Here is a 276,081-nt window from a genome sequence, read left to right as displayed (position 1 = left end):
GAAGTCATAAACACAGAAAAGAAAACAATGTAGATCAGATTTGGAACATGAATCACCACAATATTTTTTTTTCCTCTGTGGCCTCTCAGGGCTCCTGAAGTTACTTCTAATAAGCACAGTAAATTATTACATTGTCTTTCAAACATAAACAGATAAAATAAGCATGTGTTCTGCAGGCTTATAAGAATATAGAGGGCGACCTCTGGTGGCTAATATGCACCACTGCTTATTTCTCTGCCCACTGCAATTACACTGCAAGACTTAATTAAATATACGTATATAGAAGAATATGTCCAACTTCCAGTCGTATGACTACTCAGATGTCTTTGCTGCAAATACCAAAAGCTTCATGCAAACTTTGTGTTTATTTAAACATCTATTTGCCTTCATTTTGTGTCTTACAGTACTAACAACAATGAATGCATCTCAGTAAGCACTGAAATTCTCACATTAATGGATCTGCTTTTATCATATAAAATTATAAGACTCAGCTAACATACCACATATGTAAATAATCTAATGTATGTGCATGACATGTTGTATTCCTGTTTCATCAGAAGGGCTTTTTGGGACCATCCTCACGTGAGCCATTCACTCGTCAGAGTAAATCAACATAACCAGTCACATGTATACATTGTCAAGGCTTCATTGTACATACTGTATATTCAACGTGCAGATATTATTATTATTATTATTATTATTATTATTATTATTATTATTATTATTATTATTATTACCAAATTGCACAGAAACAAATGCTGACAGATAGAAGAGTTTTAGTCACAGTCCACAATTCTATATTAAACGCCTCAGAAAGCATGTGTTTATATGTATTTTCCTCTCTTTTTAGAATGATGCACTGCAGTTATTTAGGACCACCATAAAAAGTTTGCTTCTACTGACACCTACATTCATTTCTGAAGGACCAGGTTTGAGATACATAACTTCTACTTGATGAAACACAGAGAGCACAGTACCTTCTTTCGATACAAAAAAATAAAAAATAAATATATATATCAGCTTCTTCTATTTGCTTAATTTTTATTGCAGAAAATTTCTACAAAAACTGAATTATTCTTTGGACGTCCAAAGCACAATTTTTTACGATTATCATTTCCTATTGCGTTTCACTTGCCTAAATTCTGTATGCAATACAAAGTCTAGCATTGACGAGACACTAGCTGAGACTATCAAGATATCTCCTCAGTTATGATGGGGTATAATTGCACTACTATCATTTATATATGTCTGCTTTATGATGCAATAAATGCACTAAACGTTATGCTGTACCCACCTCCAATACTGAACAAGTTGTCTGGTCTAATAATGATGATGTCAACATTTCATGTGGTTTCTGACGAGTCGATGAGATAATATGATATCCAACAGTGTCTGATGAAGATGATGTGTACAGGGTGCATCTTTTGTTGATTGCACATTTGAAAGAGGGGGTGAATAAACACAACATTTAAGTAACAGTCCTGTGTGTGTGTGGTGTCTTTTTCTCCTCAGTGATTCACAACACCACCAGCAGAGGGCACATCTTGCATGTCTGTACCATCAGGTTGCATGAAGCTGTGGGGTAATCAGTCCAAGATGGTTTTCTTCTCTGCATTTATAACAAGTTTTTTTCATCTAGTGCTTTCCAACACACGCCAACATTCACCCAGTCACACTCACATTCATACACTTATGGCTGAGGCTGCCATTCAGAAGTTTACTGTCTTGCTCAAGGACATTTGGACACTGTCTCTGGAGGAGCCAGGGAATATCTGGTCAACTTTTGTTCTATGACAAATCTCGGCGCTACAGTCTGCAAAGACATTTTAGACCCTAGATTCTCAAACAAAATGAAATAAATGATTTAAAATATAATATTTTCAAAAAGTTGCTAAATTACAAATGAAAATATGTTAAATTCAAGATGTAAGATATAAGTTTTGTCTTTCTTTAATTTCTGCGAAACGAATGCAGTCTTAATCATGCAAGTAGCACACACATACGTCATGCATAATTACCAGTAGTTACAAGGTAATCTGCAATGGATGGCAAGATAGTAAGTGGAGGTAAAATGCACTGAAAATGAATGCTTCAAAAACACTGCAATCATGGCTCCAAACAGGAACTAATACGATGTGCTTCGAGCTGCTGTATTGAAAATGAAATGAACAACAGTGAACTGAGTTCTAGTAAACATGGCACTAAAGAAATGCCAGTGAAGTTTCTACAACACCTGCTATCTTAAAAACAACACAAAACAGTTTGGTGGTCCTTGGAGAGCTCAGTGTTTTCTGAGGTGGTACACGGTACAAAGAGTTTGACAAACTCTGTTTCAGAGAACAGTGTGCTTCCATCGTTGTGGAAGCAGTTTCAGCTTTCAACATGACAGTGCCTTTGTGGCCCAGAAAAAGAGTTTTCCCAGTTGGATATGGAAGATCTGTCTAGGAATTAGCACCTTTGGGATGAACTAAAGTATGAGTAAGACCCAACATCAGTGTCCGACCTCACTCATGCTCTTGTGGCTGAATGGGAGCAGTCAGGTTCCAAAATCTTGTAGAAATCCTCCCCTGAAGAGTGAAAGTTTGATCTGAAAAAACTTGTACTTCTGGTCAATATTCACTTTGATGAATAAAAGAACAACTGAAAGAGCTTCAGATGTCCTTACATGAACATCAAAGTTTATTACAACACAGATCTGATGTCAGAGAAGATCTTGGTACAGCGTAAATACATGGACACGGTTCATACCAAAAAACTTAACATTCGTTCAGCTGTATATCCCATGTCATATATCACACAGGAGGAAAACAATGTGGACACCCGCAATGTAATTTCTCATTTAATATTACACAAGGTCTCCATCTTGTCTTAACCTCTGGACAAAGCCCCCAGTTATAAAGTGTGCCAATTGAGAAGGACCTCACAGGTTAACTAACATGCCAACGCATAAATTAATCATGCCTCTATGTTCAGCAAATTCTAACAAAAAGCTGTTAAATTTGGAGCGTCTACATACTTTTAGTCCCAGCAGGGTGCCCTTCCGGTCAAGAAAAATGTGATAAAGTGCCCTCTTGGGTGACCTTCCAGTGAATGTCAGCACTGTTAGCAGCAGCAACTGCTCTGCTTACAGGTTAATGTCCGTGTTTGTGCTTAATGTGATCACATCTTGCTCCAGTTGAGTGATTATATACCAGTGTATTCTGTCACACTCTACAGTCAACATTATTTCCATTTTCTGGATTAAAACACTGCCAAACCACGCAATTTTTACGAGCTAACGTGTCCAACTTTGCTGATATAAACATCCGGGGTTGCCTTGGCCATCGGGGCATACGTGCTTACGGTGCACAACGAGGTGGCCTGCCGTCTGATGGGGCTGCAACCTGGACTAAGGCTACATAACATCTTAGAGGGAACAATTAACTAGCATTGTGCATGAATGCAATATTGATAAATAGTTTAAACAACTAGTATTTCCGGTGCCGACTACTGAGGGTGGCTACTCTAGAGTGCCCTTCCAGTGGACCACACATGATAAAGTGCTCTCTACAGTGTCCTCCCTGCAGAGAGAACTTAAAATAAATTGCTTTATAACTTTCAACGTGCTGGTGCCCACCATTTTTTCGCCCTGCTGCTCAGACAGCCTGAGTCCACCACTGTTACAGCAGTCTCACAGTCAACACATCCCTTCACTTAAATCTTATTAGATAAGAGAGGTTATAGAAGAGATAGGAGAAGTCATAACAACAACATCACAAGAGCTGGAGACATGACATATTCAAAGCCTATTTAATCAGACCAGGCCTGATTTTTATTTTTGATAAGCTACAGTACATCAGTCTATTCAAATCATTCATAACCATATGCCACTCATTCACATTCAGCTGGTGCTCTATATTCCAACAGCGAGCCATTACCACCTTTATCTGGACGTGATCATCATTTACCATCTGTCCAGTGCTTGTAATGGCACATTTTATCAATTGGTAGCCTACTATCACTTTCATTTGGTTGATCTAACATTTCTCACTCACAGAAAGAGGTGTAAATTGCTGCTTCATGTGTACGTCTAGAATATCACATGTGAAAGTCATGCTAGAAATCCTGTGTTACAAGACCATCTGCTGATGAGTCTGTGGCAGGAAAATAAGGAAGCCTCCCAGTTCAGGTTTCTAACCATCTGAGAATCTTGAGAGAAAGGTGATGACTCAGCTTTTGTCTGTTTTCCTGAGGCCGTGTGTGCAGACGGCTGCTGCCACTATCTCATTGTGTTGATGATAATTAGCAACACTGTCACCAAATATATGGAGGTGTGATGCTTTAAGGTGTCAGTGCTTCATCCTGCCAGTAGTCAGCCAGCTCTCCTCTCCAGCCTCGTCCTTCTCATCCTCTAATATCAGCCATATTGGAAGGTGTCACTTTGTGCCTGATGATTATTCACAGCCACCTGTCTCTCTCCGTCCCATCAGAGCAGCTCTGTGGTGGCTTACGCAGGCATTCATGTATCCACTGCAGTTATTTTCTAAGGGTTAGAGAGAGTTCAGAGCCCGAAACTTTTCTTCTGAACTGTTTCTGCACCACTGTTTTGAAGTTTTTTTTCACTACCAGTCACTGATGTAGCAAAAGATCTGGACCATTTACTGTACATATGAAGCCTTAGTGGGCTCCACCCTCTTTAATACAACCAATGTCTCGCCTTTACAAGCAATCAGAGGTGAAGTCTTTATAATGCATTAATGCATTAAGAAATGCTGCACAATCTCAACATGTTTCAGCCGTCTTTTATCCATATACTTCAGTTACTGTGTGAAGCTTTTACTATGATGTTTTTAGAAAATAATAGAACTTAACTTTTTTCTGTCAGTTTTTCAAGGTCTTTCACTACACCCTGCTGGGCACAAGATAAAGGTGGAAAGCCAATTCTGTCCCCTGCACTGAGAAAGGATTAATGCATTACTGAATTATAAAAGACAGATGAATGCTGGATTAAAGTGAATTATTTTCCAACAAGCGCTCGCCCAGTTTGACACAACACAGAAGTAGCTTATTACAACTTAAAAAAACTGAAGGGTATTTGAAGCAATTTACATGCATTAATCCTTCTGAATTTCCCAAAGTGTGAATGGACTGTAACCTAAAAATGAGGCCAGAAAATCCAAAAGATGTCTGGTTTATGTGCACTCACCTCTCTACAGCTTCCCAACACTGTAGGTGACCACATGTCCCCATTTTCCAGGGACAGTACCTGTTTTCGGTGGCCTTGCTACAGCGGCTTCATATCGTTCTTCCTGTTCTAAAAACTTGCTCATACTAGTTTGTAAAAAGAACAGCTGCGAAGAACTGAGCCAGAAGCGAGCAAGTGAATCCACAATGACTTTTACAAAGTTCCTTAGTTAGTATCCAGTATTAGCACCGTAGTTTATTACAGTACGGCAGTTACAAAAATGCATGAAACCTGAACTACCCCCCTTTTTTAAATTTCATGAATAACAACATTGGATATTTTAATGATATATCAACTGCTGGACTGGACATAACTGTGGGATTAAACCTGAGGGAAATTTAAAGAGCGCTAGTTTTGTCTTTTAATATATGAAAAAGGATAACATTGTATTACACCAAATCTCCTCTTTTTGCACCAGTGATTATGAGAAGTATTATTTTACAACATGTCCTCGAAAGATTGGTGTAAATTCGCGTGAAATGCCATGAACAAAGAGAGAAAGCGCACTTGGCTTAATGTTGTTGTTGATGTAAATAAGACGCTAACAGGCAGGAACACATAACACTTTCTCATGCAGAATCAGCCCCCACAATCAGAGCTGTGTATGATGACAACAAGACATATTGGGCTGTAAAACACAGACACATCCCAACATGTGGGGGGGATGAAAGATACGAGCTGTTTGTGAACAGAGGCAAATTGCTTTGACCCACTGGGGCAAAACCTGCAGGGCTTCTGATTGGCAACAGTAAGTAAATTAACCAGTATGCTGCCAGACACAAAGGAAGTCGGCCCGCTAATTGACTTTTATCTTTTAATTCCCCTTTTTCTAACAATGAGATGCTGTTTCCATATAGTAATAACCACCAGGGTGTGAAAGTCAGTGTGTGTGTGTGCCTCCAGGGGAGAGACCTCTGTCTTGACCCTGTGGACAGCCGATAGCTGGTCACCTATCAGGGGGCCTCGCAGCAGCTCACCGCATGTCGACATGGTGGTATTATACTGAGCACCACACTGACACGAGCCAGACTGATGATTTACTCAACAAACATCCACTGAAATGTCTTGTCTGTCTGTTTCTGGAGGCTGTAACCAGTGTGACATGTTTGATTTTGGAAGAAAAATACCTATAACCAGTGGTGTAAGATAACTGAAGTGCATTTTCCCAAGCACTGCACATAAGTACAAATTTAAGATACTTTGCTTGAGTATTTTCTTTTTATGTCAGTTTCTACTTCAGAGGAAAATACTGCACTTCTTACTTTACTTAAGTACATTAAATTATAGCATGCATGAGTGTCTTTGCAGTGAGACTAATCATCAGTATACTTTGAGTGTGTTAATGATTAGTTAACTTGAAGTCTGCTGTTTTTTTAAAGCACAGTTTTAAGTGTATTAAGTATACTTTAATGTGATTAAGTGAAATAATGTATGTTTTAATAAAGCATATTAATAGTGTATTAGAAAGGACTTGAAAATAATTATTCTTTTCACTTTAAGTCAAGCAAGAATAGGTACAACTATACTTGTAAGAACTCTTGTAATGGTAAATATATTTCTAATAAACTAAAGTCTTTTTACCTGGGTTGTTACTTTACAAAGTATGAGTTATGCACAAAAAGAGCTAATAAAATATGATGTCTTGCAACAAATTAAATTACCCAACAGTAAGTAGTGAAATGATTAGTTGGTAAATGTAATAATAATAAGCATCATAAGATTTCCACATTGTGAGTGAGTCAGTGAGGTTCAGACTTGTGATGATATTGACTTAACTCTGTAGTGCAAAGTAAAAGTTAACTAATTAGTCCACTGTGGATGGGTCTGACAGTCCCATTGTCCTAAGCCAGTGGAATGCTATTGATCTATCCAGCCAGTCAAGTCAATCTAATCAATCAATTTGCAGCAAGCCAAGTGACAGGAGCCACAGGTGACAAAACACACAGTCTGATTCTGTCAGTCAGTCATGAGTCCTGATATCTCATGTTAAAACTGTTTTATATTAAATCATCGAAACAGAACAGAAACAAGTTGTTCATAATAATGGATTTGTTTAGTTTGCAGGGAAACATAATAAGAATAAATTATTTGTTTTAACTTAAAAAGGATAGTGTCTGTGCTACCTTAAAATTTTAAGTTGATTGAATTTGAATGATAAGTTGAGGAGTTTTGTAATAATTCAAAACAAATAAACGTGTATTGTCAAACCTGAGATTAATTCAAGTTATCATTTTAAGTCAAAAGACTATCAATCAACTATTTATTTAATTCCCAATTATTTAGATAATTGATTTATCATTTTAAGTCATTTTCTCAACAAAGAAAGATCCAATTTTTATGACTTCAAATGTGAATATTTTCTGGCTTCTTTATTCTTCTATGACAGTAAAGTGAATATCTTTGGGTTGTGGACAAAACTAGACATTTGAGGACGTCATCTTGGCCAACAGTGATCAGCATTTTTCACAATCTTCTGACATTGTATGGACCACAAGAAAATCAACTTTGCTTGCAGCCCTAATGTTTACATAAGGTTGTGAGAAAAGATTATTTGTCTGCACTGAATTCCTGTATGATTATTTAACAGTGTAAATGAGTATATAACTGAAACTCTGTAAACAATGTCATCTTGCACAGCATTGAGAACAAAATCTCCAAAGAAATCCCTGCTTATACCGCAGCTGTTCTCTCATCCTTGTCAAAATAACTTGTTTTTGCTCTCTGAGAACATCACTACAGAGTGCAGTGGAGGGATGTTAGAAAGCCTGTGGAATGGCGAGCTCCTATTGGCTGCTGCTCGCCTGTATAAAGAGCCGCAGTGGCAAATTCAATCAGATCAACTGCGAGCATCCTCCGAGAGCCAGACAGACATCGGGACGCGCCGGATCACACGGGGACGATTTCTGGGCTCCTCTGCTGCCTGTTTCTGACATTTTTCGGAAAATAATAAGATAAAAAGAGAAAAGAGCGGACCATCGTTAACACCATGAAGGAAAGGAGAAACACACAGCCGCTGGTGGTGAGATGTAAACTGGTTCTTGTGGGAGACGTTCAATGCGGAAAAACGGCGATGTTGCAAGTACTGGCGAAGGATTGTTACCCAGAGGTATGCTCAAATGTCTGAGGAAAATTAACTGCAAATGCATGTACATAAATATATCATGGGATAAAAATAAGAGCGTTAAGTTCTCTTAATGTGAAAAAGAAAACGAGGCAGAAAAAAATGCGGTGCGTCTGTTGTAGTCACAGTTTTCATGCGCATTTTCATAAAATTTCACCCTCTAGGTTTATTTTGTGCGCATTCACCGTAATACTTTTAAATGCATTAGCTTTAGAATGACATTATTAATAGGAATATATCACCAACACATTCATGATCGCCTCATGTTTTATTGGCCTGTAATATTCCCCACAGCTGCAGTGATTGTGATTGATTGATTGATTGATTGATAGGAAATTCCTTCAAACCGAGGACAGATTCTGTTTACTGGGCTTATTATTTGACTGAGGCCCCCCTGAGTGCGTGTTTTCCTGTTGTCACTAATTAGCTGGATAAATTCCATTACCTGTAGCTGACTGACTGACACCTCCCCACTAATGGCACCGTGTTGCTAATTGCTCCCCATGCAGACCTACGTGCCCACGGTGTTTGAGAACTACACAGCGTGTCTGGAGCTGGAGGAGCAGCGAGTGGAGCTCAGTCTGTGGGACACTTCAGGTAACTGATCAGCACCTCGTCTCTTGTCTCTGTCTGTCTGTCTGTCTGGTCTGTATCGTGGCCTGCCATTGTGCCTGCAGCACGGGAAGGAGACTGGGATATTAGGCAACGCGCTGTGAATGTAATGAGCGTCTGTCTCAGCTCAAATCAGAACCGAGCCTTTGAGTTTCGCCTTAAATATTCATCTTTTAGGAACTGTCATGACCCTGTCCGTGTTGGAGTAAAGGAGATAACATGGAGGTGGTGTTTAATTACTTAAAGGCTTACAGGCAGGCTTCATGCTCTTTGTTTTGTTGATGCAAGGACACAATGTACACTTGTTGATCTGCAGTTTCAGTCATCTTTTAAAATCTCCAAATTAAAGCTGATTACATTTACTCTTATTTCACACTTTTGCATGTAGGGGGATCAAATCAGTTTTTATCAGTTTAGCAGGATCCCTGGCTGATATAGTGGCTGCAGCACTTATTTATATTATCATTTCATCTGTCAATCCTTTTCTCGATTCATCGATTAGTTGTTTATTCCATAAAATGTCAGAAAATTGTGAAACAAGTCGACCAGTGTTTCTTAAAGCCTGCTGTTTTATCCACAACCCAAAGATCTTCACTGTTGTAGAGGACTGAAGAAACCAGGGAATATTCACATTTGAGAAGCTGCAATACATGAATTTGGGCATCTTTCTTAAAAAATAACTCAAAATGATTAATCAGTGATCAAAATAGTTGCAGCTTTAATGTCCAGTGAAAACTTTTTGACACAACATAATTCAGATTACTCTTTTTTTTTTTTTAGCTTTATAGGCAGCATTTTACAATTTACAATTAAGTTTATTGTTAAACTGTAAAGAAAAAACAAGTATTCAATAAGCACAGTTGAGGATCATTGCAAAAAAGTGTTTATGTATATATTATATATATTCTTTATTGCGATGGGTATTGTTAAGATTTTTCTGATACTGAGATCACTATACTGATACTGCTAAAGACATGATATGAAAAGATGTAAAAATATTCAACAGTAATTTTATTGTTACTTTTTTTGCATAAATAAGTTAAATTGCTTCCTGAGTTATTACATTTTCATTAAATTTAATAAAGTGAGTTCACACATTTGAACATTTTGCCCTGTCACATGTTTATGCCACCTTACTTAAATGATAACAGAAATATTTTGGTACTGACCAGTCATGAAACAGTACCAGTTTAGTAACAGTTCTCGATCCCTCCTGCATATTATATTCAGTATAAAGAATATTAGCTGATATGTCAATATCAAATCCAGTCAATCTCAAGCCTGATCAATTATTATTTTTATAGCTCAATATCAGAAATATGATCAGAACCCTGGGTTGTAATCTGTTGTCTACAATATGCCATGAGAGATATATGTGCATTTGAAAAACATTGAATTGTGGCGAGCTAATCTGGCAGCTTTGTTTTGAATTTTACATGTTTTTTTTAGATACATATGACCAAATGACTGAACAGTTGTCAAGATGTGACAGCTCTAAAGTTTGAATAACTTGGTTCAGTGTTTGAGGTTACATAAAAGACTGACAGATCTACAAGTAGGTTTCTAAGCCTAACATGTTTCTCTGGAAACAGAGAGACGGTGATTATTCCGCTTCACTTGTTGTCACTGCTGACTTTGTGCCTCATATGTTCATTTACACTAAGCGTGAAAAAGAGGGTCAATGTGTCAGAGCGGATCTCCGCGGGGATCTGCTGTTTAGAGTGTTGACCTGGATACTGTGAACACACGGGGCTTCAGCACCTGTTTGATTCCCTTCATGCTCGCTGCACAATGGTCCCTCTCGCCAACCCACAGTCCTCTGCATCATCCACGCTCGTGCTGGATGTATCTGCATCCTCACTAGGTCACCGTGCCTGAGCTGAAGTTGGCGCGTGTGTGTTTTATGCATGTCTGCATACAACAAATCCTTTATGTAACAGACCCACTTGTATGAGATGATGCGGTATTTACTCTATTCTCGCATCCCCTCCACCACAACCCCTCCCATTATCCAAAAGCAGCAACAGGGGAAAAAAGTGAGTGTAATTCCCTCCCCAGACCAAATCCTGCTTTTTAATCCCAGACTGTGGACCTTTGGTCTGGCCAGCAGGAGTGGGCCTGGTGCCGGGGGATGACGGGCACACAGAGAGACATCCTGTTGAGCTTTCTGGAGCAGACAGACAGGAGGCAGCTCAGAAACTCTGGTGACCTGCATTCGCCTCCATATGCTGCTCCGGGTCACCCACTCCAGCAGCATGATGCAGGGGATTAAGACTGTGAATAGGACCACTGGGCCACCCCGTCTTCTGACTGACCCACTGAGTCTGAGATGCTTTCTCTCTTTCTTTCTTTCTCTCTTTCCATCTTTCATTGTTTCAACTCTTTTCTTCCCTCTGTTGATCCCTTTCTTTATCCTTGCACAATCCAAAATTTCACCAATTACTTTCTGGCTAATTTGCGTGATAAGAAACAATGAAGCTCCCCGCCACGTGCAGTGTAAAATAAACAATACATATGCCTTTGTAGATAAACAAATTAAATTGGCCACAAAAGGCTTCACAGATTGATGATTGTGTGAATATTTTTATTTTATGACCGGCTTTAAGTTTGATTTAGAGACTCAAGCAATAATATGTAACATTTTTGCATTAAAATGTCTAAAAATCGATTGCTAGAGATATATTTTGTTGAGTTGTTTATTTAGAGCAGCAACAAAAAGTTCATTAATTGATTAGTCGATCTAAAGAAAATAAGTCACCAAGTGTTTTGAAAACAGATTAATTGTTTCTGTCATTTTTCAAACAACATCTAAAATGTGAGGATGTGTTCTTTGTCAGTTATGATAGTAACGTCCTGGACTGTTTAAGTCTTTGAGTTTTGGACTGTTAGTAGGACAACAATAGAAATTAGAAGATGCCACTTTGAGCGCTGGGAAATTGTGATGAGCATTTTTGGCTTTTTTTGTTTGTTTGTCTGTCGTTTCATAGACAAAATAATTATTCTACTTATCACGAAAATGAGATGCAACAGTCAACCCTGTTTCTCCAGAGTCACTTACATTATCCCAAAGGTTTCCAACAATGGTAAAACTTGGAGAAATCTTATGAGTTTCTAACAACTCTAATAACGTCCAGGAAAACATGGGATGCATCAGATAGGTCAGAAGTGAGGAAGGAAGTTGTGAATGTGACTAAATGACCTGATCAGTGAACATTATTTCTGCCTGAGTCATGACAGATATATACAGTTTTTCCACCAAAATTAGCTTGTGTATGTAGGTGGTTTAAACTCAGCTAAACTGCTAAAATAGGCAATTAACATTTTCCCCTTTGCCAGTAGCCCTTTTTTTCTAATTTGAGCTGGAAAACCGAGACTCAGCTCACAGCTGTGCAAAAGAGCAGAGGGAAAGAAGTTTTTAAAACTTTTGTAGCTTCTGACTGAATCTCTCTGGTTTGAAGTTTAGTTTCTCTTCTGTCTGGCTGTTGTACTTTCAGGTATCTGCTTTATTTATTTATTTATTTATTTATTTATTTTTTCACTGCACTATTCACTGCAGAGTCATTTGACCCGGGAGTGAATGTTGATTGTACCCTTTCCCCCTGAAGACAAAAGCTAGATGTTAATGGGTGTTAGTGGGTTTTTGTTCAGTGTAAAAGGGGCTATATTGTACTTTTAAGTGGATTTTAACTCTTTTGTTCCACTGAGAGGAGGACTTACATCACCCCCCCGCCTTTCTGTCATGTGTTATAGATGACTCTCATGTATCTCACGTCAGGCTCTGGGTGATGGATGACAGCCACAGGGACTATTTGTTGGTCACACCGCACAGTTTCTCCTTCTTACTGTAATTTGCTCTAATTGCGTGGAGTTGTGCCGCTGCAGCCCCACCATACTGAGAGGGTCTCCTCATTATCCCGACTCCCCTTCATTGATTGAACTGACCTCATCACTGGCTCCACATGGCAGGCAGCTCCTTCTCCCGGACCCGCCATGGATTTACACACCAAAATCAATCCACCGGTTTTAATCAGCCTGGTCCGATCGGACATGCAGGGGGGCAGAGTGGAAACAAAGAAGGGAAGGCGAACACCGTCCAGTAGCTGTAACTCGTGTATAGAGAATAATGAATCTCGTTATGGTGTTAGTCAGTAATTTATTTCAGGTTGAATGGTCCTGCTGATAAAGCCTTTGAGTTTTAGACTATACTGTATATATCATCATTTCTTGTATGATTAATGAATGAGATTGATTTGTAATGAACCCAATATCCATTTAAGCTGATGAAACAATCTGTATAATTGTAAAAGGGAGGCATTGTTAATAGACAATAATCATTTTCATCCATTTCAAATGGGCACTCAGCTATTAGTCATCGGGCTCAGTCCGCTTTAAAGGTCCAGTGTGTAAGAATTACAGTGATCTATTGGCACAATAAGGCAGAATTGGAATATAATATTCATAGGTATGTTTTCATTAGTGTATAATCACCTGAAAATAAGAATTGTGTGCTTTTGTTACCTTAGAATGAGATGTTAGTATCTACAGGAGGCGCGAGTCCTCTTCTATGGAGGCCACCACGTTTCACCTCATGTTTTTGCAGTAGCCCAGAACCATCCAGAACAAACCCGACACAGGCTCTTGATATGGCTTTCAGTGTTTTTCACGAGCTCTGTGGCCACTGTAGGTTCTCCTACACGCTTGAAACGGGAGGGTGTGATGAGGTGTTTGCAATCTGTAGACTCACCATGAAACTTTACACAGTGGCTCTTTAGGCTGCAAATAATGATCATTTTGAAAACTGATTGATGAATCCATTATTTTATGATTAATTGATTAATTGTTTGATCTATAAAACATAAAATAGGGGAAAGTTTTTTCAATTTCATTATTTTTTCCAACCAAAAGTCCAGAATTCAATATTTTATATTCAATTTACAATGAAATTAAACAGAGAAAAGCAGGGAAATACTCATGTTTGGGAAGCTGGAAGCATCAAATGTTTGGCATTTTTCCATTATAAATTACTTAACTGATCGCTAAGGTGGTGGTCGATTAATTTCCTGTTGATTTTGACCAGATTTAATCAAAATAAAGGAGAAGGCTGTCACTGTAAAATTATTTTAAAGTTGAGATGAATGACTTTGTAACCCTCTGAGATCACATCCCCAGTCCTGTTGTGCACCTATTAATAATATATGCCAAATAATATAATAATATGCCATATTAAAATATAAAAAGTCCATTTCTTTTTTATTCTTCATCAAAAAATGTTTTCCTCATGTAAAAAAATGTTCTTGAGTAGACTTGAACCAGACAATATTATATTAATATTATATTAAGACAACAACCCATTAATTAAAAAAGCGACACAGAGATAAGATCCATCAGTTTGGTATGTTGTCCATGTTTAAGACATGTAAACTTTTCAAAGTTCAAATCAAGTCCCTCCTGACATTATCATCACTTGAAAATATGTAAGAATATGGAAGCTAGATGCTCTTGAAATGCTGTTTCATCTCAAAGTACTAGTCTAGGCAGATGAATTTCATCCAACGTGCTCGGCAAACTAATTTGGTATTAATCTTTTAACTGTTCTAACTATTGTATATTTTTACCTCTGACGCTCTGACTTTAACTTTGTGAAAGCAGAATGCACTTAAATTCAGTGCACATCAAGGCTTTGGTTTAAATTTTTTAAACAATCTGTTGTTTGACTCAACTTCAGAATGCGTGAGAGTAATCAGCTCTGACGGTGTCAAGTTACAAAGTAAAGCTTGTTAACAGCTCAGACGTGGTGATGCTCAGGAACAAAGACCCATCGCTCTGTCTCCCTGCAGGGGGGCTTCAGTGCTGATTCTGACTGGCTCTGGCATGTGAACCCAGGGAACAACTGTCTGACGCAATGTAGTGTGTTTTTTGGCCTGGCTGGCTGTGAAGTCCGTAGTTATCAGCTGCAGCTGCAGCAGCAGCACCTCCCAGCCGGCTGAGTGTAGGTGGAGGGGCAGAGCTGCTCTCATCCCCAAATCTGTGAGTCATCCCATCACTGGATCATTAATCTGTCTGACCCCTGCATTCTCACTGTAGGAGAGAGTGTGCTAATGATGAAGACGGGCTCTGTCGCACAGTTGATTTAGCACACATGCACAAAAATACGCTCACAGAAACCCTCCCCTCCCCCACCTGTACACTCGCTCCAACACAAGGCCCGTCGTCGTCTCGGCCCGCGAAGCCTACTTTTGCTCTGGCCCAATTTCCACCTCGACACTTTAGCTCTGGGCACCGCACCATCAAGACGGATGGAGTTGAGCTCAGCCGCAGGAATTTGGTTATGCTCTTTTCTTTTCCTTCCATTCCCCAGTTAGCCGTGTTTCATGCCTCAGAAACTCTCCATCTGTCGTAGAGGCACGCCGTTGAGAAAAAGGAAGAAAAGGAACATTTGGAGCATGCTTAGGCGCTGCATGCGTATTGATCCGTCTCTCCGAGCCATTCTCCGGGTTGTTGCAGTGGAGAGAAGGAGGGAAGAGACAGAGACTGGTACTCTGTGATATCAGACTGCAGGGTGTGAAGGATTAATGGCATAGGAGGGCTCTTTGTGATCTGCCTCAGTAGGCGACACTCCTGCTTTCCCTCCTCTCTTCCTCCTGGCTTTTTCTTGCCACAATAGAAGAAGCTATTTTCTTCCAGGATTAGAAACTGGGTCCTGGAGTGTCAGGAGAGTGCTGCCAAGGCTGCTCCTGTATCCAAACAGCATGCTGCAGAGCTTCAAATACTAATATTTACACATTCATCATCGTCATTTTTTATTTATTCCCTTTGAAGATAGATAGGATAAATACGCCTACTGAATTGAGCACCGTTTGTCCAAAGATAAAATCGATTTCTGTGGAGGAAAAAAAAACATCCTAGATGTCCCCTCCATCTTCTTTCCCCCTTGGCAGGGTAACTAATTTGTCAGCTTTAATTGCAAAGACTCTCAGACCCCCTGTGCAGCTTTCCATTGATTGGTGCATCTCGATCAGTGGCCATTTAATGCAGAATCACACCCAGTTTCCCGGCTATGTGATAACCCCTCGTGGGAGATTTAGAAGATTTATAGAGCGGCCTGCCTCTGACCCTCCTGTGAGGCACCTCCAGGGTTACTTCTCCATACAGTTACTAATTACCTGTTTAAACATGCAGTTATTAACCTAATCCAAGCACCACAATATTGTTTGGTAATGATTTCATTTCTTCATTGACAGAAACGATTCCTCATTCCATTAACGCATCCCTTCTCCTGAACATGTACATACATCTACACCATCCTCTCAAACTGTCAGGAATTGAAATGCTTGGTAGGATGTCTGCACATGGAAGCGGTGAGGTGGATGGATGGTTCAAACAAACACAGGACTATTGTGTGACTTTTGTCATGTGACTTGTTGTGAGTCACTTACAGTAACCGCAAACATGGTTATATCCTAAACCTAAACAAACATCACTGTTTCACCTCATATACAGCCGCTGAAGGGTTCCTTCTGCTTCAGTATCAAGAACTGAGGGGCAGTGAAAAATCGCCAGTATGTGACGAGTTGGGATGACAACGTTATTTTGTGATGTTCTCACCCTTTTCTGACTTAAAGACAAAATAATGGTGAAATTTCCTCAAGTGTTGTACTGTGTGCACACTGCAAACAGTATATTGTTCTTTTTTTGAAATATATTTTAAAGTTGTAAGCCTGCTAATAGGGCTGCAACTAACAATTATTTTCATTTTTGATTCATTTATTGGTTATTTTCTCTATTCATTAGTTGTTTGGTCCTTAAAATGTCAGAAAATTGTGAAAAATATTGATCAGAAAAAAATCACAAAAAACTCAAAGTGATGTCCTCAGATGTCTTGTTTCTGAAAATAATCAGTTTACTGTCTAAAGGAACCAGAAAATATTAACATTTATGAACTTGGAATGGAGAAAATACTAAAACTTGATAGTCAAAATAGTTAGTAATATAATAATTGTTTTATAATCAATTAGTTGCTGCAGGTCTACCTGCTAATAATCTCAATTTTTACTAAATTTATCTGTAATCTGTCTTTTTTTTATTATCTGTAATAGAATACAGTTAACATTTTTGTATCAAATCACGTAATCCCATTAAATGTAATCTATTACTCCCCAAACCTGGATACCTTAGAGTCACACACACACACACACACACACACACACACACACACACACACATACACACACACACACACACACACACATACACACATTCACAGACTCATCATCCCAATGGTGCTAATTGTTTTGATCTTAATGTGTCAATTTTCACAGTCAGCAAACTCAAACTTGTCTCACAGATGAGCGTGGCTCTGCTGCTCCAGCCTCTAGGTGTAAACTGTGTCAGAGCATTAATGTAATTTGCATTCTTTAGGTGGCAGCATCTGTCCTCTTTGTAAAAACACAGCCATAGTGAATCATTTACTTTAATCAGGATGTTTCAGTTAATTCGCCTTTTAACAGTGGAACAAAGTCATTTTTCTATCCAAAGGCAGAGAAACAGAGTTGTAATTCAACAAGCGTGTCCCTTTGTTCCTTTGCAGAGATGTTTGCTTTCCTCAGGACATGTAGCCCTGAGGAATTTCATTGCAGCTTGTCATTATTCCACTCACAGCAGCCCAGCAGCTGGCAAATTCAGTTTTACCCTTTGATAATGTGGAAAATCATTAAGTATTCATGAAACTGATCTATATGCACACACCCATGTTCAGTGTGTGCTTTTTCATATGTTTCCTTCTGATGCATTGTTTTCTATGCCGTAAATCAATTAGGACGGTTGTGTAATATCTAAATGAGTGATTACACAGGCTGCTTTTGTTATCTGTAGCTATAAGAGGAGCACTGAATCCCTTTTGGGATTCTCACAGAGCCTAAAGTAAACATGTTAATCCCATTGAGCTGCTCCTCTTCTGTTTCATCTGATTTCAGATTTAGGTTCACCTCTGGCTGCTGCCAAATTTAAATATGTGTCATTAGGTGTGGCGTGAATGTGTGTGAGTGTTTTTGTGTAATCATGGGTGTGTGTCTCTGTTGCAAAGCAGAGGAATGTCCCCAACAGTGGGTGGGTGGGCAGTTTGCGGTGTAAAATGATTGATTGGCAGTTAAGGCGAGCCTTTATGGAGAGGTGGGAGGAATGCCTGATGTAGATGGTGGATTCCAAGGCTGTTGCTGTGGTAACAGAGGGACTGGAGGTATTGCGCGCCGAGCAGAGGATTTTTGGGGGGGTGGGTGGTTTACTTAAGGATTCTGAGCATGAGTGGGAGCGTCTGCCTGCCCCGAGCCCCACCGTTCCACTTGCGTAATCTACTGCAAGAGAAGATCAATGAGGATTCGGTGCTCGATTGTCATCTTCTCTCCCTCTGAAATGGCAGCGGAGGATATAGCAGCAGGGAAAAGAGCAGTTTCAGGGACAGCAAAGTGAGGCTCACCAGGAGAAGTGATGCTGATTGCACCTAATCCCCACAGCTATATGCCCCGGCTCTGCCTCTGCTGCCACTCTGCTGCTCCATCGCACTTTTTCTTCTTAACAGCTGCCTGTTGTCAGTCTCCACTTAAAATGAATTTATCATTGGCCAAACTCATGAACACATTTTATAAACTAAATTTAGCCAAGATCCCTGTTCAATATTAAAATGAAAACGAAAAAATGTGGGTTGTTATGTAGCTGAAAGGTATGTGCAGTCCTAAACATATCAAAAGCCCCTTTGATAAATAAAAAAGAAAAAACTCACGCAGGAATTTTGGGAGCTACAAAGAATGGAAAGTACAAAGTCTTTTTCACACATATGCTGTTTTTACATCAAAATAGGTGCGTATATTTTTAGGTATGGCAGGGAACATTTAATTTTGTCAACATCTGAAAGTGCCATTATAGACCCTTCAATCATGAACGCTGCAATGAAGCTTAGTTAATATTACACTCTTGTATATGAAAATATATAATTGTGTTCTGTACTCTCAGCAGTGAGTGACAGATAACATGTTGTCTTAGTGTGTCCATAATGTATTGGTCTCTTTCTGTCCTCCCTGAGTCTGCACTGTCAGATGAATGCAGCCCTTCATATGCTTGTCCCTGCTTTCATTTACAACACAGCCACACAGGCATTTCCTCTGAAATGTTACCAGGTCCTTAGGTGAGAAATTGGAGGAACACATTTTCCTGAATATTGATCCCTGCTCCCATTCACACACAACCCTTGCAGGGAAATGTTCATTGAACATTTGAGGGATAGACTGCTTGTGTGAAAGGGGTTCAAAGTGTGTTACCATGTCACCATAAAGATGTGGAAAACTTTGAGCCCTTTTATCAATATTTCAAAATGGTGGCTGTGAAAGATTTCTTTGAAACTTTTGTTTCTCAAATCAGCAATATCCAGCTCTGCACTCGCTCTGCTCGGCGTTCCTGTGGTCTGAAGTCATTGATGGCACATGGAACTACTTGAAATCAGAGATGCCTCAAAGTTTGTCTTGTCTTTTATTCACATTAATAAGTCTCTTTTTTCTGCCCTCTTAGGTTCTCCATACTACGATAATGTGAGGCCTCTCTGCTACAGCGACTCAGATGCAGTTTTGCTGTGTTTTGATATCAGCCGCCCGGACACTGTGGACAGCAGTCTGAAGAAGGTAACTGCTCCACTGTTTCACTTTACAGCCATAAGTATCTTTTGTACACCAGTGTCACACATTTAATATCAATAATTCTCTCAAATATAGCTATGAAAGTGTTCTGTAGCACTGTGCAGTCTACTCATACTTACAGGTTTTTTAACTGTACTGATCATACTTTCGTATCCACAGTGGAAAACTGAGATCCTGGACTTCTGTCCGAGCACACGTATCCTGCTCATTGGCTGTAAGACTGACCTGCGCACAGATGTCTGCACACTGATGGAGCTGTCCAATCAGAAACAGACCCCCATTACTTATGAGCAGGTGAGACAAGAGAAGTAAGACATACAGTATAAGTCATTTTTAAACCATTTAATACTGCCGTCATTACACAGGATTTGCTTTTTTACACAGAACCAAACAATACCTGACTGAGTGATTTTAGATAGCATGTCAGGATTAAGCAAAAGAGGTATGATGTGTGTTAAACAACAGCGTTGACATCCTGTGTGACAACGTCTCATCCTGCTGGCTCACCCTTTTTACACAGATGTAGATTTAGCTCTATTACTACGTCCCCTGCCAGCTGAAAGGTGGAACATCAGTACCCCGTATTTGTTTTATACAGATGGTATACATCTGGTATACATCATGTGAAAGCTGAGAACCTAAAGATTAATTTAAGAAGCAGCTGAGCTCATTAGTATATATTAGTACATCCCCATGTACTATCAATTATCATAAGTTGTTGCAGCAATACTGGGGTTGATAACCGTTTATTACACAGATTTGCTGCACAATTTAACCAGTTTTGACCAGTCAATTATTGAAAAAAATGGTTAACAATCCCTCCAAATTATTACATTCAAACACCAAGACCTTAAGAAACACATGGAAATTACTTTATGTTAGGGCTGCACACTATAGAGAAAATAAATGCTGATTAAGCAGACCTTCTTTTGATATATCACTTAATATTTCTTTAGGTTTTGAACATTACAGTTAGCATATCAGTAAACTTCCACTTATTATTTATATTATTTATAATTATTCTGGAAATCTGACTCATTAGTTGCTTGAAAAAAATGTTGATAATGAGTTTGCATTATGATTACAATGGCAGTTGATAATCTATAAATATCTTTTTTACGATAACAAAATAGTGGAGAATAAAATGAGCCACCTATTGTCACAGTCAGTGATGCCACGCTCCCTCATTTATTTTCAGAGTCAATTTATGAGCTTGCAGGAGCATCTCCTCCTGAACTCCTCACAACACAGTGACCCTGGTGCAAACAGAAAACAATAAAAATTTATTAAAGGACGTTGTGAACACCACTCTTCATCACTCCAACTCTCCATTCATTGCAGGGTTCTGCTATGGCCAAACAGCTGGGTGCAGAGGCTTACCTGGAGTGCTCAGCATTCACCTCGGAGAAAAGCATCCACAGTGTGTTCCGCACCGCCGCAATGGCGTGCATCAACAAGCTGCAGCCTCTCCCCAAGACCAGCCCCACCCGCCGCCTCTCCAAAAGACTTCTCCACCTGCCCAGCAAGTCGGATTTGCTCTCCTCCACCTTCAAGAAGGAGAAGGCCAAGAGCTGCTCGGTCATGTGAGTGGAGACCTCTTGGGTTACAGTCATCACATGCGACCCCAAGCCCCTGCCTCTTTGGTCTCGGGGAAGGGGGGGTGGGCACGATGGTTTTATCAGGGGGCTTCCTGCTGAATCCTTCCCTCACCCCCCCGGAAACCAAAACACCCCTCAGAAGAGGTGGACACCTCGCTGTCCACTTGCTCCTGAACCTTTTAGCGCACATCCATCTTTTCTCCACTACTGTTTATCTTGCTTTCTTCAAACAAACAATATCAGTCAAGGTCTGATCATCCAGCTCTCATTTTTTTTCACCTGTAAACAGTATGCAACTACAACGGTGTTATTACATCTGTCTGATTTTACTATCTCTAGGCACATGTTGATTTTGTCCAAATTGGAAATGTGCAACGTGTGACGTTTAATCTTGTGATGTAAATGCCTCTCAGACGATTCAATGGATATTTTTCTAAGTACAAAAATATATCTAGCATGAAACTGTCAGGAATTAGCTGAATCCTGTACATCCCTCTTACATAGTAAGGTGTCTGAGGTGTGAAATAGCTTGTCGCTGATGTTCCCATTTAGGCCTGTGGAAGCACAGAGACGTAGAGGGAGTGTAGTGGGACAGACCGCAGTGAGAGCTATTACATATAGAGAGCTGTTTCTCGTCGTCTCAGTGGTGATGAGAGCAGGGATGAGAGCTGTGAGTGCACGCTGCTGTGTGCAGACGGCGGTCTAGACTATCTCGACCTGCATGGATTGTTGATGCATGGTTGTGTAGCTCTGGACGGCACTGCTCCACCAGCTTTCAGTGGACTGAGTGGAGGAGGCTGAAGAGGCTCTGTGTGGACAAAACGAACACAAAATAAAGGGAAGTTTAGACGGGCTTCCGGTGTCTCTGCGGTCACAGTCTATTTTAAAATACTATTTTGGTGATGCGACAGACACCTTTTAATAGATGAGAGCAGATGCTTTTGTTGTGACCAGGAGCAAAAACACAAACAGTTCAATGCTGAGCTGTCGAGCTGTTATTTATGAAGCCGCGGCTGATTATTGATGCCAGTCAAGGTGTTGTTGCGAGGCATATCTAAAAGTGTCGGATAACGCCTACCTGAGTCAGGCTGCCTGCTAATGGGAGAATCTGGTTTGTAGTTTTCAAATATTCTTCAGAAAAGATTTGTAGCATTCTATTGTTGAGGGTTTTTAATTCTCAAATGGTATGCAGTTTTGAAAAATGCCTTTCATATCATGTTCCCAGAGGTCATTGAGAGTTTTTGACTACTGTAACATGCCTGTGGATTTCTCTCATCAATGTAGCACTCCCAATCTTCCAAGATGACTCAAGTCTTTGTTAATCTATCGACCTCCAATAAGCAGCACTTACTGAAGGTTACAATGACTACGGACCCTTTTCCTGAGCTTAAATCTTTGGCTTCATGGTTATGTGTGTGTGCAGCATTGATCTCTGTGCTTCTAACCATAAAGCAATAATGATTTAAGTGCTTGTGATGCAAGGTAACCTGTGTGGCAATAAAGATGCAGCTTTGTGATTAATTGTCATGCTATAGTGCTCCATGGACATCCATGTTATGGACTGAAACCATCTCTGCTGTACAAAGAGGCTGCTGATCTGTGTTTGCCCCTCCTCCTCCGTGTAAGTAGCTACTGGAATCTAAAACAACCAATGAAATTGATCAGAGTATGTGAATAAATGGGATCAACGCTCTTTGAGTTGGAGATGCTAGACTTTGCTGTCAATTTTACGTAATCATAATAAAAATAATGAGGTGGTTTGATCTAAATAAGCTGCTTGAGTGAGTTGACAGTGCAGCACATGCTTGTAAAATTAGAAATCTGCTTCAAAAGTCTAACAATCATCTTGTAAAAAGGGCTAGTGTGTGGGGAAAAAAAAAAGGAAATAATGTGAGACTAAGGAGACAAGTAATCAAAATGCACAGGCTGGCCCTGTCCAAAGAAAGCTATTTTTCCATTATTTGTTTTTATGGTTAATGTGTATTTTGTTTTTTTTTTTTGTTTTTTCTTTTTTGGTATTTAAAAGCATGATGATGTGAGTCCCAGTGTTGTTTGGGAAATATCTCTCTGAGATGGTTGTAGCGTCTTTATGGAGCTGTGGACTGCCCCCCCCCCCCCCCGACCCCCCCCTCACCCCCCTGATAGTCAGAGGAACTTAAAGTGGTGATTTGCACAAAGGCTTCCAGTTCATGGTCACACACCAAATTCCTCAGCATTGCCTAGCAACAGTTGAGCGTAGGAAACAGAGACTGGCTCTTGGGTTGGTTGTGTGGACAGAGAGGGTTGGCTCACGAGCAGACATCCCCTCATCCATTATTACAGCGTCAGTTATGCATTTATCCAGGCTTGTTCCAAAAAAAAAAAAAGACACATTTCTTGATATTTTTCTTTGGGTTAGGGAGCTGATGCCAGGCCTTCTGCAGACGGGTTAGACGGGCGGCTCGTGGACCATGTCAGTTAATATGCAGCCTTTGTGTTGTAGTCAGTGTGTGGTGCAATGGTGCAGTCAAACTCCTAAGCATGTCCTATTGAAGTTGTATGATTGTACATACCGTCTCTTGTTTTATAATCATCGTAAGACATCTTCCAGGATGTCACATGGAAATATTGTTGTTGATGTGACTATTTATTTGGTAGCTATTTTTTTTTTTTTTTTTTGCCTTTTTTTGATTGACATGTACATTTGTTTAAAATCTATTTTGGAAATGGAACTTTATTTCATTTTTTGGGGGTTGTTTTTTGTTTTTTGCTGTGTTAAATAAAGCTTGCCCTGTCTGGCACCCTTGAACTGTTGTTCTTCTGTCATTTATAACATAAATTATTAACAATGCTTTACTGAAAAATCTCAAATCTCGCCCTCCCCTTGCCAGCATGTAACAGAATCTATGGTGGCTGTGAAAGTCATGCAAAATGTTGCTATAGAAAGAGGGAAAATTTTCTTATTTATCAGGTGATAATACGCTAATAAAAACATACTTTTAAATATTATATTCCATTTCTGCTATATTCTGCCAATAAATCCCCACACATCATTACAATACACTGATTTTGATTAAGTACTTTCATCACACAGTCAAAGGTCTTGATCAGAAAGTTTTACACATAAAAAACAGTAAAATTGTGAAAATGAGGCCAATCTTGTTTAAACCCTCCTGTCATTTTTCTGATCACATACTTCTGAAAGTGTAATAATGAAAGTGAACAGATGTCTCCTGTAGTGTATCACTTCAATCATCTCCGTAGGAAGTGAGGTGCTTATCTGTTCCACTCTATCAGTGCTAATAATTCCTTTAACAGGCTCCGTGTCACTGCATGCATGCAGAGCATGTCTCATTAAGGAAAGAACTAATTTAAATCACGACGGATGGGGGATTACTGTCATTTTCCATTACTTCAACCCTGAACCGAAGATCATAGACACTGATGATCAGGGAGTTATTATCACAGACTGAGAAGAAGAAAAACGTGTCACTCAGATGTGTAATTGACGAATGAGTAGCAGCATGATAAGCATAATAAGGATGATAGACAGGAAAGTTTTGATATCTGACACTTAAAAATTCTGCTTAAGGAACAATAAAACTAATTATGTGTTAATCATGTATGATATTATTGTGAAGGTAATGAAAAGCACATTTAAAGTAATGAACCTTTTCATAGATAGATAGATAGATAGATAGATAGATAGATAGATAGATAGATAGATAGATAGATAGATAGATAGATAGATAGATAGGTAGATCTTTTTGATAATGTTCCTATCAGATATGTCTCAACCATAACATGTCAACTCTGTAGCCCTTCTAAATTAAAGGTAAATAAGAATTATTGTGTATTTTGATTAGCATGAAGAGAACTAAACAAAATAAAATGGCTACTCATCATGACTCAGCTGTGAAATGAAACAATTTAACATTTTGTCAACTCCATAAGGCATTTATACTGACAGAGGTAACTCTCCATTCTTTTAATAATGGATTAATGTGTTTGAAATTAGTCTTTTTTTTTTTTTTTTCAGTTTAATGCCAAAAAATAGTCTGGAAATGCTCCTGTATGTAACATATTCTGTCAGTTGGCTTTCAACTTTGTCAACAACAAAAAAAATGTCATGGTAAACTTAATGTGTATTCTTTCTCAGCCACAACAATTATAAATAAAAAGTTGAATCACTAGAAAGTTGGCCTATTACAAGGATTAATAGCCAACAGTTTGACATTTTCAAATATATTTTCCCATCATAAATGAACAGTAAAAATAAAAAAAACCTTAAAATAGAGAGAATGAGAGATAGATAGCAGCACTTGGCACACATTCATCCTTACAGGTTGTTGGAAGTCTTCACAGCTTCTCCGTCTCCTCTGAAGATGCACAAGGCTGCTGCTCATCTGTCTTCAAACACGCCACATCTGGTGACCGCCAGCTGCAGAGGTGTCTCAGACTGGCCTGGTGCCACAGGATATGGCAAAGGTGCCAACAGGCCAAACGGCCCATGTGCCCCCACACTGCCTCTTCTTCCAGTGCACCAGATTCTAAGTAGTGCTAATAAGCTCTAATGATGCTGCGCAGTGACTGATGTCTGCAAGGTAGAATCGGTTGAAGAATATTGAACCATATCATAACAAAGCATTGGGGAACCAGTAATGTCTCTCTGGTCTTTTGGTTGCACTCGAAGTGGCCATGTTTAAAGGTGACCATGTTAGCACGCACAGGGGGCAATTTAATGCACAATATTCCTGTAACTTAAAGCTTTTAAGTTGATGTGGTGACCTTGACAGAAAACAGTTAGATTAGATTTGGAGTCGTGTTTATGTCCACCTGATGAATTGAGGTCCAATATTATCCTCCTATTAGTTGCGTTTTGCTCTCCACCTGTGACTGTGTGCTTTGTAGTGCTGAGCAGGTGGTGTACAGTGGGGTTTTGTGGGCTGTAAAACCAAAATAATGAGCCGATAGATGCAGAAACACTCAGTAGAGCAAATTGGGTGATAATAGAGTGCTGCAGGAATGAGTACTAAAGCCCTGAAATGAATTAGCATATTAGCACTTCCTGTTCCCTTGTCTCAAACCCTTTCAGTTTTTTGAATGTGTTTTTGGTTAAGTGCATGAAATAAGGCATAAGCATAAGAAATGTTCATGTTTTGTTCTACGACATAAAATACTTCAGTAAATACCACACCTGTGAATTTTGAAGCTTTTGTATGTCTTTAAAAAGGTAGATGCTAACAAATGGCTAAATGAGAGTACAGAGGTGTTGCAGACATTAAATGTGAACATTAGTCACTTAAGGGTGGTGGCCTGAGGTCATATGGCTCTTGTGTAGTTCGTTTAAAGCCTGACATTAGCCTTTTACCTCTGATGATTGAATTTACACTTCAAAAATCATAGAAGTTGACTTAATTTGTGAAGATTATCTTGCTGGACAAAATGTATGATAATTAATATTATGATATGATAATGTATGATATTTTGTTCACCTGAGAACACAGTTAAAAACAGGGACATTTCCAGGGCCAGCTCCACCAGACAACAAATGCTGAATCCTGGGGTTTCCCGCACTAGGAGGGAAGAAGAAAATGGTCTCGAACCATCTGACATGTTACAGCAGCATGGCTCTGCTGGTCTGCAAACTTTTTTGATCAGTTACACCAACACGTCCATGCTGGTCTGCCTTCAACACTCAGTTACACCAGCACTACCAACATGATTGCTCACCTCTCAACCAGCTAAATAAAACTGGCCTACCAGCTGATCACCAGTCAATCCAGCTTGATAAAGCTGGCCTACCAAGTAAATCCAGCAAGGCCAGTTTATGACCATCTTAAGTTTGAAGCCAGTTCTAGCAGGATTTTTCTATAGGGCTTTTTATTTTATGGTGATATGCAGTATGTAGTCCTGGATCAGCAAATGAGCCATTACTGCAACTAAATCCACCAATGATTTCTTTTCAGATGTTTCTGGGAGAAGTTGTGCATCAGCAGGACACCATATAATGTGGTAAGGTGGCAAGGCATTTTTTTTTATTATTATTATGTCTTTGGGCTTTTCTTGCCTTTATTAGATAGGATAGCTGACGAGTAGACAGGAAAAGGGGGTGAAGAGAGAGGGGATGACACGAACCAGCGAACAGTCGAACCAGCGGCCGCTGCAGAGGACTGACAGCCTCCTACCAACTGAGCTAAACAGCCGCCCCGGCAAGGCATTTTTTACTCAGGATAAAGTAGGTGGATTGTTATAGGTAAAACAAAAGTTAAACAATATGTTTTTCACCTATTCTCATCCAAATGCATGAAACCATTGAGAAAACTGGGATGAGGATATTGAACATGAGCCATCCCCAGTTCAGAACTCATACATCAAACCAGCCCAAAAAAACACTCGCTGCTGAAAGCAAAATGAATCATGGGATGTCAGTGGGCTGGATGCTGGAGCACCTGAGGTAGAGGCTGACATTGTACACATGTGGGCACACACACTGGGTGTGAGGACATGTAAATGGGCCACATACGCTGCTAGTCGTAGTAAATTAGGCCAACATCTGGACAGGCACAGAGAGTTCAATTGCCCACTCAGCTGTGGCTTGTACCTCGAGGGCTCGGTTAAGGAGAAGTGGCATCATGGCACAGTCCAGTGAGCTTTCAGGATCAACCCTGCCATTTTGTTCAGACTTTGCCATACACAGCCACCTTAGAAAAGTTCTTTGTCTCCAGCACAAACAGAGGGTCACTTTGACCAAGGATTACTGGACAAAAGCTGGACGGAGGCCATTTTAGCCACACAAAGCCAATTTAACGAGCTGTGAAACACAGTGGATTAATTCTGATTCACGCACATGTTAAACTAATCAGAATATCAATCCACATCTCAAAAATGAAATTCATGAGAGTGCCAACATCATTATCTCCCCGGTGACATTTAAATCAATTAATTAAAATGATGATGAAAGATGCTCCAACCGGAATTTTCTCTTTCATTGTACATACGTACGATTACATTCGACACTCTTATAAATAAAGATGCTAACTAGAACCATAATGGGTTCTTTGGCTTGTCCACATAGGAGAACCTTTTTGTTTCCTGGTAGAACCTTCTCTAAAGGTTCCCCTTTGAATCCTTTCAGAGAGTTCTATCTAGAAGCCAACATAAGGGTGATACCTAGAAGCATCTGTGAGAGGTTTCACCCAGAATCCCTTCTCCACCAACATGGAACCAGCTCCATTCTGGTTCAAGCACCTAGTTCTGGTTCTTGAAATGGTTCCATTGAATATTCTTGTAATCTTGGTGCTAGCTAGTGAAGCAATCCACATTTCCACCAGTTCTGTTGTGTGGAACTGTTGTAATTAAGGAGTCATCAACAGAGGTTGGTGCAGAATAAGAATAAAACACACCAACTTTGGTTCCCAAGGGAAACTTGTGATTCTTTGTTTCCAGCTGGGGACCAACTTTTCCAGTTCGGAACCAATTATTTTTTTATTTTTTTTATTTTTTTCCAAATTCTTTTTGGAACCATTTTTTCTAAGGGTGTTGCTCAAAGGTTTGTTAATAGATGAAATACAAAAAATGAGCTGACAAGTATAGGACAGTAAATCAGTGTTCAGGCTGGACTGGACTGTTTTTCTGGACAGTGGTGTGCACTGCGTGATCTGAGGGGAGTTATGCAGCTCTGAGTGGACAGCCCTCAGTGCTGTTGTGTAATATTAACATTATGTTCTGGGTCCTCAGATAACTCTCTGTAAGGACACAACAACACAACAGCACATTCCAGAAGTAAGCTGTCACTTTATGTTTCCTCTGTGGGTGCAGGCAGATTAAAATCTATCGTATTGTCATCTGGGGGGAAAGAACTGTGCTTCTGAACGCTACAGAGAAAATGGTGTGTACCCATCCCCATGCATCTGTGCAGACGTGCTAATCTTTGATTACTGATGAGGTGTGATGATGTGTCGAGTCCTGCAGTGTGTGCTCTTTCTCTCTCCCTCTCACAGACACCAGATTCTCTGCCTCTGCCGCAGTGCAGGGCAGGGCCAGAATATCCAAACCCATCAATTCCCAATTCAGCCAGTTTGCTCTCGAAAAGAGGGGTAGTATAACAGGATTTAACAGGACATGATCGCAACATTCCTTTCATTCCTTTTATACTCATAGTCTCTATACAAGCTCCTGCAAAGGCTGGCAGTAAAATCTATTTCTTTATGTTCCTTTCAGATGAACAATCTCAGAGGAAATATTGGACTGAGATTTAAGAGATGAGTATTGATGGATTCATGAAAAAATCAAAATATTTTATTTACTGCAGGCTTATTCAATTCCTTTTAAGAGGGGCCAATTTTTAAAAAGTAATTTGAGCCAAGGGGCCAGATGTTTACATTTCCTGTATTTGACCTGAATTTAAATGTGTAAAATAATACACATTTTAATTTATTTTTCTCCACTTTATTAGTTTTCATAATAAGAAAAGAAACATGTACAAAAGTACAGGGAAAAACAAGGCACCTTTGTAATGCTGCATTTAACATCTTTTTTTTTTTTTTTTTTTCATTCAAATAAATATCTGTTTTTACTAACAGACACAATCAATTGATGGGCTAATTACCATCTCTCACTTCAAAAATTATTTTTTTCATCATTTATAAATGATCAAAGTGCTGCCAATTGAATAGACCTGCTTTACTGTGTATGATTAATTCACTTGTTGATAACTTTAATTAAATCCTCACCCTGCAAACACACGTCATTTTACACACACAGCACCAGTAACTGACCACCTAAGCAAATCTTCAGACTCGGTGCGGACCAAACACTATGCTGCAGCTCCTCCACCACCCCCACCTCGCTGTGTGTGACCCCTGACCCCAAACTCCCGCCTGTGGCTAAACCTACTGGTCCCCTGGAGCTTTCTTTTGACCTTGTGTTTCCCTGGCAGCACCACCAATGAGTTCAGTCAAATGTGAGCAATTGTTTAATGTTCCCTGTGGCCACAGTGGGAACGCACAACTTGTTTCTCTGAAACTCACTGTTGTTGCTGTGTTGTTTTTGTTTTATTTATAAAGAAATCTAGAAATCGCTGTGTTGTTTTTTAGGACGCATCCTTAATCATTAACCAGGATGGGACAGAAACATGTCCGTAGCACAAGTCATGTAAATTGAGCAGATGCAGGCTGGATGAGTAATCATCGGTTTATTCTAATCCTTACACTCTGTTTGTGTGTGCAAGCATTCCCTTGCCTCTGGTTTATGTTTACTTGCTCCTGTTTGCCAGAAGAGCAAATTTCCTCAATCTTGATGAAAAGCTATTATAAGCTAAATATATTTTAAAATGTCAAAGGTATTTGTTGGTAGAAAATAAAAACATGTACAGTTTAGTCTTACTCATATACAGGTGATGATGTTTGCATGAATTAGCATAAGATGTCCTGTAGCAAGTATTAATGCTTAAAGTGTTTAGTTTTAACTCTGGTGCAATATAACAAATAGCAATGTTTAGCCTATATATGTTTAATTGATCCTTCCTAAGCCCCACCCCTTTTTGCTCTGTACTCTGTCCTGCCCTATTCCGCCTCTGATTGGCTCCCTGATATTTTTACCCTAAACTCAACACAATCACACTCCTGATGATGCCTAAGTACATCCTACCCAACCCAAATGTCCCAAACCAACAAAGGCTATGAACAGCGAGGTAACTAGCAAGAGTCAAAGTAGGCGAGTCATGACTTCACCATCTTGTGAAAAAAAAATGCTTCCTGTACTTACAAATGCTATGTGCTAGGCTTGTTGTTGGGGACCTGTAAAATATGCTAACATGTTTTTGGTGGCCCACTTCCAGTTGGAACTGTCCCCCAAAATGTGCATTAAATATAGGCCACAAAATGAAATAATATTTTATGTGGCAAGAAATACTGGGCAGTGAAATCTACTGGTTGACGTCACAGTTGCATTGTGCTTGGTTTGGATGAGAACCACTGTAGTTTGGCCCTTTTCTTTATTGACTTTTCCAAAGTGTACCTCAGCATGTAAACTATGATTTTCTGACACGGTTTACAAAATTACTTAGTTAGTGCCCAATTTTATCAGTCGGTCTGCAGCATAGTTTAATACAGTAGGCTAAAACAGTTACCATCAAAATACATGCAACTGAAATTGTACCCCTTTTTTTATCTCATAGATAATAACACTGAATATTTTAATGAAATAATAGCTAACAATATGTCAGTACTCTGGTTCCCTTACTGTAAAAATGACATGTACATCTTAGGTTAACTACTGTTAGTGAAATGCTAGCTAATGATTAATGTAGATTAGTTAGGTAGTTAGATAGCTGGCTAGAGTTTTGACTACATCAGCTAACTTAAGATGTGACTGGATGTTGCTTTTACAGGTCCCCCAGCAACTTCTTCTAACCTTTTTCAAAAATTGGTTTTCTTTTCAATGTAGTCAAGTCTAGTGCATATCTTATCTTAGTACAGAAAGCAGGAAAGGAGAAAGTTGACTGAGGATCCAAAAGGGGCAAGACTTGGGAAGTCAATGTTATACATAGTTCATAACAAATAAATAATATTAAAAATATTCTTGCAAATTTATGAGTGTATTATTGTTTTAGTTTGTGTTAGTGACTCTATTGTGCTTGTTTTATACAGAGGGTGTTCTCAGCAGTGAGTGCACTAATCCAAACCTTACATCCAAAACATAAACACAGACAGACAAACACACACTCACACACACAATATGCACATGCTCACTCCCCTTCTTTGTGATCACTGGGCAACCACACACACAAAGGCTGAGGCGTGCTCTGCTGTGCACAATGTGACAGTGTCTGAGCACAAGGCTGTACCCTTAACACACACAAACACACGGAAACACACACACACAGAAACACACACAGCGGATTTGGCTATGGGCCACATCCTGCGTGTGTCTGCACAAGCCAAAATAACAAGGAGACATCCATTGCAGCGTCCCCTCAGCTGCACCAGTGGAGAAATAAGCAGGGCCTGATGCTTTGTCCTTTATGCTGATTAAAATGTTAGATTAGGTCAGCTGCAGCAGACTGAGTGCACAGCAGTGATAATTACTCCATAATTACACCTAAATACACATCGTGGCTGTGCTGTGTTTCACCCCCATCATTTTACTTTTTACTCAGCGGTCATGCGCAAAAAGAAATGTTTTAATTGCACAAATCAGACTCTGAGTTGATGGATGAACCTGCACAGAGGGAAAACATCAGCAAGAATTAGAGGGACCAGTGCATTCCTTCAAACAGAGCCTCCATCAGTCTCAGCGTGCATGTATGTGTGTGCATGTATGTGTGTGCATGTGTGCATGTGTTATCCCTGAGGTCCCTGCAGCTATGAGAGGAGTATTAGCAGTGGGGGGAAGGATGGGAGACAGACAAAAGGGAGGCCGAGGCTACTGCAGACAGCACTCTGCTCATTTTTTTTCTCCGCCACTCTTCTTTAGGGAACCATGGCTACAGGCAGGAGCATGTGCCTTTAGTGGGTTGAGAGGTGTGTGTTCGGCTTAGTCCGGGATGCACACGGGACCAGAGGGCCCTCCCACTGTGCAATAACTCTCCTGCTCTTTCCTGGCGGGGGGGGGGGTTGGGCATAAAGAAATAAGAAGATGGGGAGTGAGAGCAAAGGCCGAGGGGGCGGGTGTGTGTGGACACGGGACGATACCTTCAATAGCTCATCTCTATTTTACTTGAAAATGAAGTGGACTTTGAAGAGAGAAATGCTTTATGTCGCATGCCCTGCTGCAACAGATAAGGACGCTGGAGTGTTAAAGGAGGGAGGATCTGAGAGCAACACTGAGCCGAGCAATGACATTGATCCTTAGTGACAAGGGAGCTGTAAAAGCACTGGGAATACACACACTAGAGGGATGTTCTTGTATGTACAAACTCAAAGGAGGAACTGAAGCATAGAGCCAATGCAGATTACATAAGCACTGCATTGGGAAGAGGTCTTTGCTGGCAGGCAGCATCCAAAGAAAACTGAAAAGAGTTGCAGCAAAGATGCAAAGACCAAACAGAAGAGCTATGAGGAAACCTAAGAGAGGCTCATATGGTCACTCTTGCTGTGTCTCAGTTTGCGTGGCTCTGTACTCGAGTGCATTGCTGAGTGCACTGGATGTTGTGTTGTTGTGATTATGGTGTGTTAAATAACCTCTTTTCTTTTAAATAACTGTCCTCAATGAACAATTTCAAACATTTAAAATCTGATGGTAGGATGGCATAAACACTCTGCTAGATTAAAAATAACCACCAAAAAAGACTATGTGAGCATGTTTCTCTAAGTTTTAATCCTGCTCATTACTTTTTTTTATTGTGTGTCAATTATTGTATGTAGTTGGCCTTATGTATTTTTGTGTGTTTTGTCCTGATTTTATTATACCTACAGCCCTTTGAAGGCATGCTCTATATCAGGTTATAATAAACTTTGATTCAACATGATTTCATGGCTCAAACCCAAAAAGGTGGGGATTCCTCTCCTCTGTTGTCAGTACCTTCAACTCAAACTGAATGCCCATCTTTTCTTCTCCATTACAGCCAACCAGTTAGGCAGTGGCGAGTGAAGTGAGACAGCTGTTGATATTAGATTCTAATCAAGGATACAGGAAGTCTTGTGCACTTTCTAAACACAGGCACGAGCATGGCAGGACGGATATGGATTGAGGAATAGAGTTTACAGTCCCAGGATTTCTTGAAGGTCCAGTGTGCAAGATTTAGAAGAATCTATTGGCAAAATATGGCAGAAATTGAATAGAATATTCATAAGTATGTTTTTGTGTATAATCACCTGAAAATAAGAAGTGTTACCTAAGAATGAGCCGTTTATATCTGAAGAGGGTGCAGCCGTCTTCCACAGAGTCCGCCATGTTGCACCATCAGCAGCCTTCTTCCTTTTCCGCAGCCACTGTATTTTCTCCTACACACTAGGAAAAGAAGCAGGGGGAGGATTTTATTTCAAAATTTTTGTTTATAATGTTAGATTTTGTGGCTATTACTGTGGAAACACAATTTATTTTTTCTATATGGGCCTCCAAAATCAACAAAATATAGCATAGGACACAGCCATGAGCGAATTTCTTCAGCACTAGAGGATATGATTTTATTCTTCAAAACTTTTAGTGTGTTGTTATGACAACAACAGGTAGCACATCTGTAAACATGTTTCCTGACGTTTTTAATAGATGAAAGGAACCGGTAGATGTACAATGCATGGATTTCTGAAGGAGACAGTTGAGCTGCACAGCTACCCTTTGAAAGAAAGTGTATCCACCCTGCTTTACCATCTGACTGCAGTGCATCTTCTTCTTGTCTTACAGAGGTGTCAGGAGCCTGGTGCAGATTTACAGTATGAGCCTCAGTCACTGACTCACAGCAGCACATGCAGTACAGAAACTGAAGCAACACCGTGACACATATCAGACAGTCGATGAGCTCAGTAAAAACATGAGTCCTGCATGCCAAAGTCTGTGAGGAAGTGGCTTCAAGCACACTGTCAGCCTGAACATATATCTGCCACTTCCACTGTGTTCAAGGAGAAGAACACAGTTAGTGGATGTTCTTCTCTAGGCTAGAGTTTAGAAGGTCGTGACATTTTTAACTGTCACACAACCTCTGCAAACATTCACTTTGCCTCTCATTTATTTATCCTAAAATTATGCTAATGATAAATTCAAGAATGTGTTACACAACAATAAAACTTTGCTTTGACGTCCAAGAGATTCACAGGTCAGAGTTCACATCTGTCAGAACAGCAGACTGCAAAGTGCAGCATTTGTTTAACAATGAAGTGAACAACTCCCATGATCCCATGCTACTTCATGACATCAAACTCAGTCTTTTGTTATTTTTATTTAAGAAATCCCTTGCAGCAGCTCCATCAGCACCAGAAGCACCAAGATACTTTAACAGTTTCTTCCCTAAGGCCATCACTCTCCTCAACAACCCACCCTAGTTTCCTCTCCAGCCCCAAAGTGCCCACCACTCACCGTCACCTCCACCCCCTCCAGACACACATGCATAAACACATGCACCTTCTCCCCTTCAGTGGACCCAACTGCTCTGCCAGGACTGTGTAACACGTGTAACCATTCCCACCTACAGATACAGCATCCAGACAAGAGAGTACAATGGAGTTTTTTTGTGATCTTTTGTGATATTTGTGTACATGTACAGTATGTCCCTATCCAAAGACTACCACAAATAAACTCATTTTGAGTCCAGGAAGCACCCAAACATTTGGGAACCAAAAGTTCTCTTATGGCTTATCTGCCATCTCCTGTCTGCTTTTGTCCATACATAAACATTTGAGTGAGATTAAAATTTCTCAGTACATCTCTCAGCTCATTAAATCTAGTTCTGGATCTATGGAGGTAGAGATGGAAGAATGAGCTGTATAGTGGGAGGTATTGTTTGTAAAGATGGGAGTTGGGAATAGGAAAATATTTTAAAGATGGATGCAGTGTATATCAGTGATCTTGGTTGATGCTCCTGTCTGGCAGCAGAGAATATATCTACTTCTTTGCATCAATCTATCATACAAGCACTGATAGGCTTCCTAAATGAAGTCAGGTTCTCTGGTTGTACTTTATCACATTTAAAAAGGTGTAAAATTAAGTACTTTAAGGTAAAAGAAGTTTTTAATCAATGCATGGGCTGGATACTGGAATGCATAGTCTGTTACTATGCAACACATCAGCTCCAAACATATTCCTGTGGAGGATTTTCATCCGCCCTCTGTCTGCGTCCTCTCTCCCAAAGCTGTTTCTTCTTTTTCCTCTATTTCGTCTTCCTTTTCTCTTTGACTCACATATTCCAAGGTTTTTGATTCACAGCTGCTTGGGGGGTGTCTTTGATAAGTAAATGTGCATTTTTTCCCCCAGTTGCTATCCTTCCTGCCTTGATACAGTAGACTATAAAAGGCTTAGAGGCACCTTTATGACAGGAATCAGTATGCCACACTGGCAGTATTTAAATGCTAACTCTCTCCTTCTTCTCCACCTCTCTCTCTAATTACTAAGATGGCTTTTGATGTTCAAAAGAGCTCTTGTGTGGAGACAAAATATTCATACATCTACACTGTGTTTAACTAATGTGTTACATCATATTATATTATACTCACATCTCACAACTGTTTTGTGAAATTTGGTTTAAAAACAACATTTCCAGTCTTGCAAATCATGGAATTAAGTAGCCAGTCTGACAGCGGTTATCTGAGATGTACAGTATGTATGCCAGGGCTGAATTTTGAATGTATATTATTTTCCAAAGATAAACTCTAAGGCTGGGTTGCACCAACAAGGATTCATTAAATTTGATTATTATTTCGGTATTTATTTATTTATTTATTTTGGAAATCTCCTATTATTACACCATATTGCTCCACTAATTTGGCCAATAGGCTAACTAGCTAACTTATTTTTTGTGACTAGCTAAGAAACAAATTTCTGTTTTGTTAACTTTTTAGCCAGCTAGTTAACAGTGTAATGCTTAGTTAACATTTTTGGCTAGGTTACCTAGCAAACAGTGTACTGCTTTGTTAGAATTGTACCTAGCTAGTGAACAATATGCATTTGTTAACTTTTTTAGCTAGCTAGCAGACAGTGTAAAGTTTTATTAACATTTCAGCCAGTTACCAGACAATATAATGTTTTGTAAAGGAAGACAGAACAGCTGAAAGATAACAGTTTCTCATCTCTTTTATACCTAGGAGGTTTTAACAGCATCTCAGTCTCCATGTTGAACTCTTTAATTTCTGTTTATAATGATAAAGTTGGATTTCTTAATCTTATTCTCTGCTGGTGCAACCCAGTCTAAGCTTCTCTCATCTCTGTATCTTTTTGGTTTGTGAGAGATAGCCTGTGCCACATTCACTTCTATTCACTTCTTCTTTAATTTTCTAATTTTGCCTACTGTAGGCCTATTAGGATGTTAGTGTAACTCGACCAGTTTTTATTGTAAAAAGGGATATCAGTTGGGCTATGAATATGAAAATATATCTTATGACTGATTTATATGAGGACCTATTGTAGCAGGAGTGGTTACTCATACAACATCCTCAACTCCTGCTATAATTATCTTACATGATTAAGCTTTCTGTTTACTCTTATGATTCAACATCTAAACTGCTGACTGAGCTGTTTGGTGCCGTGAGGTGCAGCTGTTCCATTTGCTAATTATAAAGAACTCCTGCTTATCCTTCAGAAACTCTGACGTCTCTACATCAACAAACCACAGGTGAAGCAAGGTGCCTACTTCATAACAGCAAGGATTTTATTCCTTCTTCTTCACATACTTTAACCCTGAGACATTTGAAAAACCCAGAGTTTCCACACTGGCATTACTTGCGTTATAGTTCTGCAGGTTTAGCCTGATCTTCTCTGGATTTGTATCAGGCCCCTGCGTGGATGCTCAACCTAGATTATAGTAGGCTACAAGAAATAGTTACATCACATGTGGGTAAATAATAAAATCTTTGTGTGGCCCACAATATCTGTCAGCAAGTGCACTCAGCTGCAGCAGAGAATGCTTTTTCAGCCTACACCTTGGCACAGCTATATAAAATCTACAATTGTGCAAGCACACGATTTTTCATGAGCTGGTCCATATTTATATTTACACTGTAAATTCAATGTGAAGCCTTAAAAGCTTGTGCATAGGATCGTGTCAAAGCCAAGTTGTTTATATAATAATGATGCTTTCTCACTGACATTTGCAGTTAGGAAGTTCTTTGGAAAACGACTGGTTAACACTAATGAAAGAAGTCCTTCTTCTGTACTGTACAAGTGCAAATAGATGAGGTTGAAATCCAAATACAGCAGATCCATTAGATGTATTTCATGCTTAATTTTGACTCATTTTGGATTTATATAGGAAACCATACTTCACTTAAGCTTGTAGTAATATGAGATCTACTCCATATGCATGAAGTGATAAAAGGGTTCAGTGTTATTCAAGCAGTACAATAAGTGGTGCTCTCAAAGTGTCAGTGGGGCTCACATACAGTAGAGGTAACAACTGGATATAACTACACCACGTTAAACGTACCAGGCTGCATTAAATGTCAATGAAATCCCTAATATCACTTAAAGGTCCATTGTGTAAGATTTAAATAGAATATTATTATTATCAAACTTTTATTTTACCTTGAAAGGCCACTGAGTAGGTATCCTCATTTAAAATGGTGTTGAGATGTAAAACAATGAACACTTACAAAACACCTGACAGTAAAAACATCAACATATTATAGCAAAGAGCTAAATATGGGATAATAAACTTGCAATGGAGAGATAATTAAAGAAATACAGTGAAGTAAAAAAAAATGTCCCAGGGTGGCAAAGTCATCTCCTCTCCAAGTCATGACTTCACCATCCTAGGGAAAAAAAAGGTTTTAAGACATTGTTGGACAGCCCAAATGGTGTTGGAATTGTTTGGAGTGAAATACAGGCACAATTTAGATGTTTTAGATCAGCATTTTAACCATAGTTACCGTGGCTACTGCCTACATTATACATCATATATGGAAGACTACCTGCTACCAGAACCATGTAGAGTGAGGGTGGCAGTAATGTTAACAAGGCATGTTTGGTGATGTGTCTGTATTGTCCACACCAGAGGGCAACTATTTCAGTCAGAGTGGAGGAGAGACGGGACAAATAGGCCACCACAAAGTGTCACCTGCTCACATTCTTTGAACCTGGCTCTGTCAAACTTCAGCTCTTGAACCAAATGATGGTAGTCGCTGAGTTGTTTCCTTGTCCCCAAAATCTCATGACCTCACAAAGACCTGCAGGTCTGCCTTCTCTCCCTATGAGAAAGTAGGCTACTCTACCTTGTGCTGACATTTTTACAGTCAGTATTTGTTGACAACACAATCTATCTGGGAAATTATGTACTTGCAAAACATAGATTAACAGTTACCATTCTGTATCAAAGCAACAAAAGTGTCTCATACTACGACAAAGGCCTGATGCATCTCATAAAGCCACAAACAGGTACCTTCTGCATCTGTATGAGTCATAAATGGGTGTGACAAAACATCAGCATTTGACAATTTGGGAATGAGAGCGGGCTGGGCCACTGTATGTTCTCCTACATGCTGGGAAGGGGAAGGTGAGACAAGGTGTTTGCAATCTGCAAGCCCACTAAATTAATGCGTGTATAGACTTGGCATCCCCAGTGTCTTCACTAAGAGACGCCAGCCTCAGCTGGCTTTTTGGAATAAAAAGGAGACAGTTTTTCCACTAATGTGCAAAAAGCTGCAGACAGCTGTTGCAGTTGCTCAGAAGAAAGACAGACCTTGGTTGAGATTCTCATTTGTAAAATGATAGAAAGGTCATGCTAGTTGCCATGACAGCCACAGCTAATTGCTCTTACGTGAGGCAGTCTGAGAGTGGATGGCCAAGGCTGAGGATGCAGACAGAAAGGACAACAAAGGAGTTTGGCATTCTTCAATGCACCCAGAAAATCTTTCCTGCTAGACTGTATTTGCAGGGTTTTTGTTCAGCTGCACAGCCAGTCATTGCAGGTTGATATACTGTGTGTGATACGAACAAAACACGTATACAAGCATGATAAGCAACACTGTTCCTGATTTAAGTTTGGAGAGGTAATTACTGGACACTGTTTTAATCTTCTCTCACAGATGATGGAGCAGCTATTCTCATATCGAGGAGAAGCTCGCCTGTCGCTAATGAAGAACAGCTTGAGCAGTGCCTTCAATCTGTGACGCTGACAAGCCAGCCAAAGACCCCAATAGTTGCCAGCTCTGCTGTTGTGTCCTGTCGGGGAAGTAAGTCAGTAAATCTGTCAGCATTACTAAGAAAAGCAGAGGGTCTGTTCTGCTAAATCAGGCAGACAAAAAGCCATGTAGCCCCGGCTATGAATCAGAGAACAGAATGTGAGAAACTGCTGTGACGCACACACACACAGACACACACACACACACACACACACACACACACACACACACACACACACACACACACACACACACACACACACACACACACATATATATGCTCAAGTATTCACTAGTGCATATCCTTACATACTGTATGCACAGATGCAGTCAAGGGCACACAGACAAAAGCCACAGAAGCACAAGCACCCACACACCCACCTTCACTTTACTGTTCTTAAGCAAACAGCCCGAGGCAGAGTGAATGATCATGTCAGCGGTGTGGGCTGACATTCTGTCACACAAAGAGTGTGTATGGAGACAGATGCCTCCTCAGCCTCCTCCTGTCCATTTACCTAACATACCAGCACAGCCTGAATGTAGAGGTTTTTAATTCAGGGAAGCCGGAGAGTCTTTATGTCTCTCAACCTTGGTGTTAAAAGAGGAAACTGGGCGAGGATGTGAAAAAAAAACATACCTACAAAGGTATCAAAGGTATGAGAAAGTAGGCTACGTCTGGTGATCCTCATTACGGTGAAGGGAGACGAACAGTAGCATGCCCTGCACCCAGACAACCAGGTATATCTGTGACTGGCTGCCTGTACACTCTTAGAAATAAAGGTCCTGACTAGAACCATGTAGGGTTTTTTTGCCTTGTCCCCCATAGGAGAACCCCTTTTGGTTCCTGGTAGAGTGTTTTATAAAGGTTCCCTTTCAGAAGGTTCTACGTAGAACCCAACATAAAAGGTTATACCACGGATTATGCATGAAAGGTTTCACCCACAACCCAGAGGGGGAAACCCTTGTATATTCCATGGGTTTCATACAGAACCCACATAGGGTGTTCTACCAGGAGCCTTTTTATGCTCCAAGGGTTTCATCCAGAAACCATCCAAGTTGTTCTACTGAGCACCTCTTTATATTCCAAGAGTTTCATTTAGAGCCTACTCTAGTTCACATTTAGAACCCATGGGAACCCTTTTATATTTCATAGACTTCATCCAGAACTCACACATGGTTTTCCTACAGAGGACCCTTTCATATTCAAAGGGTTTCATCTAGAACCTACCTAGGTTGTTCTACTGAAAAACATTTTATATTCCACAGGTTTCCTCCAGAAGCCATCTAGGGTGTTCTTCTGACAACCTTTTTTACATTCCAAGGGTTTCATCTAGAACCCACTCGGGATGTTGTTCCGAGATCTCCTTTATATTCCACAGGTTTTACCCAGAACCCTCCCAGGGTTTTCTGCTGAGATCCCAGTTGTATTCTAAGGGTTTCCTCTAGAATCCACCTATTTTTTGCCCCTATTCCCGGGGTGTTCTACTAAGCAAGAACCCTTTATATTGCAAGGATTTCATGCAGCACCAACCCTGAAGAGATTAAAAAATATATTGCGAGAGGGTTTCACCTCTAACCCTCTTGTCTTCTGAGGGTTCTACAAAGGACCATCTTGTCGCCCATCATTTTAACAATCTATGTTACATCGTTTAAATTAAGAAAGTATCTTTTAACAACCATGCTTTCAACATTCATTGAAAGTGAAACCCATAGTCTTACAAAAAAAGCCCTCTCCTCAAAAAAAAGTGGTTCCTCAGAAGCAAATGATTTTGGATAGAACATCAGCCCTTCTGGAAGAACCCTAATGGAACCTTTGTTTCTAAGAGTGATAGCATCAGAGCATGAGAGGATGAGGAGGCAGGCAGGCAGGCAGGCGAGGTGCCAGGGTTCTCCCCACAGCCAGAGACACTCTAATTAAGGAGCACAGTGGGGAGAGGGGGCGAGAACAACAGCTCTGCATTGTCACATAATGATTTTCTTATCATCTCTAGTACAGGAAACACTGCACATCTCTCATTTGATGGGTACGTGTGCACGTCTGTGTGTTTCTTGTGTTTCCCCTCCTGAGCGGCCGTCTAGTCACACCCAGAAAGTCTTGGTGCTATTTTCAGTGTCTGACAGGAGAATATTCAAGGCATCCTGCCACAGCAGTGTAGAGTAGAGCGACGTTTGATGGAAATTAATGAAAGCAGCTACGGATGTATCCGTCTTAATCCATGCACTGAGAGCTTATTTTCACCCTGTCATCAATCCATTTTATAGGAGAGGCTTGTCACTGGACGTTTACACTGATGCATGTTTAATCCACCCACAATATTGCTCTGCATAATCACTGATACATATTTATGTATTGGGCTGCATTTCTGTAAGTCTTTGCCCCTACTCCCAGATGTCCAGATGGACAATGACAGGGAAGGGAAATACCCGCAGAGAGGGACAAAGAGTCATTCAATTTTAATATATACCATGGACACAAGGTCTTACATAATAAGTGAGAGTGCAAACAAGATACTGAGAGTCCATGCCATTTTATTTCAGTTTAATCAATAATTTGCATTTAATCAATAATAGCTGAAGACCAAATACATCACAATTATTGAAACTGGTTACATAATAGTGTTTTTTGAAACTGGGGTCCAGGGGTCCTTAAAAAGGGGTCCTTAAAAGGACCAAAAGGGAGGCAAAAGGAGGAACCAAATCTTAGTTTTCTTGCTCATGAAGCTGTGCAGCAGTGTCTACATGTACCAAGATGCATTGTGAGCAAGGTTGTGCCCATGTTGCCGTGTTATCAGCATTCCAGCCTGTAGCTATTATTTTGTTGGGCAAAACATTGTGTTGGGTGACAAAAACACTCATCTAGCATGCCCCGTGGTTACAGAGGTCTGTAGTTCTTCCTGCATCCAGTGTCATCACTATGACATCACTCGATGCAGGAAGATGTACAGTTTTGCAGCAGGAGAACTGAACTCTCGCTGTCAATATAACATGCACTGCTGAATTTATTACATGTACCATCAACACTAACTTAACATTCACATGAAAAGTGACAAGTTTCCTTTACATCACAATGAACAAAACTGGCAACCTGAGAGAAGTAACTTATGTAGATATACAGTATAACATATTAAGCATATATAACATATTTTCAAATGAAATCTGGGATAATTATAGTTACGTTTAATTTGTAATCTGATTATGGAATCCTGATCTATTAGTACCCAACCCTGCTGAACATATAGAGTCAGTTTGGAGGCTGTCTTCTAACGGACACTCTTCAGCCTTTCACATGTAATATCTCATGTTCAAATGTAGGTTAAATTCACTGAACTGAAAGTGAATTTTGATGTAGTAGACATGTTTGTTGTATTTCCAGAGCACCTCTTTCTCTGTACGTTAGGTAGGTTCAGTGCGTCATTTTCTTTCACAATCTGCTCCTCTACTTTAAAAGACAATTTTCAAGTCTGTCAATGTAAGCCACTATTCTGTTAATAAATGGTCTAAAATATAGAGATGAATCACTACAAAATATGCATGTATGTAATAAAATGTTCATGAAATTATATCAGGTCATGCTGTATGTGCTTTGCATTTACACAATAGAGCAGAACGGGGACGAATTGGCAGAGAAAAGTCTATAATTTAAAATCACATAACAGAAAACAGTTAAAGGGACAAGAGAGGAAGTGGATGGACTGGATTGATGAACTATGGGAGAAATGCGAGAAGGGGGAGTTGGTGGCGGAGGGTGGTACATTTGACCAGATGGGTCCTGGTCTGCTTTGTGAGAACAGCAGATGCCCTGAGATCCTAGGCCACAGAAATGCCCCCAGCCACTGAACACCAGAGCACTAAAGAGGTCGAGCCCAGTAACTCCACCTTATCGCACATGCACCACTTCTGATAGACAGATATAGATTAAACCTTCCTCTGACAAGAAGATCAGCTGGATATCACTCATATTTAATTGTTACCTGGTGCTGGTCAGAGAGTGAAAAGCATAAACAGAGTGGTGTATGTGTACTGTTGTGCTGCATGAAAAGAGACAATGCAATGCTTGCAATATTTTCAAGTTTTTATTTGTGCTATTGATAGCAGACACTTGTTATACATTCAACATTCAATTCAGCAACAGAAGAGCCTTGAATTCCTTTGTCTTTATCAGTCTTTAAATTGAATCTGCAGCTGTCTGTGCATGTAATTACCTCAGATCATCTCGAACAGCACATGCAGCGCCATAAGAACTCCAGACATGGCAAGTTCAGCATGGTCAAACACGAGGTGATGACTGTTCTCTGTTCTGCACATATACAGTGTGAGCTACTGCTGCTAAAACTGCCCCGAGCACCATAGAAACACATGACTCATCATCTATAGCAGATGCTCTGTTCCTCTCACTGACTTTGGGTGATGACGTTTGGGAGGTGCTGTGGGACTGTGGGTTTGTGATGGTGATACAGCTGCATACCAAACAGACGCCATCACACAATCTTCTTTGAGGAGAGCAGCACCATCTAGTGGACAAAGGCGGGACTGAAAAAATATCAATGGTATTGAGCTTGATAGATACATAAGTGGACTGGTGAAGTCTGATCACTCCCGACACTGCTTTTGTTTGACACTCTTCTGGTTTGATACTTTGTCTAATACAGCACATTAACTGCTCCAAAACCCAGAACATTTTTCCTTTATCTATAGTGCTATTTATTTACCTGCGTAGTTTTAGTGTGAGTTGCTGAGTTTTGAAGATACTAGCTGTAGAGATGTCTGTCCTCTCTCCTATATAATGGAACTAGATGACACTCCACTTGTGGTGCCCAAAGTAAAAAAAAAAAAACATTTAAAAAGCTCAACAGCAGTATCTCTTTCCAGAAATCATGATCAGGTTTCTCAAGATAATCCACAGACTTTGGTATGAGTAGTTCCATGTAGGAACTATTCTATTTTTTCTATTCTTTCTATGAAACTACAACTGTCAACTGTATCATGCTAGCAAGCTCATTGGTCCTAAGGTTACACCTCAGCATAGGAGGATGCCATTAATGTTTACATCCCGCTCTGTAACAAGCACAATCCACTCGTCCATGAGTTGGTGCACGCTTCCCTCAGAACGGTGATACAGTAGAGGGGTGTAGCTCAGTAGACAGATTACAGTTCCTGTTTTAAAATGATCACGACAAGGTCTGTGGATTATCTTAATAACCAGGTCATTGATTCATTTATTTGTTTGTTTATTTTATACTGTCTAGTACTATTATATTTGAGAGAAGTCAGACACCTCTAAGGTCAATACCTCCAAAACTCAGCAACTCACACCAAAACAATCAAGATGGATAAATCGCAAGAGAGGCCAGAGGAAAAATATGTGTATTTGACTTTGGGATGAACTGTACCTTTAAATGTGCTGTAGGATAAGACTGTTGATATTTTATATTTTAGTTATTGTCAACATATCCCACGAAAGGAACCAAAAACAATAATGCTTAAATTCATCTGTCAATAATTTGCCTGTGGCAGACAAATCTTTAAAAGTGTGCCATAAATATGTATTTTTATTATATAAAACAGCTAAATGGTTATCTTAAAATAGCTGGGCATTGTAGGTTTTAGCATACATTACTCAAACAAGAGTAAATATATATAGTGTAATAAGTGAATATAAAGCAGCAGCAGATCAGTGTACATGGGATCAACTTAAAGCACACTAGTGTCCATTTTCATTGTAATGAATGAACATGTTACTCATTTATGTGTTTTAATTAGTTTTTGGTTAACAATGATGGTTTATGACTCCTGACAAAGCATGTTCAGTCTTTTGTTATTAGTGTCCCCACACTACGTAACTCTCTGCCTACTGAACTCAGACAGTCCTTAGCTTCTTTTAAATCTCCTCTCAAAACTTTTCTTTTTGTGAAAGCTTTTGGAAATGCTTGATACATGTTTTTATTTATTCTGTTTTTATTCTCATTAATTCTTACTTCCTTTATTGATTTTATTATTATTTAGATAAATTCATTGCTGTTTCTGGTCTTTTTTTCATGGTATTTGTTGACAATATGAGAAATATAGAATATCACCAGACTTAAAGTGTAATTTTCCCTTTTTACAGCCCCCATTTTCCCCATGTTTTTGTGTCTAAGTGACGATGAGACAGCAATTTCTGAAATTGGTCCAGTATTAAGTGAGATCACTGGCCAGCAGCCTCGGAAATGGGCTGCAATGTGATCCTCGCGGGTAACTGTGCCTATCAAAATATGATCACTAGAAGTGCTTGACTTGCCACTGATAACATTATGGAAAGGATCCTTACAGAAATAAACCTTTTTGTTAAAGAGCCTTCTTGCTCAACCGGAAACAGCAATTTCACTGTTCTCGCCAAAGCCACCAGACCTCAGTTACAAAAACAGTAATTTTATCAAACACACTTCATTTGAACTCAACAGAAACAAACTAAAACACACCAAAACAGTCTTGGATTGTCTTTCCACTGTTCCAACAGTCATCAGCTGTGGTTTGGTCGAAATATTCCCTTAATTCATCAACACAAACACATCTGAAACTAGGGTCCAAGTTGAAAATATCAAAGTTACCTTTCAATACATTACCATATGACAAAGCCACATACATTATAGGAAATATATATTCCTTCCCTAAGGAAACCTACCTATCCATGTCACAGATAATAAGTAACCACATTATTGTAAAAGTGCAGGTTGTCCTACATGGACCTCACTGGTAGTGTGTGGTGTGTGAAACTTAATTACTGTACTGAACAATGTCAAATTAGTCACCCAATGTCAGCTACAGAAAACCAGACATGCTTTATAACAGTCTGAGATTGAAATACACAGCAGTAATGATCTGTTGGTGGACTCATTTCAGTTACATTCAATAAATTTGATACAGCTAAACCCAACATCATCCAGCATTGAGATATTTCAATGTTATCAAAATGTCATGTTCGGTAGTATAACGCTTTTCACTAACCTACTGGAACAGACTGTGTTAAAAGTTATTTTTTCTGCATAGTCAGTTGAAAAAATCTTTGGGGAAAGCCACTAATGTGCACCATGCCTCAATACAATAATGCCATGTAACATGACATGTAAAAAAAACAAAACAAAAACACATCTTAAAGTATCAGTTACGAAGATCCCTGCTTGAGGACTGCAAAAAGCGCAGACTTGAAATCAGAAACTTTGAAACAATACACAGTATTAGATCTATTTGAAGGAGGTGCTCTGATTGTCTCCACCCATCAGTTGTCCTCTGTCACTCCTTTGAGACGAAGCTCCTCTTCAACCCTGAACAAATAGTCTGGATCTGGATATCCAAAACTGGAGATAAGCAAGGAAGAAAACAGAGTAAATATATCTCTAGAACATGGACAAAACACTTTATCTTACTGAATCTGTATTTTCTATTTATCCAATGAAATTTTGAAAAGCTTTGCAACACCAACGTTTATGGAATTTCTTCATCCTACAGAGGACAGCCAAATGTGATGAACTGAAACCAAGCATGCTAAAATCCATATTTGTCATTCACAGTTGATTTCTGAATCTCATTCCCAAATCGTCAAATATTTCTGCAGCATTACTCAATGTTCATGTTCTCTTCATGATGAATTTTAAATTTATTTATTTCTAATTTATATTGAGATAATTTCATAAATCATTCGTCATTATATCTTACAGCTTTTTCAGCATGACTTTCTTTTTTTGTATATTTCTAATCTCAGAATTTAAAGACAGACCAGAACAAAACAAAGAAAAAAAAAACAAAATCAAGCAAACTATAAAAAAAGAATCAAAAACAGACAAAAAGAAGAAAACAAAACAACTAGAAAGACATTTAATTTAATAATTTTTCATCTTGCACTGTCACTGGTCATTTTTCGATCTGTCCTGTACTTACAAACACTTGCAAAACTGATCACATCCTCATCATCCTCAGCTGTATTTTGTGTCATGTTAGCATGATGACATGAGCGTTCATCTCAAATCACCTGTGTGCTTTATATATTCAAACTAAAGGCTCAGGAATGTCTGTTTTTACGTTTGAAAAAAGATCAGTCTGTTTTAAACGACGTAACTGTCACTGCCCACATACTTCCATGCATCCTTTAAGTTGGCATGAACATTAAGTAACAAATCCACTAGAGGGCAACGCTCAGAGTGAAAAGTTACCCAAAGAGGAACATGGAAATGCTTTTCACTAACTAATTGACAACAAATGTAATTTACAATACTTTAAGATTTTTTAAACTTCTTTGTTGTCTCCCTTGAAACATTTGCAACACTCCCCCACAACAGTGTTGCCAGATGCAAGATACAGCAATACCGTACTATGACTTTAAAAATAATACATGTTTAAACAAATGATTGTACATACAGAGACAACCTGGAAAGGGGCCAGGGTACTACACTGGATCGTAAAACTATGCCATGTGTCATGTGAACAAGACAGCAACTTTGTATCACTTAAAATAACATAAAAGCAGTTGCATCCCATCACACAATCACCATCTGTTCTTACCCATCAAAATAAAAGCCCCAGAATGTGTCATTGCTTGATCAGATGTGATGTAAGAGAGACGTCACACACATTTTTACCATGTGCATTATAAACCTGCATTACGGCCAACAAGACACATTTCTGCACACTTACAATACCAAAAGGTGATTACTGCATATCAAAAAAGTACTTACCATTGTGGACCACCTCTTATGTTGGTCTTGTGGTGAATGTCGTTCCAGGTGATGACATTGTTGAGGCCTGTGGTAACGGATCGTCCAACGGTGAAGATGAGTCTCCTGTCGAAGGCCTTCCTCAGCAGCCTCAGGACTTTTTCACCCTCCTTACAGTCTGGCAGGAAGGCAGTACGACAGGTGCCGCTGTACCTCACCCCAGGGTTCGGGTGCTCAGGCTGTAGTATGGTAAACAACAACATACAAAAACAATAATAAGCAACTGTGTCCCATTTGCATCAAGGCTTCAATCCAGATGAAAATCCTCCATTAAGGCAATGTGGCAATACATTTTTCATGACTGAGACGTTGATGCATTTTGTAAAATACCTGTATTGCAGATTAGGGATTGAGCTTATTCTCACATCTCCTTACATGGAACTAAACAGACAGAATTTGGGGTTGTTTCTACAGTCAAAATTGTAAAGAAACATTGTCTACTGCCCCTGGGAGGCACTCCTTGGCATTGGTACTACATCTGAAATACTCCTAAAGCCCAGAAAACATTACCTCATACAACAGACAGTAACTTTTCATAAACTTTAAGATGCTTTCAGTGTTGCACAACATCCAAAAATACAATCACTCTCTCTCACTGTCCCTCTCCTACACACACCTTCCCTATATATCCTGACCTGTAGAAAATTCTGGGTTGTTAGTAAGTCTTTGATTTATAGTAGTGAATCTAAGATTGAAAATCAAAGCTTAATCCTTTCAAAATTTGCTTTCTTTCTAGAGATGGGCGTTGACAACCAGTACTAAACCAGTACTGGTTACTGACTGGTCACTACCAAATTATAAATTCCTGGACAATCAATCTGCTGCTGGTTTATATAACACTACATGAACAGCTAACAGGGCAAAACATTCAAAAGCGTGGGCTCACAAATTTGATTAAAATGCAGATAAATGCGATGACTCGGGAAACAATTTATCTTGGTGAGCAGTATCAATAAGAGTATCACTATCAATAAGCAGTATCTGCACAATTTCAGTATCAATAAAATCCTAATGATACCAATCCCCAGGGGTGTTTCTAGAGGGGGGCCTGGGGGGCCACACTTAAAATCTGATTTGTTATCCTACGTGCCACCCAGTTATCCTCAAGTATAATTGGCTGTCTGCCCAGTTAGAGGCGGGACTTTAGTTTGAACCAACTGTTTGAAGTATTTTTAAATATGTCCATCATTTACTTTTGTGTATGTAGTCAACTTTTATTTTATTTTTACAAGTTTATTTTAATTTATTGATCATACTGAGCATGATTTTTTTATATATTCAGAAAATGTGTGAATGAATCATAAATCATGAAAAAATCATTTTCATGGAGTTAAGGAGCCTCACTGCCTGAGAAAAGAAGTTAATTGAAGGAGCTTCTAAAGGAAAGACTAAAGTATGATAATTTCATTTATTTATTTGTTTGTTAGATTGTTTGTATGTTGTCACTAAGTTGTGTTGTGACTAGCAGGACTTATAAATAAAAATTAGGAATGTAAGAATCTGTATAATTTCAGTAATTAGAGTAGATATGATAAATTTTAATCACTGCATGCAGACACATGTATTTCATGCCACCCCAGCATAAATCAGTGCCCCACTTGGGCCACCCTGATCAAAACAGTCTGTACACACCCCTGCCCACCCTTATTTCTTTCAGTCACAGATACACTGTTCTTGTCACATTTCTTGCCACAGTTATGATGTTTGCTGGTTTATTTCACATAGCTTGAAAATTAATTGGGAACTATTTAGATAATCAATAATGTCTGTCATTTTTTATATTGTCTCCCCAAAGCTTCTCCAGTGTGAAGATTTACTGCTTGTCTGTTATATTTAATTATAAAGTGAATATCTTTTGAGTTTTGAAACACTAATCAAACAAAACAACACATTTGAAGATGTCACCGTGGGCTCATTGGAAACTGTGAGGGAAACTGTTTCACATAATCAGCAGATTAAATGATAATCAGTTGAGAGTTATCAGACTTTAGTCCCCTTGACTTATCATATCACAGAAAAGTGTCAAGTCTATTAACACATTAACTAAAGGAGCAGTGTGCAGGGTTTCATGGCATCTAGTGGTGAGCTTGCAGATCGCACACAACACATTGCCTCACTCTCCCCCTCTTCCAGGCATGTAATATTAATAAAATTTAAGCAATTTTTCAATCAAAAACACCAAACTTTGTCCATTTCAAGCTTCTCTAATGTCTTCTCTAATGTCATGGTATTGTGGCCCCAGCTGAGATTTATCAGACTGTCTTTGGTTTTGAGTTATCTAAAGATGTCACAGAGAAGTCCCTAGTCATTGATCTATTTATCAGTTTACAGTTATGAACTGCCTACCAACACATTAATTAAAACAAAAATCCAATTAAATAACTTAAAGAACATTGCTCTCACCTCTGGCCTGATATCAAGCTGAACTGGGAACTCTTTACACTTAATTTTCACTTGTGAAGTGTCTTGCACTGTTATGCCTAGAAGGGACCCCCAAACCGACAAAAAATCTCGCGAGAGTGACCGTTTTAAAGCCGCGATGTTTCACTGATCCTAAAACCAAGCGTTTTTATCCATAGACCCATCAATGTCTTAACCATGGTGCTGTCATGTTATAAAAAATAATAAATGTGTAGTGCACCATAAAAAGACAACACGCACAAATCTCGCGAGAGTTTTGCAAATCAAGGGTTCCCCTCTAAAACCGACCATTCTACACCCCAACTCTGTTTCTATGATAATGGCAGGACGCGCTTCAGTCAGATGTGACTTCCTCATATTTATATCCCAAACGTACTCGTTTTACAGTTAATGCTGGTTTTTAAAAACAGACCGGAAATCCATTCAGGTGTGTTTGTTGAGGAAGTTAACTGGCGGCCATTTTATCATAACTAATCCAGATGCTTTAATGAGTCCATGGAAAGCAAACAGAAACAGCGGTCTCTGGTGGACACATATGATATAGGAAGCAGCTTGAAGGCGTATTCACAGTACAAGTCTGTTGATATGTCGTCTACTCACAGACTGTAAGCAGCCTCACCCCTTGTATTCCTGCTTGAAAGCTGTACTCTATGACGATAGATCCGCAGTGCTCGAAGCCGGGGAGGCGCTGCCGGCTGCGGGTCACTGTCATCTTACCCTCCGGCTGGGTCCCTCTGTACTGTCCGTGGAAGGTGTTGCATATCGGACAAGCCGGCTTCAACTTGAAAACCGAGTCGATACACTCAGAGCAAAACGAGTGGGAACAACTTAACGTTTTCTTCTCCAGCATTTTGTCCAAGCAAATGACGCAGTCTTCTTCACTTTTACAGGCTACGGAAGAGAGACTGTTTGGTGTGTTTTCCATTATTTTCCGGTATATGACGACAGCGCGTTGTGTTTTTTGTGTATGGATGAAAATGTGCCTTAAAATATGTGACGTCGCAATGAGGAAAACGCCGCTTCGTCTTCACTGGATGATTCATCCTCATGTGCGAGGAAGTAGTGTAAACACTGACACCTGATTGGTTTGGATTTGTTATTGATGGTTCTTACGAGAAATGAAACTTTGATATCCGCAAACACATTAAACCCATCGTCACCGGATTTTCATGTGATTTAAAAAAAAATATATTAAGGAGGGTTGGGCCAGATTACTTTGACATGTAGTCAATTACTGAATACAAATTACATCAGAATTTTGTAATTAGTAACGTAATCCATTGAATTACAAATTATGTCACCTAATCTGAATACATACTTCAAAATCAAACACTGAAAATTGAACGTTATACAAAAACTGATGCAGTCACAAAAAAAATGAGTCCCACAAAATTCCTTTTTTCTTTTTAAACATCTTAAATCATATATCAGTTAAAATAAAATGCATTTTTGTATAGGATTCTTTGTGGAGCACTTGTCCCCATATGTCAATGTGCTCTTTTATGAGTTAATAGATAGTTATCATGAAAAAGTTCTATAATTTAAAAATTGCCATATGTTTAAGATGTAATCAAAATGTAATCAAGTAATCAATGACAACTACAACAACTACAATCTACTTACACATTTTTCAGATGTAATCGGGGCTGATTATAGTCACTTATTTTTTGTAATCTGATTACCAAAAATGTATTTCAAAAATTATTTTGTAAACTCATTGAAATGAAGTGGGAAATGGTTAATAATTTAATATTTTAATTAAAAACCATTTAATTTCCAGGCACCCAAATAATGACAAATACAATTCACAGCTTACTATGACCAATTTTTCAATCTGAGTTGGGCTCAAAACTCAAAAATCTATAGCTGTATGTATTGTATGTAATGTATTACTTTTACTACAGTTTGTGATTATTAGATAATAACCTCTTGTTGCAGCTGTGAGCAAGAGAAAAATACAGATGTTTGGTGGCGTCTTCACCATGTGCTGCTTTTGCAAAACTACTCTACTTGGGTAGGTTTTGTTATCAACAGTTACTTACAACATGAGGGTCTTACCAATAAATTCACACTATATATTAATACTTTGTGGTTACGTATTCTTTAAGAGTGTGGTATCATATTAGGAAATCCTTTAATCTGCCAGAAACGTCTGTCTGTACTCCTGTTTGCCATAATCATACCTTTCCCGCCTCACTGGTAAAACTTTTGTGGTCTGAAAAATTAAAGGCATTGCCACTATAGAGGACCTTTATATTAACAATATTTTTGTCACTTTTGTACAGTTAGAGAAAAAGTGTACACTCCCAGCTACACATTTCTTCCATCACCTCCAGCTCAGAGATTACTTGTGCAGACATGTCACACTCGATGAGTTCCAGTACCCACTGAATTGTGTACTCTTATGAATATGAATCAGGCCCCTGACTCAGAGACCTGTCTCTCAATTTGTTTGTTTCACAGCATATAATCCAGTCTCCAGTCAGTGGAAGTCTGGGGAAAAGTCACTGGTGTAATGACTGGTGATGATGGCTGGGAAATTTTTTAACTGCTGTTTTAACTGAGATATTACACAAGACCCTTACACTGCTACACATCACCTTATACCTCTATACTTCTTTCAACCTTGGCATGGTTATTGCAAAAATTAATATTTTAAGACTTTGGAAAGGTGATGATGTGCCTTTTTTTAAGACCTGGCTTGCAGAAATGACTATTTGTTTTACATATGAAAAGGGTCTGCCACAATGTTTTGTCTCAATAAATAAAGTGCAATCAATAATTTATTTTATTTATTTTTTTTCATTTAAGATACTGCTTACACTGATATGACTGTGAGCATTGTCTGGGATAACATTGTTTCTGCCCTATTCTTATATTATTTTTATATTTTATTTATTTTCCTCTTTTTTGTAAATATTCTTTATTATTGCTATTATTCTTTTTAGTTGTCTAGTCATTTTTATGCATTTATTACTTTACTTTTGATATTAAGTTTTTGTAAGGTGTGTCTTGTCTTATAATTATGTTGCTGTTTTGTCTTATAATTGTGTTAAGAGGAAATTAACATATTGTTTAAAAAAAAAAGAAAAGGAAAAGCTGTTGTACTGAATAGCATTATATTGTACCTGATAAAGTGGGCACTGAGTTTTCATGGTAGGAGGTATTTTAAAGCTCTGCTCACTCTACAGTCATGATGTTGTCCACTAGATGGCACAAGGTCCATTAGCAGAAGTCAGTATCTTGGCGTTGCAAGGATTTCTGATATTACAGGGGAAGAGCTGAGTTCAAATCTTGATTAGAGGCGACAATCCCAACTCATTCCAAACGGACACTTTCCAAATGTACACAGGTTTGATATTCAGTTGCTTGATGATGCACCTGGTTTATTTAGGACCTACAGTGAATATCCAACACAAACCAAAACATAACTTTTTATTCAAGTATTAAAATTTAAAGCACATTATTCTGAATATCAACAAAGTACGAATCAACACAATTAGAAAAGCAAAACTCCAACTTTTCCTTAACAATCAATTTGTAATATGTGTAACCTCTCTGACCATCCATCCTCCTGGATCCTCCTCACTCGTGTAATGCATAGAAATGTTTGCACAGTAGCTTTAGTAAACTACAATCCTGTGTCCCAAAAAATATTTCAGTTGGTCCCTTAACTAAAATACAAAGGGGGATGGAAACATAATAGAAACGTATTTAATGTATGGATCTGACCAGTCAAATTAATGACAAATTTACCACTAGCCAAGCAGGTTACTGCACTCAGCAAAGCACTTTCACACATAGAGCTTTATCAATTCTGAGGGGGGTTTTCAGCATTTGGACTACAAGAATGTTTATGAAGGAGAAGCTAATTTAATATACATTACTCTACATATTTAATGAACTGTGTAGTATTTTTACTTAAAGCCAAATAGTATAGCTACAAACATAATACCGTTATCTATGAAATAACACTGAAATATGCCCAAACTGCTCATTCATTAGTAACATCATGCTTGAATTTTATCAAAAGTGAATATAAGAAAGGCACAACAAAATGAGATCAATACCCCACCTACCCCTAAATCAAATCAATTGTTCCCACATTTTCTTTTTTTTCCCCCACTGTGTATCGTTGATTATCTATTTAGATAAACAGATTTACAACAGTTAACTCATTTTAAATGAGAATGTCAGCAGGCAAATCTCCCAGTCTGACAGGGACGGAGGCATAGATATTTAAAGAGCTTTTGTGCCTTTCATTTGGTTTAAGTGGTCTGTATGCCCTTTTTATTTGACATCGTCATAAATCTGGTAATTAGAGGAGCACATTACTAATAAAGTGAGGTAATGGGCTCAACACCTGGGAGACATCTTGAAATAACAGGAGTGACCGATGGCAAAAAGTCCTAATGCGTGTAATAAAAGGTGCTGCGATGACATGGAGTTTAACATTCTTTCTATATCATTACAAATGGGGGGAAAAATAAAGATCACACGCAAATGAAGAGTTCCAAGCAATTGACATCAACTTGTAGCCACCAAGCTAAGTGCTAATGGCTGCACGAACCTGTTTTCCCCGAACGCTCTTCCACAGAGGAAGCAAGGACCGTGACTTCACTGAAAAACAGAAAAACTCCCGTACCAAAGTGCCTGTGAGTGCTTTAGATTGCAATAACTCCAGAAAATGAATTCTGCCATAGAACCCAAGTACTATCCTTAACAACAGGTAATTAATTAGTAACAATCAAATTAGAGACTTACTCAACAAACATTTCTGGGGAAATAAAACAAAGAATGTGTGCTTGTAAGAAAATAAAATAATCCCCAGAGTAGAAATAAACATTAATATTAACATAAACTGTCTTCATAACATTAAACTTAGATTTCCTAAATAATATATAAGTATTATGAATTCCAATACACCATGATGTTCCTAAATAAGAGCATCAGATATCGGTCCTAACGCCAACAGCGACAGGTAGAGGACTGTGTAATACAAGAATGCACTGCACTCAGAGTATTTTCTTCCACGTGTAGCACTGGGTTATTAAGATGAACTCTGGAGGAAAAATGAACAAACAGAGGAACAACTAGTGGAGTGATATGGGCTCTGCTGCAGCATTAGACATCTGTCTGCTGAGGGCCTTGTCTTCAGCCGTCTTTTAAGGGACGGACAGTCTCAGAACACAACCTTGAGCTGAGTCAGGTCCACCGCAAGGACACCCGGAAAGTCCTACAATATCTTGGAAGAGTCTGCCGTTTTCATGCCGTCAGTCGGCTGTGATGCCTTTCTCTCTGAGCTCCTCTGTCACTCGCACCAGGTAAGTGGGGTCTGGGTAGCCAAAACTGTCAGGAGAAATAAAAAAGCCATCACTGCATCTGTACGAGCTCAGACAGCAATAGTGCCATCTAGCCAAGGACATCAACTGATAGCATTTTGTTGTCAAGAACTTGAATTACATCCGTCAGTCTTTATGGGCCCTTTTCTCAGCCACCACAGCTCTTATGGCACCCGAAGACTGAGATTTCAACGATCGTATAACACCTCTTCCTAATATACAGAAGGTGAGTGAACTCGAATGGATGGAGGACAAAAAATTGTCAAGATACAATACGAGCAATTTCAAAGCAGCTTATGATCTTGGTTATTTATTCATAACTAAGATAACCAAAGTAATTTTCTTAAAACAGCATTGTTTCTAAGTATATAGTTGGGAGGACAGTTTACATAATTATAACTCCCAACATCTCCCTGTTTTTTTTCTTTTTTAAGGATATTCCCATAAAAGTCTACTGTGGATCATATAAGATGTGCCACCTCTCAACCTTGTTAATTAGTCTCTTGTCCTCCCCAGTGACTGCTTTGATGATGTAAAACAGAAACTACAAGGACATCAGCATAGACTTTGACCAGATAAAATAGGCTGGAGGCGACGCAAGTAGGCAAAACTTTGCTAAAATAGAGGTGCGTAGACTGTACAGTGATCACATGTACTGAATCATAGGCGATGATGCAAGTCAATTTACAAGAAAACGTAATCAGTGTGCGTCATCCATCTGCGTTGCTATAGTGGTAAACAGTGAAGCTAAGCAAGATGGAGGAAAATGTGCACGGGAAGAAAAGAAAGGAAGAGGATGAGGAAGAGTATGTGGACCTGATCATGACGAGAGAAAATTTGGGATGCCAAATTTGCAAAGAGAGTTAAGTATTTGTAGCATGGTAAGCATGGCAGGAATTTCATTGAGGTCATAAAGGTCATGGCCATTGTGCCCCCTGAGTTTGCCTTATGCCCCTCAAAAACTCATCAGCCCTTAGGCAACAGTGGCTTCGATGCCCCGCCCTCACCAGCTGATTTCACAGTTTTCTTGTCTGTCTCATACATTTTTTTGACACCTGTGTGATTTGTTGAGATGTCCCAGGCTATCTTTGGCCACAAGAAGGTGAGAACGGTCATCTTTGAAACTCTCAGTGCAACACTGGACCACTGTTTTGGAGCCAAAGATATCACTTCTTTTCTTTCATGTTGGTCGTCATTTGTCTGGGCCAGCCCGACTCCGCCCAGTGTGTATCCAGCTTTAGGGAAGTTGTTGAGACTATTACCAAACCAAATCTTAGCTACGAGTCTATACATACCAGCGGGGCCCGCCCCATATTGAGGTCTTGTGGTGAATGTCATTCCAGGTGATGACGTTTTGCATGCCCGTAGTCATGGAGGTACCGATGGTGAAGATAAGGCGCTGTTCAAAGGCCCGGCGCAGCAGGCCCAGCACACGGTTCCCCTCGGGGCTGTCAGGGAGGTAGGCCACACGGTCTGTTCCTGGGTACCGAACGCCTGGGTTGGGGTGTTCTGGCTGTTGGCATCAAAAGTTTAAACAGAATGAGTATGAAGGGGCATTAATGGCTTTAAAGTAACTGTATGTCTGTTGGGATCTGAGACACGTCATTACTACAATGACTGCATTGCCACAGGCCTGTCTTGAGTATTTTCAACTGCATTTTCTGTGAGCAGTGTTTTGGAAGCAGTTCCTTCAGTCAAGTTACTTTTTCCTCACGGAGACAATAAAAGCAACCTTAAATCTTTAACCTTGAGATACAGGATAGATAAGGGCAACTTCTGACATCATCAGGCGTTCACACATGCAAGTTATCTATTACTCAGTCGGTCAGCTTACAGTACTTGTCATGGGAAGCGCTAAAGCCAATAAAAAATGGTCCAATCATATTTTCTTGGGGAGGAGCTTCGTTAAGTCTGGGAAAAAATGCTGATGTTGTCACGGTTCATCTCAGTCTGGACTAAATATATCACAGAAATCCTGCATTACAAACTGAGGACATAAAGATGTTGGTATTTAGGAGACTAAAGAAAATATAATATTGGTTCCATCATAGGAATTGTAGGATGGCGTATTCTTGACCCAAAAAGTGGATAAAAAGCTAGAAATGATAAAACATTAAAGGTAACCTACTTGAGACCTCTAATGTGGAACTGTTTTTCTGTGAGTGGGTCCCTGTTTTGTTTTGTGTCTTTTGGCACAAACAAAGGCAGGGAAGAAGAAGAAGACTACAAGCTAGTAAACTGGAGCTGTGACCAAATAGGCAAAAAAAATTATGTCAGATGTCTTATAGTCAAAAAAACATGACATCCTATGTCTTTTCTAAACACTTTTTCTCTCTCAATGGAAAACATCATGAGGTCAAGGAAAGATGTGAACGAGAACTCATAAGGACTTGAGTGGACGTGGGTATGCCATGGTGAAACTATAATGTTCTGAAGATGGACTACTAAAAGCCATCCCATGAATCACCATGTTCAGTCCCCTGTGCAAAGAGAAACTTCTATAGAAAATCATTTCTCCCTGTTGCTGTAAAATAGCAGTAACCCTAAGGACAACCACTTTTTGAAGCCAGCCTACCACATTTTTCTTTCTTAACCCCGATTCACTCCTCATCATTGAGTGCTCCTTTGAATGTAGCTTATTATATGTTTTTTTTATTGTATGTCCCATCTGAAGGTGTGTACTGTATTTTGATGTCCCTTTTTCAATAGCAGATTTCTGCACATGCAAACAAAGGCAAATTTCTGTTTGTTGCATGAAAAAGGTAGACTATAGAGTATTTCTATTGTATTCTCTACTGTGCTCTCTGCATTCTTCCCGTGTTGCTTCACGCAGGCTATATACATTTTAATGCCCCTTTCCTGAGCACTGAGAGAATTCAACCAGCTCTTATCATGAATAACCTTCCTACGCAAAAAGACTATTATAACGCAACCATGGATGTAAACTATTCCGGATTTAAACAAACTTGGAAAAAACAGCTTTGCGAAATGTTTTATGAGAAAGGAAGTGCGCTCAACACCACAGTGTATTTTGGTGGATGTAAACATTACTTACTTACATGAAAACACCACAGGGCTCCTTCAAGTCCTTGGAGTGCCCCTTTAATAACAGTCCCTCTGAAGCAAGACTGGGATAGAAAATTACTCCCTTAAAGGCCCACTTCTTGATTTTTACCATGTAAATTTGTGATAAATTCACAAAATAATGAGCAGTCATAGTAACAGTAAGTCATAATTTTCAGACTTCCTCTTCCTCAGACTGCTGAGGAACAATCTGAGGAAGAGCCGGTAGCTCGAAACGTCACACCAATAAATTTTTCAAATGGGAGCTCTTTTAGTGTGCAGATCTTTTCTTTTTATGTTTTGATATTTTGTGATCCAGCACCCAACTCATTGGGCTTCGGGGATGTGTGTGTATTTTTCATATTGCTTTCTATTAAAAAATTTAAAAAAAACTTACAGACAGCAGAAAACTATTTTTTATTTGTTATTGTCTACTATTCTCTCCTGCATTAAAAGACCTGTCAATTAATTTGAGAAAGACAGCTAGTTCAGATCCTGTCTTTTTAGTTTTGGCAGTGGGGTTACTCATGGATATATAACTTTAATTTGATGCATTTCCTTATAACTCTGGCAAGTGAAGATTATTTTAGTGTCAACCAACTAGACATTACTCTGTATATACTGTATACTTACATTTCTTGTTTCGCATGATATACGTCATGACTTCTGGTCCTTTTATCAGCAGGGATGAGAAAGAACGATTAAGACCTGTTGCTTGTGTGACCACATCCCGGTACGAAAACATAGAGACATTGTAGCTTCAGCAGCTAATGTTAGCTTTTGGAGGTCATGACATCACTCATGTACCTTCTAGGTGTGTAGTCTTTCTAACTTAATTTCATCACAGTCTGATATGTCAACAGTTTAAGACAAACAGCAAATTTCTTGAAATTTTTGTCTCTCACCATTGACTACCATTTATATTTTTTGTGAACCTAGGTCCCATGGTGGTCCATCGAAAAGGGCATGACTTTGCTTCTCAATAATCACTACACTCTCTGACGTGTACTGACAATGATTTAACACAACCCGAGAGCAGCAGAGCACCTCTTTTAATCTGGCGATGCTCAACGTTAAATTTCATAACTTGTCAATTTCAAGTTTCAAGCAGACCGTGGAAGAATGTGTAAAAGGTAGAAGTGGACTGACCTCTTTGGGCTGCATGCATATTATAACTTTTCTGAATCAAAATCCTCAAAGACAAAAATTTTATCTTTTTATTATTATTTTTATCAATACAATGGGGACCTATTCTGAGCAGCTCAAGTGGCCCAAAGGTAGGCAGCCCTAAAGAACTAAAATCAGATGGATTTTATATCAACTTAAAACTCTCATGCTTAAATGCATAATGTTTTTTAGATTATTCAGTGCAATTTGAATGTTTGAATGTGATCAATGATCTGTGTCATTTATTCAAAAGAACTGAGTTTCACTACATCCGTAGATGATTATCCAAGTTATTCCAGTTAACACTGAGCGGCACAGACTGAATCTGCACATGCTGTTGGTGTACTCACCGCCTGGAGGCCAGGAGGGAAGCTGTAGATGATGCAGACACACCCATAACCTTCATGACCAGGAAGCTCCAAATCAGGATCTCGTTCTACGATCATTGTACCGTTGGCAGGCTGGTTTCCAATCAACTGGCCGTACACAAGCCGACACACAGGACACGCTTTCTTCACCTTAAAGGCTTGATCCAGGCAAGAGCGACAGAACGAATGGCCACACCTCTCCAGGGTCGTCTTCTCCACTATGTCCCCCATGCAGATTGAACATGTTTTGTTGTCCTCTGCCTCACTGTGAGAAGCCAAGCTGGGGTCCATGTCCTTCCTCTGGGCTGCCTCATGGAGCATGGCACAGGCCTCCTCATCAGCAGGTTTCCTGAACCTCTGCTGCTGCCTCTGGGAGCGCCGAGGCTGGGGAGGTGGAGGCTGCTGTAGCAGGCTCCCCTCTCCATTCGGCTCCAAGACTCCCACACAGGGCAGCAGAGCCCTCTTCCTCTTGGGTCCCCCCTCCTGTTTGCTCATTTCTTTGCGGGCACAGCGGCATAAGTCAATGAAGGCTTTTCGTGTCTCGCTGGAGATGGCTCCATCCATCACCCCAGCTCCAGAGCTCCTGGAGCCTTCCACCGGCTGCAGCCTCACGGCGCAGCAGCCCCCCCTTTCTCCTCGCCTAATGATACCAGCGCTCATCCCCTGCTTGTGCTGGAAGTCAATGAGCCAGGGCCGCCCAGCTGCAGCCAGGTAATCCCACACCGCCTGTGAAACCAGTACCTCATCACTGCCCTGGCCAGCACGCACACTCATCTCATCAGAAGAAACTGCACAGAGAGGACATAACAGAGTCATCAGCACATCAGTGTACAACCAAGGAGACTCAAACTAACACAGTTTGCACTTGTGTGACTGGAGGGTGCTGTGATATGACGGTATTGATGATACCCTTGATATCTGCAAAATTAAATATTGATATAATATTAATACACATATGATAACACTGTATAAATAATGTAGCACCTCTTAAACATACTGTTAAGGATGAAATGGTAATTGTTTTTAAAGATAAACCACGTAAAAAATCCTGACAATTAGTATTATTGTTTCAATTGTTGATTATGGTGATAACTCTATTTCATTACTGCACTTTGAAAAACGCACAATAAATACTGTCCAGCATCAATCAACGTTAGCAACTCTCCCAAACGCAGGCGCAACATTCAGCATGGGTTTGTTTTTGCATCAATTAAAAAACTGATATCGCAAAGGACATGGTGTCATTTCAAATCAGTGAGAGGTTCTCAGTATATAAGTGGGTGAAATGATTTTAATGTTTTCTGCACATTTTAACAATACCACGATAATACTGATAACTATGATCATTTTGGTCACCATAAATATTATATGAAATTTTCATACTGTTTCATCTCTACATTCAGCATGCTCTTAAATAATTTTTCTTTGTGTCTTTTGTTTATCAGTAGAGCCAGACTCACACATTGGTCAGCCGAAATTACCAAACTGATATTGGCCTTGCACAGCTGTAACAATCATTATCCTGTATCGCCATAAATATGTCTGATTTTTTTTTTTACAGAACATAAAGTAGAATTTTTTTTGTTTGTTTTATAAGTATGATTTTATGTTTATTTGATCCTTTTTTCATCCAAATTGTTCTATTTGTTTTTTTTATTTTTATTTATTAAAAATACCAGTGAAAAGTTACAATTTCAGTAAACTATTCATGTATATATACATACATGCATTCATATATATCAGAATATTTTTACTGCCTAATATCAGTCCCAGAATTAGGCAAAAAAATCTGGTATCGGTTGGGCCCAATATACTAATTCATCTGGTTGCCTTTCATTATTTGTTTAGTCTAATCACACCATTTGTACACAGTTATAGTTACAGATAGGACTGAACGATATGGCTTGAAAATAATATATCGATATGTTAAGGCAATTCCACAATATACAATTCTTTAAAATAACACACCTTTAGGAACAGGTGATATGGACAAAATTAAAAATACCAATTTTTACCAAATACTTCCATATCTATACTGTGATAATACTGTAGGGATGACTATAAGTGCTTTCACATTTTGTTATTTATTTATTTTTTATCTTTGATAAATAATCATCACTAATGAGGATATAAGGTCTTACCTGGTAAAGGCAATTAATAGAACAGCTAGAACAGTTAAGATAATTAGAATCATTTTACTGTAGTGCAGCCTTTAAAACCAAGAAACGACATATCAATATATAATGATATACACTTGTATTTTGAGTGCAATAGATTTGCATAATAAGCAGACAAAACACATAATAAACAAAATTAAAGATTTGTTTTTTCTATAAATATTGCGATAATATTGTTATTGCAATCCTGTAATGAAAATCTGATATCAAGACAGCCCCTACTGTGATTGTAAATAGAAGTTGCACTAATCCATGATGCTATTTTCAAATGCTTTGTGGGGAATGATGCTATCTTTTCCTCTGACGTGGCTACAGGAGTGTTTTTGTCTGTGCTAGCTGTGGTGGTTTTACTTTCTGTCTTTCTCTCCAGCTCGGGCAGTGTAAATGAAAAGCAACACACAGTTAAGTCCAGCCTGTTTTGGTTAACCTGCAGTTTGACAAAATAAACCTAACATCTGACACATGGGTCGCTATTAGCGGTGGCCGCAGCGCGTCAAAGAAATCCACAACAGGCATCGCCGAGGACGCATCAGCTGTTCAGAGATTCACACTGTAAACAAAGGAAACTAAACCCTCCGTCACGAGCGGAAAACACGAAAATCAAACTGACAGCCACATGCAAACACAAGAGCAACACTTCTGTGCGTTGACAGGTTACCTTGTGATCCCATAAATTCCTTCAATTGCGAATAAAGCGTCCTGTTGAACAGAAAGAGAGAGGGAGAAGAAAAGCTGAAGGGCTGGAACAAACAGCGTTATCATCACAGCTGCTCGGCGAGCCATTCTCCGCAGCACCAGCAGCACCAGCAGCAGCAGTAAAGGGAAATTTGAAGATTTCGCAACATTGGTTTAGCCTTTTGTACACTTCTTCTTGTTAATATGAAGCTAAGTGGGTTTCCCCCCCCCTCGTTTTACTTCAGTACCTCACCCTTTGCCGTAGCTTGTCGCTGCCCGTCAGGGAGGTTTCTAGCAGGATTAAAGAGCCCGGTGCTCCATCAGAGGAGGCCTTTATTTCTGACGTGCTGCTGCAGTTTATCCGTCTTTTGTAGTCAAGACATGATATCCAAACGTATCCCCCGACTCATATATCTTTAGGTGCTCCACAGCCCCTCCCTGGCCCCGACAAATGCCATCCAAACCCTGCTCTCCGTCCCCGTGTCTGTCAGTCTCGCCTGTGTTTGCCTTCCTCGTACGTCCTTGGGCAAGGCGTAACAGCGTCTGTGGTTACTCCTCTTATCTGGCTCACAACACCACACAGCTTTGTGATATCTCCCTCCAGCCGGGTTATTTGCTCTTTCTACACGTTTTTTTTTTTTTTTTTTTTTCTGGAGTCTTCGCTTTGCTCCCTGTTAACTATGCAGGCGCAAACATACAAATTCAGAGGACTGACTTAGGACCTACGAGAAAATGTGACCAGGAAGTTCGTCACTGGGCTGACAGGATTGGCTGACAAATGGTGGCTTCATGGCTTGTGTCTGCGTGTGTGTGTGTGTGAGAGAGAGAGAGAGAGAGAGTGTGTGTGTGTGTGTGTTTCTTTTTATTATTCTGTGAGTGAATCATACTTCACTGGTCGTGATTAACAGCTTTAATGATATGGCAATGTTGAATACATGCTAAGTGTACACAAGTGTCCAGCCTACGAGGGAATACCCACTCATTCAGTTCTGATGCAAATGAAGTCTGTCAGGGTACACTGACTTACTGACAGCAGTGATGCTGTGAATGCTCACACAGAATACATTGTTCAGGTATGAGTAGTGCCTTCTGTGTGATGCGTTGTTTGCTGCGTGCCTTTTTTATTTTAACTTTGTTTGTCTTTAATTCAGTGCCACTGTCTTGAAATGTTGATCATTTGGTGCTGAAATTATATAATAGTAAGAACTATTTGTAGAAGAAGTAGTATTGTTATTGGGGGTGTCCCGATCCAATATTGATATCGGATATCGGTCCGATATCAGCCAAAAAACGAGTATCGGATTTTATCGGACTGCATCTAAAATCTCCGATATAAGCGCTCCGATAAGCAGTCCATTTTCTGCTCCAGCACTTCTATCCATAGGTTACGGTGGCCGACAAGTGCAAACGCACTGCATATACAGACAGGCGCTGCAAATACAGAAACGCGCTGCATATAAGAAAACAGATGCAAAAGGAAAACGCTGCAAATACAGAAATGCGCTGCATAAACAGAAACGCGCTGCAAATACAGAAACGCGCTGCAAATGAGAAAACAAATGCAAAACGAAAACGCCGCATGTACAGTCACACAACGGAAGTGCTCCAGGCCTCTAGGGGCAGTGCTGAGCTTTCCCCCGAGAGACAGACAACGGACGAATCAACCTGTATCTACATCAGCGCAGTCCCTGTATCAAAGTGACCTCATATGACAGAGAAATGACAATGTCTCAAAACCTTTAGCATCTACATATTAATGACACGAATTGCCTAATATGCCGAATGAATTGCCATATCGACCCCTTTAATGGGTAAACCACTGTTAATTAAGCCTGTTGAAATCATTGATTTCTTGTCATTCTTGTTTTAGGTTTAAATAAAAGAAGAAGAGGAAATGGTAGACCATTTTTTTCTATTCTAATTAAAAAACATTATTGACAAGTTCATCAGAAAGTCACAAATCCATCTCCAGTGTGCAGCTGGTGCATAATGAACCAGAGGGGCTTTCAGTGAAACCACGGTATAATCTACTTTTTCCCCATCTACTTTGGTCTTTGGTTAGATTTAGGATTTTCTGGTGTAACAGTTGGTCCTGGCTGTCAGGGCCTGTAGACTGTGGATCACCCTGCTTGAGGAGCTTAGCAACCAGCAACATCACACAATCTATTTCACATAATCTCCCAAAACACATTTCATACTGCGATTATAGTGTTTGTTCATTTAAATTTAATCAAAATCTGGCATTTGAATAAACTTCCTGTGCTCACCTCTGGAGATATATCCTGTGGTCTTACTCATCATGGAATAACCATTAAACTGAAACCACTGAGGTGTTTGAGTCATTTTCTAATTACCTAAAAAGCAGCAAAACACAATTATTTCCCTTCATGTTGTGTAAGTTAGTTGTCCCAACTAAAAATACCTTAAATGAAAAGCCAGAAGGACACAAAAGGTTGCAATTTATTGTTACTTGAGTTAAGCAGAGGTCCCTACATCTTTCACCATATTTTTTGTGACAGCACTACAACACTTAAACTTCTACTATATACAGGACAGAGGGAAAATCCACCATAAAACATGTTCTCCTTTAATGATGTTGGATAATAAAGTCAGTATCTTCATACACTTCCTCCAAGCCAGAAATCAAGGCACAAGGACGAACTGTTGTCATCATATGACAGTGCATTGAAACTGAATTAGCAACTGACTGTGGGCTTGTTGTTTTTTTGTTTTTTTGTTTTTTTTTATGTCAATGCTGTGAATCAGAAAATGAAGTAATGGTAAAGTCCCTCATAGCTGCGGTTAGAGTGTCCAAAGGGTTTTTCCATTGGTCATCATAGTATACAGGTGATATCATCACGTTCTTGTGTCTTTCCTCTCCAATTGTGAAAACTGATAAAGTGGAGGAAAAAAACAAAACAGTGCAATGTTTTTTCAGGTCAGACATAGGAAATGTATATATCCAACCCCTTGAGACTTTACCTTTTTCAAATCTGGCCTTTCTTATTGGATTATGATATTAAAAAATAGTGTCTATGAGATCAGAAATTTCCATGAGATTTAAAATAATTTCTATTTCTTGCCAAGGGTCTGTGGTGTTTAATAATTAGTTTCTACAACATTTAAAAATCTCTGTTTTTTTTTCTGGTTTTCAGGTTCCATGAGATTTTCTTTCTGTCACAGTGTCTGTATTTGCTGTTTATCACAGATTGTGATAAGCTGTTGTTGAGCTTTTACTTGCAAATCTGGCCCTTCTAAAACAGTAATTGAATAGGCTTGCTTTACAGCCTTAAAACTAATACGACCGTGTGATCAATGCTATCTGCCTTGTGTAAGAATATGTGTAGAAAGCATCGCCATACAGTGCAACATAAAATCATTTTAATCTATTCTTTTCTTTTTTTCTTTAAAGAAATGTGATCTGAAGCTGCAGAAACTGTTTCTATATCACAGCCTGAGTCTCAACAGTATGCCTGACTAACTCTATAATTACAATCAGGCCAATAGGCAAACTTTTGTCAACTGGACCACACTGATGAAGGAAATTAGGTTTTAAGATCACAATAATGCATCCAAATTATGGCTTATTATCTGCCAGAGTGACTGGTAGAAAAAACAGCAGCACAGCAAGCTATTGTTAATTCCCCATTCAAATCACACTGCAGCTGCAGAAAACTCCTGGAGGTGATTTCAGATTTCACTAATGCCTTTCTTTTGTGTAATGATGACTAATTCATGAGACTAGTTCATTGTTAAACCGCTACTGCTTTCAGTGGCTTTAAGGTGCAGGTGGAAACTTTCGACAAAGAATAACACAATTACATTGTGTTACTCTATAATACTGTAGACCTATCTGGGGAAATGTAGCATGATATGGTAGATAATGTTACATGTCTTTATACCTCCAGGCTCTGGGAGTAACAGATTACATGTTAATGGAATTACGTAATCAGGATATTAAAAAAAGGAACTGTATTACAGATTACAGTTACATTTAGTAAAAATGGGGATTATAGCAGGATTACAATTTTAAAATAAACAATAATGTACTACCATGTGAAGTGCACATACATTACAACACCACTCCAGTCCCAATGAAAGCAACTAATCTTCACCAGTTTATTATCATGACTACTAGTGAAATAATGAAAACAGTGCAGTGACAGTTCTGCCTTCAGCAGTAAAAAATACTGTCATCATCCAATGACTGTAGGTGGTGATGCTGTTGACCGAGATGGTGTGTGGGAAACAACACAAGCCCCAGACTAAGTTTATGGCAGTTTACTTGAAGTTTGAATATGAAATGCACATAGCATACTTAAAGAAAAAATAATTGTGCATAATTACCACAAACAGTCTAAAGGTGCAATTGCACATAACAAAGTAGGTTAGAAGTGGACAAATAATTATTAAACCATACAAGGAACATAAAACATATTTGGCTGAACAATCTGGAGACAATCAAAAAGTCATGTAAAGTCAGGTTCAGGTCAGGTTCTGTTATGTTTTCAGGTTGCCCATCCACCCATATGTACAAATATGTCCATACAGGCGCCTGTTCCATTCTTGTGAATGCAATCTCCCAAGAATGCCTTGAGGGAATTTCTTCAGATCCGGTGTAAATGTTCATTTGGACATAAGGGTGAACTTATTAGATTTTAGTGGTCAAAGGTCAAAGGTGAAGGTCGCTGTAACCCAGAGCCGGTAGGCCCTATATCCACCTCTCCCTCATGTCAAAGTGGGTGTCCGTGTTTACAACTTTGATGAGAAGATGAAGTAGAACTATTTTATCACGTTTAATGACAACCAACATGTAGCAGTGTTTATAATCTGTAGCTCAGAGAAGATAATTGTGTTGTGCGTGAACATGTGGTCATACGCGCGTTCATACTTTCCCGCAGCAGCCTCTGTGGTGACCAGTCTGTCTGTCCAGACAATATGTGGACATGATGTTAATCTTCCAGGGTGGAAATATTCAGATACTTCACTAATGCTAATATCACACTGTAAAAATACATAGCAGCATAAAGTTGGATAAAATTGAACTCAAGCAAAGTACAAAACAAGTACAGTACTTGATATAAATGTACTTAGTTACAGTCCACCACTGATTACAACTCCAAACTAATGCAAGATAGAAATTTGTGGATTGACATTCACTAATGACTGATTAAATATGGAATTTAAAATCAATTAACTGACTAATTAGCAGGCAGCAGACCCAAAGCTCAATGTCATGTTTTAGTGTTTTCTACATTTTATATATTCTGTCACTATTCACTTATCTTAAGATTCCACACAAAAAATTCTATTTAATAAATATTGTTTTTTGTACCTCATTCTGTTCTATATAGATCTACTTATTCTTTGACCGACAGATGGAGCAAACTGTTTGAAAGGAGGAGGGACTGTAGTTGAAACACTGGGGCGTCAGGTGTGACGGTGTGTTTCACGCAAATGTCTAACAGGATAAAATGCTGAAGTGATGAATTTTTTTAAAAGGTCAGTGGTCGACTTTACTGTGACATCATGATGTTCAGCTTTCTATCAGTCCTCTGTGGGCTACTCCTCGCTAAAATATAGTCTCTAAGTGAAGACAACATGTTTCTCATTGGAAATTATTCACTGGAATCATACATGGCCATACAGTATACTGCAGTCATAACTTCCATTTTGTCAAAAGAAAAGAGAAAGAAATAACACATTTTAGGAAATTCCTTCCTTGCACCAGGCATGTAATGTGCCACTGATTGATTCAAATACCTAGATTATCACACCATCCTCTCTGACATCCCCAGTTGTGTCCCACACACTCAGGAGCAGCCTGACATTGTTATTCTACCTGACTGCTCATCTGTGTCATCTGTGGCTCAGTCCACAGTGAACATTTCTCATTTGATGGTGCTGCTTTGTCTTTCCCTGCTGTGGCGTTATTGTTCCACTTGCTCTATCGACAGCTGCCGAGCCTCATACTGGTGACACTGCCTCTCAAACTATCTCCTCTCTTGTCCAAATCGAACTGATTGAAGTTGCTCACAAAGTGATGGCAGCGAGAGCTTCCCACGTTTTCTTTTAAAGTTGTCTGTCAGTTTCCTTGTCATTTTTCTGCTACTTGAGTGCTTTGGCCGGCTAAGCAAAACCTTGGAAGTCAAACACTGCGGCAGCAGGTACATCTGACAGCATCCATTCCTATGAGGACCTAAACTGCTCAAGCTAAGCTTTCCTCTGATATTATGGCTGAGAGTAATGCTAAAGAGGCATCTGTTAATAAGCCTAGTGAGAGGCAAGCTGTGAAGGAAGCTTTGGCTTCAGTCATTGCATTTGTGCTCATCTCTCTTGAGAAAATATCCACAAGCCAGAGTCTTGTGTCTTTTTCATCATCTCCAAATGGAGAAATGCACTCAGTCTTCTGCTGTGTCCCTGACACTGTCAAAGTACACTTTCTGAAACAAAACAACAGATTTTTTAACTCAACTCGGCAACTCATGAATTAACCTGTTCTCTCATTTATGTTCTCCCTAGACTGGGTTGCACCAACAAAGATTAATTTAATCTAAGATTAGTTGTTATTAGAATTTAGCAAAACTATTTTTAAAATGAGTTTATCCAGATTTAAAATGAAAAACTAACCTCTGTTTGATGTAAACAGGAATATAATCGAGTTTAATCAGTAGGGAGACACTTGATTACCCAACTTATTATTCTAATGAATAAATAAATAAATAAATTTGAATGCTGGGAATTAAAAAGCTGGGAACTTTCAGCTGCTCTGTATTCTTTAACAAACGTTGCATTGTTTGAGGCTCTAATTTCTCCTCCTTTGAGGAGAAACTTGTTTTGGCCAAATTAAAGCTATAAGTAACATTTCCATATTAAATTGTGTAAAAATGCTAGATATGTTATTTCTAGTGCTGTCAGTCAATTAAAATATTAATTGCATGACTGTCTAATCGTAATTAAGCGCAAATTAATCACACATTTTTTAATTTGTTTATGTACCTTAAAGGGATATTTTTCAAGTGTTTAAAGTGTAATTCAAATGTAACTTTATTAAATAACAGTAACCAAAAACATTAACAAAGGCACTGAATTTGGTATAAAAAATATGTTCAAATAATTACATGACAAACCCAAGTCCATCAGGCACAGATGAGCATATTGACCTGTTCAATTTAACATTAAGGTCAAAACACACTAAAAACTTCAATAGAAAAGTCAATTGTAGCTTCTATGGAACTACAGGCTTCAAATTTAAAATTTAGAACCAGCAGTATTTTAGGAAAAGTTTGCTAGATTACATGCATTTATTTATTTCTTTAGTATTATTATTGTTAACAATAGTTTATTTCTTTAATAAAATATTGTCCTCTGAGGAGAAAATCCTCACCTTTATTCAGCTCAGTGTCTAGTATGACAACACAATATTCATGTTTTTGTATTAAGGATCATTTACATCAGTGTCACTCTGATAGTTTACATCAGTGAGGATGTTTTAGACCACAGCAGACAGCAAACTGCACACTGACACACACTGAGGAGATGAAGAGGAGAGACATCGTCCGGACTCTTCATCATGACTTACAATTATTCACAGTCACATCACACACGCCCCCCTCCGTTAATTACGCATCAAAAAAAATTAGTGGCGTTAAAAGGAAGCTAAACTATCAAAATAAAACCTATCTTACATGAATTTACTTTTCTCTTTCACTGTTTCTTAAGCAGTTAACAAACCACAACTGTGCTTCTGCACAGATGCAAACCTACTACATGCACACGTGTTCACACTCATATACACTCACACACTGATGCACACATAATCTCACTGCATTTATTTAGTTTTAATGTTGCCTAATTTATATAGTTTACTTTATGTTTGCTCTTTGACCCTGTATGGTTGTTTGTTTGCTCTCTTCTGTGGATCACATGACTTTTTTATTGGCTTATGTATAACTCTTGCTGAGGTGACATTTCCTCTGCAAGCCTCAAGGGGTTTCTTGAATCTCACCTGTACAATTTGCTTCTCTTCTTTCTCTTGTTGATGTATTTCTACTGTTGTTTTGCAAATATATAAACTAAAGATAAATTTGTGTTGAAATCTAGTTAGTGTTGGCAGTGACATTTTTCCTAAATTATTCACTTATTGATTTTTTTTTTTTTTTTTTTTTTGCATGCCCTTGAACCTCCTTGCCGGACTGAAATCCAGACTATGTCTCTGATTATAACACACACAGTGACCATAGTTCTACATTGAGCAGAATACTTTAACTTGATACTTTAGCAGTATTTAGCTAGCAATACTCATGTACTTTTTATATTTCCAATTTTGTAGTGTGATATTGCTGTTTTTTACATTGCCTTAGTAAAGAATACATGTTCCTCCCACGTCTGTGCCCTAATTACAAACAGACTCAATTCAGTAGTTGTCATGACTGTTCACATAATTATCTGGTAGTAGTCTCTAACTTCATTATAAGGACAGGCCATGTGTCTCACACTGTGTGTTATACAGCTACACTGGTGGTGGAGCTCGCGTGCTGTTCTAGAACGCTGGGCATACACGTTCTAGAAGTGTCTCCAACAGTTTCGGTCCGCGTGCCCACGCTCGTAACGGCCGTGCGGGTGGAACGGTATACGTCACGAGAGAACGAGGAAAGCACGCGATGCTTGGAGACATATCAATTCATCTGTTGCAAACGTTAGAGTTAACTGTTTAGGTTTCAGTTCATTTTGCCGGGCACCACAGCTAGCCAACACTATTATCTATATCGTGATCCGAGGAGGGAGTTTAATTGCAAAACAGATATGTAAGTCTTGGGTTTTTGTGTAGATGTGAACGGTCGTGGCGAACTAGCTAAAAGTCTTGGCAGTGTGGTATACTGCGGATCAACCAGCTAACATTAGCTCTGTGTGCTAAGCACACGAGTTAGCTTCAGCGGTGCAGTCTTACGATTGCACGGCTGTCAAGACTAAAAGGCACAGCACGTCGTTAACTCTACCGACAGCTAACTTTCCTTCAGCCTAGTTTAATTTGGCACCACAGTGTCTTTAAAGATTATAAACTAGCTTTGTTTACGCGCTTTCCATCAGCTCAGTTATCATTAGCTAGCAGGCTAATGTCAACCAATACGACAAGGGTGTCGTTAATGTTAGCACTGAAAAAGCATGGTGTCATGATTAGCTTGGTAGATTTCATTTAAGCTAACGTTAGCCAGTTTACACACTGTTTGACAGCGATATACTAAAGACAAGCTGCCCTCACCCAAATAACCATACAGCTTAGTATTTGTGTTCCATTACCCTCCTCTTTCTTAGTATGCCAACCTAATATATGCTCTGATACATGGATTATCTGTGACATAATGTTAGCTGGTGCACCATTTTGATGAAAGGGCTCGTAAAATTTTTTATCAGAGCATAGTTATTGCTTTTAGTTAAAGGATGAAGAGGTGAAGGATACTTCAGAGACTGTCGTGCTAAGCTGGACTGAATGAATGAAGCTTTCGTCAACATGAGTTAAACGTGATCTCCAGTGTACTGCACCATATACACGTGGGCCAGAACAGCCACCCCTGACTGTGAAAGTCATATGCCCTACTAATATTATCAAGCTTGACAAATTGCCATGTTAGATTATAATGAAGCTGGATTGTCATTTATTCCCTCTTTCTGCTCTTTGTCGTTTAGGCAGCCTGCACCAGCTATGTGGTATGACAGAAGGGACACTGTTTTTGTAGAGTTCTTCGTAGGAGAGAGTAGAGATGTGCAAGTTAAGTTGGAAAAGTCCAAAATTGATTTCAGGTAAGTTGTATTAATAGCCGGTGGTTGAAAGACTACTGAAAATCTGTGCTCAAGTTAAGTACTGTTACACTGCAGAAATATAGTATGTTAAAAAATATATTCAAGTAAAAGAACAAAGCATCCTCCTTAGAAATATTAGGTATTAATTCATTAATTGGCCTCAAGAATTGAACTGATCAAATTTATGAATCACCGCATTTGACACTGTTTTGTTTGGCGGAGCCATTTGTTAAATACCAACAAGCAGACAAGAGCTGAAGTTTGGAGTGATGACAGCTATATGCTTTATCATTCTGTCTATTTAAACAGAGTTAAACAGAGCAATATGTCACAGTCGTGCATCCAAAAATGAGAACAGCAGCCCAAATCATGAGTTGGAGCCAGAAACTATGTATTAAATGGGCTGAATATCTGTTAAATTTATGGTTATTCTTATGTTTAAGCAAGATCCTTAGTGCAAACAGTAACTCCCATGTTCTTCGAAGTAAAATTACTGGCTACGCCATTGGAGTCTGGTTGGTTTAGAGAAGACTTTTGTTTTATATAATGGCGATTTCCCATCGGTAAAAGGATGTCTGATGGCAAGGTAAAGTGGTGAAAATATTAAAATATAAAATAAATTTTAAAAAAAATTAAATAAATTTAAAAAATTAAATAAAAAATGTAGTGTGTACTTAAACTGATGTTGGCTTCTTTTTTTTCTTTTTTTAGCGTGAACTTTTTATTGGCTAAAATATATTTTGCTGCTGACAGCTGTTCACAGCAGTATACTGCTTAGCTTCCTCCTGATGCTTCCGCAAACTGGGGGTGTCAACCACTTTATGTATTAGTCCCTCATAGAACCCCACTTCAAATAAAAACTATCCCTTTAAGATGCTTTTGGGGATAAAGGGATCTATGGTATAGTGTATCAACAGACTAGTGAAAACACAAATAAATTCTTGGTTTATTTTTGGCAGTTGTGAAGGAAATATCACAACCTCTTTTCACCTTACAGTTGTGTCAGTGGAACAGATATCAAACACCAGAATACTGTGGAGCTGTTTGGGGAGATTGACCCTGAGGTATGTGTGTCACCTTTAGACCCGTGGTTGCAGTTCTACCATGTGTTTAAATTCTTTCAAAGGCTTCATGAAATGCTCTCTGTTCCATGCAGGGATCCAAACACAAACACACTGGCAGGTCTGTGAAGTGCTGTTTACGAAAAGCAGAGCCTGGGAAATCATGGCCACGACTTACCAAAGACAAGACAAAGGTAATTTCATTCTTTAAAAAACAAACTCGTCAATCCACAGATATTAGTCACTTTGCAGTTCAAGTACAGACTTGTTGAGAGAACCAGATTCTGCTAATTTTGGTTGCCATCATTCCTAAAATAAAACTTTTTTGTTTTGTTTTTTTAACCTACATATTAATGAAACTTTGCATGACTGCCTTGTCCTACGTGTCATTGAACAATCAGCTGGAGTAATCTGATTACATATTAAATATTGCCACTTGAATCTTCGAATCTTAGAACAACTGGCTGAGTGTGGATTTCACTAATTGGAAAGACTGGGAGGATGACTCAGATGATGACTTGTCAAGTTTTGACAGATTCTCAGAGGTAAGCATGTTGAACATGTACACTGTCTAAAGTGCCAGTACATTCCAGATAGACTATAGTCTTGATTGTTGTCTCCTGTACATTTCTCTAGATGATGAACAACATGGGAGGGGATGATCTACCTGATTTAGATGGTGCAGATGAAGAGGTATGGGTTTTTTTGTTTGTTTGTTTTTAAATACAAATGGAATACTTTTTATTTATTACTGAGACAAGTATTTAGATAATGTTTAATTTGCCAAGTAAAGCACTGTATTAAATTACTTTTGGTTTTGTTTTGCAGCATGATTCTGCAGACAGTGACGATGAAAGTAAGTACTGTTATTTTAAATAAATATGTTTTGTAATGGGTAGTCATTAGGGGTTTCACAATTTCAATATTTATTCGATTGATCAGCGATTGTCTGTGAATCATCAAGTAACAGAAGACGACAGTGCCCCAGTGCACCCAAACAGTTGTTGAAGGATCCGATCTAAAATGTTTGGGAAAGTGATAAATCATCTCATATATGATTAATAATGTTTATTGTGAAAGCCAAGGTAGGAGATTAACTGATCTTTACATTTAGGACATTTAACCAAATATCTAAGAGTTTTAGAATTTCAAGTCTGATATTCTACTAGAACATCTTTTCAGGTCAAAATGCTGATCTGTCATAAACATAACAAGTTGATTGATGAAAAACTAAATAATTATTCTCACAAGCTTATATTTGAAAACTTCAAACAAATTTGGACACAAGGATGTAATGTTCTGCAAAAACACTCGAAGCTCTCTGTCAGTCCTCTTTTAAAAAAAAAAAAAAAATCTCAAAATGAAGACTATTTCTCACTAAAGTCACTGGACTCACAAACCAGATGGTAATAACTTTTTTTTAAAAATATTACATAAAAAATACACTTTGTACCTTTTATTACATTCCTTTGAAGTCTTCAACAAATACACAATGAGTCTGGACAGACACGGAGGTGTACTACAACTTGACTGGTTGGTGGAGGCATACAAGGAGGTGGTAATTCTAGTTGATTTTGGGGTGAACTGTCCTTTTTTAGATGCTTTATTTTTTTCTGTGCATTTTTATGTTATTAATAGGTGAATGACTGGTTCCAAATCTAGTGACATGCCCACACACATCACACTTTCAATTTTGTGTCTCTTCCAGAGATGCCCGACCTTGAGTAGATGAATACGGATGCCACCTCAGTAGTAAACAAAGCGAGTTATAAGTCGGTTGAAGAGACACTAGACATGAGTTGGCAGCCATGTTGGAGAAGAAACCTCATCTCTCTACGCAGTTTCCAAAGTGAAACCCCTCAAGGGAGTGACAGGGAGTGACTGTTGGATACAGACATGCACAGAGATCCATAGCGACATACAGTGCTGTGCTTTGCTGTTCTGTTCTGCATGGACAATTCTGTTCAAATGAAAATGTTATTGTTCATTGACTTAGATGACTGTAATGGGATGTGCTGATGTCTTACACCTTCTCTCTGTTTTTTCTTTTTTTTTTTTTTGTTGTTTTGTTTTTTTGCAATGTCAGGTTATGTATTGAACATTGTGATTTCTAATGAAAAAATAACTCAAAATGCCTATTTTCCAAAAAAGTAGATTTTTTTAATGACAGATTTTCCCCTTTAATGTTTGTATTGTAAATTGCATTTATTTTGTTTGTTAATTTAAAAAGCAGGAGTTCTGCTTGAAATGGGTTTTCCAATGTATGCCAACATCTGCAAAATATTTAACAATAATTTCATTTTTTTTAAAGCATTTCAGCATTTAAAATAAACAGATATGCTTGTGCAACTTGCAGCTTGTGTTGAGATTATGGTATTAGAGTGGTACAATCTTTGCATATAGTCATACCTTTGCAAAGGCAAGTTTGTTTCTCTATGCCAGTGTACAAAACATTGCACATTGTAGCAGGTACAAATATTAATTTTCTTCCAGAGGTGAGTGCAGAAATCCTGTGTAGTCTACCAAGAGTTTCCCGAATAGTTTTAAAAATACAGGTTATAAATGTTTGTAAATCAGATATACTAGCACTATGCTTTGGAGGCTTGTGTGTTTGATTCAACAGGTGTTGAACACTTTTGCGTTTGTCTAATGCTGTGGGAGTTTGGATATACATTTCTAATAAACTCTTTCAGACCATTGAATACAAGGCCTAGTACTGAAGCATCACTTTTTCCCAAGTTCCAAATACTCTTTAACTCATCAGTGAGGATTAGTAAGAGAATACACTGAGGAAATGGGTTTTATTCATTATTAATGTGGGAATAAGGTCTCAGCAGTGGTGGAAGAAGTACTCATATTTTACTAGAATAGTCATTGGATTAAAAAAATTCACAAAAGTATTAACATTAAAATAGTAAATGCACTTGTGGAGAAAGGTCTATCTCAGAATAATCAATCTCAGAATTAGACATTTAAGTTATCAGTCTTTTGCTACTGTATACTTTAAATCTATTATATTCTAAAAAAAAAAAATTAAGTATTAAAATTCAAATGTTCAAGTAGTATAAAATTGTGTTGTAAATTGTACTTGTAAATTGTAAACAACGAAATCATCAACCATTTTTCTGTGAAAACATGAAGGCTCAACAGACTAAGCTATACAAATCAATATTATCTTTCAGATTTAGCTTTTCTTTTTTAGAATAAATGCCCTCTGTGTTTCTCCTTACAGTGTTAACATGCTGAGCTGTGATGGAGCAGCAAAGACACCAACTTTAATACCAGCTCAATTTGTCTAACTCCGTCTGCTAAAGCCTCATTATCTTTGGTTGAACTTCAGTGGTATTTTTGCACAGAACGACTGTGACTTGTTCGTGTCTTATCTCTTACATAAGAATTCTGTGGAAATGAATAACTAACGGAGACTACGGCTGGGTTGTGCCAACAAGATTACTTTTTAAACCCAAATTAATCATGGTTTACCTTTACGTTATGTTTCATCACACTTTTAAACTAGTTTAAAATGAAATAAGATTACATTTAAACCTGTATTTTACCTTCTGTTTAGTTTTTACTCGAAACTGAGGTAAATCTAATTCTGTTGCACCAAAACTCCAAACTCCAACATTCCATTTACACCTGGTATTAAAATGTGATCAGTATCTGGATAAATTACCAGATTGTTGTCTGGATTTCTTACATAAGACCCGTCTACAGTGCAAGCCAGACTAACGCCAGATGTGGTCTGGCAGATCTGATTACATTCTGATCTTGTAGTATTTGCACATTGCATTAACGCGTTCATTATCAGGATAATTTTTCTGGACACACAACACGTTTTAATCCCAGGTGTAAAGGAGGTGCAAATTAGATCTAGTTTTAGCTTTAAAGTTATACTTGAAGACGTTTAACTTTTTAAAATGGGGGCCTTTATGAGATGAATTGAGAAACATAATCAAGTTGCTTCTTTAATGTGGCCAACAAGTTTTTCTCAAAGGAGGAGAAATTAGAACTTCTCTCCTGAGCCATCACTTCAAACTAAAACCTCCATATTGACTAAACTCTAATTTTTTTGTTTAAATCAATAGAATTGGCTCTATTAAACTGACAGCAATCTTGCAACTCAGTCTTATAATTCATTCAGTTTCACATATGGACATGCAAGTATAAAGTATTTAAAACAGACTTGGGGGGGGGGGGGAATGAGAACCACATCCTTTAATGTGTTCCTGTGAAAATGTGAAATGACCATTTGTAACCACTGTGTAGTGCTAATGTTTCCGAGCACTCTACTCTCACTTCTCTGTCATTACAGGGCATTTCAGGGGCTTCCCATCTACTCTGTACTTTCATACTGAGTGCGAAAAGGGAAATGGAAGCCTGAAATTCCTTCATGCTGTTTCCAATTTAAATGATTAATGGTTATAATTATTGCGTGTGATTTCTAAAAACATGGCAACTGAATTAGATACTTCCTTCAGTCACAATCACAGAAGTATTCAGCAGTGAAACTCTTGGTCTGTAAATACGTAAAGTTAATAGATTATTCATCAGCAAAAGAGCCACAGATCAGAGGTTCTCGGTTTTTTCCTCTTTACAAGAATGTACTGGGGAGCCCCTCACGTGTGTCACTTAAAGTAGTTTGATGTAGCACATTTGTTTACACTTCTGCTTAATCGGGATCGAATGAACCACAAAAAGTCCACAACACAATATTTATCGCAATATTAAAGACAATGAAATATATGCCATATATGACAACTTGAAAAAAAATGTCCCTTATTAAATAATAAATCTGATATGTACAGTATTTTTGCTGGTATGAAGTTGTTTTTTTCCACTTAACTGCACTTAAGTGCTTCTGCTTTCCTTTTTTGATAAAATAAAACAAAAGTAAACATCCATGACCTAAGCATGTGGAAAAACTTTGCATGAATTGTCTTTGGCATTTAATATTTGAATATTTATGCACAAAAACAATGCAGTAGTGAGCAGCAGCCCTTGTATGAAATAAAATAATAATAAAATAATATCACAATAAATATTCTACATATTATATATTATAGATATATTACTTATTATTCAGTATATCCCTAGTACTTGGTTAAGTGAGAAATGTATGAGAAAGATATTAGACAAGTATTAAAAATATTTGCACACACACACCAAGAGTGTTTCAATCTTACATTAAATAAAATGCAGATTCTGATTATTCTAAATAATATACAATAAAACAATACAAACAATAGAAAATATATCATGCGCATACTAAAAAAAAACATAAAAAGAAGATGTGTGTACGTCTGGAATTAAAATGAATGAATCTGAAGACCTTTCTCAGACCCTGCCAGAGGTGACAGACACTTGATCTGTAGTTCCTGTCATGTAAATGGATCATTTGAAGGAAATGGAACATCTATAAATATCTCCTGCTGAAGATTTCTTTTATCAGCACCCCTGCAGTCACCATAGTTCATACTGTATGATTTAGTCCTTCACCACACGTGTCCTCCTGCGATTTATGTTTTCACCACTGTGTGGAGAGTGCAGGCCGCAGCTTCTACTCCAGCGTGAGATGTTTAGGGACTGCATGTTATTATGTATGTGTCAGCAGTCTGGAGCCAGGGAACAGGAAAATACAATGCAAGCACCTTTTCAACACCCTCCCCCGTAAAACTAAACTGTGGGTTTAAACCCACAAAAGGTGGCTTACCACTGATGCAGGGAGTCATGAGAAGGACATAATACTCATCACAATAGAGATGCGCCAACTGGCAAACTAATAAACTGTCCGAATCATGACAACAGGATCAATGCTATTTTTAGCAAAAAAAAAGTTTTTTCTCCCAGCAACAAGCTCCATCGTTCATCATATGATGGTGGTAGATTTTGTTCACTGTGTTTTTAATGGTTTTTGAATGTGAGAGGAAAAAACATGCAACTTGTCAGGCTGCTGGGAGAAATCACACTTGAATATTTGTAAGAGTGACATACATGCTTTGAGACATAAAAATGTCTGCAGATTAAATTTGTATATTCTTCTGATGACATTCCAGCACAACTCTCTGGAATATGAGTGCAGAGGCCAAAATATATATGTGTGTATATATATATGTATATATAGCCACTCTTGCCCGTGGAAAAGGGAACTCACAGATTCAACAGTGACGGCAAGACAAACAGATCATAGAACCCAGCAGAAACTGTTACTGCCAGCGTTTTGTTTCCATGCATGAAAGGAGCAAAGCATTGAGCTCAGCATAATCCTTTCAGAGGGTTGTGGCCGTCCCTCTGGCTGCCCTGGTCAGCATGATGCTCCAGTGCAGAAGCTCAATGCCAGGCCTGCTCTCCCCTCTTCCTCTCCAACCGTGGATTTTCCACCGCTTTATCCGACCTGAGCCTGCAAACCCGCCCTACACACACACACACACACATACACACAATGTAAAACTGTGCCTAATCAGTTCTGCTGCCACAAACCTAATTTGTACCAATCCAGAGCACAAAGTGGAGAAATTGAGAAATTGCTCGAGCCTTGGTGATCGCGGTTTTGATTAGACTGAATGTGAACTGTCGACCGTACATTACAGAGGAGACAATGAAAGCAAAATCATGGAAAATGAGTGAAAGGTGGACATTGCAAGGGCATTAACTCTGTGCTTGTGAAAGTGTCTAAATGATTGGAAACTGAGCAAAACTCCCACTGCATTCCACTTATACCAGCTCACAGGTTCTTCCCACCCCATGCCCACTGCTTTGCTATTTTCAGGTATGAAGGCCACTGCAGTGTCTCATGGGGATTTTCAGTCTACCACTTTGTTTACATCGATTAGGCTCTTGATGGTACTCAGGTACTAGAGCTCCACATCTGCCAAGATGCCTCAAATAATGTAAACATTTAAAAACTACATCTCTACTACAAGAAATAAAATGTCAAAAATACCTCTTAAACTGACTGACTTTCCTTGCTTTCCTACAAAAAATTCTAAATGTCAACATTAGCGCTTATTAAACTTGCAGCCCAGGTCCAGATTCAGATTAATTCCTACAATGAGTGGACAGAGGGAGGTCAAGGCAGGAGAAGGGTTAAATGATTTTGTTTTGATTTGTAGTATTGTGTGCTGGCCCCTCCCCTGGGCTCTGTGGGGCTGCTGTGGCCCTGGGGTGTTATAAAAAGGCCTCCGAGCTCCCCCTGCTCTGGTAAAGAGGCTGAATGTCTGCAGGACATGCTTAACGTTTGTCTATCCATGTTCTTCTACTAACAACCAGCGGGGTTGGCACATAGATGCACAGAGACTGGCGTGTTGCTCCACTCAGGAGCTCTCTATGACAGAAATCAGAACTCAGAAGGCAGAGCAGCAGATTGTTCACGGTTGCATGAGAGTTACATGTTGAGGAGTTTACGTGTCGTTGCATTTAGCTTTAGAGAGGCAGTTTCTGTTTGAGGGCAAAGTCTTTTTGTGTCATTTGTGTTTTTTTTTTGGTCACAAACACAGTCATTATTGTGGAGAAACAGCATCTCCTTTTAGTTAGTTTTTCTGTTTCATCCCTCCATTGCTTAGAGGTTGCTTTTTGACCTTTTGCCACCATGTGGGAGTTCAGGTCCATGTCTTTCTGGCGGGCAGTGTTCGCCGAATTCTATGGCACCATGTTCTTTGTATTCTTTGGGCTGGGGGCAGCCCTCCGCTGGACCACCGGGCCCCAGAATGTCCTCCATGTTGCCTTCTGCTTTGGGCTGGCAGCTGCCACCCTCATCCAGTCCATCGGACACATCAGCGGAGGACACATCAACCCAGCCGTTACCTTCGCCTACCTGATTGGCTCCCAGATGTCCCTGTTCCGTGCTTTCTTCTACATCATGGCCCAGTGTCTTGGAGCGCTGGCTGGTGCCGCCGTGCTCTATGGGGTCACACCCGGCAACATGAGGGGAAACCTGGCACTCAACACGGTAAGATCACCTGCCAGTCACTGGAATACTACATCCATCACTAAAGTAGACTGGCTTTGACGTCTACGTTACAAATGTTACATTACAGTTTTCACATACATTGACTGTAATATTAAGACAATTAACCATATATCAATGTAGAATTAAAGTTACGCATGTAGACCAAATATAATTGCCAATGTTGTCTTGAGAAACAATATAGATTGACCATAAAATCGGAAAAGTCTGACAAAAAGGTTGTTCAAAGGAAACAATTACAATGTGTGTGTGAGTATATATATAAATATATATACATAAAATCAGTATCTGTGACATATATACTATATGTTATATAGTTTCTAACCATTTAAAAGCACATTATTTTCTGCACTGACCATTAATTCCATCACCCTTTCTTCCGTCTTCCAGCTGCAGCCAGGTATCAGCTTGGGTATGGCCACCACCATGGAGGTCTTCCTCACCCTACAGCTTGTCGTCTGCATCTTTGCTGTGACTGATGAGAGGCGCAATGGACGCCTTGGCTCTGCTGCCCTCGCCATCGGCTTCTCTGTGCTCATGGGGCATCTTCTTGGGGTAAGAAAGCACCAACCAGGGGGTCTACAGTTTGAAACGACTCTGGATCTCAGCATTGTATCACATTACAGACACACATTAACAATCTTAACCCTGACCTGCTCTCTCTGTCTTTGACTCAGATGTACTACACCGGAGCTGGAATGAACCCTGCAAGGTCTTTCGCCCCTGCTGTCCTGGTCAGGAATTTTGTCAACCACTGGGTAAGATCATCCTGTCTGCAAATCCTTTTACCCCACAAATAGGGAAGTAGCTATACCAAAAACTCAAGGTACGATAATACCACAATAAAAACACCCATCATATAAGATTTAGAGCGATACTAAAACAAAAAAAGAAAGAAAAAAAAGCAAAATGAAAACTTGAAAAATGTCCTTTATTAGCAGTTTTTGTGTATAAAAGTGTTTCTGCTTTCCTTCACTAATAAAATAAAATAAAAGTAGCCAGCCATTAATTGACCCTTTCGAACTCCCGCCCCTTCTCATTGTGTGCTCCAATGACAGTTTAGCAAGGTTATTACCTTGGAAAACGTTCTTCTTTCCTGTTTCCTGTATTTACATATGCTATGTGCTCAACTCCTATTTGTCGAAAAGAAAAGAAAAGTTTAGAGAGGGTTAAAAGATGTAGCTGGTTGACCTGTAAAAGTGACATATATACACATCTTAAGTTAGCCTAGTTAGCAAAATGTTTGCTAACTAGCTAGGTAATCTACATTTAGCTTGCGTTTTCCTAACATTGTTAACTTAAGACGTCACCCAATATGTCTCTTACAAAAAAGGAAAAAGTTGACCATGTCACTAAGTTAGCAAAACTATTATTGGAGCTGAGAAAAAAGGGGTGGGACTCAGGAATGGTCAGTTGAGAAACAAAAACTATTCAAAAAAAATTATCAAATAAAATAAAAATAATGGGCGGCACGGTGGTGCAGTGGTTAGCACTGCCGCCTCACAGCAAGAAGGTCCTGAGTTCGATCCCCCAGCTCCCCGGCTGGGGCAGGGCCTTTCTGTGTGGAGTTTGCATGTTCTCCCCGTGTCTGCGTGGGTTCTCTCCGGGTTCTCCGGCTTCCTCCCACAGTCCAAAGACATGCACGTTAGGTTAATTGGTGACTCTAAATTGCCCGTAGGTATGAATGTGAGTGTGAGTGGCTGTCTGTCTATGTGTCAGCCCTGCGATGAACTGGCGACTTGTCCAGGGTGTACCCTGCCTCTCGCCCAATGTGAGCTGGGATAGGCTCCAGCAGCCCCGCGACCCTTACGGACTAAGCGGTTACAGAAAATGAATGAATGAATGAATAAAAATAATAAAATAATTAACCATGTAGTTTCACGATAGATATCATCAGAGTCCAGTGATTTTCATATGCAAAACGTTGTTACATCCCCACCTACAAACACATTCTTTTCTGTCTTTTTCTGTTAATGACAGGTGTATTGGGTGGGACCCATGATTGGTGGCGCCATGGGTGCTCTGCTGTACGACTTCATGCTGTTCCCACGTATGCGCGGCCTGTCCGAGAGGCTCGCCACACTGAAGGGCATCCGGCCCCCAGAGGCCGAGGGCCAGCAGGAGACCCGGGGAGAGCCCATCGAGCTCAAGACACAGGCCCTATAAGCCTGGAGAAGAAGAAGATTGGCTTTCTGACCCCCCATCATCCCTCACCCCCTCACCCCCTCAATCTGCACCCTCAGTTCCCGGTCCATCTCTGCACACATACCTCCTCCCCTCCCCCGCCTCCACACATGCTAAAACACAGATCCCAAAACACCTTTTGTTATTCCAGCACTGGACCTACTGAATCACAGTGAAAGGGCGCCCACGGCCCTGACTATCACCGTCGCCTGGTTTCACCTCTACCCATCCTTCCTCCTCCTCCTCCTCCTCCCCCTTGGACTGTAGGACAAAGATGGAGGGTTAGAAGAAGACTTGCCACTGAAGGAAGCACCCTGTGCCCTGTGGTGTGGGGAGTCAGTCACTCCTGGCTGACCAGGTGGCTATAACTGCTCAGGACAGGGGCCTTTCTCTCTCTCTTTCCTTCCCCCTTTTCTCTCTCTTTCTGTTTTTCTCCCTATTTTGTAGTCTGCTAGGAGTGAAGCTACAGTAGAGCAGTGGACTTCTGCATGCTTTTCCATTTTGATCCAGTGTGATCTCTCCCTTCGTTTTGTTTCGTTTCATGAACTTTTGGGTAAATTACATGTACGTATTGTACTTTACCAGTATTTATTTGGCTCACATTCTTTTTTTTTTTTCCAGTTGTACGTGTGTGTGCGTGAGACAGAGAGTGAGTGTGTGCATGCATGTCTCTGTGCATGTGTATGCGTGTGTTTTAATTGATCTTTTTTTTTTCACTTTTTATTGCCACAATACTTTGTCTGTATCATGATTTTTTTTTATCATACAAGCATATTTTAGGGAAAGATCTCCACACCCTCACTGATACTGCAAAAGTTAAACAGATTCCATGTTTAGAGTGATCCCCTTTTTATATCAGATGAAAATAACTTATGCCTTTGACTAAAAGCCAAATTCATTCAGTGTCTCATCTAGTGAAGCACACACACATCCATATTTATATTAAAATAAACACAAAACACAAAACTATCTGGTCTTTTTTGAGCTCAGTCTTCAACAAAGCTATAAACTACTTGAAATCTAAGTGAGAAATCTGCAGGTTTGAACCACATTTAGGTAACTTATACAGTATTTGTGTTGGGTTCCATTTTAAAAAGACTTTCTGACATGAGCTTTGCTTTTAGAGCAGTGCTTATTGCAGATTCATGTACAGGTGTGAGAAAGTTGGTTTGCTTTTTACTTTTGCGTGTCTGCCATGGAAAAACAAAGAAAGCAAACCTGACAAAGCTGTCAAGAGGAACAAGCGTTTTTTTTTTTTTTTTTTTTTTTTTTTTAGTTGAATTGTGTTGTTTGACACGACTGAAGGGTCTTTTGTTACATCAAACTCGAGGTTAGAAATGAAAGAGTGCATGAGGTGTAGTGGCTTGTTGCTGGTGTTGGCAAACACCTGGTGCCTTCTCTTTTCTACGCTGAGCTGGCTGGCTCTTTGGGAGTGAGATAGTTTTTATTGGACAAGCCCCTCAAGAAGAGAGAAGGTCACCGCGAGGCGACTGAAATCTTTAGTGTGTTTGTACAGGGTGATAAATGTACACCTTTATTTTCATACACAAGAGAGAATGAACTTTGAAGTTGAAGCTCTACATCGGCCTGGTGTCCCCCCTCTCTCCCATCCCTCCTTCATTCACCCTACCTCCTCCCTTTGTTTACGAGGCAGCCGTTTTGTTCTGCTCTAATGAGGGGACATCTAAAGCTGCTGGGATGGAGGGAAGGAAGGGGACGGGGCACTGAGATATAAGTTAGCATTTTGACACATTTCACCACCAGGCATGTAAGCTGATGCTCTTTCTGCTTCCTCTACATAACCTTTTTTTTTTTCTTCAGTGTGATTTCCCTGGCAGTGGTTGAGTAGAATTTACATTTTAGTGACATGTTGAAATTAGAATTTGTGTTCTAATGGAAAAGCTTTGTGATGTACAGTGTAAAGTTTTCTTTTTTAAAAAAATCATTTCATGATTGTTGAAACTGGATGGACAGGAAATATAATATGCTAGTTATGCAATGTCTCCTCTCTGGCTGATGGATTATGGAAGTGATGCCGATTATGTTACACACCAATATGCTCTCATTCAATGGACAGCCCTTTTTGGTACCAGGCATACCTTCCCAATCTGCCACTGATTTATTATTTTTATATATGTCAAAAAAATCAGAAAATTCTTATGTTTCCAATCCCTTTTTTGTCTGTTTTCTTTTAGACTGACTGTAGAAAAAATCTGGGATTTAAATAGATGGTTTCATGTAGAGACAAATCTTAGTTGCAACAATATAATAATTATCATCACATATTCCACTTCTGACAACTAAACCCAGTGCCATTAACAGAAACATCTGCCAATAACATGAGGTTATTTTTGTCATACAACAGAGACGGTGAAAGTTGCAATTCATCCGTCTGCAACAGCTCACTGCGCAAAATACCCAAGAATCCAGAGATATCTTTTAAAATTCTTGTTTCCCATCCCTTTTTTGTCTGTTTTCTTTTAGACTGACTATAGAAAAATATGAGATTTAAACAGATGGTTCCAAAAAACCAGTCTGAGATGTATGCGTCAATTATCATCACATATTCTACTTCTGAGAACTAAACCATTAGCATGAACATCTGCCAATCAGATGACAAGAGACGCAGTGAAAGTTGCAATTCATTTATCTGTGACTGCTTACTGCATGAAATGACACAGAATCTGGAGGCATCTTTTTAAAATTCTTTCAAGAACCTGGAGCATATCTGGAGATGTTTTTGATATGTTTTATACCAGGTCAAATAATAAGCCAGCATTTCCCTCTACTGTGTCCAGATACACATAATGTTGCACACACATTCATTAAAATATCAGAATATGCACTCATGCCATATACTGAAATATACAGAATATGTATATGAGTATTTAGCTGTAATATGACCAAATCACTAGAAATGTGATCTGTGTGGCATTCAAAATACAACATCTGTCATATCAGAATCAAAATATCTTAACTCTAATTCTGATAAAATAAGATAAAACATGCTCAGGATTTGGGATCTTACCGTCTCATGATCGCTGACTATCCAACATGGTTTTCATCATATATGGGTCATAGTTTGAAATATCTGGACATATCTGGGGTATTTTGCGCATTTCCTCTATGTGCAGCGTTTCAGAAGTTGCCATAAACACCGTGACATCAGCCAAGGCTGACTTAAGGGAGTCAGTTTAATTCTTGTAAATAAATTCACAAAAATATTTTTCATATTTTGAGAAAAACTGAGATTTTATTTGTTACCATGGTTAAAAGATTATATGGATTGTAGTAGTAGCCTCAGAGTGATTTCTCCACAAGATATAAAAGGTTATCATCTACCAAACATACATGCAACATGGTACATCCAACACACCACTGTATTATGACATGCACAACACTGACAATGATTGTAAGTAGTGCAAAGCGTCTCGTAAATGTTATTTTATGGGGATAATTGGATTTGATATACATTCAGATGCAAATAAAAGGTAAAATCCGAACTAAGTTCGATTTAGAGGCCCCACACAGCAAATTAATTGCATCATCTGTCAGAGCAATGTTCTTATTTATCCAGTGTCCATTATTACCATTTTTGATTGTGTTTGCATTTTAACCTTTACAATCACACAACTCTAACAACAAAAAACATTTAAATGCCACATTGACATGTCCTGTGAGACCCCAAACAAATGAAATCTAGTCAAATTAAATCTGAGAATTTACATGAAAGACTAAAGGAAGATTGTTTGTAAAAACACTGTTGATCATTTTGATCAAAGATTTAATTGTGGATTTCTTTTGTGGGCCATCTAAATAGAGAAATAACGAATCTAAACCATGTAACCAGTACATTTATGCTAAGTTAGTAGGATACATACTTACAAAAAGAGCCAGCAATTATTGAGATTAACTGACAAAAGCTTTAAAAATATATACATGTAACAGAAAATAGACACAAATTTTTAAGTAGACAGATATAATAAAAGCATTTCCCACAATTATCACCACTTCTGCCCTCTGCTGCACTAAGTGTCCATCAGCATGGTATAGTTTCACAGTCAACAGTGATGGAAAAGCTTATTGTTCCTCTTCATGCTCTAATCCTCTCCATGCCACAGAACGTGTTAGACTCACAAACATTTTTTTGAAGTATTAATCTGTTCGTTACTGTGAGACTGAGCGTAGAATAGCTCAGGCTTGGCCAGCTTCCCAATCACAAGGACAGGAAACAGGAAAATACTATTCAAATATGCCTGCATCATCATAACTAAATATACATTCAACAGCTACAGAGCACAAAATAACCTCCAAACTCCAAGCTGTTTGTATGTTTCGTCGTTGTTGGAAAAGCACTGTAATCTGTACAGTAAATCACTTATTTTCCAAAATGCATAGAGTATAGTATAAACAGGCAAGCACAGAAATCAAACTTACCACCATGAGACAGAAAGAGAAAGGGCTCATAATAAAGATGGCTGACGGACGGCGATGACATCACTTTTTCCTCTGGTTTGTTCTCAGTTCAACTTTGTCCTTTAAATGATTTCCCGCTTCAGCGCATCATGAGCTCAACGTGTTGAGTCCCAGAGAAATCAAATTTGTCTCCAACAAGTTTTGTTTTTGTTTTGTTTGTCAAGGGAAGATGAAGCTGTAGACGGATGAGTAAGGTGAAGGAGGGGAGTCTGTACAAACAATGGCGCTTTTTTCCTCATGAAGGTCAGATAAACGAGTTCAGCTCTGGTCTCTGTCCGATGTTCAAAATGCAGCTTCCTAATTAGTGCTGCTCAGAGGCTGCAGGAGATCGAAATCAAATTCTAGGTCCATGTTGTTATCTGAGGGACTAAAGACACACACACACACACACACACACACACAGAAACACTTAATGGCATCTCAGCACTGTGTAAAAGTATGTGGTAACACTTTATTTGAAAGGGTGTGCATTGGACTGTCATAATGCTGTCATAACCATGACATGTCACCTGTCATGTATGAGCATTGCATGTACAGTCATGAACATGTTTATGACTGCTGTAATTAAGTGTCATTTGATCAGTGGTGTCATTTTTAATGGAAAGTTGACATTGTTTGAAATGTCTTTATTATGACAGCTTGACAAAACAAGACAACATAACCTGTGAAAGTCTTTGTTATAACAACCTGACATTAACCAAAACAACATAACCTGTTAATGTCTTTCTTAAGACAACCTGACATTAACCAAGACAACATAACCATCATAACCATGTAATAGCAGGCCTAATTATTGAAGTGGCCTTGTAACTTCTAATGACATGGTAGTGACCATTATAAAAGTAGTGACAGTGTAATAAATCTCTATGACAAGTCCAAAATGTTCCAGTTTACTTAAGGTCAAGGAAAAAATTCATTCCACACTTATAATGTTCCAGTGTCAAAACCAACTACAAATGACAGTTTGTTTCATCTTGATTAATGTCAAGTTTTCATTTTTTCTTGGTTAATGCCAAGTTGTCATAACATGGATTTTTGTCTTGATTAATGTGAATGTGTAATGAAAGATATTTTTTCTTGATTGATGTCAAGTTGTCATAAGAAAGACATTGTTGTCTTGGTTAATATTAAGTTGTCCAAAAATGGACATTTTGGTCTGGATTAATGTCAAGTTGTCATAAAAAAGACATATCAAACAATGTCAATTTTGCATTAAAAAGACATAACTGACCAAATGACACTTAATGATAAAAGTCAAATTCGTAAGGAAAGGTGTCATAACACGGTTATGATGGTGTCATGTCAGTCTCATGCACAACCCTGTTTCCGAGCGTTTCCAAGAATTTTTGGGAAAAGCAAACATCATGGCAATGGATTTAATGCACAGATCTGAAGATGAAAACCTACATGTGTTCAGAGAAGACAACAGGAGAGCTTGGGTTGAAATCCACAGCAGGACTTGCAGCAGGTTTTATTATGTCTTGAGGAATGGACTCTTGTGGGCTGAAGGGCTGCTGGAACTGATGCCTGAAAGAAACAGCAGGAGGAACCTTAGATTCATTATTGACCAGTAAGGGTGTGTGAGATACAATTTTCAGTCACTTTATCAAACAACTCAAGACTGGCATGTTTTGGTGTAAAAAACCTAACACCGGCCAAATTACAAACCAAAGGCCTCATTATTTACTCATTACCTTATAATGCCAAGAAATCAATCAATGCAAGAAATTACAAGTAATCAGTGTAATCACTTGTGTGTGTGCATGTCTGGAGCTGATCTCGAGTACCACTGGACCGATCAGTCAAATTTTTTTTGTGCACATCCATGACTGTATGATGAAGGACATCTGTGATTCAGAATTCTTGATAAACTTTGAAAACCCCTTTTTAATGACTTTTATGCCTTTATGTTTTATCCTATTCTTGTGAACGCCGTATATCAAAAACAGCTCAGGGGAATTTCTTCTGACTTGATACAAATGTTCACTTGGATTTGAGGATGAACTGATTAAAATTTTGGTGGTCAAAGGTCAAGATCACTGTAACCTCAAGTCCATCCCATTCTTGTGGACAAATTATCTCAAGACAAGTCTTAGGGGAATTTCTTCAAACGTGATACAAATGTGCAGTTGGACTCAAAGATGAACTGGTTCGATTTTGGTGGTCAAAGATCACAGTCATAATAGAAATAATTTTATAAGTCTGGACAGACAGATGTAAACTGCAATTTTTGATGGCAGTATGAAACATCAACAAATGAAAATACTCAAGTAAAGTACAAGTACCTAAAGCTGTTTTAAAGCAGCAGCAATTGAGAGAACTCAAGTGTCATAAGTCATAACTTTGCTGCTCTGTTATAAAAAACTACTTTAAGTATTTAGAAGGTAAGTATAAGTACAAAACATATGCAAGGTTCATGCCAATAAAATGAAAATGGAAGAAAGTAGCACAAGTGTACCAACTATTGCTAGAGACTCCTGAAAAACTGAAGTATTTGTATGGGATACTTAACCTGTTCAACAGTTTACTTTAAATTTAGCGCAAATGTCCAAAGTTCTCTAAGATACAAAGTATTTCATATTGAATTCAAATGAAATTTGAATAAAATGGTGCCCAAGTGATAGAGAATAGGTGCATGTCACAAGTCAAAAAATGTCAACTTGGATTGAAATATTTGCTTAACACGAGTGTTATATAACTTAAGTGAGACACTGGAACAAAAACAGAATATACAGAGAAATATCTGATCAATCTTATGGCTGCTTCAGGAGAGTTTGTAGGAGAGTACTGGAGCATGAGACCAGATTAAGAATTGAGGCTTTTATTGGTACACTTAAGTACTCAGCTGAATATGAATGATAGGAAGTGAGTTGGACAGTATGGAAAGAGAGAGACACTTACACGGGGAAGCCGACATTACTGCGAGGGCTTTCAGCAAGTGGTGCCAGACTGGAACCTGGGTGTGAGGCTGAACCAGAATCACTGCATATATTCACACACACATACAAAACATGATTATATTCAGTGTTTTTCATTGTTCTCAAAATGCCTTTAATAGTAATGGTTTATTTGCAAAAAGAAAAAAAGAAAAAAACAGGTCCTTACGTGCCGACTTTAGTATGGAGGGACACAGGGATATAACCCCCAGAGGCTGGCACCTGAGGCTCTGTTTCAAACGATAGCAGAAACAAACAAATAAACAAACAAACAAACAAAAAAAAACGCCATGCATTAGTTGTGTGTTCTCACTCGTACTCAGAACACAAAGCTGATTCTGTCCATGAAGACAATTACCTGAGTAGTACTTTCTGAAAACTTCATGTTTAGGGTATTCTGGATACAGGAGTGTTATGTGGTTGATGTCCCGGATGCGGTCACCAAGACTTCGGATCTCAAGATCTCTCTTGGTGAAGGGCTGGATGTTCTGAATTTTCTGTCCCCCGTCTAAGAGAAAAAAATGTTTGATGTGTCAGTGTGTGTGTGTGTGTGTGTGTGTGTGTGTGTATATATATATAAGAGAAAGAGAGAGAGAGAGAGAGAGAGAGAGAGAGAGAGAGAGAGAGAGAGACATTTAACATATGTAAGATCTGTATCTACACATCTTTTGGTCATTCTAGTGATTTTCAAAAAGCTTGCTCTGTTCTAAAATGGATGTCAGTTCAACAATATATTAAATTGTTTAAAAATTCTGTCCAGAATTGTTGCAAAGGTCTAAAGACCATAAAATAGAACTAATGAATTAAACTAAGCATGATCAAACTCAAACTGAGGCCACACCAGCAACTTACTCTCACTAGCAGACACATATGCGATGGTTATGCCTCCGATCTCAGAGTCACTAAAGCGAAGCAAAAACGTCCCGTTGGGTCTGTCTTTGAGAATCAGGTGTAGATGCTGCTTCCCAATGAATCCAAATATTAGCCTAGCGGAGCAAAACATTGCAAACTCGCTGTTATGAACACACTGTAGCAAATGTCTCATAATTACTACTGAAATAGAAGAGGTAGATAGAAGAGATAGAAGAGTCTGCTCACCCTTCACTCCAGTAGGCCTTCAGGTGCTTCTTGGTCAGCTCCATCACTCCCTCAAACCACTGCCAGAAAGTGAACGGTCGACCCGGGAGGACCTCCTGTAACATTGAAAGGTACTGTGAGATTTGACTGTATGTCAGCCTGTGTGTCTGTGTGAGAGGATCTACACTTGTGTGTGTGTGTGTGTGTGTGTGTGTGTGTGTGTGTGTGTGTGTGTGTGTGTACCTTATTAAACTGGGCCCAGGAAACCAACATGTTGCCGAAGTCATCGGCAAAGTCGGGCTTGTCGAATATCTTCTGGGCCAAGAAGTGCTGGTTGTACTGGTCCAGATTGTGCTGCGTCTGGACCTCAGAGGTGAATTTACTGTTAAGAGTGGTGCACATCATCCTCCAGGGCACGCGCTCCGGCACCATGAACGGCACTCTGTCCTGATGACAACAACAAAGAGCACGCAATTACAATAATGCCAGGGTAAGAGTGATAGAATAAAGTTTGAATACACCAGAATCATACATGTTTATTGCAGGCATTTTGTTTCAGTGGTTTGGCATTTCAAAACAATAAATCTATTTCTTGCAGACCACACTGACCTATTTCCAGTCAACACTTGGACTTTAAGTGACACAAAGAGAGCCACTAACAGGAAACATGTCCACAGAGCTTGTGTGCACATTATTGTAAGTTGGTGGATAACCTCCACTTCTATAGAGGAAACTGGTGAAGCTGCATAAAATAGTTTATCTGATGAAATAAACCAGGAGATGTTTGTTGTACTGATGTTTGAGTATTATGAGTGATAAGCGCTGAATATGTTCTGTGTCTTTCTCCAGAAGTGATCTGCAATCTGACATATATGTTCACAGATTTTAGGGGGATTTCTCAAAACTTCACTAAGACTGGGTGGCATCACAAAAGATTAATTTGATCTAAGATTCATTCTAGTCAGAGTTTAGCAAAACTACGATTACAATGAGTGAATCCAGATTTTAAATTAAGCAGAGCTCTGTTGCACAACTAAAAACTAAAATCTCAGTTTAGTTTAGTTTAGTTATTAAACAGTTTAATCAATATGAGGATATCTGCTAAAAAAAAAAAGATAAAAAGTTAATAAAATGTTTCATTGTTTGGAACAATATGGAGCAACTTTTATTATTTTTCTCACTCCATCTAAAAAAGGCAGCCATTTTTAAAGGTAAACCTCTTAATGTGTTAGTTTAAAGTTAATACTGGATCACAGTTTAAATTGGATGCAAGAGAATTCAATTTAATCTAGGTTTAGAGTAGAAACTAAAGTGAAGTTTAAATACAGGTTTAAATTTTATCTTACTTAGTTTTATGCTCATTTAAGTTTGGTGCAACATATTTTATTCTGTTTTAAAAATTACTCCTTTTTGGTGCAACTCAGCCTGAATCAGTTTTTGTAGCTCAGTGGCCATCCACTTTATACCAGGGTAAATGCAGTTCATTCATTTTGAAATTTCCATGTCAGTTATTTGTAACATTATGGTTACTGAAAACAAATACTCACTTATTCACTCACTTCTACACTAGCTTCTAAACTGCTGCCACTTTTCTTAAAAAAGAGCTCTTTTTGGCTTCACACCAAAATATCTGCTCCACTGACAATAAAAGCTCAGGCTGAGCAGTGGAAACCTGCTGTCTGAACTGCTCAGCCTCCTTGAAAGATTCATCATCACTGTTATCTTAAGTACACAGAACCTGTAACCACTCCGAACACAACATAATAGCAAACAGATCCACCCCTCCCTTCAGTGCTGCTTCAGAAGCTTCATGAGGGCGCAATGCCAAAGAAACAACAGTAACAACTGAGCAATATGGTGGTGGAATCCAGCGCATGTGCAGCCAGAAGTAACAGGTAGCCTAAGTGGGGGAAAATAATATTTTATCGCTATAAAAATAGAAGTGTGGAGAGGACTGGAGCGGAGCTGAGGCCCACAGCCGACAGACAGCTGCTGAGAGCCGGGAGCTTTGGGGGAGAGAGGCTGGAGATTCTGGGGGAAGAAAAAGAGAGCAGAGAGTTTATGTTTCAAACTTTTAAGATTATCTCATCCCACTCTCACTTCTCAAGCTGCTTGCAGCAGTAACTCACATATGAGCCAAATGCACTCAGCCATTTACAAAAAGCCTCTGTGTCCATGTTGACTGCTGAGCGGAGGAGTAATGTAGAGCGGAAAGAAGAGAGACAGGAGGGACAAAACAGAAGGAACCAGCTTCTCTGGTGAGTGCTGTCAGAGGCTCACACACACACACACACACACACACACACACACACACACACAGCCAGCGCCTGCCAGTCAGTGTTGGCTAGCTGCTACTAAAAACTCACTCGTGCCAGGAGAATATGTGCTTAGCTTTTGATGTGAACCATGCACAGTCAGTCCCACTTCCCTAATCTCCACCCCTCCTCCCCGTGTCCTGTGCACGAGCGCAAACACGACCTGCTGTAAACTGTCTGTAAACAGTCTGAGCCGCTTTGTTTATATACTATTTACAGAGCCAGGGCTGTGTAGAAACACCAGGGGTTTTTCAACACAAACACAGAACAGGGAGCTAAAGGACTCTGAGGAGATATTCACTATATCTGATATAAAAGTGTATTGGATAGTACAGCCCACCTTTAATGTCTGTCTGCAAGGCTAAACAACTGGATTGAGAGGTGGCTACTAAATTTAGTTGGTTCTAAACAACTATCCAACTATCCAACCAACCAACCAAAGTATACCTATTTTTCATCAGATGTAGTTAAGTGTGTATAACTAAACAAAGGTTGAGAAAACTTCCTAATTTATTCAAAACTAAAGACCTTAAGAGTGATTTAAAACAAAAACAAAATATAGTGAAGACAGTTGCCAAAAAAATATGAGTTTGCTGTATAACTAATTGCATTTTATTTTCACTCATATGAAAAAGGGATTGATGCTCCACTAAGCAACTTCAGCAACTCACGGTGAAGCTGTAGCCTACATCTACTGCAACAGAGTGCAACTTCTGGAAGAAACCAATAATACAGGAAACATTTTGAGGCATGATCTATGACATTCATGTGTTGCATTAATTTGAACAGTGATTTTCCTCGTGTGATATTGCCTTTATGGAAAAAGCAACAGACCTCCTTCACAGCAGACATTATGACTTGTCAATGCAGGAAAAACACAGGAGTCGTCAGTAACAAGTAAAACAACTGCATTCCATTTAGATGACTAAACAGCAATGTGAGAGATTACAGAACATGATTTAACATGTTAGTCAGGTTTAGAAATGCTGGTGTGTTTTTTTTCCACTCTTCACACAGAGTAAGTTAACTGGCTGCAGCTTCATGTTTTAGACAGATATGAGAGAAGTATCGACCTTTTCATTTAACTCTCTGCCAGGAACCAAATTAGCACATTTTCTAAAATGTTGAATCATTCCTTTAAATAAATATTTCAATTCAAAAGAAAGGATTTATATGTCAGCTTGTTTTGTTTTATGCCATAATTACAGCTAAACCACTGAGCTCCTGTTCAATTTACTTTCCTGTTTTAGTCACTGTGAATCATTGAGTTGAATCCATGCACTGGTCTGTTATCATACTACAATATATCTGATAATTTGTCCACTAAAATGTATCCTAATGTAAATACCATCTGTGAATGTTGCTGTCTGTCTACCTTTTTTGCACCATTCTAAATTATTTATTCATGGTTTATTTGACAAGAAAAAATAAACCATAGATAAGCTGAAAAAAGCTAGCAAATACAAGTATTATAGTGTTTATAGCGAATGCTAATTTGCGTCACTGTCACCAGAAGGCCTTTTATAAGAATAAGAGAAACAGTGAGGCAAAAAGATGACAAATTGAACACAACAAAATAATATATATAAAATAATAGTAAAAACTGAGTACAGCAAAACAAACAAAAAAAACAATAAAGCATGCTCTGAAAGGAATTACATTTAAAAACTAGACATAAGAACATGTTTGTTGCCGAATTAAGCAGGATTTGGTAGCTCCCTTGAAAATAGTTCGCAGATTTCAAGTGATCAGCTGGTGACTTCCAAGACTTTTCTTCTTTCACAAAAAAAGCTGTTTAACTGCCACATTAGTGAAGCCAAATCCATGGTCATAAACTTTCTAACACCGCTCGAGCGTAAGTTACTTTTAATGACCTGGAAAACCCCACAACTGCCAATGCATTGGGCAGTTAAAGGAAGTGATGCAGCACCTACAATTAGAGCAGGTCATTGAATCCTGATGGCTGAATGGGTGCGGTGCGTACCACAAAACTACAGTGTGCCCAGATTGCAGAATGCCATAAAAGAGAGAACGAGATAAGCTCAGGTATGTGCCCTGTGACTCTCCTGAAAAGTTCAAGAAAGAAAGGCTGACCTTGAATTGAACTGAAAGAGACACAGTATTGGTATAATCTGGTGTTTCTTAAGTGGGGCTACTTGTACTCCTAAATATTATAGTTCGCAATCAGTCAGCACTGCACCTCATAGTACATGCTTTAAATTGCCTGTATGTTTTACCATTATGTTGTTTCTGTTTTACTGGTGTATGTATAAAGACAAAAAACATTTAAATACCTCTGTTAATCTGTCTCCACTTTCTTTTTCTGTTGTAGTCTCATCCCTGTATGTTCCCTTTGTAATTTTGAGGTTTTTGTCCTATACTGGTATGTTATAAACAAAACAAAACAAAACAAAAACAAAAACAAAATATAGTTTATCTGCTCCACACTATGAATTATTGTGCTTTTAATATACTGAAATTAATCCCATAATTATCTGCTGCATAGCCGATAAGTCCTAGCCTGCTGGAGGCATATCAGGGGAATTTCTGGACTAATGCTTATCTACCACCTTTCACCTCAAAGTATTTTCCCTTTAGTGATGAAAGATGACCACACAGAGTGGGTAGATTCCACTTGATAGCTGTTGCCAGTCTCTGTAGTTGTGGGAGGAAGTTATAATGGTCAGTCCTGGATGACAAATATCAACTCTGTACAACCCCAATGAATCCTCTGTTTTTGACAATGGCATAAAAATAGATCGAAACATGATAGTTACTAAGGAAGGAATGAGGAGTGAATCACTAATGACCTGTGTCCTCCAGACTGCTTAGTATGTGCTCAGTATCACGTATCACTTTACTTGAGGGAGGGCACAGAATTGTAAATAATGGTTAAGTAATTAGTAATTAATAAGTCAGTAGTTTGTGCCACTCTGCAGCTGGTTCTGGGATAATCAGGAGCAACTCATTAAGAAAGTGGTCAGTACGTCGATTCACAGATATTTATGAACTAATCATTATATAATTATTCATTAATATAGTATCTCCCAGTCTGTTCTCTAGTTATTTGGGATTATCTACGATATAGTCCTTGGATCACAGTTATGCAGGTCTCACTCATTAACAATTCATTAACTGTAAATTACTCTAGATTCATTCTTCACTTGATTCTTAGTAACGGTCACATTTTTTGTGTACTGGACTGTAAAGTGTTACTGATGTTTTTATGAAATCTTTTTTTACTGCTTTAGGTTTCGTTGAACACAAGAAAGTAAACTGTCCTCCCCACATCCAGTCTGCCTTGGGCAATACCACGTTAGTTGGCTTACTGAACCTATTATTATGGAATTTATATGGTTTATTTCAATTCAAATCAATACTAAAACAACTGCAGAAAATTCCTCCAAAAACCAATCAACTGCTGTAAAGAATGTTAACCCAAAGAAATTAGCAGTACTCAGAAAAATCAAGGCAATCACATGTATCACATGTACTCTCTGATAACATTTAAATTAAAATTATTGATTATGTCAACTCAAATATGTAAATGCACATTTTTTTTTATCCTTCTCATTGAAATAAGTTAACAGAAGTGAATAAAATAGTATAATAAAGTATATAGTACATTAGTATATTAGCCCACTATTTCATGTTTGTGTTCATGTTTCCATTTTTTTTTTAAATATTTGTATTTTGTATTTTTCCCTTATTAATAGAAACTTATTAGTTTAATTAACACAAAATAAAGAAAAAGTTAGTAGAACCTCTAAACAAACTTTAGGTTTTCACTGCTTAATAAAAATAATAATTTGAGCTTTCAGTTTTATAGTGAACATGAACCTGTACCTGTATGTATGACAGTGTATTAAGCTGTCAGCACTGTAATCAGTGCTGCCACACTGCTCACTTAAAAGCTATGCTGTCACCTGCTGCCTGCTGCTGCTGTCACTGGTTATTATCAGAGTTGGATGGAACATGTTACAAAATAACGTGTTACAGTAATATATTATTTAGCAGTAACAAAGTAATATAACACTGTAATAACAAGATTCTGGTAGTATCATTACATTCACCAGTCATGAAGCATCATACCAGAGGTGCCAGACTCATTTCAGAAGTTGGGGTGGTAAAAACTATAAACCAGCACAAAAATGTTAATTACCAACATAAATCACCACGTTCAGAACAGACAGATTACAAACACTAACAACAAAAAGCAACATGATCATATCACAGCAAACTTAACACTCTTAACTACTCAGTCCAACACCACAGGCATGATGGGAAATATGATGGGTCTTTGATACTCACAATAACATTTTAACCTACATTACAAACCGGAGCGGAGAGCCAGAGAGCAGCACACTCTGTCCTGCATGGGTTGCAAAATATAGTTAAACATATTTATTCGGATCGTTTTTTGTGCAAATTGTTGAACAAATAAATGTTTCAGGTCGCCATTACGCCTGTGACAGTTGAGATGAAAGCCTGCACTGAGCCGGGGTGAACAGGAACACAACCTTTTTACCGTAAGTGGTGCAATTTAGCAACATTTGCAGGGATACGGCTATGAAAAAAACACTGTCGTCTTTCACTATATAATGGCTCATCATACATCTGTGGTTATTTTGGTGAAGGTAACTTGGGATGCCCCGATCGCATTTTTTTTGCCGCTAATACTGATTACAGATGTCTATGAGCCATATGCACACCCAATACTGATAATTTTTCGTTTTATTATAGCAGTTGCTATAGTATTATTATAGGTCAGATTAAGTATTAATGTACAGTGAGCAGGTCGTTAGTGTGAAATAAATCCGGATCCGGATCAGGATGATACAGGAACCCAGAGTGGAGGGGTCTGGAATCATCCTGAAGAGGTTTATATGGTGACTGATCAAGTTAGAGCCCACAGTAATGTATTCCACATGAGTTAGCTGACTAAAATACAGTTATTGTGTTGAGAAACAGACAAACGGCATCACTGATAACTGGAGTGACCTAAATGTGAAGGGACAACAAAGCAACAGTAGAGTAAACAGGAAAAGCAAACAAAAGAATGATTTGACACTTACTGGTTCAGAAAAGGCACAGTCCCATATGATGGTGGCCAGAGCGTTGTTGTCTTGACTACCATGGACGATGACAACCAAGGGCAGTGAGATCATCTGTAATCAGTGACATTAAGTTTTAAGTTTGTCAACAGCCCTGTTCCCACTAATTAAATATACTGAAAGTAGGGCGTAAGTCATTGAACAGTTCCAAAACATGAAATCTTCTGTGTATGAGCACATAGTTTTCAGCTCAGTGTGCACGAGGCAGGATGCAACTTCGTTCAATATGATGCACCCTTCTCATAAAACCTAAATTAGCACACTTCATTTAGCGAAAGGATGTAAACAACACTTAAAGAGCAGGCAGAACAATGGATGGGGTCAAACCTGTATCCTGTAGGGAGTGTCACAGCCTGTGATGGTGATCTCTGTCGAGAACAGGAGAGCAAACTTCTCTTCTGTCACAGACTCTGATCCCTTTCTGTCTGCTCTCTTGATCTTCTTGATGGACTGTCAAACCAATATAAGAGTTTAAATTTGCTAACAAGTAAAAACAATAATCTAATTTAGGCTGAGAAATCTAGACTGGTACATACCATGTTCCTGAAGGTGGCACATGTGCTCTTGCTGGCTGTAATGTGCTCTAGGATGGCCGTGTTGTTGATCAGTTCACCAACATTATCGCTGCAGGGAACAAAACAGAGAAGAGCAAGGATTTAAAGAAAACTAAGTAATAATTTTCACCAGTAACCCATTTCTATATGTTATGTATTATTTTTTTGTTTATTCACGAATACATAAATACATTTTAAAGGATCAAATCTGCATAACAGAAATATTCTATAATTAAGAATACAGATCGCGTGTTAGCCACAATTTTATTTTAATAAATTCTCATAAAAAACTTACATCAACTTGTTGCCCACTAGAATCCTTTATTTTTAAACAGCAGACTTCTTAGGTCACTGCCCAATACATTATAATCTAGGACAAACACCTGTATAATCGAAGAGACAATCTGAAAGATTTTCACTGAAACAAAATGTTACTATATGTTGCTGAGCTTGTGTGCCACTGATTAAAGTATTGGAATATTTTCAGTTTCACAGATGGGTTTCTGTGGTAACATTCCCAGGAAGAATGACATATTAAGTTATTGCTAATGTCATCACTATGAAGAGATTTCTGCATATGAATGCAGAATGTCAAACTGTCATCAGCAGATAGCCAGTGGATTTCGAGACTCCTGCAAATGCAAACCAAATATAAACTCATGTAAAAACAAAACAGAAAACAGTCCTCCTGATACCTCCATTGTTTTTCTCATCAACTGCAGTGTTTCCTGAAGGCATTGTTTCCCATGAAAAACAAGGTTGACCTCTCAGTCAGTTGAGGAAACTGACGGCGCACACCGCAGTACATTAGAACATTAAATGTGTCAGATTCTCAGCACTTAAACTCCTGCTTCCATTCGCTCCTAAATTTTCACTTCCGTTTTGTTTTTTCCTCGTCCACCTTTTGTGATTCTGGTTCTTCTTTAAGGATCATGTTAGCACTAGACTGGTAACTAGACTGTTCACCATTTTTTTGGACTGTTGATTTCAAAGGTGCAAATGAATCAGGTTGTTTGTGGAACTGTAAAATTGTGTTGGTGACAGCTCGCAGAATAGAGATAAAGCTTGGTGGGCACGGGGCCACCAACATGGAGTATTTGGTGGCCACAGATAGACGTTTTGTAGTGAGCAGTGAGCATTTACCACCCTCGTTCACGAAAAATTCAAAATACAAATCAAGACAAAGGTCATTTTTGGTCTTTTTTTTGACAGCAGATCAGTTTGAAATTTTGCAGGGAGCAAAGGAACTAGAAGGAGCTGCACACCTCCAATCTCTCAACCAGGTTACCAACTACTTTCACTGAGGCCTTCTGTTCACAGACTCATGCCACATGCAGCATAAGTTATTGCTTGACCTCTTTATGAAAACAACAATAGTGTTTTTAAGCCCACAGAGTTCTGTGACCTGTAGTATTAAACCACACTTTGCAGTTACCACCGTTAACTGCAGGTGCTGCCACATCAACCAGGACTCAAATCTTTGAGATTGCCTATTTAAGCGCCTAGTTAATGGTACAATTAATCAATGACCAAAAGAAAAGTAATCTTAAAGCTTTCACCTTATCTAGTTATTTCAAATTTACTAATTATTATGTTGGAATAAATCAGGAGTTAATTGTTTAGTGGTACAACTGCAATAATTATCAGCACAGATCCAAAAAAGGTTAAACAAAAAATAAAGACTGAATAGCATGAAAATCAATTAATTTATCCTTCCTGACAGTGCACACGTCTTCCATGTTGTGCTGTGTACTCAGTATGACTCACCCGGGAACACTCCCGAGGTTCCTGGCCTGCAGTTCATTAATGATTTGTGCCTTCAGCACCACAGGCTTCCCGGGGGCTACTTTCTCTCCCAGCAGATATCGCACAGTAGTGGAGAACTTTGACTGGGTCTTAATGACCTGAGGGGGCTGCCTTTCCACTACAAGAGAGCTGAAGGAGACAACAGACGAGAGTCAGGAAACATGCTTTCTGCTGAAGAAGATTTATGAAAGTATGTCATTATTATGTTGCTCTTTGTGATAGATAGGGAAAAGTTTGAGATAAATAGCTTTACTTTCTTTCACAGCTCTCACAATTAAAAAAACAAATTAAGAAAACAATGTGAGTATGCTACCTTTGAATCAGAACCTGCAGAAGTTGGGCCAGCCTTTCGTGGAGCTCTGGGATCGGTTCCCCTATCAGCATCAATTCCTGTCTCAACTTCCCGTTCACACCAAGCAGCTGCTCACACCTAACAGAGAAAATATGAAAAGACAATGAGGGTGCCAGAAAAAAAAAAAGAAAAATATTTACTGGATGAATAAGCAACCTGAATTACTTCCAGCCTCATGGCCCGACTCTCCCGGACAATGAGTTACTAAATAAACTCCAAGCATTTCCTGCTTCCACTCTGTATCACTGTAAATGGGCTTTAGCAGATTGTGACTGGCAATTTTCTGACTAAGACTACAGTCATGCTAGCAGAGCTGTGAGGCTGTGCTTTGAATAAAATGCAGTGTTAAGCAGGTACAAAGTTTATACAGCATTCACCATCTTAGTTTAATACATTATTATGGATCACAGTGCTTTTCATGGCAAGATCCACCCTTCTCTGCTTTTGTTGGTTGGGTTGGGTAGGTGTCACATGATGCACTGCACATAAAGACCCTGTCCCACAGACGTAGGTAACGAAAGAAAAGTCACTAAAATGGTGGACACATTTTTTTGATATCAGGATTTGATCCATTTGGTCCAGTAACATTTGGAAAGTCTAGAAGAGCAGTGTGATTAAATTATTTTATCTAATTCAAGTTAGCCGATGCTAGTTAATCAGCGGAAGGAAATCTTCACTTGTTCTATGCAACTTACAAGCATATGCAGAGGATCATAGACAGAAGTTTGAATCATGCATCACTGAGCATGTATCCAGTTCTCGTTTATACATCTATGAGGATAACTCTAGTTAAGCATGTTCGCTTAGTAACATTTGTTATTTAGAAATAAACACAAAGTACACCTGAGGCAGACGGGACTGTCATTGGTTTTGCAGATATTTGGTCATAAACCAAAGTATTGGAAAATTTGAAATTCTGACTTCATGATAGTGTCAGTTGAAAAGTTAAAGGGGAAATCCAGCACTTTTCACCAGGATGTCCAGTCAGTGTTAATGGGAAATCAACACTCAATCAATCAGCTGAATTCTACATGTACCAGGATGCACTGCAAGAGAGGCTCTGACACCCACGACCATATTGTCGTGTATCACCACCCTAGCCTACAGCTATTACTATGTTAGCCAAAAATATAGCGTTAGGTGACAGAAATACTCAGAGTCAGAGAGTCAAAAACCAAGCTGAAATAACCTTCAACCGTCATTCACCATCAGGCTCCAAAGTTGATAGGATTCATCCTCTGGAGACCATGAATGTCTGTGCAAATTTTCACAGCAATCAAATCAGTTGTTGAGATATTCCAGTCTGGACCAAAATGGTTGAATGACTGACCAACCAAACAAACAACAACCAATCGACCAATAAAACAAAATACTCAGATTAATCAATAATGAAAATTAAAACAGTAAAGCACTTAAAGATTGGCATATAAGTGTCAAGTGTAATGTAAGTAAGTAAGTAGTAAAGTAATACAACACAGAGGCAGTCAGTTCAAAAGGGACCCGGTGGAGTGGGAAGAAACTCACCAGGTCTGTAGGGGATTGAGGTTGTCGTCGAAGGGATGTCCGATGGCGGCCTTGTGCTGCTCCCACCTCCATGCCTTCAGTCTGCTGATGAGTCGGGTCTGACATTGGTCCAGACAGTCTACACACTCCTTCAGCAACTGGAAACGATTCTACAACAGTCAACATACACACACATTACGCTGACGCACGTGGATAAACACATGGAAGCACGTACATGTCAAGAAACGTCATGCACAAAAAACAGAAATACCACACACCTTCATACATACCAAAACATATTATGTTACGAAGTGTTTCAAATTAATATTAGACCACATGATTTATCTGTTAATGGTCTTATTTTTAGTCTCTAAAATGTATAAAATGCACTCTTCTGAAATCCCCAGAGATCCCCAAGGTATCATTCATTTTGTCTAGAAAAATCTGGAGTGAACAACGTCTACACTATTTACTGAAAACAATGAATCAATTTTTGGCTACTACTTTAAAGAGAAGGAAAAGGATGGTATCGAGCCATTCCTGATCAGTGTTCATTATTAACATAGCTAAGAGACACACTAAACAACAACAAAATCAGCTGCTCTTTGTATAACGTGTTCTTATAACACAACTTTCTTGAGAAATTTACACAAAACAAGAGCTAATCCCCCTCTAAGGGGCCAGTAATTATGGCACTCGCAGCTCACCGTGGCCATTGCTTTCACATTGTACTCCAGCTGCTGGATGTGGTTCTGCAGTTTCTGGATTTCCGACTTTGCGGGATCCAGTCCGTTCTGTTGGATTGGCCCTGTGCAAACAAACAATAAATAACATCACATGTTGAGTCCATTATGCACAACAGGACACTTCTGCATTTCAGATAAATTTTGACGCTCTTTCCTTGACACTTGACCAGGAAATTGTGCCAGTTCCTCTGAAAAGAATCAATGGGAGGATGCGAGTTATTTTACATGAGGGAACACTCATAGTGACGGGAAGAAAAACATACATTAAGCTTGGCCAGACATGCTTTTCATGTACAGCTCATATGGACAATACTACTTGCACTGTACAATGGAAAAAAGTGTTTATTTATTCATTATTTTGGTGCAAGTTTTGGAGATATCAGCTGTAGATATATAAAAAATGCATTTTTTATATAAATTTAATTACGTAAATTAAGCCCAAACAGGTCAACTCTGTGTCAGTATTGGCTTTGCAGAGCTGATTTAAAACAGTAGACGATGAGTTAAGCCATTTTCAACCCATAAAATGCCAACTTTAATAAATTTGGTAAGATTTCAATATTAACACCAGTTTTAACATGTTTCATCACAGTCATATCATTTAGTCAGACAGCTGAAATAACATGTTTAACTTTGTAATACTTCTTTAAACAAGAAGCAATTAACTCACACTTATGTCTAAGAAATGTCAGAGTAGAAAGAAGGATGGTGGCTGCTTTTAACACCATCATATCTTAAAAAGAGGCATTTCACATTAAACTTCACATGTGAATTTATGCAAACTTGAAAATACAACCAGCAAAAAAGAGGCAGCCACTGAAGAAACCAGATCAGGGGCAGAGATGACATGAGGGGCACATCAGGACGCCATTTCTGACTCGCTTATATTTACATGCTACACCTCCGTCTTGTCTTTTAGAGACATAAAGTCAAGTTTCATTCTTACACCAGTGACTCACAGCTGTATCTGTCCAACACTGTCCACCTTGATGATGATCTTGTGTGCACAACATAAAAAAAACTTCATGGGACGTTAAGAACTCTACACACCAGTTTCCTGATGAGCCATGAAAATAAAAATGTATTAAGCGGCTTTGTGTTGGGGTCCTGTATCATCCTGAAGATGTTCATGTCACAATAATGACCTGCTCGCTGTACATTATCCCCTACATAATGGTCTTTCCAAGATCAGAAACATATGTATAATTTACTTTTCACTTTTTTCTTTTGTTTATTTACGCACAGCCATGTGTACATACAGTGTATCCTGGAAACCTGGTTGAGATCTTACAAAATTTAAATAGTGGAAGTGGCCTTGCTTCATAGGCAACAGAAATGACTTTGATATATCAGCATTACTGCAGTATGTAAGGCAGATTTGAAAAATGATGGACAGGATATTGACTCAGAATTTAGAGCAACATTTCTCGTTACATTATGTAACTATAAACACCAAATGATACATTACGAAATGATGCACAGATATTATCTGTCAACTAGGAAACATCAGCTGAGGATGATCCCAAGCCAAGTAGCCAAAAGACTATTAGCACCTAGATACCCGTGTTTTCTTGTGTGTACTGCAGTTAAACACATACTATTACGTATGCAGTAATCAGTGGATATCTTATTTTCATAATGTATTAGTCTTATAATTGTCAGTTTCATTCTTAAAAAATGCTCAAGCAGAAACATTAGAGGCCATTTAAAGAGACACTGACCTGTTGATATCCTTGATATGAATTAAGACTCTAGACATGTGCATAAATGAATATGTTAAAGGACAAGTATGAGAGAGTACACACTGAGAACAGTGCACAATAATGAGATGCCATATTAATTTGAATGTGAACAGATGAACTCCGATGATTGCAAACAAATTGCATTTCCTTTAATACTTGTGCAAAAGCAAGAGGGGTGTGGTGTGGGGGGTGAGTGGAAGAGCGGGCAAGAGAATGGCTTATCGTCACCCTTTTTTTCATCTGCACTCACGTGTATAATTTGTATAACTGCATGCTTATGCCACCATGTAGGATGGCACATAAAACCACTAAAATGGTCACAAAATGGTCACAGGCTCAGAAAACTAAAAAAAAAGGGGAACTAACATAGCCTTACTCCGATTTCAGTCTCTATGGTACTTATGTAAGCTCCAGTTGTGTAACAAGAGCATACGGGTGCTTGGCACTGCAACACGACTGTTGGTGTGACCATGAAGGAGGGTTTCACTGAGGGGAATCTGTGTTCGGGCTAACTTGTGCTTGCGTTTGTTTGCTTCACACCTTGTAAACCCTCAAAGTTCTGCCTCTCCCAGTTGAGCTCTTCTTGCATCTGGTGCATCTGTTGTCGGATGTCCTGGACTTTCACCACCTTCAGAACCAGGTGGTCCACATCCTGCATGTTGGGGAACGACGACTCTCTGCCTTGGTACGGTTGGTACTGTGGGGGGTTTGCCATCTGAGGGGGCTGCAGACATGAAACAGAACTTTATATATTTTACCAAACTGGCACCAAATAACAGTGCTGAATTTGCAATTAGCAGTTTGTTTTTTCAGTGTAGCTGGAAATGTGCAGACAACTATCACAGAATTATCATGACACTGAAGAAAATTTAAAAACATGATAAGTTGTAGGAAGTTCTGAAGGAGATGTGTTTTCTAATCAGATTTACAGATATTCATTTGCAATGGACCTCAGAGATAATGATGCCTCAAAAATATCATCATATCTGCACATTCAGTCAGAGTTATGACCGAGACAGAAGGACTACAGATTTTGACACAAATTATGGCTCACACCCAGCTTTTGCAGGATGAACAAATACTGCTAAATAAGACTAACCAGGTTCAACAAAATGATCACACAGCTTGTAATTAAATACAACACAGACAGTATTTTGTCACAGAGGATCTTACCGTGCTGAGCAGAACCCTCTCCTTCCTGAGAATGTCCCGGACCATCACTCCGAACTGTAGAGGCTGCTGCTGAAACATGATCTGTAAAGCAAGCACATGTCTCATCTATAAATCTTAAGTCTTAAATCTTAAAATCTCTAGTGGCAACCTGCATGCATTTATATTGTAGCAGGTTGGCATACATATATTTGAAGAAGCGTTTGTGGTCATGAATTCACCCATCAATTCACCCTCCACCACAGAAACAGCTTATATTTTCCTTCCTATCTTCCTGTTTTTGTTTGCATCAGTGGTCTCAGTCATGCAAACGTGTTGTGATGTCTGCCAGCTGCTTACAATTTAATATAACATGTTGAAGAAAACTGCATACACCGTTCCTGCAGTAAGTTTAAACTTCCCAGCAGGCAGAGTGGCGCTGTCTTATTGAAACCTGTCAGTGATCCAGGAAGGAACCTAAAATCACTTTTCCACCAAATTACCTTTAGTTCTGTTCAAGATTCTTGGAACCTTGGTGTTACCTTGAGAACCGCTGTATCAAGAATGAGTCATCTAGGGTTGGACGATTTCTGCCCAACTAGGATATGAACATCACAATGGACGATATCGTTGCTGTGTCTAAAAAGGTCTTCGTCTCGGCACCACATGTTCATAACATAGTTTTGTTTGAAAAGAAAATAATAAACATGGCATTGAGATGTATTGCAATGACCAGCAGCCAAAGTTTCTTTTTATTTTCTCCACCACATTTCAGAAATGAAACAAATGCATCTATGATCAGCCCAACCCTAGTGTCATCAACAGAGGGTGCCCCACTATGCTATCTATTCTTTGATCTGTTTTTGTCTCTAATCTCAGAACAGTTAAATATTAGGTGCAAAACTGGGAGGGAACCAGTTCCATGTTTGTGGAAAAGGGACTTGAGTTACACAGTCCATGTTCCTACCATGTTCCTGCTGATCTGCATCAGCTTCATTCGATCCACCACATTGGCATTTTGCTGAGCGATCGACTGCAGCATGTTGATGGTCTGCTCCAACAGATCCCGAGCCTGGCTCTCCTGCTCCACATTTTCCAGTGCAAAGTCATCCCTATGAGCACACACACACATGCAGGTAAAGATACACACACGCACACAGACATACGCAAGGCCAAAAAATGACAACATGCACAACATACAATAAGCGCATGTGTGTACATGTACGTGTGTGCACATGTGTTTGTATCATACCATCTTTGGTTCTCAATCCATTCAGATAAAAAATGTCTGACTTCAATGGGGAAGGCAGTTGGTGGATAGAGGTTGTTGACAGTGTCATCAGCCAGGCGCGGTATCATCTGGGACATGTGTATCCACTGGGCCATGATCAAGCAGGGCTACACAAGAAAAAAGACATTATGAATGACCATTCAGTTTAACTACGTCTTTAGGTTACAGGACATCCTTTGATCAAACACCACAATTGCATGTCATGCATTGTTCCATATTTTCCCTATTATTATCAAATCCCAGCAATGTCAGCAATGCATGGCACAATGCATAAGTCTGTGTTTCTATACTCTCCTGCTTCCTTACATGACAGTCAAGCCTGAGCGCATTTGCTCCTCCTGGAGATTTTTTTTTTCTGAAAAATGGCACAGTCAGTTCAAATTCATGCTGTGGAACCACACATTGTTGAAAACTTTGTTGCACATTTTAGCGGAGGTCCCAAAGTCTCTAAAAACACCAAATATGTCAGGATGAAATTTTGGAGAAATGTATATAAAGAACATGGAGCAACCACAGCTGGAACAGGCTGATGTAGACTATGTGAGACGAGGTGGAATAAGATGGTTTTTTTTCTGATTTTAAAGCTGCTAAAAGGGAAATTTGAAGGAATGTCAAAGTTAAAGCTGATTTAGGCAATTTCAACATTCTCTATTTGTTGCTGTTGGGTGGAAACCTTGTATATTTTGTCTTTTTCTCTCATAAATCAATGCTATTGATCACAGAGTCACCTAATGATTGGCTAGTACTCGTTGGTTGGGTTGGTTAGGTTTACACATGAGGAGTGATCGGTTAGGGTCGGGGTCTGCAACCTGCAGCTCTGGACCCGCATGCTCCTCTCCAGCAGTTCTCTGTGACTTTGGCAAAAAAATATATGGACATGAATAACAGTTCTTTCTTTAACCTTTTCATTTTCATTTATTATTGTTGGAGGTCTATGAAAAAGTTGAGACAGCTCAAAATTTCAAGGCAACACACCACAATAAACTCATAAGTTTTGATAAAGCTTTAACAACCACTAATCTTTTGTCGAGATAATTTACTTTTCTTCTTTAGATGAACTTAAATCTTTGAGTTTTAGAAACCCCCCAAAATGCAGACAGTTCACTGTGAGCAACATTTTGAAATACAATTATTTTAAGTTTCTAAAACTCAAAAATTCAAGTTTATCCTGAGCAGAGTAATGCATTTTCTCAACTAAAGATTACAGGTTGGCAAAAGTTTTTAAAGTTTACTTCAAAACATTTGAGTTTGAGCTCAAAACTGAAATCTATTGCATTATGCTTCCTTTTTTTTTTTTTTTTTTTTAATGGTGCCATAGCCAACATCTGTAGCTTGGTACCTTTTCCTCTAAAGTTTGATGGTGTCTTGTCTTCTTGAGTCTCCATAAGCTATGGATGCCAAATCAAAAACAGTCTTCAGGGAAAAGAGAAAATTTAATTTTTGTGGTTCCAGATAGATTTTTTTTCCTTTTTTGTCCAAAAAATGTATTTTGATCTGCTCTTTTGGCAGACCATGAGGCCATGACTTTGCCCGCCTGGGAAAAGTAGCCCTGTGTGAAATACTCATACATATACACAGTAAAAAGCTGTATCAGGTTTGAGACAAAATTTGTTAGTAGGATCAACTTGTTGTTGGTTTTGGTCTTTTCACATGATTGTTGTGTTATGTTGACATAAGAAAACTAGAGTCCAGGCTATTGTATAGGTCAAACAACAATCTGGAAAACATGTACACCACAGCTGTAGAGAAACAGAAATAGATGTCTTAAATCTGTTATAGCAGTAAGCAAGTATAAGCAAGTCCTGTGAGCTTTATCTGCTTCCAACATGTGGAGTGAACCATATAGTGTAAAGATTCAAACTGTCCAATAATATCTCTGTTTTAAAACTTTACTTTACCTCTATCATGTGGTAATGTGAAGGCCAAACCATTAATTCATCTGCTACTGAAAGTGTAAAACATTCCAGCAGGTACGACTATCTATGTTGAACATCCTTTTTGCCTTCATTGTATCTTATTGTTTGGATATACCTCTCTGCACTATGAATTATAATAATATCTTTGATTCAAGCAGTTTTAAAAGTTAAGGAGAGGGAGATGGTTTAATAAAAGAGAGAATCCTCTCAGTAAGTCATGATTCTTGTCATCCAGTTTGAATGGTGTTACTTAGCTACAGCAAACATTCCCACTTTGTTCCACAAGAAAAACTGAACTCTATTTATCTGTCATACATAATAAATGACCAGCTAAATGAGAATGAGGAACAGCCATTTGTCTCTGACTACTTTCCGTCAGAGACACAAAAACAACTGAGCATTTAAAGTGAAGGTTTATACAGTTAAAGGTGCAGTAAGTGATTCTGAAACATAGTTGACTGTTGAGTCTCATTACCAGGTCATCAAACATTGACATTTTGGAAAGGAGACACAACAATCCTAAGTTGCAGTAAACTTCAGTTCTCACCGAATCAAGTTGGACTTCATGTTCTTCATATTCTTTTTCTTTTTTTTTAGGGTTTTTTTTTAACTTTAGTGCCAAGTTAGCTTAGCTTAGCATAAAGACTGGAAACAAAGGGACACAGCTTGCATGGTCTCTTTTATTTGATTTCTACAAAAACATAGCACAACTTCATCAATCTACCTGAACTAATGTTATGTACAATGTAATACGCTTGAATGAGCTGAAAACGCTCAGATTTTATTTACAGTATAACAGACAAACACTGAATTTCTACAGATAATATCAACATGTAGCCTAAATATTAAAACTGGATTGCATGCCTTTTGTCCATAAAAGTAAACAGAAATGTCAAGAGGTGGGTATCATTTAAAAAGAAATACCTGTACCAAGACCAAAACCCTTAAAGCAGTGTTATCAAATGTTTTACACCCTGTATCACCTCAGAAAGTATTAGGCTTTCCAGATACAACTGTTATGAGTTACTTTAAAATATAGTTGTGTACCCCTGCTGTATTCAGCCATGGATGCTTCAGGTGGCAGGTTATTCCTACAAATATGATTTTTTATGGTTAACTGTTGGCCGCCACACTGCCCTCACAGCGAGGCGGAGTCTTACTGTCATCATAGTTTAGCTTCTGCATGAACATGAATACACAGCAGGCTGATACTGAAACAAAAATATTCCAGAAAAGACAGCATTTCTTTTAAATTACAAAATGTAAGTTTAAGTATTTTCATTTCAAATATTGCTCAATGCAATACAAGAAGGAACTTGAGTACCACCAGTGGCACAAGTACCATATTTTGAGAATGTAGGCCTTCAAGTGATACGGATCCCAAGACAGTACTTCATCTGATAACTTTTTTCCTACTTTATTCAGTATCCATCTTGTGAATGGAAGCTTTCCTTAAATAATCCTTCTACATTTTCTGCACAGGTGTGCAGTATAAGCATACTTTTGAATTATTGGTGGCATCTTGGCACATGGAACTGCCAGTTCAGTCAAATACACCACGTTCAACTTCACCGCACCACAGACTGTATGGAGCTGCTGTGGTAGTGGACCAAGCAAATATCACATTGAACCAAAGAGTACTTGTGGTGATTCACTACAAGCACAACCATGCCAATAGTCTTTTTTCCTGGATCTAGGCACAAAAAAGATTGAATACAGATATTGTTTGACAAGAGAGGACTGGATACCACTCGATACTGGGTTATTTTGGTTGATACATTAAAGATATTGAGTACCAATACCCAGCCCTAGCAATACCTGGCAAATATAACGTCCTACTGTCATTAGATCGCTTTGTTTAATTGCAGTTTATTTATTATTATGCCTCCGCCCGTCGAAGGTGCCAGGCCGGAGGCGTACTGTTCTCCAGTTGTCCAGCTGTACGTGAGTCTGTGCGTCCGTCCTTCCGTCACAGACTTTTGTTTGCACGATAACTTTTGAACGGGTGGATGGATTTGCACCAAATCTTGTGTGCTAAGACTCTATAATAGGTACATGAACTGATTAAATTTTGGAGACCAACGCTTTCAAGATGGCCACAAAATGGCCGCCTGATAGACCTGTCTCTAAAAACACACTTATGCCAAAAACTTGGTCAATTTTATTTATATTTGACTTTGATATATTTTTGAATAACTATGTTGGATACTATTAGGTAATAAAGATAATAGCTCTTTCCTTGCAATCTTTTCTCATTAACTGTATACGGTATCAATAGAGCCATAATTCTCAAACTTGGGACACTTGCAAATAGGATTTATAATGAATCAATGGTTTCAATCAGGTGTAGGGAACACAAAAAGTCACAGTTGTACGAAACTGTTGCAGGCGGAGGCATCAGAATCGACGCTTTCGCGTCAACTTCTACCCGTTTTCATTTATTCACTCTAAGTTCATGCATTAGTGATCGGCTATTACCATTAAATTCTGGACAACATACCGCCCAATACAACTGGAAAGGAGAAAGTCTATCCAGAAGGTGTGGAGTCAGTCATGCAGACACAGTCAGTCAGCTGACAGATAACAACCAATTTCACAACCAATGTGGCAAGTATGTAAAAGTGTTGCCAAAACAAGTCAGAGCAGTTAACCAAACCTGCAGGAGTGAAGCTCTCTAACTCTGAGATAATAAGCAGCTTTGCAGACGGTAGCAGTGATCATAATGACATTATCAACACTGAATGTACATGCTGATACTTGATGCTTACTGTTTTAGAGCCAAACCAAACAGAACAACAAAGGGCTGTTCTACAAAGCAAGATTAATGGGTTAGTGAGGTATGTTGAATTAAAAGCCAGTGTGTTCAGTGTCATGAAGGTGTCTCTCTCTTAACCTGGCTAAATCACCATGGTAACTTATGCTGAACTCAGAGCTTGGTTGAGAGCAGGTTATGTTCTGAGTTTCAGATTAAATCGTCCATAAAAAGCACGGTTCTTTTACTAATTATTATCTTAATGAGGCTGTTTATGAGCGATATAGATTACAAACTGGGGGAAGAAATTAAAAATGAAAAGGTGCCGAGCTACACATTTAAATAATAATATCACTGAACAAAGCCATATGTTTTGCATTGCATTGCAGCTCAGAACACTGATTAGTACTTGATCAGTCTATCTTATTTATCATGGAAAATCATCAATCAGTTCACAGGACAGTGTCAGACTGACAGCATGTGTATGAAGTTTAACTGTTTAATGTGTTGTCATGTTAGAAATAAACGGCAGCATTAAGATCACATTCAGTCGATCAGTAATTTTCTGACAGCATTCTTTTTCTCTAACCTTATTTGCAGCAACAGTGTTGCTTTTTTGCCATAATATATTTTGTACATTTTCCATAGGTCTTAATTATAACAACTTGATCATTTTGACTGGTGGGCGGCTTGTGACCGCTTCACCTTGTGCAGAAGAAGAACCAAATGACAAAATAAAGGTGGGTGCACACAGTCTGAAGAAGAAAGCCTAAGTGAACAAAGCGAGTTGATAACCATCATCATGATACCCACTAACTCTGACTGGGGGTTTAGGTTTTGTCGAGCCAGCTCATGCAAAGAAAGCCTGGCTGTGTTGAACACAGCCCTCAAGTCTACATTCTAGGCAACTACCACTAGCCAACTAATATGCCTGGCTTTACACGGTGAAACGTTCATGTGGCTTTAGCTGGCTGAAACTTAAGTGAAACTACGTTTCAGTTGAGTTGCATGGTCTAAAGCCCTCTGCAACACACTTGAAACATGTTTGAAACTCAGCAGCATAATTCATGTAACAGCGAATCAAAATCCTGATAACGTGTCACATGATGACATCAAACATTCTACATTCCAAACATTTCAACTCATTTCAACTGATTGATTTCAACGGCTTATCACCAACATGAACAAAATATTAAATGAAAAGATGTTTTTTTGGATGTTTTCTGAGGGAAATTGTCATCATAGACTTTATGTCACCAAACCCTGTCAACAAACACACAAATACAAAGTTTGTTTACATTGTAGTTAGCAGGTGACTGCCGTTACTGCTAGTTTGTGGCTATGCTTTAATATATAGTTTGGCTGAGAATCTGAACTGTTATATGAAATACAATGATATATCACGCTACAATTTCACACTGATGTCAGAAAGTGGCAACAGAGCTATTTATTGATTTATTTTTCTTGACTGAAAGGGAGGATGCACTCACAGAGGCTAATTTGGATCAAGCTTGTTGGATAGAGTGTAAAATGATCCATTGGTTTCTCTTTTGAGTAGCCAGTAGTTCATGTTTTTTCATCTAGCATATAAGTAAACCTTAATGCACTGAAAGCTCTCAACAAAGTAGACAGCCAGTGTCAGAGGAAAGAGCAATACAACACGTCCAAACTGATATCATCCAATGAGAACATTATACGACATAAGATACAAAGATGCAAACATAGTTACAAAGACACTAGCAACTTGATATAATAGTTGCTATAATGAAGTTTATATAATGATAGTTGCGTTGAGGTTTTAACCATGTAAAGCTAGCCTAAGTCTGGTGTTCTTCCTCTGACTGTTCACTGATATTTAAAACCTCAGGCCTGCAGTCTAGAGCCAAAGCACCACTGCCTCAAACAAATACCTCAGATGTGGTTATACAGCCATTTGCTGTGTCACGCTTATTCAAACAATGAATGCCCTTCTTATTGCCTCTTTTCATAGCACAACAACCCATACATAAATCATTAGGGGAATGTGATGTCATTATATCTACAGTATTGCTGAGAATGCTGCACTACTACTCTGACTTAGTCAAAATAATTAATGTTTGACACAACATTTCTACCACACAGGGAGATTCAGACAAGTCAGTTTGACACAGGTATGGCAGTTGTGCAGTGTCTTGTAGCAAAAGAGGGTACAACGGGTGAAATCCTTTCAGACCCCTCAACCTATTGATCCAGTATTGCCACTTTAAGTCTCTACAGCCTTAAAGGGGCAATATGTAAGACCATAGTCTTTAAAAATGAGCACTGCAGTTCAAATAGCAAGTTGGAGCCATAGACGGTCTATGGTTGAAGCGAGTTGTTTCGCCCGCCACCTCCTTCCCAGACTCAAGGCTCAGGAAGTTTGCCAGCAGGCTGCAAGGACACTGACGAGGATAACATAATACTTTGACAATAACAAGCGATGAAGAGTCTGTTGTCCTGAAGACAAAAATCCACTGCTCTGAAAATACACAAATGCCTGCCAGACTCCATTAACATGTTGCTTAATTTAAACATTATACACACAGCTACTCCTTCTCAAAGATCATTAATGATTTCTTACGATTCATAAAGACACCTAGTCATTCAGCAAACATCTGGTATTAATTTGAATTCAAACAAACATGAAATGGGGAAAAAAAAACACACACACACACACACACACAAAACAGATGTTCAGCACTGGAACAGAACATGCTGACTGAAGCATTGTTCTCAGTTTCTTTTATCTGTGATGATATATCATGGTAACTTTATGAAACACTTAAGTTTTTAAAAGGCAGATTTTATTCTATTTTTAGACATCATAAGACAAACCTTGTATGTGTTCAATATAAATATAAACCACAAGATCAATCAAATCTCTGCACCTTTTCTCTCATCTTACAACCCTGATTCCAAAAAAGTGGGGTGCTGCATAAAATGTTGATAAAACCACAATGTAATCATTAGCAAATGAACTGTGTTAACTGACAACAGTTTTCTAAGTATTCACAAGCTCATGTAGTAATATCCTTTATACAGTCATGTGTTTCACAAAGTGGTGAACCTTGCCCCATCCTTGATTGTGAACGACTGAGCCTTTCGAGGATGCACAAATTCAGAATAAACATTCACAAAAATCAATGAAGGTGATGGGGTAAAACATTAAATTGATCATCTTGAACTGTTTTCAATTGAGGAAATGTCAAGCAGAACTTAAATGATCACAGTCTGTTTTATTGAAGCTCGATCAGGAAGATTATCTCTACGCCTAATTCATCTCTCTCTCTTTCTCTCTTTCCTGCTTATTCTCAATCAGCTGATTATGGGTGTTCACTTTTCAGTTAACCGACCAGATTTACCCGCTGTCTCCATCAGCCAATCATGTCATTGCTGACAAACTTTAAAATCTGTTCTCCTCTCTGCTGTTATCAGTTCTCATTTCTCAACAATATTGCTGCAACCCTCCTCCCACCCATTCACCTTCATTTCTTCATATCCAGGGCCCAGGTTGAGCTCATCAGAAGTCCACTCCTCATCACATCCTGTTTTCCATCCCTTTACCACCACCAGTGTCTAGACTCCATTAGGGGGTTTCCTATATTAAGCGCGGCTTCACTACCCCCTAATACATAATGACGTTATTCTGGGTCTATTCGACTAAGACTTTTCATATTTCTCATCCAGATCGTGCACATGTCAATTAAATATATTTCAGACACTCAGAATTAAGTATTTCCTGATTGATTTTAAGTTGTACACAGTGTCCAAAGCCTGGAAAACTTTATCCTCTCTGGAAATAAACATCCATGGTGGGAATTATTTGGACACAACAAGCCCTGCCCTCTATGATGGTGCCAAAAATAAATGTTTATAAAAGTTAACAGCAAGGTCAGGAGAGTTGAACCTCAATGCAGTACAAAAAATTGTACTGTATTGGGGCAGCTGTTTAGCTCATTTGGTAGAGCGTCCACCCCATGTATGGAGGCTGTCAGTCCTCTACAGCTGCTGCTGGTTCAACTCCCGCCTGTGGCCCTTTGCTGTATGTCTTTCTTTCTCTCTTCACGCCCCTTTCCTGTTTACTCTTCAGCTGTCCTGCCAAATAAAGGCAAGAAAAGTCCAAAAACATAATTTAAAAAAAAGTACTGTTTTTCTTATCTTAAGTCTCATAGATAATAAAAATCCTGTCTTCCAATTACAGAAGCAACCTCATTGCTTTGTCCTGTCCTAAGACCTCGTATCTTATCTTAACTTGACTTAACAAGACTGTCTGTATCCCTGATGACAGCTGTCTCACACCTCCAGGCCAGGTGTCAATCAAATTTAAAATCAGTCGTCCTGGCAGCTGATTTATACCCCTTTAATACATCGTCCAGGAAATACGGATTGAGTAACCTTTCAATCTTAATATGTCGGTGTTCATGTTGTTCCCCATCTTCATTGTCATTGCCATAGTGAGTTAACAACAGTTGTGTTGCAATTTCCGGCAATTATTTTGAATTTAAGGCAGAGTCTATGCCATCCTAATTTAGGAAATACTTCAGCTCTGTACTAGCTAAATTTCTATTCTAAGATAAGAAGTTTTTTGGGGGGTTTTACAGTTGGGAAACATGTTTCTCTGATATCAAATATTCCACATGCCATCCTAGTCTGAGATAAGATAGGATTTCAGGCCTATGAAGTTTCTATAGTAAGAACCAACTTTTAATTTGGGAAATCTACATATCCATCCGTCCATCAGTATGGAACAATATTTAAGCCCATAATCATTTAAAAGAGGTTAAGTTTGGATTTTGTTCCCCTAGAGTCAACAGCAAAAACGTGAATTTACTCATTCTACATGAAGAAAAACAGGAAAGAAAGGGTAACACAAGTATAGTGACAATAGAAATCTCATTTAAATTGGAGACTGTGTTGTTGAGCACTCTGACTTCAGAAAATGTTACACTGGATTTTAAGTCCTACAGTTACAAATTGTGGAACATAATTACAAGACAGAGCGTATTCATGATACCAAAACAATTCAGCAACAATAATGACAAGATTGAGCCCGAAATCTCTCCAGTTGATGATTAAATTGACATAATTTACTTGCCATCTTTATGAAGAAAAGAATAACTTTCCCTATAAGACATGTTTGTGAAAATGTTGGATCTTGTATGTCATATCTTTAAATTTGATTCATGCAGCTTTTTTAACATAATTTAAAATGTTTGTACGATATTAATTTCTCTTTTAATTTGTATGTATGTTTGTTTTTTTGTTTTTTTTGTATTCTTCATTAATACTATTCCTTTGCAACTAACAGTTATCTTTATTATACATTAGTTGATTGATTACTTTCATGATTAATCTATAAAAAAGCAAGAAATTGAGAAAAATTCTCATCTCAATTCCCCAGAGCCCAAAGTGACGTCTTCAAATTGCCTCTTTTGTCCAACCAACAGTCCCAAACCCAAAGACGCTTCATTTACTGTCATAAATGGCAAAGAAAAGCAGAAAATCATTTAAGAAGCTAGAATCAGAAAAATGATTGAAACTATTAATGGATTATCAAAATAGTTGGTAGCTAATCTTCTTTTCAGTCACCTAATCAATTGACTAATCGCCACAGCTGTAATGCATTGTTTAATTGAAAAAAGGAAAAAAGCCCCCAGACATCAACAGAATAAAGTAGGAGAGAAACAGACTTACTCACCACTGTGGTTAAATTTCTGATTAGAGATCCAAGTGATATGGAAACATATGATATTCAGAAGACCAGCTGTTCATATCGCTATTTATGATACCATCTGTTAAGGTAAACCACGTGTCAGGTGGTTCAGCTAATGTCACTGCATGGTGGGAAGTCAAAACAGTACTGGGCATTTTCCACTGGCGTTCTCAGAAATCAGTGTGGGGGAGTTTGATGATTTTTTTTTAATTCTTCAATTTGTTAAAAAAAAAAAAGTTTTTGTTTTTTTTTATTGATCATGAATCCTGATGTTCTTGTACAGTTCTGTGGTTTAAACACTACAGATTAAAATATCTGTCTCTGTAAAGACCAAACTGACAGACGCTTGTCTCCTCCACAAAACATTTCTCACTGAGCTGCATTATTGTAAGTCATGATGAAGAGTCCAGACTCTGTCTCTCCTCTTCATCTCCTCAGTGTGTGTCAGTGTGCAGTTTGCTGTCTGCTGTGGTCTAAAACATCCTCACTGATGTAAACTATCAGAGTGACACTGATGTAAATGATCCTTAATACAAAAACATGAATATCGTGCAGCGTTTCATCATTATATGGACTGAGGTGAATAAAGGTGAGGATTTTTCTCCTCAGAGGACAATATTTTACTAAACAAATAAACTATTATTAATGATAATAATACTAAATAAATACATAAATAAAATGCATATGAAAAGTAACCTTTTCCTAAAATACAGCAGGTTCAGTGGTGTTGAAATTTTAAATCTGAAGCCTGCAGTTCCATAGAAACTTCAATTGACTTTTCTATTAAAGTTTTTAGTGCGTTTTGGCCTTAATGATAAATTGAGCAGGTCATTATCCTCATCTGTGCCTGATGGACTTGGGTTTATCATGCTATTATTTGAGCATATTTTTTATGCCAAATGCAGTGCCCTTGAGGGTTTCTGGACAATATTTGTAATGTTTTTGGTTAGTATCCCTTTAAGGGACATTTTGAACAATTAAAAAATGTGTGATTAATTTGCAATTAATCGTGATTAACTACAGACACTCATGCAATTAATCGGGACAAAACATTTTAATCAACTGACAGAACTAGTTGGCGCCAATCCTGATAATTAATTGTTTAAATTGTTTTTTAAGTAACAATACCAACCGTTTTCTTTGCCTCATGTTGTTAAATTCAACATACTGTTTAAAACAATACCAAATGTTCTGTGCATCAATTTTCTCACATGTGAGGACATTCTTCTTTATTTTGTCATATACAATATCAAAATTAAGTATATTGACAAGTTCTCACTTGATGCATAACAGTAAACACTGTACAGGAAAATATTAACCAGGGATATCACATGAATACCTGTAGTTTAGCAACTGTTAGTTTAACAAACAATTTGATGCCATGATCTTGGACTCTGGGAACTTGTGAGGAACGGTTTTCACTATTTTCCAGTAGACCAAATAATTAATAGAATACTTTTAAAAGGTAGTTATAGTTTTGTTGTTTTTATTTTTATTTTGTTTTGTTTTTTCAGCTTTTGTCAGCGACTGTGTTTCAGTTGGTTTCCAGTTTTCAATTGGGTTTGCTCCCTTCAGTTTATTTTTTATTGTTTAAAAATGTTAAGTTTTAGTTTAATTTTATTAGTTGCAGTATTTGTAGTATTTTTTCACAGCCCAGTTTTTACTTTTATTTTATTTAACTAGAGTATTATATTTTTTCACACGTAGTTATAGTTCATTATAATGACCTTGTTGATATCATTTACTATTAGGGTGAGTAGTTACTGAAACAAAATCACTTAATGGTGGTGAGGAATGGTACCTCATCTGTTGATACAAAACAGATTTTGAATGGGGGAAACACGCTCTGTTAAAGTCCTGAATACAGACTTCTGTAAAACCAGTTTAAGGGAACAGAGGAAAGAACACGCTGCCAGCTAATTTCCTAACGTCACCAGCCAGAAACTCACCTTTAAAACCTTACCAAGGGGAACAAGGAACGCAACACACAACACAACCCTGACTGTTATTTGGCTCCAGCAGCCTGTCTTCCCTCTACGACTACATGAGATCCAAAACCTGGAAAATGAACCTGGCTACCAACAAACAAGAGACAGTGCAGCTCTCTATGTAATCTGCTTCACTTCCTCGCACTTACTGATCAGCAGAGCGTATCTTACATGTCAAATATCCAAACATCCTTCATCTGATTAGTGAAACTAAACTTCCCTAAATTTTGGGTGAGATCCCTAAAAGTTCTCTGCTGGCAGTGAAAAAACATGTCTCAGATCCTTACAAACACACAACATCCTTTAACCTTAGACCAGGGATGGGCAATTATTTTACATGGAACGGCACATGACAAATTGCTGCCATGGGCCTGCTGTTCACCGCCCTTTCTAAATTGCCATGTGATGAACTGTGGGCTAATATTTTGTTGGCAATGTCCAAAACTTGAGAAGCAGCAGCAAACGGAGAAGAACAACATGAAGAACATGGATGTACAGTGTTGAGTGTGTTTAATGTAAAAGATACAGTTCACTTACAGCACTGACCCCTTTCAAAATGAAGGTCTGGTAATGGTTAAATGGTAAACAAAATGCTTCTGACTATCTTAGACTTTTATTTTTCGGTATTTCCATGATACCATGAAACCTTTCAATGGGCTGCATTGTAGATTTATACCAATAAATATTTCATTTATGGGGCTCAATCAATTGTTTAAATATGAAAGAGATTTCCCACTGATGTGTGTGGGATGTAAAATACAGCTGTGGTGATGAGGACAGAGAATGTTTGTTTTCTAAGCCAGCTGAGTCGCTTGAGAAAACAGCTGCCATTGCTCAATACGAGGTATTACTCCGCAGGAAGCACTCTGCATAGTTAAGTTTTTTTTTGTCATGTCAGATTCGGTTCACCTGTCTCCCAGGGCTATTTTCAAGCTCCTACTGACATCTGTAAACCAACAAGTTCTTTAGGATTTTAGGCTGCATGGTGCCAACACTTAAACTCTCATGCTGTGCTGTTCATTTGGCATTTTTCTGATTATAGGAAGCAGAGGGTGTTTTATCCTGATAAGATGAATGAATTTAAAATTGCCCTACTCTGGCTCTCTCAACATGCTGACAATAACAACTGTTTCAACACAGAAATTTTGAAAAATTACTAGAGAAGATATCCAGGTGTTTATCGTTATATTTATAATTATGGATTTATTTAACTACATTTTTTAAAAAAAAAGATGCTGCAGTTCAAGACTGGATTACAAAGCTAATGTTAGCCTTTCCTCCTTAGCTTACCTTGGAGCTCACCCTTCACTTTTCCAGCAGTTAGGAATTAACAGATCATTTTCTTGGTCCTGAGATGCTGCAGCATTTATTAATCTGCTTAACAGCTGTCGCTTGCCTTCCCTCACTTACACGCCACATACATGCACACTGCCCTATTACTTAAAGGAGCTATGTTACACTTATGACGGTATGTTTCAATGAACTGCAATAAAACGTAATTATTAAGGCAGTCATGTTAAACCATCATCTTGCAGGAATATGTTACTTCATCACCTAGGGTTGGGTTGGGTTATCGTCAACCCATCAACCAGCGATTGGTGATATATTTGTCCCCCTCTCCCACCTCCTCCCCTCCTCCCGAGCGGAGATGTACACAAGCAGCGAATTCACTACTTTTCGTACACTACGTATGTTCACTACATCTGGTAAAAACAGGTTGAGTGTGTGTGTGTACTGTGCTGCTGGATGACAGCGAGTTGTAGAGCAGCAGCTGTCACTTTGCAAAATAAAATAACCAATATTCGCCCCACAAAATCACCCCAAAAAAACAACTGACGATGGATTCAGGCCATTGCTGGTAATAGATGCGTTCAATCACCCAGCCCTATTGTCACCGCGATGAAAAAACTATCCCTACTGTTATGATACAGACGCAGCTCCCTGCACTTTTTGCTTTAATATGATATTAAAAAGTTCTATTTCATTTCAAAGTGCTTAAAGACGTTTCAGTACTATTCTAAATGCACAATTTGTAAGTTCTACCACTAGGGGTCCCTCTCCTATCAATAGCAGTATCAAAATGCAAGTAGTCGATGCACTGATCCAATACCACACATTTTATTAATGAAACGGGACCCTATACTTCGCAGCAGCTACTTGTACACCATTTTTTTCCTAGCATGGTTAAGTCATGTTCTATGGTGTTAATTTATTCCATTCTGCCATCCTCCATTTTCAGTCTTACACATCTTTCAATTCATTCTCGCACTTCTTCCTGTTTCACTCTTACACATGTATGTGTTTGCTCTGTTTTACAAAGATTTTAACCTGTGCTAGGCCATATTATTAAAATTCTCATGGCTCCCTGCACTTTATGTTTTAAAGGACCAGAAGGGATCTGCCAGTGAAATAGCTGCAACACATACAGGTGAAACTACTCTGGCTGTAGCTCATGCAAAAAACGAAAGGCTGTGTTAAATCCAGGGTTTGGTGTGTCTGTTCTAGGCTGCTTACAAAACATGGCAGTGCAACATGGCAGCCTCCGTGGAAATGCACCCATGTCCTCTGCACATAAAAGGTTCATTGTAAGGTAACGAAAACACAATGATTCTTCAGGTCTGGTCACAATACACAAATTGAGGCATGGGGCTGCAAATTTGTGTTTGTTATTCACCTAAAATTGAACTTTGGTTAACTTTGAGGGCGTGGAGTCACAGCCTCGGACAATAGCAAAGACATTCATAATTTCATATGTGTGACCGGACTCTTACTTTCAAGGAATTATACACTAATGAAAACATACTTATGAATATTATTCAATTTCTGCCAATAGATCCTCCTAAATGTTACACAGTTGTCTTTTAAGATCCTGTTGAAAAGTTCTATTATAATTAAAGGTTTATTAAAACAAGTTTTGTGTTGGAGGTTTTTATTCTAAATTGTAATGCTAATATTTTGTTTTACTGAAAATCAGTTCAAATATCAGATATCTATTTTCTTGATTACTAGGAATGTAACAACACTAAAAACTCACAGTATGAGGATACTGCGATTTAAAAAAAAAATGCAGACTTGTTTGTATTTAAATTTGTTTTTCCTTTTAACTTAAAGTACTTCTAGAGTCCTTCTTTAATAACATAAAATAAAGTTCCCCGCCATGACCTAAGCATGTGCAAAATATTGGCATGACTTATCTTTGGAAAGAAATGTTTGAATTATGTATGTGCAAGTGTTACATCCATCGGGCTGGGTGCAGAACTTTGATACTTTAATGGCACTGACTGAATTGCTTCATCAATAAATGCCTTGTCATTCCATACCAAATTTCAGTACCTAATAAGACTAAATCTCTTGTAACTTATTTTAAATGTTGTAAAACTAGTTTGAGTGGAAAAATGCCAAGGTGCTGAAACATAGAATTAAAGAGTTGAAACATTTGACTTAAGTTGTCTGTGGTAAACATATTGACGAGTGTTTTGAGTGTGTAAAAAGGAGCTGAAAATTAAATTAAATGTTTGTACCATAATGTACAAGATAATTTAAATTTAGTTAAAACTGATTTTATAAAATTGGTATCAAAAACAGTATCAGCCAGGAACCGGTATCAAAGTCAAGGTATCGCTACTGGTATCAGAAATTTTTTGAACGAAACGAAAGCCATACATCCCTATTGATTACTAATAATCGTATCGGCCCTGAAGAAAACATATTAGTCGAGCCCTGGCAGAAACACCCCACTAGTGCATACAGGATGAATAAAAACCTCATTAATCACAACTTCAGTGCTTGCCTGGGCTATAATGGGCCTTTTCATTACATGCCGTTTGTGGATATAATACTATTATGTGAAAATATAAAATTAATGTTAAAACCTAATCAGTTTTATCAGTGTTGGTGGTTAATGCCACATAAACAGCTCGTAGCTGTACAGGATTTCTAGGAACAGAACAGTTACGAAGAAACAAACGTGCCTATTGGAGCACAGAGCATGGAGGGAGGGACTAAAATAGTTGATAAAGACAATATTCTTGCTGACACGATCTGTAAGTTACATAATTATCGTCCACATTATGAGAAACAAGAACATGACTAAACCCAGCTGGAGCCTCATTTTTAGCTTGTGAAAGTGAAATAAACAGGACAGAATCACTTCTCAGGTGTGAATAAGTAGAAGGACATAATGCTGTGTTTCAGGCCGACATACACCCTGCAACAGCCTCAAATGTTTTGTTTTGTTTTGTTTTTTTTTCTTTTTGGTAACCAAAACATGACAGAGACAGAAATAGGCTCTTTTATCATGCACAGTTTTTCACAACTGACGGGCCTCATCAGCTGCAGACCTCCAGTATTTAAAAGTTCAACAGTAACCAAAACAAGTAAAACACTTACCTTCAGTCAAATATCGACTTCGATTTCAAAACATTGAAAAACGCTCAGGACCGTCGCCTCTTCCTCCTCCTCCTCTGTCTCGTAAGTCCTCCGCCAGTCCGAATATGTTACTGAACATTTCCTGCATCCATCACTGGGTTTTACAGAAAACGCCGTCCCTCAAAAAACCTGGACAATCAACGACGTTTTGACCGAGGACAATTTAACTTTTGAGCGCCGAGCAGCTCCACACAAGCCACAGACAACTTTCAACAACGCAGAAAGTAGGTTATGCTCACTTCCCTGTTGCGCACGATGTGTGCCACTAACGCAGGGGCGCGCTTTATTTCCTGCCCTCACGTTCAAGTTCACACATGACCGAGAAACGTACTGTAATACTGTATGTGCCCTGGACTGCTGTTCAGTGACTGTGCATGAACAGCACGACAAGTTACACAGTGATTGAGTCCAAATGTCCACGTTTTTTTGCACTTATTAGTCTGTACTTGTCTCTTCGTTAGGATTACATAACGATCACAAAGTCATGCACAAGACTGAAACAGGCTATATATAATAACTATAAATTGAGCATAAATATTGCCTTTCTTTTTCTTTTTCCCTTTTTTTTTTTTTTTACCGCCGTTAAAACAGAAACTACAACCGTGTCTAAAGGGCTTGGTGCTCTTCCACAGAAGGACACGTAGGCGGAGTAATGTTGAGTCATTTCACCAGATGCTGCAACTTCCAGTAAGTCTTCAGTGAGACACATGATACCATATCTGCAGATGGCAGTGCCTTCGAGCCCCGCTACTTCCCAACGGCACTTAGAGTCGGGAAATCACCGGGCAGCCCTACATTATTCAGCAGCTAATTATTAGGATTTTACCTTTGTTTGCCCTCCAGTTGTCCAGATAGTAGGTTATTATGTTCTGGGCATTTTCCTTTTCGGGATAAAGTATTATTGGCGCCTAAAAATGGGGTTATCACAGATAATAGTTCTGTTTTCCTCCTCACCTGTGTGTTGTTGTGTCTCAAGTTGTGAAATACTAATAATAATTATTCAAGTAGGGGAGGCTGGGGGCAACTGTACCATTTTATAAATTTTCCCTTATAACTCCCAGACTAGTTGAAGTACACTGGTCATCGTTTGATAAGAAACATATATGGGCACTAATTAATAATTCAGCTGCTATATTTTCAATACTAAGGACAAGACTATAATATTAAATTTGAAGACTGCGTCCAGTGAAAATCACATTTTTATCCTTGTTAACATGCCCATGTGGTGTTTTTCATGTGTTACAAGACATATCAGGAGTGAAATAAGTAGTAAACACCTTGTCTGAGCATTTCTTGCTCTGAAACTGCAGTGAACAAGGGCAGTATCACAAAAATGGATTCAGTCAGGCGGGGTGTATGACATCATAAACTTAGAGAATCAAACCCATTAATTGAAGGAGTGGTGCTATACATATTATATCAGCAATGCCCAGCTCCAGCCCCATAGCTAGTTACTGTGATTATCTAGCAAAACAGAGGAGAAGCCAGGTGCAGTTACTCGGGGTCGGGGTGGGGTTTGTGAGGAAAGGGCGGGGACTATTTGCATATTCACGAATTCTTAAAAACTAAATGAAAGCAAATTGTATAGCTATATGCTATATGTAAGACATTTTAATAAGTTACTTGGACGTATTTTGCAAAAAAAAAATAATCAAAACAGTTTATTACTTCTTGCAGATCATTTTATTTTGTTTAAAACATGACTGGAGGTGGACTTTAATGTAATAAGTCGGAGCAACTGACCTATCCTAAATCCCGCTCCTTTTCACTCTGTGCTCTAAATACAGTTGAGCAAGCTTGGTACCACAGTCAGCTTTATCCTATACACTCTCCTCTGTTTAGATATGTTAAATTAGCTAATGTTAGCAAAGCGCTAGCATTATTAGCCAGCTAGTTAACTTCATAGATTTATAATAGAACTATACAGGGAATTGTTGCTCAACCTAGCCTCCGATTTTTCCCAGTGGCCACTCGCAATATTGCAGTGAAAATTTTCTGGGCCAGCCCAAAAATCATTTTCCCCTACAGGCCACCATTATAAAAGAGATATCTACAAAACTTTTGATAGGATTCGTCTGTAAATAAGGTCAGTTATGATTCTTTTTGAATTTTTGATCCGTAGAGTTGTTATATTTGTAAAACTTTTCTCAAGAATTTAAAAATCTGTGACATTGCCACAATGTGAAGTCTATGGGCTGAGCGGGGATTCACAGGTGTGGGCATGAGAGCACAGACGACTCCACATATTCAGTGGGCCGTATAAACCTGGAAGCTAGAAAACTTTTTTTTTGGCTTATTTGCCAGCCGAGCAAATCTCATTCCTCATTTCTCATACTGTGTTACAACCTGATCTCATACAAACAGCACGTTGTTGCAACCGCTAATCTTTACAAGCAAGAACTGAAATCATGGATTGCTCCAGTCCATCGTCACCCTCACATCTCCAAACCTGTGCCTCCAGCAGCGTTGTTTTAGGCAGATGACTGGACTGATTGGATTAGGCTTACATAGTGTAATGCAAAACTTAAATTTGGAAAAGTACACCCAAAATCACTTAATCACAGTAATTTGCATAGCTGTAATTTGTTACTTCCACCCCTAATGATATTCTTATATGATATGATGAAGCGCTATATTACTATTCTATCCAGCAGGATAAAATATCCAAAAACTGGCTTCACTTTATCAGCCTAAACAACAGTGAAATGCTCTTACATCAATTTGTTGAGTGCTTTTACTTTTGATATTTTAAGTATATTTTAAGTATATTCCTATCAATATTTTGAATTCAGGAACTTTACTTGTAACTGAACATTCTTAGACTGTGTGGTATTATTATGGTAGTATTAATACTTCTTATTCTAACACTAATACAGTATGTAACAACAGCACACAGTGACACACTGTATAATTTATTATGCTCTAAACCTACACAGACATACGGCAGTAATGACTGCATGTGCATATATTAATAATGTATAATTAATAATGTATGTGCATAATGTTTTGTGATTATATGGATATTGATGGATTGTAACTATACAAGGCCGCCTAAAAATATATGAATACGTCAGCAGATAAAATATTTAGACATGTTGCAACAAATTATTTGTGCTGACAATCATAGCCTTCATGTAATATGTATGTGTGTGTGTATTATACTACTACATGCAATGATATATAGGCACGGTGCTGCAGTGGTTAGCTCTGTCCTCTCACAGCAAGAAGGCTCTGAGTTCGAATCCCGTTGGCTGACAGAGGCAGGACCTTTCTGTGTGGAGTTTGTATGTTCTCCTTGTGTTTGCGTGGGTTCTCTCCAGGTACTCCGGGTTCCTCCCACAGTCCAAAGACATGCAATGGAATAGGTTAATTGATAACTCTAAATTGCAAATGTGAGTGTGAGTGGTTGTCTGTATCTTTGTCTCAGCGGAGAAGAACTGGCGACGTGTCCAGCTGTGATAGCAACCCATCAGGATAAGCAGTAACAGGCGATGGATGGAACAGTATAGACAAACAGAAATAAGAATTGTGGAAAATATGGAAACAACAATATATGCAACAGCGGCATAAAACAACAATAATGCTGAAGATGGGGGATAAGTGTGCTAGGATGCAAGAGTATTATAAGTAAGAGTATAGGTTGGTTTAAATGCACAGTATACTTAAATATTGCAAATGTCAAAAAGTATGGTATGGTAAGTAAAGTATTATTTGTATCATTATTGACTTGTCATATAAAACAGATGATAAAACAGAATATTTTCCAGATGGAGCCACCAGGGGTCATTAACGTGTTTAAGATGTTACAGTTCTGCTGCTGCTTTGCTCTCTGAGGTTTTAAAGTTGTAATATTGTTCTGTATGTAGGTATTTTATGTTTTTTTTAATGTGTCCTGTTATTTATTATGAGGTAAATATTCACACCTAGTAAGTTTCATTGTCATTTTGCAGTTGATCATTTTAAATTCCCTTCCTGGTTTTGCAATTTCTTAGAAGGACCACATGAGGGAGGTATAAACCTGCCTACAACCTGCCTGTGTTCAGTTTGTTCAGGGGTCTGTTTGAAATTAGGTGCCATCACAGTAACATCTCACATGATCATCTGCAGATGACTCAACATGAAGTAAATCTTTGTTGAAGAGTTTAACCCCTTCAGTCACTTCTATCAGCATCAGATTCTGCTGCCAGTGTCTTAAACATCAATCTGTTTATTCTCTTATAAACCTATTTCATGTTTATTTATTCAGTGATCACATTTTAGTCATGAGAGAGGGGGCAGGCCACGGCATCTTACCGGGACATTCCACTTGTCAAACCCAATTTCCTGAGAGTTTTGACCGACCTGTCCACCACAGAAACAATGCAGCGGCAAAGATTTGATCATTTCCTCTCAAAGAACCTGAGCGTTGAGTTTCCTGTGTGTCATGGTTTCCTCTCTTCATCTAGATTTCAGACTATATTATATACCTGACTTGAAGCTGCAGTATTTCTAAACTCTTAATCTAGATCAGAATTATCTGGATAGGATTAAATCTCAAATTTTGGTATGTCAAAACCAAGAGATGTGATCGTGGTCCTACAAAATTGGGATATGTATTTGATCATCCAGACCTACCCAGAATCCAGATCAAGAGAGAGAAAGGTGGATTCATCGTGGATTCAAGGTGGATGTGTAGACATGTAGCACACATGGAATGTATTTAATCTTTATTTATTTATTCATTTCTTCCACATTAAAGTAACACAGAACATAACAAAACAATAAAAATTCTAAAATAAACAACCAATAAACCAATATTTTCAATGAGAACACCAAAAAAAAAAAAACTAAACTGTTGCTGTGTAAAAAAGGGTCAATGCAAAGACAAGAATGTCACATTTCTGCCTCCCAAAGTGCAACGTAACTCTCACCTGCATCATGCTTTATAATATTGCTAAAGTTTGCAGGGTTCTTGGCTGCAGTGGAAGCAAGTAGATGACTCTGACCCTCCACTGGCAGCACTGCAACCAGATGAACTCAACGCTCAATGAGAGATGCTCTGTGAATATTTTACTCAGTGTCTTTTGATCAGTAGCATGCTGACAAAACAGCTACATGTTTTACAGTTTGTTTGATTGTTTGTTTGTTTTTTAATCCAACAAGACATTTAATTGATAATAATGATGATGCACCTCCCAACATTTCACATGTCTGTGTTAAAGAAATGTTACTTTGACCAACAGATGGACACCGATCCTAAAACTGCAAGTCTAGATTCTGTAAATCTGACATTGTGGTATCTACATCACAATGATCCTGCCTGAAAATTCTTTGAAAACCTTGGACAAAACCTACAAGATCAATTTTATCTAGGATGGCAAAAACAGGGATCAAAAAATCCGGATCACTCTGATCTAGATTAAAAGCTGTGAAATACTGGCCCCTGATGATTATGATTCATTTAGTCTGTGCACTCGCCTTAGGTCTTACTCCTCTGTTTAAAGCTGCAGAATATTGTAGCGCTGACAGACTCAGTTACCATAAAGATTAGAGTCTTTAGCATTCAGGCCGATATTTGTGATGACAGCTACACCGTCCAGGAAAGAGCCGATATTTAATGTTAAACAACATTGATCCTGTGCAGTGGTAGGGCTTTTTCTGTCACAGTGTGCAGCTCCTTCTCTGTCAAGGACACAAGTTTGAGAATATAATGTTAAACCTTTCAATTAAAGACATAATGATTATTTAGAATTTGATTGATCTGATGTTTTCAGCTCTTTATCAGCTGGGTGTTGGTGTTTGTTTTATTATTGTTTGCTGCATTACCCTTCTCCATGCAGGTCTGTCATCATTTTCGGGGTCCTCTTAGGTAAAGGGCCCTTACTGCAGCTATGCAACATCTGGAACCAATACAGCTGTGCTGGGTATCTGTGGTACCAGGGGGCTCGAGGTTGTAGGCTGGGCTGGGTGAGGGGAGCGAGGGGTTGGGCTAGTTGCTGCTCTGGCCCTGGGGGTCCATGTGTCCCTGACTTCAAAATAGACTTGATTGCTAACAGCTGGCAGTCCTAACTCACCCAGTGTCAGAGCTCTCCTCTGATGTCAACCTTGTCAGTATCAAGGCCCGGACAATGGAAGGCAAAGGTAGAGAGGAGGGCTGTGTCCGTGTGAAATGAGATTCAGAGAATGACCTTTTTTTTTTAAATGAAGGTTGTTACCATAAATAACTTTCAAGTTTTTGTCATGGCTCCTCTGAATGAAGCACACACCGAGGAACGCCATAAAAATCTGATATTTAAAGGTCCAGTGTAGAAGATTTATGGGGATTTATTGAGAAGAATACGGCAGAAATTTAACAAATATTCATAAGTATGTTTTCGTTAGTGTATAATCACCTGAAAATAAGAACCATTGTGTTTTTATTACTTTAGAATGTGCTGTTTATATTTCCTCTTCCATGGAGAACACCATGTTGAACCGACATGTTTCTACAGGAGCCCAGAATGGACAAACCAAACACCGGCTCTATGACCTTTCACAGGTTTTGTGGCTACCATAGCTTCTTCTACATGAGAGGTCTGCAACCTTTACTACTAAAAGCCATTTTTGGCCAAAAAAGTATGTTTGGAGCCGCAAGTAGTTAACTCTTTATTTTCCTCGCATTTGGCATTCATAGTTATCTGAGGGAGGCATGAGACGAGCCGCCAGCAGAATTCAGAGGAAAATGCTCTGAGCTGTAGATTCTAGACTATGATGCACAATTTAGTCGATTTAATATTAAAACATTTCTTTCTAATTTAGTCCATAGGCTACATATTTTGACAGTTGGAGAAAATAAGAACCAGTTTATGTCTACAACAATGATAAATGATGATAATATAAGATGATGTGAAAATGACAGTAAAAAATTATCAGAATGTCAATTTATGCACCAATTAACTCTTTCCAAGATTTATTGATAAGGCCTGTTGAGAGTTGGGTTGTGATGATTTGTCATTTTAAAACAAAGGGTCCCCAGAAAAAAAGTTTGGGAAACACTGCTTTAAAGTGTTGATATTATGCTCATTTTCAAGCTCATATTTTTATTTTTGGATTCTACTAGAACAGGTTTACATGCTTTCATATAAAAAAAAACCAAAACAAAGCATTTTCCCCTCATATCGGGCAGCACCCCATCTGAATCACTCAGTTTTAGCTCCTGACTCTTTAAAGCCCCAAGCCCCAAGTTTTGTTCCAAACTAGCTGCTCATTATACAAATGTGTTACGTAGTGATGTCACCAAGTAACAGAACAAAGGCTGGACAACAAAGTGTTTAATATCAGGTGTAAGAGGGACTAACTCTCCTTGGCATTTTTGTAACTTTTAAGACCTTTTACATTCACAAATAAACTATATAACACATTGACTGTGCTAATCAAGAGTCATTGATTTTTTTTTTGTTCTGCTCATGTAAATAGCTTTTAATTGTTGTTATTATCAATTTATCATGCTTTTATTGTCTTGTGAAGAACTTTGTGACATCTCTTTTGTGTTGTGTGCTCTATGAGGTGCTACATAAATATATAAACCACCAGAAGCACAATATGACTGCTGGTGACATTAGTGCAAAACAATGTAAAGACTTCTATTTTCTGTTATTTTTCTATTATAATTCCCTACATCATCAAATTATTTAAAATATATTATTAGGGTAATTATTCATCTACCTATTTAAAAAGCCAGCTATATAAAGACAATTAATCTGATGATTAACATGTATATCTTTTAAGTATTGTGAATTTTACTCATCACTTTTCTATTCGAGCTATAGGAGAATGTGGCAGAGCTGTGTCCTGCTATTCACCGCCTAAGTATGAGTAAATAGGACAGCAGCTCATTAGCATCTTTTATTATCCAATTACAAACCCTGCTCGCCTAATTACCTCCAATCAGCTGGGAGAAGAAAATGATTGACTTCCTGGAGGACAGGAATCACTCAGGACAAAGAGGACAAACTGGTTTTCAGTAGCTCACTGGATGGAAAGTGACTCACAGGAAAGACTATGAAAGTATGTAGATAGAAAGCAGGAGCTGTTATTTCTTTGTTTGGACCCGAAAAAAGAATTCTCACAAATCCTTTAAAAACGGTATCAACAACAGTGGAGGTAAAACCTTTACAAATTTATTTGTGACTGTTCAAAAACATACCTCGCATATTGAATACTAGATCTTTTACTTACCTTCCAAATAAAGAAAATGTCTTTACTGTGATGACATCTACCATGATATTACATAGTAAATTATTTGTATTTTATCTTTTTTTGAAATGCTATTGAATGCTACCTTGTTTGTGTTTTGTAATTGTTCATACATAATCCAAACATTCACTACAAAACAGACCTTTTATCTCTGCCACGTGTAGACCTGGAGGAGATCACATGATTGTGCATGCTTGTGCATGTGTGTGTGTGCATGTGTGTGTAACAAACTCATGTTTGTCCACAGCTAATCTTGAATACTACTAGACTGATGAACCTAATTTTGTGGTGCACATTAATGACTCTTGTGAACACAACATCTCTCAACGCCTTGAGGGAATTTATTCAAACTTGGTGCAAATGACCGATTGGACTCAAGGATGAACTGATTAGATTTTGGTGGTCAAAGGTCACCATGAGAGACCTTAAGAATTTGTAAGCTAACTGTGACAAAATTTCACACACGTCTAAAAGGATACTGTCGGTGCTAAAATGTAACCACTTACATATAACTAGTTACATGAAATGAAATGACAAAATAAATGTAATTGTAATCCATTACAGTTATTGCAAAAAAAGTAATTAAATTACGGTCATTACAGGGATAGTTATGTAAGACATAAATAACACTCCTCATATTCTTGTGTCACATTTCCACCTAGTCTATTCTACCTTTACAAAGGTTGTTCTGCATATTATGTTATTGAGTTTGTGACAGGAAAAGATAGGAAATAATTTCTACACAGCTGCAAAAACGATTATCCTTCATCAGAGGATGAAGGGCAGCCGCTGCACACAAGGTTGTGCTTATAACGGAGCTATGCATCATTATTAGACAATTAATTACTCTGTCATCAACACCAGCAGCACCACTGTTCTACTGGGATTCGGTCACAGATGTTTCGAACTCTGCTTTGACACAACTATCCATAACTGGGGAGCGGTGGATCCTGTTTCAGGCTTCGACTAAAACTTTCACTTGTTTGCAGAGAGTTGCTCAGATTTACTTCTTCTCTCAGTTAGTTTTGAGTCTTTGAAAGATGTCAGGAAAGGCCAGAAATAGCACAGGGCAGGCCGCTGGGACGAGCTGTTGTTTACAGACAGTGACAGATATGAAGGACCTCTGTGCTCTGGTGCCGGGCCTGAAGCCTCAGGGGTGTGCTAGCACTGCTTCTGTTGCTGTTCTGGACGCTGCAACAACACACACATGAAAACACATGCACATGCAGGACGGCAAACGTATCTGTACATAGATACACAAAACACATACAGTATTCTCTGTCTTCTCTGCACACTTTCATGTGAACCCACTATATTTCTTTTTCCCTCTCTGTACCACTTTACAATGAGACTAACCTTCTAAATGATTCATAAATGGTTTCTAATTAGGTTGTAAACACTTTATAAATCATTAATAAGCTGTTACAACACATCAGACAAAAGGGCAACCATGACCTGTTGCTTGCCAAACAGCAAGCCCACATTTATTTACACTATTAAAGGTGCAGTAGGCAGTGAGGTTGTCAAATAACTGATGCTTTTGATTGGTGGCCTTATGATGATTGATTGTTGAGTCTCATTTCTAAGGGGAAAAATACTGACATTTTGAGAATAAGTACCGACCTGTGACTGGCTGAAGTCTCCCACCACACGAGATTTTCCACAGAGAGCCAAATTGGAGGAGCAGAAGTCTAGTTTCCTCTCAAACTACTAATTATGCCAAAAATAAACTGCCTACCCCAGCTTTAATCCTCAGATCTCATTGTTTACTTAGCATACTATGTCTTCTCCATCAGCAGCATTTATACCTGTCAGCTTCATTAGAAGTTACTATCATTTAACACTCAGAGTATCTTAACAGTCAAACGTTCTAATTTAACATATTAAATTAACATATCAAACTCCCAGATTCATATACTAAGGCTTTGGCAGTATTGTTTACCTTGACATTTTCAGGATACACCATTTTGCACTTTTCAATAAGCAGTCCCTCTATGAAGTTGCAATCGCAACAATTCACGCAAATTCAACTATTCCCCATGAATTCTGCACAACATTGCAATTGTACCCAAAATCTGCAAGTTTTCCCCAAATGTGACCCATCATCATTACTTTCCAAAAGTTTTACCAAATAAAGCAGTCCCCCGCACAAATGCCATACATGTACATCTCAATGAACCAATGCAAGTTTTTTTTTTATTATTCACTATGTTCATTGTTTTTTCTTTTATCAGTTACTGAAAATAACAACTTTGTCATTGTTATTGACATTTAACATCTTTGATTCTTTATTTTATAATTTTTTAATTTTTTTAATTTTCTAATTTTGTGCTGTTTGTTTGAGAAGCTCCCCAGGTGCACTTCTTCATCTACAAATGAGGCATATTTTGTTTGTCTTTGCAGTAAGGCTACTTCGAACACTCAGAATAGAGTGCAGGTTAAAAAAAATCACAAAATCACAATTTTCACTTGTGCCTGCATTTTTTTTTTAGAAAACATACCATGAAATCAGGTATTTAAGCTGCAACAATCCTAAAACAGCCTGCAAAATCCTGGAGGGACTGACTAAGGCTCCCCTTTGCTAATTATAAATGGTAGAATAAGTCATTTGTAAGATGAATTAGTAGTAAGCAGTAACTGGATCTTGCAAAGTTGTGAACCCACATTGATGTATGAAAATTGTTTATTAATGATTCATAAGGTGTTTACAACCTAATTAATAATCCACTTATAAACAATTTATTCACCATTTATTTGTGTGCATTACCATTTCTAGTCTTAATGTAACCTTGTACCTTTTTCTCTCATATTGACTTTACACTGAAAAAAAAAAAAAAAAAAAAAAGAATATCTGGGATTCCTTAAATTTTTAAGTTGACTGAATTTAAAAAGACAAGTTGAGGCAATTTTGTAATTTTTGTAGGTTTAAGATATTGGGTTGAACCAACTCTTCAGTGATTCACACTGATAAACATCACAAATAAATGTGATTTCCTTTCACATTATCTCAGGTTGAAGAGTCAGTTCTTCATTTCGCACAAAGATCTTATGGCAGCAGCAGCTCCTGTTCCAGCTACTTTGTCCGGCATCAAAACGAAGACTTGTGAAACTGCTCCCAATGAATTTATGACATTTATATATGTATATTCAATTTATAAAATGAAATTTAAATTTGAATTTATAAAAAGTGTTTTCATTATTGTGAAAACAAGGAACCATGACTTATCTTAAAGTGTGCTGCAGACACACAGCAAGGTTTCATCAAATGTTTTCTTAAATTTAAAAAAGAAAGGTCTCAGGAGGGCACAAACTCTCACACAATGCATGCTGGGAAGTCTGCTTATACGCTGATCATGTTGCTTCAAGAACTGAATTAAGTTCTTAAAGAAACATGATCAGCGAATAAGCAGAGTTGATTAATTCAAGTCATTGTTTCAAGTCACATGACTTCAAGTCAGAGGAACGCAGAACTTCTGAGTTTAACTTTAAGATGTTTATAGTGCACACTGGCTACTGTGTGAAGTCAACTCAAGCTGATGTTGATGAACAAATCCAAAACCTGGTGATGTAGTCTGTGTATTTAAACAAATTAGCAATCAGTTTAAGTACCAGTGTTGACCTTAACATTGGGGTCAAGGCAGGCGTCAGATACAGAGACATAACGTAAGCAGCACCATCACGTAAATTCTGCACTCTGGTCAATTGCATTTCATTCACTACTGAAATCTGAGAAAAAAAACAAATAAATAACCGCAGTGCAATATTGACAAATTCTGTTTAATATTGTGTGATACTCTTCTCTTAAAATACAGTCTTTTCTGAGGTAGACCATTACAGTTCAAGAACATTATTATCATTTTCAAAACAGACATCAAAAAAGACATGAAATAAATACTTTCATGTACAATATGCCGCAAAAATGAGGTAGAAATGGTTACAGAAAATGTACAATAACCAAGAACAAAGTTACCGCGATAACAGATCAAAACATGTAAAAAATAAAAGCTTGTTTTGTTGGACAAACTGTTGGGGAGTTGTGGGAAAATTAAGTCATCATTATTATTTCTGTAATTACCTGTGAATACTCGCTAGTGTTATCTAGATGGTGCCGCTGGAGGCAGCGGCTGCTCTGTAATTTGTAAATGTGTTTTCAGTCTGGGAGACAGTGATCAGTATGCACAGTGGGGGTCACTCTGATTGATCTGGCTGTATGGCATGACTGAAGCCACCAGCTGGAGAGGGACGGCTGCACTGTGTTATAGGGTTGCTGGACATCAATCAGACCACTTCCACTCCAGAGGAATCAGTATAAGGGAAAAGAGAAGGGGGAAGGGGGGGGGGGGGAGAGGATACAACGCCACATGGCCACTGGGGCTCGTGGCCAGGGGGCAATCCAATCTAATGAGATTGCACTGGGGAGAGAGAAAAAGAGAAAAATAATGATGAGGGACGGAGGGGGGGATGGAGGGAGGAGAGGGCGGTAGGAAATATTACATCATTCTGTGTACACGTCCTCAGGACCATGGCAACAGCCTAATATGTACGACCTCTGTACCTGCAGTCCAGTGACCAGGTTTTTCCAGCTTGTTAAAACAGAACTACAGGACTGGTGGAAAAGGAGAGACTCGTCTGGATTGTCTACATGTTGGGTTCATCTACAATATTAAAGGAGAAATATGCAGGTCCCTATCATTCAAAATTGAGTATTCAGCCATAAACAGTATATTAAATAGATTCAATCCCTTTTTAATACACATTCTACGGTTGAAGCGAGTGGTTTTCCCCGTGATGAGTCTTACACTGTATGTTGATCAGATGTTTATAACTGTCAATTGTCTGTCAATGAAAAGCTAAACCCATTATCCTGAAAACAATAGTCCAAAGATACACACTGTGCAGTTGGAGCTCAGTGATTGCCTGTCTTATTACCTGACAGACTCCATTAACATATTGCTTAATTTAACTGTTATAAACATCTACTCCTTCTAAAAGATATAATACATATCTGACCACTCATTCTGATAAAGGGATGTGGAGGGGGGGGGTGGCCTGGAATGGAAATTTCAAAGGAGGACATGCTAGCTGTAGCATCATTGTAGGAGAACTAAAGCCAGTATTTCATCATGTCTCCTTAATCTCTGAGGACATATGGTCATTTTATGATTTAGTACGGTAAATATATTACATATTTCTCCTTTAACTATGATTTTTTAGACTTTGGGATTTGCTGAAAGCTACATATAACAACTTAATCTTTAAACTTTTTTTTGCATGTTTTGTTTTTTTTTGGAAGGTATTTTGTGCTCAAATGTGGGTGCGTATGTATGATTGTGTGCGTTATATTTACATTTTCAAAATGATATTTTGCAGACATGCATATATAGGATATGTAAACACTAAATAACACGGATATTTGCAGTTTGTCCAACAAAAAAAGAAATATTTTCTGTATTCTACATAGCATTTCTTGAAGACAATCATCACTCCACCATAAACTACAATAAAAATAAAGGGTAAAGGAACAGAAAAGAAAACGTATTTATATATTCATATATAATAATACATGGATTTATGGCATCAAATATCCTTTGAAATACCTGAATTACATTCAATGTTACTCTTTGTAGCATATTCAAGTTTCTCTCCCGAGGTAAAAGCCCAGCTGTAGTGGGTGTTACAAGACTGTCAGGTTTCTCCTCGCTCCTTTAGCTCACTCCGCACCGCGCTCTACTAAGACCCTAAGATTACATACATTCTTTAATTTCATATTTCTGAGGTAAAGAAATTCTTCCTGAGCATTTCAAACAAGACTACATACTAAGAAAACAAAAGGAGTAAGCGAAATAGAAAACAGAGACAGACGCTGGGTGTGCAGGTGGGTGTGTTTTGTTCTGTGTCAGTGGGGTTCTCAGGAAAACTGCAGACAATGAGGAATGTGAACAAATGTATGTGGAAGTTAAGGACAACAACCCATGAATAATAAAATAAGCTGTCCGTGAATTCTATCATTTTTAGTGTGAGAATAATACTATTGGTGAGTTAAGTGAAAATACATGTTAAGATTTCTACAACGGCAAGGTTTTACTTGAACAACTGAACTCCTGGGAAGGACAGCAGCATGTTTAGTAAGATTCATTTGATTTTCTCTTTTTTGGAACAGGAAGGATTAACTGTTTGAATTTGGTGAGAAGCGTTCAAGAAGGATTCATTTATTGTGATTTTGAGGACCAGATGTTTTGAGAAATATCACACTGCTGATTATGCATTTGGTTTGACGTGTTTTTGGTCAAAAACTGTTTTTCTGAAATGTTGCTGATCCCGAGCCCTTCGTGCTGGATAATTAGTGACAATCCAATGACTAAACCAACATTAGGATAACATGGAAGTGGACTGGCAATAAATAGGATCCTGAGAGTAGCAGTCAAAGGGGGGATTTTCCAAACCCTGATTATCCATAATCTTGGACCACGTCACCTAGCAACAAATAATTGATTTTGTCCCGGACCAAGGCTAATCAGGATCTCTGAGAGTATCCAAATAGTTTATATTCTGATTTTCCCATTGGCCAAAAGACTAATAACACTACCCCAGTCAACAAGGCCTATTCATCTTTCTTTTCTTTGGGAAAAATAAAATATTGCGGATATTCATACGAAAACAAAAACAGCACACCATGGCATGCTCCTGCCAGTAAAACAACTCTGTCAGCTCTCCCGTATCACTGAACTTCTCTGGCTCTTTTGGCTGCATAATCTGTGATTACAAAACAACAACAAAACATTCCCAAGGCTTGCCATGTCAAAGCAAAGACGGGGTCATAACGCAGTCCAAGAAAATTGACCGGCTGCTTTCTCAGTGGTTATACATCTTGCTCCACTCTATACAAGTGTCCAGTTCTTTTGTGGTGGTGTGCGGGCGCACCTTGCAGAAGGCATTCTCAAAGTCTGTGAAGGCTGGGGGTTTGGAGGTTGCGGGGAGCCCGTGCATGGCCCCAGTGGGGGAGGATGCTGAGGAGAGGGCTTGCTGGCTGAGCTGGAGCAGCTCCCACACTGAGAAGCCCTCTGTACGCTGCACAACAGCGCTCAGCTCCCTCTCACTCAGGCTGCAGCCCTGGGGAGCCAGCGCCTGCAGCAGCACCTGCCTGCGCATCCCCACATCTGGCAGGCCAACATGATACCGCTTGGCAAAGCTCCGATGGACCGCATCCTGCAGCAGATCTGGCCTGCCAGTGGCACATACGAGAATCATCAGACCTGTGGTCCCCACCTGGGCTTTCTCCAGGGTGGTCAGCAGCGTCTGCCTCAGCCCCTCCTCCTCCATGGCCTCCACCTGACTAAGCAGCACCACGGAGGGCTGCCGTGCCTCCGCCACCTGCAACAGAGACCCCAGAATGTGCTCTGTCTCGGCCTTCCCTTTAGAGGCCAGCATGGCTCCACTCAGCCGGTAGAAGGAGGCCCCCAGCTGTGAGGCCAAAGAACGAGTCAACGTCGTCTTGCCCCCTCCCCGGGGGCCGAACAGCAGGACGGTTCTTGGCGGCCGCACCACTGGACTGGGCCTCAACACGGGCCACAGAAGGTCCTCCTCCAGTGCAGTCTTGACGTGAGTGAGCCCGGCCAGCTCGCCCCAGCCCAGCGCCGGACTGCAGTCCAGTAACTCCCCATTGACAAGGTCCAGCAGTCGGGGGTCTGGGCTCTTCATAGTTTCAGCACACAATGGAGGGCGCTTGTGGGTCTGGGAGCGGTGCTGCTGCTGCTGCTGTTGGATGAAACCCTGCTCTGCCACGCCATTCTCCCCTGTCATGCCTGCTGGAGGGCTGTACTCCCCTGCCGCCCTGTACTGAGGAGATACCAGGGGCTGGGAGGAGGGCTTACTGGGCTTGAAGCTTTGAGGGTCTGTGCTGCCTGAACTGCTGAAGCCATTCCCCCGGCACTCTGTTTTCTCACTGTAGGGCGAGTTCCCCCCAGCCTTCAATGGGTCATAGCTATATTTCCTGTAACGAGACCCATCCCCGCTGTCATCCTCCTCTACGCTCATCTCAAATGCTTTTCGTTTTAATGTACCTCCTGACTCAGATGTCCCAAGGTTGGTGCTCTGGTAACTGTAGCTGCCTCCTACCACTGTGGGCCTCGAGGGGACAGGAGTAGGGGCTGGGAGACCTGAGGGCAGGTAAGTTGCAGAGGGGTGGCTGTAGCTGGGTGCGAGGCTGGTCTGTGGAGGGTATGTGCTAGGGGGGTAGTTATAGACAGGTGTGGTGGGGCTGTAGCTGCCCACCAGAGTTGGGGTGGACTGGAGCGTGTGGAGGGAGGCAGGGGGAAGTGCTGCACTGGGTTGGGGACAGTACCCTGAGGAAAGATAGGTGCCGTTGTAGCTGGAGGGGTACTCGCTGGAGCCGCTGCAGGAGCTGCTGCCGCTGTAGCCAGAGTCCGAAAGGTTACTGTTCACCACCGACACGCTGCTCACCCCGGGAGGGCCCGCAGATGTGGCTACAGCCTTGGAACCCGAGAGGCTGTCATGGCCTCCGGGGGGCACCAGGGAATAGGAGGCGTCAGTGCTGTGAGTTAGCGGCCAGGGCTCCAGCTCAGTCTTCTGGCCGTTGAGGCCCCCGAAGGCCCCCGGCTCTGGGTAGGTGCCCACAGTAGGTGGCCGGTCGTACGGTGAGTCCAGCACACCGGCGTACTTCTCGGCATAGCGCTTCAACAGGTTGGAGGCTGTGAGAGCAGAGATGTCGTCGTTGGCCCAGGCGTAGTTGTAGGAGCTGCGGCTGCGGCCGGAGTAGAACTCCGACTTGTGGGCCGGAGAGGAGGTGGTGGAGGAGACGTCCAGGTGCTGCTCAGGCCACTGGCTGAGAGGCTGGGCATGCTCTGGGTTCCAGTGCATCTTTAACAGGCCTAAAGAAAGAGACAGACAGGAAACCAGGTCAGAATTTTGCTCTAATTACAAGTATGTCAGAAAATAGGATACTGGCGGTGTGAGAGTCATTTTATCTTCAAGAAGTGTACGGCTTCATGGTCATGATATGACTCCATTTGGCTCCATATAGCATCTTCACCAATTGATTCCATTCCTGTGACTGAACAATAGAGGATTGTTTTTCTTCCTCCCTGCATTTGCTTTGATTGATGAGTGAATTCTCATTCTCAAAATCAAACTTTTAGCATTTACATCAATGCGAATCACACTGAGGTTGCAAATATATACATAAAAAATCCCAGGAGGAACACGACCCCACCATCTTGGAAAAATATGATTTGAACCCACAATATATCGATGTCAACTCAACTATGTAATTTCAGTAATATTAATATGTTGTGATTATAGACTCATAATAACAAGTTATTTAGTAGTTCAAACAATGGATATGTTAATACATTTCTTCTACCACACAGTACAATAATTAGCTGACATAGCTGTAACAGCAACAAGTGTTTGCAGCTGTTTACTGGCAATACAATGTACTGTTCCTTAAAAGGACAGAGTATTTGTTTGCTGAGTTACAGCTCTTCTTTTGGTGCTCCCCTTGGGAAATGCTCTTAAAATTGCCGCCTCCAGTATTGTAAGACAGAACAAAACTCCTTCCAAACAGAAATAAAACTAAACTAGACAATGCAAGGTTTAGACCAGGGATGCTCAAACTTTTTCTCTCTGAGGAACAAAACTCAAACTTACAGGTGGATCACAGGCCAAAATCAAACACCTATTGTACTGTTAAGATGCAAAATGGTACTGGGATTCAAAGCGATTTCTGCCCTCTTTGATCAGTTTATGAATGATAATTAATAATTAGACGTCCTGCATATTTAAAGATGACTTAACTTAAAAAAACCCACCATAAACAAAAATTAATTTGTAATAGTTTTTCTCTAGAAAAACCTTTTCGGCCAAATCAAATTTTATGGCAGAAAATTTGGCCTGTCACTATCCTGTGCACAGTGACACATGGTCTGAGCCCCTCCTCTCCAAGTAACAAGAAATAGCCTTTCTTCTGTTTGGAGAGGAGTCTTTTTCAGTGTTACCATCATGCAAGTGAGCAGAAGAGGCTCAAATTTCCCAGAGAGGGAGAGGAAGTTAACAGGGAGGTGGAGGGAGAGAGAGTTGCAGAAAGAAAAAGAGCGAAAGCAGATCGGGGGGGTTGTACGTGTTGTTTTGCAGCTTATATTGGAGTAGCGATAAGATCCCACTACTATTCCCTGCACTGCTAACATCTGCAGGTCTCCCAGAGGAGCTATTGTTATCTCCCCGTGCATGTTGCTCTGAATGCCTGCTCCCTCCGCCCTGCACCCCCCGCCCTGCACCCCCACCTACCACCCACCAATCCACCCACCCACAGTACACCAGTGCTCCAAAGGCCCAGTGGCCGGTTGGACAGAGGGAGGGAGGGTGTGTGTGTGTGTGTGTGTGTGTGTGGACAGTGGTGTGGAGAGAGTGAGAAAGAAAGAAAGAGAGAAAGAAAGAGGGGGGTTGGGTTTGGAATTGCAGCATAGTGTGCTATTCATCAGCACAGTCTCCCATGGAACATTGGGAAAGTGGAATGTCTGTTCCTCTGGCTGACTTCAGCACCGGCCGAGGACTGATTGATCATGGCTGCTTCGCTCCAAGCACATCGCAGAGTTAACAGGAGAGAGGGCAGGCGAAAAAGAGATTTTGTCCCATGACTTGTTTTGCCTCCATGCCGCCTCTTGCAGAGGCCTTATTTTCCAGTACCACCTGACCACTAACTGACTGAACTAACAATTGTACCGCTGATTAATTTCATTCCTTGTTAATCAATTACTCATTTGGTCTATAAAATGTAAAAGATTTACCCCATTTTATGGAAAAAAATTTGACTGGTGCTGCATCTGAAATGTGTGCAACATGCATATTTTTGACAGACTTGACAGACTTTGCCCAAATGTACGATGCATCTGCTAATTTTCAGTGTTTGCATGCCGTTCTGTTTGTCCTCTCAAGCACATTTTATGCTCAGTTTGTATGTTCAACTGTGAATTTTCACATTTAAATGCACAATATGTAAGTTCTGCCACTAGGGCTCTCCATTACATTAAAACATGGGGGTGTCACGATTCTCCAAATCCATGATTCGATTTATGTTCTGACAACTGTCATCTACATTTTCAAATTCTTCTTTAAAAAGACAGAAAGAACATAACATAAATATATGACATTTATTAATCAATCAAGTGAATTCAACTTAACTACTTCTTTTGTTTTCAGACCACTTCAGTTCTTCTGACTTGAAATGATGAATTGAATAAATGCTTTGAGTTCATTCCACTCATCAAATTAGATAATTCTGAGCTAATTATTTAAGTAAATTCAGTCAACTCATATTTCAAGGGAACTTGTGTTTTTAATTTGAACCTGCTTAAAATGATTTACAGTGTACATGGGGTCATCTTGGGAGTGTTGTTTTAACTAGGGGCACAGGAAGCAGAAAAAAAATACCATGAGAATTGTTGATCCTGCTTTTTGATTGATTTGAAATTGTGAAACCCCTGTTAAAATAACAGCAAAAGGCACAGTTTGAGGACGTCATGAGGTAAGGTGGGATCACGGAAGTTGTTATCTTCACTGTTAAACAACAACCATTGCAGATGAAAATATGTCTGTCATGCTTCAGGCAGACATCATGTTCATTGATGAGATAATACTGAAGTATTACTCATTTTATGCTTAGTCATGTTTGCTGACTTCCTTCCTCACTCTCTGATGTACGTATGAACGTTTTCCCAGAAGTTGTAGCAACTAGCAGCTAGTGGAAACGCACTGTTACCGCAAACAAATTCTGGATTTCTGTGTATGAGCACTGATGGAGACATTTGGGATACAATAACAAGATATATAACATATGTCTTGTGTTTTTAGACGTTTAAATACAGAAATGTTGCATGTTATGGCTTTAACAGTCTCTGTCAGTGTCTCTGTGTTCAACTGTGATTTTTCACATGTGGAAGAAGGTGTTTATGTGTGTGTTTAGGCAATATATCACAATATGATAGTTAGAGAATTGTCTATTTCATGAAGACTAGCGGTACCTCTTGCTGAGGCATTAGCTTGACATTCCACACATAGCTTGGCATTATTGAACTGTCACAATTTACCCTGAGGTGAGCACTACCCCAGCCAGAAACACACAGAGGTAAAAAGGAATATGGCAAAAGCCATCATTACTGGCCTCTCCCTGCTTTTCCTTTGGTGGATGAATTCCTGATGATTCATTATTCATGGCCGTCTGTGTGTGTGGAGCCAGGCTTCTTATTGCCATTTAAATCAAATCTCAATATCCACAGCCTGTGGTTCTGCTGCTGCTCTCCCACTCTCCAGCTCACTCCTAAACTTTGGCCTCTTTCTTTACCCGCTTTGCAAACCTCCCCATGTGTGTTTTCAGATTACGCCCGTTATTTATTCAGTCAGATGAGACCAGCAGACCAGATGGCCATTGGATTATCATGTCCTTCATATTCAAATCCACTGCCTTAAGTTTCCAATGGCCAAACCAGTTCAAGTACTTCTCTAAGCTCCGGCCAACCCACACACCCACCACAGCGAGATGTGGAGGAATATTCTCACACTCTGTCCACTTGTATTTTTACAAACATGCTGAAGACATTGTCTTGTCCACACCCAGATGACCACATATTTTTGCTGGTCGCAGGTCTTTGTCCAGGCTGCAGAAACCATATATGTCCTGCAGGCCCTTCCCATCTGCAGCCCAACCAGTTTGTGAGCAGCCCCAATAATGGGGCCTGTGTGTGTGACAGAGATGGATGAGAGCCCAGGGGAGCTCATAAAACCTGCAGCGGGGAGGGAGGGATGGAAGAGGGAGGGATGGAGGGAGGGGAAAGAGTGGACAGCAGGCGCTTCGTCCTCTCTAAGCGGACTGGAGCGGACATTAGAGGACTCAGTGAGGCGGGCTAACTGCTGTCCACTCCATCATTAGAGTAGCACCAATACAGAATAGACTCCTCTCACACACTACCCCTTTGACCAACATAATGACCAGCTGCTCATACCTGAGGAACCAATTAACTGTTAAATCTGAGAGTAATTACTCACTATAAGTCTTTTTTTAAAAAAAGTGGATTATACTCTTTAATTCTTTCTGAATGTACACAGTGAGTTAGATGAGTGATAGGCTGCCATTCACCCCTGATGGACACAGCAGGGTTGCAGCACAGTTTAGCCGTTTCCATGTAATTAGATCTTGCCTTCTGCTGGATTGTGGTTTTTAGAGCAGCAGCAGTACTCCACAATAAACTGAGCAAGCTCTAATCTACACTTCTGCTCAAATCAGAGCCATCATGTAGATTAATTCACTGGAGGGGCAGGAAGAAAGCTAAGATTAGAAGTAGGAAATCAGGACAATGTGGACACACTGGCTTGCAGTGCAATCATTAGATTAACTTCAGTAGATGCTGGAGTACAAGGCTCTATTGTAATTATCCTATAAAAGATAGAAAAAACACAACACACTGTTAATATTATTTGTGAATTTAGAAATCCAGATGCAAGTTGTAATTTTGCAACTTTTGATGGCAGATTGTTCATCTCCCGTGCTGTGACATTTCCCTTTCCTGCCACACCCCCATCGACTCATATTAGAGGAGGATTATAGATCAAAAACACATTTATTAAGAATGGACAAGGACATCAGTATATTTGAAAATGGGAATCCTGTCCACTTTCAGTTATTTTGCAAGTTTTTGTTATTGTTTTCAGTGCAGGTAAAGCTGCTCTGTGAACAAATCAAAATGGATTTGGAATCATTCAGTTACACTGTTGAATGTTTTAGAAAGAAGACGACTGTCGAGTGACAGAAAATTCACTGCCAGCTCTTCTAAGAATCACCTAATTGTTTCCAATGTTTTTTCAAACATTCACTGGTTTCAGCTTCTTAAATGTAAGGATTTACAGATTTTTAACTGATGACTTTCTTTGTCATTTATGATAGTAAATGAAGAGTAGAGCCAGACCAATATATCAGCTCAATATTAGTCTAGCACAGCTCTATCAGTCTATGTTGGCACTGGCTACGTTGTCTAACGTTTTTTAGTTTTATAGGCAGCATTTTATGTATATTTGATACCTTTTCTTAACTTAAGTTGTTCTTTGTGTGTTTTTCATTTATAGTTGTCTATAATTATTAAAAAACATCAGTGAAAATTTACTGTTACATTGCCCTGATGTCATTTTAGGTTTTACATATGTATCAATATAGAATATCACCTGATATATCGATATCAGATTTTTTTTTTAACTTCCTAATATCGGTATTGGCATCAGACCCAAAAATCCATCATTGGTTGTGCCCTGAAAACCATTCAGTTATAGAGCTACAACCAATGATTATTTTCATTATCCATTAATATGATCAGCAATTAATTCACAATTATTCAATTGACCATTTAATCTATAAAATGTCAATCAATATCTTAAACTTGCTTCTTTTGTACAACTAACAGTTCAAAACCCAAAGACACCTTGTTTACTATCATAAATGCTAAAGAAACGCAGCAAATCTAAGATCTGGAACCTAAAATGTTTGTTTTTGCTTGAAAACTGACTGAAAAAATTATCAAAATGGGAACTAATTTTCTTTCGGTCAACTAATCAATTAATCAACCGATCACTGCAGCTCTATTCATTTATTTTTGAAGATGCTGTTGCTGCTTAAGTAAAGCTACTCTGTGATAAAGTCACAAAGGGGTTTAATATATTTTATCATTTATCAGTTGTACCGTTGAATTTATGGTGAGCAGTAATCGGATGTGATGACCAACTTAAGTATACTTGTACATAAATATGTGATGAGGCTGCTTCTCTATTGACTGATGGCCTTACTTGGCTGTGAGGACGTTGATAAGAACCTTGTGTGTATGCACATCAAACTTCCCAGTGTGTGTGTGTGTGTTCTCGGCCCCAGGAGAGACAGATGTTCTTCTGCTGACCGCCTTACTGTCTGTGCGGCCATTGTGGCGGACGGCCGTCCAGCAGACGCGCGCAGCTCGGACAATCCAGTTGGCCCTGAGACAAAGCCTGAAGGATCCTTTTGTCAGGGGCCTGTCTAATTATGGAAATCTTATTAATCTATTCAGCAGCAGTCCACTGACAGCTTTTGTGTCCGCCTGGGATTTATTGAGGGACCTGTGTGAGCCGCATCCTATTGTAGGAGTGCGTGATGAAGACAGTGGCACGGCTCTCTTCAGCAGGAACCAGCTTCACTTTGAGGAGGCCCTAAAATTAAAATTAGACCATTTATGGCTCAGGGGGAGTGTGTTAGGTTCATTTGTGATTTCTGCCCTCGATTGTTCAAATCTGCTGCCTACAAAGTCACTGAATCTCATGTTGACTGTGTGGAACTGAAGCCGCTCTTGGCCTATAAAGACTGGCAGTACTCTAGTCTGTGTTGTGGTTTCCTATAAAAGAAGTATCAGTGGGTGAGGTGAAACGTTATCTTGGCAGGAAGCCTGGAGGTAGAAGGCTCCAGTGCCGTTTCACAGCTCCCCTGAGGTTGCTTTCCCCTTCTCCCTTCCCGGCACTTTTGTTTTCCCTGCCTCAAGGAACAAAACGGACACGGATGCAACAACCCTTCTGGGACAGCATGCTATTAAACTGTGCCGATTGTGAAGAGGCCGCTTGTAAACAAGAGCGCCGTGGATCAATCCAATCACTGCTCTATTCAGGGCTGAGTTCTACCCCCACCCACAGACCAGAGAAAACTACCAACACCTCCGCTCCATTGTGCATCTTCACACAGAGGCACGAATCAGGCAGAGCGAAGTGCACGTACATAGATCTATATATCCTGTGATACTCTGTTCCTAATGCCTTAAAAACATCAATAAAAAGAGCCATCATGATGCTACGTAAGTGTATTAGGAGCCAGGCATGGGGTGAAAAACAAGAGAGGGGGACATTTTTCTATTTTGCACTTTGAGAACAAAGTCAAACTTTCAGTATCAGTGTGAGACATAATAAAAAATAAATCACAATAAATCAAGATAAATCAAAGACAAAATGTTAAGAATAAAGTAAAAATATTTTGACTTTATTCTCAACATGTCAACTTTATTTCTGATATTTAGACTTCATTCTTGACGTTTCTGCTTTATTCAGTATTTCACTTTACTTTATTTTCGACATTTCAACTTTATTCTCGAAAAGCAAAATAAAACACATCTTCCTCCTCTCATTTCTTTTTTCTCATGCCTGGAACTAAGACTTTTCCCTATGATGTGGTCCTGCACATGGCTGGTTAGCGGGTTAACTTCACAATTACAGCATTACACCAAGAATAAAGACAAGAACTTACTGCAGAATTTTAAAAAATGCCCTGAAATTTATGAAATTTTACTTTCTGTGAAGAAACTGAGCAGCAAAACTCGTCTTTCTGCACCAAATGAAACTGGTGACCCTCACAGTAAAAGGCTCATTCTGTGCTTTCAACAAGGAGGTGAAACGTGTTGAAAAAACTGTGAGGTGTGAATTAACTTTTGGCCAAAGACAAAATTCTTTCAATACCTCTAAACAAAAACGTTACAGAGAGTGCAGTGTCAAAAATGCTGCTCCGGCTGTTATGGCAGTTATGTCAGAGATTCAATTTAGACATCTCAGACACAGGAAAGCAATTAGAAGAGAACACAGCTGCACTAAAGGGGAATGACAGAGAGAAAGTGGAGAGCAGCACAGGCAGAGTGTGACAGACACCATATTTGTGCTGAGAAATCACAAACTTAATGCTCTGATGACTGCATCACTTGTTATGTATTCAGCAGGCGCGAGCTGATCAATGAGTTATCGGATGAAACTCCTGCTTGCTGGACATAAATATGTAGAAGAAATTACGTCTTTCGTCAGGAATCTTTAAACACTTTTGTGCTTTTTAGACAGGCATATCTGATAAACTGCTTTAAACAATCAAGGACTGTGTTTGTGGTGCAAAGGAGCTGTTATTTATCAGAGTTTGTTATCTTGATTTGTCGTTCACTCTTGAAGCCCCTTAAGTCCACTGTTCTCAAGTTCACTGTGATTTATGGCACTAATATCAAGCAGGACATTCTTGCTCGGCTGCCGTCCTCCCGCTGCATACTACCTGGTCTGTCATAAAAACACCAATCTGAGAGGCCGGCCACATTTCACAGCGTGGCAGGTGGAGACAGAGAGATATTGTCTCTGGATGTTCTCTCACTTTGGAACAAAATACACATTTTATCAGCTCTTGCACAGTTTGTACCAACATCATGAAATATTATGATGAATTTCCCACATATACAGTGGCTTATGCAGTTGTATCGATAGTTTTTCAACACCAAATGTTTAAAAAAAAGACAATACTAACATCTGATGTTATTGAAAGTACCAATTAAATCTAAACTTTAAACTTCAGTTTAGTTTTTACACTAAACCTAGATTCATTTTTTCCCTTATTGTGCCGTTGTCTGTTTGCAAATCTTCTATAGTTTATCCACATTATTCAGAACAGCCTTAAGTTAGCCCTTATTTTATAGGCTAATTACAAGGCTAACAGCACGCAAAATTATTATTTATTTATGTAATTTATCTATTTATGTTTTCAATTTTGATTTGGCTACGCATCTCCATATTGATTAAACTCTATCAATCAAATCTGGATTTACTAAACTGAGATTTGTTTTTAAATTGTGCAACAGAGCTCTGCTCAGTGTTAAATCTGGATTTACTCATTTGAAATCTAGTTTTGCTGAACTCTGCTGATTAAATTAATCATTATTGGTGCAACCCAGTCAAAGTGCTCATTCAAGTGCACCTCATTTCGGTTCAGTTTTTATTATCCTGTCTGAAATTTGTCAAGCTATACAGCAAAACCAGACGGTGTTCAAGGACTTTTTCTCTACCAGCACTGTGTGCAGGTTGTTGATTAAAAAAAGAAAAAAAAAATATTTCCGACTTTGTGTAAATTCGACTTTGTTTTTGATGCGATATTATTGCATCCAAGTTTAAAATTGTGGAATCATGACAATTAGACTGTCGATTAATCAATTAGTTGTCAACTATTAAATGAATTAGTAACTACAATACAGTCTAATATATTTGGGTTTTAGACAAAAAAAGACATTCGAGGACATCATCTTGGCTTCTTGACATTTTAAAGACCAAAAAACTAATTGATTAATCAAGAAATTGATCATGAAATTTGAAAAATGGTTGTAGCCCTTTTACACAGATTATCTGTGTTCTACTATACCACTATGCTGCATCAAGTTACCTTGAAAGGATGTTACCCCACAGATGCTGAACAGCCTCTGATATTGTGTGGGTTATTGTCAGAAAGCTGTTGAAGGAAGTGTGAGGTCAATCCTTGAGTCCCTTCCCAAACTGCCTTAAGATGGGGATAATGCGCACACCAGACAGCAGGGATCATAATTTATCAGACATGCATAATTGGGCATTGCTGAGGAAAATTATTATAAATCTATGCGTTAGTCATGGGGCTGCTATCAATCAAAAGAAACACAATCCCACACTCTCACTCTGCCTCTCGCTCCCACTGCCTCATCTGCTCCCTCTTTCACGGCCCTAAAAAGATGTAATAACAGAAGAGTGCGGGAGCCGTGGTGGGGAGTTTTCACACCTGCTGCCCAGAGCACGAGCAGACGCAGCTCTTTTCAAACACGCCTCACCAGTCCAGTCCCAGGAGGAAGGAGCCCATCTCCTGCAGTGGCATTGAGGGATGTCCGCTGTGTGTATCTCTTACTGTGGAGAGATCTTTCTCTACTCCATGTATCAGAGTGACAGTTTGACTTACACTATTTTTTGTTTCATCTCCCTTTGGGGACGTTTCAGGCCAGCTGTCAGGATAGTTTTCGTCAGCGTGTGCAGCTAATATGGTTTTATTAGAGGAGAAGGACAATATGACAGGACTCTATTTTGAATATATGCAGAAAACAGACTAATGAAATCACACCGCCCTTGTGTGTAATAAAATTTACTTAGTATAAATGACAATTATTGCTCAAAACCATTCAATAAACAGCTTCTATGTGGTAAATCTCAAATTCATTAACAGCGAGTGAATATTCAGAGGGTCATTAGAAGTTGTTGTTTTGCAGAGTGGATGGAGAAGGAGGCTGTAGCCAAACTCCTTGATGACATTTGTTAAACATTGATTAATTGACAAACGTGTTTAGAATTGCTAATGATAGTGCAGCAAAAAGCAAATGCTCATTTTACAGCCCCTTTCCTCAGCACTCTCCAAAACTAGAAAGCCTCCGGAATAATTGCTGGATGCGTCACTTCATGCTAGTAATTTTAGAAACAACTCCCCCCCCATCCCCCGTGCCTGCTAACGCACGTCCACAAATGGCAGAACCCCGTCCACCCCCCCCCCCCCCCCCCTCCTCCTCCTCCTCCCCTTCAAGAAAAACAGGGTCCCTATTTTCTGTGACTGCAGGCTGGCTTTAGGTCATTGTGTCCACTAATATATCAAAGAACAGCTGTCCTAAGGCTCTGTGATGACCAATCACCCCTTCCATCTGTCTCACCCGCCCAATCTCTGCTCTATCTCCCCCTCTTCAGCTCGATCTTTTCCTTGCAATCTCCTTCTTTTCCCTGTTCCTCTTGCTTCTCCACTTCCCTTATTCCCAGCGAGCATGTTGCGTTCCCTCGTCTCTGTTCAAATCCCCTGGCCCCTCCGTGCTCCCAGCTTACACTCTCAGCACATGGACAGCTCTGGGATTTGTTTATCTGTTAGTACACACAAATTAGAGGAAGCTCGATATATTCAACAGCCACACTTGCAACGCATTTTATGATCACCGCACTACAAACATCTAATGGCATAACGATTTAAGTATGTTATTTCTCAAGCGCAGTCATTTACTAATTAGCTGTGCTGGTGTGAAAGACGTTGTGTCTATGAATTCTGCTGCCTCAGGAATCCGGTGAAGTGTTGCCATCCAAATGAGCCTCACCACCTTACTTCTTTCTTAATTGGGCCCTTAACGGGAGCGGAGGTCTCCTTAATGAGCTGATGAACCCTCTGAGAGACACAGCACAGAGCCGGTGGACTCGCAGGGCCCTGGGTCCCTAACCTTCTTTTCTTGTGGACACAGACGAATGCAAACACACACACACACACATACACAACCACACACACACTGGGGGCTAATTAGAGCCCATTCACACCCTACACTAATGATCCCGGCTCTTATTCACACACACTTTAGCAGACTGTGTGTTTACTAAAGGGCCTCACAGGCCCCTCTGCTGCACCACTCATACCACTCTGCCCACAATAGGGCTAGACGCCAGCGCGGCCCTCCAACCTGCTCCTTCAGGGGCCAGGATGAGATCTACTCCTTCTTTTTTCTATACAAACTACTCCATGACTTAGCCGAGTCATTCACAAAGACACTCGCACAAAACATAAAAACAGAGCCGCAGAGAGAAAGGAGAGGGAGAGGGGTCAGTCAGAGGAGAGCTATAAAAACTGCCAGATCTGGAGTCCTCTGCGTGTGTGTGTGTGTGTGCTGTTTTAAAAGAAAAGGTATCGCTACACCAGCGGGGGCCCCCAGCAACAAGAGTTAGGGCACTCCTGGGTTGGCGGCCTGGGACTGATTTAAGAGTGTGTTTGAAGTGCAGATTACAGATTCTTTGCACCAAATCCCTCCAGGAGTATCCATGGCCCCTGGAATCTCTCTCAGGTTTCTTCTCAGGTCCGGCCATGGCTGCTCGCCCCAGCTTGAAGTCCTCCGGACTGGCCGGAGACAAGGACCAAGACCGGACACACCGGGGCAGAACGAGACACACTGGCTGAATGCAGGATCTAAATCATTGACACTGGATATGTAAGAGCAGTTCTGACTTAAATGTGTTGGTAGGTCTACCTGTCCTATCCTTGTGTGCACGTACGTCAACATTTATAAATGTATCTGTTCAACCAACATATTTATGTCTCTCTGTATTCTCATAGAGGACCAGAAGTGGGTATGGTTCATACCAGAAATCAAGAAAAATCAGACAAGTGTTTCATTTTCTAACCTAATATTCATTGGCAATGCAATTGTGGCCACAAAGGAACAAAAATCAAAATAATGAAATATATTTCCTCATCCTCATTTGGTACTTTCAACTCTCCTTTTCGGTCTTTTTAATTCTGACTAAACTTAAGTTTTATGAACTGTCTTAAGTCCACCACCAACACCACAGCCTCCCCCTCGACTGCGGGATATTGAAAAATCAGATACACAAGTACATAAAAATATCATTCCGTTGAATAATCTTGGTGCATTATATCAGTGATTCATTAAGGTAGACCTTAAACCTTTTTCAGTAATCATGAATCAGACTTTTTACTAATAATAATGAGCAACATTTGGATAGAAGCAGGGTTGTCACAATACAAGAACTGAAACTTTAGTACAATACTAGTTTTAAAAACTGACACTCAATTCTCCTTTCAAAACCGCAACAAAAAGAAAAACAGGCCCTCGGCACACAAAATAGAATATTTCTTTTTCATTTTTTAAATTAACACCCCGCACACAGTGTTGGTACAGAAAAAGTAAATGAAAACTGCCTGATTTAGCTGCAAGCCACATTTCAAGCAGGACAATAAAGACTGAACTGAACTGAGCTTTGGTACTTTCAATATTATCAAATGTTAGTAATGCACTGACACTTTTGACAACCTTAAGAAGTAGAAATTTCTGTGCCCTTCTCATTATTTGTACTTTCCTGTGTAACATACTTAGATATGAGTGCATCCCTAGCATGTACACACAAGGACCCGTGCAGGGGCAAAAATGCCTACAGCAGAAGTCAGAATTAGCATTGGGAAGCGGGAATGCTCCACATTCCCACAAAAGGGATTCCAGCATGCAGGTGAGAGTCTTCGCATATCCTGAACATATGCAAAGTTCTGCTCAGCAGAGTCATGACTACAGTCTTTAACTAAAAGACAGTGAGTTGCAGTGTCACCAGCGAGCACAGGGGTGTGTTTGTGTGTCACTGGTCTGAGAGTAAACAACGTGACTACCTAACACTGCTGTGTGCGCTCATACGATCCTTCTGTCCACATACACACACACTAGCAGGCTGTTCTGAAATGATCTCAACACTGCAGAAGCTCTGCAGAACAGAGAAACTCTGTGCATGAAAAAAACATCGAGCTACTGGGCAGGGCGGATGAAAACCAGCATTGTGGATCCTGATCATAAAAGAAAATCACACACAAAAGCGAGCACATAGTGTACTAGAAGATTCCCATGAAGGAGCAGCAGTGTGCTGGCTCTCTGAAGGCATGCTAACTATTCCACCAGCAGTTTGTGACATTCCTGGACGCAGTGTCCACTTTAGGGTTCTAAGTCAGGTTGGACTAACAGGGTGCAGGGAGCTGATGGAAAGACCACTTAAAACTACTACAAGGAATATTAACTGGCTATGAAAGTGCCTCAGTTTAATACAGGTGACCTACATAAGCAAACTAGACCATGTGCAAGTCAACTGGCTAATTCTGTAGTTATTCTTACTGACTGTCACCAGGTGGAATTCTTTTTCAAATCAAATGATACAAACCTGTGTTTACTTTTTCACAGGCAAAGTTACAAATGAGCTAAAAAGAAGCAAAAAGAGATTTTTACTTATATTATTTTATTCTTGGCATTCAATTTTGTGGTTATGTTGGTTGAAACACTGCCATTTTTGTCCACTGAGGCCTTCAAAATCAACATAATATGAGAGTTCCTTGTAGCAGCTTTTAAGAAGGCCTTGATGGGAAACAGCAAAAGCATGTATGCGTGTTCTTGCAAACTAATGGTCTTTGTTATTTGAGCAAGTCAGCCTAATTTAATTTATTGCTATAAACATCTTTTAATGGGAAAAAACAAAACATGTTCTGGGAGAACTGGCATTAAATCAACCAAGAGCCTCTTGTGAGTGGACGTTTCATAACAACACATAAGGTCAACTACTTACTCGGCTGGCAACAATTCTGAATTCCATTCATCTGATGAGTCATCAAATAAAAACATTGGCTATTTCAAGGGTGAAATTTACAGAAAGCAAACAAAGTGTCATGCTTACTGTCAAACATCCGCTCATGATGCTTTAATCAGACAGTTTTATCCAAAATTCTCACACCCACACACTTGATTTACACAATCTGCAATCCATTTTTTTGGACACTAACAAAACAAATCCACACTTTTTTTTACCATCAATTATAAAGTAATACTTTTTAAATTAACCATTCTGTTTGATTTCTTCCTCTTTTCTTGTAACTGTCATGCCGATAATGCTCCTTTGAGGCGAGTTAAAGAGCTGGGAAAAAGGGGCTCTTGAGGCCGAGGCCACGGAGGCAGCCCCATGCTGGCCGGCAAACAATGCTGTTTTGGAGAGCCAGAGAACTGGACTCAAATGAAACCTGGTGGGAGGGTGCGAGGAGGGGGGTAGGCCAAAACTGGACACGTCAGTTATTAGGTCAGCATTGAGGGGAGGAAAAACAGAGGAGGGGGGAGAAAAAGGAGGGAGAGCAGGAGGCAGCATGTGTGGTGGAAAGTCCTCCTGAGCTGTATTGGTAAAATGACACTGGCAGAACCGAAGGGATTTCTGCTGCTTAAACCATCAGTGCTCAAACCTTCCTCTGTCCCTCTTCCTTCCCCCAACAGTGTCTTCCGCCCAGTGATGAAACATTCACACAGGGCCAGTGCCCAGGGTTTAGCATTTCCACAGTGCACGTCAAGGAAAAAGTCAGGTTTCTGCGACGAGGCTTGCACATTTTCACAGCTACCTGTGCATTTCTCTTTCGACATTAACAGTGGTCTTATGGTCTGTTGCCACAAAAAATCACTCTTTGGCCAAAAAATATTCCATGTAGGTGCCGCCCTGTTTAATCCCACAACTGTGAGCCTTTGCCAATCCACAAACATCCTGATTCCTTTATGCTTTTTAGTTCAACAGTCTACAAATCGGCCAACAGTACTCCTCACAGGCTAGCTACTGATGTGCAAGGGTCAACAATAAGGATTGCCCACTTGCCTCGGGCAAGTAAAATGCTGTGTCAGGCTAGGTAATCTGGCAACTCACTTATCCAACTGGGCAAGAGGTAAAAAAAAAATATCTTAAATATGAAACTATTTCAATAATTGATTCATTACTGGAGCAATTTTTCATGCAAAAATATCTAAATATGTTTGGATTTTAGACTGATTAAATGAGACATTTAAAGACATCACCCTGGACTTGGAAAAAGTGGGATGGATATTTTCCCCGTATTTTCTGAAATTTTATAGACGCTGCAGCCCTAGATTAAACATGACAATTAACTTTAGTGCTTGTTGTCATTTCATAACTGCAACTAAATAAAACATTGTGTACAGAGGCAAATAAAAATTGACTTAGGGTAAGAAGATTTCTAGAAAAAAAAATCTTGATATGTTACATATAAGTTTAACATACTCAAACTGCCAATGTGATCCTTACAGAAGAAACAGACAAAACTTTGAAAACAATGAAATGGCAATGAAAATTTAGAAGTGTATGGAAGCAGGAGTTGAAGTTACTATGCCACAAGTAATGTATTGTGGTGTGCGCCACCATTCTTCAACTAGTTCAGGAGTCCAGCTTGTTTTTCAGTGGAAACAATGCTTTCTGGAAACGAAACTTAACAATTCATGGTAAAAGTGGACAACACAAGTGTCGCAGTTAAAGCTCCTACAAGGAACTTGAACAATTTGTTGATTTTGGAGGTAAAAAAATGTAATTACATAAAAATAATAAAAATCTCCTCCTGCTTTTTTGACTGGCTAAGGAACTACTCACTGTAACTTCGCCTGGGCAAAAAAAATAGTTCAAGCAGAATCTGACCCAGTGACAGACATTAAGAACAACTATATAGAAACATCTGATCTTCTTGTGGATGGTCTCATAAAGTTATGAAGGTTATACAGAGGCATCAGTAACAGATTTAGACATGTTCATAACCAGTTAAAGACTCCTTGTAGTAGCTTTAAGCAATGATGTGTTGAGTTGTGTTACACTGTCTTTTCTTTGTTGCTTATACATAAGCTTACATTTGGGTCACCAAAAATATATTTTGGCCACCAAATATAGTGGCTTGGTGGCCAAAATACCTGAACGTTGGTAGTGTCTAGCCTTGCTTCTGTTTGCAAACTACAGAACACAGTGTCCACTACTGCTTATTTTTGAAGTGGAGGCTCATTGATTCAGGCAAAGTCCAAGTGAGTCAAGTGAGGCTGCTCGGTGTGACATGCAGAAGGGCAAAGAGAAAGACGTGCAGTATTGTACTCACTATAGGGGACAATAGGACTCAGCATTCTGTGGAGCTGGTCTCAGTAAGGAGGAATGCTGTTTTGTGAATGCCAGCTAAGGTTAGCGTCCGTCCGGCTGTAGTCCATCACTAGCATGAGCTCGCACTGACAACAGAACAGCCCTGAGAGAGAGGGACAGAGAGACAGGGAGAGAAGTGAGGCAGTTACAGGCTGCTGCACAATGTCTGGACAAACACTCACATGTCAACCAAGCCTTTCACACAAGCTCACACAGCAACACACACGCAAACACACTCACAGAGCCGAATTCACCCTCAGTATGATAGAATTACTGACCAACCTGAGAACCCTATCAGTGTAACAAAAACAGTTCACACACACATGCACACACACACACACACACACACACACACACACACGCAGTCTGCCAAATTGACGCACACAAGGGTATTCATTATAGGCCAGCATTAAGCTGATTGTGAAGCAGCGTTCGGCCTCTAAAGAGGGCTTTCTAAATCTGCCTCACAAAAAGACTCATGCATACCATTGCTTCATGCACTGAGGCAATAAAGACCGCATTCTTAGGACACCAAACACTTTTGGAGCTGCATAAGCAAAATGCAGGAGGAAAAAATGTGTGCCGTAATGACAAAGTTTCACTTTTAAGTTATCTAAATTAATACTTTAAAAATTGAAATCATACTTTTCAAAATACTAATTTATTCAGCTGACTATGTTTATTTTAAAATGGTAAGGGAAAATGAAATGTAGTCTGTCTCTGTCCTGGTTTGGGTTGTAAATGTCATCATGCACAGATTAAAGACAGTTTAATCCTCCTGTTTCTGTTGTTCTGGTTAGTCTGATATGAGGCAACTCTCTGAGCAAACCCATGAGATTAAAACAACTGACTCAAATTTTTTATAACCATAGACATGGGTTATTTCTGAAGTCTGCGGACACCAAAGCACAATTCCTATCTGCACCGAGGTTGTTAAAAGCATCAATACTTTTTCAACACCACACTGTTTAAAACAATAGTAACATTTCACAGTATCGAAAGTACTGAAAAAAAGAGGAGATCTAAGCTCATCCAAGACCTCAGTTCAGGTTTCCTGGCTGAAATTTGGCTTGCAGCATAACAAAACCAGATAGTGTTCAGTGACTTTTTCTGTTCCACCACTGTGTGCAGGTTGTTAATTTAACTTTGGAGTATATTTCTTTATAGTTGTATAGTATCAAAGATTACATTTCTGGCATTATGACACTCCTTATCCCCACTGGTGTTAAGCTGCTTCAGAAAACTGTGTAAAAAGGGATAAATTGTCATCCAGTTTTAGCCACACAAAAAATGTAAATGTTTACGTGAATATGCAGTCATTTATAAGAAAATGTGAAGCTACTGTATCTACTGAAAAACAACAATTATGAGCAAAATAAAAAAATCTTGAATAAATCAAACAACTTAACAACAGTATTGAAACATTATAACATTTATTTTTGTGCACATTATTACAGTTGTCACTCTACCTCTCTTAGTATGTATAGCAACAAACAACAAGTCAGGAACCAATTCCCATTCACTCATATGCCATTCATATAGATGAAGAATTACGCAATGGCCACACGGCTCTGTCCCTGGACACCAACAGGCTTTACACTGCCTCAGACTACAACCCCCTCTGCTCAAACTGACTGTCAACTTTTACCACTCAGCCCAGAATAACTAACTAACCACAGCTTCCCCCTCAAACAAACACAGCTCTGTCCCTGCACAGTTCAGAGAGGGGCTGAGAGGAGAAGCCAGGAGTTAGGAGACATGTTTGGTTTGCTCAGGGAAATGTCTCATGGTCAGTGGCCAGAGAGGAGAGCTGCTCCAACACGCTCAGCCCCAACTTCAGCCACGGCCAGCGGAGCCAAGTCAAACAACAGCGTGGAGAGCGGCGGGCTCTGACAGCAGATCAACACAGAGATGCAGAGAAGACAAGGCAGCCTTACCTATTCATGCCTGCATGTCCTCCGTCAGATCAGAAAGCGCTGTGATAATCCCTGGAGCAGACCAGACTCGTGTGTGCACTGCTATGCTTTTTTTCCACATATGGGACACAACTTCACTCCCTCCCTCCTTCCCTCTGCCTCTCTCTCTCTCTCTCTTTCTCTCTCTCTCTCTCTCTGGCCAGTGACAACAGAGTGAGCACTCAGCTCCCCTCCCCCATGAATCTCCCATCCCCCTCTCCCTCCCCTCCTCTCTCTTTATGCTAAAAGTATTTAAGTAGGGAGAGAGGGAGAGAGAATGAGGGGAGGGCAGCAGGGAAGGTGGGGGACTGACCAATCATGCTCTGAAGGAGAGACAGGGTAATCATACTGAAGCTTGGACACAGAGGACAGTGGACAGAGAGAGAATGGGAGTTTTTGGTTGGAGGGAAATGACCGGGGCAAGTTTGGTTTGGCCTGAGAGGATTAAGCAAAAGCAGAAGGAACAGTGGTCAGATTGTGATGAAACCACACTAAGAAACAACCTTTTGTTTCTTCTCTGACTGACTAAAACCAGGTTATTTAAAAAATGGAATTGTTCACTCATTATGTGGAGGTCCAATGTGTAAGATTTGCAGGGATTAATTGGCAGAATATGTCAGAAATTGAATATAATATACATAAGTATGTTTTCATGAATGTAAAATAACTTGAAAATCAGAATTGAAATGTGTTGTTACTTTAGACTGAGGCGCCATTTGTATCTATTGAGGGCGTGGGTCCTCTTCCAGGGAGCCTACCATGTTGCACCATCATCATTTATACAGAAGCCCAGAACGGACAAACCAAACACTGGCTCTAAACAAACAAGTTGCCTCTTTTGCATTGCATTGTGCGTTACTTTCGCAGCAACCGTAGGTTTTCCTACATGCTTAGAAAGTGTATTGTCCTTAAATTAGGGGCCGGTGTTACTGTTACTGTTACTGTTAGCATTATTCAACTAATTACTTAATGGCAGAAAAACTTGTTACATAGCACTTTCACTAAGATGGTATTATGCCTCCTACTAGGGTCCGCTGGGGTCCATGTGATGAAATTACATCATTAGAGGGTGTAAGTGAAGGCGTTATGTGGACATCCATGTACCCCCCATTTGTTGTGACAGCATGAACTCCATGCCTTTCCATGCGTCCACTACAGACACCAATCTACTGCACACGCGTGGAATGTGTCCTACAATCCAAAAACTAGCATAAACAGAACTAATCAGTGCCTGTAGGGTCTGCAGTTGTCCATGTATGCGTCTGTTTGGGAGTCCTACTCAAATCAGATTCCTCAAAGATGCCACACCAACACATCACATCTTGGTTATGTAACACATTTAAGAAATAAGACAGCGGCCCTGTGTCCACCTGGCAGAACCATGCATCTTGGGTGATCCAGTCACAAGTGGACAGCTCCAAGCACAGACATGAACACACAGTTACATTGTGGATGCATTGAGATCCGATTGCTTAGACCACATTCGGAGGTGTCTAGGTGGCCTATGGACTCGGAGTCTGGAGCACCTCGAGAGCTTTGGAGGACCAGGAAAAGGTTAACTAAAGCTAATAAACCTTCATTTAATCTTTAAACTAGTAGGCCCGCTAGCTGCATAAGACATAATTCTGCAATTTTTGGTTTCATTTTAAATGGTTTGTAATGACTTGACTTATGTTGGCTTGACTGACACAGGTAACAGACCTATCTTGGTTATAATGTGTTTTTTGTTTTTTTTATCCTACTCAAAAAGCATCTAAAAGGTTGCCTGCCATCTATTAAGTTTTGTTCTTCCCACAGAACATTTTATGAGTGAATTGTGACAGTAATCTCCCCACAAAATCAGATCAACCTCCCATCAAACTCTGGGTAAAACAGCAAACAAACAGAATTCCCAAAGGTGTTTAAATAATTACAAGGATTAGTAACTGTAATTAATTTTGCATTGTAATCCCCTACACTTATTATTACTAAAAAACATAACCTCATTTTGTAAGAAAGGAATGATTCTAGCCATCGCATAGCACACTTTATCTTTTTAGGTGATGAGGGTTCTGGCATTCACAATAAAACTTATCAAAGAAAACAAATGGGTTAAATATATTCAACGTGTTTATGATCCAATATTCACGTCACTCTGAAATGTTTCAGAGCTCCATCTCTCCCATGGTCAGGTGCTGTTCCAGTCTCATTTACTCGCTCTTCACACACAGCTGTCAGGCTGTTTTTAGCGCCACACTGAGGTCCCAGTCATCTCCTCCTGTTACACGGAGCCGCTACTCCACTCAAGCTTCCCTGTTGCACTGCCGCACAAGCTACAGGATACCACACACACACACACACACATACAGTCCAATGCAAATACTCATATTGAAGTGAGCACAGAGTGAACGGACCAGCTGAAAATAGAGAGGGACATTGTGATCATATGTTTGGAGTCCAGTGCATCCCATGCACTTCAACATGTGACAGTATTACGGGAAGTGTTTGCGTTCAGAGTAGCCTGGAGGCCTGCTGTCATGAAATGAATCATCCTGCACTGTAGCCATGTTAGTTCAGGACTGTGTCTGGTGATATAACTTTGTTACATTTATCTTTAAAGACTTAGAGCTGCGACTAACTACTATTTTCATTATCGATTAATCTGCCATTTATTCTCTCAATTAATTAGCTGTTAGGCACATAAAATGTCAGAAAGTTGTGGAAAAGCTGGTGATTAGTGTTTCCCAAGTCCTCAAATGTCTCATTTTGTCCACAACCCAAAGATTTTCAGTTCGCAGAGGAGTCAAGAAATAAGAAAATATTCACATTTAAGAAGCTGAATTGAGAGAATTTGACAGACATTTTTTTCTTGTCTCAAAACAATTAATTGATTTAACAAAATACTTGTTCAGTTTAATACTGGTGCCTCCATATTACCCACATAAGCAAATGAGACCATTAGTGAGAAGACTGTATGTTCCTATATAGTTATTCTTAATGGCTTCCACCAGGTCGGATTCTCCTTGAATTTAAATAAAGCAGGAGATTTTTCTTTAAAATATTTAATTTTTTAAGTTATATTTTGTGGTTATGGCGGTGGACACACTACTGATTTGCTATTAGTAATATTAACATTCTGCATTCTACTACTTTAAGTTAATTTGATAAGATCAAGGAATATAGTGACATTTCTTAAATAAGTCAGTTGGGGCAAGACATGACATGTTTTAAATAAAACTTCAGGTTAGTCAAAACTGTATGGAAGTACACTGCAAAATTATTACCCAGTGTCCAGCATAAACATTATTTCTTCAATCTACTGACCAACTTCCTGGTTTTACTTTGACCTACAATGATGTGCAGTTTCCTGTACAATGTTGGCTTGTTTTCAACATATCTGATCACCTGACCGATCGAGTTTCTGATCCTGTCAGACGTTCTTGTATCAGTGTCAGTGTGTTCCTGAGTCCCAGCAATTACTTTAGTGAATACAATGTTATAACAGATAGAACTGATGACCTAAACCTCCAAAATAAAATCCAAGTTGCAATAAACTGTAATTATTCTTTAAACACATGGCCTTTGGAAATTCTCTTGTTAGACATGTGGGTTGAGCTATTTTAGGAGATGCCCTTGTGGTCAGTGACATGGCTCAAATTGGAATGTAGGGCAATAAACCCATTGGAGGAACCGCTGCAACTCATTAGAGTGGTTACAAAACTTAACACACCCAGTGAGTCCCAGTTCAGAACCACAATTAGACTCCTTAGTGTTTTCCCTAATATGGGATCCTCAATAGATTTGCTAATGGTGTCTCTGTGGGGGGTTAGGTGAGGGTATGGTTGAGTAGGGATGTTGAAAGCAGACAACTCTGGCGCTCTCTCTATCACTCTATTGCCTTATTAGTGCTGAGGCAGCAGTGTGTGGACACAGACAGCCTGCTGAGCCCAGCACTACTGAAGCACAAAGACTTCAGGGCCCCAGGACATGAGACGAGCCAAAAAATGAGAAAAATAAGACTGAAAAAGAGTTTGAATGAGTCAGAGCAGGTAGGCCTGCACAGACTAGTTCCCCTGCCACATGAGTGATTCTGACAGGTGTCAAAAAAGATCCCGCCCCCTCCTCTGACATGCATTAAGATATTTTCTGCAGACTTGTGACAGCTCAAGCTCCCAAAACGTTCAGTCCTGCGGACACTGGGGAACATGGGTTACTGTCAGGGCTGGAAGGTGTCTGCTGGTTGGAGGTTAATGGAGAGATATGAGGGGGAGACAAAACAGCCATAGCAGGCTGAAAATGACTCCTGAATGGACAGAGGGTGCAGGTCAACACACTAGTGTTTGACCTCATACTCCGGGGCATGTCAACTCAACACCTCCATTCAGCAGGTTGTTCGCCCAACGATGAACTGTGTTAGCGGGTCAGCTGGTTTCATCGAGCCAAACTGATGAATCAGGCTATTATTTAATTAGGTTAAATGAAAATCTGCATGCAGCACAGCCCCACAGGGTGATTAGCTAAGCAAAATATAATGCTTAATGGCTGTATGGACACAGTTTCTCATCTGAGAGGGAGTCTACAACTCGGACTCCCTCTCTACTAGGAAAATACAGTAGAGCAGAAACTGCTTCACAGCTGACATCATAAAACTGTCTTGAGCAAAGTTACTTTTAACTGCAAAGTCATGACAGCTAGTGCAAAGTGCTCGGCCATATATGTAGGAATAGTTACAATGTACCCCAGCTGTCATGTGCTAATGTTTGGTTGGATAAAGCGGATGTTATGATCAATACATTTTCAGCTAATCACATTGTCTCATACTACCCAAAAAATGAGAAATTCGTGACCCAAAGTATTGTAATGTATGTAAATGATGTAACCAGTGACACTATTTGCGTTCATAGCCTATTAAAGTATAATTAAAAACCTCTCTTCATTTTAAAGCAACTACAAGAGATGTTCATTTTGTGTTGATATTGGCGTCCCCTGTGAACAAAAGCTGTAGAGTTTCCCAGAATGAAGACTTCACTCATTCCCACGGGCACCATCAACCTCTGTTGAAAAGATCTTAATCTGGATAATGTGTACAGTTATGGAAGCTAGAAAAAGAAGAAAAAACAACTTATTTTAACACTATTCCTCTTTTTTTAAAACACAGCTGTTTGCAGGATGGATATAGATGAGGAAATTAACCAATTTGTGGTCATGTAAAATAAATGTAATATGACAATGATGAAACATGTAAGCCTACAACTAACAGGTTTGATTACTTGATAATAGTAACTTTGTTGGGAAAGCTAAAGTTAAAAAACATTCCCTCGTAATCTTAGGCTATGTCTTCATAATAATAAGCCAACAACAAGATACAGCTCAGTAGCAAGGCCGACATATAATGTTACTTTAAAAGCCAGCTTTATTATAGTAATGTAATGCCTATACCTCTATGGACTGCAGTTTACACAGCCACACAAGTATTTCTATGTATTTCATATTTAAAACAAACATTTTAAATACCTGTCTTGGAAGAAGAGGGCCAATCCAGGATCAGTTTCAAATCCTGCAATTCTCTCTATCTGTTGAATGACCGGCCAGAGTGAACTCATGTTTGTCCTTTTTTTGTTGTTCTTCGCTAAATTCTTTTCTTTTTCTCTTTGCTGATCTCGCCCCAATATCAGCCATAACCACAATATACAGCATCAAAAATGAAAGACAAAAATTTATATATTTTATATTTATTTTCTTTTAACTGGCAAACGCACTACTCATTGTAAAATACTGCCTGAGAAAATGTAAATACAGGCTCTTCCAGTCAAAGTGCCGGTTACAGTTTTATCTGATTTTGTGGGGAACTGGTCTTGGGGACGGGCATTAAAAATAACTATGAAGAAATAACCAATCTTCTCAATGATTGTCTTGTTTGCTTATGTTTGTCATATAAAGGTAAGAGTATTAAATTGACACTGTGTTATAAACTGATAAATCAAACAGTTTAACTAATATACAGAACTCCCTCTGCACAACCAGTGTCAGGGATCAGGTGCTGGTCGATCACAGGAACATCTCAGGTAGAAACATCAACTGAACAACCACACACTGAACTGAGTTACTTTCGCTCAACGGTTGTGCTAACCTGAAGAAGACGGATGAACCATTCATTTTTAATAAACACAGTGATTCAGTGGTTTTTGCTGATGTTTCTAGCTTAACTTATATATTTATCACATTAGAAAAGGTTGTTGTACCAATAAATGTGTTATTTCCTGTCAAAGTTTTAAAACATAGGTGAAGTGAAGTATTAATCACAAGATCAGACTTTTGACTTTCAACATTAAGTCTGATTGAGCTATGTTAATTGAAAACTGAAAGTATTACCTAAATAGTGTTGTTATTATGTCTTACTTGCAAAAAGAAAATCATCAGAAACTCTCAAGGAATGTTACCAGATAGAGCAGGAATATTAATGGATTATAGGTAGAATGGCAGTTATTTTCCCAGTGAATACACATAATGTAACAGAAATTGTAGACTCACAGTGAGGCTTCAGGCTTGGAAATCTGGAGGCTATGAACAGCTCTATGAACTGAGTGGACCTCAAGGTCAGGTCTGACCTCAGGAGACTAATTGTTTCCAGGACTGTGTGGACTGGCCAGACCAAAGCACTACTTACGGGAAACTAAACATCCAAATTCAAACATGTAGGCCTGCAAGCAGAAAAAAAATTCCATACAAATTTTGTACATTTTGTTTTTCAAAACACACATTACATGTAATTTCCTGCATTCCCCATCCTGTGACAGCATCTCAAAGCTCAGCACACTTTAACTTTGTTCTACCTATGTGCTTTTACGTATCCACAAACAATTCACAAATGTGCGTGTGTGCGTGGGTTGGTAGTGATAATCAGTTCCAGGTTCCCAAGTTTGGCTGATATCATTTCATTAGAGCAGAGGAGCGAGTGCAGGGGCTTTGGCCGAGATTAGGGCAGAGTAAGAAACTCTACCCCAGCCCCAGTTGCCCTGAAGAGGACTGGCTGAGCAGTGGAGGAAGGGACAAAGTGTGTGTGTGTGAGTGTAAGAAAGAGACGGACGGGGGGGTCAGCAGGATTATTAGTGGGAGGTTCAGCTGTTTATTATTCCAATTCTATCTCTAACAGCTGAAAATTGGAGAATTAGGCAGCAGCCCTGAGCAACCTGGGGATCAATGCAGAGGGGTTAAACCCTGTGGCATGGCTCCACACACTGACAGCGCTCACAGATACTGACGCAGCACATACACACACACCACAGAGGTCATTCACAAAACTTAACAGACACATCAGATTTACCGCTCTGAAGTGATAAGACACTCACAGACTTCACAGGTCAATGAATAGCTTCACACTTCAGACGTGGGTGAGCGTTTGAAAAACATAAGGCTGTGTTAGCTGGCTGCTAAAAGCTTGAAGATTTGTCGAAATTCTATTGAATTCCTACTTTCAAGCTAGAGAAATGTTTCTGCAAAGCCTCAAACACAAACTAGAGTCTCTTGATTCTGTAGCATTCACAGAGAAACTCTTTTCATGTTGCCTTTATGCTGCTGATCATGACCTGAGGAACTAGGGAGAGAAAGACCGCCAAACGATCTCTTTAAACACATTGGATCCATACAGCTATCCACCTCTTAATACATCCTTTGCACACATGAACTCTCTCTGTTACATACACTGCTGGCATGTGCCTGCAGTGTCATAGGGTCTCTTGTCACGTCCATGCATGTTGCTAATCTGGAGAGGGACATGTGACACTGGGAAGTGGGAAACCTGAACTTTCCACGCCATGCAGGCATGCAGTCTGAGGGCATGGAAACAGGTCTTTGGACATATGGAGGTCAAGGAGTTGAATTTAGATTTTTAAATGGACTTCTAGCTGTTTCAAATTACAATCTGTGTGGGAATTTTGTGTTGTTTTAGTGTCTTAGGTTCGTTTTCTGTGCCGAGGAAGAATGTAGGCTCTAGGGCTGGATATCGGTACACAATACCTTTAAGGTATGAACTGAAATAACCCAGTACAAAATAGTGTGGAAACTTCTGTAGTTGAACAATACCTGCATTTGATCCTTTTTGCAACCACACTATTTGTATGGTTCAGCAGCCAATGACCGCCAGTCACAAGCGTTCTTGGATTTAATGCAATGTGTAAAAGCAGCTACAACCTATACAGTCTTTGGTGTGGTGAAGTCAAAGGACTGAGCTGGCAGCGCTGAAATTCCATCAAAACATTTGAAAATATGGCTATAGTATGGCTGATGCACACTGTGTGTGTGTTGTGTGTGTGCCTCCTTTCAGCCTGCCAACTTCAAGCTGTAATTAAAGACAGTGAGCTAATCCACTAGCTGCAGGACCTAACACTAGTTACTGTCAATAAGACACTAAAAGTGATTTAATCTAAGTTCCCTCTATCGAGCTCCTACCACTAAACACACTCATGTAATGCATAATTGCCATTTTCCCCTTGAAACTACAGATACATGATTTTAATCAAATAAAAAGATCACTGATGCATCTAATGACATCTACCACTGCAGAGACACGCTTGTCTTCTTGTCCTACAAATAAGGGCAGGTTGATCAAAAATGATAACTGATGCAAAACAGATCCTTGCTTACTGAGGCAAGTTGTAACTTGATGCTACAAGTCACTGACATTAATTTGCAAAAATGCTTACTTAATGAAGATGATTTCCTTAAATAATGGCATGCATTTATTCACAGTGAATAGGTCAGCTGCAAATTGCATGAATGTATTCATTATTTCAAATTTCTTCCAATGGATTCCTTCATTTGGCATAAGGCTGAACAATGACTCACAGATCATACTGTGCGCTTTCAGTCTATTCAGCTGGTTGAAAGAAACTTTATCCTTGAGGTTCATTCACAGTCACATAAGTGTTGCAAAAGAACAGCTGTATAATAACAAGCTGATACTGAAAACTGACAATGCAAGCAGACCAGCTTTAAAGCAATAATATGTAACATTTTTTAATCAAAATGTTTAAAAATGCTAGATCTATTTTGTTGAGTTGTATACAAACATGATCTTAAATATTTCCAACAATGGTCAAACCCAGAGAAATACGTAATTTATTCAAGGTAAAGGTGTGTTTATCACTTCGAGGAAAACACAGGATATGTTCGATACATCAGAGAATAAGGAGGGAAGTCAGCAAATGTGACTAAACATAATGGGACTAAAACTTAGATACATTACCTTGCTGGTAAATGTGGTTTCTGCCTAACTCATGTCAGACAGATTTCATCCGAAATGGTGGCTGTTTGTTTAAAAAAGAAGAAATTACATATTGTGTAAGTGCCTGGCTGCAAAATTGCCAATTTAGTCACATTGCCTATAAATATTATCCTAGTTTGGTGCAATTATGTGTCAATAATCACAAGTAAGAACAGCTCACTGCTAAACAAGATAAACTACTGGTTTGTTTTCTATAAAATTATTTATAGAATATTGATCCAATTACCACTATCTGGCCACTAGAGTGGTGCAGGTATGTGTGAGTAAAATCTCACTTAATTATGGCTCAATCACCATCCTCTCAAACCAGCAGCTATCGATGGACGTGTTTGTGGCAGAGAAGACTTCTAGCAAATTGATTGAAAATTGATTTAATTTTGAAAAGACAATTCATATATGCAGGGCAGGCATGAGGGAAATCAATGTTTGCCATCTACATGCAAAATAGAAGATTGTGAGCGAGAGCATCCCGTAACGCCATGACTTCACTGAGAGGAAATACAGGAAATATGAGTTTTATATGTAAGACAGTGGTTATTTGTGTGTGTATGCACATGCCGCATTTGTATGCATGTTTGAGTATAATAAAGAATGGTAATAAAGGAGAAGGGAGAAGGAGAAGGGCTCAACCCAGACCACACAGAGCCTGGCAGAGATATTATCAAATACCGAGAAGCTCAAATACACATACACTCTAGATAAGTGAGGAACTGTGCTAAATAAGGCCTAATCCACACATACATCCAGAAGAGCATTTTTGGACTGTTTCATAAACAACATGCCAAAAATGCATATCACCTGACCATTCACCTACAGTGGGTATGTGTGTGCCACTGAAAACAAGAAGCAGATTGTGATGATGAGGCAGGGAAACGTGACTCTCTTCACAGTGTGTTTGTGCCTTTCTACATATAGACAATATTCATTCCATCAATGTACAATCTCAGGCACTCTACATAACACATACTCAGAGTTCACATAGCAAATGATGTCACACACAGGTGCTCCTTTAGTTGGGCTATTCTTTAAACTGCATTTAAACTGCATTTGGCTTTAATGTTTATTACTGTACCAGTTTACAATACCTTTGTATCTAGCTGCACCGCTAAATACTAACCAAAGCCATACTACCAAACTTTTAAACACTAAAGCATCAAAACAAATCCATTAATGTCAGCATCCTCTATCAACCAGTACATAATGTGATTGAAACAACTTCCTGGGGCAGTCCAAATGTATAAGTGTTTTTCTGGAGTCACTCAGGTAATACAGCATCTACATCTACATGCACCCTCACTTTTGTAGTTGCACCTTCCATATGCAGACAAACCCTTCGCTGAGGTTAATGAGGCCAATCTGCACATTCAAAAGTTTTCTCACCATTCTTCCATGGCATAAAATAGCCCCTCGTGTAAACAAATGAGATATAATAGCATGTACTCCAACATCAAACAAAGGAGGCAACGGTGCACACTCTGATGCCACAAGCCAAAAACTCAGTTATCAGTATTGTAATGTGGTCAAGAAAACCATACGTTTTAAATATCTTCTCTGTGGCAGGAGTTTTCTAAAAGCCCCATTTTCAGTGACCTAAAACGCTGACTGTGTGTGGATGAAGAGCCATAAAAAAGCTGTTTTAATAAATACAGAATAAATGTATGTGTGGACAGAGCCTTAAATGGAGTAAAATGTGTAACTACCAATTTTCTTTCAACTCTGGATTCTTAAATTTTGCAATAAGCTCAGAATTGGTGGACCGGTCAGGCTCAACCTCAGGAAAAAGAATTAGTTTCCCCTTACGTGATTGTCACAGACTCCAATAGCTCTTGTTGGTCTATTGGTCGCTCTATTTTCTCCTCCATCAACAGAGGTTGGTAGGGAGCTAATGGCTATTCTCCACTCCTTATTAAACCTTTTCTCTAGGGTCTAACTTGTGCCCAGTGTTCAGGGAAACAGGGGCAACAGAGCGGGGCATGGCTCACCGGGGTGTCTTTTCTAAAGTGTCCAGCCTGTTGGAGAAGACCTGGACAAAGCAAGGAGCCTGGTGAAAGCTGCCTGTTGTCCACCTAATCCTAGCTATGGCCCCGTCTCCATTGACAACGCGAACCCGAACAATTGTCTCTTTCAAGAGTCATTCTCTCCACTGACACACTGACATAGCAACAATGGAAGAAGACACTTAAGGAATGGAAAATCTTGTCCATGATCACACATGTGCTTTCTTCACAAATGATACAGGAAGAAAAGTTCATCTGGAAATGACTGTCAAAAATAAATAGAGTTTTCTTCTAAGAAAGAGCTCTGGGAGCAGGAATGTGAAGCCACAGGCACATAAGATCGGTCTTCTATATCTCTTCTAATGAATGCAATAACAGAAGCTGAGGATAGCCACTTGTACCAGACCAAAGGGTGAAATAGGCTTCACCGTGTGGTCTGGTATAAAATGATTCCTCTTCTTCAAGATCAGCTTTTCTCGCCTTGCTTTTTCCTTCTCCTTTGAGCACATTTGCTGACCAACAGAAAAGGAAGATGAATGCTTCCATTTCAGATGCCGAGGCCCCCTTCTCTCATCTTCTTCGATCCAGATTTCACATTAAACTTGTAATAGCATACGACCCTGCAAGGCACGATTCTCATTCAGGTGGGCCATGTTATATGAATGAGATTTGGTGAAATGCCAATATTTATGCACATACATTCGCATGCTGAGCCTTTCTCATCATTGCATCTACTTCTGTACTGACGGAAGAGCAGCTGTCATTTGATAGATCAAATTATATTGAGGAATACACAAATATGTATGCGTGCACGCACATGCACGAACACTAAATCCACCACAAACCACAGCCTTGAAATGTACAACCACACCACTCTGTCCGGACACTGATTCGCCTGTAATAAGCTTCTCTCTGCTGCTCTGTACAGCAGCAGCATCCAGCCAGCTGGCTGCCCAGCTACAGCTACAGTTGTTGGGAAGGTCATCTGTCAGAGAATGAACTAGGCTGTGGCCGTTTGGCATCCCCAGGAGGTCTGCAGTGAGTAGAGAGGCGTCTCTGAAGGACACTTTCCCTTCTCTCCTGTGCTCTAATTCAATCGTTCTGACAGGGTAGCGGTGTCCCAGTGTCTGCCAGCCCAGTAATCTCTGTGTAATTGAGTTCCCAATCAGCCATCCATCAATAATGCATCTGGTTCCATGAGGGAAGAGACAACCACACTGCTCTGGCCCTCTGCATGTAGGAAGGAGACAGGAGTCTGCTCCGACTGGACAGAGAGATCTATTACTTCCTGGAGATCATTCACTAGACTCTCTGGCTTGTATCACTCCCAAACACAAACTACTTCAAAACTGGGATTATTGTGTTATATCAGACAGTATCACGATGGTGGGTGGTTTGCAGAGCTAAAAACATTGTTGTTCAAGACAAACATAGAGATGTTCAGAAATCAGCCCACGTGTCGACGTAACAAACATCAAAATGCAGTGATTCATCAGCAGTGTGTTGTGTGGTCGGATGCTAGAAAAGATTCAAGGAAAAAGTCAAGGGACAGCAGAGAGATGTTGAAGCACTTTTATGAAGCCTCTATTCTGGTATTTCATACAGCTTTCATGAAACACAGAACATCCATAAAGACACACACACACAAGAGTTCGAAGTCTACCCACATGCGGCTCACTTTTCAATTGCCGGTGCATGCCAACCTATCAATTAGTGACTAAGACCATGGTCCTCCAAGGTTAAACTGTACAGCTGTCTGAATGATTTTCAATTATACGGCCAGGAAGCCCCCGACAGCTCGCTGGCTCCCACCTCCCTCTCTGGTCTCACAGGGTCATTTATAATACCTAACGCCTCCCATAGATAATTGTGTATCACCACCTCCACAGTGTTATCTCCATTTTCAATTTCCGATCTTGGAGCACCTGGTACCTCAGTTTGCCTTTGGCCTTGTGTTATGAATAAACTGCATTTGATGGAACATTTTGAGAGCAAAATCTCTGTCCAGTAGGGATGCATATGTGTTATTAGATTCATAGATGTAATGCTTAGATGGAATATCTAGTCTCATAAAGAACATTAAAATTTGAAAGCTACTACAAGGAATTTTTAACTAGTTATGAAGCAGTCTCAATTTAATACTGATGCGAGGAGATCAACCATTTCTATATATTCTTTATTATTCTTAATTCCTTCCACCAGGTTGGATTCTCTGTGAAACCAGATGAAATAAGCCTGTGTTTACATTTTCCCTGGGCCTCTAAAATCAACAAAATATGAAAGTTCCTTTTAGTAGCTTTAAAATAATTCAAACATCAATTTTTCTTTTAAAAGAATAATGAAATCCCAAATCATTTGCGATCATCTGCAGCTCCCCACATCTTGGTTACATCATGCTCTCAGGATCCCTGTTGTGTCGTCCCTTTACCCTTGGGTCTGCCAGATTAATGGCTCATTTATGTCCCCATTACATTACATTAGCCCATTCAGCCAGTGCATACTGTACACTCCTCAGCAAATAAATCACATCATGAAATTATGAATCAATCTCAATAAGTGACTGCACATAATCTGTTTGATGTTAAAGACTATGACAAAGGTTTATGCTCAGAGCAGCAAATTACTGTCACTCATAGGGATAGACTAACTCCAATAGCTCTGGAGCTATTGAGGCTATTGGCTTATCATTGCAATGAGCCTATGAAGCTCAGAGGGGGAGAATAATACCCTCAGTGTTACTGCTACCAGTTTTCACAACCAGAAAGCCAAGTATGTCAGTGTGAGAGTGAATTACACTAGTCAGTGGTCTGAACCAATTCCTGTGGTTGGCTGGTTGGGCCAAAAGTCACAAAATGCCACAAAACAGCACTGCTTGCCCAAGCAATTTTAGAAAACCGATTCTGTGCTGCATAATAGTGTGACAGTGTGGGTTCAAGAAAATTCTGTGAATTGCAGGCATGGAAAAGGCATAGGTGTGGTTCACACCACACACCAGCACACACAACAACACCGTTCCCAGCTGGAGGTTAATTCAATCCCAGCGCGTTCCATTTTGAGGCTGCTGTCAGGCTCAGGCCTGCAGTGTGACATTGTGAGGGAGAGGTAATTACATTTTGGTCCAGTCCGGCAACTCAGCTTCTATTCAGAAGGTGCTGTCAGTGGCCTCCTCCTATAGACCACAGCCACCAGAGGAATGTCCAACTCTGGACACACTGCTGTGAACAAAACAGCTCCACTGACTGCACCACTGCACTTTACAGGCTACAGAAGTCCACTTTCATGTTTAAACTAGATTTACATTTATCAGAAAACTTCCATTTATCTGACATTTTCAACACATTGCCGTTTATGTGGAGCTTAATAATAAGAATAAAAATACCTCATGTAAACACCTCAATTAGAACAGACTGGCGTGATCAGTCCTGATCAGAAGGAGATTTCAATCAGATTGAGAGGGGTGATGTAAAACACTAATAATCCATTCAAAAGTAAAATAATAACCATGAAAAAACTTACTCCAATTGTTTCTCTCTGGTTGGAATAAATTTATTTTTTCTAAGCATGTCTGCCCCATGTGGGGGTAGGTGATGTGTCTCTCCCACCAGTCTCTGCTTCTCGCCTTCATCCTCTGGTTCCTGGTCTTTGGTGGAGGAAGGGGTGCCAAGTTTAGCATTCTTGATGTACTCTACAGGTCCTCTTGCACCCCCTGTTTAAAAATCGTACCAAAGTATGCGCTGTTGAGATTTCAGCTTAATTAGAAAAAAAAACTGGGGGAATGCCAATATGGATTTCCAGGCTACAATGTCGGTCCATCTTACTGGGCGGAAACACTTCTCTGTTTACTGGTAGTTGGCAAATTGGAACCACTTCTATACATATATATAAAATATTCTGGCAGATTAGACCCTTCACAGCAGGTGGAACCAGTTTGTAAATGTCAAAGTTATATAAACACATTTCATCAGATAACTTTAATTTGCATCCATGGAAACAGTTAAGCCAGAATTTCTAATCAGAATGATTTTGATCAGACTGACTGAACACTACTAAATGAATACAGTTGCAAGTTGCTTCTGTGCTCTATCAGTTTCTAACTAGCAGACTGGAACTGACATCTGAGCCTTTAAGAGAACTCCTCTGCAATCAGCAGTCACAAGTTGTGCAACAGATCTGTCTCCTGACAGAAAGTGATGTCGGGGTGAGAGAGCTGGATGTAATCCAAGAGTGTTTACTTTCGATTTATTTTAAAGGTCTTTTTTTGGAAGAACGCCAGCACTGAAAGAGTATCCAGTGATGACATGAAACACGGGGAGGACCCATATGTCAGGACAGACGGGGGGACACATGTAAACAGTCCTCCTTGCCCACTGTGTATAATCATTTCACAATGTAATGTTTATGTGCTACAAGTCAAGGGCTGTGGACTTTGAAGTAGAAATGACACACACCCAACAGTCTTTATAGTTCCTCTGCAGTTAGCATGTGCACCTGACCACAAAACTTCATGATAGATTTACAGCTTTGCTGATGCTCTCAGTTCACGTGTGGTCATGTTGTACTTGTCCATTGTGTACTATTGATCAGGCCCTGGTGAAACTTGTGACTAAAGCTTAGTCCTATCCCAGCAGAATAAATCACAGTATTGACCCTGTGGTTATCAATAAAGGTAATGACAAACATCTGGCCCCACCTTTAATGGAATCGACAGAGTCTTCCTGGCAGCGGCCCAGCATTGGCCACACATAGATTGCCTTGATCTTTCCAGTGGGAACCCACCCTTAGTATGCAAATGAGAGGGGAGAAATGCAATTGCCATCTAAAGCTGAGCCATGCTCCTATTGAATCAGGAGCTGAAAATCTCCATAAACACCAAAGGAAAAAACTTAAAATGTCTGCTGACAATACGCCTGTTCAGACTGACTGAGATTCATTCTGTCAAGGAGCTCTGACACAGTGTATCTATGTCAATGCAGGAATAAGTGAGGAGATCAAATCAATGGTTGCTCCACTGAGGTCCAGAGGTGCTGAGCTGGACTTTTGGAGTGGCCTGCACAGGCAGCACTCTGTCCTGTGTGTGTCTTGGGTGTGTCAAGCCTAGATCTACACTTGATATCTTATTATTAGGGCCAAGGGTCTTCTGTGACAGTTAGCTCCAATATATGAAAACACCTGACCCTAGTAACTGAAACTTTATCCACAGGCTTAAATAGGAGCGTGGCAATGGCATTATTTGTGCAAAAGAGCCACATTGTCCTTCTAACCTTGGAATCGATGAGTGGCTGAGAGAAGCAGACTGGAGTAAATGTCTCTGTTGTGTTGTTCTTCACACAAGGATGTAGCTACAGAGGAATATATCATATTGAAGGGACAGCTGCATAAGTGAAAACACAAAGCATGTGGATACCCTGCAGCCCAGTTAGCGTTTCATTGCAGATGACAATCAAAAGAACATGCTCAGTGGAGTAATAGTAAATGACACAAAAGTGCACTCTATTGATAGTATTGAATTCCGAAAGGTACTGCAACAGCAAGCAATTACAGCCCTCTATCACATACAATTTGAAATAACATCATTTTGCTCTAATGGAAATGTTACAACTGACATTTTCCTTCACAGAGAAAATGACAACACTATAATCTGCCGCACCAAGAGAAAAGTACTTTTCTTAGAGTCATGCTGAATTAATGCAAAATTTAAAGATTGAAGTAAAAACAACAAAGGAGAATTGGTTGTCTTAAAATGAAATGAAAGAAAAACAAAGCAATAACATTTTCAGTTGTATCTTTCCTGGAATTATCCAATGAGACAAGAGCCAGTGAAATTTTATCAGCACGTCATAAAATGCAGTCATGTGTCTCCAGGTTTCCATCATCATTTCTTTTGGGTTTGTACTTCATTTAGTGGATGGGCTACAGCCCAATGAGAGAGTGACTCATAAAGTAGGGATGTCCACACACAACGTGCAGGGGTAAAAACATAAAGGTTTACTAGAACAATTTAATTATGAGAGGCTTTAGGGCTTGCTGTGTCTGGGATCACCTCATTCAAATCTGAAGAGAAGCTGCACTTGAGACAAAGATACATAAAAAAGCATGTGTAATATAACACCTGCAAATAAATAGGCTTACACTTTTTTCAAAATACAGTTGATTCAGCTTTAAAAAAGGACAAAAACACATTGAACTCAGTTTGATTGCGAAAAAAAATTAAATGAACAACAGTAGAGCTCCAAGAAGTAGTCCATTAATTGGTCAATCGAAAGATAATTAGTTACCTGCCATTTTGATAATCAATTAATTGTTTCAGTCATTTTTCCAAGAAGAAATGTCAAACATTTGCGGTTCCAACTTCTTAAATGTGAGAATTTGCTGCTTTTATTCAACATTTATGATAGTAAATAAGGAGTCTTTACGTTTTGGACTGTTGGTTCGACAAAAGAAGCAACTTGAAGACGTCACTTTGGGTCAGGAGAATTGAAATGAGCATTTTTCACAAGATCAACCATGTGTGCACAAAGTTGTAATACTGTCTAGTTCATCATCCAAATGCTAGTTTTACAAGTAAATCCAAATTTGCAACAAACTCTGTGTGAATTTGTTTCAATACTTTTTCTTTTTTCTTTTTTTTTTTTTTAGAGTGGGGCCTAAATTCCCATGATCAACATTTCTTAAAAAAAATAATAATCATGATTTGACCTTATTCTAGTTGCTCATTCACAAGCACCATACAGTCACATAGGGTTGTCAACACGGCCAATATTTCATTCCCACACACACAAACATATACAAATTTGTCACACACGACAAAATGGGGCAAATTATAGACAAAAAACAGGGTTCCTTAAAATGTATGAATGCTGGGTGATTAAGTGGCTCCACTCAGTCTACAGAGCTTCATAAACTGACCATGACATACTGTGATATTGTTTGTCTTTGTCGCTGTCCTGTGAAATTGTACTATCAAATTAATATTTCATTAATGATATGCTTTATTTTTCCAGTGTTGCAGTGTGAGTTTTGTTAAAAACTAATGATGAAAAATGCATTCGCAATTTGAGATGGGTAATTTATTTAAAATGCAACTTAACAACAAGTTCTCCAAATCCATATTTCAATGTTTTACAAAGTCTTTCTAATTTTCTCACAATACCAAAACACGTGTGAGGGAGTCACACTGAGTGCCACATTCTAAACAAATATCCGAGGAGCTGGTGTCATACTTTTGAATTTTGTCACTACTTTAGTATATTCTTGTCATTAATTTATTTAGGTTCAATTTTTTTCATCATTTTGTGATTTTTTTTCTTCTTTCATTTACGGTAAGGTGAGGCAGCCCTGAACCCTCTATTTCCCCGCCAATCCTGTTACTGCCGGGATTTGTTCTGCTGGCCCTATAAAAGATTAGTCCTCGAGGAGAAAGAATGGACTTGATTAGCTAGACAGCAGTTTAATGGGATTGTCAGAGGGCCTACAATAAATCAGCTTTTGTGATTAAATGGGATCTCCAGTAAAAGTTGTATGTCTCCAAATCAATAACTATTGAATGTTTCTCCCTTTGTTCCAGGCGAAGGTAAAGAAAAAAAAAAGCAAAAGAAACAAAGCCAAAATTTCCGGTGGGCTAATGACCCTACAGCCAGTGGTGAGAAGCAGCTTACATGTTCAGTGGGGAGGTGGAGGGAGAGGGCAAGGAGCCACTCAGCCTGGAGACGAAAGTGGGGAGAGAAAAAGAGATGGATAGAGAGATTTGTATTTAGAGTAAAGAACAAAGCATCAGGGAATAGTTGGGGCATTAAGTAAAAGCAAATGGACTTAAGCAGATGTGGATGTATAGCCATAATTGGACTGATACTGTAAAAGCTCTAGGCATCTCTGTAATGGCTAACCACAGACAACACTGCACTCCCCTTCTCTGTCTGTCTCTGTCCATGTGCTCACAGGGATATGAGTCAGGTCAGAGAGACACACTCCATGTGTACCTCTCTCATTGTGATTGAACACTTGGAAGAAGAGTCGGGATTTGTCTATTAGCGGGAAATAAAATGGTGTGGAGGCAGTGAGTCTCCAGCCAGCCCATGACCCCATGCAGCCATGGAGAGCTGCCCTGGTCAATTAAGCAGCAGAGCTCTGATTCCTCCATACATATTAACCACCAACCACCAGTGAGACACAAAAGGTAGTGCCCATAGATCATCACACCAGGTTAAATAGAAAATATCATTGACCAACAGGGGTTTTTCTGGCTAAATAGATATGGGACTTGGATTTTGCAAGAGGTATCATAAGGTTAAAAGATTTATTGATGTTCTGAGGCGTATTGTGCCTTTTTTGCAAAAACATGAGAATGAGGGCATTCATCAAAGCATAACAAATGCTCATACAACAAAACACATTTGCATAGCAAAACATTTACGACTGGTCTCTATGAAAGTGACTGCTGTGTCTTTCTTTTTCTTAGTTTCATCCAGAGTAGAAATGTTCCAATACGATTTTTATCTTCCCGATACTAATTGTGATATCTGAACTTTACATATTGGTTGAGACCCAATTCAATACCTGTGCATAAAAAAACCCCTCAATGTTATGTTCAGCTTTTTGTTTCACCCCACAAACCACCCCACAGTTTTCACAGCACAGCACAGTACCTCTGGACCTCACAAAAGAAACTGCAAAAGTCCATTCCAGGTTTTACCGCAGATCCCCACAAAATCAAACCAAACCAGGAAATAAAGATTGTAATAACAGCATCCGTCAAGCCCTCAGGAAGAGCGCCAGTACTTGAAGGCAGTTTTATATATATAGTGAACAAACCATTTAATTACAACGTCACATGATGCACTGTACTATGTAGAATTTTCAGCACATTTTAATAATACTGTGCTAAAAATTATAATTGCGATGAATTTGGTCACTATAATTGTGATAGGAAATTTTCATACCATTTCATTTCTACTCATGGTACCACTGATCAGTCAGTCAGTAACTTTGTGAGTCAGGTTTGGAGCATCAGCCTTAGCTCCGCCAGGACACTAGCTAACACAGACTCTCCTGCTTACCACAAGCTGGCAACAATAATGCAAACTTAGCAATGTGATCTGAAAGATGGCCTTTGTTTGCTCCACTGACCATATAAAGTTTGGTGTGAGGGATGCTGCTGGGAAGTAGTAGGGTCCCGCTTCAGGACGAGTAAATTACTTGGTATTGAATCTGTGCATAGACTCTCATACTCACAGATACCCGATCCCGCTTTTTAGGCTGTATCGGAAGCATTTCCCAATACTAGTATCGCATCAGAACAAACCTTATCTAGAGGAGGTTAATGACTCACTGTGCATGTGTGCAAAGGTGTAAGCCACCCTGTGCACATGTTATGTCAACTTCTGGATGTTTCTATTTGGTATGTTTAGCTATGTGTATTTTATGCTTGTTGTAGCGCATATTTCTTTCTTTCTTCTGCCATGCTGGTTCAAGTCTGTTAACCAGCTGTATGTCTGTGGCCCTGGTCTGTATCTCGGGTGCTGTGTGCAGTGCTAAGCTCTGACTCACCCCTCCACTTCACACATCACATCAGATCAGAGGGTTAGGAGAGCGTTCCAGGTCCTACCAGGCCGCTCTACATTCCTCCTGCTTTGATACTGGGGGGGCTCCCACGTGTCTGTCCATCATCATCGTCTCCCCTCTCCTCCACCTCCAAACCTCCTCTAATCCCCACCATACACACAGCACCACTCTCTCTCCCTATCCTCCCCCAGCCCAGAGGAATTCTCCAGCTCTGGACAATGTTTCATTTCTTCACAGGCCACATCTTTGATAGCTTAATGGCCCCCACAAAGAGGAGAACATGCTCTGAAAGACAGGATGCTGCCCCCATATTCAAGTCATTCAGGCTAAGCTTCAAGATGTTGTGTTGGCTTGCTTGACACAATGACATGAAGTGGGATAGCATGTTCTGTTTGGAATATATTGCCTCCCTCTCCATAAATGTCTGTGTTATTCAGCAGGGTTGGTGAGATGTACCTTTCACAGGCTGGAGATAAGAACACAAGGACAGTGCACAACCCTGAGCATTGTCCAGCAGTGAGCGAAAAATGTTTCACACAATAAAGCTACGTGCATGAGCCTGGACTTGATTCCACCTCCCTATTCACCTCTAATTCCCATTGAGCCAGGGCAGCTCTGCTCTTTGTCAGTGCCATTTCCCTACCTTTCGCTTTGACATCATCACAAGTGTGAACAACGTCTTTGTGGCCCTCTGCACTTTGAAGGTCTGTTCATTTTCTAGGCTGAAAGCACAGCACACAGAGAGCGGCCATGCATAAACTGATCTTTCTATCTGACAGTAAGTATTTTTGCTGTGCTTAGAAAGAAATGAAAATCTCTCTAGCTGTAAGATGGGAAAACGTATTTGAGAGGTTCAAAAGATAAAGTAATATACTGATGTATTTCTCGTGCTACTGCCCTTGTTCAAATCTCATAAAGCAAAACATTTCAAATGTATTGCTTTTTACCTTGCCCACTTACCCATCCAATTATTTTCTACACCGGTGACTCTCAATCCTTGACCTCAAATACCACAGTTCTGCTAGTTTTCCTTCTTACCATCTTATCAGGGACTGATTTACACACTGGTTACTGGTTTGCTGAGTGAAAGCTTTAAGAACCAGTGCTCTAGATAATTATCCATGAAGCAACTCAGGGCACAGAATAGCTCAGCTGTCATTTTCCATTGCAGGGTCCTGCAGTACAACTGGGAGATGTAGTCCCTCCAGCGTGTTCTGGGCCTCCTGCCAGACAATCATGCTTCGAACACCTCTAGTAGGATGCATCTGTGGTGCACCTGCCCAAACCTCCTCCACTTCAAAGGGGCTTGACAAACGGTGATTCAGTAAGACTAATACAGTTGAGTCATCAGCACCTTGAAGGACCAAAGAGTAGGAATGCTAGAACCTCTTCCCGAATCTACGTTCATCAACTGCAAGGTGACTGGTACTAGAATAAAACACCTGCTCAGCTAAGAGCAGGGGCACAGCAGACCTAATGTTGCCTACCTCTAGCCCTTGACTTCATTCCATTATCTCAATAAAAATCCCTTCCTACTTAATTTTGACTGGTTAACGTGGTACTCACTGTGCTAGGGAAAATGTAAACACAGGGTTGTTTCATCTAACTTCACTGAGAATCCAACTATTAAAGAATAGCCAATTTTTTCTCTGATGGTTTTGTTTGCTTTTACAGATCATATAGAGGCATCGGTATTAAATTGAGACTGCTTCATAATCAGTAAAAAACTTGTAGTAGCTTTATGTAGATGGAGAGCAGTTGGGAATTCGGTTGTATTAAGTGGTGCATTTGAGCATTATTTAATCGTTTGACATTGTATAGCATGTAAAAAAGGGGATTAATCAAATATAAAGGAAAAGCTGTGTTTCCGAGAAAGGGTTAGAGTACAGCTGCATCACAATAGCTGGCCACTGACCTTCAGGTGCCGTTTGAGGGACAAGTCCATGATGCTACTTTTACAGCCAAACCCCCCTTCCTCTCTCTCTACCTCTGCCTGTAATTGCATGGCTTATAGTCATTTTCAGCTATAGGACATTTTATGACAGCCATAGCTATGATTGCACACCAGGCCAGTGGCAGCAGCAGCACGGCTGAATACGAAGAACAAGGTGCCGACTGACCCTGAACCAGCCCTCACGCTATTGGCTCAGCCACACAGGAGAAGGACGAGAGCTGGTGGACAGGAAAGATTATGGTAGAGAGAGGTACGAGTATGGGTTAATCTCAGGTGTTGCGAGCAGGTTTTAATATAGATGGTCAGCAGGGATGTGATAGGGGATAATTGCTTCTGGGGTTGTCACAGATGGTGCTGGTTGATCTGTTAACTATGGCCAGGCCAGAGCTCTGTCAAGGACATTTTTACTGCTCTGATCTCCTTATCTCACTCTCACAATGTCAATCACAACTAGTCCTGCACATGTATGACTTTATGAGTAGCTCATTCCATTTTCTGTATTATTCTCTTTGCCAAGCAGTGCAGTTATAGTCTCACGACGGCACCATATAATATGTATTATGAAAGGGCTGACAATGAAATCTGGTGGAAAACAGTATGTTGTTCAACAATAATTTTTATAAATGTTGATGCACAATATTGGATTTCTGCATCTATTTTTTGCCAGTGCCAATATATGCACCTATTTTGTTTCCACCTGATATCATAGAACATCACGTCTCTCCTGAATTGGAATGGACATATTATTAAGCCTCCTCTTATGGTGATGACCCACTGGCAAATGCAACCATAAAAAACAATACTTTTCAAAATGTTCACATTCACATTCATTCATAAAAAATAAGAAAACTGCGCTGACAGGTTGTTTTCACTGGTGCCTTCTTCTCTTTGTTCTTCACACATTTGTCATAATGATCGGGGTGGTGGCTTTTAAGGGCAATTACCTTCATAGTGTTGAAGGAATGTGACTTGGTTCCTCCTTATATGCCTGGCGCTGAGCAATCATCACAACTTAAGGATGTTAATGATTTTTAAGTGATTACTCACTCTTAAGAATTTTTTGTTATTATATTATATTATTGTTTATTATCAATCATTTATTATTAAAATGTTCAACTATCAGTTAAGTAAAATGCAAAAAACCTGCAACCCTATTGCAAATGGCTACTCTGCTATCCGCTTCGGACACTTCAAAAAATAAAAAAAAACACTGCAGACATACTCGTACCAAGTGCGCATAAATAAAGCGTCATCTGAAGCCATTTTAACATATGCAGCCATTATCTGAACGTGACCTTTCACACATGCAGCACGCATGAGGAGACTGTCCATGTCAAACCTGTTCATACACGTTGGAGATACTCCGTATGGTTTAGGTGAGAGGGGGACTTGCTGTTTTTGACTGACTGTTTTTGTTTTATATCAATACAAACTGAGTCTCTAAATGAACAAACTGTGATGGAAGAGGAGAAAAACGACAGACACAGAGATCAGGTGACTCCAGTCTGCCTGCCTGCAGGAAAGACAGACTTTCAGGATGCACACTTTTACTTTTCTGACTGTGATCTGATGTTTTCACATCACAGATGATGAGGGAGGGCATTAAAACATGAGTTAAAAAATATTAGACTCAGGTAGGCTGATACTGATCGGCAGATAGTCTGTATCAAAACGCAACGATACATGCGAGCACCTGCTCACTGTGTAGCGTCATCAATACGCCCACTTGCTCACTCAAGACGCTGAGCTGCTCTATTGACAGATGAGGCTCACCTGGATTTCACACTAGGGAGCTGGCAGGGACCAAAAAAATGCAGACATTTTTATTCACACATACAGGTAGCGTTTGGATAATTGCAGAGTTGCAGTGCATATGAGAAAGGGGATTTATCGTCCTGTCACATATTGGATGAATCGTTCAATACATTATCTTATTTTAAAGCTTTAATGCATCCCAACTTCTAAAACAACAGGCAATGCACGTTAATCTTGATGTTCTCACCCTTATTTGTATCTTTAATATTCTTTTTTTCCTAAATATATTCTGTTGATTTTCAACAATTTTAGTAAGACAGACAACATGCATATTTGGCTTCAGTTCACCTACACACCACCCAAGCAGCACTATTGTTCAAGTCTGTTGCTAAATTAAATTATGTTCAGTATTCTAGTTAACTGCTCATGAACGCAGTGATTTTCCTCCCATAATTTTCAAAGCTATAACTTCTGACACGGGGAGTTACGCCCAAAACGCCTAAAGCCTGAAAGTAATTCAGTCAAAAGAGAATATGTAAACATACAGAACAGATTTACTCCAGTCTCAGGCTAATGGTGACAGTTTAAAGCAGGGAAACAATAGGATATATGGAATTAAACAATATCATATTTTTGTACAAACCTATTAACTATTCCACTGCCTCAATAAAGTCGACAGTGAGAACGTACTGTACAGACACGACACTGAAAACCGTTTCAGTGATTTATATCACATTGCATACCATGGGAAAGTGTGTGTAAAATAGTTTGTAGTGATAGCTTAGTTTACTTCCCTTCTCCAGGATAACCAACTCAGACTCAACAGTGCTTTCCTCAGAGTCCTGAGTACGTATATTAAAAACATGTTATTATGTTTTTATATAGCCCTTTTGCAGGCTACTACTTTGCCAATGCAGAAATACAATAAAGGTCACACAAATAATCCTTCATATCATGGTATTATTTTGACAAATCTTCCTAATCCTATACTCTAATACACTGGTAAATATAAAAGTAAATCACACAACTTAACCTCAGCCACAACTGTTTTACATGATTTATATTGTCATGATAATAAGTGTGGTAAATGTATCTATACATTTGTGTGAATGTAAACATTATCACTGAATAAAAGGGGTTTCATTGTTACACCACAGCAATTTTTCCGCATGCTATCACACTTCCACAAAGACAAACAAACAGCAGACAAGCATGCACGCACAGAAACAAAGACAGAAAGCAAGAGTGACAGGGAGCAGCAGCAGCATGATAGAGGTCTGCGCTTGCCTCTCATCAGAGCTATTCCAAGCGGCCGCCCTGTCAGAACACGCCCCAGATGAGGTCTCTCAAGGCGGAGAGAGAGCTGTCATAACAGGACGCCTGGAGGGCCGTTCGATCAGACAGACAGCTCTGAGAGGTGTTAGACACACACACACACAGGACCTGTCCGCATATGAGTGGTCCTGGTTATAGCCACGGACTACAGCCCTGCTGACAGACAGACATCAGTCAGGGGCCTTTATCTTTCTCTTTCTTTTTCCCCTCTTTTTCTAGTTTTCTCCGCTCTCAGAGAGAGCACCAGGAGGGAGAGAGGGATGGTGGGAGCACCACTGACAGGTTTACTTAAATATTTATGCTGACAGGGAAAAGACAAGAATGTTATCTCCTACAAGACCTGCTTCCATATCAACACATGCTCTGACTCAGCCACTCACATGAAACATTTGCTTCCTAAACCCCCTCCCACCTCCTCTCAGAACTAGTTAAAAAGGTATGTGCACCAGTGTAAAGATTGAGAGCCTAGATAAGGTGGCCTCACATGTATGTAGCTGCTTTCATCGAGTGGTGTGGTTATTAATATATATTGTCAAGCCAGGATTCATGAGACTAATAAAATTTTAAAACACACCTCCCAACTCCTCTCTCTAACCACGTGCAATGTCTTTGCACTACCTTATACATGCACACTTTGTTCTCAGGGTTCCTACACCTTTTCCAAACTCAAATTCAAGCACTTTTCAAGCATTTTCAAGGTACATTTTAAAACTTTTCCAGCACCCTACAGCAGTGATAAATTACATGTTTATAAACACGTTCAAAATGATTAGGCCGTATTTTATTTCTTCATCTCCTTAAATCAGATGTCCTTGTGCTATAAACAACCAAAATTATGTTTTGTGATAAAATTCTACAGACGGGTGACAAATTAAAGGAAAATACAACAAAGTTTTGAGATGGGAGGTACAAATACTTTATTGCTGTACTTAAGTACAGCTTTCAGGTATCTGTACTTTATTAGAGTATTTTCTGATAACTTTTCACTTTTATTCACTCCATCTTTCTACTCCTTACATTTTCAAATCAGGCTTGTTAATTGACTCTAAGAGGAATTATTAATCATTTTTATTTTGTCATTGCACACCGTATTCTCAACATCAAGACTGAAATGGATGGGACAGTAACACATAGGGAAGACGATTCCTTGGAGTATCCATCAGTGCACATCACACAATACAGACTTAACAAGAAGACAAGGACATAAAAGATGTAACAAGATGAAAGCGAAACAAATTTTGTAACAAAACAAAAATGACATAAAAGACGAAACAAGATAGAACACGCTAAATGCAGCCACATGTGCAGAGTGGCAAGCAAGACTCTAATGGAGTCACACATGCTGAGTGCAAAAGGCAAAAGCGATTAGGCTCGCTCTGACTTATTGTATTTTATCTAAAAACTAAACTATTCAGTCAGAGAGTGATTTATTATGAAAGTAGTACAATTACAATTCAAAAATGTTAAATAAATTCTAGTGTTTTCAAGGAATTTTCAAGGATTTCCAGCACTAGTAGGAACCCCAAGTCCTGTTTCATGCAGCTCTCAACTTGCAAAACACAGATGGGCTGGGTGTTACAGTGTGCTGGCCCCCCGGGGACATGTGTGTGAGAATGAGGCAGCACTGTACACAGAAGGCACATCTCATGTGAAGCACATCCCATTAAAGGAGGGTGGACAGCTTCTCCAATCGACACATCACCTTTTTCAAACAGCCCTTTGTTCTTCGACCCCCGGCAGCTGGCAGCAATTAGTTGCCAGGACAGGACACAGCAGTCCAGTTTGCCAGTCAGTCCATTATGGTGCAGCAATGGGTGAAGCATGGGAGTGGAATGACATGCGCCAGGGACTGTAAATTAGATGTGTGATAGATGCTGTGGAATCTCCTCAGTCAAATCATGCACCCCTAACTTGGAAACTTTTCAAGACAGGTCGTAGCCATAGCAGGACAACACACACTCAGCCCAAATTACTCTACGAGGAATTTTGTGAGATATTAGTCCTCATACACAGCTGGTTTTTGCTTTGTCAAGTTGGCACGGCGGAGGTGTTGACTTCAGTTTACCCAGTGGACTGCCAAGTTTCCCCTTGAAAAGTCTTGTTGCTGACAGCAATAATAAATTGCAATCTGACCAATCAATTGTAGACCAGCTTGAACCCCTTAAGTCCTTAAGAATGAGGGGCTGGGGAAAAAATCAATTTGCAATTTACATCAGGCTGATGAGTGTTGAAAACACTGAGAAAGAGACAGCTCCAAGGATCCAAGTATAATTACATCCCAGGCAGCGCAGAGCTGTGGCCCTAACATCATCATGGGTTTGATAATCAATGATACTGAGTGGAAGTCCCAGTACCTAAACTCCTGTCATTCATGCACACAGACTGCTCACTATGCTGCCAAGTTTCATACAGGGGAAGTGATTTGTGTCACATCAACGGGCAGCAAGTGTGTGATGACAACCTCTTAGTGGTGTGGCTTCCTGGAAACGTGGCTACCTGGCTGCAAGACAATGGTGCTAGTGGGAAGAGGACACCATTGAGGTTAAGGAGCATATTGAGATGGGCTGGTGTCTCAGGTGCCAGAGGCTACTGCCATGTTGTGTTGAAGCCAATGGACTCATGGTGAAATCAGATCTGTGGAGGAACCAAGGGAGCGCTGGACTGTGAGGCTTTTATCTTATTCCCATATGCAGGAGCGCAGGAATCATTTTCATCCTCCGTCTGTCTCACACTTATTCTAATAAATACATAAAGAGTGTCACAACACATTCATGCAAAGAGCACACAGCCAGAGACAGAGCCAAAAGTCATAATGAAAAACAGAAGCAGAGGGAGGTGAATGAATAGTCGCGGTTTCAACCATGTTTTGTTTTCTAGTGGAGACAGAAAGAGGAGGCAGAAAAAGGAGCAGACTCGAAGGGTTAAACGTTGGCAAAAAGCGGGGAGGGGACAAAAGGCCCATTGTAAGGGACAGAAGTGTCCCCGGAAAGGAGGGGAGAGAAAAGAAAGCCACCACTGGCTGGTCCCCCGGACCCATTGTAAGCGAAGGGGAGTGCAGCCACGCATGACAGATGTCCCTGGCCATTGTTTCCCCAGCAGCCTCCTCTCTGCCTCCTGCTCTGGTTCTGGAATTCCATGAGACGGCCTCCGCCTGTGAGAGTCGTTCAACGCGCCTTGTCTCTCGCCTCGCGTTCCCTGCCGCCATCCTGACCGTACACAGAGACTCTTGAGGTGGGGATGGGGCTGCGCTTCTCAAGAGCAGTGCCAGAAGTTATTCTTACCATACACTGTTTCCACTGGCCTGTCAGATATGGTACTGCACACGCAGGGCTGCAATAGTATTTGATTTTCACAGTATGATAACCATCTCATAAAATGGCAGTTTCCCAATATACAGCATTAAAGAATTACTCCTATTCTTCTTATCATTAATATTATCAGTTACCTTCAAAGAAATGCTAACATGCTGTGAAAATGAAAAAGTTCAGAAAATGCAACATTTCAAGGTAATTTACTTCAACTGATTTTTGAGTGTTGAGCCCAACTCAGACTCTTTAGTTTTGAAAAAATTACCAACTAATAATGTTTTGTTGAGATAATTTACTTTTCTTCTTAAGATAAACCTGAAACTTTGAGTTTTACAAAAGCCCAAGCCTAAGCCCATTTGTATTTCAAATATTATTGAGTAAACTCATTGAAAAGAAAGGGAATAATGGTTAATAATTTAATATCTTCAATTGCAACAATTTCATTTTCAAGCTCCCAGTAATGACAAATCGGGCTCACTGTGAACAAGATTATTCAAATTTGATTTGATTCAAAACTCAAAAATGTACTTAAATTAGCTATTATTATTATTATTATGAGTTTTCTCAACTTTTTCTTCAAGATTTTTTTTTTTTTTGAACTAATGCTTTATTATAATTTCACAAAAGATTATGTCCTGACAGAACATAAAACTTAATATAGCAATCTTCATGCCATGGTATATCATGACACCGGTATATTGCTGCAACTCTATTTCCCTTGTGTGTGCATGTGTGTATAAACATATTGTCATTACTAGACACAGAGCAGCTGTATGTATGCACAGTTTCACTGGGACTACATGAAATCTGACATTCACCAACTTATAAATCAATAACACTGAGATCAATTGCATTTGTAATCATCTAAAAACAGCACTCACATTTAATTTTAGCCTCAGGGCTGTGAAGCGAAAGCAATTACTAAAGTGTTAAGTGAAGCGCAGGTGAAAGCTTTTCGCAACATAAAGAGTTGAGGTAAGCTGTTTTTACAAAGCAGTGACGTTTTGCATTCCCCATTCAGCAGCCCACCATGTGGCAGACCTACAGAGGCGGCTTGTCAGCCTGTCAGTCACAGCAACAGTGTGCCAGTGGGAAGTGAGTGCAACAATGGCCCTGGTCTGGTTAATGGGTGAGAGAAATAGCAGACAATCCTCATTTCTGTGCCTTAACACCACACTGTCTCTTGTCTGTCCTTTTCTTCTCATAGTCTCTACCACATTCTACCAACTCTCGCTCACTCAGTCTCCAAATCAGTTACCCCACCCCCGCCTGCCTGTTAACATTCATTTAAAAAACACACGCCACACACACACACACACTCACATTCCAATGCATAAGCATGAGAGAGTGACAGAGTGAGAGAGAGAGATCTCTAAACAGAGTGGAAAATCTGTTTGAAAGCAATGAATGTTTACCAGGTGGATCAATGGCCGGCTGATGTATCATTTAGTGAATTACAACAGTGCTGAGCTGCTGCTGCTGCTGCTGTTGCTGCTGTAACACCCGGAAACTTTCTGCCGTACTGTCCAAAGCCTTGCTTCCCCGACCCATCAGCACAAAACCACCAACTTTGCCATCAATGGGGGGCTCTTCCAGGTCATTATGAACAATACACATGCAGCTTTCACTTAAAAGTAAAACAATTCTACACACTGCTTTCTGAAACAGATGCTTTACTCTGTTTAAATGTCTTGGGGAGTTCTACTGCATGTGTGAAAAAAGTGTATAAAACCTTTCTTGGCTCCAGAAGAAGCTGCGCAAAGTCTGATAAACTGCCTAAAGTGATGTCACTTGAGGCAAATTTAAATCGGGCTGAAGACTACAATGAAGGTGAAAAAAATGTGGAGGTGTGGAGTTTCGAAAGAAGTGAATGTACCAGACCTCTGAAGCACGATCCTCATCTCTGCTTGAGGCTAGAGGCTTGAGGTTAAACTAGCTGTAGTCTTGTACAGACAGACCTATCTCCACACTGCTACTATAGGGTAAAAATGCTCTGGCTTGTTTGTATTTCACTCAACATTTGCTCACCAGGCAGTAAGCCCTGGTATAAAAATAACTAAATTACAGAAAAAGAAAAAGTAACAGCTTTTAGCTTGTTTACATTCATATAATTAGGAACCAGGTGGTAATTTGCTATTTTCAGAGTGTAGGTTGCTAGCTTGGAGGATGTTGTCTGAAAACACAGACAGCAGATGATGCCTCACCACCTGAAACAGGCAGCCAATGGCAGGCTTATACCCACAGTCTACATCCATGGAGTCAGACTAGATTAGTTGCAACAACCATAACACACCTGAATCTGCAGCTAAGTTGAATTGTGGGTAAAGTAGGTGGCAGGTTTCAAAAATGAAGAAAAATGTGTCATATACATAAAAGACAATATCTCAATATTTTTTCCATTGTCTATTGTCCATTGTAGACAGTAAACTTACAATATACTAGCAATATATTTTACTGACTTGCAATACATTGTATTGTTAAGATGTTGGTGGGTTTGCTTTGCAAATAGTTTGATGAGGGATGGGACATGTAAATGCCCAAACATTAAAATAAAACTGCTGATTAATTCATTCATACATAACACGTTAAACCTCCAGGCCACAATCACCTACATTATTAGTCAAACCACAGGAAATCAGCACCAGCCACCCGCTCAACACTGGTAAAATAAAGCGGCTGGTAGATGTTCACATTTTAAAAAGTTAATATCTCCTCCTGTAAAAACTACTCTCCTCAGGAAGTAACTATTAACTAATTAAAAGTACACAGTTACTGCTCTTCTTGTTGCCACTGTTAATGCAACTGCTTTTTAATACATTCTGATCAATAATTTCAGCAATTAGCACCACTAAACAGCCTAAAGTTACACTGTTGTGGCACCTTCAGGAGGGTATTCAATTCAATTTTGCTTTGAACCTCTTTTCATTCACAAGAAAATCTTTGAGTTCAACATACATTCAGTTTATTTTCTCATGTTTTGTTCATTTGCATGTGTCTAAGTAAAACAAAACATCTTTCTGACATTAGAAGAGGGAGGTCTGTGTCTGACCATTTCTGTAACTCTCCAAAATCACTGATCTGAAATTTACAAATACACAGTGAGCAATAATAATAATTAAAGTGCAACAATATGAATAAAAATAAAAATGTGTATTATTCCCAATTTAATTCAAAATTCAATTGTCATTAAACAGTCTGGATTGGACAACACATTGAACAAACCTGAACTAACATACTTCCTTCAACTGTTTTTCTTAAACACATTTATATTGTATATGTGTTTTGTATTTTTGTGTGTAAGTTACATTGATTTTCTGTAGGATCGTCTACTGACTTCTCACCTCTGCCCCCTCTGCTGAAAACAGATCCGTGTATGTCAGTCCTGTGGCTTCATCATCTAACTTTTTATCCCTGGAGCTTTTTCTTATCTCTTTTTCAAGCTTAACTATTCACCACTTGTTCATCTCTGTTCTTCACTGTCACATTTGGCTCTAGATAAGTGCATGGCTGAAACGCTGTATGTAATATACAGGCCTATTTTCTGTCATGTCTGTCAGGCTAATGTCAACAGAGAAGCAAAATTAGTGTCACACATGTTACCCAACCCACTCATGTTAAGAGCCATGTCTGGTGTCACAGCTGAAAGCTCCAAGCCAAAACACAAGGTAAGGACCCTCCCACAAAGAGTATTTATTCTTCCTAAGTAGCCTCTGTAACCTGGTGGGTTTGACCTTCAGTCCAGCGGTGGAGAAAAACATGACATATGGCCTAGTCTGCCCATCCACATGCCGACCCTGGATCTGGCCCAGTAGACCCCTGAGTAAAGTCAAATGAATGCATGTAAACATTTAGCCCCCTGCGCACTGTGCCGTGATCCCCTGCATGGGCTTAGGTGACCCCAGTCAACATCAATCAGACAGAACACAATGGGAAGAGGCGCACAGGGGAAAAACCGGGGTCAACCGCACTTTTAATAAGCAGACTCGGATGGCATTGTGGAAGCAGATCGGTCCTGTTCTCCCGACCGTGGGTAAGCTGGGCACTCCTGCCCCCTCAACCACAAGCGGCAATTATGAGGAACCCTCAATGCATAAGCTTTAGAGATGAGTGGATAATCTACTTGGGCGGATTTAGGACTAATCTGCCATTTTTGCTCTCCAAATCAAATCACAATGGGATACATATAGGGCTTATGCACTGATATGATGATTTCAAAGGATGGACAGAAGGAGGCCAATTCACAGAATGGCCACAGGAGTATTTGCAAGGATTTGGCAGGAATATGATATAACAGCAACAAGATCAAATGCTTTTTTTGGTTCAGTTTAGATAACCCAAATGGTAACCGCCTCCTACAAGAGTCCAGCACAAATTGTACGATGACAATCCATAACCTCTTTCTTACAGCTTAGCTAAGCTCTATCTCCCAGGAACATGCATCAAGTAAACAGACAGAGAATGACTGTTTTGACAGCTGCAGGGACAGCATTACCCTATTTCTCTGCTGTCTGAGATAAGAACTATCAGCAGAGTCGGAAACGCAGGACCTGGTCACGCCTTCCCTGCTCAAACACGCTGCAGTTATATTGTCATCCTGAGGTTTCTCAGTCTATCATTGCGGTAGAGCTAATGACAGTTACCAAACACTAACTCATGTGATCATGTCTGACTGTCAGCAGGAGCAGCGAGTCTGTGAAAGCGCTGGGTCTTCACGGACATAAACATATGCACACGCTCCCACACGTGTGAAAAAACATACACAAGCGGCACATGGCTAGATGGTGTGTATCCTCCGATGTGGGTGGCTGTCAGTTAAAGTCTCTCACTCTGACAGCCCTGGCCCCTCATTTCATTACCGCTCCTCCTCTCTGCCAGACACTTACAATCCCATTACCTTCTACAGATCAGCTCCAGCCCGAGCCAGAGCCTCCCTAGACAGGCACAAACCCATTGATTCAACATCTGAACCGGCAAACAGCAAGGGCACAGACACAAGAAGTCCCAGATTCACAGCCACGCAATCAATGAGGAAGGGAAGCGCGAAAGTCTTCAAAGCAAATCCAGACAAGTTATATCAGTCATATTCTGTCACCAAAGATTACAAGGGGATTTTAAATATAACTGAGCTCCTTAAATAGACAGAGAAGAGATTACTGCAATATTCTGAGTGTTGATGCAGGAGACTGAATGACACAGAATGAACAATTTCTAACTAAATCCCTCCACAATGACGGCAATATGTTTTCAAATCTTCAAATTATAAAGACTGAATCAATAAATGAATCCTCTTTTAATACATGTGTGAACATTATGGAGATGAACACTTGAATGATCCTCCATTGCTCCTTCTTTACCCTGAGGAAATGACACGAGGCTATGAAAGAGTACGAGGCAATCACTTGGTGACTGAGGTTTGAGACCACAGTTGTCCACAAGCATCCTTCAAAACTGCTGAAAATAGATGTCCTCAGCTGCTCCACAGCCATATTCACCCAGGCTTACTACTACACCAACCCCCCTATATGAAAAGGCCTGAGGCCTGCAGGGTTTCTGCAGGTTTCAAGTTAAATTTCATACTTTTAAAGACCTTTTTCAGACTAAATGTCATTTAAGAGCTATTTCATGTCAATACTTGGGAAAAAAAACTACCAAGGATATGAAGCAAAATCCAGGAAGTCCGGGAATGACTTGTTAAGTTAATTTTTTATGTTTGCTCTAATGCATTTATACCCTAATACCCCTTTTCTTTACACATGCCGCATTGGCTTGACTTGGTTTGACTCAGTGCATCAACCCAGCATGGCAAGGATTTGCATCTCAACTACGACAGGGCTACCTGCTTGTAGTTGTGTCTGTGAAGACAAGCTTTGCTCACCCAGCAGCTGTAAAACTGTGAATAAACATTTAATTTCCTAGAAATTCTTCACAATAAAAGTCCCCTGGTTATTTTGCTATTCAAAAGCTTTTACTATGAAGCAGCACAATCAGGAAATGCTGGGATTTTCCCTTAGCAGTAACTACAGCTGAAAGGGACATGACAGTAAAATAATGCAGCACGGCAATACAGGAGAGAAACTTCAAAGTTCAAACCAGAGATTCACTTTGAAGCTAAAAACTAAGACTAAGAGCTGAACACACAGATGCAGCTCAGCACAATAAAAGTGTTAATGGAAATGCAAACCAGCGTGGCACAGTTTGACTCAACGCAGCCAAAAATGCCAAAGGAAAATCCCCGAAAGTTCCTAATTTGAGTGTTTTCTCTCACTATGTATGGCAGGCTTCAAAGTTGTTATTTTCAACAGGCTTTCATCGAGCACTAAATCCACCATTCACAAGCCAGATCTCACTGACTTTTTATGGTAAGCAACATTAACAGATGAAAGGAGACACTACGTTAGCACAGAGATCTGATCTTCCATCGGGAATGCCTTAAGTGATTAGAAACCACTGCACTTTTCTGAACAAGTAGTGTACATCAGAAATGGACATAATCATCTGACTGGACAGGCCACTTTAGCATGTCTTTTACCCCCTAGACCTAGAACGAATGTCTTCCAATCCATTGTAATTTACAGAGCTATACAGGATGGAACTCTTTACACCAAATCACGTCTAAAAACATACACCAGAACCGTTTTTTAAAAAAAAAACATTAAAAGAGTACTTAAAACATTAAAATGCATGAAGAAACACTTGGTATTTTGTGTTGTTTGTAGTGTTTTATGATTTGAAAATGTACTTTTTAAGCTATGTGTTGTTGCTGAATGTATATAATGTATAACGTTTTTGTAAACTGATATCTGTGTTGGACTCAAGAGGACTAACTGACGTATTAACATTAGCTAAGAGGGGTCCTAATACACTAACAACCTAACAAACGCACAACATCACAGCACACTAGCTGGGTGTGCTAAATCAAATTATGACCTGGCTACACAGGTTGCATTAGTGGTTATTGGTTCCATATTGTTTTTGTTTCATAGTCGTTGCAGTGTCATCAATACAAATCTTGCTCCAAAACACAATCAGAAGTGAGGATTAAGTTAAAGGTAGAATAAAAAGGATTTATCCGTTGCCATTTGTAAACGCACTAGAAAGACAGCTGATTCTTGAGTTGCATTCCCAAGACATCAAATACTAACATTTTGGGTTGGTAAAGCGTCCCAAGTACAGCAAAATTATGACAAAATAAGAAGGTATAAGCAAAGGGCAGGGGCTCTGAAGATGCAGTGGGCTAAAATTCCTAATATTGGATTTTTGAGATTTTTTAGAGGCCTACGGACACCCTGCCATGCTGCAGGGTATTATTCAGTATTTATGATTGTGTTAGTAAGAAAAAGGAAGGTAGAAAGAAAGAAATCAAACTCTTTGCATTTGCATTTGCAGGGAAATGAAAGAGTGAAGACAAGAGATGGAGGAAAGGAAAAGGAGAGCGGGAAGCAGCAGCAACAACATGTTGTTGGAAAGCAAATAATGCACTGAGAGAAAATTCCCAACTAACATAAGCTGCTGTGTTCCTGCAGGCTTTCTTTCGCCTCTCCCTCCTCCTCTCTCTCCTCCCCGCCCCCACACCGCCAGCTCTGCCTCCTCTCTGGACCGTGGCCGAGTGTCCATGCCCCGAGTGCGCTCACTGGAGCACAGGGCCCTACAAGAATGGAGCCTATTCAACAGCCTGCCTCCAGATGCTCGCCAAAACAGTCCTCCAGGCTACAGCAGGGAGCAGAGAGCAGGAAAGGGAGATAGGAATCTGATAGCCTATCATTAACAGCCCAAATAAATTGAAGGAAAAATCTCAGGCTGAACCACTGCTCTTAGTCATGATGTTTATAGGTGATAGTCTTTACTGTTTTGTCTCCTGTGTGATTTCAAAGACCTGTTGTGCCTCGCCAGAGAGGCTGTTTGTTGTTACAGATAAATTGTCTAATGTGTCACTTTGATTCACAGGCACTGGCCTCAAATCCCAAGTGAGGCACGATCCATGTAAGAGCACCATGTGGGAGTTTCTCTTCAATATAAACTAATCTCACATCTTATGTAACATCCATCCTGGATTCTTTTTTTTTTTTGCATTCAGGTGTAGCATATGTCCTAGAGTTTATAAAACAATATAAGAATGCAACATCTCTGATTACTGGCTTTCTGAAAATTACAGAATCAAGGACAAAACACTAAACTCACAAAGATCTCTCCCTTACGTAGCTTTTTATGTGATGCAATGTAAAGAAGAGTCCGAGGCACGAATCAATGCAATATTAATGTATCAATCAGCACCAAGTTATCAAGCAGCGGCTGAGAGAACAGCGTTGCAGCCCCTGTAAGCATGACCCTTAGCTACATGATCCCTGCACCAAAATTCCCATCTTCTCTTAGTGATAACATATATATCGAATATAGACTCAAACATTTATACCACTGCTCCCCAGGGGTAAACCAGGAGGAGAATTGTGAGTATGAGTTGTGATGTACTGTGGGTGTGTGTATGCGTACATTTCCCCAAGGATCCGGCACATTCCTTATAAATTCTATATTACTGCACCATCCCAAACATGCTACTGCAGCGTTCTTCAACAAACCATATGGATCAAATATTTGTTTTTTGTTTTTCTTTCCATCAGTGCCTTTACCTCATTATGTCAGGAATCAAGATACAAGAGCAGAGTGCTTCAGGCTTGGGAACCACATTGTTTGTTTTCTTTTTTATGAAGCTAAATGATGGAAATGTATCAGTATTGTATAATCTATCTACAGCTCCCTCCCTGCTTTTGAAAGCAAAATGTAGTTGACAAAGATTTGTCAGGTTGTTAATTATTGAGATTTAAATTATCATTACTAACTAAATATCAATTACTATCATAACTATTTGAGACCTAAAAACAAGGTTTCAAAAGAGGATGTGAAACTATACACTGAAGGTTATTGTGAGAGGCTCCTCAACATGAGCGCACAGGAAACCTCCCTGCAGCGCTACGGTCAAGTCTGACACCTAGTGGCCAATGCCTATAAATACACCACATACAGAAACTCAAAAATTAAAAGCAAGACTTAATATCTATAAAGTAAGCCATTAATAAAATAAAAAGGTGACTTTGTTCAGCTTACAGGTTGCTGCCTATTTTTAACCATATCCTGGTGTTGTTTAATTGTTCACTAGACAGCAATGACATCAAATGCCTTGACAGGATCTGAACAACCGCTGTAATGAGACAAAGTTGAAGACTGAAGATAGTGGACAAGAAAAAAATCTTACCTTGAGATGGAAAAGGTTCAGTCGTCACCGTGAGCAGTCAGGTGTAGCAACTGTCCTGATCACAGGCGAAGCTCTGTTTAACTGTGAACATCGAAGATAATATAATCTCAATAGTCTATTTCTCATTTTTTCATGACGGCTACTCCTTATGTTTTGTAGAGAGAAGTCAGACAAGCCGAATAACTTTACTGAAAACAATGTTTGAAAAAATGACGCAGCTACACACTTGAGAATCCATGAATTGTCTACCTAACAGGGTGAATCAGGTCATTTTATCTCTCTACAATTATTCATTACACTACATAGTATACTCTTACAATCTTAACCAAACAGCAGACTAACAAACCATAGTGCGATGATACTAGAATCAGAAGTAAATCACTGAAAAAAACTTGAGCTTGACTACAACTAGCCTTTACTTACATGGTTCAACTGGGCTGAGTGGAGCTCTTTGGAGGCTGGAAGGGGATGTCATCTTAGTTTTGTACTCTGCAGAACATCCTGACCTGTCCATAAAAGTTCTGTCCTGGAGATACTAAAAAAAAACCTAAACTGCCCTAAAAAGTATACAGCAGCAACAGATTAGAAATCTTCTTTTTTGCACATGCCACTAATATTCCTGGTCAATAGACACATCTGTAAGTAATCTAACAATGTCAAGCTAGTATTTGTCTCTTCGAGAAATGCTTAGTTCTGAGACTAAAATAATAATTTATGCAAATCTCTCAAAAAATGGTTTGGCAATATTTTGGCAAAGCTAAAATTAAGGACATACCTTTTTATGCATATCTCATTCATCTAGAGGCCAAATATCTGTATTCACACAGTTGAGAGCTGCTTTTCTTCCTCTGGCCAGTGAGGTTGGAGGTCAGTTCAAACGTTTTGTGGAAAAGCAGCCCAGTGGTCCAGTGACAAGTATGTCGCATTTTCTTTTCTTTTATACTGTAAAACTTGTGAGTGAGTTAATTGCTCATGAAATGGCTCAACCCCTTCATATTCTGATGTACAGATGAGCAACTCTGTCTGCTGTTTGCAGGCCTGCAGCCTGTCCTGTGCTGTACTGATGGTGCCTTGTAGGCCCATGTGTGCTGGTCATTATAACACACATGACACAATAAGAAAAAAAAAATCACTCATTCATTCTGTCAAAGAGTGACAGTCAGTGTCTGTGTGTTTGTCCCCATTGGGTTTGTAAGTTAAGGGTCATATGCCTTAACAAGCATGTAAAATTGCCTAAATTATTCACATATTTGTGCACAACTACACATGCACATCTGTTTTTAATTTACTCAGTAAATTAAAATTTTGTAGTCATCTGGTACACATGAATCTAAAGCAGGATCAGCTTCGGGCACCTGCTAGGACCGAAAATAGACCCGCACGTTATTAAAAATGTCCACCACGGTTTCACAAACTCCGAGGAGATGTCTTTAGAAGTTTGGTTTGCACAGCTGTCCGCAACTCACGTTCAATTTAAAATGATCAGAAAACATAAGATGGATATTTTTGCTTGAAAGGAGATATACAACATTGATCACCGATCGACTACTTATCAACTAATCTTTTGAGATAGTGCTAGTTTGGGCATCCTTCTAATAGCTAGCTAACGGTGGTTAATGTCACTGCCATCACATTTGGTCCAGACAAGAGAACAAGCTATCATTATCTTAGTCAGTTGACTAGTTAAGTGACTAGCATTAAATGTTACAGTTACCTAGCTAGCTTTAACATGTGCTCGCTATACATTTTTACTACCTGTGGCTGACGTTGTTTAAGTCCATAATGCCCTCACTCTAAAAATCTGTCTCAGTGCTCACAAACTAACATGACGCCATACGCGTGGCAGCTAGCTTAGCTTAGCTTAGCTTATCTTACATCATTAGCGCTGACGTTAGCGTCGCAGGTAAGTCTATCTGCCAGGTGCATTAGGGAGATACTAGGATGGCTAAGGCATGTATTTTCGTGCCTTACCGAGACAACTCAAACCAACGAAGGCAACGAGCACTAGGGCCGGTCAGAGCTTCGCCATCCTGTGGAAAAAATGCAGACTGTACTACAGGACACGCCCACTACACGATGACACGCCCCCCAAACTATCACAGTTTGGTTCCGTGTAGTCGGCAAAACTCTAGGCGGTGAGTCGTGAGGTGATCCTATTTCAAATACAAAATCTAAGAAAAAACTAAGGTGCTCCATCTTCTGATGAAATAATACTGAATTTATTCTTAAAGCAGGCAAACAAACAGACCAGTGTAATCTCATGAACCCCATAAAAATAACATGCCAAAAATGTGGATCTGCAATACAATAATTCCCTTCATTTCCTTAATTGAATTAATTGATAGTATTTGAAGTAGTTTTCATGTATTTTGAACCATTGGCTTGTTCAATTATCTTTCAGTTCATCAGATTTTATAATTTATTAGCGTCTGTTGGATGTTTTGAGGATTTTCTATATTTTCAATTTTTTTTGGTGTGGTATGTGTATGGGGCTAATGCTGTTATTTTAGCGCCCTCTACAGGTTATGTTATGTACAAGAACGGCGCCCATGGCTGAATATAACTTAGACTAATTATATGTTTGTTAGACCCTGATGAAGACCCAGACTCAATACACACTCCTCTGTTTTATTTCTTATGCTCTGAGAATGAAAAATAAATTATAATTATTATTTCTCTAGAAGGCGGAGTACCTTGTTTTTTTTTGTCTGCAAAGATATCTTGGATTTTGTATTTTTGTACTTTCACCTGTGCCACTTAAGAGCACCTGTCAGATCAGCCAGTAAGTAGTAAAGATGTAATGAATTAAATGAAAAATGAATCATTTTGTTTTTGCACAGAACTTAATCAGCTTGACCTGTCCAGGGTCCCAAAAATAGCAATCAATGGACAGGATCGTAGATGTATTTCTGTTATGGTGACATTATATTAAAGTAGCTGCATCAAAGACTGAGTAACCATGGGCAGAAAAACATGAAGATGCTGAAATCACAGCTTTCTCTCCCAGTCAGTCCTCGTTTTAGTGTTTCAGTGATTACAACAATCTAAAATGCAATTACAAATCTCTGAAATGATCCCTCTTTGTTATAAAAGTAAGCAAACCATGTCCTGATTATTGAAGGAGGAACATAAGAAAATCAGTGTGTAACTTGGAAGTGCCAAAGAAATTGGCCATAAGAGTTGCTTTGTTGACGTCAGACAACATGAAAACATTTCTTCACACCTGCCACTGTCTGCGAAAGTGGGAGTGGGGCTCTGACCTTTGACCTGTTTGGAGAGCACACGCCAGTCTAGCTCAGATGTAATCAGGACCACTGTAATGAGGAGGAGGGGCATCATGTGGGGGAGGTGACCCCTATGTCACAGTGGAACACCTGCTGTCTTTATAAAGTGACAGAAATGATCCGTCCTCACTGTCTAGTCCCAGTGTATCATCAAGGAGTAGAGGGGATTCTCCGTAACTTCATCAATATTACCCTGCATGTGCTCCAGACAACCAAGAACAGAACTTCATTGGACACGTGTCAGCGTTCCCCAAGGTGAGTTTTTTATTGAGGCCTAAACTAACCTTAACAATTTCAACCACTGTATATATTTGTCAGGGCTTTGAACAAACTTTTTGAATTGTTTTCTTATTTAATTTAGCAGGATAATCATTGTGTTTGTTTGTTTGTTTGTTTGTTTGTTTTTTTGGATTATGTGTTGACCAGGTGACGCGATAATGAGCCCACACCTGTGGTGTGTGTTGGTCCTGTTTCTGTGTTCGTACAGTAAAGAGATGGTTGTGGATAAAACCAGACCGACAGGGTGTGTATGAAGTCTCTTTCTGAATAATTGAATACTGGCATGTTCATATACAAGCAGCACTTTTCAATTTTGAGTGACTAAGCAAAATAGACACATTATGTGAAATCAATATTTGACATAAAATGAAAACCAATTTTGTCCATTTTTCTCTTTATAAATTTAATGCAAACTGTGGTCATATATGTTCATGAATTAATAATAATACAAAATCATTATGAAATATGTGTGTGTTGCTGAATCTTCCTACATTGTTGTAGTTTTCTGTTTCCTCATTTGTTTCTTATCTGATGTGCTTTTATGTTTTGTTAAATTTGTGATGTACGGGAAATGTCATTTCTTTTCCTGTAATCGTTGAGATCATGATTACGTTTCATTGTTTAATTTACTTATTACTGTTATTGTCTATTTGTACAAAATATATGCACAACTGAACACTGAAATTAAATGCTGTCTGTACATTAAAGAATTTCAACTCATCATCACTGCTTTTCTTAGATGGTATTCACGTCAGACGGAAAAAGGACAAAACATCGTCCAAAACTTCAGAAGGCATTCAGACGGGACGTTCACCAGCGATTTCACCCGCTATCTTGACAAAATTAAGGCTAAAGATTTTGTGGAGTGGCTGGCAAGCACCAAACAAGAAGGGTGAGCTGAAAAGCATGTAAACCAAAGTTTCTGCGTTGATAATGGAGTTATAGGACTGTGAGAGGGCAAAAGATGTTAAAGTGTTTTACTGCAGATTGCATAGAAATGCAGAGAAGAAGAAGAGCAGTGAAGATGTCATGTTAGTCAAATATTTCCACTAGAGCTGCAACGATTAGTCAATTAATCGATTAGTTGGCAACTGTTAAATTGATTGACAACTATTTTAATAGTTAATTGCTAGAGTCATTTTTTTAAGAGTTCAAATTCTGATTTAAGCATCTCCAATGTGAATATTTTCTGATTTCTTTAGTCTTCTATGACAGTAAACTGAATATCTTTGGACTGTGGAGAAAATAAGTTGTTGCTGTAGGGCTATTGGTCAATTTTTATATATGTATGTGGATTTAAATATTTAACAGATGAAAATGATTAAAAAGAGCTACCAATTTTGTTGATGCAGCAGTTCAGTTATTTTAAAAACAAAGCATTTTTTAAAGTTTCCTGAAAAGTAATTGGTTTCTGTCCAACAGTGGCAAAGACATTTAAGGATGTAATCTTGAGCTTTGGAAAACACTGATCAGCATTTTTAAAAAAACAAACTTTTTTCTGACATTTTATGGACCAAACAACTAATCAATTAATCAAGAAAATGACTGATGGATATATCAATAATCAAAATCATTGTTAGTTCCCAATAATAACTTCTACTTTTACCAAGAGTGTAGAGTGACTGAACATTTTTGTGTAATTTTGAATCAAAGTTAAAACAGATCACATGTTGTGTCAGTATTTCGAGTTAATTGGGTGCATCTTTGTTTTGTTTACCTTCTAATATATTAATTCACTTGCAGATGTCATGAAGACCAGCTCCAGACTGCAGCAGAGACTTAAGACACCCTGGATTACACGTATTGTTTATTTTATTTGTTTATTTTATTCATTCTGATGTCCCAGACAAAAGGTATATTTGCACCTGACAGATTCCATAATAAGCAATAAACTGGAGAAATATAGCCAAGATGTTCTCATCATCTGTAAGTACTCACATGTTGAAATGTCTGAATCATTTTATCATATCATCTACAGGCTTAGTGTTTTGGGTTTTTTTTTTTTTATTTTAGAAGAAAATGCACAGTCATGTTCAGATACCCACTCACACAGAGAGTGCTTTTGGGTCTTATTTTGATTTTTGAGTATGAATAAACTAAGAAGCAAGATCAATCAGCTGAATCAATTAATCAATTTAGGACATTTTTTCAGGATGCATTATGATCTGTATACCTTTGATGGTGCAGTGCAAAGAAATGTTTTTTCAAATTATTTAAGATTTAGAATAAAATCTCATAAAGCAGTAATGTTTTTTCGATTGATGTTGGATACTGTTGATGCTGCGTAAAGGATATGAAAAGGCAAGGCAGTAAAAGTTACACTTTTCATACATGCACAGGGCTGACCAGAGGTGGGTGCTGTTGTTCAGCAAATCAGGAATCCAACAGCTCAGGCTCATTTGGAAAACCTTTAAAAAAAAAAAAAAAAAGGCAATGTGTGGGTGTAAAGGCATCTGTTTTGTTTCCCTTTGCAGTGCAGACTGTATATAGCATGCACTTTGTTCACACAAATTTACATCGTTGCACAATAAGGTTATGCAATGAGGCAGGCAGAAAATACATAAAGTAATGTAGTTAAAATTTAGTGGATGGAGGAGGAGGGTCTGGTGGACTCTAGGAGGTGGTGGTGTAGGATTTTATGTATAGATGATAGGAATGGGAATTGGGGGGTGGGGGGGGGGGGGGGGGTTACGCGTCTGCCTCGTTTCCCATTGAGAAATGTGAGTTGTGTGAGGGTGCAGCTGTGGTGGGGGCTCTTGGCTTCTGGCCATTTCCATGATGGAGAGCTCCCTCTTTGGGCTTGGTCCTCCCTGGGGAGAAAGGGAGGACCGGGGTAGGAGGGGGAGAAGGAGGGAGGAAGGGAGGGAACACCAGCAGAGCACAAACACAACCCTCTGATCTCAGTCAAGGGTTGAAATGGGATCAGATAGTAGGAAAACCCCCTTTTACTGCCGGCTATTCGCACTTCTACTGCCTGTCTGACATTTAGCAGCGGGACTGCAGCAGAGAAACAGGACAGAGATGAGCAATGTAATCCAAGAGATGGGTGAAGGGTCTTTGTAAATGATGCATGTCTCTCATTAGTGATTAAAGCACAATATTCAGTGTCACTGTCAGGTATATAAAAAGGAAAAAAAAAATCTCCTTAAAAACCTAATCATGGCAAAGGAAATACTGTTTAATTGTTATATTTAGCCACAGTGGTCCACCCACAGAGAAACCACATGCTATGTGGCAACAGACTTCAGAGGAAGGGAGGTGGGATGAGAGAGGAGGAGGAGGGGGAGGAAGAGGAGGAGGAGGAGGAGAGGGGAGTGTAGGTGTGGCTGTCTGCGAATTAGGTCGAGCTCCTCCGCACACTAAACACATTTTTATGGCTCGGTTTGTTAGCCCCACGACAACCGCCATGCATAGCGCTGTCCTCTTTCCATCCAAACCCGCCCAAGGAGCCTCAGAGCCGGGCAGAGGCTGCTCGTTCTCCCGCCTCCTCCAGCACCGCGGACAGCTCCTCTCTGCAGAGTGCGGAGCATCAACACCGGCTGCCGACGGCGTTTTCACCGCTTTCTCTCAGATGTCCTCAACGTGCCTAATTTTAGGATGAAATGTCCTTATTTTTGGTGTGATTTTCTTTTCTTTCTTTTTTTTTTTCTTTGAGCGTGGGAGCCGGTCTCCAAGGCAGCCGTGCATGGTGATGGAGGCACTGGGCCAAACTGGGAGTGTGCTGCTGACTCAGCCTCGACTGCTGCATTAATTTATCTGCACTGCAGTGCTCCACCACCACCTCCCATCCCCTTCTCTTTTTCCTTACCTCCCTCCCTCCCTCCCCCTCCCTTTCTGGCTCCCTCCTCCCATCATCCCTGCACTCTCACACAGAAACGTCCTGGAGCATGGCAGTGGGATGAGTTGGAGGGGTGGTCAACAGTCAATAAGGAGCATGTTCCCATTGCCTACATGTGTATAGGATGGATAGCAGAGGGACACATAGATTTGGAAATATCATACAATAAATCCAGGGAGATGGAGGAAGCGTGGGGGAGTCATAAAAGAGTCCATGTGACTCCAGGGAGGGAGACAGAATTTTGTAATGTGACAAAAAAAGAAAAGGGAGGAGTGAGAGAAAGGGAGGATGCTCCATGGAGAATTTGCCTTCTATTCAGTGTCTGAGGAAAACTCATCATTTACATACAATTCCACCTACTCTCCAAAAAGGATTTCTTACCCTCCTCCTCTCTTCTGCAAACCGATGAGAAAAGCACAAACAGATCAATAATACCCACCCAATATGGTAACTTCAGCCCCCGTTCTTCTGAGGTTGTGAGGTTATGGGGCTCCTTGACTGTAATATCATACCTCCAGGCTATTTACTTTATGGTGGACCACAAACAAGAGCATCACAGTGCAGATGGACTGCATAATAATGGGGGTATAGTCCATCTTCTGCCTGTGAGGGGGATGTTAACACGGGGCTCTTAACAAATTCAATAAGTCCATTACATTTGAAAGGCTGCCTTTCACGACCCTGTTACCACAGCGCCACTCAGCTCCATTTCACAGGATGTTTTGTAATCCACTTGCATCCACATACAGCACCACAAAAGTAAAATAATATGCACAAAATGGTGACCACTACTTAAAGTGGACACAATGAATCTGAAATAAGCCTGAAGGAAAGTGCAAGAGAATCCTAAAAGGCTCTGCCGTGTCAGAATGTCTTTGAAATAGGAGCTAAATATCTTTACACTGGGTTGCACCAAAAATTATTTTTATCAAGAGTAGTTTTAATCAGTTTAGCAAAACTAGGTTTAACATGAGTGAACCCAGATTTAATATAAGGCAGAGCACTGTTGCACAATTAAAAAGCTATCTGTTTAGTAAAGCCAATTTTAGTGATGTAAACTGGAACTTAGTGTAATCAATATGGAGATGCTTGCTTACCTAAATTAAAAAAAAAAAAAATAAAAAATCCATGTCATGTTGGGATCTAGCAAGTATAAAAGAGGGGAAAATGTTGCACTTCCCTGGTTCTGTATTCCTTTACAAAATGTTACATTGTTTGTTTGTTAGTTAGATAAAAGTAAAAAAAACAAAAAACAAACAAAAAACACAAAAAAACATTGTTTGCTAGTTGGCTAAAATGTTTTATAAAAAGTTACATTGTTCACTAGCTAGCTAAAAGGTTAAAAACAAACATTTGTTTGTCAACTAAAAATTCATATTATTTGCTAGCTTGCTAAAAAATAACAAGCAAACAAAGTTTCATTGTTTGCTAACTAGCTGAAAAGTTGGTTGGCCTAAGCGTACTCATGATGGCTCAGCAGAACTTTTTGCTCAATCTCATCTCAAAAAAGGCAGCCGCCATTTTAAGAGGTAAACATCTACAAGTATAAGTTAAAAGTTAATGTTGCATTCAATTTGAGTTATACGTTTTGGTGCAACAGAATTAAATTTAGACAAAAAAATTAAACTAAGATTTTATTCTCAGTTATAAATTAGTTTAAAAGTTCTGTGCAACATAAATTAAAGCTGGAACGTGATTTAATCAGGTTTAAAAATGAATTGCTGTAGGTGCAACCTAGCCTTATTTGATTAAAAAAACACAACAGCAACACACAAGTTGTAACTGGAAGGCTGCTTTATTGGTAATAAAAAGGTTCGTGCTCAAATGAAGACAATCTTTCATATATTCTTACCAAGAGTCCAAGTGGTTGTGCAACACACCATCATATTGTACTGTATATCCTCTTTTATCACGGTGTCAAATGATAACAACAGTTTGAAAAGCACTTTTTAATTTTTCAGCGAAAAAGAAAAAACGCCCATAATAAACCATGCTAAAAAAGAATGAGTCCTATAATCAAATATTGATACAAAAATAAATTTCAGATGGAAACAGAAATATTGAAGAAATAAAAGAAATATAGAAGGCAAGCTGCTTTTTCACAAGCCAAGTGGGTGACACACATAGCACTAAGAACAGGACATTTTTGAGTTTAGCTGTTTTTCTGTTAACATCACACACTGTTGAATATTAAGATGAAGTGGGGTGTCTGGATGATCCTCTGGCAGTATTTCTGACTCGACATCCCTGATTAATGTTGTGCTCACCCCCAAACCCCCACCCTCCACAGTTTGGCAACATGTTTTTTTGTTTCTTTTTTTGTTTTGTTTTTTGTTTTTTGTTGTTTTTTTCAGTGTGGCATCGACATCCAAATTCGCAGAAAAAGCAGAAAAAAGGCACATGCCATTGAGTGGAACACTAGAAACAAACCATCCAACAAAAGAAATGTGAGGATGAGACGCAAGTACATGATTGTATGCATGTTGAGCTGTAATGGCACTGATGTGTGGGTGTACGGGGAAAGAAAGGCCCTGGGGTAGGTGCCGTCTTGGGGTGTACGAGGCAGTCAGTCACACCAGCTGACGTCCTCCGGGGAGAGATCACTGGTATAGATGGTGGGCAGTGAGGAGAGTCACCTGTGTGTGTTTGTGTCCGTGACTGTGGGTGTGTCCTGTATACTCAGTGAAGGTGAGAGATATGACAGTAAGTGAGAAATGTGCTGGTAACATTATCCTTTCATCATGATCAGGCTACAATCCATGGCAAGCAGCTCCAGTAACATCGCACATGAGCTATTCCCCAACATAGAAGGGTGCTGGAAACGACCAGTTTTAGACATCCACTGAACGTGTTGCACATAAATCAAATGTGACAAACAGTGTTCTTCTGTTTTATGTATATACATATAGACATATATGTATACATGTATTTATCTTTTGTATTATATAATATCTATATTTCATTCAATTTCCGTCAACAAAGTGAAAAGTGTCTCAAAAAATCCAAAAGGTAACAAATGTGACAAAGGGCATAGCTGGAAGCCATTCTATATTATTGTTATTATTCATTTTTTGATTATTAGTAGTAACATTTTTAAAATTCCGTATTTACAAAAAACACAACAAAGCATGCCGATAAAATAAAAGAATATAATACAATATTTATAGTTTCTCTCAAAAAGTTCGTTCTTTTTCAGCGATTGTGCCATTTACATCATAGCCTGCACTGTACATATATATGTTTTTGTGTTTTCTTTTTTGTCTTTTTTTTTTTGCTTGTTTTTTTTTTTTCTTCTTTTTTTCAAGTGTGAATGTATCATTCTAAAACATTACATCCAAGATGAACATGGGTAAATTGGATGACATTACTCACTCCTCCTGTGGTTCTCATTGGGAATGTATTTGGTTTCAGTGTGCAGCAGCCAAACTGATTTCGGAGACCTCATATTGTAAACAGACCTCAGTTATTGTTACAGACAGGGGGTTCTGGTACAGGCAGTGTTAAACACACCAAAATGGCATTAGTGGTGTGACGATGGATGCCAGATTTATGTCCAGTCATCCACTTATAAATAGGACCATCACTCCTGTGTAGAAATAAAAAATGGCAGGAACACCTAAGGAGGCAGTTGTGTCTCGTCTACCACTTGACAAAGCCTCAGGTTTTTTTTTTTTAATTTTATACGAAAAAACACCCACAAAGCTTATTTTACAACATAGCTGCGTCAATGTGAGGCCTGCTGATGTTTTATCTTGTCAAGTGTTCGCGTTTTGTACCTCCATCTCTGGCTAATTATTTTTGAAGCGGGTGACAGTTCTTTGAAAGCCTGCAAGTATGTGAAAAGATGGTGCGAGCCTGGGTCCAACACCACACAGTGTTTAAAGAGGTCCCACAAAAGCACAATGATACACTGACAAACATGGGACTTTCAGCACTCCGACTCAGACCAAAGCACTATTCTCTTCTTCTTCTGCTCTTCCATTTCTCTCTTGTTCTCAATGGCAGTCAGTCTAAAGCCCTGAAGGGAGTGGCTCTACCTATTTATTGGTCCACGTTTAGTTATTTATCACCCATCCACCTCCCTGAACAGCAGACAAAATCCAATTGATTCTAGAGTCCAAACCACAAAGCTCTTCACGGCCATCCACCTTCCATACATGCTAGGCACGACAAGGCATGTCCTTGTGATAATTCTCTGTATCTCCGCTTGTTCAGATGGTCAGTGTCACTCTCACTGATCAACACTGTTTCTGAGAATGATTGCATCACAAGGACATCAGAGAAGGCTTTTTTTTTCTAAAGCTGGCAACTCAAATTGTCCAAAAAGCACTACCTAAGACATCATTCACGGGGGAAATTCTGATGTGGGTCTGACAGAGTACAAAAGAGGAGCTTGAAATGAATTAATCAGCTGTCTAATGCATCTACCTAAATGCAAATTTCAGTTCTTCCATTAGCCCAAAACAAAACAACAAAACGAATATCGAAACAAACCCCAAAATAAAACTATACTTCGGTCCCTTCTCCATAGGGATAACTACTGAACCTCACACCAGACCTTTACTGATGCCAGATATATGGATTCCTTGGCGTGAAACATCACCTGCTTTCATTGCCATAACAGGGACTACAGGTAAGTAAGGAAAGTGACTGTATGATGGATGTAAGTAAACAAAGAGATGTAAGCCCCAGATTTGGTTCAGGACAGCTAACATGGCCTTCCAAATCTGTGCATCCTAACCGTGAGGATATTCTGCTTCAAATACTCATACACTCCACACTCTTCCTACACTACTAACATTCAGAGCAGCAAAAAAACATTTTCTAGTTTGTGTTCTTGGCTGATCCGACTGAGACTTTGCCTCTGAGTGCTTACATCCTTCATTTACCTGAAGCTTTTAATGAAGGGCTTAATAAAAAGATCTGTCAGTTGGAAAAAGCAGAACTAGTAAAGGGCAGGATCATACAACTATCATTCCCCCAATATTCTATATATCATTATCCAAAAATCTTCATTTTCCCGTTATAGTTCTCATAATTTCCCCAGTGGACAGCCTCAAACTATAGTCAAGCCACTGCAGTGGTCTGAGAATTAGTGTCTTGTGGACTATGATTACTCATGCATGATTCCTGATCAAAACATGCCTTCATGCAAGTCATTTCTATGCATTGAACGAGCACAATAATTATTATTTATCTGGAACTCGGTCTGAGCAAGTCTCCTTCAGCCCAAGTCAAAACGATGACTAATGACCCCTACTGGTCAGTGTGAAAGCCCATGTAGAAAATGTCTTTTTCAATGTCAGTATAACAAAGAGGAGATGAAAAGACTAGTGACATGGGCTAAATGTTATCTTTTTTGCTGCTCAAATAACGTAAAGATGCAAGTATACTCAGCACAAACAAACAAAAAAAATCTTTGTCTACGGTTCTGGGTTTCCCCCTCCCTCGCTAGTGTTTCCTTCCTAGCTAAACTTGCTTGGTTGATTATTGTTTTCTTCTTGATAAAGATGGTAAACGCGGTGGTACAGACCCTCTGTTAGACTGCTAATAACAGTTCTAGTGGGATCTGTTATGATCCAGTCCCGTAGCAGTGGAGCTTTGCTGCGGGGGTCCACACTCGGTGGTGGCAGGGATTTTGCAATTTCTCCGATCATCTTGCAGAGATTTCTGTGCCTTGGCAGTTGGTCCCCAAAGAAATGTGTGTCATTGGCCAGCACATTGTGAGTCACTGTTTTTCATTTTGCATTTGTTCCACATCTGTACGAACTTGGTCACTATGCAGCAAAGTTCCGTGGTAAACTGATTGTGTTTGGTTCAGCTGTCTTTGACGACATAAGAAACCACATTGCCTCAGTAGTATTTGAGTCTGTAAACATTTTTTTGGATGTTTTTGTTGTTTTTTTTTTCCTTACTTGCAAATGATCACTGTTTCTACATCTGTTGGGTTTTGGGCTCAGAGTCTCATCTCACTGTGTTTTATTGGATTTTAAGAGTCACTGAAGCCTAACACTTGGATTCCCACTCATCTTTTTGGTTTTTGTCCTTCTCTTTCCTGGCCCACTCCTCCTTGTTATCATCCTGCTTCTCCTTGTCAGGTTTGGTCACGCTGTCATAAGAGGGCAGAGAGGCTGTAGATGGTGTACTCTCCTTCTTCTCTTGGTTGGTCCCGCCGTTCTTGAGCGCATTGTTGGTGAAAGTGTGGCGCTTGAAGATGATGCCGCGCCTGATGAGGTGGGCACGGTAGGCATTCTGGATGATTCTGGCAGAGACGTCCTCCTGTTTGCGCCGAAGAGTGGTGGTGATGGGTTCATAGGATACCTTGGAGGGGTTGGCTGCCACAAAACGCTCCTCCATCTGTTGCCTCAGCATGTCCAACTCACCACTGTCGCCCAGCACTCGCTTTGTGAAGGCAAACAGGATGTCCAGGCAGTGAATGCGATCGCCACTTACCATCGGCATGTCCATGGCGATTAGTTCTATAGTGTTAGGCTTTGGCACACGAAGTGGGTGCTCCAGTGCGTCTGCGAAGTCAGACAGCTTGGCAAAAGTAATGAACTGAGAGGCGGTGGGGTCAAACTTCTCCCAGATCTCATAGAAGGTCTCGAAGTCATCCTCACTGAGTGGATCGGCACTTTCCTCTGTGGCCACACTGAAGTTCTCCAAGATGATGGCGATGTACATGTTGACAACGATCAGGAAAGAAATGATGATATACATGACAAAAAAGAAGATTCCCACTGAGGGGTTACCACAGTCGCCCTTCACAGATGTACCAGGGTTTTCCAAATTGGGATCGCAGTCCGGCGGGTAGTTGAGGATCGGCAGCAGTAAGCCGTCCCATCCAGCTGACGTGGTGATCATGAACAGAATGATCATGCTGTTGCCAAAGGTCTCAAAGTTGTACAAGTCGTCAATGCCGGCTCCGTGTTTTACATAGCCAAAGTTAGACATGCCAAAGATGGAGAAGATAAACATGACCAGGAAGAGCAGTAGGCCGATGTTGAACAGGGCTGGCAGTGACATCATCAGAGCAAAGAGTAAAGTCCGGATGCCTTTAGCTCCTTTGATCAGACGGAGGATACGGCCAATACGTGCCAACCTGATTACCCTGAACAGAGTCGGTGACACAAAGTACTTCTCAATGATGTCAGCAAGGAACATGCCTAAGAGAAGGAAAGGTAGGGAAAGGAAAGGAAACAAAAGGAAAGAAGAAAGGAATAGAATACCATTAGAATAGGACACACTTCCATAGGTGATATTCTCAAGTCCTTGTGTTCCACCTCCCTCACTCACCGACAATAGACAGGATGACCACCACCACGTCGAAGATATTCCAGCCATTGGTGAAGTAATAGTGGCGAAGGGCAAAGAGCTTCAGCAAGAACTCTGTGGTGAAGACAACAATAAAGATGAAGTTGACCCAGTAGAGGACGAGCTCTGTTTCATCTGACTGATCGTCTGTTTCCACCATCATGGTGACCATGTTGAGGCAGATGAGTATCATGATGGAGATGTCAAAGACTTGCTGTGTCACAAAGTCAAACACCATGCCCTGGATCTTGTTCTACAAGAAGAGAGGACACAAACAGGGATGAAGTTTACTGGGGATTCAACTGAAAAACATTGTGAAAAAGCGTAACCCCAGAAAAATGCCTACCTGTGGTCGAGGAATAGGTTTCTGTGGCTTTTTGGACCCCAACTTTTTCATGGCATTGTAGTACTTTTTCTGTTCCTCTGTCATGAAGATATCTTGACCTCCAAAGTAAAGGGATAAACAAAGATTTGGTTATAATCACATCCTAAACTTTGAAATGATAACAGGGGGATGAGGAAAAAGAAAGGGTCTTATCTTTTTCTTCTGCTGGTTGAAGTTGTCAATGATCACACCAATGAAGAGGTTGAGGGTGAAGAAGGAGCCAAATATGATGAAGACAACAAAGTAGATGTACATGTAGATGTTGACTTCATAGTCAGGCTGGTCTTCCACCTTGAAGGGAGGCACAATGTTAAACATAGGGTTGTATTTTATTAACTTTCTGAATTACTGTACAATAAATATGAAGTTATCAACAGCTGCTGGCTTACATATATTAGCACAAAGACTAGAAACAGGTAAACAGCTAACCTGGCTCTGTCCACAGCCAACATAACCTGCCTACAAGCACCTCTAAAGTATAGTAATTCACACTGTTCAATCCTACAAAAAGTTTGGGTCCTGGTTAACAAATTAAGTACTGTCTAAAGCCTTTATCCCAATCTTTATGCTAAATTATGGAGCAGCATGTATGCAACACAACTGCTGTGCGTCTGCTGTGCAGCATCCACAGCAGCCAAAACAGGTTAAGTAGAATTTGCAGTGTGCAGCAAATATAAAGTATACTTTTATTTTTGCTGTGTGCTGCAAGCCTGCTGCAGGACACAAAACACTGTTAAAACACATAAAACTGCTTTAAAATTATGTCCTAGACATTATCAGATTTTTTAATCACACGTGTGTTTCTTATATTTTTCCTGGCTGAAAATAAACAAATAATAAATAAACAAATAAATCTTAAATCTTATTTTGCCAAGACACTGGCTGAGTTTGAAAATATATAACTGTTGAACACTTGGTTTAATTGGGTGCCTGATATGATTCACCTATTTTGGTCAAGATTTGGCAATCATTCCTCAGGTTGTCCCCCATTTGTGCTGTTTAACAACCACCCACAAATGTTGTAGCAACCACTCACACACACACCCTGCTCACAGCACATCCTGTTTGTCATCCTGTATTTGACTTAATTCAGTTGAGAAATGGACAGATTGTCGAAGTGGAGAAATATAAAGCTCTCTATGACCCACAGGACTGACTTTATAAGAACAACCATACAAAAGATGCTGGTGTGCTTTTTCTGGAGCTTCTAGTATATATTTTGTTGAACCTTTACCAAACTGACATCAGAACATGAACAGAGTCGGTTCTCTGGGGTCTGAGTGGAGTCGGTGTACAATGACATGCAGCTTGATGTGCAGCATACATATCGCTGCTGTGCTGCATGTGGTGTAAAATAACCTTTAAAGGACCAGTGTGTAGAATTTAGTGGCATCTAGAGGTGGGCTTACAGATTGCAAACACCTTGCCTCACTCTCCCCTAAGAGTAGGATAATGTACAGTGGCTTCAAAACTTGGGGAAAATGGGAAATGCCATATATAGAACGAGTGTTTTGATTTGTAAAATAAAATAAACAAATAAACAACATACTAGAAGACAACAAAGTCTATACTAAGAGCAGGGTGGGGTTAATTTTTGTTTGTTTTTCAGTTTTCTGTTAAAATCTGTTTAAATTTAGGCAACTAACTCTGTAGATGATTCCTATATTCTGTTGATTATACTCTTATGTAAATACTTACTAATTGAAGGATGCTTTCATTATTCGGGGGAGAATTATTGCCATTCTCTGCCAGTAAATCCCCATGAAATCTCTCACACTAAATTATCTGGCTGCTCGCAGTAGCTTCAAACTTAGCATACAATTCTCTCATCTGGCTCTCATCAAAGAAACTGAAAAGGCATATTTCCCATTTCTTTAGTGTCTGCTTGTGCACGGTCTGACATACAGTAAAATAACTGAGTATTGAAAAAGTAATGAATATACCTCTCTGGAATCCACTGCTGCATACATAATGTCCATCCAGCCTTTGAATGTGGCCTTTCAAAGGAGAGAAATGATTAAATCCATTTGTAGAAACCAAAAAGACAAATGATATATCAAGAACGTTCTTAAAACTCAAACCGAAACAGATGCATGTCCTGTGGTACAGCTTGTTCATGGAAAGAAACAAGTAGATGAAGAAAAGGATGTGGAGAAACACATAATATACACAGTGAATATGATAAACAGCCTCAGAGTACTGTGAAAGCAAATGTTTGAAGCAACAACAGACCCTCAGGTGACACAGAAAAAAAACAACAGAAAAATACATAGGAAAATGAGAAATAAAGTTATCATGAAATAAGAAATGGAGTCAGAAAAGAGAGAAGAGGAGGAGCGACACTCTCACCACTTGCAGCAGGGCCAGGTAGCCGGCGCCCACATTGTCAAAGTTGATCTTGACGTTCTTCCACCTGACCTCAGTAAAGTTTTGTTTTATGAGGGCCTCGCACTGGGTCTTGTTGTTGACAATGTCGACAGGAAAGTATTCCTCTGACGTCTCATTGAAACAGTAGTAGTACTTGCCCGCAAACAAGTTGACCCCCATGATACTGAAAATCAGCCAAAAGATGAGGCAAACCAGCAACACATTCATAATGGAAGGGATGGCTCCCACCAAGGCGTTGACTACCACCTAGACCAGACCAGGGAAGACAGGATATGACAGAGTGAGAACCAGGCAACCAACGCAGCTCATTCAACCCCTCAGACAAGACACTACATACTGTTATGGCGTTACACTGAGGACTTAAGAAAGCTATTTAAGCTATAAAGCTTTGTTACAGGTGGCGTTAAGAGGCAGCGGCTCAGTCCTATTATAATTTAATGTAGCCAAAAATTAAGCATTGCACACCACTGTGATGTACACACTGAAGTGTGGGGAATTAGTGGGAAGGAGATCTGCATCAGTCACGTTCTAATTAGAGCAGCACTGATGTGACTCTGAGATGCTCTTTGATCTGTTGATGCATGCGGCTAGAACTGCTTAAGGGATACTCAAGCACACACACACACACACACACATGCAATCACATATGCCAAAGCAAATATCAGTATAAAAAATATATAAGAATCACATGTTTACGATGTAAAATATACAATTTATGAATTTTGAGTAACATTTGACGGTCATGTCCTTAATGCATTATGAGCACATAAGACATTATAATGCATTAAGTGTTATATTATAAATTAATTTATTATTAAAGTTGTGTGTCAAATGTCAAGTGTCAAAGTGACAGCAGTGTTTAAAAGAAGAAACTGAGTCCTAGGTTACACAGCATATTATAAATACCATAATTTCACCCAGTAATAAAGACACATAGTGAACTGCTCTAATATGACATAACAGATTATAAATTCTAAGTTCCTGAAACGGAATAATGTCTTACAAACATCAATATTATGCTATTGTGTGACTCTGCAAACTTAAAGTAAAGTGACAGCGCTGTATAATGCTATAAGCAATTGTATATGTTATAAACACTTATAAAGGTTTTATTAAGCCTTATAAATGCATTGTAATGTCTTATGAATGTTTTTATAATGCATTATAGACATGCCCTTCATAGAAAATGTTACTAACTTTTTATATAAATCATAATTTAGTATAGTAGAACCAGGATAGTAATACTAATACAACAACAACAAATGATAAGAATAATAATAATCGTTGTTGTTGTTATTATTTATTATCATTATATTTTACACAACATTAATGTCATTGACATGTCATGTGTGCTACTAAACTAATTTAGAAAATAATCATGGCAGCTGCTTTTTCAAAAGATTTGATGCTAATATTTTTTATAGGGTTACAGGCACATACACATACATATGTTACACACACACACACACACACACACACACACACACACTGTTTCCCAGTGGCTAAGTAAAGGTTTATATCGATAAAGACTCACAAAACTGTAAAATGCTCCAGTTATTATTTCACTTTTAAGTATATTAATTAAATAAATATGAATCCAAAGTAATAATATAAGTATGAAACAATAATGTGAGCATTTCGCAGAGCTGTGAGAAATAAAGTTTAGAATATTTAATTAAGCTAGAAGTGTTTATGTTACTACATATTTACTTTATATATCGTACAATGTCAGAAAAAAATTTTGTGTTTGCCATACCATTATGGAGTGTCCACTCTTACCACCCCAACCTTAGACAGTCAATATTCTTCATCTTACTAGCCCTTGTTCATATAAATAATATAGTATAGCAGTAAAAAAAAAAAAAAAATTAGTTAAAGCATAAAAATTCCCACCACCACCCCAAAGTCTAATCCTGTCTAAGTAATCCAATCTGATTTTCTGTAGATTTGTCATAGCCAGTAATAAGCTCAGCACATAGTGAACCGCTCACTACCAGTGTTAGGCAGGCCGACCAGCAGCTCTCAGGCAGACAGCTGAGCATGCATGTCTTTGGCAGACTCGTTTTGTGGAGCCATATTCCCTCCTCATAACAAACAGACAGGGAGGAGCTCTAGAGCAGGATTCTCTCAGCGTGTACATGACTTTCACAGGCGCAAACTTGTGCTGAACGCTTCATCATGAATGTTAACATAAAGTGCACAGGGGGCACACTGTTAAAATCATCAAATGTAGAATGCTGAAAGAAAATGGCTTTAGGGTGATATTACAGTTCTAAAACAAATCATAGTTTGAAGTCTTTCCCCCACAGTGTCGCCATTGCACTCGCTGAGAGAATGACTCTTTGCTCAATCTGAGATACAATTGAACCGCTTTTAAAAATTCAAGTGTTAAACAAAAAAAGAATTAGGCCATGCTGTGTGGAAAGCATTCTCAGAAAGAGGGAAAATGGCTTTCAAAAATGCATAATGTGCATCGGCAATTATAGTACATGCGTGTTACATGGCATTGTGCAATCTCAAGAACCGCTCAAATCAATAAATAAATAAATAGAGAAATGTGTGGATAGAGAGATAGCGGCTTAAGAGATAATGGTTGAAGCTTTGCTTGGTTTGTGCGTCTGACGAGCCATTCTGATATTTACATTGTATTTATGGGTGTTAATAAAAAAATCTACAGCACAATAAGGCTGAGCTGAGACACCAACATTGGTCTGGAATATGTGACTGGGGTTCAGAGGTTATATCCAAAGGCCCCATGATGACAAATATACTTGATGGCAAAGATTAAACTAGCAAAAACATTGTCATTTAAAAATATTTGGCATTAAACTTAAACTTCAGCAGGTTCGTCAGGTAAAGGGTGGAAAAAAGGGGATTGACTGAAACTTGGGTAAAGATGTTGTCATTCCTGTACAATGCATTGCTCAAAAAAAGTAGGACCGAGATTACAAAGCAGCATCAAGAGAAAGAGAGAGCAAAGTACATAGTCAGAGCAGCCCATAGTGTAATCATTGCATGTTAAGCAGTGCAATGTGTCCAACTGAAGCTGCACTGTTCGCTCGGCGCTTGTTGATTTTTTTGCGTTGGCCTCGGCGATGCATCGTGCTGTAAAAGTTCTCATCATTCTAACTCTCCAGAATCTCTTTCATATGGTGTCATCTCTCCATTCATGTCCTTCCCTATTCATTTATTTACTGCTTTGACCTCAAATTTTTCCATTTTCAGTTCAAACAAAATGGTAAATCAATTGATGAACATAGACACTGTTGTAAAAAATTGATACAGCAGGATCAAATTCCTCTGTTTTTTTTTCCCTTTGCATTACTGGGCCACCCTCACCTCTCTTAACCACATACACCCAGTGAATGAGGTCATTCAAAGGGGCACTGGTATTGGCATCAATACACTCTATTAAAGCAAATGTGCCATGATTTTCCAACCCCAAAAATGACATAATCTTATTGACAGGTTTCCCATCCCAAAATTAACAATTAAACCTATAAAATTTCAATGAAACATTCATAAGAAAACACATCCATAAAGCCTATCCAGGGCCTAAAAGCACTGATGTCTGCTCATGTGCAACGGCATCACATTTTAGTCGCTGGATATCTAGTATGAATGAGACTTCGCAGTTAATTTACACCCACTAGATAATTAATAGCACAGGCCTTCTTCTCCTGCTGGTTTTGTCATTTTTGGGAAGTGCTATAAAGAGGAGCGACACATTGTCTGTCTAGGGTTGAGAGTGTTGTCCGAACGCTGTGGTGCTAGTCAACCTATGGGCCACCACCCACCCAGACCCAGAACTCAAAGTCAGAGTTTAACTGGGCCCGTTGTTGCCTCCCAGTTTCACTTCCTCGTGGGAGTGGAAGGCAACAGGAAGCCAGGGCCTGCTGTATGCGCTACAGTATGTGTGGTGCCATGACATGACAGCAGTAATGCCTTGTGTGAAATGGCAGCCTAGCATATTTGCTAAGCTTCTGCCTGCATTCCCAAAGGAAGGAACTAAAACAATGCTTTAAAGTATTTAATACGGACAACGTTTAGAAGAATTACAATAATAACCTGCCACCAGGAGTGGACTGTTAGCAGAGCAGTCGGTCACATGGTACGACACTGGCAGAAGCTTAACAAATATTTTCCTCCCAAAGCCACAACACTGTGAGTGTGTGGTTTCTGTCTCAGTCCCTGATGCAGAAAGATCCTGGACAAGCAGGAGAGAGTGTGGTGACCCTCCAGCGGTCCGGCCGGCCCAGCCGAACCGGGGCGAGGTGGAGTGAGTAGTGGAGGGATAACGGGGTTGAGGAGGAGGAAAGGTGGGTGCTGCACAGTGCTGCACATGTGGGGCTGGGGAGGAGGAGGAGGAGGTGGTGGTGGTGGTGGTGGTGGTGGTGGTGGGGAGAGGCTGAGGTGAAAAAGGGGGGGGCTCAAACTAGAAGACAATGCAACCACTCCAAGAGCAGTGAGTAGTAAAGGAGGATGAGATCAAGAGAGTTAAAGAGAGAGAAAGAAAGAGACAGGAGGGACTACGCGTGACAACAACCAGGTGCAACCTATCGCTACCACCAGTCACAAAGATGACCAATCAGATCTAGGGCTGGGCAATATATCAATATTACATCGATATTGTATGACACTAGATATTGTCTTAGATTTTGGATATCATTATATTATGATATGGCTTAAGTATAGTCTTTTCCTGGTTTTAAAGGCTGCATTACAGTAAACTGTTGTAATTTTCATTAATTTTCCATTTCAAGACTGGTCTGGCTGTTCAATTATTTGCCTTTACCCACTTAGTCATTATGTCCACATTACTAATGATTATTTATCAAAAATCTCACCGAGCTAAGATGTTGGGAAAGCACCAGTCGTCATCCCTACAATATTGTCGTGATAGTGTTATAATCTCTGCCAGGCCTAAGCCTGGCGGCAATCATGTGACTGCGTCTGTGTGTGTGTGGAGCTGGGGTTTGTCCGCAGCTAATTTCAAATATTACTGGACCAAGCAGCCTATTTTTGTTGTGCAGAGTCATGACTGTATGCTGAAGAATCAACTGAATCAATGATTATAATTTTTTAAAAAACATTGATCATTTTTATCCCTCCACATTGGCAACAGCTGTGGCCAAAGGCATTATGTTTTTGGGTCATCCCATTCTTGTGAACAGAATATCTCAAGAACACCTCAAGGGAATTTCTTCAAATTTGGCACAAATGTCCACTTGGACTCAAGAATGAACTGATTAAATTTTGGAAGTCCAAGGTTACCCATCCCATTCTCATGAACATGATATCTTTAATTAAATTTAATTAAATTACAATTACTAATCTTAATGAGGTGATTACAAAGCAGTTACATCCAAATATTCTTTTCTGGCTGCCTGGTAGAGATCTGCAGTCTGCTGAGTGACCTCTTCTAGTTGAGGTATTTGGTCAAAAAATGTGACCATGCCGACTTACTACAACATCATCATATGTTTGCAGTATAGATCATTTATCGGTATGTTATTTTAGAGAAAATGTGTATATCGAGATATACTGTATACTGCAGCACAGCCTAAAAATCTAGATATCATTTATAAGCCATACCACCCAGCCCTAATCAGATCTGTGTGTTTTAAGAAGAGATGGCTGAAGCAACCAGTGGTTCAGTTGCAGCAGGTTATTTCTGCTCTGTAAACCACTGAATCTTCTATTGCAAATGTGACAGATTCCTCTGAGTGGTTGTTTGACAGCCACCCTGCATGCAGAGTTTTGGTGTGACTGGTTGGGCAGAGGTATTGGTGTCCTGCAGCTCCCTGGTTCCTGCTGGTTGTTCTCGATGCCAAATGCATTGAGGGATGGTGTGAGCTGGGGAAGGAAAGGTAGGGAGGAAGATAGGGGGCTTTATGGGAGGGGGGCATGTGGAGGGGAGGGGGGGGGGTTCTCAATTAAAAGCAGTGGTTGAGAATCAGGCCAAATGGAGAGCTACGTGTTGATTTGAATGCTCTATGAGATGGCATGTAGGTTTGGTTAGCGTTGACCAATTTCACATTCACTTTGGCCAATCAGGAAGAAACAAAGTAAAATGATGTAATCAATTTCTAGTTTGTCACTTATGTGATGAGGCAGCTTTGTGAACAAATATTTCTGTTGCTCTTTTTGGTAATTTTTTTTGTATCATGAAACAAATCAATTTGCATGGAGATTTTTTTTTTAAAGAAATTCAATTGAAATGTTCTACTAGCAGTACAACTTTACTGTTACTTTACTCAGTCTCCCAGCTGCATCATGACTTGTTCTTTCGCTCTAACAAAGGCATGGTACAGGATTGCGCATGGAAAGGTGACTTCTTGGCTTTCATTTCCTGTTTCTTAAAACAATCCCCCAATATTTTGGAGTCTTTTTGTCCTCTTAGTTTTTTTTTTTTTTTTGTAGATCAGTTCTAGCATGCTTTAAACTGTTGAATGGGCATGCGGAAGGATCAGCTGCTTAGCTTTGGATCTTACCCTCATCCCTTCAAAACGTGACAAGGCTCTGAGGGGTCTCAAGGCCCTTAGTGTCCTGAGTGATTTAATGGGCCCTAGATCGGAGTAGCCCAGCGCATTAGCTACAAGGCTGACTATAGACACCTACACAAAAACAGAGAAGCAAAAGAGGTTCCAAACTGTTAGAAGTGAGAATATTCACTAGGGAAGAGAGACGGCCCTGGCATAGGCGGAGAGTTGCTTGACATACACACATAAATCTATGCATGTATATGCATGTATAATATTGCATTTGTACATGTATATACACTGAGAGAGAAGGTCAATGTTTAGTATAGGTTTTATGTGCGTAGTATTTTTAGTAGCAGGAGGCCATAGGGATTGTTTGTCTGTTATTTTGGGGCAGTTGCGACGAGATGTGAAAAGTCCTTTGTACCTGCAAAGAAAGTGGTGGTTGAGAGAGAAAGAGAAAGAGAGGAGATAGAGACATAAGACTCATATAGAGGGTAAATTAGGCAGAAAAGAGTGCTACATGATTTAGTAGTAAAGATACAAGCGAAGGGACTGGGTAGAGCAGAGGAAGAGGAGTTGGGGAGGGAGGGAAGGAGAGAGGTTACCCTGTAGAAGCTGATAAAAACCCAACAGACTTGAGAGCCTTACCCTTGCCCCTCTAACATTGTCTCTCCATGTCGCTCTTGGGCTGAGGCATAAAATCCCATATAATTTAAGACAGACAAACTAACGGAACCTAAGAGAAAGAATACAAGTAAACATGTACAAGTGTGTCATTTTGCCATTTTTTTTTCTCATCAGACATCAAAATCAAAATGGTCACACAGCATTTTAGAGTCAAAGAGGAGAGCCACAGTCACATGAACCACGCACAAGAAACAGGGATGGAGGTTAAGGGCAAATCGGATATAGTTATTAGCACTGGATGGCACTGAAAGGACAAAAAAAGACACAGAGTACAGTCGAGTTACACACAGTTAACAACGGTTAACAATAACAGCACACAACCTCAAAGAAACTGGTGCAGCCCCTCTCCACGTCCAACAGCAGCCACCGAGGTATCAATGCAGCCAAAGAACACTTCAAATTGTGTCATTACTTCACAAGACTGTATATACAGCAATTTACAGCAACACTGTTAATGTAAACAACTCTTCTTGCCATTATAAATCAATGTGGCCTGAGTTATGTTTTGGTAATTCTCCTGGACCTCTGGGCCATGTAGCTGATCTTAGCTTAACACATATACAGTGTTGTATCATTAACAAAGGTGGTGGTGTGGTCAATAAGATGCACTAATGTCCTTTGAAGGCTTATGAGATGTGCAGGAATTACTTAGTCTTGATGAAATCATTTCAAATGTGCTAAGATGGCCATCACAAGCTATCTGCTGCACAGAGAAGCTTGGTAAAGAAGGATTCTTTGGCTGAATACAGATTGTTCTAGATGCAAAGTGCAGAAGTGAGCATATGGATTAGAATTATGCTCAAATTCAGTCAAATAGAGAGAAATTTGTCTGTTCAAGATCGTCATTAAGTCTTTTTTATGTTTTCCAAACTGCAATTTTCCTGGTCTGGATGCTGGAAGGACTGAAACAGGAGTAGTACCGGTTCCTTACAAATAAGGAAAAATATCAACAGTGGACACATGTGAAAGCACCTCCAACCAGCCACCGACACCAACCGGTCAAACTCACCGCAAGAAGTACACAACATCCAAAGCTTACCAAAGTCACGGAGGGAGGTTTGTAACAGGCAAAATCTTCATTTTGACTGATTTGACTTTAACAATAGGCCAACTTTTCAACCATTTCAGGGTAGAATTCATCAGACTATGGAAAGAACAGCAGTAAGGGCGGCATCATGGAATGTTGGACCATGTTCAAACATTGGGACTTTATTTAGATTCTGTACTTACTCTTTGGCACAAAGCCCCTATTTAAATCAATAACCCTGCCTCTTGAATACTATAGCAGCTGTTCTGGCATGGAGACAGTAAAATAAAGATTTTGCCTTCATCTACACTACAGTGTTTGGGGTAATTGTCACCTTCAGCCTGACCCCTTGGAGAGCCCCCCTTTGGGGTGCTGGCCTCTGGCCCCCCTGCTGGGCCAGCTGTGTGGTAGTGACCTCAGCGCCTCAACGTCCTTCTCACAGTGCTCTGCAAGGCAAGGCCAATGACATCTGGGGCTGTGATCCCATGATGACGACAGCACAGACCAAACAGAAATAAAACAAACTAAAAACAAAGGGAAAAACACAACAAAACAATGATAATAATCTGAGTGAAAAAGAAAAATGAATGGAGTATGACACCTAGCATCCTCACACTCACACACGTCAGTCTCACTATTACACAACTGTCTACGCTAGCTATTTTGACATTTTAAACAGCCAATATAAGCTTCATATGGAATCTTATACCTACGATGTAAGCAAAATGTTAAAAATACACTACTTTACTTTGGAAATATCTGGTAGGATTCTCCAGTAGTGATGCTGCAAAGTTTGCTTCTTAACTGATTTTAAAGGACCAGTGTGTAGGATTTAGTGGCATCTAGCAGTGAGACTTCACACTGCAAACATTTTCTCCTTCCCCTTCTAAGCATGTAGGATATCTTTCAGTGGCCACAAACCTTGCGACAAAAGCACAAGGCCCTATCTAGAGCCAGTGTTTGGTTTGTTTGTTCTAGGCTGTTGTAAAAACATGGCAGTTCAACATGGCAGCCTCCGTGGAAGAGGACCCGCATCCTCTGTAGATATGAACGGCTCATTCTAAGGTAACAAAAACACTGCAGTTTTTAATTTCAGGTGATTATATACTAATGAAAGTGATAAGAATTATAAAAAAGCATACTATTGCCAATAAATCCACATAAATCTTACACACTGGACCTTTAATAAAACAATTAGCTCTCTAACATTACATTTCTTTGCCCCATTTCTTAGCCAGTACACAATAAAATGCAAAAAACATTCTTATAATGAAAATCAGGAAGACACAAATCAAATGGGTAACAGAAAGATACAGTAACACAAGGGAAATGAGGAGGAGCACACTCGTACAAAGAATCAGGCACATTCACACTCAAGAGAAAAATACAGGCCGGTCTAATGATGGTGCCCCCCCTTTCTGAGTCCATGGCAATGGTTTCACCCCACAACACAGGACAGCAGAGGCACAGATCAGGCCACAACACAACCCAGAAACCCAGACTCATCAAGCACAAGTCTCTTTTTTTTTTTTTTTTTTTTGGAGGGGGAGCGCTAGTGAAGACCAAAACTTACCGCCGGCCGCCTGTCACCCACCATCATTACATCTCAGCACAATATCACCACATTCCTGAGGTTACACTTTCAAGAGGGAATGAAAGGAGGACAGGGAAAGAGGGGAGGAGGGATGTCACTCTTTGTAACATGTTGTTCACAACTTGGGAAGCGTGGCGCCCTGCACTGTCCCAAGTGTTGGGCTTGACAACACACCTACAGGGAGGGAGTCTACAAGGGCAATAACCAGAATCAGTACAGTGATGCATGATTATAACTGCTATAAGCTCTATGTGTGCTTTATATGTCAACATTAAAAGAAGGATTTAAAAATAGCTACATACTGAATCTTTAAGAAGTCTTTACATACTTATGTGTCATTTTAAAAGGATAGTTCAGATTATTGATTGAAGTAAGGTGGTATGATAGTCAATGTATTACCTATAGTAGAGAAGAAGAGTACCAATGAATTGCTGTAGACAGGGTCAGCAACAAAATATAGTTTAGCCACCTAAAAATATCAGTATCAATTTAACTGTGCACTATATTTAGAATATTCTCTGCTTTTACTAGGCGTCAGACAACCATTTCCAATGGAAAACTCCCATTATACAAGCCAAATATTGCTTTCTTCGAAAAAAAAGCACCTTTGGCAAGATCAGTAATTTTACGTTACAGAACACAAACGTTTCTGGTCTACTGCAGCCTCAGTTTTTTTGTGTTATTGTGTGACTTTGGGTTTGTTTGTATTCACAAAATAAAATAAACAAAATAAATGACTGAGGCAATGGTAGATCAGCAACTTCTGCGTTCTCTGAATTAAAATTACCGATTTTGCCAATGGAGTGTGGTGTCTTTGGAAAGAGCAATATTTGACTTAAATAATGAAACTTTTCCCAATAGAAAAGGCTGTCTGACTGCAAGTTAAAGCAGTGAAAAAAATCTAAATATAGCATACACTTAAACAGATATTGATATTTTTAGGTAGGTCTTTTTTAAGCGGCTAAAACACATTTTGCTACTGTCCGTGTCCACAGTAGTACATTGTTTAACTTCCCTGCTGGTGCTCCTCTCTGCCTCTTGAAGCATGTCAGGATGTCAACTGTCATCTACTGTAAGTAATAATATGACTATGGATAAATACCTCATACAAACCCACTTCAAAAAATCAGAACTATCACTCTAAGATGTACAAACTGATGTATAAATGCAAGATTCAAAAAAATAAGTGTACGTAATAAATTGATGCTTGCTGCATGGGGTCTGGGATACAGGAGTTTAAAATGAACCAACATGACAACCTCTGGCCATTGATAGGAGTCCATTCACGGGTATTGGCTGAGGTGTTGGACACTGCGGAGAGGTGGTTAGTTCAAGGAGAAAGTCAGAAGTCAGGGAAATTCTTAATCTATCCAGTTCTGCCAGTCAGCATAAATTACTCTATGATTCAGGATTTATGTGAAATTAAAATGCTTTAAGTGTCTCATCATTAAAATCATCCCCACATTTTTCCCACACTGGATTCTCTCACAGACATCTCAGCAACCTCACAATCTATTGTCGTGTCATCCTCTAAATACACAAAACAAGATTAAATTGTGGTAATATATGTATGAATAGATTGAAGAATTTTCCCTGTTCCGGTCTTTCAGTCTTGACTGACACAAGGAGCAGAGAAGTACACAGAGAGAGAGGACAAAGGCACATATCAAACATCTTACAGGTCAGAGACACAGGCAAAGACAGCTTTACAGAGACACATCTTTGACACTTCCCATTGCTCTGAGCATGGCTTGAATATGGTTGTAATCAATAAGCTTGGTTATTTATTCTAATTTGTGTTTAAATTTTCTTCAATCCTATCTCAAACCATAAGCTTTGACAGATATCTGCACCTCACAAGGGAAACGGCAGCACACCAGAAAATGTGTTTTAATTCACAAGCAGATAACTTTTGCACATATTCAAGCATCTCAGAGTGATAAATCAAGTAAAAAACAGGGATTGTTGCTTGATGGGGATGTAAAAGGTGACTCGGGCATGTGTGCACTTGAAATGGACAGACTGCAACACAGTCTTGTAAAACACTGTCCTTTTGGCGTGGGTAATTGAAATCAAGAGGGCTCTTCACTGTAAACAACATGCCCACTCACCTAATGCATGCCATGAAGCAGATATTCAATTAATAACCTGACCTTTCAAACCTAACCACACCCAAGAGACAACAGTAGGGGCAACACTTAAACAGAATCATAAATACATCATATCCTGTGTCTATACACTATATAAAGTGTATATGATGTCGTTTAAAAACAATCTAATGAAGAAAAATGCTAATTATTATGTTAAAGTTGCGATTAAAAGAGCAGCATTATAAGCATTAACTCTGTTGTTTTATAGAATCCATACACCTTTGTAGCAGTGTGTTGCTGTTGGACCAGGGTGTGGTTGAGGACTAAGTAACTGCTCTTCTCGTTGACTACACAGAGGAAATAAAAGCTGCGCTTACATCCACAATGAAGAAGTCCAGCCAACACCAGGCGTTGGTGAAGTACTTGACAAAACCATATGCAACCCATTTCAGCAACATCTCCAGGATGAAGATGTAGGTGAAAACCCTGTCGGCGTACTCCAGAATGATCCGGATGGTCTTCCTCTGCTCGATGTACACATCCTCAAAGGCCTGTGGAGAAACAGGAAACATACATCATCAACAGCTAAGACACCGAGGGAAATATTACACCTTGTGATTTATGATTCCACTAATGGAATTGTATACAGCACTACAGCCCTCTCATTGCTGATCACTAAAATTAACTGACTAGCTTTAGAAAAAAAAATCAGTTCTGCATGAAATCTTTCAACTAACTCCACAGTGAATGCAGATTTGCAGCTGTCTTTGCTCTTATTTTAGTAGCATTTGACATGCTTGAGAACAAGACCCCACTCCATCCCCAGAAATAGATCCCTTGTTTGATAAATGGTACAGTCCATTAATCCAAGGTACCCCTGGCCCCTCCCCCAACCCAGCAGCTCTGAGCAGCCACACCGGTCGGTTTGTTTTATCTCCTCACTGCCATCTTTATTCAATCCAATTTGGATTTTCTCCAGCCAGTAAAATATGGAAGCCTATTTCCACCAATGTGAGGAAAAGATCCTCTAAGTCATTATAATTAGAATCTTTCTCAAAATAATGACTTATTTGTCTCATAATAATGATGAACCTTCTCAAAATAATCACATACCTCAAAATAATATTTTAATATTTCAAAATAATGACAAACTTTCTCAAAATAATGACAAACATTCTCAAAATAATGACTTACTTATCTGAAAATGCTGGCTACGGAAACTGTAAAATCACTCCCCAAGCTAGTATCTCAAAATAAGGAGAAACCTTCTCCACATAATGACCTAGATACTAAGTCATTATTAAATCAACTTACAGGATGTTTTTTTTTAAAAAAACAAAACAAAATAGGCTTCTACAGTAAAATGTGTGTCATTTAGAGATTAATATAAATTGTGGTCCCAAGCTTTTTTTTGTAGCTTTATATTTCAAAGGTGTCATGTAGCTGTACAGTCTGTTTCTGTGTTGGCAGAGGACATGACAGGCCTCCTTACCAGAGCGCCGCTGCTGAGGAGGATCATGAAGATGATGAGGGTCTCAAACCAGTTGTGTTCCACGATCAGGTAGCAGGTTTTTCTCAGGAACCACCAGCTCTTCCCCCAGCCCATAGTGATGTCTACGTCACAGCACTTATACTTGGCCACACAAGCTGAGGAAACACAGGAGGAGAGATTACTTTTTTTTATTGTTGAATAAGATGATACACTGACAGCAGGTTACAGCCCAGTGTTTTGAGTCTTTTAAAGGTTTTTGCTTTGCTTGATGTCTTTTTTATATTTTTGCATGCAGTCTGAAGTCTGAATGTCGTTTTGCATGTGAAATGAATAGCTGGGTTAAGGCAACATAGTTTTTTGCATTTTTATGTCTACAACTTATTGTTTAATTTATCCAATCTTTTTGTGAGCAGCAAAGAGGAAACCACAACACAATTTCGTTTAACAACCCTGTGTTGTAAACTAAAAAATAAATCTACCTCTACTTTATATATGAATAATTAAGTGTAAAGTTGTGTGTAGTTATGTATCAGTGTATCAGTGTCAGTATCACAGATAAACAGACAGACTAACTGACAGACTGATAAATTGTCTTCATGGCTGAGTGATCCTTCATAATGAAACTGTCCTTCACCCCGCAGCCCTATCATCTCCACTCTCAGCTCAGGGGAGTATCAGTGCTGTGGAGTGGAGGTAATGGGTGCAATGGGAGCAGGGGTCTCACCATCTGTCCAACATGGCTCTGGTTCCATGTATTCCTCCACCGTCTCCACCACCACCACCTCCTCCACATCTGGCTTGATGTCGATGGTGCTGCCCTCAGATGAACTGGTGTCGTCCAGCTGCAGAGATGCAAACGTATGAGCACGCACACACACACACAGACACACACAACACAAAGTTTCAGTGACTCAGAAACATTTCAGAATTCTATTTCATAGCTGAAGAGTCGAAGCCTTCTGGAACCTGTTAGGAAATGTAACATTTGATGTTATTTCCCGGTTGTGTTGGTTCAATCTTTAAAAAAGAAAAACACTGAGAACTATTTGATCACAAAGGCTTTTTTCTGTACAAAGCTGGACACAATAACAGTCCTGAACAACACATATCATCCACATGAATAGTGAAACTGAATATCAGATGGCAGTTCATCTGCTCTGAAAGTTTCCTAAATGCATTTCGTCAGAAGACATACATCAGTAGATATCCATTTCATCCACACTGCCTGCCTGCACCAGCCACTCTGGATGACTCTATTGAGTAATGGACTTATATTATTATCTGAACAGAGCAGAGAAGCCTGCCACACCCATGGTTTCACTATCCTGAGAGAGGAAATTGCACATAGAGCAGCTGAGGATTATAACCCAAAAAACAACAATACATGGAGCTATATTACAATATTCACATATGTATCTTGGTAAAGTAAAATAAATTATTTTGCTCATAAAGTAAATTTTAACCTCCTTTTGGTGAATTATATTTGACTATATAACCAAAGATTTCAATAGAACTATAGCTTCAGACCCTCTCCTACAATCTTTAGCTCAGTAATGATAAACCTGTCTATTGACAAGACCTTAGGGTAATGTACATTGCTGGCTAAACACATTATTTAACACTTTTGAAAGTCAGAGGTTAGTCCTCCAAGTCCAAGAATCAAATCAAAATCAAAAAATCATTCAGAAAAAGTGTATAATATATAAACACTCCTCAGACTGACCTCTTTGCTGTTCTCATTGTCCGACTCGCTGCTGAAGTCCTCCGTGTTAAGGTTCTCAAAGTCCGACTCTCCCACAGCTATTGGCACGCAGACCGTCAGGTTTGGGTTGTGGATGAACGACATGTGGTCCTCATCGATCATGTACTTGCCCACGCTGCTGCCAATCCCGCTGGTGGTGCCGTTACCGTTCTTGGCATAGTCCAGGTCACGGTTGATGTCCACCCCAGTGTGGTTGGCAATGCAGTTCAGCTTCTTGTCGTACATGTCATCCAAAGGCTTCTGCTCGTCTTCCATTGGCGGTTTCTTCAGCAGGCTCGCCATCAACTTCCTTACCTGCAATTTTGTCCACGCAATGCCTTTCTTGATGCGCATGACAGAAATCTGCAGGTTGTTGGGCTCGCCGTCATCATCTGTCGCAGCCAAGTTGTCAGCACTGAATGAGCTCAGCAGCAAGGCAAGGAACAGGTTCAACACCTTTTGGACACACACAAAGAAATCACTAAGTGTATGCCGAGTGCTAATTATTCAATCTCTGATCACAGTATAATCCTTTAAAAATGGCTTTGGCTGCACTGCATCAACAAGGATCAATTTTAAACCTGATTGAATAAATCATGATTTAATTTTGAACTGTATTTTAAATTGTGACCCAGATGAGAAGGTTTAACTTTTGAAACGGCAGCCTTTTTGTGATGAACTGAGCAAAATAATCAAGTTCCTCAAAAAAAGTTAAGGGATAAACTCAACCCAACTGAGTTTTAGGATGTCTTTATTCTTTCTTTCGCTGATCTATTGAAACAGCCTAGCTGCTGCCAGACAGTCTCACTTTTCCCTTGTGTGCTCTTACTTGTTTTTAAATCTTCTATTATTTGGCAACACTGCTCCATCAATTCATTTTTTTTCTCAAGAAAACAGCTTCTCTGCTGAGCCATCATGACTAAGCTAGCTAACGTCTTAGCTAGCAAGTAAACAATGTAGTTTTTGTTGACTTTTTTACTAGCTTGCAAAAGATGTGACCTTTTGATGACTTTTGTGCTGGTGAGCAAACAAGGTGACATTTTGTTAACTTTTTTGTTAGCCAGCAAACAAACATTTTAACTTTTTTGCTTTCTATTATTTTGTTTAAGAATACAACCAAAAGGTTTTCATTCTTTCCCCCTTTCTATATTTAATATGTCCCGCCAGAACTTCAATTTGAATTTAAACTTATTTTTCATTTACTTATTTTTATTTGGATAAGCAAGCCTTTCCATACTGATTTCTCTGATCTCTATTTAATTTTTGTTCACATCAATTAACTTGAATTTACAAGATGGAAACATTGTTTAATTATGCAAAAAAGCTCTACTTAATTATAAATCTGTATTTACTAATTTTAAACCTAGTTTTGTTAGATTCTTATTAGAACTGTTCTTAGATGGAATCAATTTCTGTTGGTGCAGCCCAGTCTTAGAGAGCCAACAAGTCTGCTGTTGTGTCTCAGAAAAACCCTGCACACCCTCTCAGTCTGGACACTCACCACCAGGTTACCAATGACCATGACCATCATGAAGACGATGAGGCACATCGCTTGGCCCGCCACCTCCATGCAGTCCCACATGGTCTCGATCCACTCGCCGCACAGCACCCGGAAGACGATCAGGAAGGAGTGGAAGAAGTCGTTCATGTGCCAGCGGGGCAGCTCACAGTCAGCAGCGATCTTACACACACAGTCCTTGTAGCTCTTTCCGAACAGCTGCATGCCCACCACAGCAAAGATGAAGACGATGATGGCCAGCACAAGAGTCAGGTTCCCCAAGGCTCCCACCGAGTTACCGATGATCTTGATCAGCATGTTGAGGGTCGGCCATGACTTGGCCAGCTTAAACACTCGCAGCTGAAGAGGGGTGGGTGGAAAGAGTGGGAGGGATATGATTCAGTCATAACATTTCAGCTTTAATAACCTGCTGCCTTACTTCAGTGAAATAAAAACAGTACAAACATACAGGTTTGTTGTCTGGAAGCACACACACAGTGAATTAAGTAAACTGAGCTACAGAATGTGCACATTTTAAATGCTAAGATGCTAATTCCACACGCTATCTCTATTTCTCTGTTTGTTTTTAGGTAAAATGAGCATTTACCAATCGGAATGATCGCAGGACAGACAATCCCTCAACGTCAGCCAGAGCCAGCTCCACTAAACTCAGCGTCACAATGAAACCGTCGAAACAGTTCCAGGCTTCCTGGAAGTAGTAGTACGGGTCCATCGCCACCAGCTTGAACAGCATCTCCCCGGCAAAGATCCCCGTGAACACCTAGCAGGTAGGAAAGGGAACGAATTTTAACACATGGATCTGACTCAACACCGTGTTTCACAGGAAAGCATGATGAGGGGAGGAATTTGTTGGGATGTAATGATATCAGAAATTCATGATATCATGATACCAACTATGATAAAAAATCCATAATATTTATCATGATATTAAAAAACAAAGGAGAAAAAAGAAATCTGATGTTTACAGCATATAAAATTCCTTTTTAATTTGAACTTAAATCCTTTAATTAAACAAAATAAAGTAGCCAGCCATGACCAAGCATGCGCAAAAAAATTGCCTTGAATTGTCTTTGGCAATGCTTGTTTTCATTATGTACGTACAATTGCAAGACAAATAAAAATCAGTAGTCAGTAGCAGGCTTTTCATGAGATAAAATAAAAATAATTAAATAAAGTAATTAACTATATAATATCCTGGTACATATTGTCACAGTGCGGTACAGTGTTTTTTAATTGCTATATTGTGATACTCAATATATTGTTACATCCCTATAAATTTGTGATCTTTGTGCATGACTTGAACACTGAAGAAAATACATAACATTATAATAACACTATGGTAACTGCATATTAATGAGCAGTAGGATAAATCCAATTATTTAAAGAGGCAGCACAACCAGTTAATGTCTGTGTGCCTGTGTGTGTGTGTGTGTGTGTGTGTGTGTGTGTGTGTGTGTGTGTGTGTGTTTGTGTGTCTGCCGGCTGTTCTGTAGTCAGCAAGGATGAAATGGCACTTCTGTGGCCTTGTAACAGCTCTAACAAATTACTGAGGGATATCCTCAATCATCGAGCCCACATAATAAATAAATGCACAATGTAAGTAAGGTTTATGTGTGAGTGTGTTTGTGCGTGTAAGACAATGACTCATGTCCAATCAAGGTGACCTAGAAATTTCCACCTGTACCACCCACTGGCCTTTTCTGGTAAATTATTCTGGAGCAGAAGTGGTAAATAACATGTCCCTGTTCCATTAATACCTGGCCACATCTATGTGGATAAACTGGGGTTGTCACGATATCTACATGATTACTATGGCAATATTATCAACAATATTATCGCAATATCTATATAAAGTTTGAAAATAAGAAGACTATTCGTCAAACTCATCTTCAACTTCAACTCTTCAACCTCAGGTTTTTGTCTCTTTTTTGGTAAATGAACTACACTCAAAGTAGGAATGCTGGGAGGTGGAGAGAGTCTGTAACCACAACTGTACAAAAGCATACAAAAAGTGCAATTACACTGTGGGAGGCGTTGCAGTATGTTTAAAGCCACCACCAGTCACTTTCATATTTTGTTAATCTTAGAGTCCCCAGTGGACAAAAGCGGTAGTGTTTCCACTACCATAACCACAAAATATAACATCAAAAATAAAATGATCTAAATAAAAATCTTTGCCGTCCTCCTTTTAACTGGCTAATGTACTACTCACTGTAACTTTGCCTAGGAAGATGTAAATACAGGCATGTTTCATCTTATTTCATGAAGAATCCAACCCGGTGGCAGCCATTATGATTATCTATATAGTAATAGCCAGTCTTCTCAGTGATGGTCAGATTAACTTATGTCGGTTATACAGAGGCATCAGTATTAATTAATTATTCGTGACAGTTAATAACCATTTAAAAACTCCTTTGTAACTTTAAGTTACAAGTAACGGAATACAAGTAACAGCATTAAATATTTCAAATACAAAAAATGTGAAACTGTATTTGTTTACAGTTACAACTATACAGTTAAACTGGTGGTAATCTGAATATAGTTACTGGTCTAATAGATAGATTACTTGAAGGGATTACTTACATTTGTTTTTGTTTATTTGCTCTAAAATTCATATAAGCCCCCCCATTTCCCATAATCAGATTTTTTAAAACATAAGTGAAACAATTTGTGCACGCGCAGTACACCCATCACACACCACACAAGAGCACAGACACCGTCATGAATGTGCGTCTTATGTGGAAATATAAAGAACATCTAAAAAGAGCTCAGATCTAGTTCTACGAAGCACCTTGAATTAACCTTAAGTTCTATTTTGCGATGCTAGTGTGCTCTGTCATGCTAATGAGGGTCTAACATTACTGACTGAGGTTGTCGTATGCTGTACTGATTGTAAAGCTCCCTGAGGCAATCTGTGATATCTGATTTTAACTTAACTTGCTCACTAATCTGGTGAACTAGCTGGCTAATTAGCTAAGCCGAATTGCTCATATGTAATGGTAATATGAGCCATTTATTCAACACATGATTCACGTTACATTGTACCGTTAGTACTCTGTAAAGGGATCTCTCCAGGGTGTTCATTCCAAAAAGTAAATGTTAACTACATTCAGAGTGATGCAGACAAATTGGCTCAGAAAGAGGATTTTGAAGTATTCCACAGAGCAATGTCAATGATATCAGCTGCAGTAATGTTACCTCCAGCCAAACTTATATTACCACTGCATTTGCCAAACTCATGGCTTATTCTTAGAGGTTACATTGTCACGTAACCCCACTGTTATGTGGGGAGTTTGAGGGCCGGTGCAGAATCAAAATGGGCTGCCGCCGACGCATTTCTCTCCAGCTAGCTCTCTTAGGGCTAAACTGGCTTATCCTGGCTCTTATTCTGGGGCGATGGCGGGTGAAGTCCACTGCACTTAATCTAATCCATGTTCTTCCTTTCCCCACATTAATGAGTATATTTCTGTTGTCTATCGTATACATATCCGTTTTGTATTTCACCGTCCAAACAATGTGTGCTGAGATGTAGGTCAGCTTTAGCCTCAGTCTTTTAGTGTAATGTTATATCATGTACACAGTAACTTTACATATTTAATACACTTTCACAGGGTTATTATTTTTAAATTTAGTTAGTGACCTTGCTTAGTGAAGGGTCAATGTGCCTCATATTATGTTGTCTGAATAAAAAAAAACTATAACTATATAAATATGAGAAAAGGAAAAGGAAAATGCACAAAAAATGAAACCCCAATTCCAAAGTATTCCAAAGTATTTAGTGTATTAGATACAAATAACATGAGTAATCTAATGGAGTAAGTTACAAATTACATTTCAGGACATGTGTTCAATTATCTGTTGTGGAATATGTTTTAAAAGTAACCCTCCCAATACTGTTGCGGTGCTGGATTGTTTACTAGACATTACCATATGTGTATTAACGACATGATATCAATATTTAATTTTTTAAATATCACAGTTCATATCATCAATACCAGTTTATCACAGCACCTCTAACACAAACACACATACAGTTTCACCATTGCAACAACCAGACTTGTGCCTGTGTCATTTGTAAGTAATCTTGTTTGTGGGACACCGATACAGCATCTGTTTACAAATGTGATCCTGAAAAGTGAAACAACAATCATGGTGCAGGGTTTTTAAAATGCCAGTAGTGAACATGGCCAGGTTGAGCGATCCAAGCCATGATTCAGACACCATTTTAGAGCGGCTCATCGATCAGGCTACATGAAATATTAATGCAGGCCTCCCACCAGTCAGCCAACCAGCAGAGAGCGGCAGGCTGGTCCCTCTGAAGCAAACAGCAGCTCCACTTAACCAGAGGAGAGAAAGAGAAGACAGGGAACATGTGTGTGTGAAGAAATGAGAAATGCACGGATACAAGAAAGCAGCAGGGGAGGGGAGGGAGGGGTAGTTAAGAAAGGTTTTTTTCCCCTTTCAACTCTGAATTGGCAATGAAAGGGCTGCCAATTACAGTCCCAAAAATAACATCTCTCTATGAGCTGCAAAGAAGAAGAAGAAGAGGAGATTTTTTAACCAGTGACTCAGACAAAAATAAAAGAACAAAGAGATCGCCACTCACCAGATTGCCAACAGACAGCATGTCTTCAAAGTCGGGGGTCATGGGGTAGTGCTCCATGGCCATGAAGAGGGTGTTGAGGACGATACAGATGGTAATGGCTAAATCCACGAAGGGGTCCATGACAATCAGGTTCACAATCTCCTTGATTTTAATCCATGTGGGGGAGCACTCCCAGATCAGGAATGTGTTAGCAAACTTATACCAGCATGGCGGACACTTGCGCTGAGACTCCTCCAGTTCTGAAGACATAGTGTGGATCAGACGTCAAAACCAAACATACTCACGTGCTTGAGGATACCGCATGCAAAGGTATCAAAATGATAGAAAAAATTGTATGCATTGTATGTATCTGGTACTGTTGGATATGCAAAGCAGATAAGCAGGAAATTCATGTCAAACTAACCAACCAATGAGAGCAGCCCTAGTTAAAAGAATAATGAGAGAGCAGGTTAAATAGCTGGGTTAAAGTGGCAGTACCCTCCACTAGTGTGTTGGTAATGACGCTCATGACACTGTTGGCCCGCTCTTTCCGCCCAAAGGAGGTATTGAGCTGGTCCACAGACACCATCAGGGAGCCCGACAGCTTCTTCTTCACCTCAACCTCAGTAGTCGGCTGTCAGGAGGAAGAGGAAGAATCAAGCACCCATGGAGAGGACATGAACACCATCCCACATCACCACCGGTGGCCGGCGGAGGGAAGTGCACAACAGCATTGGCAGGAAAAAGTAGTTGAGGGTCAGATTTTTTTTGGGGCAGTGGGGGGGACAGGGTATAATTTTTTTTCATTCTTTCTTTTCTATCTCAATGCTGGTTTCAAGGAAGATGTGTGTATGCTGTAAATGCATGCAGGTCTCAGCCAAAGTGGGAGCAAGTGGTCTAGGGCTACTTGACCTAATTGTGTTTGAATGTAATTAGCTCATCCCGATTAAATAATAAATGGATTGTGAGATATTGTGCTTCTGCATGAATGCATTTTCAGTCCTGTCATGCAATAATGGAGGCTTTGCTGCCATTGCAATATAATCCTTAGGTTATTTTTTTTACAAAATGTCTCCCAAATCTGGCCATTTTTAATATGTTTTTACTTGCAAATTTGTGCTATTGTATCTTCCTATTTTGAAACCATACAACTTATATTGCAACCATCAAGTCAAGAGCATTATAAAAAAGAGATCATATGGAGGCAGGTAGATCAGATCCATCCAGTTGTCATGCACGAGCATGCTCCAAGTCAAAGAGAAGGAGAGGAAATTACAGACACCATAGCCATTGTTCTACTCGTCTACATGTATGTCATGCTTGTTTTAATTTAGGGTTTAAATCTACCATGCTAACTAGAATCAGACACGACTAATCCACTAATTGACCAGGGAGAGTTTGGAAAACAGAGAAAGGTAAAGACAGACAAGGACAGCAGCCCTCCTTTTAGTCTCAGATTATATTATGAAGGCCTGATAGGATGGTGTGTGTGTTACTTGTGCATCTGCTCTGGAATATTAACAGTGTATTAGGGACGCAGATAAAAAATGTCTGTGGCTCTATAGTGCTGGTCCCCTCTGTTTCCTCCGCCTCCTACTGTAGATCTACCCACACAGGCTTAGCAGAGGACCTGGATGCCTGGAGGAGGAACACATCAACACACTGGAGCAGGTTAACTCATCATTATATGTTAACAAAAATGGTGTTTTATTACTAGTGTGTGTGAAACAGGAACTTGATGACATCCCACACATGAACCATCATTAATAAATGCTGAATTAATAGTTAATCACATTTTTGTTTTTCAATTTTAATAGTTACACTGTAAATGTAACTGTATTTCACTGTTAACAAACAATGAAATTATAATTCTGTTTATGAATTATGAGGAATAATTCATGTTATTTCATTATTAGTTTGTGTAATCTAAAATAATTAGTTCATAAATTATGTTTTTTATCATACCTGATTAAGAGACCAACACAATGACATTCTGATTGACTTAGTAAACTAATAGTTTGTTGCAAACATTATAATATTTTAACTAGTATATTGACTATTTATTAATGATTCAAATAGTTTGTAAACCTTTCAGAATCATTACATAGAGAGATGGGTGGAATATTTATGTGGTGAATATCGTTAATAATAAGTTTGTAAGCTGTCTATAAATATTATTTGAATGGCTCTTATGAAGTTGCAACTGGTGATTATAATGCTACCATTACATTACGTTACATTATGCTATATTATGTCATTTTCGTGAACTTACATAAGCACCGTACTTACTTTAACCAAAAGCATGATCTTTTCCTAAACCTAAAAAATATTTTTGTGCCTTTTCTGTTATGTTATGATGTTTTTGGTGGGCGGAGCTTAGGTGGAGCTAAAACAATTCCCCAAACAAATTAGCTAACACTAGCTAGCAGGTTTTGTTGGCTTTTTTCTTAACAATGTCTGAAGAAAATACGATGCACACTCATGGTCACTCACTCTCTAGGACTGTGAGTAAATAGAGTAAAACTGTAAAACTGATCGTTTTTTCGGGTGATTTTTGTCTTTTCACTTTGCTAATTTGATTATTTCTATTTAATTTAATTTACTTGTCTGCACAAGTGACAGGCACTGCTCCAATGTGACAAGCTTGGCGGCACAGTACACACCCACTGAGCCCAGAGGATGAGTGAGAGGAAAACAGTCTTTAGAGCCAGAGTTTATTTTCACATCTAACACAGTGAATTACGGTGAAACAACTGACCAAGACGGTTTTGGTGAGTCTTATTTTGTCGGGTTTAAATGAAGTGTGTTTCACAGAGTTAACAAGGCAATTAAAGCTCATCTTAGTTCAGTAAAAGAAACAAACTTGAGTTCAGAAGGTGATCGGTCGCATTTTTTTGTTTAAATAAGAATAATCTTGCCATTTTGTGAACATTTTTTTTTATTATGTTGCAGCTCGCACACATCTCCCTGTTTCATCTTTGCATGTGTTTACACTTTTCTTTAGTGTACTTCTGAGGTAATTTGTGTTTGCCTCCAGTTTTTCCTTTGCTTTGCCTCGAGCTAACACTGTGACGCAATCATGACGTCTGCACTAAAAGGGTCCACAAACATCGTCTGGATGATTATCGTGAAGTTGTAACTGATGTGTATACCACTTTGTAAATGTTAATTAACTATTAATTTACCATTTATGAATGATGGCTATTATAAAGTGTTACCAAGTTAAGCATGAATCAGGCTTTGATATATGTGCCAAAATCTTGTGGGCTGAAGAACAACAGAGTCATGTCTGTTTGATTAGTGCCTGTGAGTATGGTGCATGTATGAATAAATAATTTGATATGAACATTCAAAACATTGACATTCATCGTTAAAATCAAACAACAGAATTGCCTGGAAGTCACTGATAGACCCAGTTCCACTAACCTATCAAATTCAGGGTTGGCTATAGTATATTCACTATGAAATTTAATTATTTCTCCATCCTTTGCCTATTGTCGGAGGGCAGCATACACTGCAGGGGCTGGGGGAGGGGAGGCGCGAGCGTTTAGCCAAGAGATACATACGGACTTGCAAAGATGACAGAGTAGAGGAAAGAGAGCAAGAAAGAAAAGGAACGGACGAGAGGGGGGCCATGCCTAGATAGGTCTACTCATTGACTTCCTTACACTGTCGTCAGTAGCTGCCTTATCTATTTTCACCTCAGGCAGAAGGCGTCCACCGGGCCCAGGGCCGATGAGCGACACCACGCCGTTGCAATCCACCGTGCTGTTCCTCTTCCCGTGGAAGCCGCTGTAGCTGCTGCGCCGGTACGGGCTGAACAGGGAGCCCCGACGCTCCTCACACTCCTCCACCGTGCTGTGCTCGTCGTCGGCAAACTCGTTCTCGGAACCCACGTCCTTGCTGCGGCCCTTGAAGCTGAAGATGCTGCTCTTGCTGTTGTGGCGGGACAGGAAAGGCGAGCCGGGTATACTGAGGAGGGACTGGTGGAGAGGAGACATTTGTGTCAGTGATGTAGTCCAGGGTGTTTCTGAATTACAATTGATTGCACCATCATTTTTTTTTGCTGTTTGTCATCAGTTCCAGAGGTCATGATGAAAGGCAACATCTGTGAGGTGGTGTGGGAAATTTAATGCACCCGGCACACTTTTCCCTGAGGTGGCATATTCTGCTGGAGCAATCATATGCCTTAATAAACAAGAGGGAAATACATAATTAGGTCAGTGATGTCCTACAGTGTCAAGGTCACACACAGGGCAGGATACAGGCGACTGAAACAACATGGAGACACACATGAGTCATGACAACATCAATCTTCTGCAAGTATTGATCCAAATATTATTACAGCCGCACACACAGAGGATGCCAGCTCAACTGGAATCACATTCTTTGACAACACCTAACAGTCAGCGCAGATAGTGACTGTAAAGATTAAAAAAAACACTGCGTATGAGGTCTAAACAAAGCCGCAGGATTGCTCCCTTTGAAACATTCATGTAATCGCTGTGAATAATTCAGGACCTGGACGTGTGTTTCAGTATCTCTGGCCACTATACGCTCCACTGTATGTGAGCTCGTGCCACACCACACTGTACAGTAGCAGCACTCTCAATCTGAGGTATTCCTCACCTGAATGCCAAAAAATAGGACAAAACACCATTCCTGCAGCCACATTATTCACTTACATCTATATCTATATTCTATTCATAGAGATAAAAGGCATTTCTATTCTAGTTCTGTGACTGTTATGGTTTGTTTGGTCTCTTTCTTTGTTTGGCACTAATAAGTATCACCAAGACTAAGAAAGCTTTAAAGGGTCAGTCCACCCACATTACTAGTAAACTATATTTTTCCACGTATCTCTAGTGGTTCCAAGACATGCAGGCAGTTTCATAGTAACATTTTATATTAAAGTACACATATTCACTACTAACTAGTTGCTTATTATCATGCATATCGGCTCTTTATTAGTCACTGTAAAACACTTACTAATGGATTATTCTGCATGACCATATTCTACAACTAGAAGAACAAAGAGTTTAATTACAAGTTTTCCCTTGATAACTCCTAATTACTGCTTATTAACAGTAAATAAGCAACTTCTTGTGCCTAAATCAGGGTTCCTACACCTTTTCCAAAGTCAAATTCAAGCAACTCTCAATCATTTTGAAGATGTATTTTCAAGCTTTCCCAGCACCTTACAGCTGATGTAAATTACATATGAATATACAAAATGTTCACTTGTTTCACATCTTCATCCCATTTAATCAGATGTTACTATGCTATAAAACAGCCAAAATCATGATTTGTAATTGAATTCTACAGAAGGGTAACAAATTTTAAAAACGAAATGATTTTTCAAACTGTGTCGCCAATATAAAATAATCACTTAATACTCACTTAAACTGGACAAATAATATCAATAAAATCCTTTTTTTAAACTTTTCATTTTCAAGCAAACACTCATTGAAATGACAACTTCTCAGTATGTTAGATTCCTATTCACTGTTACATCAAAAAACCCTGCATGATCACACTGAGCGTTGCCACACACAAGGGGCATGCTGGGCATGGAGTTGTTTTCATTTTGTGTGAAAGGCAAGAGCAATTAAGCTCACTCCAACTTATTTTATTTCTTTTTCCAAAAAGCAAATTATTCAGTCAGAGAGCGATTTTTTTCCAAGCACTATTCAGACCTTGAAAATATAATGAATTAAATGTTTTCAAGGATTTCCAGCACCCATAACAACCGTGATGAATTATGATCTTAATGTGCCTTGCTCAGAATGTGCTTTGTAAGGTGGTTGTACCACAAGAACAGTCATTCTCCCGTAATAATACTTAATAAATGTGATCTGTCCTTATGTAACAAAACACAACTGTACAAGTGTTAATAGTGTCTAAATAAGTCTGAATTAAATCTTTCTAAGTCTGAATATGTCCCCCATTCTAAAGGGGGGTATTCTTAGTAACTCACACAGGTTTTCTATTCTAAAGTTGTCTCTACTTCAAACTTAGTAAATCAGTTATAACACACAGTTTAGAGTTATTTGGACACTATTAACACTTGTAGTTAGATGTTTTGTTACATATTAACAGACCATATTTACCACCTTATAAGGACTACACTGAGTAAAGAAACAACTTCCTAACTTACTAGTAATAAGCAGTAATTAGTGGGTTATTAACCTATTAACCTTAATGGGTTTGTGACATTTTAAATTACTCAAAATTGCCGAAAAAAAAAGAAAAAGAAAGCGAGGCAATGTTGAGAAATGGCTATTCAAGCCCAGAAAATATACATGTTATCCTCACCTGGTTCATAATGGAAGACTTTCGACCCAGGCGGTTATCAGGGAAACGGAAGCGGCTCCTCTTGCTACCATCGTCCGACTCTGACTTCACAAACTTCTCGCTGTCGCCCTTCTCCTTTTCCTGCTCTTTCTGCCGCCACTTCTTCTTACGATTGCGCCGCTCTTTGGCACTCTTGGAGCTGAGCTTTGACATCTCAGAGGAACTGCACGACAGTCGCCCTCCTCCGTCGTCCTCCACTGCGTCCTCTGACACTGTACCCGCAGAGGTTGCCATGGCAGCAGCCTGCAAGACACACACGCACATGAAGTCAGAATAATGATATAACATGACTCAGGGGTAGTTTAAAGCTCCATCCTGCAGAGCGGGCTGACCTGGGCGTCTTCCTGTTGCTTCTTGAGCTGCTCCAGCATGGCCTTGAACTCCTCCTCCTTCTGCTGGGCCTCCTCCATGGTGGCCTGGTTCTGCTCCTCATAGGCCATGGCCACCACAGCCAAGATCAGATTCACCAAGTAGAACGAGCCCACAAAGATCACTAACACAAAGAAGATCATGTAGGTCTTCCCTGCAGCCCTCAGGGTCTGTTGGGAGACAGCAGAGGTGGGGGGCAAAGGGGAGTGAGGGAACAGAGACAACGCATGACATCTGATACATAACGTCGAACCCCCAAGTCAAGCTCAGCATTGACCTCACTGCTCATCTCTCACAATGACTCATCAGAAATAAACAGAGTCAGCTGCTACTCGTGGAGGGGGCAGATTTGCTTGATTGGGCATTTCTGGGTGCAAACACAGACTCAGTGTAAATGTTTGTGACTTCCTCTGGACAGGAGATTCAAACACTCAACCCAAAAGCCATGTTTCCACTCAAAAAAAAACTGGAACATTTAGTCCCAGGAACAGGGCTGCACAATTAATCAAAATATCTAGTGCAATATCTAATTACAGAAGCTGCAAATTTTTTGATAAAGGAAAAACGTGTCACAAAACAATATTATAATTAAATACTGTAACACTGCAAAGATGCTCTGGCCTACAAATCTTGTTCTCCAGATGTAAGAAAACATGTCACTCGGTACAGATCTGAACAAATGTCATACCATCATGTTTTTAACAGTTTTTCTGTATAAATGAACATGTTGATGCAAAAATTATCATTCCCAATAACCATGTATCATATTGCAATTGCAAAATCTGTTAAAAAAAAAAAAAAAAAAAAAAAAGCAATACGATTTGTTTTTGGTTCCTTCACTTCGTTAATGTCTGTGTTTCTACCACAGTCTAAAGACCCTCAAAACTTTGACAAACTGGTCTTTGATGTATTGAAAGGCAAATGAATTATGTTTTTATATGTCATAAGTCAGTCCATCTGTCATATGCTTTCTGTTCTAACTCCATAGCTGGGTTTCAGCCTGAATCACTCAGAACTTTTAGTCACAGGAACTGCTTTTGGGGTTAAAATTTGGGGGTTTAAATAATTTTCTTAGAACATAAATTAGACACTGGCCCCTGCAGTTCCCCCAAAGGTTCCTAGTCCTTGGGATTGGGGGGTTCCAGTGGTGGAAACACAGCTAAACATGTGTTTCTGGTATGAGTACTAATATGCTGAAATTGGCTCTACTTTCATCATATACAATGATGAACTGATACACAAAAATCTGTTATTGATCTGCACAGGAATAATCTGATACCCTGTGCTCGTTTACATTCTAAGCATGAGCCCAAGGTTGTGTTGTTCATCAGAGAGAGACATGATATATGCATTTTGACCTACTTTTCCATAAACACTATACCAGCCAGTGCACAGCCAAACAATTTCCACGGATTTCGGATGCTATCCCCGGTGGAGATGGGAAGTGAGGAGCCTGAGCTGCAGCAGCACAGCAACAAATTAGAACATTCTGGAAAAATCTAATTTCTTAATGTTAGTGCATGGTGGCCACGTCCATTTTAATACAGGTTTAGAACAAGGTTTTGATAAATCTACATGTGTATAGATGTGTTTTTTTTATATTGTTTTATTCACAGAGGTATTAAAGAGGTTTTTACTGTAACAGAGGAGCCCCAAATTTGAATTCAAATGTTTTCACTCATCAGCCTCCGTTGGTTCCCCCTTCTAAAGGCAAAATACTGTCTTTAGGGAGCAGAGCAAAAAAAGAGAGGGCTTCCTGGGAAGGAAGTGGAATTCCCTCACACATCAATTATGAATGTAGCTGATATGTAGTGCTGGGACCTGTACAGTACATAACACAACATTTCAAACAAGGGAAGCACAAACTGATTAGAAGACCAAATTATAGAGTTTTAGTCTTACACATCACTAAATCTCATGTGGGTAGGTTAAAAAAAACCCTCAGTGGCAATACTGGGGATTTCATTTCATTTCTGAACATTTGGCAAACAGCATTCAACATCAAACCTAAATATGGCTGTATAGTCCTTATCCTAAAGATACCATACACAACAGCAGTGAGCACCTATAGTTGGGAGTTGAATTTCAAAGGTAGGAACAAAAATAGAGCTGGAATACTCCCATCAGGTCTCATCTCCCTCACTGGCCACACTGTAATCCTGAGCTGTTAATATTTTATGCTTCCTTCCTTCCACTTGGCCTCCGTATGTGGAGGCAGGAGAGTCTGAGCGGGCTGACAGACAGGACAGACGTGGCCTGGCTAAAGTATGCAGATGAGCTGAGTCAAAGTGGGAATGAGGGAGAAACCAGAGGTAGAATGATCCACCATTTTCTGTCTGAGAGGTGGAGTTACAGCATGCACATAAACCGTGAGTGTGCATGACGACAGAACGGGGAGTCAGTGGAGGAGCTGAGCTCGTATCAGACTGTCAGTGTTTACTGCAGGGGAACTTAAGTCCCACAGGATATCTGCTGCTCTCTTTAATGTTCTTTTGAGTTTGGGGTTTAACATGCTGAGGGCATAAAATGATGACAGATTCAAATATTAGGGCTGTCCTGAATACCATTTGTGGGGCTTCGAAGATTCAGTAAGAATTACCTGCTAATATTCAAAACTTTGCTGGGGGTGGAGTGGAGACAGCACAAGTTATCACACTTTCCACAGGCTTATTTACTTATATACTTTGCTATAATTGAAATTATGAGTACAATGAGATATAAGGACAGGAGGGGAGACATTTGAGAATATGGAGCAAAATGCACCAGTTTTTCTGTGCAGGTTTTTACCAAATGTGGACTTCCATTCTGAACCCCCCGGTTTGGCATTAAGACAATTTGCCATCTTGTTTTTTTTTGTTTTGTTTTGTTTTGGGTTTTTTAGCCAGAAATGACCATATTTGGACAAGAGTGTGGATTTGGTGAATGATGTATTTTGAGTTGGGCAGTGCTGGATTTCGTCTGTTCAGCAGGAAATAATGGTGGCTTGCCTAGTCACAACTGTTCTCATATTACAGCTAAACAGTACACTAAAATATGTTTCTGAAAACATTTAAAGTGAGAAATAGGCAATGCAGTAAGAGAATATTGATCCGTATTAGATCAGCTTAGTTTTACAATTAGATCTGAGTTTCGTGAGCCCTGTGCATTGCAGTGGATGGACTCATGACATGTCATGGAATAACAATCACAAGGTAGCCCCGCCCAAAGGCATAACCTGCTTTATCATTTATGTGACTCTAATTAGGACCATAATTTGCTGTATTGAAGAAGATTGAAACTAGCAAATGAGACCATGAACTCCTTAGGAAATTGTTAACTGAGGGCATAAATCAAGTGAGAAGTAAAGTACATTTTCCCATAAGACTCCATACAGTTTTGAAACCAGTGGAGTCACTTCCTGCTGGCCATTAGAAAGAATGCAGCTTTAAGGCACTTTTACATTGGCTTCACTTTTCAAGCCCAGAAGCTCCATCCACTATTTAACATACAGTCTATGATTTTGAGATAAATTAAACACCGTAGGAGCTCCATTTCTTGCTCCTTATCAGTCTATTGCATCTCTTTCGGTGCAGACAAAGCAACATCTCCTTCCTCTCTTTAAAAAAACAAAACAAAACAAACCAACAACAAAACAAGAACGATGCTTTCAAAACTAATTTGGACAATGATCGCCATGGCAGCAGTAGAAGCTTTAAAGCTTCGAAACATTTGGGTCAGCTGTATAAAATATTATAATTTATCATTTCACTATTTAAAATTTCCAACACCTTGCTCTATGCAACAGTGCTGCAACGATGACTGAACAGCACGCTGATAATTTTCATTTTTGATTAATCAAATAATTTTTAGTCTCTAAAATGTTACAAAATAGTGAAATGATGTCTTCAAATAGCTTGAAAGGAAGATTTAAAAATAGCAGTTGTTGTTTGTTGTCAGATTGTGTAGACTGTATGATTTTGGTCTGTGTACAGTTGAATTTATTTGTATTTCTAACAAACAGCCTAAAGCCCAAAGCTGTTTTTATTTTTATATACCATTTTATTTATGTCACTTTATAATAATATAAAAGAGAGAAAAGCTGGAAATAGCAAACATTTAGTATTTTTGCAAAAAACAAATCAAACAAATCATTTACTTTGATTGCTTTTCTAATGAACGAACAATCAGTTAATTGACTAATCATTTCAGCTTGGGTTGCAATATCTCCTAAAGCCCAATATGGCGTCCTCAAATGTCTTTCCCACAACCCAAAGATATTCAGTTTACTGCCTTAGAGGACTAAAGAAACCAGAAAATATTCACACTTAAGAAGCTAGACTATTTTTACTTTTCTTGAAAAAAAAAAAAAACTCAAACTGATTAATTGATTATCAAGAGTTGTCAAGTCCTTTAATATCTGACAACTAATTGAGTAATCCTTGAAGCTCTAATTTCAGCACTATTATGCAGTCTGTTTATGGGCAGTGGATTTGTGACTTGCAAACTTCTTTGTGTTGTATATGCTTTCTATGAATGAAGCTGAACTTTTTGACACTTTACCAGCATGTAAAGGTTTTCCCAGAAGTCCTGTGTCATGAGTCGGAAGAGAGCCAGGAAGGCCCAGCCGAAGCTGTCAAAGCTGGTGTAGCCGTAGTTTGGATTCCTCCCAGCTTTCATGCATGTGTAGCCCTCCGGGCAGCGGCTGAGGGGTGGAGAAAGACAAACAGAGAGAGAGAGAGAGAGAGAGAGAGAGAGCGGGGCACCCGGCCCAAACATGACTCAGCACTATTTACATCTAATGTAATCTGACTTGAGGCAGATAGAAGAGCTACAGCAGGTCCTGGTAGGATCAGCAGCATTTGGAGGAGGCGACTCACCCAGAGTCTGAGCTGTTCCCGCAGAGAAGAGCATCCAGCTGGCCAGGCAGGAAGTAGAAATTGGCTGAAGAAAAAACAAACAGCCATAATGAGTCATTTCGCTCACATTCTGTCACAGCCACAGTTGTTTATTCTGCAACGGTCTGTAAATCCGCTCGGACCATTTCCTGACTTCAGTTTGCACATGCATTTTCAATTCAGCGCAGTTAATTTCAAACCAATTCTTTTCATCTATCCTGTGCCAAAATGACATGTTGTTCTGTCGTTCCAGCATATGGGCTGACTCATACCCCTACATCGCTGCCAGCTCACCGTTGGTGGAGCCGTGTCTCTACTTACTGTCGTTCATGATGTACTCATCCCAGTCAAAGCCCTTGATTTCGGTGATGTTGACTGGCCAGATCACACATTTGTGGCGCAGGTTGCCCATGAAGAGCTGCAGACCGATGAGGGCGAAGACGCTCAGGCAGAAGACAGTCAGGATCATCACATCCGAGAGCTTCTTCACAGACTGGATCAGGGCGCCCACAATGGTCTTCAGGCCTGGGGGGACGCCACGCACACACGTACACAAACCACGCAGGTGATACAGGAGATGCTGGTGCCCAAGGTAGAAATATCTGGACTGTCTAATTACAATAGTAATGATCTTTTACAGCTAATACTGGTGCTAATATGGTAATCTATCACTGGGAAATGTCCAGTTTTGACTGGATTTAAGTAAAAAGTGGACGTGGATATCACTGTCACACAGTGATGTCAATGTCTACATATAAAGGTCTATGGGTAAAATCTTTTTAAGTTTATTTCAATACTTAAGAGGTTGACTTTTATCCAAAACTAAAAAATCTAGTGAAGGCAGGTGCCTTGAAATTATTTTTTTCTCAACTTTTTTACAGCCAATTTAAAGAAATATATTTTCATTTACTCAGTTTTAAATTAATTATTAATGTAATACTACACCTAAATGTTATTATGTTATATTGTAATTTATTTATGTTATATTATTTAATATCCCAACAAAAGGGGGATTTATATGAATGAAATTCAAACTGGAGAATTTTTTTTTTTTAAATTTAGATATAGGTAGTAATACATTTTGGACAAAACTGACATATTACATACATCTCTAGAAACAAAACAAACAGGAAATATTTAGGAGCCTTCCCACTCTTTTCACATTTATCCAGACAGAAAATATTGTTACTGAAATCAAATGTTTGGCTTTTTAACAGAAGAAATTTGGATAGTCAATGCCTGATAAAGTAATAAAGAGGGGGAAGACTGTAGAAAAGTGAGAGGAAATCCATAAGGAATAGAGCACAGCAGCACAACGAGGGGCCATGAAAAGGACAGAGGCACAGGCAAGGGGGGCTGGAAACCACATGCAGGTCATTTAAACTCCAAGGCTGAACAGGAGCAATTCAATGCCAGTGCCGGCGTGGGCACTTTCTTGAACTGTCTTGTATAAGGTGTCATTAGGTAAAGCACTGACTCCCCATACCGTGACCCTGCAGTCTGTCTCATCCACAGCTTCACTAAAGACAGAAGTGGTTTACCTTACAGAACATCCTCTGGCAGCGTTCACATGGGTCCACGAGGAACTCAAACATGGAAGCAGGATGACCCTAACCTCTGATCTGTTTGGTCTCTACAGGTACAGTGGGTTTTACCAGCTGTACTCACTGTATCTTCCTGCCATATATGGTCTAAATTTAGTCTTACACAATCTTAGTAAAGGCTCCATTACCTTGTCAGAGTCAATTAAGATAAATAAGATGTATTTTTACATAAATCAAAACAGCTTTTCTATTCTAGAAGTACTCAACAAGATTTCATGGAGCAAATTAAATTAACAATTTATGTTAAAATATCAATTTAAGTTGGGTATTATATCAAAATACCCCAATAGCTTGTTTAAATCTTCTGATGCCCTCCACTGCACATTTTCTCCACTCCAGTGCCACAGGCCTTGAAGAACTATTGTTAAAGGAAAAGTTCAACATTTGGGGAAATGCACTAATTTACCTTCTGACATAGAGTTAGATGAAAAGATACTATTCTTATGTCTGTCCATTAAATATATTCACAAGTGGGTTTCATCCTTGTGACGATGCATCTATACATTTTATTCTCATCTTATCTTATTTTCACATTTGGGTTTTATTATGTTCATTCTTTGTCTTTTCATGTGAAGCACTTGGTGCATGTCATTTGCAAGAACTTTGGCCTGCATTTCTTGCATGAAAGGTGCTGTTCAAATAAAGATTATTATTAGTAGTATTATTGTTATCAAATATAATGCAACAGCCAACCAGGTAGCTTAGCTTAGCATACAGACTGGAAACAGGGGGAAATTGTTAGCCTGGCTCTGTCCAAAGGCCTAACAGAACCTCTGAAGCTCACTAATTAACACACTATATCTTGTTTGTTTAATCTGTAGAAAAGCAGAAATAAAAAACAACAATTCACAGGTGCCCTGTAGCTTAATTGACAGAACATGTGCCCCATGTTGAAGTTCTCTGCAGTGGCCCAGGTTCGATTCTGCGGCCTCTCTTCTAGCTTTATTGTCAAGCCTTTCACTGTCCTAATAAAGACAAAAATGCTCCAAAAAATATTTTAAAAAAACAACAGTTTACAGTTTAATGGTCGGGGTGGGTAGTAACAAGTTACAGGTAATGCGCGACTAAAAAACTGTTTTTAAGGAACAAGTATGTTTCATTTTCTTTTTTTTAAGTTATACTTTTACGCTTTATTTATGGATACTTTTGAATCAGTAATTTACTTTTGTACTTTGCTACATTTGCCATTTATACCTTGTTACATTGAATCTGCTCTGAATAAGTGTTAGGGAAAAAGCGCACTAGGATCACCTCTACAAGTTGCTTCTGCTTTGAAAATAAAGCACCACTTGTCTTCTGACTACAATGTGATGATGACGAAGCAAAATCCAGCAACCATCCCTGACCCTAACCTTTACTTTTTATACCAAAATCTAAAAAAGACAGCAGTTCCATGATGAAGTGCTTGCTGGGCCTCCCAACAAAGACTTAGATCTCCACTTTTAAAAACTTCTAACCCCTGAAACCACATTGAGATAAGTTGCACATATTGTATGTGAAAATGCAGTAGCTACCTAATACTAGCTATGTTAATTTTCTGAACTTCAGATGTGCTTCTGGTAGGATTTTGTTACCTCTAGTAAAACCAGTCTAACGGTTTCCTCCTGTTTTCAATCTTTCTGCTAAGATAAGCTAATGGCCTGCTCGCAGTAGCTCCATACTTACCATCCAGACATGAGAGTGGTATTGATCTTCTCATCTAACTCACTGCCAGAAAGCAAATAAGGGTATTTCTCAAAATGTCCAACTAAAATATGATCCCTTATTTGCACTTAAGGGACTTCCTTTTTCGTTCTTCCAAATGAATGTGCCATTTACGAAAGCCATCCACAGCGGTCCTTTTGAGCAAGCACGACATCTGTTCTACATCCTCTATCAATAGATAGATAGATGTGCGGTCAGTGTCACTCAAAAAGTTCAAGAGGTCAGTCAACCATCCCATCTGTGTCCCCAACCTCTACAATGTGAGCACACCATTTCTTTTTCTGTGCGGTATATATCATTCAAGTAGGTCGTAAAAAAAGAGAGAAACAAAAAAAAGAAAATCAATAATCAAACTAAAAAACAAAAGAGGGCAAATCAAACTTTCAATGCCATTTGTCAGCCAAGCTCTTAGTAGGCTAATATTGTAAAAGCAAGTGACTGAAAAGCATCATGCAGCATAAGAGATATGTTCACAAACTAGGCTTGGCAGTCTTCATACATAAATAATAGGTGTTTTCTTGGGGATCTCTCTAAGAGCTATGCCATTTCTCATATGAACTTCAACATGTACAAGGTTTGTTTTTTTGATCCCAAGTAACATGGAATCTTCTGTGTCCAATTCAAGTTCACAACTAGTGCAACAATATTACTGATCTCTTAATTTCACTTTCACTTTTGGCAAATTTGAGAAACTATAATCTATACTTAACTAATAGATACCAGGCGTAATGATCAGATTTTTCCCTAAAATCAGAATATTCTATGAACAACAAGGGCATTTACTTAAAAAGCTAGTGAGGAGTGGGTTAAAGCTATTTCTGAAGTGAAACACAGCTGCCTTGGAGACGAGCTTCATAATGAGAGTGCTACTGGGGCAGAAGAGAGTGCAGACACTTTGGAGGAGGGCCCTAGAGGAGACTGCAAAGCCTATCAAAAATGTATTAGTACCATTTTTGATAATTTTGGAGGAAAAATAAATCAAAAAATGGTTGTCTCCAATTCTTTTGTTGTTGCTTATAAAACAATAATCGTAATCATAATAATAATAGTGAGTAGAAAAGAAAGGGTGAGAGGATCAGCCTTAGTGTTTAAACTGAGTCTCACCTGGAATGACAGAGATAGTTTTCAATGCTCGGAGAACTCTGAATGTTCTCAGCGCAGATACATTGCCCAGGTCCACAAACTCTGTTATATATCTGAAATAGGGGAAGGATCACACACAGAACAAACACGATGACAAAAACCACACACGCCAAGAGCACAACACCACCGAACCAGGAGGAAAACGACGCCACTCACAGAGCCTGTCCACTGAGGAGAAGGGTGGAAGGTAAAAGGAAAGAAAGACACACACACCTAACACCGACCCCGCCCCACCGTCCCCCGCCCCATCCTGTCTTACCTGGAATTACAGAAATTGTTTTCAATGCCCTCAACACCCTGAACGTGCGCAGAGCTGAGACATTGCCTAGGTTTACAAACTCTGTTATATACCTGCAGGATCAAACCACAGTTACAACAGCTCGTTATTTACATGCAGATATGAGGTGAGGAGTTAAATTCACACAGACGGACTACGTGACATCTCTACAAACAATGACGATGTACGTTGCATGGTGCTGATCATTTTTTGGGGATGAATTTGCTCATGTAGAGGCAGGAAAATCTGTACTGAGTGACATGTAGTCGATGGAGGGATACTGGGCCAAGGCTCCGGCAGATTGAGAGAGACAAGGTGAATGAGAAAGAGAGTTAGATGACAAGAGGAAGATAAATCAGATGACTGGGACTGAGGTGTGGGTGTTGTCGAGGAGGCCGCAGAGTGTCGGATGGAAACCTTCGATTCCCAAAGAGAAAGACCAGAGAAGTCTCAGATCAATGGTGGAAACACAGAAGATGGGTTATAAAACAGAAAGAAAGAGTAAAGTAAGAACGACAGAAAGATGAACAGTCACTTATACTGTAGCACTGAAATCTCACTTTCTTAATTAACCCTCCCTCTTTAAAAAAAAAAAAAAACAATAATACGGCAATATTTGTGATTTCATTTCATTATTCATTGACAGTCTGAGTAACAAGAAAATACTTACGCCATCGAAATGACCATGAAATCCAGCCAGTTCCATGGATCTCTAAGGAATGTAAACCCGTCTATACAGAATCCTCGTGCGCAGATTTTTACAAGAGACTCAAATGTATAAATTCCTGTGAATGTGTACCTGAAAGATAAAAAACATTGACAGAATCAGTTCACCTGGCTGGATCAAAGCTCACTTATATTAATGTCTGCACCCCTGTTGGCTGTTGAAACACCCAGGAAATGACAAAGTTGTGCATATGGCAGACGATAAATTCGGACTGATAAAATCAGATAAATTGTTGTATATATTGATTTTAGCCAAGCAAATGCATTTTTTTCCAATTTTTTTCTGCTGGGCTAATTTGGTCCATAACTGGACATTATGGGGGGGGGGGGGGGTCCAGGTGTGTTGGTTTGTGGGGCTTATGGAGTGTTGGGGGAACCATGGCTCTGGAGGAAAAACTTTAATCTGTCTTACTACAGCAATATATGAACCCAAAATTAAGTTGGATTTTCCATCCATTTTCTGTAACCGCTTATTCCAGAAGGGTCGCGGGGAGCTGGAGCCTATCCCACAAGTCGCCAGTTCATCGCAGGGCTAAAGTTGGATTTTGCTCTGATTAAATTGCAATAAATAGATCAAAAGTATGTCGATGACACCAACTGAAAAGTCTGAATTCATGCTTTGTCAGGTCTGTCTGCAAGATGACAAGCAAATAATTTTTTAAATCGATTGATCAATCAGGATTAGGGTGGGAGGGAGAATCTCAATACTGATAGGCTTTTGCGAGTTTTCGCACATCATACAATTTTTTTGTGCAAATGACACGAATTTGGTATATTCCTTTCATTCATGTTCACCTCACCCCGCGTCTTCAAATTGACTCCTATGTAATTGCACCGCGTGAAAAAACTTTTTGCAGTTCGGTGTCAACATGCAGATTGTACAGCATACTAGCAACTCTGTGAGGACATGCTTCAGCACTACAATACTTTGAGCCAATTGTTAATGTCAACATGCTAACATGCTCATAGTGACACAGTGATCTTAATATGTTGATGTTTAGCAAGTATAATGTTTACCATGTTCACCATCTGAGCATGGTAGCATGCTAACATTTGCTAATTAGCACAAAACACAATTAGAGATGAAAATGTGTGTCGAATATAAATACTGTTGCAACTTGAGAAACAACTTCACAATCCTTTGTGCAATAAACAAAATACATATTGCTGTTTATTTATATTATATATTTCGATTTTTTATCCAGGTGGCCAGAGTCTTGAGAGTTGAGGAAATGCTCTCAGAATTTTCTTTTCAAAGATCGCTGGGTTATTATTTTTCACAAAATTGGATGCATAATTTAGCTCTGTGCTCCAAAGCAAAGGTAATATGAAGGCACAAACTGGAGCTAGTGGTTGGCATGCATTTATACTACTGATTGAATATATTAAAAGTGTACTTACTCTACTTGTTTTGACCACTCAGGAGGATCACTAAAGGTCATGAATATACAGTTGGTCAAAATAGTACACATAATGATCATGCTGAAAAGAGTGAGGAGCAGGTTAAGGAAAATGAAAATTAGAGAGAAAACCACAAACATCAGACTAAATGTAAAACACAGCAACAAAAAAATGTCCACTAGCCTATCTACAGCGAGCATCTAATGTGGTTTCTGTGGTCCAGTCAGACCTCAACATGTGAAGAGTTAATGCCATAAAACCTACTCATAGCACTTAACAGGAGGTGGTGATGCACTACACTACCACAAAGGCCATTATTTTACTCATGAAATATTTAACTGGTATATATTTAGAGGGAATACAATGGCAGGACCAAAACAATAGTGTGTTTCAAAGCTGCAAATGTTCTCGTGAAGAGAGGGCTGCACTCAGAGGAAATAAGAGAAACCTCAGAATTAGCTTTAAAGGCAGCCAGAGGTCAGTAATAGCTGTGGCTAAAATGGGAGGAAATTAGGTATATGTAGAGAAAGAACAATAATCAATACTAATGAGTTCAGAGTTTAGATCAAAAAGTTTAGTTTGAGTTGTTGTTACCAGTACTGCTGTATCTGCCACAAAGAGGAAAAAGCCTGCACACTGACGACAAAATGTACATTTATCGGTGGAAGATGGAGAAAGCAAGTGTGCCGTTTGGACAAATCTGTTACTGTATTATTGCATCTTTGTTTTGTTTTTGACAATAAGGATAATTCTATTCTATTCTATTCTTGTTTGTGTTTAAAAACAACAAGGGTGCTTTTAGAGATGTTTTCTTCTAATAATAATAACATATAATTTAATATTTTTGTGTAAATTCAATAATTAACATGATATTACCAAACACAAACTATTTTAGGTGAAACATATAAAGATAATGGCATTGCATACAAACATACAGTACATTAACTTAACATGTGACTTAATATGTGTTTTAAATTTTAATTGTGGTGGTGTCCTAATGTTGTGAAATTGCGTTACTGTCACTGGTAAAACTGTTGCTTGTTTTTATACTATAGTGTTAAAAAATTTGCAGGGCAAAATACAAAATACACTTTCTCCCTGTCTTAATTGTTTTTTTAGTCTTGGTCTATGTGGGTGTTTTCAAATTCTGAGTCCTTCTCATCTCCCTCTCTATCCAATCAAACATGATTTGGGACAAATTACTGTGCATCATATAAAACTGCACTTGACCATCAACTCATGAGTCATAGTTATTAGCTGAGCAGCATCATAGTAGGAGGTTTGTGTTTGGATCTCAGTTGAAAAACTTGTATTTGCAAAGAATGCAGTTGAGGTCTAATTTATTAATTTGTGTGGGTGGAGGCCAACGATTTTTTATTTATTTATTTTTTTTCCTGTGGCTCCAGAAGGAGCTGTGTGAAGTCTGATAAACGGTAGCAGGCTGAGCTGAAGACTACAAGTTTGAAAAATAAAATAATCCGGGGGTGTGCAGTTAGTCATCTCTGCCTGCTTGAAGTTAGCAGCTTGAAGTTACATTAGTTTCTACTAGCATCCAAATCTTCAGCTTATCTGTCACCCATCAAGTTGCATTGTAGGTAATGTAGGTACCAGATTTTAACAAGGAGGTAGTTTACTACTTTTTGTCTTAAATTGTTTAAGGTGAGTTGTCATAGAAATTCATTGCTGAACTAGTGAAGCACTGTTTTAGACTTGTGTTCTAGTATCAGTCGGGGATAATTTTCATGACATTTTTACCACGTGCTTAAAACAATGAGCAGGTTTTAAATACTTTATGGAAACATTTGGAACAGCTACAGCTTGTTGTCTAAAACCGATTTCTTTCCACCTCTTGAGTCTTTATTTGACAGCTCTCTATACAGAGAGGGGTACAACCTTCAAATCTTCAGTCTGGGGACTGAGATGGATGACACAGCATTAAACCATAATAGGCTTATTTAGGAGATCTGGCCTGGTTTACTGTTAAGGATGACTCATCATTTGTCCTAGCCGTCCCTTCCAAAGATAAAATGGCTGCTGCTTGGCTTCCTGTACGCTCCTCCATGTAAAAAAAAAAAGCTTTTCTGAAATTCTACGTGCTTTTAGCGACTGCACTGTACCAACTGTCTGTATGCTCTCCTCTAGTAACAGTGACAGGACACATCAATAGCAGTACAAGCATAAAGACAGAACATATCATCATGAATAATACACACAAACTGGAAACCCTTTTGTCTTAGCTGTTAAGACACCACTTCAAAGGATATGAATGTATCAAAATTTTAATAGCTATTTGCCTAACCAGATTAAAAGGACTTATGAAGTACAAGGCAGGTGTGGCACTAAAACGGAAGATTGTCTTCCCTTTATTTAGCACTATAAATGTCTGTGGAGAGAAGAAAACAGAGAGAGAAAAGAGAGATTTCATCAGATAACAATCAGATAAAAAACATATTATTTCACCAAATGCACAATATTATAGATCACTAAGAACATTTACCACAAGCAACTGAATTTGATGCAAAAATAGAGCTGCAACAAACAATTAATCTGCTGAATATATTTTCACGATTCATCGTTCAGTCAAAAAACGATTCTGTTTGAAAAAATGACATGATAGTTTCCTTTCAATCAAATAAGAGATTAACTGTCTTATAGTTGCAGCTCTATGTATAAAACATGTGATCCTATCTCATGTGTTGTAGGCATGTTCTCTGCACACAAATATCTCAGTATACACGAACCATACACATGTGTAGATAAAATATGAAAGACAGTATGTGCATTTGCTCATCAAGTAGTAAGTAGTGCCTTTTCTGTCACATAAAATGAAGTGAAACACACTTGAAACAGAATGAAAATTGCTGCCAGAATGTTTCTAATGTTGGTATGTTGTCCCAGTCACTCAGTGCTGTCCTGCACTTCACGGCTGTGGTGGTTTCTAGAGGAGGAAACGAGCTAAAACCGAGCAGGGCGGGCAGGCCTCTTCCTGTGGATAACCTCATAATTGTTTAAATAAAATATGGCGATTTGCATGAAACTTTAATGAGACTCTGTGCATTTGCACAAGTGATATGGGCCCTTGTGCTTTTAACAAGGCAGCCTTCACTACATTAAGCCCTGCAGAGCTGAAGGCTAGAGACAGTGTAGTCAGAAGGGAGGAGGAGGAGGAGGAGGAGGAAGAGGAGGAGGAAGAATGTGAGGGGAGATGTACAGTAAGAGACCTCATAGTGGTGTCACATGACTGTACGTAATCTGTGCACTTCCAGCTGAAATAAGGTTCATGTGTAAGATGTTGTTAACAAGAAACGTAAACACTGAAACCCAACAAAGCTGAGTCTGGGCAATATGGCTTATGGACAATACCTCAATATTTTTAAGTAATGCTGAAATATACTATAACTATCTCGAAATTAGCGCTGCAACGATTAGTCAGTTAACTGATTTGTTGTCAACTATTAAAGTAGTAATCATTTATTTTGACAACTAATTATCCTAATCAAGAAAATAATGTTAAGTTGTATATCTCCTCAGTATAGACCTTTTCTGTATAATAACAGATCAGTGAATTTGGACATTTTTTCTTAAAAAAATACTCAAATGATTAAGTGATGAGCAAAATAGTTGGTGATTAATTTAGTAATTGATTAATAATCAATTCATTGTTGCAGCTCTACCCAACAGTATATAAAGTAGGGCTGATCGCTATGGATAAAATCAAATATGCCAATATTTTTGGCCAAATACTTTTATCAATATTGTGACAGTATTGTGGGGATGACTATCGGTGCTTTCCCAACATCTTAACTAATGTGGATATAATGAGTACGTGGGTAAAGGAAAATAATATATCAGCTAGAACAGTCTGGCAAGTTACATTACATTACTTACATACTGTAACGCAGCCTTTAAAACCAGGGAAGGTCAACACTTACAGCATATCAAGATATAATGATATCCAAAATCTAAAACTATACGTGGTCTCACATCACGATATCAATATAAGCCTTTCCACCCAGAGGATGAGACACAGTTCTGTCACATGACCTCCTGATACTAATTTGACTGAGACCTACAGACAACTCAGAACAAGCCAGCACAGTTCAACATGATTAGATAATCTTACTCTCTGGTTACTATTATAGGTCAGAGCAGCAGCCTCTCCCCTGAGTGTGAAGACTCATATATACTGTAAACATTCCCAGTCAGCAGCACTATGGTCAGCTGTAATGAAACATCCCAGTTGCTCGTAGCGTGACATTTCTGATAAATACGACCATCAAACGTGTGTGTGTATGACGATACACATACATTAATGCACAAGAACTAACACGTGCACACAAACCTGCGTGCACACAGCACACATGTATGACTGATATGAACGTATGTAGAGTCTTTTTTTTTGTAACGCATGACTAAACTGCTGCAAAGCTACTGAAAATTTCATAATCCAGAGCTGAGTGAAGAGGAGAGCAGGGGAGAGGAGAAGCAGAAAAACGGGGGAGATGGAGAGCGAGTGAAGCTGGCAGGCAGGCAGCAACTGTGGCAGCAGCAGGCTGAGGAGAAGCAGGGCGGAGGGAACCAGAGCGAGAGAGCAATGGAGCTGGGCAGAAGACGGAGAGAAGAGGAGGGGAGGGAGGGGGGGGATGGGCGGGAGCCACAGAGAGAGTGGCTTCGACACAGAAGCTCGAGCCATCAGGCAGGGCTGCAGCATCTGCATCCGTGGGGGCCGCAGCAGCCATTCAGAGCCCCCTTCTTTCAACCTCTAGTGGTAAATGGTAAATGGACTGCGATTTATGGGTCCTTTAGCAGGAGAGCCTCACATTTACACACACACACACACACACACACACACACACACACACACACACACACACACACACACACATGCAAACACACTAATACAGGAATTCAAAGAGGCTCAGCTGCTATGCTAGGTCCTAACCTGCTCATGTACTCCTCCTCGTCATGCCTTTTCTCTGTTACTGCCATTTTACAAATGAAAAATGTTTGGGTTTGTTTAAACTTCCATTTGGTGGGATTTTTAAGTACTGACATATCTTAAATGGCAGTAATTGTGCCACCTTTGACATTTAAAGTAAAATGCCATTGTCAGGCCATGTCCAGCCCTACCAGGCAAGTGGAAAAACATTTGATGAAACATGATGAAACCCTTAAACTATTATGATGATAATCAATAAATTGTTAAAGCAATTTTTCATGCAAAAATGTCAGAAAATGATGGTTTTATTTTCTGAAAATCTTTGGGTTTTAAACTGACAAATTAGACATTTTAAGGCATCTTCTTGGAAAAAAGAAGGACATTTTATCGATGTGGCTTTAGTCTGTTGTTTTTTTGATAACTGCTAATCAAACAAACAATTTGTATGGGGGCGAGTAAAAATTAACTTTGAGCAAGACGATTTCTGACCCACTTGCCCTGTTGGGAAAGTGAAAAAAAATAAATAAATTTTATCCTGTTATATATGTTTGCCTTCTTCATTTTTATGGGAGACAGGATGATTTTCTTTGAATGTGCAAATGACTTGGAGACATGCTGACATGTTCTTGACATCACTGTCTGTCAAATCTGTGACTTTTGAGATAACATCACTGTAAATGTTCATCTTTAACCTGTACAATGGAGGACTCGCCTATTCTCTGATAAACATACACAGACACAGTGGGAAAAGAATTTATTACCCTAACAGGAATGGTTTTACCTCCAATAAAACATATTAGAACATCTCTGTAGTATTTCTGTGATAAATGACTCATTTTTTGTACCTTCAGGTCTTCCCCCAACAAAACACATTTCAGTGAGCCCGGCTGCACCAAGAAGGAGAGCAACTGTGCTCATGCATCCCTGCACATGTCGTCCATTTCATCCCTGTCCTTACTTCCTCCCTCCCTCCTCCCTCGCCCGCCTCCCTCTCTATCTCTCTTCCCCCTCTCCTTGAAAATGATCTCTTTCACCAGCCTTGTACGTTGACATCAAGCCTGACGTGGCCCGGCCTGGCCCGGCTCGGCTCAGCGTGACACAGCCCTGCGCCGGCCACCAGCTAAGCGCGGAGGGGCTGGATGCTGCGTCATCGCCCAGCCAGCTCCCTCTCAGCTATGACACTATCTAAAAGAGCCACAACTAAATGAAAACAGTGATGAGGAAGACAAACTGCTCTCCTTTACCGTTTTAGCCCCTCCTCCGCCTCCTCCTCCTTACATTACCCCTGTGAGGAATGTACCCAGAACTGGTCTGCTGCCTCTCAGTGACAAAGACATACAGAGCAACGTTCTCCCATCAAGGTCACCACCTGATCTGACGTCACGGCTGCTCGAGCTGCCAGATCCAAAGCAGCATTGGCTCCCTTTGGCATTAGAACGAGACTAGATTGAAGGCCATAATTAGATTTGCCTGAAGCTGAGAGCTGATAGGGCTGCTGGTCGAGGCAGAGACGGGAAGCAAAACACAAGGAGCACAAAGAACAACTTGCACACATCTGTATCAGTAACGCACGGACATGTGTGGACATAAAGTGAGCTGTCTGTGTGTTAGTGAGTGAATTCATCAACAGTTCCACATAATACTGGACATGTTTGCCACGTGTCATCTGAATCGTGTCTCCTCCTTGTGCACTGGACTGGTGCGTTACATAACAGACAGGGAGGTATGAGACAGAGACAGACGGAGAGACAGGAACGCAGAGACAGATGCACCTAAATGCACACATACATGCACAACATCTGAACAAATCTGTTCAGCTAATGACGGTGACTAAACAGACTATTACGGGCTTGTTTTTTTCAGGTAGGACCGGCTATATTTTAAATTATACTGTGTGGATGGGTTATACAACACTATTGTCAAAAAGTGCAGCAGTATTTAAAATAATATGTGATTGGAAGAGACCATTTTGAATGAAAATGCCAATTTTGTTACATAATTCTTTGTTAAAAATAGACAACAGACGACGTTACCATGGTAGAAGATTTGAGCCTCGCTGCTGCTCAGTCCTGTTTATAAACACAGCAGTGTTCAGATGACCTCAGTACACTTTGCATCTCGATTATTGCTCAAGTAAAGACGGCCATTTTATGTTAAAGTATTCTTGCTTCCTTGTAAAGTAACAAACACTGTAAAATATTTGTCTCAGGAAATAGGGGCTCTAAAGTGCATAGAAGGCTCAGATTTTCATAAATGGCTGCAGATTTTAAGCAAGTTTTTAACTTTCTTGAGCCTTCATATCAATATTTGGTGAGAGATGGCCTATATATCTTTTAGGGCTGCAACAATTAATTGATTAATCGATTATTAATAGACTATTAAATTCATCTGCAACTATTCTGATGAGCAATTCATCATTTTGAAAAAATGTCCAATTTCTCTGATTTTAGCCTCTCAGATTTTACTCCTCTATGACAGTAAACTGAATATCTTTGGGTTGTGGACAAAACAAGACATTTAAGGATGTCATCTTGGACTTCGGGAAACAGTGATCAACATGTTTCACTGTTTTCTGATATTTTAGACAAATAATTCATTAACTGAGGAAATAATCAACATTTTTAATGGATAATTAAAATAATTGTTAATTGCAGCCCCGATATCTTTTTCATTTTTATTCAAAAGGCTGATTTGCCCAGCAAGAGCTTGACACAGTCATCTTAAGTAAACACAGTCTCCTTACACAGTTTTGGTTGACAGGTACACATGATGGGAACATACAGAGACTCTCAAGGTCACCTGGCTGTCCTCACACACTGAGCATCAGACATGACAGAGACCCCAGAGAGACACGTGTCTCCTCTAAGACAACAATAGTCCTCTCCCACCCTACTGTCACTGCCGCTGCTGCTGCTTTTCTCTCCTGCCACAGATTAATTTTTGAACAATTAGGAAAGTCTGTCATGTGGAACAACAGTCTTTCAACAGTTACTGCTCGTGACCTTTTCCCCAAAGCCCTGTGAGCACACCGGAGATATGTCGACGGCCCACTCGACAGCTCAAGAGCCCGACTCTCACACTCCCCAAAGGTCTTCGAGGAGGGAAACATAATTACATTCTGCAACCTAATCATGAAATTAAAATAACTGTAAACACAGAGGCACAGCTGAAAGCCAACCATCACAAACTACCACATAACATCTCTGCTTTGTCAACGTAAATTCCATCATGAGGCCACTCATCTGCCGAAATTTATGTGAAATATTAATATGTATGTTTGGGCTCGAGTGATGCACCACAACACCTGTCTAAACGTCTAAGCATCAAAAGAGGCATGTTCATTCATTATCTGTAACCGCTTATCCTTGAAGGGTCGCGGAGGGGGTGGAGCCTATCCCGGTTGACTTTGGGCAAGAGGCGGGGTACCCCGGGACAAGTTGCCAGTTCATCGTAGGGCAAAACGTAGGTTTTTGTACCCGAAGAGAACCCACACAGACACGAGGAGAACATGCAAATTCCACAAACACAAACACCGTGGTGCCTCAGTGGCATGTGGCATGTATGATGATCAATTAGGGGGAAAAATCAGCAAAACTACCACAATTTCGAGGGCAGCACAACAAAAATTTAATAAAATAATGCAATAAAATGACAAAATGTTCTTGTTTCAGACAGATTTAAATCACTTAATGATGCGTTTGTTACACATCAAGATACTGCACAATCTGTTACAGAAAGTACCAAATCTCAAAAATACTACCTCAACTGACTTTGCTGTCAAAATGTAAGCATTTGAAACGTAAAACAAACCAGAAACAAAAGCTGTTGTGAAGCAATTCAATCATCAGATTTTGGACGCCTGAGATAGATGGACAAATACCATTTGTAAATAGGGCTGGGTGTCGTCTGAAAGTCTGTGATACCAGTGCCAGAAAAGTAGGTTTCTTGACCCACACAGTACTTAGGCTGCAAAATATTGCCATTTATTTCTTCAAAATAGTAATGATAATTATAATTAAAGGTACTATCTGATAAAGGAATAAATAAACAAATGAGATTTGATGCCAGTTTTTGAAACTTTCAGTGCAGTAGACACATGTTGGATGATGCCATAAAGACCTTAAACACCCAGCCCTAATATGATTAACTTTCTCAAAATAATGAGAAACTTTTCAAAATAATGACAAAGATACCTTGTCATTATTTTGAGATACCAACTCATTATTTTGATAAGATTACAATGATTTACAGGATTTTTTTTCACCACATTGGCAGAAATGTAGTTCCACAGAAACGTACTTTGGTTTAATCAACTCTAGTAAATGTGAGTTGAAGCTTCTTTATGCATGTGTGTCTTTGTAAACTTACTTTCTGAGTATTCAGGTAGTATGGGTCCAGGTCCTCCAGTGGTACCGCCACCATTCCGGAAGGGATGTCCCCGTAGATGTAGGGGAGACTCTTCCCAGCCTCCAGGTCGCTGTTGGGCTTGGGCTTGTTCTCGTCATCGTCGTCGCGGTAGCTGCTGTCCTGCTTGGGTGGCTTCTTCTTCTTCTCCTCATTGATGCGCTGCTCAAGGGTCGCCAAAGATTCCACAGTAAACTTCTTGAAGCTATCAGGTCCTGGCGGTGCAAGAAGGGGTGCAGCCATGTTTTCATCCTGCAGCTACTTAGTCTTTAGGTTTGTACCATCCACAGTAGTAGCTCTGCAGGAAGAGCAGACAGAGAAGAAAGGTCAAGCAAATTTCAGCAATACTTTTCTTCTAGTGAAAGTGAAAACCATTTGTTCTTTATTAAAATGTACTACAAGGAATTTTTAACTGGTTATGAAACCATGTCAGTTGTTTACTGATGCTTCTATATGGCCTGCATAAGAAATTTTTTATGTCATATTTTGTGGCTGTGGTGGTGGAAACACTGCTGGTTTAGTTCGAAAGGGCCTAAAATTTCAATACAATATGAAGGTTCCTTGAAGCCACAAAATGTATCTTTCAGGAATAATCCTAAAGGCTATATTTATTGTGAATATAGGAAGAGGTTTGGAACAAGTGAAAAGATGCAAACGTCACAAATAACCAGATGCATTTATGTTTACACAAATACACATACATTTACAGATTTTGCTAGGAAGTTGAAATGATAGATATTACTTTAAAAAAATGTTTTAATTAGTTACACATAGAGAAAATGCAATACAACCACTGTACGCGCAAAAATATTTGATCCCCTGGTTCCAGAAAGACTATGGAAAACATGAAGTGCCACAAAAATGGCTGCATGAATTTTGCACCCTTGCTACATTATTTATTTACAGTTCCTATTTTACAAATTGGTGTTTTTCCTTAATCCAAATTCACGTAAATAAGAACTGTTTGATAAAGAACAGGCAATACATCACAGCCCCAAAGCTAAAGACAACAGTATACGGAGGCATGGTAACTGGATACACCGTGATCAGGTTTTCTACAATGTTTGTACTTTTGTCAATCCACAGTCAGGGAGAAGACGTGATAAGATCTTCAAGAATGTTAACTTCAAGCAATATTTCAGTTGTCTTCATCTCACACACTCGCTGCGTTTAGACAAGTATTTATAATCTTTTACTCACTATTTATCAATAACTGTAGCTATATAAAGATATTGGTTATCTTGTGCAACACCTTTCAAGGTATCAATTTTATCCAGTGAAGAAAACCTGAACTATATTGTCCATGTACCTATAAAGGCAGATGGCAGCAAAACCTGACAGCTACAGTAATTATAATAAGGTGAAATGTGCCTTTAAAATTGTTATGCTTCCTCATTCCCTTTGGTTTCGTCGCAGTTAAGGAGATAACATGAACAGTAAGAGCAACAGACTTCAGCGATCTTTTAATATCACACTTAAAATAAAACTGACTGCCAGTGGAGCTTAAGGTAGCAAAGGTGTGCTGCTTCTGTATTTCCCCATGATAAATCTCAATAAAATATTCACAGTGTTTTTGTAACGGAAATTCTGATTATTTTAGACTTAACATATACAATTTTTTCCATTATCGATTAATCTGTTGATCATTTTCTTGAATAATCAGTTACTGTGGTTGTTTGGTCTTTAAAGGGCAAGAAAAAAGTGAACATGTCCCCTGAAGACCAAGGTGACGTCCTCAACTGTCTTGTTCTGTCTGCAACCCGAAGATACTCGGTTTACTGTCACAGAGGATTAGATAAGAAATCAGAAAATATTTGCATTTGAGAAGGTAAAATCAGAGAATTTGGACATATTTACTAAAATGATTCAAAATGATTAATTGATTATCAAGAGTTGCCGATTGACAACTAATCAGCTGCAGCTCTATGTTAGATCATCAAGGCTCATGATATCAGATATATTTTGATTGATTACTTTCTCAAAAATAATCTGTCTCTCTCCATTAGAAACAAACAATGCATAGATTATAGAAGTTACAGCTACTATTAACTGATTACATTAAGATCCTATAATGTTTAGGAAGTGATAATTTTGTAATTTCATGCTTCTTGTTGCTTTACTTTCTTCTTTGTTAAGTTTTTAGTTTTGTCATGAATCTCAAGATCTTAACAGAGATCAAAAATGATATAATCCAGGAGTTCCCAAACTTTTTCATGACAAGGACTCTCACAATCAATACACAATAGACCATAGATCCCCAATTTAAGAGGACTGTGTCTTAAAGAATCCCCTCTGAGTATTTTTTATTTTTAGGTTAAGTTAAAAACTAAACTAGGATTCATTATAAAGTACAATCAGTTGACCAAATCAACTAACCCTATTGTTTTCCTTGATTTTGCAACTTCCAAAAAAATTTGATAAAACTTAAAATATTATATTCCACCTTTTGCTGGGGCGTAGGTTTCATTTTAACATGCCCCATATTAAGCGGAGGTCCTCCCCGAGGAAATTTTGAGCCTCAAACATTTCATTTCCTCCACTCTGTTGATTTTTTATGCACAAAAGTGTGCCTTTTCTGCATCAACTGAACATGGAAATGTCTTTATGTAAAATAAAACACAAAATCCAGGTGCCAGGTAACAATTCAAAATATAGTGGAGCATAATTACAGCTGCAATGATTAATCATTCAATTGTCAACTATTACATTAATTGCCGACTATTTTGATAAGCAATTCATTCTTTTGAGTAATTTTTTGAAGAAAAAATTTCCAAATTGTCTGATTTCAGCTTCACCAATGTGAATATTCTCTGGTGTCTTCAGTCGTCTATGTCAGTAACCTGAATATCATTGGGTTGTGGACAAAAAAAGACATCTTGAGGACATCATAATGGGCTTTGGAAAACAGTGACCAACATTTTTCTCCACTGTCACATTTTACAATCATTTAATTGAGAAAATGATCATCAGATTAATCAACATTTTTAGATGCAGCCCTAAACATAATGTAGTAAGGCTCTCAGACAAGCAGTCTATCAAATTAAAAGTCCTCTGCTACTTTCATGTTATTACTGGGAAAAATGCACCTGTTTTAAATATTGAGGGGGAGTGGCCCAACCCCCAAAAATCTGTGCCTGTGGTAATTTACATATCTGAGAGACATTTTTTATCAATTATGCCAGGTATAACATTTAGACAAAAACTGTGTTAAGATGTGTGAGCCAATATCTTTCTCCAATGTTGGAGACAAGTTCTGTGTCCTTTTGCTCATGAAACGCTAACAGAAAACTACGCCGTTTTCCCAACACTCTTAGATGTAAAAATGGCATGATATTGAGCTGTGTGATATAACTTTTAAATAATATCTTGATATTCTAAGGCTATTATGCGATATATATCTCGATATACACATTTTCTCTAAAATAACATACAGTCAATTCCCAAATAGTACAAATACATGATGATAGAAGATGATGCATTAGGGTAGGGAGAGAAAATCATATATCACAATATTTTAGACTAAATACACCAGCATTGTGACAGTTCTGTAGGGATGACTACTGGTGCTTTCACAAAAGATCAACCAGCTCACAATAAGGGTCACCTGCTTGCCCAAGGCAAGTAACATGCCATGTTAGGCAAGTAAATCTGGCAACTCACTTCCCCAATCGGGCAAGTAGTGAGAAAAGAATTAAACTATTAACCTATTTTGGCAATTGATTAATTCATTCATTCATTTTCTGTAAACCACTTATTCTGTAAGGGTCGCGGGCTGCTGGAGCCTATCCCAGCTGACATTGGGCGAGAGGCGGGGTACACCCTGGACAAATCGCCAGTACATCGCAGGGCTGCAATTGATTAATCATTAAAGTAATTTTAATGCAGAAATGTCAGAAATGCAGTTTCAGCCTGTTAAATAAGGAGATTTCCCACTTTTCCCCACAGAGTTTATTGTCATATAAAACGGAATATCTTCGTATTTTAGACTGGCAAAACAAGATCGCCTTGGACTTTGAGAAACTGAGAGGGACATTTTCAGTATTTTCAGTTTATCCTGGATTAAACATGACATTTAACTCTAATCTGCTGGTATTTAATACCCACTAATAAAACAACGTGTAAAGGTGCAAGTAAAAATTGACTTTGGGCTAGTAGATTTCTGACATTAACATTGAACCATGTTAACACAATGAAACTTTTGATAAATAATCATCGGTAAGACGGATATAAGAACTCAGTGAATAAAGGCAAATAAGAGAACAACTAGAACAGTCTGGTAAGTTTGGAAAATGGCATCGCTTCACTGTAATGCAGCTTTTAAAACCAGGAAAAGACAATAATTTTCATGGTATAACAATCTACGACTATATATCATCTCATATCGCAATATCATTATCATATCACTGTATTGCCAAGATCTAGTATAATGGTTACATGACAACTGTTCAAGCTGCAGGACATTTCAGGGTCAATATACTAATGTGAGGAAGCACAGCCACACCTGAACTGAAACATGACAAATGTCTTTGATTTTGTCCTGTATTTGCAACATTATATTCCACCCTCAAACACAATGTCATTACATCAAACCTTCTGGTTTAAAGCCTATATAGGGTGGTGGAGGGAAAGGTGGACGCAGCAGCCTAAATAAGGAGAGCACTACCATCCACCATATCTGAATCACAGGGCCTGTCACTTCCCTGCTCCCCTCTTGCATAACACAGACTAATTAAAAAAATGCTCGACGTGTAAAAGCCGATATAACACAGCAAAGACTCCACTCTGTCTATAAGGTACAGGAGAGGAGGTGAAAACGCGTGAAAACATGCAGCCTGAGAGCCAAGACGTCTGTTTTAAAATGGACCCCGGAACCTTCTGCTGCTCTGCTGGCGCTGTCCGCTTCAGCACCACACGACCGCGCACACATGCACACACACACACACACACACACACACACTCACGCATGCACACGCGCACGCTTATGCACGAACACACGCATACAGGGTTGACAGAGAGAAGAAAATCATAACCGATCTGTCTGAAAAAAAAAAAAAAAGCGTTTCAGGCCTTCTTGTTCTGCTCGACGCCTGTAGGCCTGCAGTTTATCCTTCATTTCCCTTCAATGTTATCAAGTCAGGATGACAACACTCGTCTTGTGTCTCTGGCTGCACATTGCTTACATCCAGGCTTCATTTTCACAGAGAAAACATGCACCTTTTTTTTGGCATCTTCTCTCTGATTTTCACATTTTCAGAGACGCGCGTAGAAACAGGGACTTGTTTACAAAAGCTGTTAATGAAGAAGGAGGGCCTGTAGACGCCATTATGTGCCTTTTTCCCCCCCTAATATGAATGAACAGAAAAGTGCTCGGCCCTACAGAGAGGAGAAGCAGGAGGTTTTATTGCGCAGAGAAGAAGTGGCCCCGCTACAACCAAATTGGCCAAAGCACTGCTGCTGCAGTGGGTGGTTTGTATGTTGAAAATGTCACGCTGTGGTAAACGCAGCCATGTATTTGCCAAAGTCACAAGTGTGATGTCGATGTATCATGATAAATCAAAGCAATAAGTCGCTGTTGTTATTCAGCAAAAAGCCAAATAACCACTGAATTTTCCAATCCGGGGATATTCTGTGCGTTTTTGCGCGTTACCTTGAAGGATCTGCACCACACCCGTGAAGCCATGTCGACTGCCAAATCAATAAGGGCTCTATCTGTGCACAAGATAGCCCAGAGTATGAAGCTAGACAGCGGCTTAAAAACACACACACAGTCTGAAACATCACATGAAACTAAGAAATAAGACGATTAAAGAGATGTAATGATGATGCCACACCAAAAAATCACCTGGAGGAATGTAAATTTCTTGGCAATAGATGAAGGAGGGAGGATCAGGCTATACTCACATAGCATCAGCCCCTTTTTCGATGGTGTTTCAAGTGTATCATCCTGTAGTCCGGAGGGTAAACAAAACCAAAAATGATGACCAAAATTTGCCTGTTTGTTGCCTTTTTTTCGGGGCTGGAGCGGACAGACGGCGCCCTACCTGAAGCCTACCCTACGAGGCATTTTCTCTCATCAATGAAAGCTCGACGAAATCCGATAAATTCCTCGCCATCGACATCAAATGATTGATAATTTCTTTTATTTTCTCTCCCTGATCTGGTCCAGAGCAGATGGATAGATGCTCAGCAAACGCAGACACCCTCTTCCTCCATCCCGCTCCTAAAAAAAGATGCGGGGCAGTGTGCAGCTCTGCGACATTTACGCAAGGATACCGACGGAGAGAAAATCTGCCTTCACCCAACAACACACGCACCGTCCTCTCAAACGATTATAAATGAAGGATACTCACTTTGTAAGCGTTACAATAAATCCAGAGAGCCGTAGCAGGACTGCAGATGTGGAAAAGATTGGGGAGAAACTGCGGTTGTCGCCATATTGTTGCTGCTATCTTCCCCCTCAGTGCGAGCAGTTTCCCTGCATAATTGATGACTCTCAGCAGAATGTAAGGGAGTGTCGGCAAGTGCGTTTCGTAAAATCGTAAAGGTCATTTAGGCCTGCAGCCTCCAAACCTCAGTGTGTGGCTCACAAAACACAGCTGCCTCCCTCCCCAGGCTCAGAGAGGAGCCTGCAGGCTGAGATGGTGCACAGAAAACACAAGGCGCAAGGCTTTTCTGACAAAACGCATCGAGTCACTGTGTTCAGTGCGGTGAGTTTGTAGTGCAGGAATTTATTGGCTGTCAGGCTGTGAGCATTTAGTCAGAGACTTCCAGAAGACCACTGAAGAAAGGGGTAAAAAGGGGTAAACATTTTTGTTTAAATATATGTTTCAGATCATGCAAAAAAAAAAAAAAAAAACACAAATTATTCAACATTAATCTACTTGCCCAAAGTCATTTTTTACTGGCCTCTGTACAAACTGCTTTATTTATTAGCTGTTATCAAATAACTCAGAAAACTTAAGTTACTTGTCATGTCTAATCTAGGGCTGCAACATCTATAAAATGTCTCAGAAAATAGTGAAAAATATCCACCCTGCTCAAAGTCCAAGGTGAAAGTCTTGTTTCGTCAGTCCAAAGCCCAAAATTATTCAGTTTCATGTGATGATAAACTGGAGACGGCAGGAAATCTCCATTTCTGAGAGGCTGAAAACAGCATTTTCAGCAATTTTTGCACGAAACATTACAGTAGATTATACTGTAGTTCAATAGTTTAATTCAAGCAAGTGAGTTGCCAGATTTAGTAGCACAACATGGCATTTTACTTGCCCCATTTAAGTGGCCAAGTCTTACTGTTGAGCCCTGCATGCATTTAAAAACATACTGTATTACACACAGCCTAGGCTATAAGATGTAGAGCTTCAACAATTAAGTCGATTAATTGAGTAGTCTATCGAAAGACAATGGTTGCCAACTATTTTGATAATCAGTTCATCAGTGTATCAAACACTTGCTGGTTCCACCATCTTCAATGTGACCTTTTCCTGTTTTTCATTGTCCTTTATGATAGTAAATGAAAAGTCTTTGAGTTTTGGACTAGAGCCTGACAGATATATCGGTTGACTCATATTATCGGCACAATATTGGTGTATCACAGCTACATCAGTCTATGTTGGGTTCAGCATATATGTAGTCAGATATGTGTCTATATCAGTGATTCCCAAAATGTGGGCTGGGGCCTATTTGTGGGCTGTGAAAAACCTGCAAGAAAAAAAAAATTGGTGGGTCACACAATATCTTCAGATTTCAAATTGGCCACTTGCATTCTCAAGTTTGGGAATGGCTGATCTACAAGATTTATATAAATATCAGTGAAGGTTTATTTTCAGTGTCCTGATGTCATTTGGACAATAAAATATTGTTAAACTGTAAAATTTCCCACCTCCATTACATGTCCTTGTCATTAGTGTTTGATAACCACATTTGAGGGATCATTACAAAAATGTGTTTATGTATATATTGTGCATGTTATACTTTATTAAAGAATATCACCAATCTTATACTGTGTGTTCATGCATATACTTTTTCTATGTCAAATGTGTTTAAAACATAAATTGTCACATATAAGAACAGTGTCTTCTCTACATCAAGTGGTGGACTGCCACAGTAAGAACATTACCACCGCAGTTAGATATATGGGAAATTGAACATTATAATCTAGTTAACAAAACAGAACAAAAAACACAAACAAGCATAAAACCTGGTGCACAGAACTAATCATGGTCAAGTATCTAAATCTGTAATATATTACTGCTACAAACACTTATAGCAGAAGAACCAAGACTAATAAGACTAACAGCATCCCTGTTGGTGGAACATAGAACAAATACTAAAAATTACCCCTTGCTGCCACTGCTGCAAAACAATTATAGAGGAAACACTTAAGTAAAGCTGCAATTTATTCAATTAATTGATTAGTTTACTGTTTAATTCATCACCAACTGTTCTGATAATCGATTAATCATTTTGAGTCATTTTCTAATGACTAATTCTTTAATTTCAGCCTCTCAAATGTAAATATTTTCTGTTTTATTTGGTCCTCTATGACAGAAAACTGAATATCTTTGGGTTGTGGACAAAACAAGACATTTGAGGATCTCAGTTTGGGCTTTGGGAAACTAATCAATATGTCAGACCATTTTCTGATATTTAATGGACCAATCAGCAAATCATAAAAAATGATCAACAGATCAATTGCCAGTCAAAATAATTGTTAGTTACCGCCCTATTCAAATCATGCAAAACGGCAAAATTACATTCATATACTACATGTACTCCACATAAAAATAAACTTTTTCTATGTTCATTTTATCTAGTTACATTAATTTGGGAGTGGAGG

The 276,081-nt window shown here is 39.4% G+C and overlaps 9 protein-coding genes across 13 annotated transcripts; 4 read left to right on the top strand and 5 right to left on the bottom strand.

Annotated features, from left to right (window-relative positions):
- The first annotated feature begins 8,074 nt into the window (after positions 1–8,074).
- rnd1b (Rho family GTPase 1b) lies at positions 8,075–24,025 on the top strand. Its single transcript, XM_084721260.1, has 5 exons — positions 8,075–8,330; positions 8,855–8,942; positions 19,515–19,624; positions 19,799–19,933; positions 20,981–24,025. The coding sequence occupies exons 1-5, from the start codon at positions 8,211–8,213 to the stop codon at positions 21,224–21,226; spliced, it is 699 nt and encodes a 232-aa protein (XP_084577386.1). The 5' UTR covers positions 8,075–8,210; the 3' UTR covers positions 21,227–24,025.
- Positions 24,026–46,380: 22,355 nt separating this feature from the next.
- Positions 46,381–52,506, bottom strand: LOC146325321 (E3 ubiquitin-protein ligase DTX3-like). Its single transcript, XM_084721259.1, has 3 exons — positions 51,771–52,506; positions 48,692–48,909; positions 46,381–47,317 (listed from the first exon to the last, which is right to left on the bottom strand). The coding sequence occupies exons 1-3, from the start codon at positions 52,074–52,076 to the stop codon at positions 47,239–47,241; spliced, it is 603 nt and encodes a 200-aa protein (XP_084577385.1). The 5' UTR covers positions 52,077–52,506; the 3' UTR covers positions 46,381–47,238.
- Positions 52,507–54,569: 2,063 nt separating this feature from the next.
- Positions 54,570–64,678, bottom strand: dtx3 (deltex E3 ubiquitin ligase 3). Of its 4 annotated transcripts, none has more exons than XM_084721256.1 (5): positions 64,192–64,677; positions 63,927–63,967; positions 61,074–61,879; positions 57,789–58,006; positions 54,570–56,500 (listed from the first exon to the last, which is right to left on the bottom strand). In XM_084721256.1, the coding sequence occupies exons 2-5, from the start codon at positions 63,937–63,939 to the stop codon at positions 56,425–56,427; spliced, it is 1,113 nt and encodes a 370-aa protein (XP_084577382.1). In that variant the 5' UTR covers positions 63,940–63,967; positions 64,192–64,677; the 3' UTR covers positions 54,570–56,424. The 4 variants fall into 4 exon arrangements, with proteins under 4 accessions (XP_084577382.1, XP_084577381.1, XP_084577384.1 ...); XM_084721255.1 differs by having other exon boundaries at positions 64,197–64,675; XM_084721258.1 differs by lacking the exon at positions 63,927–63,967 and having other exon boundaries at positions 64,192–64,678.
- A 7,862-nt stretch (positions 64,679–72,540) lies between these two features.
- On the top strand, positions 72,541–77,512 carry ptges3a (prostaglandin E synthase 3a (cytosolic)). Its single transcript, XM_084721254.1, has 8 exons — positions 72,541–72,750; positions 73,631–73,744; positions 74,742–74,808; positions 74,901–74,999; positions 75,261–75,350; positions 75,442–75,498; positions 75,634–75,661; positions 76,514–77,512. Coding segments are annotated over exons 1-8 (477 nt in total). The 5' UTR covers positions 72,541–72,748; the 3' UTR covers positions 76,534–77,512.
- A 2,593-nt stretch (positions 77,513–80,105) lies between these two features.
- mipa (major intrinsic protein of lens fiber a) lies at positions 80,106–87,128 on the top strand. The gene is made up of 4 exons (XM_084721253.1): positions 80,106–82,753; positions 83,162–83,326; positions 83,449–83,529; positions 84,752–87,128. Exons 1-4 carry the CDS (start codon positions 82,394–82,396, stop codon positions 84,935–84,937), a joined length of 792 nt encoding a protein of 263 aa, XP_084577379.1. The 5' UTR covers positions 80,106–82,393; the 3' UTR covers positions 84,938–87,128.
- Positions 87,129–89,293: 2,165 nt separating this feature from the next.
- On the bottom strand, positions 89,294–127,170 carry stat6 (signal transducer and activator of transcription 6, interleukin-4 induced). Its single transcript, XM_084721252.1, has 20 exons — positions 126,793–127,170; positions 109,978–110,123; positions 109,693–109,837; positions 108,750–108,830; positions 108,117–108,300; positions 105,796–105,896; positions 105,110–105,258; positions 103,547–103,663; positions 103,195–103,362; positions 101,410–101,497; positions 101,201–101,323; positions 100,835–100,927; positions 93,688–93,891; positions 93,466–93,560; positions 93,220–93,353; positions 92,726–92,875; positions 92,537–92,597; positions 92,333–92,413; positions 90,839–90,958; positions 89,294–89,798 (listed from the first exon to the last, which is right to left on the bottom strand). The coding sequence occupies exons 2-20, from the start codon at positions 110,109–110,111 to the stop codon at positions 89,729–89,731; spliced, it is 2,298 nt and encodes a 765-aa protein (XP_084577378.1). The 5' UTR covers positions 110,112–110,123; positions 126,793–127,170; the 3' UTR covers positions 89,294–89,728.
- An 11,633-nt stretch (positions 127,171–138,803) lies between these two features.
- fignl2 (fidgetin like 2) lies at positions 138,804–201,947 on the bottom strand. 2 transcript variants are annotated; one of them, XM_084721251.1, is made up of 5 exons: positions 201,566–201,947; positions 201,166–201,200; positions 200,743–200,823; positions 160,334–160,474; positions 138,804–143,933 (listed from the first exon to the last, which is right to left on the bottom strand). In XM_084721251.1, the coding sequence occupies exons 4-5, from the start codon at positions 160,356–160,358 to the stop codon at positions 141,898–141,900; spliced, it is 2,061 nt and encodes a 686-aa protein (XP_084577377.1). In that variant the 5' UTR covers positions 160,359–160,474; positions 200,743–200,823; positions 201,166–201,200; positions 201,566–201,947; the 3' UTR covers positions 138,804–141,897. The 2 variants fall into 2 exon arrangements, with proteins under 2 accessions (XP_084577377.1, XP_084577376.1); XM_084721250.1 differs by lacking the exons at positions 200,743–200,823; positions 201,166–201,200; positions 201,566–201,947 and adding an exon at positions 162,309–162,468.
- Positions 201,948–204,194: 2,247 nt separating this feature from the next.
- Positions 204,195–205,201, top strand: LOC146325315 (pro-glucagon-like). The gene is made up of 3 exons (XM_084719866.1): positions 204,195–204,281; positions 204,453–204,549; positions 205,045–205,201. The coding sequence occupies exons 1-3, from the start codon at positions 204,224–204,226 to the stop codon at positions 205,199–205,201; spliced, it is 312 nt and encodes a 103-aa protein (XP_084575992.1). The 5' UTR covers positions 204,195–204,223.
- Positions 205,202–209,919: 4,718 nt separating this feature from the next.
- Positions 209,920–274,086, bottom strand: scn8aa (sodium channel, voltage gated, type VIII, alpha subunit a). Its single transcript, XM_084721248.1, has 27 exons — positions 273,596–274,086; positions 267,210–267,543; positions 260,168–260,285; positions 257,903–257,993; positions 256,446–256,574; positions 255,460–255,551; positions 251,369–251,572; positions 251,030–251,093; positions 250,713–250,854; positions 246,137–246,343; positions 245,766–246,047; positions 243,119–243,433; positions 239,949–240,084; positions 239,472–239,710; positions 235,452–235,625; positions 234,848–235,204; positions 233,329–233,802; positions 232,330–232,447; positions 231,606–231,760; positions 230,491–230,664; positions 224,725–224,847; positions 218,192–218,476; positions 217,786–217,839; positions 215,996–216,133; positions 215,804–215,908; positions 215,440–215,710; positions 209,920–215,309 (listed from the first exon to the last, which is right to left on the bottom strand). The coding sequence occupies exons 2-27, from the start codon at positions 267,486–267,488 to the stop codon at positions 214,150–214,152; spliced, it is 5,886 nt and encodes a 1,961-aa protein (XP_084577374.1). The 5' UTR covers positions 267,489–267,543; positions 273,596–274,086; the 3' UTR covers positions 209,920–214,149.
- Positions 274,087–276,081: the final 1,995 nt, after the last annotated feature.

Source organism: Lutjanus erythropterus, chromosome 6 (genome assembly GCF_056507025.1).
Source record: "Lutjanus erythropterus isolate fLutEry1 chromosome 6, fLutEry1.hap2, whole genome shotgun sequence".
NCBI classification, from domain to species: domain Eukaryota; kingdom Metazoa; phylum Chordata; class Actinopteri; order Lutjaniformes; family Lutjanidae; genus Lutjanus; species Lutjanus erythropterus.
The sequence above is the reverse complement of the archived record's forward strand: the minus strand, read 5'-3'. Positions and strand labels throughout refer to the sequence as shown.

What these genes read in the sequence shown, in the direction of transcription:
- rnd1b (XM_084721260.1), top strand. Translation starts at nt 8,211, where the DNA reads ATGAAGGAAAGGAGAAACACACAGCCGCTGGTGGTGAGATGTAAACTG. An exon ending in CGAAGGATTGTTACCCAGAG is followed by an intron (nt 8,331 to 8,854) that starts GTATGCTCAAAT and finishes CTCCCCATGCAG; the next exon opens with ACCTACGTGCCCACGGTGTT. An exon ending in CAGTCTGTGGGACACTTCAG is followed by an intron (nt 8,943 to 19,514) that starts GTAACTGATCAG and finishes CTGCCCTCTTAG; the next exon opens with GTTCTCCATACTACGATAAT.
- LOC146325321 (XM_084721259.1), bottom strand. Translation starts at nt 52,076, where the DNA reads ATGGAAAACACACCAAACAGTCTCTCTTCCGTAGCCTGTAAAAGTGAA. An exon ending in TTCAAGCAGGAATACAAGGG is followed by an intron (nt 48,910 to 51,770) that starts GTGAGGCTGCTT and finishes ACCATACTACAG; the next exon opens with CCTGAGCACCCGAACCCTGG. An exon ending in ATAAGAGGTGGTCCACAATG is followed by an intron (nt 47,318 to 48,691) that starts GTAAGTACTTTT and finishes GCTTATCTCCAG; the next exon opens with TTTTGGATATCCAGATCCAG.
- dtx3 (XM_084721256.1), bottom strand. An exon ending in TCCCTCCTGGCCTCCAGGCG is followed by an intron (nt 58,007 to 61,073) that starts GTGAGTACACCA and finishes TGATGCCAACAG; the next exon opens with CCAGAACACCCCAACCCAGG. An exon ending in ATATGGGGCGGGCCCCGCTG is followed by an intron (nt 56,501 to 57,788) that starts GTATGTATAGAC and finishes TTCTCCTGACAG; the next exon opens with TTTTGGCTACCCAGACCCCA.
- ptges3a (XM_084721254.1), top strand. An exon ending in TTACCAAAGACAAGACAAAG is followed by an intron (nt 75,000 to 75,260) that starts GTAATTTCATTC and finishes TTCGAATCTTAG; the next exon opens with AACAACTGGCTGAGTGTGGA. An exon ending in TGCAGACAGTGACGATGAAA is followed by an intron (nt 75,662 to 76,513) that starts GTAAGTACTGTT and finishes TGTCTCTTCCAG; the next exon opens with AGATGCCCGACCTTGAGTAG.
- mipa (XM_084721253.1), top strand. Translation starts at nt 82,394, where the DNA reads ATGTGGGAGTTCAGGTCCATGTCTTTCTGGCGGGCAGTGTTCGCCGAA. An exon ending in TCATGGGGCATCTTCTTGGG is followed by an intron (nt 83,327 to 83,448) that starts GTAAGAAAGCAC and finishes TCTTTGACTCAG; the next exon opens with ATGTACTACACCGGAGCTGG. An exon ending in GGAATTTTGTCAACCACTGG is followed by an intron (nt 83,530 to 84,751) that starts GTAAGATCATCC and finishes TGTTAATGACAG; the next exon opens with GTGTATTGGGTGGGACCCAT.
- stat6 (XM_084721252.1), bottom strand. Translation starts at nt 110,111, where the DNA reads ATGGCCCAGTGGATACACATGTCCCAGATGATACCGCGCCTGGCTGAT. An exon ending in AACCTCGGGAGTGTTCCCGG is followed by an intron (nt 101,498 to 103,194) that starts GTGAGTCATACT and finishes TGTTCCCTGCAG; the next exon opens with CGATAATGTTGGTGAACTGA. An exon ending in GTGCCACCTTCAGGAACATG is followed by an intron (nt 101,324 to 101,409) that starts GTATGTACCAGT and finishes TTGGTTTGACAG; the next exon opens with TCCATCAAGAAGATCAAGAG.
- fignl2 (XM_084721251.1), bottom strand. Translation starts at nt 160,358, where the DNA reads ATGCTGAGTCCTATTGTCCCCTATA. An exon ending in GAGTCCTATTGTCCCCTATA is followed by an intron (nt 143,934 to 160,333) that starts GTGAGTACAATA and finishes CTCTTTCTTTAG; the next exon opens with GCCTGTTAAAGATGCACTGG.
- LOC146325315 (XM_084719866.1), top strand. Translation starts at nt 204,224, where the DNA reads ATGTGCTCCAGACAACCAAGAACAGAACTTCATTGGACACGTGTCAGC. An exon ending in ACGTGTCAGCGTTCCCCAAG is followed by an intron (nt 204,282 to 204,452) that starts GTGAGTTTTTTA and finishes TGTGTTGACCAG; the next exon opens with GTGACGCGATAATGAGCCCA. An exon ending in GATAAAACCAGACCGACAGG is followed by an intron (nt 204,550 to 205,044) that starts GTGTGTATGAAG and finishes TGCTTTTCTTAG; the next exon opens with ATGGTATTCACGTCAGACGG.
- scn8aa (XM_084721248.1), bottom strand. Translation starts at nt 267,488, where the DNA reads ATGGCTGCACCCCTTCTTGCACCGCCAGGACCTGATAGCTTCAAGAAG. An exon ending in TGCTGTCTGTTGGCAATCTG is followed by an intron (nt 235,626 to 239,471) that starts GTGAGTGGCGAT and finishes CCTACCTGCTAG; the next exon opens with GTGTTCACGGGGATCTTTGC. An exon ending in CAGCAGTGGATTCCAGAGAG is followed by an intron (nt 216,134 to 217,785) that starts GTATATTCATTA and finishes CCTCCCTTCAAG; the next exon opens with GTGGAAGACCAGCCTGACTA.